The 262,916-nt window shown below is 36.0% G+C and overlaps 1 protein-coding gene across 3 annotated transcripts; it reads right to left on the bottom strand.

Moving 5' to 3' along the window:
- Window positions 1-42,797: 42,797 nt before the first annotated feature.
- On the bottom strand, window positions 42,798-261,136 carry LOC150110723 (uncharacterized). 3 transcript variants are annotated; one of them, XM_090395972.1, is made up of 10 exons: window positions 261,022-261,136; window positions 241,103-241,200; window positions 206,524-206,597; window positions 181,078-181,150; window positions 146,388-146,466; window positions 122,532-122,600; window positions 102,384-102,455; window positions 86,487-86,592; window positions 47,518-47,593; window positions 42,798-42,942 (listed from the first exon to the last, which is right to left on the bottom strand). In XM_090395972.1, the coding sequence occupies exons 2-10, from the start codon at window positions 241,197-241,199 to the stop codon at window positions 42,863-42,865; spliced, it is 726 nt and encodes a 241-aa protein (XP_090252098.1). In that variant the 5' UTR covers window position 241,200; window positions 261,022-261,136; the 3' UTR covers window positions 42,798-42,862. The 3 variants fall into 3 exon arrangements, with proteins under 3 accessions (XP_090252098.1, XP_090252107.1, XP_090252116.1); XM_090395981.1 differs by lacking the exon at window positions 261,022-261,136 and adding an exon at window positions 260,893-260,994; XM_090395990.1 differs by lacking the exon at window positions 102,384-102,455.
- Window positions 261,137-262,916: the final 1,780 nt, after the last annotated feature.

Raw genomic sequence — 262,916 nt, 5'->3', positions numbered from 1 at the left:
AAATAAATCATGTACAGATCATGTAAATCATATGATTTCCTACATTTTGAACTGTATTCTCTGAGAACATATGCTAATACCCTTCCATAACTCCGCCACCTATAAGTTGCTGAGTTCACTATGAAGACGTTTATTATTATTATTATTATTATTATTATTATTATTATTATTATTATTATTATTATTAATTTTATTATTAAGTAGCAACAACACAAATAGTGAAGGCTAAATCCCACTCTCTTCATAAAAGCTAACCCAAGCTTCGAAGTAGGTGGGATTAACTTGCCTCACTCATCTACAAGTAATCCTTATAAGCAAATGCAGAAAGAAATTTGTATGTATAATCACTCTTTCTCAAACTTTAAAAAATAAATAAAAATAAAAATAAAATAAAAAATTATACAAAAAATTCTGTATAATCTTCATTGTTAATATAAGAAGAACATGTGTTGTAAATACATAATATAAAGGCAAAAAAGTATTATTAAAAATTTTAATTGTAATCCAATGTAGGAATTGCAGCACTTAGTGCTGAACTCTGTAAAATTATAAGATTCAATGTCACACAAGATGTTTATTGTATGTATAAATATTTTAGCAATCAATAAAAAAAAATATATTTATTTATAAAAAAAATTATTATTATTATTATTATTATTATTACACACTACTCATATAAATACACAAAGAACCATTAATATACTTACAACATTCACAGATTTCAGCATAATCACGGATGGGCTCATGGGCAATTCTATAGTAACAAAATATCTGAACTCAATATTTACAGACAATTCACAGAATCATTGAAATGTCATACTTCGCATTACCCAAAGAAAACAAAAACCAACCCATGTCCAACATTCCAGGAAGTTATAAACAACAACTGCTTAGACTACAAAATGGATGGAACAAGCATATTAATTACACACACACACACACACACACACACACACACACACACACACACAAAACAGCGGATATCATTATCATCATCATCACTCATCAACATCAAATTCCTGATATACACTATCAAGGAATGTATATGACATGATAGTACTATATGAGAAAGTTACATCATTACTAACTTCCTATCTACAATTTTCCTCCAAATTAATCTGTTACCTGTCAAGACTTCAACACTATCAGATCTTATATTTCTATCTTCTAAGGCACCTTTAACTCTATCAATCCATCTATATCTTGGTCTTCCTCTGGGTCGTTTTCCTGCCAACCTGGCAAAGAACACTTGTTTTGCTAATCTTTCCTCTCCCATTCTGTTTAAGTGACCATACCACCTGAGATTAGCTCTGCATACACATTCCTGGATGCTAACAATCTTAAGTTGTTACTATTTATTTATTATCCTTGTTTTTCATATGATATTGTCAATGATGCCATCTGTTCAAGTCTCTTATCTTTCTTATAACTCTAATATCTGTGGTCTCTAATCTTTGATCCAGTGTTTCATTTCTAACCCAGCTCTCGTATGTATAAGCTAAAATTGATTTGAACACTGTCATATATAGCTAATTTAGTATTTTGACTAATTTCTCTCTTATTCCATATACATTTATTCATTGACTTCCTTCCATACCAGCTTTGTTGATTCTGTTGTCTATTTCCATATTTAATTTATCATCTTCACTAAAAATTGTGCCTAATTAGCTGAATCGTTTTACTTGATAGGTTCTCAATTCACAACGCAGTTGATATTTTCGATGTTGATGCCTATTATCATTGTGTTTGTCTTGTTATTTCCAAATACCAAATCTATCACAACAGTTATTCAATTTAGTCAGGGAATCTTGCGATTTGTAATGGATTTATTTAGAATTATAACATCATGTGCACAAAGTAAAGAGCTCAGAGTAACATCTCTAATTTTGACATCAAGTGTAATATCACTTTCCTGCATAATGTGAACCATGTAGATAAATGACAGAGGGGATAATGTACAGGGTGGCCATAAAATAACTTTCCCTCTTTGGAGGCATCTGTAGCTAAAACCAATAAACGGAATGAGACTAAATTTTATATTGAGACTTTTGAAGGCATGGGGAGATGATTTCAGCTAAAAAAAGATTTAGTACCAAAAGTCGCCAATAGGGGAAATTTTGGCACAGGCGGAGCCGAAAGAAGTCAAATATTTGCAGTAAACACAGGTAAAACGTATTATGCAAATTTTACTGTGCGCGTGACAGCAGCGCCACCAATTCCACTTAAAAAGGGATTGGGAACGTTCAGGCAGTTATTCAAATGACTGACGAATTGTGCTCAATATGCGTCCTACCTCCTCAGCATGCTTTACTTGTTAAGTTGTTTTACCTTAAACAGTGCAATGCCGTAGCGGCACTTCGGGAATTTAGAAGGCTTCATAACCTGCCTACAGATTCTATGTCAGCTGTAGCACTGAGAGCTATGATTAAGAAGTTTGAAGACACTGGATCACTAGGAGTTAGACCTGACAGAGGACGGAAAGTAGTGCAAGAAGAGACAGTAACAGACGTTGCTACTGCAGTGTTCAATGACACTAGGACCAGTACGGGTCCAAGCGCTCGTGCCATAGCTCGCAAACTTGATATGACTTATGGTACAGTCTGGAAAATCTTATAGAAAATGCTTCGCTTCTATCCGTATAAGTTCAGTCGTGTGTTAACTACTGCAGATTATGTCAAGCGCATGACCTTCGCTCTAACGTTTCTTGCCCGAATAGAGGTCGACAATGATTGGCCTTGAAGAATATTGTGGGGTGATGAGGCTCATTTTCATGTTAATGAGTCGGTCAAGACTCACAACTGCAGAATTTGGGCATCTGAACATCCCCAAGCGATCCAGCAAGGGAGAATACCACTGCATTCTCCCTTTTAAAGTGGAATTGATGACGCTGCTGTCACGTACGCAAAGTAAACTTTGAACAATACTGTTTGCCTGTGTTTACTGCAATTATTTGACTGCTTTTGCTCCGCTAGTGCCAAAATTTACCCTATCGGGGAATTTTAATACTATTTTTTTTTCGCGGAAATCATCTCCCCATCTTCAAAAGTCTCAATATAAAATTTTGTCTCATTCCGTTTATTACTTTTAGGTACAGATGCCTATAAAGAGGGAAAGTTATTTTATGGCCACCCTGTACATTCTTGTTTGACACCAGATTTAACATAAACCCATCTTCCTGTACTTCCTTGAATTCCAACTGCTGATTACAACTCAAATACAAACTAAGTATTGCTTGATATAATGCCCCATTGACACCATATAACTGTGGCACTTCGAACAGCTTCTCTCTTGGCACCTTATATGCCTTTTCCAGATCTATAAAACTTAAATACAGATCTTTGTTATATTCCATTGATTTATCAGTTATCTGTTGTAAAGTGGAAATCTGATCCTGACAGCCAGTATTTGTCCTGAATCCAGCTCGTTCTTAACCAAGCTTCACATCCACAATCCTTCGCAACCGTTTCTCAAGTAAACTTGAACATACATCCTTGCAGGAACTCTCAGTAGAGAAATACTCAATAATTCTCACGTTGTGTTATTTCCCTTTTTATATATGGGGTACTATGTGAGCTCTAATCCATCATCTAGAATTCTTCCTTCTGTCAAGGCCTTCTGAACTATGCAGTGCAGCCACTGTAAGACTTTTATATCTCCATACTTGAGCATTTTTGTCGACTATCATCTACTTCCGCTGAATTTCCACATTTCTGGCTTTTGAGGGACTTTTCTACTTCAAGTATGGACACGTATCCTGAATGCATGCCTGTTGATTGCTTTTTACCACTGTACTGTCACTGATTGTTCCATTCAGCAACTTTTCGAAGTAATTACTCCTTACATGAAGAATGTCTTTTTCTCCAGTTTTCATGTCACTTATATTATCACTAATTCCTTTCAAAGCACTCTTTCCTCCATTTCTGAACTATTTTCAATAGCCTCCAGAATATTTTGCCATCTTCCTGATATTTATTTTCTATATTCTTGCCAAAGTCCTCACGTGACTTTTGTTTAGCTAGTTTTACACAATGTTTAGCATTCTTGCATTTGTCTCTCTATTCTCTAAGAGCACATGCTGATTTAATCACCAGGAATTTTTGATCTGCTTTCTTCTTTTCTTTCACTGATTCATTAACATCCTGTGTCCACCATGGAGTTCTGCTTTTTCTATCCTTCCAGACAACCTCACCAGATGCCTCGCTGACTGAATCGAGCAATGTTTTTTCAGGATTTACCACTGAATTTACAAGGGTTGGTTCTTGTTCTCGATCTCTTTCATTTTTTCTTGACTAATGTTTGTGTATTTTAGTCTATAGTTCACGTTAATCTGAGAGCCGCTCATCTTTTATTTGGTTTAAAACTTTAATACATGTTCTTCTTTTCAATATGAAATTCAATTTTATCCAGCTCAAGACTAAATGGTGATCACTTCCAATTTCATATCCTCTGTACACTCTAGTTTCCTTCACCAGGGAGAAATCACCACTATCAACAAGAACACAGTCAACGAGACTTTTCGTATTCTTTGCCTCTTCACTCCATGTGAATTAGTGTACATTTTTATGTTGGAACATTGTGTTAGTAATAGCCAGTCCGTGTCCTGAGAAGACGTTCAACAGGTATTTGCCATTATTATTAGCTTGGCTCTTTTCTCCAAATTTTCCCAAAATATTTTTGTATGCCTGACAATCATTTCTTAACTCTACTATTTAGTTCTCCCACATGGACCAACGTTTCCTTTTTCATTGTGTTAGTTGCTTTCTCTAAAGCAACTAACGCCTCTAAAGTCTCAAAACATTTCTCCACTTCTACATTAGATCCTTCTATGGGATCATAAGCAAAAATAAGTCTCATTGTCCAGTTTTCTATTCTGATATGTCCCCACATCACTCTACTTGATATTGCAAGCAATATCAAGTACATTTAAGATGAGCCTCATATTTTGTGTTGAATGCTCCAGCTACACCTCTTTTTTCCTAACTGTCTTTTTCTGAATATAAAATTTTGTATTTATTGCTTAAAAAAATCTCACCACTTATTGTATTTTTTGTTTCAGTCTCTCTATTATGTTGATCTGATACTTATCCAATTCCTCAGCTAGCCCGATTTCTTTACCTTTTCCTATGCTACTGAAACATCAAACGATTCGAAGAGAAATACATTACCCTTTCCTTAATACACGATTTCTTTTTTATTTCTTTGCCCATTTTGTATTCCCTCTGTTTGTATATGTTCAGCTGCTGGACATTTTAGAATGTTTCTTGCTTCCCGAGAAGGAAGCAAGAAACATTCTAAAACTTGAAGATTTTAGCAGTCTGATATCCAGCGAGCAGTAATTTGCAATAAAATGTCGGAATTTATATTTCATTGTTAAAGTTACGTCTCTCATTTAACTAAATTGGAATATTTTTCAGGTAAATAAATCACTGATAGAAGGAGGACAATAATAGCACCGCTCTTCACTTGGCCACGATAAAGTGTTTCGTCAAAGTGATTCCCATTCATATTCGGAACAACTGCAATTCATACAATTCTTGATCGATGCTGGAGCAGATGTAAATGATTCGTCAGAAAAGAACCTGATGCGTTTAAATTCTAATTTCGAACCGGACGAAGTGATAGAAAAACTTATGTATGCTAACTAATACCTGAGAAAATGTGACACAGACCGCGTGTCACCGTTATTTCGACTGGTAACAAGAGTGCAGTTATTATGATGGTGGCAGCAGGAATTTTCTAACAGAGGCAAACATGCTTTAAGAACAAGTTGCTTCTTGATGCCGTTGAAAAACTGATTTAAAGAAGTGGCTGGTGGATCAGGTGTCATCTTCCCTTTTCGCTGCTTAATCTAAGTCGTGTTTCCATCAGAAACATCTTAGGAAGAAACCTGTAGGATGCTGTAGAGAAGCTGGAATGCCCAGTGACACTGAAAAACTATTTAGATGTAAAAGGTTCTGGACACCTCATGTCTGGAGTGTAATTTATGAAGGGCAATTTTGTAATTCAAAGAATTATATTGGAAAATATTTAAAACTTCTGTGAAGTATTGACAAATTGTGAATAACGTGGACAGTTGTACAGTTTCTCAGTGACAGTTGTTTGATTTACTCTGTTAATAAACCTTTGTAATTGAAAACTTAGTGACTTATTCGCTCAGTCACTCAACGCAATCGTGTTGGTTGGCTTCGTGTAATTCTATACTTGTACACACAAAATAATTTCAAATATACTTTAGTTTAATCATTTATGATACAAATGAAGCGCTATTTATTGTATTATACAATTCCGCTCTTGAATTTCTTACCCACAAAAGTAAATATATATATATATAAATAAGCTAAAATGTCACGTTTTTTATGTCACGTTTTCATGTCATGTTTTTTGTCACTTTATTTGAAACGTTTTGAAACTCAGGGGCTACCCTGAGTGTCAAGTCATCAGTATTCAAGGACAACCGGCATACCAGTCTGGAACGCGGGGGGGGGGGGGTTTGGATACCAGGGGGTGGACCCCCTTTTGAAGACTTGACACTCAAGGGGCTACCCTGAGTGTCGAGTCTTCAAAATTTGATTCATCAGAATTCAAGGAGAAACGACCTACCAGTCCGTAACAAAGGGGGGGGGGATGGGCGCCAGGGGGGCGTATCCCCCCTAGTATATATATATATATATATATATATATAAAGTAACTTGCATTCGCAAAGAATGGCAGTGTTAGCAAAACGACTTTGCTGCATAAACAGAACATCATTGAACGATGAAGAATTTTTTTCATTATTCACATCATTTCGTATACTCGTAAAAGAGAAGAGGATTCATTCACTTATTATTACTCTTCATTATTCGAATGACAATAAATAGAAAGAGACTTTTTATGTAACAGATTGCCACTGCTTACAGTCATATCAGTTACACAAAGGAATTTAAATGATACCTAAGTTTAGGGGTATTTTGTTATACTTTCAAAAATTGATTTATTTTTATATGCAAAAGCTTGCATTATTTATATTCAATCAAGATATTTAAAATAACTTTTAATACTTATTTATATTCTTTGCAAAAAGTAAGCTTATTCAGACCCCTTTAACTTTTTTAAATAATTTCTTTTAAATGAGCAGAAACAAATTTATGGTGGAAACATGGTGTGTTGACACCATACTCTTGGAGGGTAATGGATGGCAATGCTGTAAGTAATGAAGTTCTAACTGAGGCTCAGCTATTGCTGTTACCCTCCTGCCATGATCAGAGCTTTAATAGTTCAATAACACCTTATCCCTACACTGTCCTCTACAGATAACGGGGAAGATGAAAAGCATTCTTGCTTCCCCTTTAAGCCAGTCCTTATAAGGACTAAGGATAAGGATGGCGGAAAATGTTTATGACTATATGAACTCCGTGTTGTGGCTGGGATAAGAATAGCCCTTGATGTTGGATGTTTAATTGAATATTAACAGCACTGAGAAAGGATTAAAACTAATTTTAATGCTTCCAATATTTTGTCTCCATCACAGAGCTGTTATGCTTCAGGGATTACAAAAACTTTTTGTAACAACACACACACAAATATAATACACTAGTTAGTGAAACTAAGGTCCTGTCTAGGTGGTGCTCCCTCTATGGGCATTTGCAGGTGGCCTAGGATGTAAAGAGGGTTCTCTGATAATTAATGTTTCCCGAATTTTTGGAAGTTTGATTCAACCATATTTGATTAAATTAGGCTGATTCCTGAGTGTAGATGCAGATGCAAAGAACAGTCTTTCTCTTCTGAATTTACTGTGGTGGAGCATAGTGTCTTTTTCCAGGAGATCCCGTGGATTGTATCCAAAACATGGTCTGCAAGGCCAGATTGAACATAATCGTGATTGCAGATGTATGATTTGTATTCTTCTAACCGGATGGATGCTGATCTACCTGTCTCCAAAGTAAGCAAGTTTACTGACACAAGGAACTCTATATACTCCAGGCACTGAAAGAGGAAGGAGCTGGTCTTTGATGGAATGGATAAGAGTAGCAAGTTTACAGTAGGGCTTAAAAGCTGTATGGAGGGTGTACTTTTTTAATGATCTGGCTACTTTTTATGATGTACCACGGATGTAAGGTATGGTGATGGCATTTCTGAAGTCTTTGTGAAGAGATGGTCGGTGAATGGGGAAGGACTTGGTTATTTTTTTAATACTGTAGTCACTGTGGCCATTGGAAAGGAAGGTGTTGTGTATGTGTTTGAGTTATGATGAAAGGGCAGTTTCTATTGGTTCTTCTACTGGTTTTTCCATTCTTGTGATGTAATATTATTCAGGGGATTATTATCAGTTTTTTTTAAATTTTTTTAAATAATAATTTTTACTGTTTATTTCCTTTCCATAGTTTATAATAATAATCCATTCATTGTTGGCCATCTATCTCTGCAAAATCTTTTGTTTCTCTGTTTCTTTCTGTAACAACTTTGTTTTTTTTTCTTAATGCTTTATAGATTTTGAAATACTCTTTTTATATTTCTTTTTATAATTTACTAATAGAATGATCCCAGACGTATTCTGAAGAAAGTCGTTTAATATATGTTGGTTTTTTATATTCAGTTATATTCTTGATTTCATAATTCCATATTCGATGTACTTGTGTTCTTTTCCATTTCCTGACAGACTTTTTTTCTGCTGTTATGGGTCAGAATTTTCAATGTCAGATTTTGACACTAGTCTTCTGTCACCTCATTACATTCTGTTTCTTTAAAATATTTAATTATGTTATCTTGGTGTGAATTATTCTTTTTTTTTCTTTTTGAAGTAACAGATTTATTTTATGCAATGTCCATTACTTACGATTTGATTTTCTTTTCTTTACTCAGTTTTAGGGTATTGTTATATTTCCAATTACCAAATGAAGATCTGAATCAATATGGCAACGTCCGTAAACACAAGATTTTTTTAATTTTGCTAGTTTATTATTGATTGTAGATTAGTCCAATACTGATTTGTAATCTGTAGCTGATCAGGTAAATTTATGAGCACGTTTATGTCTAAAATCCTATTCATTATTCTCAAGTTACTGTAATATTATAAGATGCAAATTCTAATAATCTTTTTCCATTTTCTTTAAAACAATTTTCTTCTCAGTTCATTGAATGGATCCCTTTGGTGTCTTATTATTGTGTGGCCTATCCACCTCCATTGTCGTGTATGTTATTTCTGTTTTAATGTTGGATTCATTTGTTTTGTCACAAAATAACTTGTTAGAAATTCTATTCGGCTAGAATAGTCCCATCAATCTTCTTAGACATGGAAGTCTGCCGTTTGTTTAAATTCTTTTTGGATAGCCTCCATGTAATTTTTCGTTTTGAGATTTATTTCTTTACTTACCGTATGTTTCTCACTATATTAAAAAAGTCAGTGCTTTTTTTTTTGTATACTACATTTTATGTCCTCTTCTGTTCCTTTTTTTTTTTTTTCATTTCAATGCTCACCACTCATCCTAGATAGATAAAGGGTTATATCTCTTCTAGTCATCCTTCCATAATTTTGAGTGTTAGGTTTTGATCGGAGTTAATCCTTCTTGATTTGGTTTTTCTTTTGGTTTATTTTTAAATTCACACAGACTTAAATTAATGAAATTCCTTTGCATATGTTGGTGGTTTTGAGCTAAATTACTTACTTCATTACTTTATTATTACTTAGCCGATGGATAGTTATCTTAGGAAGGAACCTGGAGTATGCTGTAGAGAAACTGGAATGCCCAGTGACACTGAAAAACTATTTAGATATGAAAGATTTAGATGCAATACTTATCCATCAAACAAATACCAATTTCGAGAATACTTTTTTTCCGATATCGAGGTCTAAAAATCGCTTGTTTCATGTGTTTTGCATATTATTATAGTGAAGATTGTACAAATTCCGCTCAGATGACATTTCTTCTAGAGTTTTTACATTCTGTTGTCTTCCCTTTTTTGGTATATTTATCAAGGGTTAGTCTTCCTTTCATGGAACTTCACCATTTGGTCTACTATATCCTGAAAGTGTTCTTTTCTATCCCCTTTTTCCCTCGTTAATATAGTTCTTTGTTTGGCCCTTTTATCTTCAACTTTTTCACCTTTTTTGCTTTTATTTTCCATGTTATTTCGAATAGTTTCTCAATTTAATTTCTCAATTCGGAATCAATTTACTCAACCTGTATAACCTTGTTACACAACTCTTCAATGACTTTTTGTTTATCATTGCATACACGTTTATATGTATGACTAATTTTACACTTCTGTATATTATTTATCTCATTTTCCGATTCTTTATTTTGGTTTTTATGTTATTTTCTTTTATTTTTAATCCTTTCCTCACTTAGAAGCATTACTTTATCAGTGACCTATTGTTTCCAGACTATCTCTCCTCTGATTTAACTGTATATTTTCAGCTTTTTTTCATTCTATAATTGTTTCATATTTTGCGATTTATCGTCCATGTCTCCATTTACCTTTCAATTTGAATTATCATTTCATATTTGCATTTGATTGTACAAGCAAAGTTTTCTGTAATCTCCATATTTTTAGTCTATTTATAGTGTATTGATTTCTTTTGTTCCTTGATTTATATAATCATTTTACATTTTCGTTAAAGTTTGGTCGGCTTCAATTTGGAAGGTTAATCAAAAACTGCCAGCCGATCCTCGTTCGTTCAGTATCCAGATAGATACCCAACCGGGTGCACCAAGAGAAGGTGAGGATTGTACATTAGGTCAGAAGCCCTCGTCGGCTGTCCGCATTCCTTTAAAGACTATATGGAGGTCTCCTCTCAATTATACAGTTTTTATCCTTAAGCACCCCCCCCGTTAATTTATATATATATATATATATATTATAGTTCATCTTTACTCGGTAGAAAATATTATGAAAATTAGTTTGAATGAAAAAACACAGGTTTAATATTAAGATACAACTAGTTTCGTTGAACAATTTAACTTCTTTAGGTATCACAAGCAAAGAAGCAAACAAAATATGACAGAGACATGATAAAACTACATCAACAGATCAAGTATAAAGGACAATAGTATATTTAAAAACAGGAATACGAACTCAAGTTCCAATTAAATTTGACTACGTGCGTGATCTGCGACGAGTGCGCCAATACTGAAGAATGGCAATGTGTGTGTGTCAAAGGGATTGAAGCTAATGCTGTTGTTAATATGAGAAGAATCAAGAGAAATTTCTCTAGATTTGATGATTTTTCTTTCGAGTTCATCATGACGCTCATGGATATTAGAAGTTTTTGGACAGTCTACGAGGTGTTGGCGGCCTTCATCTGAGTTAATAGAGAAGCGACCATGGCTAGAAAGAGAGAGAGCTGGCTCTGGTCCTATAGTAGAAAACGTCTCTCTGGCATTATTTCATACGCAAAAGGATGGATTTAGATGTCTGGCGGTAATATGGTTTTCCACATTCACACAAAATCTTGTAGACTCGTGGAAACTGAGTAGGGAGATGTTTCACTTTAGGTTTACTTAGTTTTGGAAACGTAGTGAAGCAAGTTCTAATATTGAATTTCTTAAGAATTTTTGTTAGTTTTGGGGAGAGAGGGCTGATGTATGAGAATGAAATAAAAGCTCTTGGGGGAGAAGAATCATCAGTAGCAGTAGAGCGATTGAAACAGATAAAATTATCAATTTTTGTATGACAGAAACCATTGTTGACAAAAGTCCTTTTAAGTAAATGGAGTTCATTTTCAATTTCTATTTCATCTGTAAGTAAATATCTGGCTCTATGTGCCAGGGTTGAAATAATACCAAACGTTTGTGGAGGGTAGTGATGGGAGGAAAGGATGAAGGTATCTGTCCGTGTGAGTCGGTTTTCTAAAAATTGAGATTTTTATATTTTCAGCGTATCTCGTAAGTTTTAAGTCCAGCTAGGAAAGACAGTTGTTGGATTTCAATTCGAAGGTAAAATTGATATTTTCATGAAACTTGCTGAGGTGGCCTAGAAACAAATTGAGGTTGTTGATACCGTGTTCTCAGATAAGGAATATATCAATATATGGTCTATATAACGATACCAACTTTTTGGTTTAAGAGAGGCTGAATTAACTGATTTTTCTTCAAAATCTTTAAGAAATATATCGGCAAAAATCGGAGAGAGAGCGGACTGCACGTAGCCAAACCTGAGTTTTGTTTGTAGATCTTATTTTCGAATTTGAAATATCCTGAATTAACACACTGAGAGAGTAAGGAAAAGAATTTCTTGAATAGTTTGTTCTGGAGAAAAAGGAGGACTTCTTGAGTAGGTACATTCGTGAAAAGTGAAACTATATCAAAACTTTCCATTAAGTCTGAATTGTTAAGTTTGATATCCTTGATTTTTGATACAAAATCCTCCGAATTTCTCTAGAAAGACCTCTCTTGAAAACTGTTTATCTAATTCCCTAGACAGTTCATCTTGCTACAATTTAAAAGAAATTAGCGCAATAAAATCATCCAAAGTCCAGAACTCAAATAAGATTAACCTCATCAGAAAATTTGATTATCTTAAATGTATACAGGATCATCGCACTTCTCATCATGATTCTACCTTTTTTTAAAAAAAAGTTGTAATTAATAAGCCTTCCCATCCACTTTCATCGGCTGAAGAAAATATACTGGCTAAAGGTCTCAATTTTGTTATAGCTCCTACCTCCATACCTAAGGAATTATTCCTAGCCAACATTGAAAAAGCTGCATCATTATTACCAAACCAAGAAGCTAACCTCCTTCAGCTATTGAGATGTTCGAGGAAAACCATAAGGGATTCATGTCCATGGCTCCAGACAATGAAGACATCATCCACATAACGTTTCCAAACTTTAGGTGTTAAAATAAAGGAAGAGATAGCCTTGGTTTCAAAATCTTCTAAGTAAATATTCCAATCTTCTAAAGTTTGGAAACGTTATGTGGATGATGTCTTCATTGTCTGGAGCCATGGACATGAATCCCTTATGGTTTTCCTCGAACATCTCAATAGCTGACATCAAAGTATTAAGTTTACTGCTGAGCTTGAAACGGATAATTCCTTGCCTTTTCTTGATGTCAAACTGACTCGCTCTTCTGCTGGTAAACTAAAAATATCGATGTATAGAAAACCCACACATACCAACAGATATCTGCACAGTCAATCCTCCCATCATTTCCCTCCTCATAAGCTTGGAATAATTTCCACCTTGGGACATAGAGCTCGTTCTCTTCTTGATGATCCAAATGAACTGCTTACAGAAATAAACCATCTGAAAACTTCTTTCGAAGTTAATGGATTTTCCAAGAAAATCATTAACAAATTCCTTCTTAATCCTCCCAGACATCACTCAGAAGAAACAAATAGATTCAAAAGCAATATATCTATTCCTTACATAAGTACTGTTTCACATAAATTAGCAAAAGTTCTAAAAAAATACAATATCAGAACCTTGTTCACTCCACTTCCAAAGATCCGTTCCTTAATTAGCCACCCAAAACCTTGTCATCATCAACTCAAATACCCTGGCGTATATAAAATATTATGTGACTGCGATATTCCTTATTTCGGGCAGACAGACAAATCTGTCGAAATGCGTATGGAAGAACACATGAGAGACATTACTTACAAGAGACAGCGAGCAAGTGCATTATCAAGTCATATCCTCTTCTCGGCTAATCCTAATGATGATAACCAAAGTCACAAAGTCTGCTGGGAAAAATCTACAAACATCTTCCGTTGCAGTGACGAAATAGAGAGAAAAATTGTGGAATCGAGAGAAATCATCTTCAATCCTGTTCATCTAAATAACAACTTAAGCTACAACCTCCCGGATAGTCATTCAGCTGTAATCATGTACTGGCGTTCACGTGATGCAGCAAGCACGCACTCTCCCAACAATGCAACAAATGAAAGAACAGCTTCAAATACAACTACAACGTTTTAATGTTAATTATGTATAAAGACTGTCTATGTTGTTCATAGTCTTTTAACCCTCAATGTTTAGTGTTTTTTCTTTTATAATGTCACCTGAAGAAGGCTGTTACAGGCCGAAACTAGTAGTGTGTTTATATTAAACCTTTTTAATTAAATCTCGGTTCTAGTCATTCAATTTTTTTCCTAAAACTATGTATGTGAACCGAGTCAATGATCATTCTGTCATATATATATATATATATATACAAATATACATATATATCATATCCAAATACATATATATCATATCCGCTGTTGGTTTTGTCTACCTGTGCATTTTCATCTCCCAGAAGTGTAATATCTCTATTGCAAACTTTCTCTAATAATAATGTCTATAGCAGTTCATAAAAATCCTCTTTTTTGCCCCAGTCAGTGCTGTTTGTAGAAGCTCAAATGTTTATGAGAGTAACATTGTTATCCTTACTTTTGCAATTAGCTTTTGTTATTGTCCCTGATACTACTGTTAAAAACGTGTTTATTTCCAATGTTATCTTATTAAAATATGTTAGCTTGTCTTCTGTGCCTTTCTAAAAACTATAGTTATCTCGTTTAAACCTTTCTTCATAACCTTTACCGACTTATAGCCGCAAATAATAAAGCGCACGTGTGCAAAACTTACAGCACAAAGAACTCGCCTCTGGCTGGAGCTAATCTCTTTGTCTGACCTACTGGTGTTTATTCTCAACTGAATTTGGAAAAATGTATTTAGTTTCTAGCTGCACTACCAAATTGGTGAGTAGGAGTTGAATCTCCCTCCAAAAGAATAAACACAGTAAAACACACGGAACCTCTCTTAATTCTAATTAAATCTAGCAACTTAAGTTTTCGGTTATGCAGTCGTGACAATATCAATTTTTAAGGCTCAAACAGATTCGAATTAATGAGTAGTGCATTGGAAATAGAAATCAGGCAGGTTATTTACTGTCAATTTTACTGTCAATGAGGGTCAATTTTAAGTACTAAGTAAATTAGCTTCTATGCTTCAAATCACAACTAATGACTACGTTTACAATTTAGTTCCTCATCATATTCAATTCTAGTAAGACCACGTGTCTATATAATTTTCTCTCGTTAATCATGATTATACTCAGATCAATCTTACATTATATTCTGCAGGCTTAAGCAATAGCTATAGCATAAATTACATGATGTTTCACTTTAAATTTTAGCCAGACCTTCTCTCACATATAACAAAATATTTTAACTATTAGCATAAGGCCTAAAGTCCTCAAGTATCACTATAGAACAATTCCCTTAATTAAATCACCGTCATAATCTTTTTCTCTAGCTAAACAATGAAAGATCTTACTTGAACAGAGGTCTACTTTTCTGAATGATCCATGAAATTAGTTCTTTCTGTTACCATTCGACTTTAGCACTGAGCTCGGGAAACTCTTCTGGCTTTTGAGAGATCCTTCTTTATCATCAGTGGACATCAGGAACTTGGCGGCATGGAAACTCGACATCTAAGTTCTTCTAAAACAGCTTATCTTAGTCGCATATGTTCCAGAGAAAGAGAAAATTACCGAGTCCCTCGGTAATTTTCTCTCTCGAACACAGGTCTTCGATGGCGATTACAAATTATCTCTGACGATGTTAGCAAAACTCCGCTGCTGTAGCGTACATCATAACTTCAGGTCAGAACCCAACGTGACCTCAAAACTTCTCGCTGACCCGGGAACGGTGCCGGACGTACTCGAACTCCAATAAAAAGGCAAGAGAACACCTCGTTTCGAAGTAGCGAACTGCTATTCTTATCCCCCAGGTACTTTGGTGGTTTGCACCCATCACCCTCGTCGATCGGTGCAATTAGTCAGGAGAACCCCGCGTACTGTTGACCCTTGAGTTTGCAGTTGCCCGAGGACATTAGTTAATACCTTAATCCGTCTGGAATTACTGGTAACTAAGAGGTTTCTTAAGACACAATTAATCGTACACTTATTTTTCTGTTCTTTTACAAACCCTTTGAGGTGACAACATTCAGTAATATACAAAAAATATTCATTTCAAATTAAAAAATATGAAAATTTCTCTATCAACCCACAATTATTTTTAGTGAATTTTATTTAGCAGTGAAATCAATATATAGGGTATTTTTGTATAAAAATCCTTCTATACACGATTTTACACTAGGATCCAGTTCAGTAGCACCTTTTTCGCCTCCACTGTCATGTTCAAAGAGACACCCCTGGTATGCTCATCATTCTTAATAATTAATTTTATTTCCTTTAGTCTTCAATACTGTCTTCTTTCCCTTACTTTATTTCGCTCGTCCATTAATTTAAGTATTCATTTGTAATCCATGGCTTCCTTACTTGTAATTTTATAAATCCTAGCACTTTATCTGCTAATCTCCAACCACTGCGTTAAATTCACTCAATATAATTAAATTGCGTTTATCTTTAAATGGTTTATAAGTTCCTCCAATTGTTCATGTGCCTGGTCAATCTCATGATCTTCCGAATTCGTGTATACTTGAATTATAGGATTGCTGTTCGTATTTTCAGCAATATTCCCTCATTCAGGTGATGGATATTTGTGACTTTCTTTGCCAATCTTTCCTTAGTCTCAAACATATTTTATCCTTTCTCCCATCCACTATAGAAGATTCAGCAGTGTCTACTTCAATAATCCCCACTACCTTCCATCTGGTTTCACTAACTGCTAGTATTCTTATATCTTCCCCCCCCCTTCTAATTTTCGTACTCTCAGCACCGTTCTCAAATTCCAAAATATACTTATCTGATATTAATCTCATTTCATTAGGTCCATTCCATATGATGTCACTTAATCTTAGTATTTGAATTTTGTATCTATCCATCTCCTTTGCTATTTAGTATGTTTTACAGATTCATATATTGTATGTTCCAACATTCAATTTTGGTCGCAAATCGGGTGGAAGATATCCCTTCTAAGAACCTTCCACCCTGTTGCCTTCCCCATCAGGTGGAAGACAACTGTCCTTTACCAACCTGCATCAATTCATCTGGTGATTCTTTAACAGAACTAGTCCGATGTTATTCAATCTTTGAGGTTTCTGAAGCTTATGTATGAATAGATTAGCAAATATTATTCCATTGTGAACGGAAGTTCAAGGAACATCTCCAGCTGATTAAACTCCATCAGAAGAAGTTCATCCGTCCAAGACCGGTTCACTCCCCTTATTAGAACATATTTGAAAAATCATGTTTGAGAAATAAAATATAAATTCTATTTACTTACCTTTGGAATAGATGATTGCACAACTTACACGATATGCAGTTCATGCCTATGTTTTACTTTTATATTAAAAAAAATCTATTATGCTGTACAAAACATATTAAATTGTTTCCTCCCATTACATAAAACATGAAAGATGGATTTTTTCATGATAATGTAATCTCATCGTTCCTATTCATCCTTTCGTTTCTAATTTTTACAATAATTTGTCTGCAAATGCTGATCTTGCTGTTGTAAATTTTCACATAAATTACCATGCAGTTCGATCAGGCCCACCGTTGTAATGAAAGACTTAGCTATACAAATATGCCTTAAGCAAGAACAGGTTGTTTCCTGCATTTTATTTGGCAACTGTTAAATTGTTCCTGTTGGCATTTAGGTCAGGTTTGTTTTAAGAAAATTTTATTTGAAGTGCGCATAAGAGTGCTGGTTGTATCGTTGACTTTATTGCACTGTTGAAGTGGTTGTTCATCTCACACCTTAGGTACAACAAATCTTATTGTTTTGTTCTCTTGGAAAAGTGTATTGTGTTATCAGCGAGTAGTTTTTTGTTGCTTCATCTAAACTGCTCGTGTTGGTGTCCAAGTGAGGTTTGTGTTTATAAAAACGTTATTTGCTTTTGTAGAAATGTGTTTTGTGTATTTATTTCTTGCTGAACAAAATGAAAGAAAAATAAAAATAAGAGAGATAAGGAATGATTTTTTGTGCATCACGAGACAACTGTCATGAAAGAGAGAAAATTGCAAAAATTAGGTACCCGTGGCTAGTAACACTTCGACCTAATTTGTGTCCAATCCTCTCTTGGTCGATGTTTAGGAAAACTATCAGAAAATTTAGAAAACGAAAACTGGTGAAATTAAGAAAATGTAAAAGAGGACTTTTTCCGATATGGTTGAGTTGGACATGACCAAAGAACAATGCTCATATATAAGAAATGTTTCTCTCTCTCTCTCTCTCTCTCTCTCTCCAAACAGCTATTGCTTTAATTTATAGATCGATTCCACTTAAGATGAGAGAGAGGTGTCTTTTTCCTTCATCTACTGTTCACACTCTGTTGAATTTTGAGCAAGAACGTCTGTTTATTCAGCAATATCTTGAATAGAAGGTGTAAAATGCAAAGTGCATTTTACACCTTCTATTCAAGATATTGCTGAGTAATAAAAAAGCACTTTGCATTTTTATTACTCCTTACACTAAGAAAACAACTATTTAAAAGAATACATTTGGCAGAAATAATGCATCCATGGCTAACTACGCTTCGACAGGATTTATGATGAATACTCTGCTTCTTCTTATATAATTCTGTAAATTTACAGAAGAGTCTAGAAGGAATGGAAAGCCATATGAATGGTTAAAGAAGATGCTTAAAGAAAGCATTTTCGACACATGAAGTTGAAACGAGAGAGAGAGAGAGCAATGGGCTGCATGAGAATCTTTTGATCCAACTGAACAGATGTCGCCTTTCGTTTTCAATCGGCAAGCCGATTTGGTGGTAAGATTTCTTGAAGGACAGAAATTCATTGTAAATCCTCAAATTGTCTTTCTGTATATTCCAAAAATATGAAAGAGCAAACGAAAGAAATGTGAAGAGTGGTGTACATGCATGATAGAAAATAAAGTTTAAAAAAAGAAAGGAAAACGAGAAAATATTAGGTACCCGTGGATAGCTTCACTTCGATATGGTTTGTGCATAAATCTCTCACTTTTTTTTTTACTGAAACTTCATGACGCACCTACCAGAAAGATGGAACTAAATATGACTTGAATTATTTAAGAAATTATAAAAAATCGCTATTCGAGATTAGAAAGTAGAACACGTATTAGAAACATCAATAAAAACATGTATCTGAATAATTCTCGCTTTTAACTGAGTAGATACGCGATCAGCTGGAGAGAATGCACTCAGATCGCAAATGGTTCTTAATGCCTCGATATTCTGGATGCAAATTAAACTTGACAAGAAATTATATTCTCGTTTATAAAAAATTTAATTATTTTCTTTTCAAGTGCAGATGAATATTTTCAGTTTCATATTTTACTAATATGTTGATATACTAAGTAACTGAAATGATGTCAGATAAAATAAGATGTGCGATGAAATATACTGAACGAACAGAGGTGACACCGAATCGAAAGACAAAATAAGGACAATATGTCCTCGATATCTTGAAAACCCCAAAGAAAACCCAACCAGAAATAATTTGTGAATTTCTTTTTTGAAATGGGCAAATAGCAGTTTATAGTATTATTGGACTGAAATGTTAAAGTTGTAATGCCGGTCTGATTGTCCGAGTGATTAGTCTATCCGCTCTCCAGCCAAATTGCTGCAGGTTCGAATCCGCCGTGGATGTTTGTGATTGTGTGTGAAAATACTAGTGAGGGGCAGTAGATGGCGTTCGTGTAGATGATGCAGATCTCTGTAGTTGGTGGATTAGTGGAAGCAGAGAGTTGAAGAGTAGGTGTCCTCCCTCGATGAGTTTTTGGACTCCTTGGAGCGATCACATGATGATAATAATAATAATCAGTAGTGTCTCGTCTATAGGGCCATAAGAGCCAGGCCCCACCTATATTTGTATAAGTAGCCCAATAATTGTAGTTTTAAAAAATATGTTTCTTGTAAATATTATTTTCTGATCTATTTCCAACACATTTTATTGATTAAGAAAAAAAAAAATACTGTAGTATTTTGTGGCAATATTGTATAATGAGACTTAGTACGGTGTCTGAGGCCAGCCACGGTTGGCCCTATTTTATACGTGCAGAACACAGGGCATGTATGAGGTACGTGCAGTAGCCATCATGTTTGTTTACCAGGCGCAACGCTTATCTTCAGGCCCGTTTAGTCTGGGCCAATCACTGAGTTTGTACGTAAATCGCGCGCGATTCTTTCATAGTCTTCTTATTTATTCTCGTCGTTGATCTGTTTTATTGTTTTTAGTGTGTTTAATTATTATTGTCGTTTTTTGTTATAATTTATTTTAAACTTTAAATTTTTATTACGTCCATGAACAATACATTTTAACTATAAACAAAATCGATAATTTATTGGACAAACGTTACTCGTTTTTCCAATTAAAAAAAATTAATAGCTCAATGCATCAGTGGAGTCTGACTCAACATTATTGTAATAGAAATAATAATTATAAATCAATAATAGAACCACTATATAAATATAAAAAAAATTAAGTTGTGTTCGGCCCCTTGTCCAACCTGTTTCTATTGTCACCAATAATAATAATAATAATAATAATAATAATAATAATAATAATAATAATAATAATAATAATAATAATAATAATAATGAGTATTAAAGCAATACTGAACTTCATATCTATGTAAGTTCACGTAGAATGTAAAAGTGAACTTTACGTATGATAGGGTATTGAATATTCTTCGATTATGAACTGAAGGCCAAGAAACATCTCGCTCCTAAATTCTACTGATGAAATCCAGTGTCCAAAAAACCCCCTGAAAACAAAAATTGTTTTAAAAATTTAGAGGGAACAATATGAGAGTCGTTTTCTGCCCACAAGACGAGATCCTTTGGAAAAAGACTACGTTTGCCAGAATCTTATAAAATACCAAATTAAGTGATTAAAAAAAGAAAATAATGACAGAAACTGAGTATCTCATGGTGACGACGTTCGAGGAATACGAAACGATATCCGTCGTCCATTTGCGAAAGAAAAAAAAATGCAGTCTTGAATGAGGAGACATAATGTAGATTAGCACTATTAAATAGAATTGTGAATTTTTATAATTTGAAACTGTGTTGTAAAAATACTAAACACATTCGAACCATAATGCTTTGCATTATAGGATACATACTAAGGTGAGTAATATGAAACATTAGACTCTATATATATACAAGTAGCTCTATACAATTAGACTCTATATATATATATATATATATATATATATATATATATATATATATATATATATATATATATATATATACTTGATAGTTAAAATTCATAGTTTCCCTAATTGGGTAAACAATTATTTAAATGAAGCAGTGCTTCTATTTTAAGAGCAACCTATCGCTACATCTTACTGAGAGGCTTGATTTTACAACTGTACGTTATGGGGGTTTTAAATTAAACTATTTGAAATATCAATATTTTAGAAATATTCATTAGGCACTAAAGGACAATAATTCAACATATCCATGCTAATTTCTTCTATTCGTTAAAGAAGAATAAAATGAATCAGAAAACTACACCGTAAGGAGGAAAGTAGGTTTCGATAATTTACTTAAATTTAGTGTTATGAAATAACTGAAATAAAACTTTAATGGAGTCAATAAGTGATAAAGATTATAAAAGAAGTCATCATTTAATGGTAAAGTCGCTAAATTCATTCCTATACATAAAGCGCACCTATTTTTAAACAGACGCGAATTGGTTTAAACAGCAGAGGAGATGCTTTCAGATTTTTTGCTAGCAAAGAAGAATTACCAGAAATCAATAACAAGGACATTTCCTCGAAATTCATATTGTGATAATTGTGTTAAGTGGATTATATGTGAATAATATTGGAACCAGTGCTATTAAAGCAAGTTAGCGCTTATAAGTGGGGCCTAATGAGCTTCTACCCTTGTTAAGTCAAAGAGATAATTACTTAAGGAAAAAAAATTGGAAACGGATAAAATTGATGAGCACTTTCTTATTTATATTCTGTTGTAAGAATAAAATAATGCTTTATTTTATAAAGTAGGTGCAAACTCTTATTTAAAAGCTCTTTCTTTTCAACACTAATACAGGAAACAGGATATATTGCTAGCAGTTATAAATTGCAGAAAGTTAGGGAAAATAATTTTATATCAATATCGTGTTATACAGTATATACACGAGGGTGGTCTGAAAAGTTCTCGGCCTAACAATGAAGAAACGAATTAATATTTTCGAAATTATTTTTATTTTTCGACATAATCTCCCTTAAGATATTTATTCCAGCGATGCTCCAGCACCATTACCCCGTCCCTGTAGGGGTTCTCAGTAAGATCTGCAAAATACCCCTCCACAGCTGCAATCACCTCTTGATTCGAAGAAAAACGCTGACCAGCGAGATTAGCAACATCCACCTATCTGGGGAATAAGGTGGACGTTGACACAATTCATAGTGCAGATCCTTAATTTTCCCATTGCCAAAACACCTTTGTGGGCAGGTGCATTGTCCTGATGAAAGATTATTCTGCAAACTGAGTCTTTTCTCATGAATTTCTTCGTCTAGTCTGGTTAAAAGTTCGGAATAATATTCCCCAGTTATCGTTTTACCCTTTTCAAGATAATTAATAAGCAAAATACCTTAACATCCCAATACGCCCATACCATGATCTATCCTGCTAATGGAATCGACTTTGTCTTCTTTGGCACTGAATAACTGGCTTCTGTCCACTGACAAACTAAGTTCTATTCTTGTTAAAACGCTCCGAGCACTGTTCAGAGATTTTCATGCGAGTGCGTTTTTGATCTGCTGTGAGTAAGCGCGGCTCCCATCTTGCGCAAAGCTTTTTCATTTGCAAGTTTTCATGCAAAATATATCCTACACGTTCTTTTGAAATATGTATAGTCTCAGCAATTTCACACACACTTTGACTCGCTCGTCATCCAGTACCATATCGTTCACTTGATCAATGATTTCTGTTGTTACACTTTATGGACGTCCTTCACGTGGATCATCCTCAAGGTACGGTAAAACAAGGTCACGTTTAAACTCCGCAGCCCACAATTTCTTAATTGTCGACAACGAAAGAGAAGAGTGCCCATAAACTTTTATGCACCTCAAATTAATTTCTTTTGGCATTAAATCTTCTTTTAGAAAGAATTTTATAACCACGCGATACTCAATTTTATCCATTTCAAGGGATACAGACAGCACTTTTGCTTCAGACAGCTCTATAAAACAAACTACTTGATAGAAAACAAACTAGTTGACACAATGACTTGCAATTTAACATAGATGCTTATGACAGATGTACCAGCTTATAAAAAATATTTGCCGAGTGTGCTGCTATCTATGGTCGAGGCCGATATCATTTCAGACCACCTTCGTATTCGTAATACAGAAGCAATAACCGTAGTAATCCAATGTACAGTTGTAATAAATTTCCTATAATTACGAACTTGCTGTTGTGTTCGTCCATGTATGCGTCAGAGGAATCAAAGGTTATTTCTATGCTACCTTCAATAAAGTATGCATCCCGAGTTATTTCATTATCATTTAGAGAGGCAAAAGAAGCGCTTAAAAATATGAGAATTAATTTTACTGTACCTAAGATCAATTCAATGAAATGAATTTGCTATCACTTTTAATCACTCGAATGACAAACAAACTGTTGTTACAAAAGATCATTATTATTCAACAATAAAGCGTTTTATTATTTTTCACTAAAAGGCACACGTAATAACTACAGTAATGACTATTTAATTCGTACATATTTCATCTCAAGTATCTTGGGACATCATCAGTAAAGTAGTTCAAACAATGCTAGGAATAACATATAGTTAGGGCGCATGATTACAATGGAAAAGAAAAATTCAATTGTAATCAAACAATACTAGGAATAACTGTATGCTATTCCTAGTATTGTTTGACCCACTGTACTGATGATGTCACAAGATACTTGGGATGAAATATTTACGAATTAAATAGTCATTACTGTAGTTATTACGTGTGTTTTTAGTGATTAATTCACCACAGGTTTCGTTATATAAATAATGATTTATTATTTTTGTTTTTGTTGTTTTATTATTGTTACTGTGATCGTCACTAAAACCTGTTTTATTTTTATTTTATTTATTTATTTATTTATTTATTTATTTATTTTTATCGTTGCAATTAAAAGTGTGCTCAGGTAAGGTTGGCTAATGCCAGCTAATAATTTGATAATCTAATGATAATCAAATTATTCCATTATGGAGTAATCTGATTAATGAGTTAGACAATAAAAGAACCGATGATATATATACTCGTATATATATATATTAAACGAATAAGAATTAATTTTTTTTGTCAAACATGTTTGTTGTTATACATAACTATATTGCTGCCCTTGCATAGATCAGGAGGGCTATCAACCACCAGATGCATTTTGGAAATCGAAATTCTGGGAGAGAGAAAAAAATAAGATTAAAGGGGGCTGGATATTATCGATCATCGACATACAGCTGTCGCCAAATTACGGTATAATGTGTACCAATTATGGTAAAACGTGAATGGCCAATAATATGGAAAATCTTCTCAGAACAATCTGAATATTCTGAGCTGCATTGGAGATGTTTTAAGCAGTGAATCAAAGCTAAGCCGAGAAGGTTATGGCCTCGAAATGAAGGGGTGGAATAGAATTTTTAGATGAGAATGCAAACGTCAGTAACGTGCTCTGCAAACTGTGAATGCTCTTAATGCATAAGAAAATGCTCTTAATGCATGAGGTCCGACACTCACTCAAACTTCCTATCACCAGCACTGACCATATTGCACCAACATCACCTGCTGAGACTAAATAGGGCAGTAAGAGATGCACTCAAAGCTCATAGAGATCATGTAATGGATGAAAAGTTATCCTCCATTTCACCTAGTGATCACTCCATCTGGGGACTTGAAAAATATCAAAAACAAAGGCAGATCCCTTCCCCCAATATTAACTGATCAGGGCCTTGCTCACACAGATGTAGACAAAGCAGAAGTTATAGCATACAACTTAGAGGAACAATGCAGGCCTTCGTATGGAAACCTTGACTTTGACCACATATATAAGATTCACAGCAAGGTCAGACACTCGCTCAAACTTCCTATCACCAGCACTGACCATACTGCACCAACATCACCTGCTGAGATATATGATATTATTAAAAATTTAAAGAATAAAAAAGCTCCTGGACCAGATGGCATTACTAATCGGGTGATTAAACTTCTGCCCCGAAAAGCAGTAGTGCACCTAACCAGTATAATAAATGCAATTTTAAGATTTCACTATTTTCCTTCCACCTGGAAACTGGCTGACGTAATTCCCATACATAAGCCAGGCAAAGACGCACACCTACCCCAAAATTATCGTCCAGTCAGTCTCATCTCAAATCTGGGTAAGGTTGCAGAGAAGGTCATCCTCTCACGACTCCAAACCTCAGTAAATGACCTAAACATCCTTCCAAAAGAACAGTTTGGTTTTAGGCAACACCATAGTAATACCCAGCAAATCCACAGAATTGTTGAATACATCACTACCAGTTACAACTGGCGCCAGTGCACAGGCGCTGTTTTCCTAGACTTATCCAAAGCATTTGACAAAATCTGGCATTTTGGACTCCTGCACAAGCTTATCTCAGCCGGCGTCTCACTTAAAATGGTTCATTTAATCCATTCACATCTTCAAAATAGATCAACGCAAGTAAAAATCAACGGTTCTACATCCTCCCAGTGCCACATCTTTGCTGGAGTGCCGCAGGGATCTCTACTGGGTCCATTACTGTTCTCTATATACATGTCAGACATCCCGCACAATCCAATGACTTCCATTTTGGAAGTCATTGGATTGTGCGGGATACGGCAATACTAACCAGATCTCTCAGACCCCTTTTCATTACCAGAAAGCTTCAAGAAAACATTCTAAAGCTGGAGGGTTGGTTCTCTAAGTGGAGATTGGAAGTCAACCCCCAGAAAAGCTCAGCCGTTCTTTTCTCAAAAAAGGCCAATGTCTCCTGTAGGAGATTTGTTACTATTCAATACTAAAATTCCCTGGCAGACAGAAACAAATTACCTGGGTGTAATTCTCGACAAAAAAGCTATCTTTCAATTAGCACACCAAGTCTGCGTGCACAAAGGCATCTAAAGCCATAGCTCAGATCTATCTGCTAATTAATAGAAATAGCAAGCTCTGCAACAGAATCAAATTGCAACTATACCAGATGATAATTCGTCCTATAATCACCTATGCCTCTCCGGCCTGGAGCCACACCTCTAATGCTAACATCATCAAAATACAGCGAGTGCAGAACAAGTGTCTGAGAATGATTCTAAACTCCCGTGGTATGTTAGAAACAATCTACTCCACAGAGACACAAATATTCCCTATATTTTCTCTTTTCTACGATCCTTAGTCACCAAGTTTTTCCTAAAGACGTTCACACATCCCAACGATTTGGTTCAGCAAGCTGCAGCATACGATCCAACGGACATATTCAAATATAGAAGACCAAAAGCTATATTGGCTTCCTTTAGTGATGCATAATCTCCATGCCCATTCAGGGCGAGCATTCTGCTCATAAATTTTACCTACACTGTAACCACAACAGATAGTGGGGAATATGAAAAGCGTCTTGCTTCACCCCTAAAGACATAAATATCAATTGTCAATTGTCAACCTTGGTATTTAGGGTCTAGCTGCTCACTGAGGAGACCTCAAAAAAGATTGAAACCGTTCTGGGTAGTGACCCCACCCATAATGCATTGCAGTATACATCTTCTAGTGAGATGTGCTTTATATTATGGGAAAATACTAAGAATAGTGATCAGAGCTTTACTCATCTTTACAATGAGTTGCCTTGGTGTTGTACTATCTTTAGACTTGAACCTTGTTTCAGGCGCAAACTTAATTGTTTACATACTTGGGAGTAGGAGATAAAATAACCAAGTTTATAAAATAACTTGGTTATCCTAATATATATATACATGTGTGCTTGTGTATATATATATATATATATATATATATATATATATATATATATATATATATATATATATACACATATATATATATATATATATATATATATATATATGTATATATATATATATATACACACACAAGCACACACACTCGTACACAGAGAGAGAGAGAGAGAGAGAGAGAGAAGAGAGAGATTTCAAAATAGAAGTAATTAGATAAAGAAATAAAAAAAAATTCTTTATTCATTTATTGATTTATTTATTTGTTGTTATGGCGAAATGAATACAGAACAGCTACAAGTCAATGTCCTGTCTTGAAAACCAATGGCGCCTTGGGTAGTCGTTCACAACATGAGTAATCGTCTGAGCCACAGGAGAACAATCATAATAAGGGTGGTCTAACGGCCCCCATTATGTAGTAGGTAGCCACATCTGCCCTGGTTAGTTCTGATCCTGTTGATTGATGACCAAATCTTCTTAGGAAGAGCAAAACCAGGCTAGAGGGCACAGGGATCTTCTACCAGGAAGCTGTTTGTTGGGAGATTGTTGGACCAGTATTCTTTCCACATGTCAGGTGTTGATCAGTTTAGGTTAGGTTAAGTTAGTATCTAGCATCTAGGATTTTAGAATAATCGATTTCTTTAATAAGCTGAAGACATTCCTTTTGAGATCAAACAGCCGCTTTCAAGCTTTCTGTGCAGAGTGATGCCATGAATATTACATATGCATGTGGCAAAATACTAGTTTAGTCGTAATTCAAAAAGTGGTACAGAAATTGACTGATATGTATTACTGCAGATGCTGTTATTGTTCTCCTTATAAGGAAACTTTTAAGTGCATTTCGAAAAGAAAAGAATATCATCACATACAATAACACGCACTCCTATACCCTCTCCCACCTACGTTTTGTCTCTCGCCAAGGCTGTGGGATGTCACTCCTTTCCTTCAACCTTTCCATCTCTCTCTCTCTGTGTGTGTGTGTGTGTGTGTGTGTGTGTGTGTGTGTGTGTGTGTGTGTGTGTGTGTGTGTGTGTGTGTGTGTGTGTGTGTGTGTGTGTGTGTGTGTGTGTGTGTGTGTGTGTGTGTGTTTAGACAATTTAGACAATTTGCGTCCTCCGAAATTTCGTCAGAAGTAAATTATAAGAATATTCAGACGCTTTAATACTAATAAGTCTCCGGGCTCTGGCTTCATTCCCCTAGTTTTAATTAAAGCTTATGCTCCAGACCTCATACGCATCCTATATCATCTCTTCAAGCTCACAACACTAAACTATCTGGAAGAAAACTTTTATTTAGCCTGTTTCCCAAACCGGAAATAAAAGTAAACCAACAATCTATCGCCCTATTGCACTGACCTCTGTGCACTCAAAAATAATGACAATGGTCATGAACTGACAAGTGCTTCACTGTTTAGAGTTCTCCCAATTAATTGGCAATCAGCAATATGGATTCTGCCATTTTCATTCGATAGCAGATCTCTTTGCCGACCTGTCTCACCTTTGGTCACACGCCGGACATGGTTAGTATTTCCAAAGCATTCGATCTAGTGTGGAATGGTGGTCGTCTTTTTAACCTTATGATATTCTCTTTCCTCTGTGAATTTACTACTAACTTCCTCTTCAGTTGGTCACCGTGATGCATGGTGGAAGATTTCCTTTCATCAGATTTTTCAGTTAATGCTTCTACATTCGAGTGCTCAGCACTATTTCTCACACTCTTCCTCCTACACATTAATGATATTCTCTCGTTTTTATCAAATCCTATTCATAGCTTTAATGATTACAGTACCCTTCCCTCCTCTTTCTCAGGTTCAAAATCTTTTTGTTGTTGTTGTCTTGTCCATTGAAGAGTCTTAGAAGTTTCTGTGTGCTCCTTGTACTGCTTTGGCTATGTCGACGATTTTGTTTGTATAGAGCTGTTGTTCTGGATTAGGATCTATTTCTTGCAAGGCTGCTATAATTCCTGGACAGGTAAAGATGTGTCAGCCTCCAAGTGGAGCCTCCACTTGGAGGCGCCATTTAGAAAAGTATTGTTCGGTTAGCAGTAGGGTTTTCTTGCAGTTTCTTGGTGGCTAGGTGAGGCTTTAAAGATCTGGCTAATATCCTCTTTTGATTTAATGATGGGAACAGGACCAATATATTTTGGAAGTACCTTGGAGAGCCTTTCCCAAGGAATGAATGAGTGAGTGGGGGGGGATAATTTTTCAAGGTTTCCCAATTTTAATCGCATTGGGTTATGGGCTGATAATAGATCGTTGATCGTCATTAAATTGTATTGGAGTCTGATGTGCTGCAATGTGGCTATATCCAGCACATCAGCCTGACCATAAGTGTTGTGATGGGTGGGATCAGCGGGACCTATACAAGAAGGTTGTTGAAACCAGCATAGTTTAGTAGTATCTGTCCATTTTTGTTGGTGGAACGGCTATTCCAGGCTCAATGCTTGGCATTTAAATCACCTGTCACAATAATAGGCTCTCCAGTATCGAATAAGGCATTCAAATTCGAGCAGAGTAATGATTTTTGTGGAGGATGATATGCTGCAAATATTTTTAATTTGTCAACAGAACTCGTGAGAATCTCAATGTCAGTGACCTCGAGGTTGGTGGTAGGAGGAATGTTTATGGAGTGATGACAGATGAAATTTTTAATGAAAATTGTCTTCTCCTCTGTGGGATAGTCTATCAGCTCTGTACAGTTGGTATCCACAAATGTTGGGGTTGTCTGAAGGTCTTAGGCGCGTCTCATTTAGTAAAAGGACATCTGGCTGATGTCTTTGGACGAAATTTTGAAGTTCTAATATTTTATTCCGCAGGCCGTTCGCGTTCCACGCAATGATCTCTAGAGATTCTGGTTTTAGTTTATTACTGTTCATTAGTGAGTGCTGAGATGATGGTTTGGGTATCCTTTAGGAAGGTGATGGGTTGGATCTGCTAAATCCAACAGCATATTTGCGAAAGAAGAGGTAATGATAACTGCCAGATTTGTGTGTGGTGTTGTCTGTTCACATGATGACTGTTTAGAACGAGTTACATCTGCATATGTCCTAGATTGTTGATGCGGAGTTACTCTTTTGGGAACCTCTGACTTTTCTGAAGGGCGTCTGACCCTTTTATATTGAACTACAGGAAACTGTGAAGTAGTCTCTGACATTGGTGAGGAAGAAAATGTTTCTGCTTCTGATTTTCTATTTCTTGGATTGTACGTGCATCCTCTGTAGTTGGCAGTGTGAGGAGCGTCACAGTTGGCACATTTAGCCGGGGTGGATTTTGACTTAGAGCATGTATTTGTTGGGTGGCCGACCCCACATTTTAAGCATCTAAATTCAGCCCTACACATTTTCTGGGCATGACCAAACTTCTGACATCTGTGGCATTGCCCTGTTGATGCCCTTTTTCATAATGGTTCTATAGTGATTTTCAGTCCACAGATGGATGTCAGATCATATATGTGCTTATAGGTTTGACTAATCTCTACTAACACCAGAGGCATTGGAGGATATTCTGGTTATTCTGGTCTCTCCTGGTTATTCTGCTGACCTTTACGGGTGGTAAACTTGCTGGTGTAGATCTGTAGTGATTTCTTCTGTGGAAACATCTTCAGATACACTTCTAATCACTACCTTGAGATTTTTTTCTGATCCAAGTGAAAAAGTGTGGTATTGAATACCTCTGTATTCAATTCAGAGGTTAACCGTCGATAATCCATCACTGTTCTGGGTTGGATTTTAATGCCGTCTGTGACATTTTTTGCTTGGCTGTATGAGATCTGTAAGTTGTACATCGTAGTCCTTAGGGATATCCATTTATTCTTTTTACGCAGAATAATTGGGGGTATCTTTTCCCTTGAGGAGGTAGGAGAGTCTGGGACAGAGCCATCTTCTTCCATTACATCCACATTTGGTGGTTCGGAGGCCAGAGTTTTGCGCTTTTTGCGTGCGCGAACCTCCTGATAATCAGTGTGGTTAGTAAGGGGGGATATCCTCAGCAGTTGTTGCTATTTCGCTAGCGCTGTCTTGAAGAAGTTCTAAGAGTTCAGAGTCATCTGTATCACCTTCTTTTATTTCATGAACTATTACCTTTCCTGGCCATTTTGTGTGAAGCAGATTTCCTACGTGTTTAAAAATTGCTAGAAGCTGTTTAAAATTAAGTTCTTCGTACGGTGCATCCATGGTTAGACCCAAGTCTTGTTCTGTAGAGCAGGACATGACTTTCCCTTTCCACAATAGTAATATTAGACAGTTTCTAATGAAGTAAATGAAGCAATGAAACAATGGCGATACTGATGGCAGTAGGCCTAGCGTATCGCTCTTGTTTTGAAAATTGTTGACTTACCTAGTTAGCTGAGTCTTTGGACCTCTTTAAAATAAACTGATTGATTATAGTATTTACTACTATAATCAATCAGTTTATTTTAAAGAGGTCGAAAGACTCAGCTAACTAGGTAAGTCAAGTATAGTAGTAAAACTATTTACTACTATTAAATTTACTAGTCAAAATTCCTTGAATCACATTTTATATCAATTATCAAAAACCCGCACGTCAGACATCAAAAATTCATCCTAACAAGCATACACACTGTCAGAGCCTCGGTTTTCTCCACTCTCCGTGTGCAATATATACAGGCGCTGCAGAATAAATGGCACCTAAAAGATGTCAAAAAATATGAGATAAGAGTTTAAACGGATAACGACTGGTACATATAATTACGAATGTACGTCTTCCGTTCGGACCCCTCCAGAAATGAACAAATAAATTCTGAAATTGTATCCTGGACCCGATTATATCACTGTAATTTTTGATTAAAATATAACTAAAATAGTTCTTTATTTTTTGATCTATCATAATCAACTTATGATTAATTGTTGAGTTCCGTGTAAAAAAAAAAATTATAAGCAGAACTAATCCATAGGTAACATTATACTGTAAAGCGGTTTTCATTTGTTTTTCATTTCCTGTTCGTTTTATTCACACTTTATTAAAAAAAAAACTTTTTTTTGGAAAGGCGCTGAACATTAATCGCACACACAAGAAAAATACTAGGCGCCGCCGCTGTTAGTAATTAGGATTTTATGAATCGAAGTTGACTGGTGTTGACAGACTATCTAGACAGGACAAGTAAAAAAAGATTTACAATACTGAATTCTGTATTTCAATAACACGAATATTGACAGGAAGGTGCTTATATTATGGACTTACTTCAACACAAATGAAAACATGTGTACTCAGTGTACAATTTAATGATGCCGAAGTGGTTGCAGAGTGACAAACGAAAGAACTGGAAGGATAGTAAAATAATAATCCTGGAGCGTGTTTATTCAGGAAATGAGTCAGTAATTAATAAAAATAATTTAGGTGTTAAGTAAAAAAAAATGAATAACAGTTATATTTCTATTGCATAGGAAAAAGAAGAGAAAGAAAGGAAAGTAGAAAAGCAGAATTTGCAGATGCCAGATGATTCAACACCCCGGTGAGTGTAAGAAAACATTCATTTGAAATATGGCATTTAAATGTTTATAAATGTACATATTTATAAACATTATTATATATATTTACAAATATAAATTAATTTCGTATGAATAAGTATCAATGCCCGGATGAGATTTTTATGCTTATTTTCGTCCATTTGGACCCTATTCTATTCTATCTTGCAAATGATAAAAGTGTTACTCAGGAATTGAAACAGATTTTTGTAGATTTTAGATGAGTCTATTGTTTGGGAAATACTGCGAAAGAAGTTTTGTGGGGGTGGTAAGTTTGGTTTATTTAAGTTTACGTCGAAAGCAACTCAGGTTATGAGGCCATTGTATGATGTACGCTAATTGCGTGTGTTCTAATAGCAGATTTTCCTGTTCTGAGGGATGAAAAACCCGAGTTTCCAAGAGAAAACCCTCTACCTCCGTTTGAGGCTGGTTAACTCACCTTCAGTTCGAAAGCTCTGATAAAGGTCCTTCGAGTCCTCGTCAGCATTCGAATCCAGGTCAACTGAAATGAGAAACTCCCATAAACCGGTTTAATCAGCTTTGCTATCTTTTCTTCAAAGTATCTGTCTATGACTGCGAATTTTCTAGGTCGTATTTTGTCGGTTGTTTTCCAAATACATACTCGCTGCAAAAGTTTTGATTCCTCTGTAAGCAATTTCAATAAGTACCAAGTCCTCGTTGTTGCTATGTTGAAAAATTAAAATTGTATCCGCTTATTGGGGCTCTCTTTCTTCCCGATCCTTTAGACATTTATAATTAAGGGTAAAGCCACAAACTTTGTTACTAATATTATAAGCTTTTTGAATAAATACTAGTCGACTGGTCTCCTGTTTACGCGTTCTGTTAGTTACAGTAATTTGCTGCCTTGATCGATCGTTGAAGATTCATTCGAAAACATATGATGGAAGTGACTCTGCTTTTACTAACTCTTTCCACAGTGATTGTTTAGTATTTGGAGCTGTGTTTAGTAATTAAACGTTGGACAGTCTTTGTTTAGTGCGGACTGCTTACAGATGACCTCAGTTTTGGTTTTCGTATGCTCATTACGATTGTGGCAGTTTACTCAGTTTATCTCCAACTCATTTCGTAGGCATTCACTGAGTTTTTGAGAATAATCGACAACTGCTAATCCCTTTTAATCCCGCCAGTGATAGTGGCATTTATTGCAGTTAAAAATCTCAGAACTCCTACGTAGTCGGCGCAGCGGCAAATTCTTCACAGAATTTTAACACTGATTTTGACAATTTTATCCCCAACATTGGATCTACTTCAATAATTAGGCTTCCCTTGTTCGTTCTATTTTTATTTATGACATTTTTTGTAATCTTTGCATCTCCAACGAAAAGCTCTTCGTTCTGTAGGCGTATTGCACTTTCGTATCGATTTCTCCGAGGACGTCGATAATTAGTCTTGGAAGATATTTCTTAGTGGGATTTGCAACTAACATGTTTTTACATTCCTTAGAGATTTTTATGCAGTAAGTCAATGTTTGTTTTTGACTGGGATTCAATTTACTTTCCTCTATTATCAATACTTTTCACATTTGTGATTCCGATTTCGTATGATAATATCAACGGAAAAATCAAAAACTATGGCCTTTAAAGGACAAGATCCAGTAAGAACTAAAATAGTAATAGATAACAAGATCTTAGAACAGGTGAATTCATTTAACTACCTAGGATGCATGATCACATATGAAAATGAAAAAAGATATAAACGTAAAAATTGCAAAATATTTAAAAATAACAGGTGTAATTAACTCTATATTTAAACCAAACCAGGCTAAAAGTATACAATACATTAGCCCTAGCAGTCAATGTATGGAAGCGAAATCTGGACAATAAAACAAAAAGACAAACAAAGATTAACAACAGCAGAAATGAAGTTTATGAGAAAAACTGCAAAGTATACCCTATTTGATCACAAAAGAAACGAAGATATTATGAAAGAATTAAACCAAGAACCAGTAATAGAAAAAATTAAAAAATATAAACATAAATGGATGGAACACGTTCAAAGAATGAAAACAGAAAGATTACCAAAACAAGCCTTAAAGTACAAGCCATTAGGAAAAAGAAAACCAGGACGTCCTCTTAAACGATAACTTCTAAAGCCGGAACAGGCCATGCTAGCCCTAAATCCTTGATACGCATGATGATGATGATTTCGTCACGTGCCGCTTTACCATTTCGATTAAAAAGTGTTACCTTTTAATCGAAATGGTAATAGTATAATTTTCCACTTGAGCTGCTGTTTCTGTAAGGAACAAAGTTTAAAAACATATACTTAGTTTTACTACTTGTTCCTGGAAGTGACACTTCCATTAACATGAGCTTACAGACCTTGTGACCCTTTTCCCCTCCTAGCAGCAGTTGGAGGTGCTCGCTGTTACTACGGCAGCTACTGTAGAATAATTCTATGATAAGGGAGCCATTATCTATCTACCCTTAATGATAATGGCTCCCTTACCATAGAATTATCTATGGTAAGGGAATAATATAAATAGTCTCACTAGTTATACTCGCAAATGGGTAGAATTACGATCTTAGAATTATGATAAAGGAGAGTAAATTACACTCTCTTAGAAATGACATTGTATAAGTAATAGTCTGTACTAGAATCATCCAGTTTGAGAGTTTTCCAGAGTTTCTCTCAAGATGATGATGCAGAGGCAGACGTCCAAATTATTGGCAACACAGTTGAATTAATATTCAATAACTCACCAATGTCATTCTCAAATAATCTTAACAGAAGTTTCACGGATGACTGCATCATCAATAGCGCAGCTGCACTATACCTGGATGAGATATAGTGCAAATTAACCGGATCAATAGTATTACAAAAAATCTCTCTTATTGTAAATACATACGTAAAAATGAAAAGAAAAAAAATAATAATAATACTGTCATAAGTATTAATATTATGCTTACCATTCAAAGAATAAATTCACTCAGCACTTTCTACTGAATTCTTTGAAGGTGACAGAAATTGCACTGATCTAATTAAATGTATGAAAATACTCTGCATGATAATCTTTATCAAATATATTTTATTTGGCTCCCACCCACAAAAGGTTTATTTAGAAACCTTCGTACCACAGGCAGGCTAAGGATTTTTTTTTTTTTTTTTATGATTTCGTATACTGTTTTGTATTTTAGTCATGTTTTACGTAGTGTGGAAACTCTGCTCTAGGGACCAAACATCGAAGTTTTTCAAACCACTTCAGGCCTATAATATAAGCAGGACGGCTGTGTGATGCAGGACAGTGAAATTGACTCCCACCTATATGACAGTCGCAACCCACCATGCCCATAGCAGAATTCGAACTCACAGCCTGCTGACTGAAAAGCAGTATGCTAGCCACTCGGCCAACCTGCCTGGCAATTGCTTCCTCAACACAGAATATATCTCTATTTATATATTTGATTACTTTGTTGAGACATCCAAGCTGAATGCAGAGACATATCTCAACAACTAGGTTTTTCATCATCTTCCTTGTTGATGTGGAAAAATGCAAGAAATGGATCAATTAGGAAATATAAACATAATACACAAAAATCAATCTTTGTAATTTTCTCTCGTGGTGGATGATAGCTTGAATATCATATTGATAAACATAATAAGAAGTTGCGCATTTGTATTCTTCAAGCAGGCAGAGCCTTGCAGGTTTGTGATATATCCGATTCATCTAGGAGATGCGTCGGGTTTGCTCTTGGGAAGAGGCTCTGTGGGAATCACAGAAAAACCGAACCACTGGCACATTTGGTGTGCTCATTTAAATTAACAGAACCTTTAGATGAATCGGATATATCACAGAATTTGCAGTAAATAGGATGCAACTGTAGATGTAACACGTGCTTTTTCATCTGTTTGCAAGATATTTTATGAGACTTCTGCTTAATGAAAGAGGAAGGTCGGATATTATGAAGCGAGTGCAGTGAACCGTCATGATTCCAGTGCATTCCATGGTTATTACTGCAAATTCTCTCTATAAGTAGGAAATATAGAATCCCAGAAGCACACACAATAATCGGGACTATTCTCAATTGTGCTGCATGCCAGCACAATTGAGAATAGTCCTGCTGCATGCCAACTACTTAAAAACAATATAATTCGTAGTTGAACATACAGACCCATTCATAACTTCCTTTAGATATTATGCCCAGTGTCCAATCTTCACCTTCTCATGGTGCACCCTGTTAGGTATCTACCTGGATACTGAACGAACGAGGATGGGCTGGCAATTTGGGATTTAGCCGACCAAATTGTATTCTTATTGGCTTAAACCAATATACAATTTTTTTTTTTTTTTTTTTTTTGCATCTGTAAATTTTTATTTTCTATCCACGTGTTTGTATGTACAGTATGAACTTTGAGAAGAATCTGCTGGTTATTTAGTCCACAGAATTTCGAGGTGCATTGTTTTCACAGAGTTTTCTGCAAAATGATTTGTGCAACAAATATTCTCAAGTAAGATGAACTTTGGTGTTGCACATTAAAGAGCCTTATGTTATAATTTCAGCAATGATAGAAATAGAGGATATTGTATCTAATATAATTCAATAAAAACATTTCACCCAAAGGTACCTCACCACCACTGAATGCCCTCTGGAATAAATTTTATTTTTTCTGAGGCGGAGTTTTTAAAACCCGAGTTTCTAAAGAGCGGAAAAATCTATCTTCCTGTAAGCTAGTCAGAATTTGATGGAGAAAAGAAATTTAAAAAAAAATGTAGCCAGTGACTAAAATCATATTCGTAACGTCAGGTAGTGCAAAATGATGGTGGAATACACGATACCACAAGACTACACAGCTGATTTTATGCAGTCTTGTGGTATTTATTTTTTTATATGTATTAACACATTAAGCAAATTATGAAAATATAAATAGCACAAATGTATATCAGTGAACAAATTTTGGGCACTAAAAAGTCGTAAAGTAGGGAGTACAAATTTAATTGGTCAAGTATGAGTGAGGCAGCCATTGAATTTTTTTATTAGTGATGATGGGTAATTTCTGCATAAAAATAAATATCCTCTAACTTCTTTTATTCCCCAAATGCCTATGCCGAATAGTCTTCTTTTGAAGACTATTCGGCAGCAAGCATCTACCCTTAGCCAGTCACTGAATAGCTGGCCAAGATTACCAGTGATTTTAACTGGCATGTGGGGAGAATACTACAGACAACTACTGATACTTTGTGGTCTTAACACTATATTATCTGAAATAAGTTGAGTTCTACAGTCAATTTTTCCTATTCCCAAAGAAAGTAGATAAAATGTAAGTGTTATTTCTACACGGCCACACAGACCTATGTAATTTCTGAGTGAGGGAGTTAAATTCTTAACACAAATACTTTCAACCAAGTGGTCACTTTCTTTCTGAATACTAAGCTCATTTTTTTCCCTACATGTGATATCTTTTAGGATATATTACTCGAATCGTTCTATCTCAGTGAGAGTGTGCTGAAATGTATCCTCTAAAGGGCTTAAGAGTGTGAAAGCATGCATATCAAAAAATTGATTATATTCATTTATTCAGGTATCCTGATTTTTTTTTTCCAGCTGAGACATAACAGCGAGCCTTTTCTAGGTGAAAATTGGCCTGTTGGAGAGGGGGGGGGGGAATTATGCCGTAAGATCAGTTATTTTTGATGATGCTACGATATCTGAAAGTGAGAGATGGAGGCAGAGAAAGAAATGCACCCAGTGGTCATGGAAAGAGATCAGAAGACTTGACCACTTAGAACAGGAAGCAAGTTTTCTGCATTTATGTGCAGTCATTGTTGAGTGTAGATAGACTGAATGCAAAGCTAAAGTTTTGGTCTTGAACCTCTTCCGATATGCTAAATATTTTTCATTGATTGGTTTGGTACACTTCTTCACTATCAGACTTGGACAGTGGTTGGGGTTTGGAACAGAAAGCCTTCATTCCAGTTAAAATTATCTGTTATTCAATTATAACAGAAGGATGAAAGTCAGGGTGAAGGACATTCTGCAAGTCTATTACAATGGAAGAAATATGGTTGCTTCCATTGTAATAGACCACAGCTGAAAAAAAAATATATCAGTGAAAATTACCTTGAAGTAATATTTAATTTCATATTCCTCCTCACCATAACTCGTTCCCTTTAAATACATTTTCTCTGCTACGTAACAATTTTTTTTAACATCATCAAAATAAAACTCTTCAGGTTGTTTTTGAAATTATTTTCACAACTTTTCTTTGATTTTTTTTTCTAAGAGATGCCACCAGTTTAGGAAATAGTCTAATGCAGCCATGACTGGACTGTGGATAAGTTGAACATCTCCTTTCTGGGCCTTCACATGGTTTTGTGAATTTATTTTCATCATCTTCATTATACAGTCCTGCTAAACACCTGCCATCTCTAGACAATGAAGATGGTCCTAATGGTAGTTGTTGGTTGACTTATCAATTTTTTTGAATGGACTTGTTTATATGCAGTAGCGATGGATGCCAGAGAAAATAAGATAGGTACTATTTCTGGAGTACAAGTTTTTAGAGTACTATTAGGGATACCGTCAGGACCTTGTTCATGATCCTTTAGATTTCTTTCTAGTAGAAAAATAGTGGTGGTAACATCTTTTGGATGTTACTAAAGTACTGATCTCTAGATGTGAGAACAGTGGAAACATGGCGAATGATCACCCGGTGGCCTTGTCAAGTTTGTGTCCAGAAGGCTTGACAGCCAAATGGACACAAAGAAGATTTATATCATTTGGTCCTTTTAAAATCTGATTCCCCCCCACCAGTTGTGAGCTACAACATAAACTGGTTATGATACTGGAGTTTTGCTCTCAAGTCACTTGTGGTATGCTGAAATTTTCTCTTAGACAGCCTTGGCACAGCTGTTGGAGAACCTAGGCTGGGTTAGGTGGAATGAGGTGAAATATAGGCTTGCTTACATGCTGTTAAACAGATTGCCAGCAACTCAGTATGATAGAAAGCTAAGATGACATAGGATGTCTGTTAGTTCTAGAGGGGAGTACACTCTAGGAATATCATCTGGTCTGAAGACTATTCAGTATCCGGGTTATTTACGATCCTTCTTTCTGGTGAAAAACCATATAAAGCATACTGCACTGTTGCTGCTACAGGAGGACATGATATTATATTTGCCTATGTAAAAGATGAGAATGATGCTATGGTGCCATGTGGATGAGAGTATAAATAAGGGTATTGCACCCATGTTTTGCAAAATAAGGTATAATTACCATATGTACTAGAGCATCGGTTCCCAACCGGTGGTATGTTTCGTATACCCCTGAATGTCCCAGCACGTACCCCCACCCCAGGGGTACGTGCTGGGACATTCAGTTGTATACAAAAAATAATCAGTAATGGCGGAAAAACAAGTAACAAGGGGCACAATTCATAGAAATGGGTTTAAAAGGGTACACAAGTGGAAAAAGGTTGGGAGCCACTGTACTAGAGGAAGGTTTGTTTTCCAGGTCTGATTTTTTTATTTTATTTTATTTTTTGCTTTTTTTATGGTTGTATGCAGTTGCAAGCTTCAGGTTAGTTGGGGAATGAAGTTGGATTTTGTTTGAAGCCACTTGTGATACACTGATATTTTTCTTGGACTGACTGTACATTTTTGTTAGAAAACTATGGATTAGATAGTAGATAGAAATTTTCATTAAAGTGAAGGATGACATTAGGGATTTTTATGGTAGTTTTGCAGTTGCAAACTTCACAGTAGACTGAAAATGAAGTTGGACTTTGCTAACCAGAGAATGAAGCTGGGCTGAAGTTTTGTTAACCAGCTTGATATTGAGAGGCAGGTGTTATTTCCATGAGCTTGTGAGGAAATTTTCAGAAAGTTATGGTCTAAGAGGAGAAATGACATGTCTGTATATCTGGAAAGACAGTTAAGAAAATGCCAAGAGTGAAGAGGATCTAATATTCTGTTAGCTAAATTGACAACTTCCAATACAGCAAATTCCAGTCTCATCTATCTTAGACAGTGAATTTATTTAAAGAAAGTCAGTCAGAATTGTAGACACTGGACTGAACAAAATCAGTCTGCTCTGCTCCTCACAGATTGACTAATGCACTTACTGTTTGTCAGCCAGATGCTTCACACACACATATTGGTGGTCTGGACTCTTCTTTCTTGTGAGAAAGAATGTATTTGTCTTTCATTCCAAACACCTGTATTATTGTGCAAAGTGATTCATAAACTAATGTAATGAACATCTTTTTTTTGCTTTTACTAGAAAATTGTTGCAATTACAAGACAGCACAGCATGGCAACTTTAGAATATTTTGAGTTATTTGACTTGCAAAATTTATTCAAGAGACAAGTAGAATAGTAACCAGCTTCACCATCTGGCCATTTGGTTAGAATAGTGAGCCCACTTTGGATTTGAATCCTATCTAGGATGTGTGGGGGGGGGGGGGGGGGAACCTTTATTTATATGACTGCTACAAGGAATGGCAGTGACAGACTTTGCCTCAGCTGTAATTCAAATTCATCACCTGGTCTCTTGTCACCTATGCAGTGTCTGCTTTGCATCTATCAAGATTTTCTTTCATCACATTTCAATTGCATTATTTCTCTGTTTTCATACTTTTTTCTTAATATCTAATTCTGTGAAGTGTAGTGGGAAGAGAATAGTGAGCCCACTATAAAAATATAAAACTTTACTTTGTTAACACTGATTTAGCCTCATTCGTTCAAATGAAATTCATAAAAAATAAAGTAAAATACTCATCTCATCAGCTAACGCCTTTTTATTCCCATATACAGGAGTAGGCAAGGCCATTTAGCCCTATCTAATTTTTGGAGACTGAGTGGGCAGTTCAATCTCCACTGGTACCAATCAGAGATAGATGGCCCAAGGCTATCACTAATTAACCCGTACACAGTGAAGTAAAATACTACTTTTAATAATGCAGTTGAAAGAACAGGACTTAGGCTCCTCCATTTGAAATATTTGAACTTGCTTCTCATTGTGATGAGAGGAATATGTTAAGTTCAAGGCTAACTAAGCTTCCAAATGAACTAAGGCTAACTATCCATAACCAATGTGGTTGCACTGCCTCTGACTGAGGAGAGTGATCATGCAGTCTTGATTTGGGAAGTTACAAAATATATGAATTTTCTGTCAAGAAAGGATATTGCTAAATTACAAGTGATTATGACAAGCTTAGAATGAAGCAACATCAGATTGCATACCCAAGGTCATGAGGATTAATCAGGTAGGAATTAGATAGATGAGTAGTTTCATCAAGGAGGAGCTACAAAAAAATGTAAGGGATATATAAGGAGAAAGGTGACCAAAATGGTAAGAAAGACAAAATCAGATTCTGAGAAGAAACTAGCTGAGCAGGCCAAAGAAAATCAGAGTTCTTCGTTATGTGGCAATTAAGAGGAAGACTATGGAAGGATAATTTTAACAAGTTGTGATAGTAGTGAGGTGACAGAAGCAGACAGAATAATTGAGTTACTGAGTGAACATTTTGAAAGGGTATATATCATCCAAGTGAGGTTACTGCTGTGACATGGACTGATGAGAATACAGAGGTGGATGAATTGGAGGTTCTTAGGAAATTACAGGATTGGATGGGATATCGGCTCGCTTTTTTTACAAAAATATGCAAGGAACAGTAAATGTTGCCACTGTTTAAGTCTCAGCTCTGGCAATGTCCCAAGGGAGTGGAAAGAGGGCAAAATACTTCCCTTGCACAAAGGAGACTCTAAAGACCAGTAGCAAATTTTAGACCACTCAGTATCCCAGGAGTGGTGGTAAAAGTACTAGAATCAATAATCAAAGAGAGAATTCAGGAATGGATGAATAAAAATATGTTATTCTATCATGAGCAACATGGCTCTGTGAATGGTCGGGGGGGGGGGGAATCAAGGGATGTCCTCTCCAGAACAGTCCAGGACCTGGTTACATGCCTACAGGAAGATGGTCAAAAATTCCCATTGGTTGCTATTGTACACTAGTGGAAAGAATGGTCCATAGGATTGCTGCAGTTCATCACAGCAAAAGGAGACCATACATTTTATTAAGGTGAGCACCACGGCTGGCTGTTCCAAGCAGTATATTTCTCTGCAACTTACTTCGACATACCAGGGTAGAAATAGATTCAAAAATACAGCCATCTATGGTGGCATTCTATATGTGTTTCCAAAAGCAGGTGCTAGAACATTAAAGTTATAATGAAGAACTGAAACTTCTTCCAAATATGAAATTTTTTGGTAACTTTATATCTTATAATATTCTGGTCACTTATAACTAGGATAGGTAAACTGAATTGATGTGTGTCCCTTTGATCACTATGAATCATGGCATTTCGTAAGTTCATATCCTGATATATGGTAACCCAGGTGTATTTAATGTAGCTTAGTCCCCATAAAAATAATACATTATAAAAAAAAGTATTTTATGCAACATTTTAGCAGTGCATTAAACAAAAGACCTCTCCAGCATAATCTGCATAGCTAAGATTAGTCACCTAAGCAATTACATTTAAATTCATTTATTTAATCACAGTACTTAAGCATATTTACATACATCATAACATAAAATTAAAATCTTTTTGATAGCTTCAGAAATCTTTTAAACAAAGCATGTGGAGTTTCTATCGCAGGAATGCAGGGATGAAATCCTATATAACAAGAAAAATAAGCAAAACATTTAATGGTAACTTGGAAATTTTACTTCAAACCAATAATTTTTTTTTAAAACAATAGTATTTCATACCCAATTTTTTAAATTAAAATTGTGCAAAATAAGTTTTTTTTTTTTAATTTTAATTACAGAAAAAAATATACAAGAAATTTTACATATCTGTATACAGATGGCAAAACATCCTTAATAAACTAAAACATTCACTGCTGATGTAGTTTATTTTATTTTTATTTAAACTGAATTAAGAAATTGGTCTTCCAGAGACCTGGTAAGAAGTTTTGCTCTAAAAGAGCAGAAAAAAAATGGAAGTAACCAAAATGAATGTGTTAATAAAATTATCAAGATAACACTTGGGAAAAAAAGAGAATATCATATCATGAAAATGGCTAAACATTCTGGAAGCTAGTGAAAAGCTCAGATATGAGAAAAGAATATCAGAAAAGTAAATTGGAAAAGTTAACAGTAATATAAAAATCAAATATAATACTCAGGATGTTGAAATAATGAAATATTGGAAGGGCAAGAAAAACTAATTAAATTGTTAGAAGAACTTAAAGTAAGTAACAACTCCCATAGCATGTCAGATGAATTATATAGGAATGAGAATATGGCACATTTAGCTAGATATTGTTATAGAAGGAAAAGGTTAGAATATGAGGGTGGTCTGAACAGTTCTAACGATGAAAAAACGAATTTATAATTTCAAAATTAATTTTTCAACATAATCTCCATTAAGACTAATGCATTTATTCCAGCGATGCTCCAGTGCCATTATCCCATCCCTGTAGTGGTTCTCAGGAAGATCTGCAAAATAACCCTCTACAGCTGCAATCACCCTCTTGATTCGAAGAAAAATGCTAACCAGCGAGGAAGAGTTTTAGTTTTGGGAAGAAATAGAAGTCAAAGGGAGCCAAATCTGGAGAATAGGGTGGATGTTCCAACAATTCATAGTGCAGATCCCTTAATTTTCCCACTGCCAAAACACCTTAGTGGGTAGGTGCATTGTCCTGATGAAAGATGATTTTTTCCATCTGCAAACCAGGTCTTTTCTCACGAATTTTTCCATCTAGTCTGGTTAAAAAAGATGGAATAATATTCCCCGTTATTGTTTTACCCTTTTCAAGATAATTAATAAACAAAATGCCTTTAACATTTTGTTTATTAATTGAAATTACCGACATCACAAATTGAAATCACAAATTACCGACCGAAAAATGGGTTGTCAACTTATCTAACTGTCCACTAACAGAAGATGAATTAAATGTTCTAGCAAGAGGTCATAAGTTTGCCATTTCACCTAAATGCTTTCCATATTTAGATTTTATACATAACATTGAAAGACCCATCGCCCATCTTTCCGACAACAGATTTCGTTTCGAAATAGTCAAAATAATTTATGATGCCAAACCTTCCGACTTAAATATCCCACCATCAGAACTGAAAGCTCTTACCTCCTTAAAACATAATACAAACATAATCATCACCAGAGCTGACAAGAGAAATACCACTGTGGTTCTAGATACCAATTCATATGACCGAAAAATGAATTTACTACTCCAAGATCAAAATACTTATGCCAAACTTGATTATGATCCTACAAAAAAAGACAGCTGAAGAAACTGAATAAGTGACTTGATGAAACCACTTCCTTAGATGAAGAAACAATAAAAAAACTCAGGACATACCATGCTAGGCCTCATTTAATCTAACCTTCTCCATCCTCCCATAGGCCACTCAGCCTTGTCAATTAAAAATTCCACAGAGTTTCACGCAAAAATAAAAGGCATTCAACTGTTGGAAACTGACATGCTAATTAGCTTCGACATTGTCTCTCTCTACAATAATATTCCCCATAAGGAAATGGTAGACTTGTTAATGCAAAAATTTCCATCTGATATTGTTGAATTATTCAAATTTGTTATTACGTCCGGTTACTTCACTTGGAAAGAAAAAATTTACGAGCAAGAGGAAGGAACAGCAATAGGGTCTCCCTTATCACCAAACTTAGCAAACGTGTTTCTAGAATACCTTGAAGAAACAATTTCCACGTTTAAACCCAAACCAAAAATTTGGCTACAATATGCCAATGACGTCTGCTGTCTGGGGTCATTCCAAACAAGAACTACACCTGTTTCTAGATAAAATAAACCTTCTTCATCCTCGCATCAAATTTACGCTAGAAAAAGAATCTCCATAGGGCATCTCCTTTCTCGATTTACACATCCAAAGAAAAGAATATGGTTTTATCTCCACTTGTCTATCGCAAGCCAACATTTTCAGGTTGCTATATTCACAATTCTTCTGCTAATCATCCAACTCAAAAATTTGGCATCATTAAATCATTAGTAACTATACCACACAGATTCTGCTCCTCTGAAGAATCTCTAAAACAAGAATTGGAAATAATAAAAAATACAGCCATACTAAATGGATACAATCTTAAAACAACTCAAAAAATCATTAGTCACTTCCCCACACATCAACCTAGACAAGAACAAGCCCATAGGATTCCCATACTTTATGTGAAAGGCATCTCCAAACGTCATTCAAAAATTATGAAGAAATACAAACTTGCTACTATCTACAAACCCATCAACCAGATCTATAAGTTATCTTCTCTTAAAGACAAACTCTCACCTCTGATGCTACCTGATGTGTACAAAGTTCCATGCTCCTGTAAATTGTCTTACTATGGACAGATAGGTAGATCTGTTCATAAACGCATTTCGGAACATCAAGACCATATCCATCTTATCAAGCTGCAGAAATCTGGCCTCTCTCTTAACACGGGGTTGAAACCCAAACCATAGGATCCATTGAGAAAAGACCAAACTGCTACATAGATCTTTATATAAACATAAACGTTTATATAAAGAAAGTGCTGAAGCCCTACTTCACAGACCAAATCTAAACCGTAATGACGTTCTTGCTATTCCAAAAGTATGGGAAATTGTCATACAAAATTGTTTAAAATAATTTTTATATATGTTATCTTATTTTAATGTAATTTTTTTTTCCTCCAGATATATATTTTAATGTAATTCTATAACACGCTACTGCACGCATATTCACTGTAATCATGCACCCTAACTATGTTATTCCTAGCATTGTTTGAATTAACTGTACTGAGGATGTCCTAAAATACTTAGGATGAAATATTTACTTATTAAAGGTTATTAAGTGTGTTTGTTTAATGATGTTGTTGTTAAGCTTAATTTATTTTTGTAACCAAATAAATAATAATAATAACAGGACTCTAGCACTGATGTAGTAAGGTTTTTGTTTTCACCAGAGGTCAGGCCAGTAGTTTTAATGGTTGACCAAATCTATGTAACTATAGCATACCATGTAGATTCAGCTTGTTTCTTTATATATATGTATACTCCAGATGATGGCCTTAATGTGAAGGTACAAATGTAGAGTGATTATTTTGGTTCATATTAAACAAAGTTTTACTCTAACATGGTAGTTGTTTCCATAATGCCAGCTTGGTTGGCCGAGCAGTTAGCATATCTGCTCTCCAGCCAAAAGGCTGCAGGTTCGAATCCTGCCATGGGCATGGATGTTTGTGATTGTCTGTGGAAATACTAGTGGTGGTAGATGGCGTTGGTGCAGTTACGGTTAGTTGTAGTTCGTGGATTGAATGGTAGAGACAGAGAGATTTAGAGTAAGTGTCCTCCCTCGATGAGTCTTTGGACTCCCTGGAGGTGCCATGTAATAATAATTTTTATAATGAATTCTGATCACCGTGTAACCATGAAAGGGGATAAAAATTAAAAAGTAAAATATAAATTTTCATGAATAGAAAGTGTCCCAGTGGAAATAAAAGAGTATTCAAATGATTTTATTTGTTTATAATCTCAATTTGGAAAGTTGGAGGTAAATGGAGAAGAAAGGCCCAAGATTTTCTGTACAAAAAGAAATAAATTTTTTGCCCTCAGTTTTTTTTTTTTTTTTTTTTTTTTTTTTTTCAAAATGGCACCATAGCATGTAATAAATGATTTCCTGTCTGAAATGGAATTGCAAACAAAAAAAAATTACACAATGAAGGTACAAACCTTCATTATGTAATTTGTCATGGTATACATTTTTTATATTTCACTTACAACTTGATAGCTAGACTCTAAGACCTGCAGTCATGGAGAAATCCTGACTGAAATCACAGGTCCATCAAGGTAATATCTCAATTTGCAACATTTTTTTTTGGTAAACATGGATAAATTAAAGGACTAACTTTTCCTCCTTTTTTTGATCTATTATCATTTATTTATTTTTACTTAGCTATCAAGTTGTAAGTGAAATATAAAAAATGTATACCATGACAAATTACATAATGAAGGTTTGTACCTTCATTGTGTAATTTTTTTTGTTTGCAATTCCATTTCAGACAGGAAATCATTTATTACATGCTATGGTGCCATTTTGGAAAAAAAAAACTGAGGGCAAAAAATTTCTTTGGAAATTATCAATACCATAAACTTAAATAATCATCTGAATAAATACATCTGAAATCACTGCATCAATTTTATAATTAGTGAAAAATAACACATACCACCAGCAGCAACACGATGAATGCCGACATTGTTACATCTGTTAAGCACATTACCAGTTTCGACCAGAGTATCAACCTGAATAAAATTTAATCATTCATTACTTACAGCAGTAAAAGTTCTGTACATAATACTCACTAAATACAGTCAAATTTTATGAAATCATAAAAAAATTATCTCTGAATTTAAATTTGTGATATTAAGCTTAGCATGCAAAGAAGAAGAGATCTATAAGACTATTACACTTTTTTATAAAATCTTTATCAAGTAGCTTTATTTTTATCCTCCTATGTGTTTCGTCAATCTGTTTCTATTGGCATCCTCAGGGAATACAAATCAGTAAGCACAAAATGAAGGTTACAGACTAGGTTATAACCAATGGTTCTAAATCATACAAAAAATTGGTATTGTGTGTGAGAATGTGCGTGTCTCGTTAACGTGATTTATTCGTGATGACTCATGACGTAATTGTTATGAAAGTTCATTTCTTTGATATTTAATGATCTGATAAAAGTTTTCCAAATTTCTGGTAAAATTAGACCTTGATTCTTGTTTAGGTTTTCAGTTTTACGGACGACTGTAGCTGCTTCTTTAAAGGTTCTTGAATGGTAGTTATCTTCTATGTATGGCATAAGGCTCTTATCCCACTCAATGTGATGGTTAGTAGAGGCAAAGTGGCATGAAAGGCCTGAAATGTCTTGTCTGTTATTTCTGACATATCCTATGTGTTCTTTCTTTCTCGTTTCGAAGCTTCTAGATGTCTGACCTACGTAACTAATACCATATGAGCAAGGAATATTATATACTCCAGAGTATTTGTAGAATGGGTGAGGATCTTTCGGTGATCTTAAAAATTTCCGAATAGTATTGATTGGTTTGAATGCCACTCTGATCTTGTATGGTTTTAAATCATCATCATCAAATTCCTGCCATGTACCCTCAAGGGGTGTACAGGTATGGTTTTAAAAGGTTAGCTAATTTTTTGGAAAGGTTGTTGACAAAAGGAATTGTAATTGTACTGATGTATTGGATGTCATCACGTTGTTGATGATACGACAGACAAGGATGACCTACTAATGGAATTAACCACAATATCCAGAGAACTTTCTTTAAATGGTTACCCTAAAAGACTCTATAACAAGATTCTATTTACTGATATACCACATCGACAACGATTCTAATACTCAGACACTCGGATTAAAGATAGCAAAGGCTTATTTGACACATTAATTCAATTTACAATACAAAGTAACTCAATCCAAAACTTCAATGTTAATCAGAGAAAATTATAGGTATCCTTATTAAGTAAGGACACCAAGAAGAAACATCAATATGTTATTTTATAAACTAACAAAACTAGACTACAATATTCACATTACTCAACCTAACCTTCTTAATACTTTCAAAAACATTCACATTAGTTTAACCATATAGGAGTTGCCTCACTATGCGTTCTAATATTAAGGTGCTACAGTCCTGTCTTAATTATATGAAAGTCCTCAATTTTCCTTAATCTCATTTATAACATCTTAATTTTCTTATACACATTATATAGACAAAGAATTTTCAACGTTAACGTACACACTGGTTCTTCATACTTGTTCCTTCAACTTCTGACTGCCATTCTCTGATCAATCTCCCTTCCGATCCATTTAGTCGGTGTTATGGCATGGACTTCTCCAATCAAAGGCAAGTCCACATGATCCCAGCATAACTAGCCCACTCCAGATTTAACGATGGCGTAAGGCGATTCTGTTTCCATGCGGCTTGTTGCCTAGCTGATGAGCCCTTTCCATGAATTGCACATCGGTCGAACGGAGATGTGTTCCTTCCAGCTCGTAAGCAGTATAGTTTAATACTGCCCTCGGAATTCATAACAGAACTCTTCGCTGATCCTTCATCCAAGCATTCCTGAACAGAGATGCTCCTCCGTGCAACTGTCTACCCACCAGAATACACGAGACTCCCAGCCAGGAGAGAAGAGAAAAAAGCCTTGTGTGTGTGTGTGTGGGGGGGGGGGGTCCTAACCCTTTTATATCATCTCCCCTATCAGCAATCATCGTAACTCACGTAGCTGACCCAACGTGTATATTTTCTCCCACGCAGGTCTTGTTTCGTATCGTTTGCTTTTTCTGACCACTCGCTTCTGCACGTGCCATGGGCACACGACTGCCTGGGGGCAACTTTCTTTCCTTCAGCATGCCTGCGCACTTTGAACTTTTGTTCACAGCAGCTTAATACAAGTCATACTACAAAAACATGTATTATCAATTCCAACAAAATAATATTAATTTATAACGTATCACTGGCATTATACAATCAAGTAACTATTCCTTCCTTGAAATTTTCACAATCTTTTTTCTTTATAATAATGTAATCTAAATTTTACCAGTTGCATACAGCACATACCTAGACGCAAGCATAATCCCTACAAGATTGTTTCTGTTAAACGATGATAAAATTAGAATTCTTAGGAATCTCAATTTACCAAAGTTTAACATTATATACATCCTCTTGCCGTCATCACTGGGATCTGCAAATTACACACACACACACACAAATATATACATTATCTATTATAAATACGGCTATTTTGCCTGCTTCAGTTTAGGAGTGCCCCTGCTTGAATGTCATTGGCTATTTACTCATGGGCTCTTAGGGCATTGTGGATATAAATGTACCAAAAAGTATATGTAGCATAATGAAAAGAAATTTACATATACCTTTCACTGGGTGTTGTGGCTTTTCCTCTACCTGCGATGTCGAAAACCTATTGAGTGTGCGAGTGGGGAGAGCAGGCAAATTTGGGAGAATTAAGTTAGAAAACCCAGGTTTTTTTCTTTTTGTAATATATATAAACATATATATTATATTATAAAGGGTGGGGAAAGGTGAAAGGGTTGATTTTTTAAAATAAGGAGGGGGAAATCAACCCTTTCACCTTTCCCCACCCTTTATAATATAATATATATTTTTTTATATATATTACGAAAAGAAAAAAACCCGGGTTTTCTAACTTAATTCTCCCAAATTTGCCTGCCCCCCCCCCCTCCCCACTCGCACACTCAATAGGTTTTCGACATCGCAGGTAGAGGAAAAGCCACAACACCCAGAGAAAGGTATGTGTAAATTTCTTTTCCTTATGCTACATATACTTTTTGGTACATTTACATCCACAATGCCTTAAAACCCCATGAGTAAATAGCCAATGACATTCAAGCAGGGGCACTCCTAAACTGAAGCAGGCAAAATAGCAGTATTTATAATAGTTAATTAAGAGGAGTAACATGGAAGCTTCCCAGAAATAATATACATATATATTATCATTATTATCTGACATCACACTACTTGAGACTACCTCCCATTCAAGAAAATTAGCCTTGTATTTAGTGTTGAATAATAATAAAATATTCAACTTAGTGTTGAATATTTTAACCTTCTTTTCCATGATTGTCATTGTCTGAATAGGCAAGAAAGAGTAGCCTTAGTATTCAACACTAAACACGAGGCTAATCTTTATGAATGGCAGGCAGTCTCAAGTAGAGTGAGGGGCCAAATATGAGATTGGGGAACTGGACAATGAGACTTATTTGTGCCTATGGTCCCACAGAAGGTTCCACTAAGGTAGAAGTGGAGCAATTTTTTAAGGCTTTGGAGAAAGCAACTGACACAATGAAAAGCAAAAGTTGGTGCGTCTTGAGGATCTAAATAGCTGAGTAGGAAAGGATTGTCAGACATACAAAAATATATTCGGAATATTTGGAGAAAAGAGCAAAGCTAATAATAATGGCAAATACCTGTTGGATTTCACTCAAGACATGGATTGGTTATTACTAACACAATGTTCCAACATAAAAATGTGTGCAAATGGAGAGAAGAGGCAAGGAATAAGAAAAGTCTCATTGCCTATGTTATTTTTGATAGTGATCTTTTCTGCCTGGTGCAGGACACCAGTGTACAGAAGATTTGAAATTCGAAGTGATCACCATTTAGTCTTGAGCAGGATAAAATTGAATTTCATATTGAAAAGAAGAATAGCTAAAAAATTCCCTAGGAGTTTCTTTGGATCTTGGGGCTAATCTCCTCTTATATACCAGTTTCATCTTCCTTACCATACTAGTCACTCTTCTGGCCTGTGTCTCATACTTTTCATGCATCTTCTCTTCTCCTGTCTCCTTATATCTCTTCCACAGCCTCTTTTTCGCATGCAATTCCTGTTTAATATTGTTTGTCATCCACTTTACTCGAAATTGTGTCCTCTTGTTCACTCCTGGTATACAACTTACCATTGCTGCTAACAAATATTCTTTCATAATTTCCCACGCACTAATGATATCCCGGTCTTCCAATTCCTCCCTCAATGAAACTTCCCTAAGTTGACATCTTAGACTATTATAATCACCTGTATTATATAATTCCACATATGTAAGAAAGTTTTAAAGCGAATAAAAGTTGAGCAGCTCTCAGATGGGAATTGTAGACTAAAATAGACAAACATGATTGAAGAAAAAATGAAAGAGTTTGAGAACAGGAACCAAACCTTGGAGATTCAGTGTAAGCCCTGAAGAAAACACTCATTAATTCAGCCAGAGAGGCATGTGGTGTGATTGTCTGTAAGGATAGAAAAATCAAAACTCCATGGTGGACACAGGAAATTAAAGAGGCAGTGAAAGCATATCAAAAGTGGATTAGTATAAGTGGGGAATATAAACAATATCTGTTCTACCTTTAGTTTAAAATCTTATAATCTTGCGCTTAATACATAGCCTAACATGCGCAGTTGTTAAACAAACAAATTTGTAAGTCTATAAAGACTGAGAAATAAGACTGAGTAGAAATAAACAAGAGCCTCCATAGCTCAGTCTAAGCCCTTTGGTCAGAAAGACTAGGGTTCGATTTCCACCAGTGACGTGAGGCTCTTGTTTATTTCTACTGGCTATCTTGTCTCTTTGACGAAAGGTGAGTTAGCCAGTCTCATATGGAGGTTGGGGGGAGGGGGGGGGTTCCACCCAGAAACTCAGGTTTTTCGTCCCCTAGACCAGGCAAACCAGTCCCGTTAACACACACATGTACAGACATAGAACACACTGGGAGGCACAGAGCTAACCACCTTATCCTTGAGACAGCTGTGGTTGCAAGAATAAGAAACCTCAATGGAGTAAACTGTAGAAAAGGAGGATTAAGAAAGAAAGAAAAAATGGTGGCAGTCAACCATTTATAATTAGCGAAGTTTCAAGTACAGAAAATAAAGACAAAGCAGGGTAATATAAAAATGGAATGTTTTATAACAATGCCTTCCCTTAAATTCATTCACACTAGATGCCCTCACTACTCCTAAAGGCAAGTTATTCCACTCACTGCTCTTTGGGAGAAAAACCTAGCTCTTACCCCTTTTCTTGACTGTGAACAAACTTAACTTCCATGGATGCCCCAAGTTCTCTCCTCACCTTACATATAACAAAAAATTTCATCAGATGATATCCCATAACACCCATTCAAAAGTTCATAAACATCATATCATCCCTCTTTCTCCTGTTAACCAGAGTGTGCAATCCACATACTAACAATCTGTCCTCAATCTAAATCCCATAATCCTAATATAATCTTTGTAACTCTTCTTTGCACCCTTTCCACAGCTTCATTATCCCCTGGGAACCAGGGAGGCCAAATCTATGCACAGTAATGCAGGTGTGGTCTCATCAAAGTCTTATAAAGAGGCAAAATGAATTCCTTATTTTCTCAAGGTTCGCTTCAACATCACAATTATCCTCTGAGTTGTATTTGCCACTTTTTACTATGTGACCTTTGAACACCTCAAATTCCTGTCCCAATATGCCAAGATCCCTTGTCTCCTCAGTTTCTTGTAGCATAACAACCCTGCTAATATAATATGCAACTGGAACGCTCATGCCAAAGTACTTTGCACTTACACTTTACAAAAAACTTTACACATACTAACATTAAACTGACAGCCATTTTTGTTTGCCCAAATTCCCAGCCTATTCAAATCATTTTGTAAGTGCTAAATATCAGTAGCATCCCTGATTGCCTGCCTATTTTTGCATCATCAGCAATCAATTGCACATCTGATGGTAGACCTTGGCTGATGTCATTAATATATAAATTGAACAATAATGGCGTAAGGACCGAACCCTGAGGTACACCACTGGTCACCTTAAATCTGGCAGATTCACACCCACTGTATACCACTTTTTGATACCTGTCTGTCAACCGTCCCATGATCCAAGTCAAGAGTTTATATTCCAATCCCATATTCTCCAAGTTTATGCAACAACCTTTTGTGTGGTATCCTGTCAAATGCTTAGAAAAATTCAACATTACCATAGCATATCCCTTCCCTTTATCCAAACTCGTACATAACATTGTCTCAAAATATGAGCAAATTGCTAAAATGCGACGTTCCTTTAGTAAACTATGCTGCTCCTTGCAGAGTATATCTTGTTTGTCTACCCATTTTTGTATGTGAGTTCTTACCAACTTCTCTAAAATCTTCACTACCAACACCAGAGATACTAATAGGTCGTTAGTTAGATACGAGTTTTTGCACGATCTTGTACAATGGAACTATCATACATTCCTTCCATTCCTGAGCTGAGACTCAAGTTATACAAACACATGAAAAGTCGAGCCAATTCGGCTGAACATTCCTTTAGCAAACTGGCTGATATTCCATTTGTCCCTATAGCCAAATTCTTATCCAGGTTATGCAATAACTTTTTAACCTCATTTTTATGAACCTCTAACTCTTCATCATCTTAGCAAAGTGAGCACTCATTAACTGAACAATCTCATCTTCTGACACTAGAGTACCATCTGCATTCAGTAAAGTTATTCTTCCACATTCATTCTTTCTTTTGCTTGTGGCATAACAATTAAATTCTTTTGGACTGCCTTTAGCTTGCATGGCCAATTTCTTTTCATACTTGAATTTAGCTTTCAGCATAATACTCGCTAATTTTCTGGCCTGAGTTTTATATATTTCATAACTCTTATTCTTTCCACATCTTCTTGTGGATCTCTTGCTTATTAAGGTTGTTGTACAATTCATTTCGCTCCCAACCTATTTATTCTTCAAACACTAGGGATACATTCAGATACCACCTCATTTAAGCACTTTTTCAAAGATTCCCTTGCATTGCAGACATTTTTCCCATTCAGTAACTGTTACCATGGGACCAAAGATAGTATTCTCCTAAGTTGATCATAATTTCTAGCTTTGTAGTGCAACATGTAACCTGTTTTAATCAGAGCATCAATACAATTAGATACTTCCCAAAAACACAGCATGATCACTGTCACCAATTGGTGGTAAAATAGCTGAGATCCCTTCTGATGCTATGAGCAAATCCAACACTCATTGACCTCGAGTTCCTTCTTTCACATGCTGCTTGAGAAAGCTGCCTCGCAACAATTCAATAAATTCCTCTTTGTTATCGTGAGATTTCTCTTCTGCCCAATCAACATTTGGAAAGTTAAAGTCAACCATAATGATCATTCGTTTGGTACCCATAAGGCTAAATTGGCAATGCATTTCACACCCCACCATATATTTCATTCTGTTAACCTCCACTTCACACCAGATAGACTCAAACTCACTGCTACATGGGACATTGTTACCTTGTGTTTCTACCCTAACTGAACTTAAGTCACCTAATATCAGTAGTAGTACTCCTCCTCTCCTATCATTCCTAAAAATACTATATCCACACTCGATTTGTTGAGTAGCCCATTTTTAAGCTCATTTTCATGAACCTCTAACTCTTCATCATCTTAGCAAAGCGAGCACTCATTAACTGAACAATCTCATCTTCTAACACTAGAGTACCATCTGCATTCAGCAAAGTTATTCTTCCACATTCATTCTTTCTTTCGCATGTGGCATAACAATAAAATTCTTTTGGATTGCCTTTAGCTTGCATGGCCAATTTCTTTTCATACTCGAATTTAGCTTTCAGCATAATACCCATTATTACTTTTCTGGCATGGTATCATGTAATCATCAAAAAGGTCCTTTTTTTGGACCTTTTTGGAACAACTTATAGTTGGCAATTCGAGGTGATAGAGGTGAGACTATAGCAATATCATATATTTGATAGAAAAACATTCCTCTCCAAGTGAAGCATGAAAATTTTAGGTATTGAAAGAGACATATGATGTCCGAACAAAATAGATTTAAGTATAACTATTAATTCTTCAATAGAAACAGTGGTAAATAACGAAACGACATGTAAACTAGCTAATATATCTGGTGGGGAAATTCAATTGTTTGAAAGATTATCTATAAAATGCTTAATGATCAGTGGTGCTTAAGGGTAAAAGTTGTATAACTGGGAGAAGATCCCCACATAGCCTTTTAAGGAATGCAGAGATCTGACCAGTGCTTCTAACCAAATGTACAATTCTCACCTTCTAACGGTATACTCTTAGGTATCTACTCAGATACTGAACAAATGAGGATGAGCATGCAATTGGGGATTTAGCCAACTAAATTGTATTCTTATTGGATTAAACCAGAATGCAAAATGATGGCACAACATGACAGATTATGATGCACGCTGAGACATCACCCAGTCATAATCGCCAGCTTTGTAGTTTTGCATAAATCCTTTCTTGACTGAAATTTTCACATGGCGAGCAATCTCCCAGGACAAGACTGCATGGTCACTTTCCCTGATCGGAGGTGGAGTTGCTACCGCATTTATAGATAGATCGGTTAGATGCTATTACTAGATTCAACACTCAAACCCCTGGTCCCCTCCAACTGCTGTTTCAGATAATTATCCCTTAGTAACTGTATAAATTCCATTTCCATGTGCCCTTTCCTCCTTCCAATCTATATCACCATAGTTGAAGTCTCCATTGATAATTGTTTGGTTTGCACTCATTGTGCTAATGCATGTCTAGTTCACATCTTTTTCTGAACCCCCAGGTCTATAGCAGCAATCAACAATATATTTTGTCATAGTGACTGACCTCTATCTCACACTCTCAAATGAACCATTTCCATTAGATCTACAGTCTTCCTTAACTTCTATGTTTGTTGATTGAAGTTCTCCAGCTATCCTTAATAATACCCCTTCTTCTGTCTTCTCTGAAAATACAATATCCATTACATTCTATTCTTGTTACTATATGATTCTCTGGCAACCACGTCTCACTGATGTCAATAACTTTTGGCCAAGTTGAACTGACCAATGCTAAAAACTTCTCTCCTTTATTTCTGATGCTTCGAGCATTCATATACATGCATTTCACTGTCCCCTTGGACCCGCAGTTACCGTTACATAATCAATGCCTGCCCATTCAGATCTGAAACATGGGAAACTGCATCCAATTCTTCATAATCATTCCTACGCTCATCTATCCCAGGGATAGCTAGACACATGCTTGATTTTTCCACCCCCCATAATATCTCAAGTTTTCCTGGTTTTGCACTTTCAACCTCTCACTGAACAACACTTTCTATAAGCACCTAACCCCGAAACAATTTAAGCACAGTCCATCAGGAATAATAAAATCAATGCTAAATAAACTTCAAAACCTATTTAATCAGTTCCTCCAAAACAAATACTCAAAAAAAAAAGATACTACAGAAATTTTATTTTCTGACAAACCATCCCATAATAACCCAGAAATCCATTACAAAGGCATGGTATCCATACCATATGTTGGCAATGCCTCAAGAAAAATAGCCAAAATATTAAAGGTAGTCAACATCAGAACAGCCTTTTAAGCCAGTCAACACCATACAAAGCTTTCTAAGCTCCCCTAAAGAAAAAGTTTCATTTTATAAAAATCCAGGCATATACAAGAATGTGTGTTTTTAAGGAAAGATGTACACAGGTCAAACAGGAAGAAGTTTCAAAATCAGCAACAAAGAACATATAGGCGATGTTGAACATAAAAGGAAAGAAAAAGTTATTTGGAGACTGGAAAAAGTGTTGAATGAAGTGAAAGTGGATGTGCAAAATCAGGGAAACTAGAGATTTTAGGGGGTGGGGGGGGGGGGGCTGTTGAATGGATATGCAGACATCAGTGAGTCTGTTGAATGTAAGAATGCCTAAATACTACTGGCAACAGACCAAATGGAGTAGTTAGTATAAGTGTCAGGATAGTGGTGGGGGCCTAAGAGGCTTTTACACTTTATATACACCAATGCCAGGAGCATTCAGAACAAGCAGAAGAAAGTTTTGGCATTGGTTGGCTCATCCTGACCAAAGGTTATTGGCATTAGTGAGACATGGCTAACAGAAGATGATATAATTAGTGGGAAAAAATATGAAGGATATAATGTGTTCAGGGAGGATAAAGAGAAAAGAACGGGGGGGGGGGGGAGTGTTATTGATAATAGCCAATGAACTGCAACCAAAGAGTAGAAGTTCAACTGCAAGCCAGTGAAAATAGTGTATTTGAGGGTATCTGGTGTGTGAGTGAGGCCAGCAGAACAAAATATACAGTTGGATGCTGAAATAGACCAGGAGATGGAAAAGATGGAGATAGTATGCATCGGCAAATAGACTCAGTGAGTAGAAGAGAGGTAACTAGTATGGGTGATTTCAACTATGGGAACAGAGAGTGCAAGGAGGAGAAGACACATGGGAGGAAGGAGATGGAATTTATGCAATTACTAATGGATAATTATCTGAGACAGCATGTGATAGAATATATTGTATTAGCGGTTCGAGAGTGCTCAATCTGGTAATTGCATCTTAGCATTTCTCTATAACGAATATCACCATGTTTTCACCAATTGGTAAGAGTGATCATGTCTTGACCTGGGAGATGGCGAAATGTGTAGAATTTTCCATTAAGATGGGGTGTATATGCAATTACATGGCTGGTAAGTATGACAAGCATAGCCGCTTGCTTGGATCAGTGCCATGGCATGTAAAACTGCAAGGGCTGGATGTTGACAGTGCATTGGAAGTGGTAAAGGAATATTTGAGGGAAGTAATCACAGACTGCACACCTATAGTCAAGAGAGTAAATCAAGTGGGAGTTAAATGGATGAATATCATCATTAAGCCAGAGCTGCAAAAATATGAAACAACTGTTGAGGGAATTTAAGGAGAAAGGTAACCAGCAGGCACATGAACAGCACAAGGCACAAACCAGAAGGGTAACTAGTGTGGTAAGAAAGGCAAAAGCAGAGTATGAAAGGAAATTAGCAATGCAGGCTAAAGATAATTCCAAACAGTTCTTTTGATATGCTGCAGGTAAAAGAAAGAATATTTATGGTATGGTGTGAAGGGCAGGTCATACATCAATAACTTGCTCATGTTTTATAATACAGTGACAGCTGAGTTGGATAAAGGTAACACGTTTACAGTGATACTGAGGAACTTTGCAAAAGCCTTTGACAAGATACCACAGGAAATTCTAATTTCCTGTGGTATCAAACTGCAGCGCATAGGGATGGATATAAGGTTAGTGAGGTGGAGAGGAAGGTGGTTGATGGACAGATATCAGAGAGTAGTTTATTCAGGAGTAAAGTCCAAAATAAGGCCTGTGATTAATGGTGTGCCACAGAGTTCTGTTCTTGGAATACTACTGTTTAATTTGTTCATTAATGTTAATGATATAGGAAACGATCTGAGAGGAACATTTTAGTTATTTGCTGATGATGCAAAGTTGGGTAGAACTATAGTTAATACAGATTATGTCAAAATTTTGCAGGATGATTTGGATAGATTGGCTGACTGAGAAAAGGAGAATGGATGGCAGCTTAATGTGGCAAAATTCATAACCAAAATTCTAAGGCTATGAATTTTGGAGTAAAAAGATTACCAGTTGTATACCACATCGGTGGAACTGTACTCCAGGAAATTGATGAAGCCAGATACTTGGGAGTGTTAGTGGATATGGAGAAAAAGTTCATGGGGCACATAGCAAAAGTGGCTAAAGCAGCTCATCAAATCACTTGGCTGCTGAAGAATACTTTGATGAAAAGAGATAAACAGGTTATGGTTCCTCTTTATTGAGCCGTGATAAGATTCCATCTTGACTACTGCATGCAGATCTGGTATCCAGGGTTTCTTGGTGATGAGAAGGAGGTGGAGAGGATCCAGAGGTGAGTGACCAAGATGGTAGCAGGTCTATGGAATGAACCTTACAAGAACATGTTGAAGATTTGTGGGTTAGAAACTGGTTGATAGGCAGAAAAAGGGTGAATTTATTTGAGACATACAAATTACTGAAGGCTTTTCACAAGATTAATTCAGAGGAAATTTTTAGAACAGGTCTGGTGGTGGGGGAGAACTAGGAGCCATGGAAACTAAGGGTGTAGTTAGCAAGGGAAGAATGAGGTTCTTCCATTGTTAGAATGAGGTTTTTTCTTTGGAGAGAAGTGAATGAGTGGAAAAGGTTGCCAAACTCTGTTTGTGAATGAGTTCAAAGCAAAGTATGGTAGATATTGAACAAATATAGGATAGTTTTTTTATATATTGTTTAGGGCCTCCCTCAATGAGTCTAAGGACTCCTTGAAGTAGCCCATAATAATAATAATAATAAAAAGGGGACTTGTAGCACACATCCGCAAAGAACATCACACAGAAAATTGGTAATCATCCTCCATGCCCTACTTAGAAGAGAATTACTTCAACAGGTTGTTCAAGGTCCTTCGAGGTGATTCACTTAAAAGGCACCGAGTAAAAACCAAGGAATGATCTTTCATGACACTTGGGAGTTATTAATTACTATGTGAAACACTACACTGAAGAACTGTCCTATGCCAGCAATCATACACAAAGTTTATACAACAATGTTTAGCAACCTCCTTAAAAAGTTGTTACTCGTAAAGACAGTGAAGTGTGTTTAGGAAATACAACTAATATAAATAAAAAAACATCATCATCATCAAATTCCTGACATTTAACCTCAAGGGATGTATAGGATATGATAGTACTACATGAAAAATTTACATTATTACTAACTTCCTATCTACAATATTCCTCCAAATCAATCTGTTACCTGTCAAGGTCCCAACATTGTCAGATCCTATATTTCTATCTTCTAAGGCACTTTTTACAATATCGATCCACCTATATCTTGGTTTTCCTGTGGGTCATTTTCCTGGCAACCTGGCAGAGAACACTTGTTTTGCTAATCTTTCCTCTCCCATTCTGTTTAAGTGACCATACCACCTGAGATTAGCTCTGCTAACACATTCATGGATGCTAACAATGTCAAGTTCTTTCCTAATATCCTCATTTAATATGATATTGCCATCTGTTTATGTGCCTAATCTTTCTCAGGACTCTCATATCTGCAGTCTCTAGTCTTTGGTCAAGTGTTTTACTTCTAACCCAGCTCTCAGAACCATAAGTTAAAATTGGTTTGACCACTGTCTTGTAGACAGCTAATTTAGTGTTTTGACTAATTTCTCTGTTATTCCATATAAATTTATTCAGTTGACTTCCTACCATACCCTTTGTTGATTCTGTTGTTTATTTCCATATTTAATTTACCATCTTCACTGAAAATCGTGTCTAAGTAGCTGAAATGTTTTACTTGTCCTATAGGTTCTCCATTTACAATGCAGTTAATATTTTCAATGATTCTGCCTATTTTCATTGTCTTTGTCTTTTTATTGCTGACCTTCATACCATATCTATTACAACAGTTATTCCCTTTAGTCAGGGAATCTTGCAGACTTGTAGTGGATTCATTCAGAAATATAACATCATCCACATAAAGCAAAGAGCTGACATTAACTTTTCCAATTTTGATATCAGGTTTAATACCACTTTCCTTCATAATGTGATCCATATAGATAATAACAGAGGGGATAATGTGCATAATTGTCTGACACCAGATTTAACATTAAACAATCTTCCTGTACTTCCTTCAATTGTAACTGTTGACTTACAAGTGACACCATACAACTGTAGTTTGAATAGCTTTTCTCTGGCACCTTGTCATATGCTTTTTCCAGATCTACAAAACTTAAATACAGATCTTTGTTATATTCCCATGACTTCTTAACTATTTGCCATAAAGTGAAAATCTGATCCTGACACCCTCTATTTGGCCTTAATCCAGCTTGTTCTTCACCAAGCTTCTCTTCCACAATCCTTCTCAACCTTTTCTCAAGTATACTAGCATATATCTTACCAGGAACACTCAATAGAGAAATACCTCTGTAATTCTCATATTCAGTTTTATTTCCCTTTTTATATATGGGTACTATGAGAGCCCATAGTACCCATATATAAAATATATATAATAAAAACCCACATATATTGTGAGGATTAGCTGTATTCTCCTACCAGAATTTTGGCTGATAGCCACCAGTCATGCTTGTAGCATGTTGAGCACAGTTAAGCCTGGGTGTTAGAATGGTAGATTTCCGTGGTGGGCTGGCAACCTACAATACAGCCAAAAACCTTCATGGAACTGATACAGATGGCAGTGCCAATATTTCAGTAAAGTCCGGAGGGCCGTACACAGGAAGTCTTAGTATCATGCCTCCACGTGGACCCCTCCCTGGGAAACATGGTGTCGTAATGAGCCATGGCAAAGTTAATACTGTAAAGTAAAGAGCTGACAGAAAGCTATAAAATGCATTTCCCAAGACGTTATGTGGCCAGCATGGGAGATTAGGCCACAACCCCTCCACTACAATGCGAATAAGAGGAAGAATAAAGAAAGGCAGTAAAGTCCATGGCCAGAATGGGCAAACACTGGATGCGACTAAATTTCCCCAACTATATGACTACTCTGATAGAAACAATTGATGGAGACCAGACCATGATGCAGTGGGGAAGCTTTCCCAAATAATAAGCAATGCTGGAATAGCCCAAAGAATTCATAAATATAAGAGTAATCAATACAATCCGCTTTTCTTCTATATAGGAACATTTAATTGTTGAACACTTAAAGAAGAGGAAGACATTACCAGCTTACAGCAATAACTAAAACATATTGTTGGATTTTGATTAAGGAGAAATTTAAATTATTAATATTCCATACAAAATCCAACTTAATCCACCATACCAAAGACTATACTTGTAAAACTTATTTGATATTAATCCTATGATTGTAAATTATTATTCATGTAATTGCCTTGAGTTTATTTATTTAATTTTATTAATTAATCTAAAATATGTATCAGCAATGACAGGACCTTGTATTGAAATATTATTCTGTTTATTATGATTATTCCTAATTTAATATTATGAGGAATTGTATATATAAGTTTAATATGTCTTATGCGAATTATAATATTTAGAATTTTTATTTATCACTACCAGTATGTAAAGGTATAATGTTATGCAATATTTCTGTTTTTATTTTATTTTGTTTGTTACTATGGAGATGGGCTAGAAATAGCTAGCGCGTGCATAGATCGCGTGAGCTATGGTATTCAAAGGGAGATAGAATTGATATGAGCTAGACTGTGAGAACAAGTTTTGGCGGGAAAGAAAGTGAAAGTATATAAGCGAAAAGCGAGAGTATACAAGGAGATCAGTAGACCAGAAGCATTCACGATAGTGTGGTGAAGAAAGAGGGTGCAGCACTCAGGACAGTGCGGAGAGGCGGGAAGCAGGGAGCACTCATGGCAATGCTGCCATGAGTAAAGTAAGAGGCTGTAGTAATAGGAATTAGGTATACTGTAATCAGATTAAAAAGAGATGAGGAGATGGCTTATTAGCAACACTGAGTAAAGTAAGAGGCTGTAGTAATAGGAATTAGGTACTGTAATCAGATTAAAAAGAGATGAGGAGATGGCTTATTAGCAACACTGAGTAAAGTAAGAGGCTGTAGTAATGGGAATTAAGTGTTGTAATTAGATTAAAAAGAGATGAGGAGATAGCTATTTAGCAGCATGGAGTAAAGTAAGAGGCTGTAATAATAGGAATTAAGTGCTGTAATTAGATTACGAAGGATTGGGATGTAAATTGGCAACACAGAATATTGATAAGGAATTCTAAAGTTATGACGAATTCCAGAGCTTTTAAGGAAGATTAGTGAAAAGCTGATTTTATTGCAAAGTAGTAAATGAGGAACAAGTGAATTTTCTAGTGAAAGTGTGTCTACATTTGTGATGTGCAGAGATTAATGATTAAGTTAGTTTAAAGAAGATTACTTTTGAAATATGTAACTCTAGTGATATTTAACTAAAGTTTTAAGTGTGCCTCAGTGAATACCATGAGCAAAGGATTTATCCGGTAAGAACTGTACTTTTATGTTACTTCAGTGCAGAGATATATGTATAATTCCTCCTGCTATTCCCCACATTAACTTTAATGTTTTTTGCTGAAACCAGCCGGAGTATGAAGTATGAAAGTGTATACTCATAAAGCAGTTGTTGCCACCATTAATGTATTGAGACTTTACTGACTGTGTGATAATAGTAAAATTTGTTATTAAGTTAAGGGGGTGCTTAAGGGTCAAAGCTGAATAACTGAGAGGAGATCTCCACATAGCCTTTAAAGGAATGCGGAGAACCGACCATGGCTTCTGACCTAATGTCCAGTCCTCACCTTCTCGTGGTGCACCCTGCTGGGTATCTACTTTGATACTGAACGGACGAGGATGGGCTGGCAATTTTGAATTTAGCCGACCAAATTGTATTCTTATTGGTTAAACCAAAATAAAAAATGATGGTACAACATGACAAAATTTCATGCCGGCTGGGGCTTCGCCCGGTTAAACAAGGCCCCCGTTGTTTTCGCCAGGGAACCAGGGCGAACAGCGAAAAGTCAGATACTGGAACAAATCTGAAAACAAACCCCAACTCAACATCACCAGAGTTAAAGATCGGTACTATCAACGTAAGAAGCCTGAATGGCAAAGAAATGGAGCTAGCTGAGGAATTAGATAAGTACCAGATCGACATAATAGGAGTGACTGAAACAAAAAAGACCAAAACTGGTGAGATCTTTCTGAGCAATAAATACAAAATGTTATATTCAGGCAATGACAATCAAGGAAAAGAAGGAGTAGCCATAGCATTCAACACAAAATACGAGACTAATCTTCTTGAATGGCAATCAGTCTCAAGTAGAGTAATGTGGGCAAATATGAGAATGGGGAACTGGACAATGAGACTTATTTGTGCCTATGGTGCCACAGAAGGCTCTACTAAGGTAGAAGTGGAGGAATTTTTTGATGCTTTAGAAAAAGCAACTGACACAATGAAAAAGGAAAAGTTGGTGCTTGTTGGGGAACTAAATAGCACAGCAGGAAATGATTGCGAGACATACAGAAATATTTTGGTAAAATTTGGAGAAAAGAGCAAAGCTAATACTAATGGCAAATACCTGTTTGATTTCTGCAAAGGACATGGACTGGTTATTACGAACACCATGTTCCAACATAAAAATGTGCACAAATTCACATGGAGAGAAGAGGCTAGAAATAAGAAAAGTCTCATTGACTATGTTATTGTTGATAGTGATGTTTTCTCCATGGTGCAGGACACCAGAGTGAACAGAGGATTTGAAATTGGAAGTGATCACTATTTAGTCTTGAGCAGGATAAAATTGAATTTCATATTGAAAAGAATAACATGTAAGAAAGTTTTAAAGCAAATAAAAGTTGAGCAGCTCTCACATGTGAACCGTAGACTAAAATACACTTGTAGACTAAAAAGATTATTGAAGAAAAAATGAAAGAGTTTGAGAACAGGAATCAAACCTTGGAGATACAGTGGCAAACTCTGAAGAAAACATTGATTGATTCTGCCAGAGAGGCATGTGGTGAGGTTGAGTGTAAGGATAAAAAAATCAGAACTCCCTGGTGGACACAGGAAGTTAAAGAGGCAGTGAAGGAAAAGAAGAAAGCATATCAAAAGTTCCTGGCAAATAAGTCAGCTTTTACTCTTACAGAATACAGAGACAAATGTAAGAAAGCTAAACAGTGTGTAAAACTAGCTAAACAAAAGTCATGGGAGGACTTTGGCAAGAATATAGAAAATAAATATCAAGAAGGTGGCAAAATATTCTGCAGGTTGTTGAAGAAGCTTAGGAATGAAGGAAAGAGTGCTGTAAAAGGAATTAGAGATGATAAAGGTGACATGAAAACAGGAGAAAAAGATATCCTTGAAGTATGGAGAAATTACTTTGAAAAACTGCTAAATGAAACAAGCAGTGATGACAGCACAGTGGTAAAAAACACTGACCAGGCATGCAGTCAGGAATACATATCCATACTTGAAGTAGAAAAAGCCATCAAAGGCTTGAAATGCAGAAAGGCAGCAGGAGTAGATGATATTCGACCAGAAATGCTGAAGTATGGTGGTATAAAAGTCTTACAGTGGATGCACTGCATGGTTCAGAAAGTCCTGGACAGAGGGACGAATTCCCGATGATTGGAGTAGACCTCTCATACTACCCATATATAAAAAGGGAAATAAAACTGAATGTAAGAATTACAGAGGTATTTCCCTACTGAGTGTTCCTGGCAAGATCTATGCAAGTATACTTGAGAAAAGGTTGAGAAGAATTGTGGAAGAAAAGCTGGGTGTAGAACAAGCTGCATTTAGGCCAAATAGAGGCGGTCAGGATCAGATCTTCAATTTACGACAAATAGTCGAGAAAGCATGGGAATATAACAAAGATCTGTATTTAAGTTTTGTCGATTTAGAAAAGGCATATGACAAAGTGCCAAGAGAGAAGCTATTCAATACGCTGCAGTTATATGGCGTGAATGGGGCATTATATCAAGCAATACTTAGTCTTTATTCGAGTTGTAAGTCAGCAGTTAGAATTGAAGGAAGTACAGGAAAATGGTTTAATGTTAAATCTGGTGTGAGACAAGGATGTACATTATCCCCTCTGTTATTCATTATCCATATGGATCATATTATGAAGGAAAGTGGTATTAAACCTGATATCAAAATTGGAGATGTTAACCTCAGGTCTTTGCTTTATGCAGATGATGTTATACTTCTAAATAAATCCGCTACAAGTCTGCAAGATTCTGACTAAATTGAATAGCTGTTGTAATAGATATGGTATGAAGGTCAGCAATAAAAAGACAAAGACAATGAAAATAGGCAGAATCATTGAAAATGTCAACTGTGTTGTGAATGAGAACCTGTGGAACAAGTAAAACATTTAAGCTACTTAGGCACGATTATTACTGAAGATGGTAAATTAAATATAGAGATAGACAACAGAATCAGCAAAGCTGGTCTGGTGGGAAGTCAATTAAATAAATTCATATGGAATAAGAGAGAAATTAGCTGTATACAAGGCAGTGTTCAAACCAGTTTTAACTTATTAATCTGAGAGCTGGGTCAGAAATAAAACTCTTGACAAAAGACTAGAGACCACAGATATTGAGAGTCCTGAGAAAGATTAGAGGTGTGAACAGATGGCATCAATGGCAATATCATATTAAAAACGAGGATATTAGGAAAGAACTTGACACTGTCAGCATCCAGGAATGCGTTAGCAGAGCTAATTTCATTTGGTATGGTCACTTAAATAGAATGGGAGAGAAAAGATGAAAAGATTAGCAAAACAAGTGTTCTCTGCCAGGTTGGCAGGAAAGCGACACAGAGGAAGACCAAGATATAGGTGGATTGATACGGTACAAAGTGCCTTAGATGATAGAAATATAAGATCCGATAATGTTGGAGTCTTGACAAGTAACAGACTGATTTGGAGGAAAATTGTAGATAGGAAGTTAGTAATGATGTAATTTTTTCATGTAGTACTATCATATCCTGTACACCCCTTGAAGGTACATGGCAGGAATTTGATGATGATGATGGTTATTAAGTTTTAAGTGTGTCTCAGTGAATACCATGAGCAAAGGATTTATCCGGTAAGAACTGTACTTTTATGTTACTTCAGTGCAGAGATATATGTGTAATTCCTCCTGTTATTCCCCACATTAACTTTAATGTTTTTTTGCCGAAACCAGCCGGAGTATCAAGTATGAAAGTGTATACTCATGAAACAGTTGTTGCCACCATTAATGTATTGAGACTTTACTTACTGTGTGATAATATTAAAATTTGTTATCAAGAGATTTTGTGAAATTGAACTCTATTAAAAGTTATTTTAATATTGTGAAAGCTATAAGTCTGATAGCAGAATGCCCATAGACTGAATCTGTAAGATGTTGTGACCAGTTAAGCTAAGACATTTATATTATCTTGTTCTCGAAATTGAGTTTGTATGTATAATATATAACCCAGAATTAAATGTTTTGTTTTGATGATTTTAAAATTGTGTTTGCCTGAATCTTCTTTACTGCACCGTTCATGAAATTATCGGACCTAGCAGGCGCTTCAAACATGAGAGATTAACTCGGTCTACGTAAGAAATAATATTGATATAAAATTAGTTGATGCTTGGTTTCATTACATTTCATTAGACTAATCTAGAAATAGAGTGGCGCAGTCTAAAAATATAAATTTCTCTATATTTAAATTAATAATCAACCAGCAACTTATTACTTGTTTAAGAACAGAGTTAAAACAAGATGGCAGTTCAAAAACAAGGAAGTACGATCCAACAATATTAAATGGTACATCTTAGGTTTAAGCGAAGTTCACAGGCAAGATGAACATTTAATAAACTAAAAATGGAGACTACTTATACTATTATGGAAAAATTAAAAGACAATGCGGAGTTGGATTTCTAATTAAGAAAAGAATTGCACACCTTATAGAAGAATCTAATTATACAGATGAAAGAATAATAGAAATCACACTTAAAATCAGGATCATCCAAATATATGCTCCCACCTCATTCCACACTGATGAAGCGATAGAAGAATTTTATGACTCATTGCAGCACACTCTAGACAAAAAAAAAAAAAAAAACAGCAATCAAAACTTTACTATAGTAATGGATGATTTAACACCAAAGTAGGTCATCCCATTTACCAAAAAAGACACAATAGGTCTATATGTACATGGTACAAGCAGCAACTCAAGAATGGTTCTTACAGAATTCTCTATTAGTAACAAGCTTTATATCAGGGGTGTCCAACCTTTTAGCTTCCCTGGGCCACATTGGAAGAAGACGAATTGTTTTGGGCCACACATAAAATACACTAACACTGACGATAGCTGATGAGCAAAAAAACGTAGAATATATAGTTAACATATTTAAGTAATTTAATCTTCATTAATTCATGAATTTTTTATTATAAAAGTAAAAGACAATACAGCAACATGAAATTGGTGAGATGTTTGACATTGTTTTTAAGACACTAATGCTTCGATATTTGGTTCGATGGAAGTAGTTGCAATTCTCAGTGAGTTCTCATAGTGCTCATCAGATATTTTGGTTCTAGTTTTATTCTTTATGTGCTTCATCCTTGAAAATACCTGCTCACAAATGTAGGTGCTTCCAAATAGCGATGACATGAATAATGCATGATTGTGAAACGAGGGTTATTTTCTCTGGGAATATATATCTTATAGAAATCCAGTAAAGAGACATGATTAAATTTTTCTTTAAGTTGAATGTCAGATTGTAGCTCTATGCATTCCATTTGAAAATTGGCAGGTAATATGTTTATGTCGACTGAAAATGGATTCGCAAATATACCAAAAGATTGATGATTTTTCAGGAAATCTTGAAACCTGTTCTCAAATTCCTGTATCAAATCGAAAAGCAAGGCTGCATAATTTTCATTGTTCACAGGACCGTGTTTAGCCAACGTGTCGAAATGCATAAAATTGTTTGCCTTAATTTGAGATTTCCATAGTTTCAGTTTCATTTTGAACGGTGCTATAGCTTGAAACATTGTATTGATCAATTGGTTTTCACCTTGAGGACGCATGTTTAACTTATTTAAATGAGCTGTCAAGTCTACTAAAAATGCCAAATCTGTGAGCCAGTTTTTGTCGTCAAGTTCTGGCACAAATTTTGTTTTTGATTCCATAAACAACTTGATTTCATTTCGCAAATCATAAAATCTTTTCAACATTTTACCTCGACTTAACCATCTTACTTCCGAAAAGTAAATGATGTCCCCATAGTCAAAGTGGTACTTCTCAAAGTGGTACAGTGGTACTTCTCAAAATCCAGAAGTACCACTGTGTAGCCATTTCCTTTGTCCAACTCAGATGTCATTCTATTATAAAAAGTTAATAAATTGCAAAGCAGGATCGACCTTTAACAAAACCATGTTAGCCCCTATAGAATATCATATCCTGATCCATCAATTCTTGAATTTTGTCTTTAACCAACTTTTCCAATACTTTTATCACCAATCCTGAGATAGGGATTGGTCTGTAATTAGCTACCGCAGGTTTACAGCCGCCTTTATGCAGAGGAATTACTTTGCCTTCCTTCCACTCCCTAGGGACCATACCAGAGTTCAAACTTAAGTTAAATAAACAAGTAAGAGGTGTTGACAATTCCTTTGCACATTCATGCAACACCCGAGCTGATATTCCATCTAAACCTATAGCAGTGTTTGCATTTAAATTTTGCAATATATTAAGTACTTCTGATTTCTTAACTTCAATTCTCACATTAGTTATTGCTACAAGTACAGAGATAGCCTTCACTTGGGTGATAGATTTTTCAAAAGTGATCACTCAGTAACTCTACTATTACATTTCAATTTGTCACTTCAATACCATCAGCACCCACTAAAGTTATCCTTCCGAAGTCATTCTTCCTTTTACTTGCCACATAGCTGAAGAACTCTTTGGGATTATCCTTGATCTTATTGACTAAGGTCTTCTCACAATCTGATTTTAGCTTTTCTTACTATGCTGGTAACCCTCCTAGTCTGAGCCTTGTACTGCTCATAGGTGTACTGAGCACCTTTCTCCTTGTAAATTCTCCATAACATTTTCTTTTTCTGCAGATCAAGCTTGATACTGCTACTACTCATCCATCAAATGCCTACCTTGTTTGTCTTCCTGACCATGGGGACACAATCTGATATTGCCGTCCTCAGATACCCGCTGATTTTATCCCTTGCACTGCTAACATATTTCCCCTGCAATATGTTCTGCCATGGGACGGCTGCAAGCTCACTCCGAAGCTTGTTATAATTGCCTAATAGTTCCGTATATACCCTTTCTTAAGAGAGTTCCACAAATTTTACAACCTCCCAAGTCAACACTACATGATCGCTCTCACCAATTGGAGGTATCGAGGACACCTTACTTATGCATATATCCTCTGAACCAATGACCAGGCCCAACATTCTCACTCTACGTGTCCCTTCAGTTATGTGCTGTTTCAAGTAATTATGTCATAGAAGATGTATGAATTCCGTTTCCTTTTTGCCATGTGATATTTCATCCTTCCAATTTATATAACCATAATTAAAATCCCCCATGATAATCACTAACCCTGCATGCATTGCACTAATTTGCTGATGCATGAATTCAATATCACCCTCTGTACCCCCCTTGCCTATAGCAGCAACTAACTGCATATTTGGTTGCGTTGGTCACTATTTCACACCAGACCACCTCAAATGAACTATCATTCACATGTCTATCATCTTGATATACTACTTTCTTTGGCTGCAACTCATCAGCTATCATCAACAGTACTCCTCCCCCAGTTGTATCTTCTCTATCCTCCCTGAAAATACTGTACCCATCACATTCAATTCCAGTGACCACATCTTCTGTTGACAGCCAAGTTTCACTAATGCCTACAACTTTTGGTGAGATTGCACTGACTAATGCCAAAAATTCTTCCCTCTTATTTCAAATGCTTCTTGCATTAGTATACAAAAATTGCCGATCCCCTTTAGTTCTTATACCAGCTTTAGAACTGATGTACATGTCACATATTTCAGTAGTCCCGTGCTGTTTTTATCCACTCTATTCTGCAATTTATTCCACGAATAGGAATCAACAAATATACAATTACTGCCTAAGTTTCTCCCTCTTACACCCAACCTTTTCAATTTTAGTTTCCCTGCCCAATTACTTCAACTTGTTCAAAAAACAGTAACTTCTTCAATCGCTTATGACCTTCCATGTTCAGATGCAATGCAACCCATCTCTTGCATATACACTCCAGACATCAACAAATTCCAGACCTCTTTTTTTGCACATGCTTGCAATGATATCATTCATTATCGTCGCTCATCTACTTAACTCATAATTGTCAAAATGAGGCAGCACACACACTATCTTCCTATTCAGGGCCAGCGGAAGCAGGCATTCAGAGCATGCAGGCACCTCTACGAAGGAGGCACCACTAGAGGTACGACTCATAAGTTCATTTTTAAGAAATAAAATTTTTATCATAAAAACAAAAAATTCTTAGAATGATCAATATTAAAATAAATAAGGCCGGATACACCGAATAAAAATTTTAAAAAATTGCATACAAATTGTATATTTACAATTTTGCAGCAAGAGCAGGCTAAATGCTTGCCTGCAGAATGTTGTGTCTACTGCAGTCTATCTAAAATGAAACGGTGAACAGTTTTTATGTGCAGAAACGAATTTTTGTACAAAACATTTGTTGCTAGGTAACCAGTCATATGATATGACTGGTTACCTAGCAACAAGAGCCTACTGACAGTAGAGCAGTGGGGACTATTATTTCGTCTCTGTGTCATGTTGTGTAATAATTTCTTGTGGGTATAAAATAGAAATGGAATCAAAAATGTAAAAAAAGTTATCCGGTGCACAAAATCATAAGTGTCATGCTGCGAAAGAAGCAAATATTAAGAAACAAACTGGAGCTCTTAATAAATTTGTTAAAATATTAAAATATTCTGATTCAGATTGTAACCAACTCATCATCATCATCATCATCATCAAATTCCTGCCATGTACCCTCAAGGGGTGTACAGGATATGACAGTACTACATGAAAAAATTACATCATTACTAACTTCCTATCTACAATTTTCCTCCAAATCAGTCTGTTACTTGTCAAGACTCCAACATTATCAGATCTTATATTTCTATCGTCTAAGGCACTTTGTACCGTATCAATCCACCTATATCCTGGTCTTCCTCTGGGTCGTTTTCCTGCCAACCTGGCAGAGAACACTTGTTTTGCTAATCTTTCCTCTCCCATTCTATTTAAGTGACCATACCATCTGAGATTAGCTCTGCTAACGCATTCCTGGATGCTGACAATGTCAAGTTCTTTCCTAATATCCTCATTTTTAATATGATATTGCCATTGATGCCATCTGTTCACGCCTCTAATCTTTCTCAGGACTCTCATATCTGCGGTCTCTAGTCTTTGGTCAAGTGTTTTACTTCTGACCCAGCTCTCATATCCATAAGTTAAAATTGGTTTGAACACAGTCTTGTATACAGCTAATTTAGTGTTCCGACTAATTTCTTTCTTATTCCATATGAATTTATTCAGTTGACTTCCCACGATACCAGCTTTGCTGATTCTGTTGTCTATTTCTATATTTAGTTTACCATCTTCAGTAAAAATTGTGCATAAGTAGCTGAAATGTTTTACTTGTTCCACAGGTTCTCCATTCACAATTGTTGACATTTTCTATGATTCTGCCTATTTTCATTGTCTTTGTCTTTTTATTGCTGACCTTCATACCATATCTATTACAACAGCTATTCAATTTAGTCAGAGAATCTTGCAGACTTGTAGCGGATTTATTTAGAAGTATAACATCATCCGCATAAAGCAAAGAGCTGACATTAACATCTCCAATTTTGATATCAGGTTTAATACCACATTCCTTCATAATGTGATCCATATAGATAATGAATAACAGAGGGGATAATGTACATCCTTGTCTCACACCAGATTTAACATTAAACCATATTCCTGTACTTCCTTCAATTCTAACTGCTGACTCACAACTCAAATAAAGACTAAGTATTGCTTGATATAATGCCCCATTGACACCATATAACTGCAGCGTATTGAATAGCTTCTCTCTTGGCACCTTGTCATATGCCTTTTCCAAATCGACAAAACTTAAATACAGATCTTTGTTATATTCCCATGCTTTCTCGACTATTTGTCGTAAAGTGAAGATCTGATCCTGACAGCTTCTATTTGGCCTGAATCCAGCTTGTTCTTCACCAAGCTTTTCTTCCACAATTCTTCTCAACCGTTTCTCAAGTATACTTGCATAGATCTTGCCAGGAACACTCAGTAGGGAAATACCTCTGTAATTCTCACATTCAGTTTTATTTCCCTTTTTATATATGGGTACTATGAGAGCTCTACTCCAATCATCGGGAATTTGTCCCTCTGTCCAGGCTTTCTGAACTATGCAGTGCAGCCACTGTAAGACTCTTATACCACCATACTTCAGCATTTCTGGTCGAATATCAGCTACTCCTGCTGCCTTTCCACATTTCAAGCCTTTGGTGGCTTTTTCGACTTCAAGTATGGATATGTAGTCCTGATTGCATGCCTGGTCAGTGTTTTTTATCACTGTGCTCTCATCACTGCTTGTTTCATTTAGCAGTTTTTCAAAGTAATTACTCCATACTTCAAGGATATCTTTTTCTCCTGTTTTCATTTCACCTTTATCATCTCTAATTCCTTTTACAGCACTCTTTCCTCCATTCCTAAGCTTCTTCAACAACCTCCAGAATATTTTGCCACCTTCTTGATATTTATTTTCTATGTTCTTGCCAAAGTCCTCCCATGACTTTTGTTTAGCTAGTTTTACACACTGTTTAGCTTTCTTACATTTGTCTCTGTATTCTGTAAGAGTAAAAGCTGACTTATTTGCCAGGAACTTTTGATATGCTTTCTTCTTTTCCTTCACTGCCTCTTTAACTTCCTGTGTCCACCAGGGAGTTCTGATTTTTTTATCCTTGCACACAACCTCACCACATGCCTCTCTGGCAGAATCAATCAATGTTTCCTTCAGTTTGCCACTGAATCTCCAAGGTTTGATTCCTGTTCTCAAACTCTTTCATTTTCTTTTCAATAATATTTCTGTATTTTAGTCTACAGTTCACATCTGAGAGCTGCTCAACTTTTATTCGCTTTAAAACTTTCTTACATGTTATTCTTTTCAATATGAAATTCAATTTTATCTTGCTCAAGACTAAATAGTGATCACTTCCAATTTCAAATCCTCTGTACACTCTGGTGTCCTGCACCAAGGAGAAAACATCACTATCAACAATAACATAGTCAATGAGACTTTTCTTATTCCTAGCCTCTTCTCTCCATGTGAATTTGTGCACATTTTTATGTTGGAACATGGTGTTAGTAATAACCAGTCCATGTCCTGAGCAGAAATCCAACAGATATTTGCCATTATTATTAACTTTGCTCTTTTCTCCAAATTTTCCCAAAACATTTTTGTATGTCTGACAATCACTTCCTACTCTGCTATTTAGATCCCCAACAAGGACCAACTTTTCCTTTTTCATTGTGTCAGTTGCTTTTTCTAAAGCCTCAAAAAATTCCTCCACTTCTACCTTAGTAGAACCTTCTGTGGGACCATAGGCACAAATAAGTCTCATTGTCCAGTTCCCCATTCTCATATTTGCCCACATTACTCTACTTGAGACTGACTGCCATTCAAGAAGATTAGCGTCGTATTTTGTGTTGAATACTATGGCTACTCCTTCTTTTCCTTGATTGTCATTGCCTGAATATAACATTTTGTATTTATTGCTCAGAAAGATCTCACCAGTTTTGGTCTTTTTTGTTTCAGTCACCCCTATTATGTCGATCTGGTACTTATCTAATTCCTCAGCTAGCTCCATTTCTTTGCCATTCAGGCTTCTTACGTTGATAGTACCGATCTTTAACTCTGGTAATGTTGAGTTGGGGTTTGTTTTCAGATTTGTTCCAGTATCTGACTTTTCGCTGTTCGCCCTGGTTCCCTGGCGAAAACAACGGGGGGGGGGGGCTTGTTTAACCGGGCGACGCCCCAGCCGGCATGAAATTTTGTCATGTTGTACCATCATTTTTTATTTTGGTTTAACCAATAAGAATACAATTTGGTCGGCTAAATATCAAATTGCCAGCCCATCCTCGTTCGTTCAGTATCAAAGTAGATACCCAACAGGGTGCACCACGAGAAGGTGAGGATTGGACATTAGGTCAGAAGCCCTGGTCGGTTCTCCGCATTCCTTTAAAGGCTATGTGGAGGTCTCCTCTCAGTTATACAGCTTTGACCCTTAAGCACCCCTGTAACCAACTCAATACATCAGAAATCAGAGTTGTGCACACAGTGCACATCATCCAGTTTGCATGAAAGTACTATTGAACAAGACAACAAGAAGCATGATTTAAGTGAAAAACAGGCGAAGATTTAGTTGTAGTTGACCACAACACTAACACATTGTTAGTCTCCGTAAATTTAGAAGATCCAAGTGAATGGGGAAATAATGATGAAAAATTACGAGTTGTTTTAATTGAAATGGGGCCTGTTCAAAAGTAAAATATAATATATCCCAGAGATACATATGGTCGTAAATTTGGTGACATGTATTATAATAGAAAAATGGAAAACGGGGAGCTCGTGCCAAGAACATGGCTCATTTATTCTGGAACTTTAAATTCTGTTTTTTGCTTTTGATGCACACTTTTCGCACCTACTGAATCAAGTAGTCTTGTAGAAGGTTATAGCAATTGGAGAAATGTAAGTACAACTTTGCATAGACATGAGACTAGTTTAACTCACATGAAAAATTTCCTAAAATGGAAGGAACTCGATAAAAATTTAAAAAAGAAAACTACTATTGATTACCAGATTCAAAGATGAAATATTTACGATTAAATAATTTTCACTGTGGTTAATACGTGTGTTTCTTTTAATTATGATTGCGCCACAAGTTTCGTTATTTTTTTAAAAAAATCTGATAAATTATATGAAAGGAATAATGACAATTTTTTTAAATTAGTTGAACCGTTTGCGAAGTTTCATCCCATTATGGAAAATCATGTTGAAAGGGTCCTACAACGAAACAATAGAGTACACTATTTGAGTAAAGACAGTCAAAATGAAATATTGGAAACTTTAAGTAATGCAATCAGGGATACAATTTTATTATCAATCCGAAAATCTAAATATTATTAAATAATTTTAGGCTGCACACCTGATGTCAGTAAAACAGAACAAATGATGATTATTATTCGCTTTGTTTCCTGTGACAATGGAATTGTCAAGATCAGGGAAAACTTTTTAGGTTTTGCAGATATATCAGATTCCACAGGACGTGGTTTATGTGCAACAATAATGGAACAACTGGAAAAATGGAACATTCCCATTGAAGACATGCGACGTCAAGGGTATGATAATGGGACGAATATGAAAGGGAAAAAGTATGGGCTCCAAAATTAGCTTTTGAACAAAAATCCTAGAGCTTTTTACGTAACATGTGCTGCTCATACTCTAAATTTAATCATTAACGATGCAGCCAAAGTAAATGCAGATACAATTAGTTTCTTTGTAATTATTCAAGAAATATACAATTTCTTTTCATTCTCTCACAAATGTTGGGCAATCCTTTCAAAGTTTATAAAAAATATGACATTGAAACAGCCAACAGAAATGCGATGGGAAAGTAAAATTAATGCAATCCGCCCTCTACGATATCATTAGGAGAAATTTACAATGCACTTTTTGAAATTTTAATAAAGAAACTCAGCATGAAGCACAAACATTATGTGCTAAAATAAAGGACTACAAATTTATTTGCACGCTTATAACTTGGCATGATTTACTTAACAGAATAAACCCTGTGAGTAAAATGCTTCAAGGCAAAAATATTCTTACAAGAGTATCGATCAGATACAAATTTTAAAGAAGTTCTAAAAACGGCAAAAGAACTGACTGAGTGAAGAGGTGGATGGAGAACAAGAATTTAAAACTAGTACAAAAGTTCGATGATGAAAGTAGACACAATAATTTGACTACGAACATCATGACGAAACGCCACAATCGCCAGAAGATAAATTTAGTGTGAATGTGTTTTATACACTTCTAGACGTTGCAATGTGTTCATTAATAGAATGTTTTGAACAACTAAAAACATATTATGATAATTTTAATTTCTTGTATAGATTACTAAAAATTAATAACAAAGATTTATAAAAAAATTGTGACAATTTAGAGATTCTCTTGAAGGACGGCGACAGTAAAGACATAAATGCAATAGAACAATATGACAAGTTATGTGCATTCTGGGATATTTTTCGGAAGGATAATTTAAATATTCAAAACCCTTTCGATATTCTTAATTTTATTGTCGATAATTTATCTTTCCCTAATTTTTCAATTGCTTTAAGAATACTATTAACCATACCTTTACAGTAGCGAGCAGTGAACGTTCCTTTTCCAAGTAGAAATTGATTAAAACCTACTTAAGATCAAGTATGCCACAAAAAAAAGGCTTGTTAGTTTGGCATTGGCATTAATAGCTATTGAAAATGATATACAGGTGCTTAAGGGTCAAATCTCTATAACCGAGAGGAGACCTCCACATAGCCTTTAAAGGAATGCTGAGAACTGACCAGGGCTTCTGACCCAATGTCCAATCCTCACCTTCTCGTGGTGCACCCTGTTGGGTATCTACCTGGATACTGAACGAACGAGGATGGGCTGGCAATTTGGGATTTAGCCGACCAAATTGTATTCTTATTGGCTTAAACCAATATAGAAAATGATAGTACAACATGACAAAATTTCATGCCAGCCTGGGGCATCGCACGGTTAAACAAGGCCCCAGTTGTTTTCGCCAGGAAACCAGGGCGAACAGCGAAAAGTCAGCTACTGGAACAAATCTGAAAGCACACCCCAACTCAACATCACAAGAGTTAAAGATCGGTAGTATCAACGTAAGAAGCCTGAATGGCAAAGAAATGGAGCTAGCTGAGGAATTAGATAAGTACCAGATCGACATAATAGGAGTGACTGAAACAAAAAAGACAAAAACTGGTGAGATCTTTCTGAACATTAAACAAAATGTTATATTCAGGAAATGACAATCAAGGAAAAGAAGGAGAAGCCATAGTATTCAACACAAAATACGAAGCTAATCATCTTGAATTGCACGCAGTCTCGAGTAGAGTGATGTGGGCAAATATCAGAATGGGAAATTCGGCAATGAGACTTATTTGTGCTATGATCCCACAAAAGGTTCTACTAAGGTAGAAGTGGAGAAATTTCTTGATGCTTTAGAAAAAGCAACTGACACAATGAAAGAGGAAACGTTGGTCCTTGTTGGGGATCTAAATAGCAGAGTAGGAAATGATTGTCAGATATACAAAAATATTTTGGGAAAATTTGGAGAAAAGAGCAAAGCCAATAATAATGGCAAATACTTGTTGGATTTCTGCTCAGGTCATGGACTGGTTATTACTAACACCATGTTCCAACATAAAAATGTGCACAAATTCACATGGAGAGAAGAGTCAAGGAATAAGAAGAGTCTCATTGACTATGTTATTGTTGACAGTGATGTTTTCTCCCTGGTGCAGCACATCAGAGTGTACAGAGGATTTGACATTGGAAGCAATGACTATTTAGTCTTGAGCGGGATAGAATTGAATTTCGTATTGAAAAGAATAACATGTAAGAAATTTTTAAAGCGAATAAAAGTTGAGCAGCTCTCAGATGCGAACTGTAGACTAAAATTCGCAAAGATTATTGAAGAAAAAATGAAAGAGTTTGAGAACAGAAACCCAATCTTGGAGATTCAGTTGTAATCCTTGAAGAAAACCCTGACTGATTCAGCCAGAGAGGAATGTGGTGAGGTTGTCTGCAAGGATAGAAAAATTAGAACTCTATGGTGGACACAGGAAGTTAAAGAGGCAGTGAAGGAAAAGAAGAAAGCATATCAAAAGTTCCTGGCAAATAAGTTTGCTTGTGCTGATAGAGAATACAGAGACAAATGTAAGAAAGCTAAACACTGTGTAAAACTAGCTAAACAAAAGTCATGGGAGGACTTTGGCAAGAACATAGAAAATAAATATCAAGAAGGTGGTAAGATATTCTGGAGGTTGTTGAAGAAGCTTAGAAATGGAGGAAAGAGTGCCGTAAAAGCAGTTAGAGATGATAAGGGTTACATAAAAACAGGAGAAAAAGATATCCTTGAAGTATGGAGTAATTACTTCGAAAAATTGCTAAATGAAACAAACAGTGATAACACAGTGGTAAAAAAACTCTCAACAGGCTTACAGTCAGGAATACATATCCATACTTGAAGTGGAAAAAGCCATCAAAGGCTTGAAATGTGGAAAGGCAGCAGGAGTAGATGATATTCGACCAGAAATGCTGAAATATGGTGGTATAAAAGTCTTAGAGAGGCTGCACTGCATAGTTCAGAGAGCCTGGACAGAGGGACAAATTCCCTATGACTGGAGTAGAGCTCTCATAGCACCCATATATAAAAAGGGAAATAAAACTGAATGCGAGAATTACAGAGATATTTCCCTACTGAGTGTTCCTGGCAAGATCTATGCAAGCATACTTGAGAAACGGTTGAGAAGAATTGTGGAAGAAAAGCTTGGTGAAGAACAAGCTGGATTCAGGCCAAATAGAGGCTGTCGGGATCAGATCTTCACCTTCAGACAAATAGTTGAGAAAGCATGGGAATATAACAAAGATCTGTATTTAAGTTTTGTCGATCTGGAAAAGGTATATGACAAGGTGCCAAGAGAGAAGCTATTCAATACACTACAGTTATATGGTGTCAATGGGGCATTATACCAAGCAATACTTAGTCTGTATTTGAGTTGTAAATCGGCAGTTAGAATTGAAGGAAGTACAGGAAGATGGTTTAATGTTAAATCTGGTGTGAGACAAGGATGTACATTATGCCCTCTGCTATTCATTATCTATATGGATCACATTATGAAGGAAAGTGGTATTAAACATGATATCAGAATTGGAGATGTTAATGTCAGCTCTTTATTTATGTGGCGATGTTATACTTCTAAATAAATCCGCTACAAGTTTGCAAGAGTCCCTGACTAAATTGAATAACTGTTGTAATAGATATGGTATGAAGGTGAGCATTAAAAAGAGAAAGACAATGAAAATAGGCAGAATCATTGAAAATGTCAACTGTGTTGTGAACAGGGAACCTGTGGAACAAGTAAAACATTTCAGCTACTTAGGCAGGATTTTTAGTGAAGATGGTAAATTAAATATGGAAATAGACAACAGAATCAGCAAAGCTGGTCTGGTGGGAAGTCAATTAAATAAATTCATATGGAATAAGAGAGAAATTAGTCGGAACACTAAATTAGCTGTATACAAGACAGTGTTCAAACCAGTTTTAACTTATGGATCTGTGGGCTGGGTCAGAAGTAAAACACTTGACCAAAGAGTAGAAACTGCAATACGAGAGTCCTGAGAAAGATTAGAGGCGTGAACAGATGGCATCAATGGCAATATCATATTAAAAACGAGGATATTAGGAAAGAACTTGACTTTGTCAGCATACAGGAATGCATTAGCAGAGCTAATCTCAGGTGGTATGGTCACTTAAATAGAATGGGAGAGAAAAGATTAGCAAAACAAGTGTTCTCTGCCAGGTTGGCAGGAAAGCGACCCAGAGGAAGACCAAGATATAGATGGATTGATATGGTACAAAGTGCCTTAGATGATAGAAATACAAGATCTGATAATGTTCGCAAGTAACAGACTGATTTGGAGGAAAATTGTAGATAGGAAGTTAGTAATGATGTAAATTTTTCATGTAGTACTATCATATCCTGTACACACCTTGAGGGTAGATGTCAGGAATTTGATGACGATGATGAAAATGATATATGTGCGGAATTAGACGTTAAGACCATTATTTCTAATTCTGTGAATATGAAATCAAGAACCGTAAAATTTTCATTTAAAAAATTTCTCAAGTATATTTATGTAATTTAATTTACTTTCTGTTATTCTGTAAAGATTGTATTTTTTGAATACTTATATTAAATGTTCTAATTATTTCTGAATTTTTTCTTATTTTCTCATCTATCTTGAGTTTCTTTTATTTTCCTAAAAGATAGTTCCACTTATAAAAATGATTAAGAAATTTTTACAAATTACTAAGAATTTAGTAACTTGTAAAATGCAAGAATTTTTTAAACTTTAGTTCAAATAAATTTTAACTTTAATTAAAATTCATTTTAATTTTGTTAGCGATTCAGGTCAGTGAGAAGGCTATAATCCCTGTATCATTATATTCGACGATTAAAGTGAAGTGGCTTTATCAAAATTTGCTTTAACTTTTGAGAATTATTTGAATATTCGAGTTTTTAATGATTATCCTGCATAGTCAACACCCCTGGTTCGTTACATTTAGCAAACCAACGTGTGGCTGTTCTGTCAAAATTTATTTAAGAAATTTCAAATAATTTAAATTTTTATTGTCATAAAAGAACCACACACACACACATCATTACAGGGTTGCTTAGATAGAAATTGCATGCGGGCAACAAAGACCTTAGCACCGGCACTGCTCCCATTGACACTTTTCTTCTTCACAATATCTAGCAATGGTCTTAAATCTATTGCTACCTGATTTATACTACCACTCAGGTCATTTCCTTTTTGCCACGTGATATTTCCTCCTTCCAATTTATATCACCATAATTAAACTCCCCCATGATAATCACTATCCCTGCACTCATTGCACTAATTTGCTGATGCATGAATAACTATCATCTTTTCTGCATCATGCCCTTTCTTTATTGCTAAAGCCACTCTCTATTGTTCCACCAGCCAAGCACTCCTCGAGCATATCGCACTCCATAACCTTAATCATAGAATCACCACATATTTTACCACTCATAACTTCATTCAAGTCCAAACAACATCACTCACAGCCTCATTTTCTACGCTATTCAGCATGACTCTCGCAGTTTCATTACTCAACGCTCTTTTACTTACTCCCTCACTCTCATGACATCTTGTTTCTTCTAGACCTCTTGTGCTTTCATTCTGTTGACACCCAATCACTCCCATACTATTTATTACTTCATCAATCACCAAAGCCTCTCCCATACTTAATCCTGTTCTAGTTACTTCAGCGAAAGTATCTCCATAGTCCTAATTTCTCTATTCAAACACATTTAACTCAGTTTTAATTTCCAGAACCTCTTTACTGAGCACTTCCAATTCCTATTGCACAAGATGAAGGTCACTTTTCATTTTCAGGAACTCCTGCCGAAGTTCTTCCACAACGGTCACGACGTCTGCTTCCATTCCAAATCACTCCAGCCTATCCTGACACTTCTCATTGATGTTTTTATTCTTCTCATTTAGCCAAACAGTCCACAGATCCTTCACATTCTTCAGCGCATACATGTAACAGTTTCCGCAACACAGCCATTGCGAAAAATTCAAAGCAGAGCCAGATTTTCATATAGAAGCCCACCTAGGAGCAGTTGACGTACATCTTTTGTTGGATGCCATCTTTAGACATTGAAGTAGTGAAACAAACAGCAGCAAAAACACAGTATATACCACAGAGTTTCAAATAACACCGCTGAAGGACACTTGTATCCAACCGAAGCACAACTTGAGACAAAAAACCACACTATATATACTTTACTTTAAAATCACGTTTTCCAGCACAACTCAACACGACCTCCACGTTCACTAGCGACACCCCAAATAAGTGAACTGATACAGTTACAATGTTTTGGAAAACTGAAATATAAGATCTGACAATACTGAGTCATTAATGATAAGACTAATTTGGAGGATATACTGCCAATTGGATGTTAGTAATGATGTGAATTTTTCATGTAGTACTATCATAGTATCTTGTAAATCCAACAAGTGTATATATTAGGAATTTCATAATAATGATTCTTTTTATACAGTTGACTTGTCCTGTAGCAGATGTTATAACTTCCAGCACAGTTTCCAGACTCACAGGACAAGACTATTCTAAAAGAAATTCACTACTGCAAGCCTTTGTTGCATTCCTTCCTTCCTTCCTTATGAATTTGCTATGGTTACAGTTAATTGTATTATACTCTTCATTTTCACTGAAAGATTTATTAGACTAATGAAAATTAAAATTTTCATACCAATCCATGCCTTGGAATAATGGTTTTCGAATAAGTTCATGGAATGTGAGAAGCTTGTACAGAGTTGAAGCATTTCAAGAAATTATACATGAATTAATTATATATCTAAAATGGAGTAGAAAGCAATATAGAGACATAATGGGCAGGAGAAAATAATATGAAGATAATATGAGTAAACCTTTTACTACTTTTTGGTGGAAACAACTCTGAAAAACATGAATTTGGAACAGATTTCATCATAAAGAAAAAATTGTGGTCATCTTTGATTTAAACTGGATTTAAACTTTTAATGAAAGATTAAGCAAATTAACAGTACAAACAAATTGATTCACGATAACCTTTATTAATGACACATCTATAGGAGGCACAGAAAAGGAAATAAAAGATGAATTCTATGAAAAACTGGAACTAATCCTTAAAAAAAATTCCACATCAGGATATAATCATTTTATTAAGAAATTTCAATGCAAAAATTGGACTGTACCACATATTCAAATTTAATAAAAAGCAATGCTATGTTTATGAGGAAGAAAATACATAAACAACATGGAAATCTAATGGACATACATCTAATTACGTTTCAAAAGAGCTGAGTGTGATAGCAACCATTTTCTAATTGGTGCTCTTCTTAAGGTTAAAATAAACAGTAGATATTTTTCAGCACATGCAAATCAACTGGGATACAATATTAACAAACTGGATAGAACAGAGAAGAGAAGAAAAAAAAAAAGGGAGAAGAGTGCAAATTAAAAGAGAAACTGAAAAAGATGAAGCTGGAAAATAATTACAGCATCTGGAATAGTATCAAGGATAGTATAAATAACAGCAGAACACTCAATTGGAATTCAAAGTAAAATACAGCATAAAAAATGGTTTAATGAAGAATGTGAACTAGCAGTAAAGAAAAAATAAAAAAGTTAAAAGCATTTGGCTTAATAGCCCAACTGATATTAAAGCCGCTCAGAGATACAAGATAGCAAGGAAGACAAAATAATCAGACAACAGAAAATAAACTTTTTTTTTTTTTGTGAACAGATTGAAAAAATCCAGAAATAGTTTACACCAAATAATCCTAAATTTTTTTCCCATAAAATCAAAATATATATAAAAAAAAAAACAGATTCACATATGAAAACAACAATAATCAGCAATAGCAATGAAGAAATACTAGCTACTAGAGATGAAATAGCAAACAGGTGGAGATCGTACTTTAACAAACTCCGAAATTGTGATAAATTTTGATGAAAAGTTAGGATTACAAATCAATCAGGATAAAACTAAATATTTAAAAGTATGCAAAAATTGCAATCAAAGGAAAATTAACCAGTTTCCCATTGATAACCTGAAATTTAAAATTACTGCTTCCTTAAAATACCTTGGAACATTATAAGAGAATATATAAACTGGGTTTAATAGGCCAAAGATATTGATACAGAAATGTCAGCCTACTAGTTTTGCCACGTAACTGGTAGCTTCATCTGGGCAAGATAACTCCACACAAAAACAGTTTAAAGAACAAAAACAAGCTTAAATTACAACTAATACATAACCAAAGGATGAAAAATATCAAATTCATATTTGATACCATTACACAAATGCATGGAGCATGTATGTTAGCAGTTGGCTAGTCATTTTAAGCAGGTGTGTCCTATAAACTGACTGTGAAGTTGAACTCTGATATGCTGAGCAATCTTATGAGTGATTTACAGACGTCATCCCTTAGTTTCTGTTTAGGTTACCTCTTGAGCAGATCACTACTGCAGCTTCTTTTATTGAGTGGTAGGTTTAATCGTCTTCTATGTATGGCATAGTACTTTTATCCCATTCAATATTCAAGTTCACCTTAGAACTCAAAAATGAAGGAAAATTATCTTTTTTAGACATGTTAATCAAAAAACAAATGGATAATAGCATTGGTCTAAATGTATACTGCAATCTGACTCACACAAGCCATTACCTGCATTTCGCCTCTTCGCACCATATTTTACAAAAGTTAAGCACATATGCTAACAAACAGAGCAGTCTGTATCATAAGAGATGGCAGAGTTTTAACAGACAAATTAGATATTAGATCTATTAAATTCAGTTTATATCATCTTATAATATATAGTGGTCGAAAAAACATTCATCACCTTGGAACATTGATTACTTGAAATAATAAAATAAGTCCAGAAATAAAAGCTAGAATAAATGCCTCCAATAAATCTCATCATTCACCATCTTTCAAAATTCTATCAAGCAGAGTTAAAACAGAAATATACAAGACAAACATTAGACTTATTGTTTTATATAGAGCAGAAACTTGAAGCATAACAAAATAAGATGCAAAATCTTGGAAGATCTTTGAAAATAAAACCCTCAGAAAAAGTCTAAGGAAGACTTGCAAGATACAACAGAACAGGTGAATGGAGAAGACATAATCAAGAACTATATGAACTCTACAGATCGCCACTTCAAGCTGATGAAATAAGAGCTTACAGATTGAGATGGCTTCAACATGTGAAAATTATGGATGAGGAGAGAGAATGGCTAAACAAGCATTCCAGATGAAGCTTGATGGAAAGTGAACTAGAGGTAGATTGGCTATGCTGGGAATCCAGGACTAAAATGAAAGAGCTCAAGACAGAAAGGAATGAAAGAATTTGGTATATGCAGCAAAGAACCTCAGAGGTTTAGCAAGCTAAAGAAGAAGAATGAAAATTAAAATTCCTAAGGTGAATCGTTAACAAAACATTTAGTTAAAGTGAAGTTAAGTATCATTTACACCTTTAGATAGTGTAATGCAGTGTGCTTGAAAGTTGTAATTTTCAGACATTCTGATTTTATATAATTTTCTACTGAGGTAAACCAAAGTTTAAAAAAATTATTAGCATGTTCAAGTGAGTTATGTTATTTTAAAAGCTGGCTGCTATTATTACACCTTAAAAAATTGTGTTAATTATTGTTGAAAATGACAGTATCTATACAATCCATGCTGATCATATAAAATATTATGACTAATTAAGAAACTTCACGCTTTTTCCATAAATTTTGTCAAGAACCTACCTGCAACTGCACATTAGTCTTTATTTTCAAAATATCTTGCAGCATTTTACAGTAATCCACTCTGGTTTCTTCATCTTTTACAGGAAATTCATCAATTTCATTATCACTATATTTAGAATTAGAAAAAGCCATTATGCTCAGATAAAGGGGAAAAAAATATTAAGAAACTGAATGAGCATAGTAATCTTAGAGTACAAGAATAAATATGCTTCATAAGATATTAGTTTGATATAATAAAACTGCTGCTTCAAAATAAGAATACAATAAGCATTTTTTTTTCAATCTCAAAAGACATATTTTTAATAGAAATAAAACTGCCTAAATAACCAAAACTGAAATGACCAAAATATTTGTCCCCAGCAGTATGTAGAGGATTTTTGTAAGACAGTGGAGGATTTGGGGGGGGGTTACACATTTTCCTCAAGATAAGCAGTAACTTTTTTTTTGTACTGGTATCCACAAATATGCTATGATTTAGTAACAAAAATTCAATATTACAAATTTTGGTAGAGAGTTAAACATCCTTTTATTTTGAAGGATATTAAATTATACCACAACCTGCACATATAATTGAATGTTTGAGTATTTCTTTGTGTTATGGGGGCGGGGGGTGTCTGAAGATAGTGACTGAATGAGAGAGAGAGAGACCTCTGGGAATCTAGGGAGCAAAATATCTGGGAAAGGTAAGTAAAGGTTGTTCTCAATTTCTACTGTAAAAATTTTTTACTCTAGAGTTTAAGCTGTTTAGTTGTATTAATAATGTATCTAATGTGTTTTGGCTGTGTGACATATTTTAAAGGGAAGGAGCTCAGAGCATCTTCTTTAAACCCTTTATAAGAAGCAATTCTGAATTTAGTAAGAGAAGATAAAAGCAGATTTCCCCATCTTATCTTTGATTTGGAAGTAGATATTTTTTATACCACTTGACTGCATTACTAGTTTCAACAGTGTAAAGGTGTAGGGTACGAAATTATTAATCTATAGTACATTTGTACCGTGGGTGGGCTGAAGATTTTTTCCCTGCCATTTTTATCAATTTACATATACATACACACACATATAAATGATTACTCAGAGTGCACGTATAGTCTTACAGTATCCCTGTAAAACTGTCTTCAAAATCTTTTGCTATGCAAGAAATGTTCAGTTAGTTTCAAAATACATTGGCATCCTATAATTGTAAGCATCTCATCTGGATGTGTTAAGCATGTAGAAAAATACTGAAAGGTTACAAAAATAAATAAACGTTCTTAAATTTCATGTTCCTATTCCATATCCACCTTACCACACTTTTGCAAAATATTAATAGCTCAACACCAAGCAATGAAATTCATCTCCTACCTAAAGACAATCACAAACATCCATGCCCACAGTAGGATTCAAACACTCAACCAGTTGGTTGGAGAGCAGGTACACTACACTGACCACTTGGCCAACCGAGCCAGAATTGACCACTTCTTGTAGTTCATCTGCCAAGTTGCCTAAAAGAAAAAAAAATTCTAGGACACTGCTATATATAGTTTAGATAAAACAGTATCTCTCTGTATCCTCCCTCCATTTTTAAATCAGGAGTTTCTCCTTATTTCATAAATGCAGTTGCTATATACATGACTAAATATAAAGTTATTTCAACTGATTTTTGTGTTTTTAATAATTTGTCTTATTAGATAAGATATGATCAACAGTGGTGCATGTTTTTTTTTCCCCCTCTCTCTCCCTCTCCTGAATCATGCTTGGATTCAGAAAATCTACTAAAAGGTTGGAATTGTTTTAGTTTTCATTTCTCTGTTAATGCTTGGAAATAGATTAATAGATTAAGTTTTTAACATATGACAGAGCTACTGCTTGTACTAACTTATCTAATTTATATACAGGGTGTTCGGGATAAATTTGACATATTTAGAATTAATTATATTTTTCCGTAAGTTACATGTATTAACACACACTTCTCTTCATTTAAAAGTTTGGACCCTTCTTCATTCATATACAAGATGTCAGAAAGGATGGATAGCTGGAACCCACCTGAATCATGGAAGAGAATAACTTGTATCATGATGATTCGTGCCGCCATCAAAATAAGGATATTACGACTGCTGCCCAATGCTCCCTGAATACAGTAAAAACAATCAGGCATGAACTAGAGACTTGCAATGGTGACTACGAGGATGTAGCAAGAAGAAAGATCCCTAGCAGACGATCTGATTGCGTTCATACAGCAGAATTGCTCGCAAATCTGCAGGAACAGGTGTTGAAGAACCCTGGCATTGGAATTCGGGCTTTGTTCGTGGAGTTGCTAACTGTAGTCAAGCCCTGGATAACAAGGGTAGCCAATGGTAGGCCGTATGTATGGCAGCAGGATTCGGCCCCTAGCAACACCTCTGGGAAAAGTCAAAAATGGTTGTCTGAAAATTTCTACGACTTCACCAGTCCAAATGTTTGGCCTCCAAACTCCCCAGACCTTAACCCCATGGATTATTTTGTATGGGGCGCAGTTGAAAAAGACACCAATCGCGCTTCCAGTAATACAAAAGCCCAGTTAATGGATAAAATTAAAACAGTTTTTGCGGCCCTTCCCAGGGAGACTGTAGCATCAGCTTGTTCGAGGTTCCGAAGCAGAATTGAAGCTGTGATCGATGCTAATGGTGGTTATTTTGAGTAAATCTTGTTGATAGTATTGTAATTAACTCTGCCTGTAATGTTTTTTTGTCAATTCATTAAATTTAATAGATACAAAGAAGATTTTCTTTTTCCTTACGAAACTGTCAAATTTATCCCGAACACCCTGTATATATATACAGCTCACTTTGCACTATAGTAAATAACAGGAATAGTGAGGTAGTGATTTTCCTGTTTAGAATAGAACTGTACTTACACGTGAGTTAGTTATAACGATGCAGGTACTGTACGCCCACAGATGCAAGACCCTTTGATACTGTGGGCGTACAGTATTCAGAAGAAAGAAAATCCATTCCAATATTAGGGTAATCAATGCGTTTTGTGGTAGGAGTTTATTATTATAATACGTCGGAAAATTAGCTTTTCTTTTATGAAAATTCTAGTTCTTAAAGTGGCAACTACTACTTGTACAACAGTTGGAAAATTTATGTATAAAGCAAGTGATTTTGCAAGCTGGTGATCAATTTGTACATCCTTTATTTCTTTCTCCCCTTTAGCATGAACTGACTATTCTTGGCACATTGCCAACCCCAGTTCTATGAACTGTTGGCATACAACAATTATAAGAATCAACCAAATAGAGAATTACTTTTATTATCAAAATATGTGTAGCAGTGGTGTACTTTTTTTTTTTTTTTTTTGGATTGCTGGCAATCCATATAGAAATGTGTGATAATGACAGCTACACACCCATTTATCAGCGAAATAAAAAACAAAAGATAGTGTGAAGTTTGTACTTTATTTTCACATGTTAGTTCTGAACAATAAAATTAAGAAAAAAATTTCTATTATGTAAAAAATTGATTCACATTTTCGAAAATGAGAAATGAGAAAGTTCATAAGACATGACTGAAAAGCAATAGACAAATTTTAAAAATGATATATAATAAGTTGCAAAACTGTTTTGAGTGCTAAAAAAATAATAATAATAAAAAATAAAATAAAAAAACTGGTTATCAGACAAGACCTGGAAACTCATACAAAAAAAGTCATGAAGTTAAAATGTTTGAAAACCCTAAAACCTCAGAAATAAATTCATTTGTGCAGTTAGAGAGAAAGTTAGTTAAGAGATCTACAAGGGAAGATAAGAGGAATTATGTGGACAGTTTGGCAGAAGAAGAAGCACAAAACGCTGCAACATTAGGACATATTGGAAGGCTGTATGAGGAAAATATACTCTGAAGGAAACAAACAAACAAGTAAATGCTATAAGGGATAAAGAGGGTTTGCTACTAACTGAAGAGGATATGACTGTTAGCAGATGGAAAGAATACTGATGAAATTTTAAATGTAGCAAGCAACATAAATGACATGATTAGAAGTTCAATAATAGAAGAACCTCCTGTGAGCATAGATTTAAATATTACATTAGAACCAATATCTAAAAATGAAATAATGAACATAAGAGAGAAGATAAAAAGTAGAAAGGATTGGGACAATGATAATAGAGTAATAGAAATGCTTAACACAACTAAGAAATTGTTGTTGATAAACTGCAATGATCTTTAACAATGTGCTAGAGCAGGGGTTCCCACCCCTATGCCTGCGGGCACCATGGCACCCGCCGACCAATTTGTGTGTGCCCACCACTGTTCAACCATGTGCCGTATAGTTTGAAATAATCACGCAACAATTCATGGCATGATGCTATATGACGCATGCGTTAATGACACATGATGAGTATTAAATGCATACAATGTAAAGTAGACGCGGATTCGAAGTGGTTCATTCCAGTTTAAGAACTGGAATATCATCCTATTCTCCTAATTATGAAGCACTGGCCAATGAAATGCAATGCCAAAGATCACACTAACTTACATATATATATTTAAATTTTTATATAATGTAAACTTTCAAGTAATAAAACATTTGATTATAATGTAAACTTTGTATGTATTCATTTAACAAAAGAATTCAAAAAATTTGCTTGAAAAAATAGATGGTGGCCGTCGCCCTACCAGTTAGAATGTGCTCTAGGAAACAAAAAGGTTGGGAACCCCTGTGCTAGAGACTGAAAATATACCTAAACAGTGGAAAGAATCAATGATAATTATAATCCTAAAGAAAGGAGATCTCACTAGATATGAAATTTGAGAGAAATTATTCTACTGTCAGTACCTGCAGAATTTTTCTGTAAAATATTTATAAACAGGATCAAAATGAAGCAGAGAAAATATTAAAGCATGAACAAACTGGGTTTAAAACAGGTGGGAGAACTGTGCATCACATTTTTACTTAAAAGAACATCATGTGCCTGCTGGTCACCCTTCTCCTTTAATTCCCTCTACATTTTTTTATTTTATTTTGAAGCACCAGCTGGATGATGGTATTCATCCATATAACTCCCACTTGATTTATTCTCCTACATCTAGGTATGCAGTCTACTATTACTTCCCTCAAACACATCTTTATCACTTTCCATTTCCATGCACTATCAACACTCATATCACCTCTCCTTCTTCTATCATCCTTTGCAGTTTCACATGTCATGGGGACTGATCCAAGAATACCCTAAACCATCGTCTAATTCCACATATACCCCCTCTTAACTGAAATGCATGGTGTGTGTTTGGATTATGGGATACTAAGGCAAATGATATGAAATCGTTAACCTCTACATAGAAGTAGCCCAGTCGTGAAGATTATTATTATTATTATTATTCAGGCCTCCAAGGAGTCAAAAGACTCATCGCGGGAGGGCCTTCCTAGGAAACACAAAGTCTATCACCGCTCCTTAAACTCATTGACCGTTCTTACTCTCTCATCACTCTATCAGGCAATGCATTCAATGGTTCAACCACCCTCCATGCAAAGAAACCACTCCTCACACTCTTGCTCACAGTTCCCTTTCGTAACTTCCAGGGATGGTCACTTGTCATCACTCCTTCCTGTTGTTCAATCAAGCGAAAGAACTCCCCAGTGTCAACCCTGTAACCACCTCTCAACAGTTTAAAAGTCTCAATCATATCACCTCTCCTTCTTCTATCCACCAAACTGCAGGCCACATTACCTCAGCTTATCCTCATAATTAACACTGTACAGTCCTGAATCCATCTTTGTTATCTGCCTTTGTACCCTTTCCATAGTTAATTTATCCCCTTCATATCCTGAGGACCAAATCTAAGAACAACAGTCTAAGTGTGGTCTGATCAGGGTCTTCTACAACGGAATGACAACTCTTATCTCTGCAGGTCAGCGACCTTCTCATTATTGCAGCAATCCTCTGTGTTACCTTCACAGAAATTTAGGGGACATATTTCACCTTTGCAATATGTTCCCTAAATTTCAGGTTTCTATCAATCATCAACCCCAAATCTCTTATCTCCCCTACTTCCTCCAGTATAGCTCCTCCAATAGAGTATGCAGCATCCCATCTATGGTTCCAAACATCAAGACCTTACATTTTGCTGCATTAAATGGACACCCCCATTCGTTTGCCCATCTGTCTAGCTTATTCAAATCCCCTTGCAGGGCTACCACAACTGCACTATTAATAATAACCCTTCCCAGCTTCACATCATCTGCAAACAACTGAATATTCCCCTGCAATCTACTGACAATGTCACTGATATAAAGGTTAAACAATATAGGTCCCAGTACGTCCCCCAGCTCTCTGTGGGACCCCACTTCTAACCATCTGCTTCCTTGAAACTACCACACCATACACAACTCTGATATGGTTGATATCAGATATCGGACAGCCAATCCTGAATCCGGTTGACCAACCTGACATCCAAATCCATATGATGCAACTTAAATATCAGCTTATGTGGCACCCTGTCAAATGGCTTCACTAAATCCAAGAAAATGGCAGTATATGCCTTTCCCTCATCTACTGCTCTTGTAACTTTATTATAAAAGGCTAGCATATTACTATAACAACAGTGCCCCTTCACAAATCCATGTTGACTCTTACAGATAACATTACCTTCATCTGCCAATTCTGTATACAGTCCCTCACTAATTTCTCCAAGATCTTAACAACTACTGATGACACAAACTGGCCTATAATTAGACACTACCAGTCTTCTACCGCCATTATGCAATGGCACTATCTTACCTTCCTTCCATTCCCTGTGCACCTTTCCCATAGCCAGGTCAAAGGAGCTGTCAGTTCTTTAGCACATTCTCTCAAAACTCATGGTGAAATACCATCCAGTCCCACAACTTTACTCGCATCCAGAGTACTCAGTATTTGGAACACACTATCCTCCTGTGCTTCTAAACCTCGAGCCTGCCCTGTCCCTCTAGTATTAAAATTTACTCCTCCAAGATAAAATACTCCAATAAAGTGTTCGTTGAACAATTCCACTATGTCCTCTGCATCAGTTTTCCCATATTCCCATTTTTATGTCATTCTTCCACAATCATTTCTCCTCCAACTGGTCACATAGCTAAAAAATTCCCTAGGATTTTCTTTGGATCTTAGGGCCAATCTCTTCTCATATTCCAGTTTTGCCTTCCTTACCATACTAGTCACTCTCCTGGCCTGTGTCTTATATTCTTCATGCATCTGCTATTCACCTGTTTAATTCCTGTTTAATATTGTTTGTCATCCACTTTACTCCAAATTGTGCCCTCTTCTACACTTGTGGAATACAGTTTACTATTGCTGCTAACAAATATTCCTTCACAATTTTCCAAGCACTAATGATATCCCAGCCTTCCAATTCCTCACTCCATGAAACTTCCCCAAGTTGGCATCTAAGACTATTATGATCACCTGCCTTATAATTCCACATACGTTCCTGTCTCTTTGATACTCCTGCATGTCTATTCATCTAACAAGTCAAAACCACATTGTCACTCTCTCCAACTGGTGGGAGAGATGTCATCTCAGTTATTATGAACTCTTCTGGTGCTATGACCAAAACTCTTGTTCCATCTATTACATGTTGCCTAAGACATTTGTCCCTCGAGAATTCTAGAAATTCCATTCCCTTATTACTACATGCATCTTCCTCTCTCTCCAATTTATACTGCTGTAGTTAAAATCTCCCATAACAATCATTCTTCTTGCACTTGCCAAGCTCAACTGTCTAAACATCTCCTGGTCCCCACCCTCTGTGCTCCTTGGTTTGTAGCAACAGACCACTAAATATCCAGTCTTGCCTATCTCTACCTCACTCCATATGCTTTCAAAATCATTAGTGTCGCTGCCTTCCAAACCTGCCGAAAAATGCTGTACCCTGCTACTTCTATTCCTGTTATTATACCCTCCTCTGTCAACCACGTCTCAGTGATCCCAATAATCTTTGGCCAGGCTGATGCTATCAGTGCCACCAATTCTTCTCTTTTATTCCTGATACTCCTGGCATTAGTATAAAGCATAAAAATGCCACTATTTCTATACCAAGCATTATCTCCTCTGGCTTCCACTGGGCTCAGCGTTACCTGATGTCGCCCCCCTGCTCCTAAGCACCCATTCCCACAAGAGGCCACCCCTGCTACCATCCACCCTGGGCATTCTAGTTTCCCTGCATTGACACACTGACTTGTTCAGAACAGCAATCTCTCCAGATTCCTATGTCCTTCCTCATTCAAATGCAAGCAGTCTCTCGCATACAATTCCTTTCTGTCATCAAACACCCTACAAGCATCCACATATTCCAATCCTCTCTTCTGACACATTCTTCTAGCTATTATGTTATTGAATAGTACTGCTCTTCTGCTCAGCTCGTCACTATCATACCTAGGCAACACGCACACTATCTTTCCTCTCTGCGTCTTCTTTTATACAACCTCAAGCAAGAATCTATCTCTCGCTGCCCAATTTACATTACCTCTCAAGTCATTTGTTCCCACCATCACAATCATCTCATCCACCCTGTCACCCTTCTTAACTGCCATAGCCACACTTTCTATCGTTCCTCCAGGCAAACACTCCTCACACATCCTATCTTGAACCCCCACAGATCGTTGAGTCCCCGTACATTACACCTCTTACCACTCTGTTCCTCGATTGCTCACATGCATCCCTCACTTTCTCTCCTCTATCCCTGGTTCCAGTGCTCCCTCGCATTCTTCTCATCCCCCTCTCTCTCTCTCTCTCTCCTACTGTTTCCATTCTCTCCTCTTCTATCATTCCCTCTCTTCCACTGTTCCTATTCTCTCCTCTTCTATCATTCCCATAACTCTCTCTCTCACTCCTACTCTGATCTGCCTTGCATTCATCTCATCTCATCTTTCACACTTCTCATCTCATTCCTAGACATTCCACCTGCTCTTTTAGCTCATCTATCTATCTCTGCAAGTCAGCCACTTTTATTTGCCATTCATCCTCCCAACTGAGACCATCTCCGAAAACTTCAATCCTTCAACCTTTCCATATTCCCCACTCTCAATATTTTATTCATATTTCTCTCGCCATTCTCGCCCTCTATCATATCACTCATCTCTCTACGTGGAGAATCTCCCGCCTCTGACTCAACGAGGTCGGTTATAGTCATCTCTAACTCACAAAGTTCCTCCCATTGCCTGCATTTTGCACATATACGTATTTCCCCTTCTCTCACCTGCTACATATACAACCGCCAGGATGCATACATTCCACAAGTCTCGCATACTACAAAATCCTGTATGATATCATGCAAAATGGAGTCCTTAAATGGGGAAGGACTTGGTGATATGACATTTGCAATTTTAACTGCCGCTGCCGCCATTATTCAAAATAGTGTCAAGGAACTATTACAACTAAATGCTAAGTAAGTATAAGGGAGTATAACTATATAAGTATAAACATGAACTAAGATAGTTCATGTACAAACTTTGTTTGCTTACACTTGGACAAAGGATTAAATCAAGAATATAATTTCTTGGCATCTTTAATTTATAGTTTAACCAAGTGAAAAACTTTCAATCAAGTAGAGTCAAATTTAGGAAATAACCAACCTTCAATTATCAAGCCAGCACAAACTGCTGACCCACCAAGGTTGGTTAACTGAAGATCACTATATTTTCATGGATAATGTTCTGCTGAACTGGTCAACACTGATCCTCCATTTTTCTATAAAACCATGGAACATGAGAGGTTGCAAGTCAATATCTGTTTACTGTCCAGCTTTAACCTACAGAACCAACTTATTATCTTCCTCTATCATTCCACTTACCACTGTTCATTGTAACAGCCTCACCTCCCTCACTATATCTTCTCAAAAGATTACAACTTTCAGGTGTTCAAGAAACACATTGAGAGCCTTCTGTCTTCCTATCTTCTTGCCTACACACACAGCATTAATGAAGTGTAAGTTCTACAGCCTTTGGCTGATTCATGGAAAAGTCTTCACGAGAAAATTGAAATATTGTAGTGATGCACATATAGGAAAAACTAATACAATAAATATTTTAAAAAATATTGTTTTCTTCTGTAAAAAAAAAAATAATAATAAATAAATAAATAAATAAATAAAAATCAGCTAATGCCTTTTTATTCCCATATGGGAGTAGGCGAGGCTGTTTGCCCTATCTAACTTTTGGTGGGCAGTTCAATCTCCACTGGCAGCCAAAATCAGAGATAGCTGGCCCAAGACTATCACTAATTAAGCAGCATGCAGTGAAGAGAGACGGCTCAACAAGTGCAGCCATCTCGTGGTCCCTAACTCTAACACAATATATTTAATGTCTGAAATAATGTTGGTTCTATGGTCGATTTTCTTGAGTTTACGGGACGAAAAACCCGAGTTTCCAGGAGAAAAAACTGTTTGCCCGTGCCAGAGATCGACTAACTCGGGAACCGGTCGAAAAAAAAAAATTTCCTCTAGTCGACGACTAGATTCAAAACAAAGTCTTCCTTCGTGTGGTCAAGCACCGTGGCGTGCAAACGCCACATCCACTGAGCTACACAGGCTACTCTGTATTATTTCTTTAATTAGATGTTATCACTTTTTTAATAATATTTTTATTTTGTATAAAGTGAAATTAATATCTTGTATTTTACTGATAAGTGAATTCATTAATTTCTTAAAATATTAATCTTCTTTCTTCTTTCTTAAGACTACAGCCTCTGTATAGATTGTACTATTTTACAAAAGTGTGATGGTGATTAGGGAGTAAGAGCACCAAATTTAAGAATGTGTATTTTGTTTTGTAACCTTTCGCTATTTTTCTACACACTTAAAAGACACTTATGCAGATTTTTTTATCTCATGTTTTATTTTTAAGATTTGGATTTTCCTGAATTTATAAAATAATTCATTTGATAATAATAATAATTATCTTGAATCAAGTTTTTCAAGAATAAATAAAATGTATTGTTGACTAAATGATTATATAGCTGATTTATCCTATGAAAAGATTTATGTACTTTCACTGTCACTTTCTTTAATATGATTATTCAGAAAGTGCATGTATCTATCTCTATAAAACAATAACTGTCTTCAAAATCTCTTTAATACGCAAGAAAGGTTCAGTTAGTTCCAAAATACATGGGTGTCCTATAATTGTAAGCATCTCATCTCAACTAATTCTTCTGAATTAGTTCAGTGGAAAAAAAAAAAAAAAAAAAAAAAAAAATCCCATCTGGATAAGCATAAAGAAAAATAGTGAAAAGTTACAAAAATAAACGTTCTTAAATTTCATGTTCATATTCACCTTACCACACTTTTGTAAAATATTAATATCCCCACTACAGAATCTAAGTAAGAATAAAAAAAGATTAATATTTTAAGAAATAAATAGAAAGTGGAGAATTCACTGATCAGTAAAATGCAACATATTAATTTCACTTGATACAGAATAAAAATATTATAAAAAAGTTAAATAAAATTTAAATCTAAAATTAAATAATTTTATATGTTATTTAATTATAACAGGTTTGCCATAGTGAATTAAGAGAGAGAAAAAGACTGCCTCCTTTCCATTCCAATTAAATGAATGAAGTACTGACATTCAGTTGGATAACTATGGCTTTTGAACTCGTCTCCTACCAAGCTCTAGCAGGTCTTGGGATCCTCGCACTCCCTGGAACACATTAATTAGTCACTAATTTGCTTTACCACAAGCACTGCAATTTAAGTGTTGGTAGCTGGCAATTATGTAGTACAGACAGCCCCTGAATTTAACATTATTATATTAATTCAGGATGACAGTCACATGAAAATTGTTTATTTCTAAAATTTTCAGCTGTTTCATAGCTATTTTCAATACATTATGAGAGAAAAAAAAATTAAACTGAAAGTCTGTGATATTATATGTGCTATTGACTGCAGAAGAATAACTTCATCTGCATTAACAGATATCAAGATAATAAATTAAACAAGATGTAAATAAAATAGTTAATTATTTTAATTTATGCAAATGATAAGTATTAGTTAGGATAACTACAAAAAATTGAGAGTTAAGGTTAGGATTGTGAATTTCACAGCTTTCTTTGTACAGTCTTTCCAGAAGAAAACAGCTTTTATACTTTGGTACTGTTCCACTGAATTCTGTGTTTTATATACATACATTCTTGTTTTTAGAGAAACTTGTGCCATAGTTCTATACAATATATACATGAAAGCACATGGTAAAAGTATTATTTATTAAATTTACTGTCATATATTTCAGTTTGAAATTAACAGACCATTGTCAGTGGCTTAAAAAACAGTTGTTACAAGGTAGAATGCAAACAATTGATTTATTCAAAATAGAACGAGCTGTATGATGTTAAATTGCCAATAGCATTATGCTTTAACTGAAGAAAAGGTTAATCATAACAGTGTAAAATAAATTGTTTTGTTGTTATGATCCATCGACTCCTGGGGACTCCATGAACATACGCTCTCCATTCCAATCTGTCCCTGACCACGTCTTTCAGAACCTCCAAGCACACTCCAGTTGCTTCTTTAAAATAAATTACACACATGTATATAACATCATATTCAACAGATCATCAGATAGATGTAGTATCAAGTTGGTTTCTTAAGTCTTTATGTCTTAAGTTCCTTATGTCTTCATAAAATATCATTCTTGGTCTTAATAGTAATTGGAACAAAAAAAAATTTAATGATGTGTAATCAAACTTCCCCATATTTTTGATAAGGATGAGCAGTCATTCCAATTCAAGTTAGGGTGATGAAGCATGGCTTCAGCACACTCCTTAAATTTGTGCTGAAAAATTTGCATTCAAATTTGTACTGAAATCTATGTAGAAAGCATGTTTCAGACCAAAGAATGTTGTGGTCTGTCTCTGTGTTGAGCTAATCCAGATTTATCGGATTTTTTGTGGAAGATATATTCATCTTCCTGTATTCTTTTTTCTATTGAGCATCCAGTTTGTCCAAAGTAGGAAAGATGGCAGTCACATGGAACTTGGTATACACCTGGAAGAGACATGGGAAAGCATTCATCTTTAGAAGAGGGAAAACATGCTGAGAGTTTATTAATAAAAATAAAAGTTGCTACTAAATCTATTTCTTCAGAATTCTTGAAATCAGTTCTGAAATGCCAGAGATATATGGGACTGAAACTCAACATATTGATTCCTTGTTTGGGTTAGGTTTGTGTAATACCAAAGTATTACACAAAAGCTATTTTGTGTAATACTTACTTGCTAATCTGATTTACTGGACTCCTTAAAAGAAATAATTCTTGATGTTCTTCAAAACAAATCTGTGCAGAACGACCAATCTGTTCATAATAACATATGCTGCAAGAGTAGGGATGTTCTGTAAACACCAGAATAAGAAAGAGGAGAATATTTGTCTTTTGGAGAGATAAGGTATTTATTTAGGTTATGAACTGGACTAAAAGAAACTTGTAGGTCAATCTAGCAAAGAAGTCTTGCTTCCCCCCCCCCCCTCCCAAAGTCCCTTAACATATTATTATTATCATTATTACACGACATCCACAGGGAGTCCCAAGACTCATCGAGGGAGGGCACCTACTCTACATCTCTCCATCTCCATCGTTATCTACACCAGCGCCATATATCACTTACTACCACTACTAGTATTCACAGACAATCTCATATGGGAGACAAATTTTATATATCAATAAATCAACAGTTTTTGTATTATACCATTAAAGTTAGCTGTGATAGACAGTTCCTTGTTTAGAAGAGAATTTGTTGAACATATTTTATGAGCTCTGTCATCTACAAAAATGACTGCCTTAAACTTTCTCAATTTTGGAAAATTATCTTAATACTTACCATTCATGTGTTTCATAAATTGTAATTAATTGTTTAAATTTAAAAATATTTCTTGATATCTATTAATGCAGATGGAGTTATTCTCCTGCAGTCATGCATATAATATCGTGTGTCATCAATTTAATTGTTTTCTTTTGTTTATCGTTTTCTTGTTGTAATATATTGAAAATGGCTATGAAACATACCAAAAATTCTACAAAAAAACAATTTTTACTTAATTAACTTCCATCATCAATTAGGACTCTACTGCTTACAATTCTACAGTACACGTAGATTAACATGCTTTAACACAGGCATGGGCAACCTTTCCTAGTTCGGGGACCAAATTATTAAATAAAATAAATTAATATTAAATGAATTAAAACAAGTTGCTACTTTATATTTCATTTATTTATAATATAATGCTTTGGTATAAAGCTCTACATAAATTTTATAATATAATGAACGACATAACAATTTAATGTGGAGATTGGCCTTGTACTTCAACTACGAGACTATCAATATTAACGCTAATATTACTTAAGGATAACTGCATAGAATTTTCGAGGTTATCGTCCGTTATTCTTGTCCAAATTTTTGATTTACTTTATTTCATCCTCAAAAAAAACTCTTCACACATATATGTGCTGCCGAAAAGACAAATGATTTTTCTTGAAAAAAGCACGTAAACTTATATATTTTTCTTCCACCAAATAAAATTTACAAAAATCCGTCAGAGCAATGTTGTTAAATAGTGATTTTAGCACTAAATTCGACTGAAGCTCAATAAGTTCCTCTGTAAGTTTTCTGGCACATTATTGGTGTGTGTGTGTGTGTGTGTGTGTGTGTAGTATGTGGCCTCCCTCGATTAGTCTCCGACTCCCTGGAGGTCTCTCTTAATAATAATAACATATTTTCATTATTTCATTTCATTCATACTTTATCTCCTTGTTTTTATTTTTGAGACATGTAAGCCAATTCTTTCCCTTATTAGTTTCCTTTCTTATTACTTTCAATGATTTATTCTTTTCTATCATTTCTTTTACTTTATTGATGTTATGGCATCTAATATCCTGTATTTCGGTTATCATCAGTTTTTTAAATTCAATAAATTCTATTTCTTCCCTAGTACCTCTGTGTCTTTTCCTTCTCAATTCTTCTCTTTTCTTAATTAAGTCTATTATTCTTAAGCATTTTGACTTAATCTATTAGTTCCTACTTTACTTTTTTGCCATGGTTTTATCATGTTCACATTAGATTTCTCTGTTGATGATATGTTTTCCACTCTTTGTGTAGGATTTAGGTGTTCTTCGTTTGAAACAAGTTTTTCTGTCAAAATCTTTTCAAATTTTTTGTGCTGTGTTCTAATTATTTCATTATCTATTTTAACACCAGTTCTTTTTGTTTCTGTCCTATTTCTTCAATTATTTAATTTGATTTTAGCCCTGACCATTCTATGGTCACTATCGAAATCTATCTTATTTATTACTGATATATTCTCTAGTAATTCTTTTCTGTTACTCAAAATAAGGTCTATTTCATTTTTTGTAGTTACCATCAGGTAACTGCCATGTCCATTTTCATGCCTTTGTCTTTTTATAAAATGTATTCATTATAAATAGACCCCGACTTTCTGCACATCTAACTAGTCTTTCTCTTCTTTCATTTCTATCTCCAATACCAAACTCTCCTATACTTGTTTCGTTATTGTCCTTCGTTCCAATTTTACAGTTAAAATCTCCCATTACTATAGTCCATTTATTCTGATTTAATTTTAAACGATCTAATTCTTCATAGAATTTCTCTATCTTCTCTTCCGAATGTCTAAAGGTGGGTGGGTGTGTAAATTTGTATTATTTTTAGGCTATAACTTCGCAAACTAGATATTAGTATATCCATTTTTTATAAACAATCATCTGCATCCCTACTGGTTTTCAGTAGCTAAAAGATGATCTACTGGACCCAAGTTAACATTTTACATTGACAGGAAGTCATAACAATGCCAAGTACTTCTTTATATTATATAGTTAAAAGTGAAAAAAAAAAAATAAAGTATTTTTTTCATTTAAATATAAAACATACTAAGCAAAAACACTTCAATTTGAACTTACCCAACAGCAAGCTCCAGATATCTTCTCTGTAATTCTAATATTGAATCCCATTCTGATGATTCCCGTTTCAGTCTAAAAAGTAAATTGATAGGTATTTCTGAAATACTTTCAGAACTGATAAAAGTGAAAAAGAAACCTCAATAAAGGTCGAAATTGGACTGGGTAGTGACCCTTCCCATAATGCATAAGCATTATACATACCCATAAGGATATGTGCTTTGCATTATGCGATACTAAGGCAAGTTATGTGAAGTTATACCACCTTTACAACGAGTTGCTCCAGTCCTGAAATTACTTCAGGTTCAAACTTTGTTTGCTTACACTTGGATAAACGATTAAGCCAAATATATAATCTCATCTTGGTATATGATCACTGTCTTTTGGTTTAAGCTAATATAAAGCAGTGTGGTCAGCTAAGTCCAAAATGGCTAGCTGATCCTCCTTCGGTCATTATTTGGAATACCTACTAATGGGGTGCACCACGAGAAGGAGGTGAGGGCTGAACATTAGGTCATAAGCTCCAAAAAATCATAACTTAAAAGGTTATGTAGTCATTTCCTCCTGGTTAAGAAGCTCTCAACCCCCCCCTCCCCACCCAAAAAAAAAATATTCATATCACTTATCAATGTTAAATTTAATCTTATACTTAATCTTTTATGATTCTAAGTATTTCTTAAGCTACTAGTGCTAGTGTATTTTCTACTATAATGTTTGCTTGGAACAACTCTCAAATCCCCCCCCCCCCCCCCCACATACACATACTCAAAAAAGTGAAGCTGTAAGAAGCATAGGCAGGACAAGAAATATAAGTAGCAAAGGGAGAGATATATAATTAAATACTATCTACTGCACTTTCATAAAACTTAAATTACAGCAAAAAATTCAAATGATAAAAATGTTTTATACTTCATCATCAAATTCCTGCCATGTACCCTCAAGGGGTGTACAGGATATGATAGTACTACATGAAAGATTTACATCATTACTAACTTCTTATCTACAATTTTCCTAGAAATCAGTCATTACTTGCCAAGACTCCAACATTATCAGATCTTATATTTCTATCGTCTAAGGCACTTGGTACCGTATCAATCCACCTATATCTAGGTCTTCCTCTGGGTCGTTTTCCTACCAATCTGATAGAGAACACTTGTTTTGCTAATCTTTCCTCGCCCATTCTATTTAAGTGACCATAACACCTAAGATTAGCTCTGCTAATGCATTCCTGGATGCTAACAATGTCAAGTTCTTAACTAATATCCTCGTTTTTAATATGATATTGCCATTGATGCCATCTGTTCACGCGTCTACTCTTTCTCAGGACTCTCATATCTGCGGTCTCTAGTCTTTGGTCAAGTGTTTTACTTCTGACCCAGCTCTCAGATCCATAAGTTAAGATTGGTTTGAACACTGTCTTGTATACAACTAATTTAGTGTTCTGACTAATTTCTCTCTTATTCCATATGAATTTATCAATTGACTTATCACCATACCAGCTTTGCTGATTCTGTTCTCTATTTTTATATTTAATTTACCATCTTCACTGAAAATCGTGTCTAAGTAGCTGAAATGTTTTACTTGTCCTATAGGTTCTCCATTTACAATGCAGTTAATATTTTCAATGATTCTGCCTATTTTCATTGTCTTTGTCTTTTTATTGCTGACTTTCATACCATATCTATTACAACAGTTATTCAATTTAGTCAGAGAATCTTGCAGACTTGTAGCAGATTTATTTAGAGGTATAACATTTTCCACATAAAGCAAAGAGCTGACATTAACATCTCCAATTTTTATATCATGTTCAATACCACTTTCCTTCATAATGTGATCCATATAGATGATGAATAACAGAGAGGATAATATACACCCTTGTCTCACACCAGATTTAACATTAAACCATCTTCCTGTACTTCCTTCAATTTCAACTGCTGACTTACAACTCAAATAAAGACAAAGTATTGCTTGATATAATGCCCCATTGACAACGTATAACTGTAGCATATTGGATAGCTTCTCTTTTGGCACCTTGTCATATGCCTTTTCCATATCGACAAAACTTAAATACAGATCTTTGTTATATTCCCATGCTTTCTCCACTATTTGTCGTAAAGTGAAGATCTGATCCTGACAGACTCTATTTGGCCTGAATCCAGTATTTCTTCCACAATTCTTCTCAACCGTTTCTCAAGTATACTTGCATAGATCTTGCCAGGAACACTCAGTAGGGAAATACCTCTGTAATTCTCACATTCAGTTTTATTTCCCTTTTTATATATGGGTAGTATGAGAGCTCTACTCCAATCATCGGGAATTCGTCCCTCTGTCCAGGCTTTCTGAACTATGCAGTGCAGCCACTGCAAGACATTTATACCACCATACTTCAGTATTTCTGGTCGAATTTCATCTACTCCTGCTGCCTTTCCACATTTCAAGCCTCTGATGGCTTTTTCTACTACAAGTATGGATATGTATTCCTGACTGCGTGCCTGGACTGTGTTTTTTACCACTGTGCAGTCATCACTGCTTGTTTCATTTAGCAGTTTTTCAAAGTAATCACTCCATACTTTCAAGGATATCTTTTTCTCCCGTGTTCATGTCACCTTTATCATCTCTAACTTCTTTTACAGTACTCTTTCCTCCATTTCTAAGCTTCAACAACCTCCAAAATATTTTGCCAACTTCTTGATATTTATTTTCTATGTTCTTGACAAAGTCCTCCCATGACTTTTGTTTAGCTAGTTTTACAGTGTTTAGCTTTCTTACAGGGGTGCTTAAGGGTCAAAGCTGTATAACTGAGAGGAGACCTCCACATAGCCTTTAAAGGAATGCGGAGAACCGACCAGGGCTTCTGACCTAATGTCCAATCCTCACCTTCTCGTGGTGCACCCTGTTGGGTATCTACTTTGATACTGAACGAACGAGGATGGGCTGGCAATTTGGGATTTAGCCGACCAAATTGTATTCTTATTGGTTAAACCAAAATAAAAAATGATGGTACAACATGACAAAATTTCATGCCGGCTGGGGCGTCGCCCGGTTAAACAAGGCCCCCGTTGTTTTCGCCAGGGAACCAGGGCGAACAGCGAAAAGTCAGCTACTGGAACAAATCTGAAAACAAACCCCAACTCAACATCACCAGAGTTAAAGATCGGTACTATCAACGTAAGAAGCCTGAATGGCAAAGAAATGGAGCTAGCTGAGGAATTAGATACGTACCAGATCGACATAATAGGGGTGACTGAAACAAAAATGATCAAAACTGGTGAGATCTTTCTGAGCAATAAATACAAAATGTTATATTCAGGCAATGACAATCAAGGAAAAGAAGGAGTAGCCATAGTATTCAACACAAAATACGAGGCTAATCTTCTTGAATGGCAGTCAGTCTCAAGTAGAGTAATGTGGGCAAATATGAGAATGGGGAACTGGACAATGAGACTTATTTGTGCCTATGGTCCCACAGAAGGTTCTACTAAGGTAGAAGTGGAGGAATTTTTTGAGGCTTTAGAAAAAGCAACTGACACAATGAAAAAGGAAAAGTTGGTCCTTGTTGGGGATCTAAATAGTAGAGTAGGAAATGATTGTGAGACATACAAAAATATTTTGGGAAAATTTGGAGAAAAGAGCAAAGCTAATAATAATGGCAAATATCTGTTGGATTTCTGCTCAGGACATGGACTGGTTATTACTAACACCATGTTCCAACATAAAAATGTGCACAAATTCACATGGAGAGAAGAGGCTAGGAATAAGAAAAGTCTCATTGACTATGTTATTGTTGATAGTGATGTTTTCTCCCTGGTGCAGAACACCAGAGTGTACAGAGGATTTGAAATTGGAAGTGATCACTATTTAGTCTTGAGCAGAATAAAATTGAATTTCATATTGAAAAGAATAACTTGTACGAAAGTTTTAAAGCGAATAAAAGTTGAGCAGCTCTCAGATGTGAACTGTAGACTAAAATACAGAAATATTATTGAAAAGAAAATGAAAGAGTTTGAGAACAGGCACCAAACCTTGGAGATTCAGTGGCAAACTCTGAAGGAAACATTGATTGATTCTGCCAGAGAGGCATGTGGTGAAGTTGTGTGCAAGGATAAAAAAAAAAAAAAAAAAAAAAAAAATCAGAACTCCCTGGTGGACACAGGAAGTTAAAGAGGCAGTGAAGGAAAAGAAGAAAGCATATCAAAAGTTCCTGGCAAATAAGTCAGCTTTTACTCTTACAGAATACAGAGACAAATGTAAGAAAGCTAAACAGTGTGTAAAACTAGCTAAACAAAAGTCATGGGAGGACTTTGGCAAGAATATAGAAAATAAATATCAAGAAGGTGGCAAAATATTCTGGAGGTTGTTGAAGAAGCTTAGGAATGGAGGAAAGAGTGCTGTAAAAGGAATTAGAGATGATAAAGGTGAAATGAAAACAGGAGAAAAAGATATCCTTGAAGTATGGAGTAATTACTTTGAAAAACTGCTAAATGAAACAAGCAGTGATGACAGCACAGTGATAAAAAACACTGACCAGGCATGCAGTCAGGAATACATATCCATACTTGAAGTAGAAAAAGCCATCAAAGGCTTGAAATGTGGAAAGGCAGCAGGAGTAGATGATATTCGACCAGAAATGCTGAAGTATGGTGGTATAAGAGTCTTACAGTGGCTGCACTGCATAGTTCAGAAAGCCTGGACAGAGGGACGAATTCCCGATGATTGGAGTAGAGCTCTCATAGTACCCATATATAAAAAGGGAAATAAAACTGAATGTTAGAATTACAGAGGTATTTCCCTACTGAGTGTTCCTGGCAAGATCTATGCAAGTATACTTGAGAAACGGTTGAGAAGAATTGTGGAAGAAAAGCTTGGTGAAGAACAAGCTGGATTCAGGCCAAATAGAGGCTGTCAGGATCAGATCTTCACTTTACGACAAATAGTCGAGAAAGCATGGGAATATAACAAAGATCTGTATTTAAGTTTTGTCGATTTGGAAAAGGCATATGACAAGGTGCCAAGAGAGAAGCTATTCAATACGCTGCAGTTATATGGTGTCAATGGGGCATTATATCAAGCAATACTTAGTCTTTATTTGAGTTGTGAGTCAGCAGTTAGAATTGAAGGAAGTACAGGAAGATGGTTTAATGTTAAATCTGGTGTGAGACAAGGATGTACATTATCCCCTCTGTTATTCATTATCTATATGGATCACATTATGAAGGAATGTGGTATTAAACCTGATTTCAAAATTGGAGATGTTAATGTCAGCTCTTTGCTTTATGCGGATGATGTTATACTTCTAAATAAATCGGCTACAAGTCTGCAAGATTCTCTGACTAAATTGAATAGCTGTTGTAATAGATATGGTATGAAGGTCAGCAATAAAAAGACAAAGACAATGAAAATAGGCAGAATCATTGAAAATGTCAACTGTGTTGCGAATGGAGAACCTGTGGAACAAGTAAAACAGTTCAGCTACTTAGGCACAATTTTTGCTGAAGATGGTAAACTAAATATAGAAATAGACAACAGAATCAGCAAAGCTGGTATGGTGGGAAGTCAATTGAATAAATTCATATGGAATAAGAAAGAAATTTGTCGGAACACTAAATTAGCTGTATACAAGACTGTGTTCAAACCAATTTTAACTTATGGATCTGAGAGCTGGGTCAGAAGTAAAACACTTGACCAAAGACTAGAGACCACAGATATGAGAGTCCTGAGAAAGATTAGAGGCGTGAACAGATGGCATCAATGGCAATATCATATTAAAAATGAGGATATTAGGAAAGAACTTGACATTGTCAGCATCCAGGAATGCGTTAGCAGAGCTAATCTCAGATGGTATGGTCACTTAAATAGAATGGGAGAGGAAAGATTAGCAAAACAAGTGTTCTCTGCCAGGTTGGCAGGAAAACGACCCAGAGGAAGACCAAGATATAGATGGATTGATACGGTACAAAGTGCCTTAGACGATAGAAATATAAGATCTGATAATGTTGGAGTCTTGACAAGTAACAGACTGATTTGGAGGAAAATTGTAGATAGGAAGTTAGTAATGATGTAATTTTTCATGTAGTACTGTCATATCCTGTACACCCCTTGAGGGTACATGGCAGGAATTTGATGATGATGATGATGATGAGCTTTCTTACATTTGTCTATGTATTCTCTAAGAGCACAAGCTGACTTATTTGCCAGGAACTTTTGATATGCTTTCTTCTTTTCCTTCACTGCCTCTTTAACTTCCTGAGTCCGCCATAGAGTTCTGATTTTTCTATCCTTGCAGACAACCTCACCACATGCCTCTCTGGCTGAATCAATCAAGGTTTTCTTCAAGGCTTGCCACTGAATCTCTAAAGTTTGGTTCCTGTTCTCAAACTCTTTCTTTTGATTCAATAATCTTTGTGTATTTTAGTCTATAGTTCACATCTGAGAGCTGCTCAACTTTAATTCGCTTTAAAACTTTCTTACATGTTATTCTTTTCAATATGAAATTCAATTTTATCCTGCTCAAGACTAAATAGTGATCACTTCCAATTACAAATCCTCTGTACTTTTGTTTAGCTAGTTTTACTGTGGTGTCCTGCACCAGGGAGAAAACATCACTATCAACAATGACATAGAGACTTTTCTTATTCCTTGACTCTTCTCTCCATGTGAATTTGTGAACATTTTTATGTTGGAACATGGTGTTAGTAATAACCAGTCCATGTCCTGAGCAGAAATCCAACAGATATTTGCCATTATTATTAGCTTTGCTCTTTTCTCCAAATATTCCCAAAATATTTTTCTATGTCTCACAATCATTTCCTTCTCTGCTATTTAGATCCCCAACAAGGACCAACTTTTCCTTTTTCATTGCATCAGTAGCTTTTTCTAGAGACTCAAAAAAAATTCCTCCACTTCTACCTTAGTAGAACCTTCTGTGAAACCATAGGCACAAAAAAGTCTCATTGTCCAGTTCCCCATTTGCACACATATTTGCACACATCACTCTACTTGACACTGCCTGCCATTCAAGATGAGCCTCGTGTTTTATGTTGAATACTATGGCTACTCCTTCTTTTACTTGACTGTCATTGCCTGAATATAACAATTTGTATTTATTGCTCAGAAAGATTTCACCAGTTTTGGTCTTTTTTGTTTCAGTCACCCCTATTATGTCAATCTGGTACTTATCTAATTCCTCAGCTAGCTCCATTTCTTTGCCATTCAGGCTTCTCATGTTGATAGGACCGATCTTTAATTCTGGTGATGTTTTGTTGGGGTTTGTTTTCAGATTTGTTCCAGTAGCTGACTTTTCGCTGTTCGCCCTGGTTTCCTGGCGAAAACAACTGGGGCTTTGTTTAACCGTGCGATGCCCCAGCTGGCATGATATTTTGTCATGTTTTACTATCATTTTCTATATTGGTTTAAGCCAATAAGAATACAATTTGGTCGGCTAAATCCCAAACTGCCAACGCAACCTCGTTCGTTCAGTATCCAAGTAGATACCCAACAGGGTGCACCCCGAGAAGGTGAGGATTGGACATTAGGTCAGAAGCCCTGGTTGGTTCTCCGCATTCCTTTAGAGGCTATGTGGAGATCTCCTCTCAGTTATACAGCTTTGACACTACTTCTGGATTTGTACAGTTCTGATTGTTATAATATGATTTCCTTCAGTTGCTGTTGAACGTTACAAACACTTCACCAGGTTGTCTTCTTGTAGTGGGATTTTTCTATGGCTGGTTTAGGTTGTTATACAGTTTGTAGATGAGTCCTCCAAATTATGGGTGCGCGGGCATAATGAGGTATTAATCTTTTTGTTGTTTCTCCGGGCCATGTGTGGACGGATTTGATTAATTCAGTTGTTTTCTTTTTGTTACGTTTTTGTGGGGTTGTAGTTTACCATTTGGTAGGGGTTGTAGTCCAGTATCAAATGGTTCATTTTTTCAATGTATGTTGTACGTCTAAAAGGACAGCGACATTACCTTTATCTGCTTTCGTGATGATAATGTCTTGGATATTATTTAAAGATTTAAGGGCTAGATTTTCGGTTTTGTTTAGGTTGGTGCTTAGTTTTTTGTTTAAATTTAGTATATACGATATTTCCATTCATATTTTATCAGCCATTGGTGGGGAGGGATCTCTCTCTCTCTCGATATGATAAATGATATCAAGTGTGTTCTCTGACCTCGGAGCGATGGCATAGGTCAAACCTTTCTTCAGTAGTGAGAGTTCACCTTGGGTGAGATTGTGGTTTGATTGGTTGATAACCAAGCTGTGGTCTGCTGGTGGTTGGTTGCTCCTAACAAGGAGCAGCCGATCGCCCACAAACGAAGTTGGGAGCAACCAACCATCAGCGGACCACAGCGTGGTTATCAACCAATCAAACCACAATCTCACTCAAGGTGAACTCTCACTACTAAAGAAAGGTTTGAACTACGCCATCGCTCCGAGTCCGAAGTAAACAAACTTGATATCGTTTATCATATCGAGAGAGGTTTAAGATCCCTCCCCACCAATCTGGCTGATAAAATACGAATGGAAACATTGTGTATACTAAATTCAAACAAAAAACTAAGCACCAACTTAAACAAAACTGAAAATCTAGCCCTTAAATCCTTAAAAAAATGACCAAGACATTATCATCACGAAAGCGGATAAAGGTAATGCCACTGTCCTTTCAGGCACACATTGAAAAAATGAACCATTTGATATCAGACCACAACACCTACCAAATGTTAAACTACAACCCCACAAAAACGTAACAAAAAGAAAACAACCGAATTAATCAAATCTGTCCACACATGGCCTAAAGAAACAACAAAAAAATTAATACCTCATTATGCCCGCATGCCCAGAATTTATGGCCTGCCAAAAATACACAAAGCAGGCACACCACTACGTCCAATTGAAGGAATCGACAGCCCAAATTATCACTTAGCCAAAAAATTACCGGCCACACTCAAGGAATTGGTAGGTCAGTCCCCTTCCTACATAAAAAATACACAACATTTCCTTAATAACATTAAAAACTACACTCAACGACCAAGATTTATTAGTCAGCTTTGACATAACTTTGCTGTTCACCAATGTCCCAATCAATGACACTATCTTGCTCTATAGAACATATTTCCACAGGCCATCACAGCCCTCTTTGCCCATTATACTCTGCTCCAGATATTTCGTGTGGCAAAACAATTTTTACCTTCAAAAAGAAGGTACAGCCATGGGCTCACCGCTTTCCACCCCAATAGCTAACTTTTATATGAAAGACTATGAGCAACGTGCTCAAGAGACAGCATGTCTAAAACCCAAAATTTGGTTTTAGACACATCGACGGTATTTTCGCCATTTGGCCCCATGGCTGCGAAGCTCTAAATGCATTCCTTAGCCACCTAAACAAACAACACAAACATATCCAATTCACCACTGAAATGGAAAAAAACAACTCTCTTCCGTTCCTAGACACACTTGTAACACATCTTCCCTGTGGCTGTCTCTCCTTCTCAGTTTACCGGAAACCTACGCACACAGGCCAATACATACACAAAAATTCTTACCACTACCCAGCACAAAAACTAGGTATCATATGCACCCTTAAACAGAGAGCTCTAACTATTTGTTCTAATGAACAAGCTCTAAACCAGGAATACAGGATCATCAACCAAACATTTATAGAAAATAGATACAGTAAAAAGACTATTCACAAGATCCTCCACAAAGTTACTATTAAGAACAAAAAAGATTTCAGGAATGCTATTGCCATTCCTTATGTTAGAGGCATTTCTGAAAAAAAAATAGACAGAACACTACACAAATAAAACAATAAAACCACCTTTAAACTCCCAAATAAGTTAAGACACCTACTCAGTTCTTCTAAAGATCCTCTTCCACACCTAGCCCACCCAGGGGTACACAAAATACAATATATATGTAACATACCATACATAGGGGGAAACAGGGCGAACTATTCAGACAAGACGAACACAAACGACACATTAAATACCTCCATTTTGGAAAAACCGGCCTTTCTGACCACGCACTCCAAACATACCACAGAATTGATTGGAAAAATACCAAGTCGCTACACCGCACCAAAACCTGGTTTAAGAGAAAATTTAAAGAGTCATGTGCAATGCTCAAACATAACCCTAATCTCAACAAAAATGATGGCCTAACCATTCCAAAAATGTGGAAGACCCATCCACAACCTGTATAACAACCTAAACTAGCCGTAAAAAAATCCCACTACAAGAAGACAACCTGGTGAAGTGTTTGAAACATTCAACAGCAACTGAAGGAAATCGTATTATAACAATCAGAAATGTACAAATCCATCATCATCATCAAATTCCTGTCATGTACCCTCAAGGGGTGTACAGGATATGATAGTACTACATGAAAAATTTACATCATTACTAACTTCCTATCTACAATTTTCCTCAAAATCAGTCTATTACTTGTCAAGACTCCAACATTATCAGATTATATTTCTATCATCTAAGGCACTTTGTACCGTATCAATCCACCTATATCTTGGCCTTCCTCTGGGTCGTTTTCCTGCCAACCTGGCAGAGAACACTTGTTTTGCTAATCTTTCCTCTCCCATTCTATTTAAGTGACCATACCACCTGAGATTAGCTCTGCTAACGCATTCCTGGATGCTGACAATGTCAAGTTCTTTCCTAATATCCTCATTTTTAATATGATATTGCCATTGATGCCATCTGTTCACACCTCTAATCTTTCTCAGGACTCTCATATCTGCGGTCTCTAGTCTTTGGTCAAGTGTTTTATTTCTGACCCAACTCTCAGATCCATAAGTTAAAACTCGTTTGAACACTGTCTTGTATACAGCTAATTTAGTGTTCTGACTAATTTCTCTCTTATTCCATATGAATTTATTCAATTGACTTCCCACCATACCAGCTTTGCTGATTCTGTTGTCTATTTCTATATTTAATTTACCATCTTCAGTAAAAATTGTGCCTAAGTAGCTGAAATGTTTTACTTGTTCCACAGGTTCTTCATTCACAACACAGTTGACATTTTCAATGATTCTGCCTATTTTCATTGTCTTTGTCTTTTTATTGCGGACCTTCATACCATATCTATTACAACAGCTATTCAATTTAGTCAGAGAATCTTGCAGACTTGTAGGGGATTTATTTAGAAGTATAACATCATCCGCATAAAGCAAAGAGCTGACATTAACATTTCCAATTTTGATATCCGGTTTAATACCACTTTCCTTCATAACGTGATCCATATAGATAATGAATAGCAGAGGGGATAATGTACATCCTTGTCTCACACCAGATTTAACATTAAACCATCTTCCTATACTTCCTTCAATTCTAACTGCTGACTTACAACTCGAATAAAGACTAAGTATTGCTTGATATAATGCCCCATTGACACCATACAACTGCAGCGTATTGAATAGCTTCTCTCTTGGCACCATATCATATGCCTTTTCCAAATTGACAAAACTTAAATACAGATCTTTGTTATATTCCCATGATTTCTCCACTATTTGTCGTAAAGCGAAGACCTGATCCTGACAGCCTCTATTTGGCCTGAATCCAGCTTGTTCTTCACCCAGCTTTTCTTCCACAATTCTTCTCAACCGTTTCTCAAGTATACTTGCATAGATCTTGCCAGGAACACTCAGTAGGGAAATACCTCTGTAATTCTCACATTCAGTTTTATTTCCCTTTTTATATATGGGTACTATTAGAGCTCTACTCCAATCATCGGGAATTCGTCCCTCTGTCCAGGCTTTCTGAACTATGCAGTGCAGCCACTGTAAGACTTTTATACCACCATACTTCAGCATTTCTGGTCGAATATCATCTACTCCTGCTGCCTTTCCACATTTCAAGCCTTTGATGGCTTTCTCTACTTCAAGTATGGATATGTATTCCTGAGTGCATGCCTGGTCAGTGTTTTTTACCACTATGCTGTCATCACTGCTTGTTTCATTTAGCAGTTTTTCAAAGTAATTACTCCATACTTCAAGGATATTTTTTTCTCCTGTTTTCATGTCACCTTTATCATCTCTAACTCCTTTTACAGCACTCTTTCCTCCATTCCTAAGCTTCTTCAACAACCTCCAGAATATTTTGCCACCTTCTTGATATTTATTTTCTATATTCTTGCCAAAGTCCTCCCATGACTTTTGTTTAGCTAGTTTTACACACTGTTTAGCTTTCTTACATTTGTCTCTGTATTCTGTAAGAGTAAAAGCTGACTCATTTGCCAGGAACTTTTGATATGCTTTCTTCTTTTCTTTTACTGAATCTTTAACTTCCTGTGTCCACCAGGGAGTTCTGATTTTTTTATCCTTGCACACAACCTCACCACATGCCTCTCTGGCAGAATCAATCAATGTTTTCTTCAGAGTTTGCCACTGTATCTCCAAGGTTTGATTCCTGTTCTCAAACTCTTTCATTTTCTTTTCAATAATCTTTCTGTATTTTAGTCTACAGTTCACATCTGAGAGCTGCTCAACTTTTATTCGCTTTAAAACTTTCTTACATGTTATTCTTTTCAGTACGAAATTCAATTTTATGCTGCTCAAGACTAAATAGTGATCGCTTCCAATTTCAAATCCTCTGTACACTCTGGTGTCCTGCACCAATAACAATAACATAGTCAATGAGACTTTTCTTATTCCTAACCTCTTCTCAACATGTGAATTTGTGCACATTTTTATGTTGGAACATGGTGTTAGTAATAACCAGTCCATGTCCTGAGCAGAAATCCAACAGACATTTGCCATTATTATTAGCTTTGCTCTTTTCTCCAAATTTTCCCAAAAAATTTTTGTATGTCTCACAATCATTTCCTACTCTGCTATTTAGATCCCCAACAAGGACCAACTTTTTCTTTTTCATTGTGTCAGTTGCTTTTTCTAAAGCCTCAAAAAATTCCTCCACTTCTACCTTAGTAGAACCTTCTGTGGGACCATAGGCACAAATAAGTCTCATTGTCCAGTTCTCCATTCTCATATCTGCCCACATTACTCTACTTGAGACTGACTGCCATTCAAGAAGATTAGCCTCGTATTTTGTGTTGAATACTATGGCTACTCCTTCTTTTCCTTGATTGTCATTGCCTGAATATAACATTTTGATATTTATTGCTCAGAAAGATCTCACCAGTTTTGGTCTTTTTTGTTTCAGTCACCCCTATTATGTCGATCTGGTACTTATCTAATTCCTCAGCTAGCTCCATTTCTTTGCCATTCAGGCTTCTCATGTTGATAGGACCGATCTTTAACTCTGGTGATGTTTTGTGGGGGTTTGTTTTCAGATTTGTTCCAGTAGCTGACTTTTCACTGTTCGCCCTGGTTCCCTGGCGAAAACAACGGGGGCCTTGTTTAACCGGGCAACGCCCCAGCCGGCATGATATTTGTCATGTTGCACCATCATTTTTATTTTGGTTTAACCAATACAAATACAATTTGGTCGGCTAAATCCCAAATTGCCAGCACATCCTCGTTCGTTCAGTATTAAAGTAGATACCCAACAGGGTGCATCACGAGAGGGTGAGGATTGGATATTAGGTCAGAAGCCCTGGTCGGTTCTCCGCATTCCTTTAAAGGCTATGTGGAGGTCTCCTCTCAGTTATACAGCTTAGACCCTTAAGTATCCCCCCCCCCTGTACAAATCCAGAAGAATATTAATACATGTGGACTTTAGCAGTTTATTGTAGTTGTATTTTTTTATTTTTTTTATTTCTTATTAATTTTTTTTTCATTTTATTTTATTTATTTATTTTTTTGTATCACTAGAGGTCAGGCTAGAGAAAAGGATTAATTAACTACGTAGATTTAGTTTACCGGTATACAGGGCATGAGCATGTAGCTTGGTTCCTTATACACTTGTATCCCTCCGATGATGACCTCGATACAGAGATCGAAACGTCAAGTTTTATTTTATTATTAATTAATAAAATAATCTGTTCAACACGTGTTTTTTTGTGTCCCTAAATTTATAAATATAAATGCTGATCACCGTGTAACCTTAAAAGAAAGAAACTATACTTCTGTGATTTCACAGACAACTGTGATTGTCTGTGAAAATATTAGTTGGTGTTGGGCAGTAGATGGTATTGGTTCGTTGTAGTTGGTGGATTGAGTGTTAGAGACAGAGGGTTGTGGAGTAAGCCCTCCCTCGATGAGTCTTTGGACTCCCTGAAGGTGTCAATAATAATAATAATAATTATTATTATTAAAATTAAGGGGATATTAAGTCCCACATTGTTTTAAAACTGAATAAGAAACTCAAAGATAGGAATCAGAGAGTTTCATGCCGAATATAGTAAACTATAAAGTATCGGCGAATTACTAACGTGAGCTAATGCAAGTAGTCCTAGTACGTAGTACAATCTCGGGCAACTCGTTGCAAAGGTGGCAGAAGTTCAGATCGCTATTCTTAGGTATTTTCCTTAATGTAAAAACACATTTCCCAGGAAATGTATGCTGTTATTACATTATGGTGGGAGGTCACTACCCAGACCGGTTTCAGCCTTTTTTGAGGCTTCATCAGTGAGTAGCTAGACCAAAGATACCAAAGGGTATAGCGAAAAGAACTTATATCCTTTGCTATACAAGTTGTCAACCAGATGCAACCATTAAGTTATTTAAATATAAAGAGCCAATAGGCTTCATTTCTGTGATATAAACATTATTAAAATTAAGGGGATATTAAATCCCACATTGTTTTAAAACCGAATAAAAAACTCAATGATTGGAATCGAGTTTTGGTTTTAAAACTATGTGGGATTTAATATCCCCTTAATTTTAATAATGTTTATATCGCCGAAATGAAGCCTATTGGCTCTTTATATTTAAATAATAATAATAAATACAAACTAAATCTTAATAAACATGGTTGTGTGAAGCTTCCCAACAACATTTGGTAACCAGTAATGCTTAAACTTCCCAGCCAGTGTCCCTTCCAGGGCTTCAGGTTCTGGAAGGGACTGTTCCTCAAACAAATCATTTGTTTGAGGTACAGTTTTGCAAGCAGTATGTTTGATGGCAAGGACCTCTTTTGTTAAGATTTTTAACAATTTCGAAATAAGTAATTATTGTTTCAGTTAACTCAATTTCTAACACAAGTGCAACTACTAATGCAACTTTTTTGCATTTCTTCAATTAATTTTTTTTTTAAAAAAGGTATTTTTTTTTTGGCTAGATGGGTGAAGCAAGAATATTCCCCGTTATCTGTAGAAGAAAATGTATGGATGGGGTAATATAGAGCTATAAGCCTTGATCATGGCAGGAGGGTAACAGCAGTAGCCAAGCCTCGGTTAAAACTTCATTGGCTACAGCACTGCTGTGGTGAATCCATGACGACTAAAATGGGTACCCCCCCCCCCCCCCCGGGTACCCATTTTAGTCGCTCATACAACATGCATGGGCTACAGTGGGGTTATTCTTATCCCGCTCACTACACGAGGATCAAAAGGTATGTAATAAGTAATGCAGAAGTCATATCTGCCATATACAAGTAGAAAAAGATGTATCACCTTATCATTAAATTACTCTGGATCAGTGAAAGATGTTGAAAGTTTTTCATGTATTCATACTATAAATTCAAGATATTTAATCCTTAATTCAAGTGTAAGCAAAGTCTGCATGTGAAGTATCTTCACAACTGGGCTACTACTAATGCATCGGTTCCCAACCAGTGGTACGCATACCCCAGGGATATGTGCTGGGCCATTCAGGGGGTACACGAAAAATAATCAGTAATGGCGGAAAAACAAGTAAAGTAAACAAAATGCAAAACATCAGTTACGGAACAATATATGTTAAGTTTGAATCACCGCTAATGGAGACACTTCAAAACTAGCTCACATTAGCGAATGATGATCGGATTCATAGGGTGTGGCTATGAACCCCTCCCCTAAATCACTCTTCTACCAATCATTAGCTATTTTAAAAACAAGAGGTACAATTTATAGAAATGTACCTTTTGTTGAAAGTTTTTCATTTATTCATACTATAAATTAAAGATGCAAAGAAATTATATTCTTGGTTTAATCCTTAATTCAAGTGTAAGTAAAGTCGGCACATACAATTTTGAATTGCATGATGCTATGCATCATACAATTCAAAAAGGGGGTGTGGTTTACATTATGAGATACTAAGGCAATTGATGTGGAGTCATTAGCCTCTATATACAAGTAGCCCAGCCATGAAGATACTACATGTACAAACTTTGTTTGCTTATGTTGAATCCTACTTCTTCTAAATCTATACTTTGCATCCGATATAAGGTTATTACGATGTTCTTAACAAGTTGATTTCTAATTCAAACATAAAGAAAATTTATATTTAAAGACTGCGCCACTTTATGCCTGAATTAGTTCAAGAATTGAAGATAAACCAACTCTTAACCACCTTTCCCTTATATATTGTTATTTTATATACTGGCCGAGTATATTTAACTTACTTAATTTTCCCGCTTTGGTTCTAATATTTTATGAATGGTGTAGTAAAAGAGATTCAGGCAAAATTCAACTTTTGATTAACAAAAACAAACATTTAATTTTAAAATCATAAATTTTACACTTAACTTCAAATCAGTAATTAAGATATCACAAACACTTCAGCTTCTCCTATAAGTACAATCATACAAACCCTGACAAGATAAATCTGTTATCTCTATATTACAGTCTTCTCACAGTTCCTTAAGTTCCAAATACAATAAAAATTGCAGTAACACCTCTTCACAAACAAACACTTTTAATTTTACACTTCAGCAAATTCACCGCAATAGTTACTGTTAGTATCAGGGAATTCTAAGATGAAACTCACACACTTCTCTGTACAGAAATATTAAGGTTGGAATAATCTTACCGATAATCTTTTCTTCTTCATCTACTTATACGTAAACACTTTTTATAACTGTAAACACTTAAACAGTATACAGCACTCATTAAATAAATCTTCTAAGTAATAACTAAATTAATCATCAGTCACTACACATAAACAAGATCGTTTGTTTATATACACATAAACAAATGATCTTGCATGAAATATTACTGATCACTCATGAATTAAGGCAACACACAATAATTCTAAACTTGAGGTTTCACGTGTACAGTTGTTCATTCTTCCAGCATTCGATTAATTCTTTAGGCACTATAATTCTAAACACAGCTATCCTTAAACTTCAACTTCACAGCCTCTACTATTATCTAATAACTCCGTGCTTTACTTCAAGATTCTGTGTGTCCTTGAAAGGTCGGCCCTGAAATTAAATCTCAACTCAAGTATCGCTAGTCTATTTAGTAATCACTCAGCTGTCTTCCATAGCTACAATTGTTTTTCTACAACTTATTAGCTAACCGCCTCTCAACTAGTAGACTTTAATTAGCTCTTTGAGTGATTTTGCCAACTCGCTATTATTGTATTCTGATTCCCGAATGCTGAATGCTCCGATTCCAACCAAATGCCTATTTAGAAATCTCTCCCTTCTGTTCTATGTACCTCTCTATTTAAATTTTCAGCGTTCCTCGCTTATATATCCATTTTTCCTGCCTAAATTATTCTCGTGATTTCTTTAACTAAAACTCTTTTCAATCAGGTTTTGACATTCTCCTCACGCTCACTTACTTACATACGTCTCCATGACAACAAAACAAAACATAATAAAATTGAGCTATTGCATAATGTTAAATTTTCACAAGTAGGAATAAATGCGCAGTTAAATTATTGAATACAAATTCTTATAACATTATCATAGCAATAAATAAAATAAACTTAATAATATTTAAATACAGAGTCTAATACTATTATTATATATCTTTGATTAATTAATTAATTATTATTAGAACTTCAAGTAAAATACATGAATAATAAATCTTAAGCAAGGGACTAACAAACAATGTATAAACAAGTCTTGTTTAGTATATGGTAGATTATGTTAAATGTGAATGAAGAACAAAAATATACAAAACAATTTCATTTACAGTTTAACACTTACACTTGGATAAAGGATTAAACCAAAAATACAATTTCCTGGCATCTTTAATACTATTATTACTACAGTAACCTCAATGGAGTCAATAGACTCACCATGGGAGGCCCACTCAACCAGCAACATGTCTATCATAATGAACTTTGAAATTATTTACACTCCCTGCATTTACAATTCACTCTGGCAATGCATTCCACTCACCAACAACTCTTTACATAAAAAATCTACTCTTCACACTCTTCTTCACTCATCTTTATACAACTTCCAAGGATGGCCTCTTGTTCTTCCCCTCTTAACATCCACTCTTTTTATAATTCCTTCTGTATTAATTTGGTAGAATACCTTATTTACTATGGTATCTGCAACACTACAAGAAATGAGCACACAGAATCCCTTAACTAACTCTAAGGTCTCTATCATATCTCCTCTTTTCTTCCTATCCACCAAACTCTATAATTCACATTCCCTCAACCACTATGCAGAACCAACACTCCATAGCCCCATTATCACTTTGGTCATTCGTCTTTGGATCCTCTGTAGTGTTTCTACATCACAATGAAAGTCAGATGGCCAAATGTGTAGTCTGACCAAAACCTTATGTAGAAGAAACACCACTTCCTTATTTCTACATGTTAATATACTTTTCACTAACATGAAAAGAAAAGAAATTCTCAGTTCATTTCACCTTACCTTTGATAATGCTTAGCTTATCGAAGGTAATGTGAAAGATCAGATTTCTCTTCCTACACTAACTTACACTTTTAGCATTCCCTGGCACAACATGTCACATCCATAGCTTCCTCCTTCGTGATTTATGCTTATGAATAGATCGTGCAGGTATTCAAAACCAAATGTGTTGATTACTACAGCCTCCTCAGCTTCCAAAAAACTTAAGTAGTCATTGGTGCCTGACATTACTTTCACCTGTACAACTGCTGCTATATAAATTCTGCACCATTCAGAATAATCTTCCAACATTTGAGATGGTGCACAAAAATGCTTGTTGAATATTTTAGATTTTTGTGGAAGCACACTTCTAATGAAGTGTCAGCACAATGAAACTATTGAAGAATTTGTCAATTGTTATATTATTTGTCAATTAGGTTTTATTATATTAGTTATCTCATCATGTGGTCATTATACTTGAATTTTGAAAAATGCTTGATGCTATCCAGAAGAGAGCAATCTAGTCAAAATCCCCATCTCTCAGTGATTCACTCTACTCATTTTCTCACAGATGTTCTTTCTTATGCAAAGGTATTTTGAAAGGCAATAGTCTGCACAGTTGACTATCACCATTCTTCCATCTTTCTTCCAAGTTTTTTCAAAATTCAATGCTCATTTTTGTGTGGTGAATTAGCATTCTTTAAATACATCCAATTTTAATTTGTTCCTAAAACAAATGGACACAAAAATCCTTCACAAACTAATATACTATTAGTATAAACAATATATCTGCACCATTTCAGAAATGAACTTTTCTGTTGGTTGTGGTTTTGGAAAGTTATCTTCCTGCATTTTTACACATGGCCCACCATATGGATTGTGTCCACATGATGATATGTCCAAATTACAGTGCACATGTCACATCTTGCCTGAAAAACCCTTTAGACTATGCAAAAGGAGAAAAATTATAAATAAATTAAATATGATTCTATGTAGAACTATTTTTAACATTTGAGAAGAAATTTAAGAGAATAAAATGTCAATGCATTGCTCCATTTGTTTTTTTTTTTTTCATTTTTCTTTTAAATTACAACTAGATTGTATCTTTCATTATGCAAAAACCAGTAATAATCTTCATTTAAAATAAACTTAATTACACCTACTCACATACCTCACTTCACAACAGAGAAGCATCGCTGAACTATCAAACATTCACAAGAGCTGTTTAATCAAACAGCTTAGCACCAGTCCTCCATTAGTTTTATAATGAACATTGTGTAACATAAATGAAGCAAATTCTGTCTTAATTATTGTTGAATCCAAAGAACTATATATGCAGATCATTTAGCTCACTTATTTGCTGCTTTGCATAAGCTCAAATAAGAATCAAAATGATCATCAAATCTCTGTCAGATTTCAGAGCACAGAAACATTACCTAACTACCGAACATCCACAAGTCATAATTTAATCAATTAGAAATTCATTAGGGAAAAAAAAAATTACCTTTCTGCATAGGCTTTACATCCAGCTATCTCCAAATCTTCTATACTAGTGCTGGTAGTACTTTCACAACTAAATTGTAGAATTAATTATAAAACAATATTAAAAAACATGTAATAAGACAAGTGGGAGGTCAATAATATTAGAATAAATATTTTGCTGAAAATATTTCAAGTAGCAGGGATGCACAAGTGTTTTATATGAAAACATTTGGTAATCTTCAAGTTGTGGAAAAAAGCTTTCGTGTTAGCAATTATTCACAACTTGAACATATATTACACAATGCCACAAAAACAAAATATATAAAATATATAACTCATTTCAAACCACCATCTGAAGATGGTTTGAAATGAGTTATGAATCTAGGAGTTGCGGAAGCTGAACAGTAAGGTTGGATTTAAAAACAATTACAGCCAATAGTTTTTCATCAAATAATGTCTCCGTAATTTTTGCAAAATTAATGCAGCCATACTTGAAATTTGAGTGCTTCATTTTTGCTGCTACTCCAAACAGTACTGTAATTGTCTCCTATTTAATCCTGTGTAATGATGTCCTTTGGATAAAAAGATCTGGGTTTAAATCCTGTCTAGAATGGAAAGCACTTTTCAACTGAGGATGTGGTAGCTGGTCTCAGAGAAGAATGGTAGGGTTTTCCTTCCTGGAAACTCAGATTTTGCATGCTACAAAAACATACAAACCAGCCAAGAAAATATGCAACTGACAGACACAATGCAGCTTCCATTAACCACTGTCAGAGCATTAATTAGATTTCTAAGAAACCTAATTAATTTTTAGCTTCTAAAAAACCTACTTTTATATGTAGGGAATTTAAATGCCCAGCATCCTAAAATACACTCCATTAAAAAAAAAAAAAATCAAATAACTGTCTGCCCTTTTTGGAAACATCAGTTATACATCTTTCAAATGGGTCTTTAACTTTTCTGTTTATAGAAAGGTTAGATGTACACATACTTAGACAATATCTTCCAGTGTATATGAGTGTGTAAATAACTACATAAACAGTAACACCGTTATATTAGGTGCATCATGAATCATAACACACCTAAAACACTAACACAGAGACCAGTTCTAATGACCCAGTATCTACCACAGAAGTGAATTATCTTCATCCCACTTTTTCAGCCAATGAAATGGCTCCACATACAGCCATTATTGGCAAAAAAATAAAATAAAATGAAATAAAATAAAAGTGAAGGGGCATAAAAAAAAAAATGATTCCTGTTCCTTGCATAAGACAAGAACAAAACAAAATCACTGATATCCCTTATATCTGGAGTATATCTGAAAAGTACTAAATAAATATATTCTCCACACCAGACATCAAACTGGCAACCCTACACATAAAGACAAACTTCTGTAACATATCCAGGAGTACATATATTGTCCTGCACTTGCAGCTTGACCTGCTATCCAAGGATAGGAAGAACTGTAAACTGCCTTGAAGAACATTTGAAATACATTTAATACTCTCATTACAGCAAATCAGAATTGGCAAACCACACTTTGGATATTAAATAGAACAATGCTATTATACCAGGTCTAGTAGAAAAGTAATGAGTTTTTTTTTTATTGTAACAATTGGCAGCACTGTCAAACCAACAATGATGTGGTATGTTAGAGCGATTTCCGCTCTTTCAATCAGTACTGATTTGTCAGAAGGTTACACACCTGCCGAATTATTGTTTTTAGTAAGTATGTCTGGCATGTTCAGCACAAAACTGAAGAAGAAAAATCTTCAATGTTGTGCAATTAAATTTTGTGTTAAACTAAACAGTGCAACTGAAACATTTGATAAAATTAAGTAGGCATATAGTAATGATTCTGTATCACATGCTTAAATGGGACAAGATGTTTTTGAAGGAGAGAGAAAGCATGAGCAAGTCCAAAACAAAAACTACGATTGTCATCTTTTTTGATAGCCATGGCATGATCCACCAAGAATTTGTATCTCCTGGAGTGACTGTCAATGAAATTTACCACAAAGAAATCCTTAAATGGTTGCAAAAATGCATCTGAAAATGGATGTTCAGAAATTGTGTTTGAATGGATCTTGCATCACAATAACGTGCCTTCTCATTCTACACTGTTAATATGCAAGTATTTAGTCAATTTTGCATTTTCCACTGTTGGAACAGTCACTGTACTTACCAGACTTGTCTCTGTGTGACTTTTTTCCTTTCCTCAAGCTCAAGAACAAGATGAGCCCCATTTTGATACTATAGAAAACATCCAAAGAGCCATAAATGAGCTAACAGAAGAGATCTTCCAATCAGTTGTACTGCATGGAAGGAACAGTGGAACTGGTGCATTTTGTGCAGGGAAGAGTTAGAGTGACTATGACGTATCAGACAATTAACTGAATACACGATTTTATATAAATTTTGTCTCATTTTTCTGCAAGACCTCATATAGCTGTTTTACATATTATAACACACTGATAGTATCTCCTATATTAAATAGTACAGGAGATACTATTTTTAGAGTCAGCAACAAAAAGCACTCTCCTCCCCAAACCTTAATAAGTGTGGCTGCATTAATTGGTAAAAATTTGGATTTATTATATATAGTATTATATTTATTATATATAGACAAATTTAAACCTATCAGCTGTAATTATTAGTATTATTTGAAATCCAGCCCCAGAGGGTGCACAACAGAACTTTAGTTATTTGTCTATTATAATTTTTAAATGCTTCCACATAAACTAAATTGCTTTGTGTATAGTGACAAATTCTTGTATTTTGAAGATGCTATATTTGAAAGAGGAAATATTAGCAGTTTAATAAATATTCTTATTTTGTTATTATGGTGTTGTGAGAATGCCATTAAAATTAATAAGAACATTTAGCAATCTATAATCAATGTGTGCACAGTGAACCTCATTCTTAGAAAAAAGAATACTCATTAGATAAGTACAAACCCATCTGTCATGAAAACCACTACTGTCTGGACCTTGAGCGTGTAACATCATTAGACAGAGTCATCAATTTGCTAAATGTGGATAAAACTATCAGTCCATTACAAATTAAGTTCATATATTAATTTATATGCATTAAGAATTTTATTAAAATAGCAATTAACTCCTGACAGTCCAATTTAATTCCACTACTTTTCCTCTGTATAAAACTTAATTTCAAGAGTGAACTATTTTCAGTGGGATCATCTATTACTAACTTCTCAAGCTGGTGATCATGGAAAACAGTCTGTTCATCATAGAGCCTTCCTTTCTCATAGTTTTCCTAAAATGCTAACAACTAAGACTACCTCAATTCAGCATACAGTTCCTCTTATTAGTCCTCAAGCTTTTGTGATACATTATTAACACGTTCGCTGTCACGCTCCTCGGGCATAGTTTGTTCTCACACGCCAAGCGCTTTTGCATCTTCAAGGTCACTACGAGTAATCTCGTAGCTGACTTATCAGACAGAATTTTGTTTCACACGCCAACTACGAGTAATCTCGTATCACCCCCACCCATATATTACATGCACTGACGAATGTGTTTATTGTGTCTAGTCTCTAAAAACCTTGAGTTTCACCATGACCAGTACAAAAAAAACTTACTGATAAAGAATTAGAAGTTTACGCTAATATGAGCGATGATGAATTTAATGAATTCATCATCACAAATGGAAGGATAAGAGAGAAGTTCTTTCCATTTCAAATATGCACAAATTTTAAATGGTTGAAGCAAAAAATCAATTAAAACCAAATATCGTTAGGGACTATTAATTTGGGTATGTCAGGCATCAATCTTTCTGATCAAATGCTTTCTTACTATTCCCCCTTACGAAAGACAATTAGATGGCCAAAGAAATTGGCAATGCGCATTCTTGATATATACATTCAAAATGCACATAAATTTTATAATATAATTACTGGAAACACAATCCGTTAAAATTTAGAGATCAATTTATCTCAGTTTTTGTTGGAATGGATAAGCTTACAGCATCACAGATTATCAGCAGGATTCAGGATCATCATTATTTGGAAATTTTACCACCTACAGAAAAAAAAAATTCGCCGACAAAGCCATGGAGAGTATGTACACGAAACAAACGACGATGCGAAACTTGTTATTATTGTCCTGTTTGCCAGGAAAAACCACCATTGTGCGTGGAAAATTGATTTAAAGTGTATCATTCGTAATTTGAATAAATTGGTTTTTATTTTATTGATTTCATTTTATTATTTTTATCGATTTTTATCCATTTTAAATTGATTTACAAATTACGTGTTATACTATGGATTAGCTCGCGTTGTATTAGATTAACTTGGCATAGCAGGTTGGTAATCGACATACGAGTATATTTGTAGTTGGCTTCTGAGGCACATACATAATATACTATAATTTAGTTGAAATTATTTCCCTTCTATCAAGCCCCCAGACGTGCTCTCCACTTTATTCAGAATCCAAGGGTCCAAATTAAGGTAATTATACTAAGGGTTAACTCGTGTTTGGCATAGGAGGTCGGTAAATCGACATACGAGTATACTCGTAGTTGGCTTGTGAAGCTCATATACGAACTACGAGTATACTTGTAGTTGGCAGCGAACGTGTTAATAATTAAGTAACATCATAGGTGGAAGATGGAATTCATCATTCAGCAAGACTACAGCCCTGATTATTGGATGCCTCAAGTGGCTTGGATAAAATTCTATGTTTGATATCTAGAGTAAGGTTTCCAAGATTAAGGTAAAAAATAAATTTAAAATATATACAAAATACTTAAAAAATAAATAAAAACCACAGCCTACCTACAGTACCAGTGCATTACAGGTTCACAACCTTTCATGGGTGGGAGTTATATAGAAAAAATATATAAAATAATTGCTTGCAGCATTTATTGTTTTCATTCTCCATGCCACTATGGGTGAGATCTTCAATGCTATATTTAAAACTATATCCAGCACTTTTAATTGTTCTAAGTCCACAAGAAAAGTATGGGCTCCTATTACAAATTGACATTCACTACATAATCAGCTTGAATTTCTGTGCACTACATGCTCAAGTTTTGTTTTGATTTGATTTGCAGTTAACTCTTGGTATAGCAAACATCTTTATAGGCAACCATTCACTACAGCAAACACTATTATAAAGTAACTCACAGTAACAAACCAATACAGAGTCCTTCCCAAAAACTCATAGCATCCAATTGAGTGAGGTGGGCAAATATCAGAATGAGGAACTAGACAATGAGACTTATTTGTGCCCATGGTGCAAAAGAAGGTTCTACTAAGGAAGAAGTGGAGAAATATTTTGAAGCATTAGAGAAGGAAGCTGGCACAATGGAAGAGTTGGTCCCTGTTGGATATTTAAACAGCAGAGTAGGAAATGATTACCAGACAGAGAAATATTTTGGAAAAATTTGGAGAAAACAGAACTAATAATAATAATGTTAAGTACCTGTTGGATTTCTGTTCAGACTATGGACTAGTAATTACTAACAGCATCTTCTCTCCATGTGAATTTATGCATAAAAATATGCAAATTCATATGAAGAGAAGATGCAAGCAATAAGAAAAGTCTCACTGACTATGTTATTGCTGATAGCATGTTTTCCCACTGGTTGAGGATACAAGAGTATACAGAGAATTTGATATGGAAGTGATAACCATTTAGTGTTGAGAAGGATAAAATTGAATTGAGAGTTTATTTTTCACTTGGTTAGACTATAATAAGTTTAGTTTAATCCTTTATCCAAGTGTGAGCAAACAAACTTTGCACCTGAAAGTATCTTCAGGACTGAGGTAAGGTAGTACAATACCAGGCAACTCATTGCAAAGGTGGAGTAAGCTCTCATCACTCCTATCTCAGTAGCTCTCATAATGCAAAGCACATCTCCTTGCGGATATATGTAATGCTATTCATTAAAGCAAGGGCCACTACCCATACCGGTTTCGACCTTTATTGAGGTCTTGTCAGTGGGAGCCAGGCCCAGTAGTGGAGACACCAAGGCAGCAGCAATGAGAGGTCATCCCAACCTATAGGAGTTGCCGAAGGGTGTACAACCTTATTATTAAATTACTCCAGATTCCACTGGCGAGACCTCAATAAAGATTAAAACCAGTACAGGTAGTGGCCCTTGCCTTAATGCATAGCATTACACATATCCACAAGATGTGCTTTGCATTATGGGAGATACTGAGATAGGGGTGATGAGATCTTTCTCCACCTTTGCAACGAGTTGCCTGGTATTGTACTACCTTACCCCAGTCCTAAAGATATTTTCAGGCACAAACTTTGTTTGCTCACACTTGGATAAACGATTAAACTAAACTTATGATAAAATTGAATTTCATATCGAAAAGAAGAGTATGTAAGAAAGTTTTAAAATGAATCGAAGTTGAGCAGCTTTCAGGTGAACTGTAGACCAAAATACACAAATATTATTCAAGAAAAAAAGAGTTGGAAAACAGGAATCAAACCTTGGAAATTCAATGGCAAACTATGAAGAAAACATTGACTGTTTCAGCCAGAGGGGCATGTGGTGAGGCTGTCTGCAAGGATAGAAATATCAAAACACCACAATAAAATCAGGAAGTTAAAGAGACAGTCAAGGAAAAGAAGATTAAAAGTATCTAGCAAAATAAATCACCTTGTGCCCAGAATACGGAAACAAACATAAGAAAGCAATGCACTGTGTAAAACTAGCTAAACAAAAGTCATGGGAAGACTTTGGCAGGCAACAAGAATGTAGAAAATAAATATAGGAAGGTGGCAAAATATTCTGGAGGCTACTGAATAAAGCTTAGAAATGAAGGAAAGAGTACTGCAAAAGGAATCAGACATGATAAAGGTGACATGAAAAGTGAAGATAGAAATATCCTTGATGTATGGAGTAATTACTTTGAAATATTGTTGAATAAAACAAGCAGTGATAGCACAGTGGTAGAAAACACTCAGCAGGCATGCAGTCAGAAATACATATCAATACTTAAGTAGAATAATTCTTGTAGATAAGCTTTGGTTAGACATAGCTTCTAAATTTTTTAGGAAATGACAACATAAACTAGATTATTAATTATAAAAGGCTTTAATTAATAACTACAATAGAGGGGACAGCCATGGGTTCTCCAATCTCTCCACTCTTGGCCAACTAATTTATGGAGACCTTTCAAGAAAAACCCTTAAACTCTGTCCCTCATAAATCCACTGTCTGGCTACGCTACAATGATGATGTGTTCTCCATATGGCTGCATGACATGGATACACTCCACAATTTCTCAAAACATTTAAACACCCCAGGATCCAGTTTACCATGTCAAAGGAAAACAATAGCAGTCTCTGTTTCCTAGACACTAATTACAATCTAGCTTAATGGATCCCTGGCTTTCTCCGTTTACAGAAAACCTACACATACAGATAGATACATTCACCAGTCCTCTCTCCCAACAATATGGGATTATAAAAACTATATAACAGGGCAAAATTAATCAGTTCAGATAACAATGCTCTGACTACTGTACTTGACCATATCCTTAAAACCTTCTTAGCTAATGGCTACAACACCCAAAATATCCAAAAAATATTAAAACCAGGTAACCACCACCCTCCTTCTTCAAAGCAGAAATTACTCTAAATCTGTCACCATTCTATATCTGGGGTACATTCAAAAAATTAATAAAAATCCTAAAGAAATATGACCACACAACCAGTTACAAAACACATAGGAAATTGGCATCTCTTATCTGCTCCACCAAAGACCAGCAACTTCCCCTAGACTGACCTGGAGTATACCAGGTTCCTTGCAGTTGTAAACTGTTCTACTGCAACCAAACAGGCAGGACAGCCATATCAGGATATCTGAACACAAGGACTACATCCAGTTCCACCAATACAGCCACTCAGGACTTACTGACCATGTTTTGGACATCCACCACAGGATACGCTGGAAGAAGGCCACTTTATAACACCACAGCAAGCACAAGTACGAAAGACTATTCCTTGAATCTGCCTCAGCTCTGATAAACTTTCCAAACCTCAACAAATTTGGGTGCATCAGACTGCCCCAAATTTGAGAAGCAAACATTCTAAGATTGTCAGCCCAATGGCCAAGGAAACCTAATTTAACTTCTTCTGTTGCCTTTCTTCAGCATCATTTGCTTAGTGTGAGTGCCTGCATGCACATATTGTTTTGTGATCCCTGAAGATGGCAATATAACATTGCTGAAATATAGGTAGCTAATAAAGTTTTTATAATTAATAATCTAGTTTAGGTTGTCAATTCTTAAAAGATTAAAAGTTTAAAGGCTCAAAAACCTGAAATATGAAAAGACAGCTGGAGTAGATGATATTCGACCAGAAATGCTTAAGTATTTATAAAATGCTAATATATGGATGTATAAAAGTTTTACACTACCTGCACTGCATTATTCAGAAAGTCAGATGGTCAAATTTCCAGACGATTGGAGTACAGCTCTCACAGTACCCATCAGTAAAAAGGAAGAGAAAACTTAATGTGAGAAATATACATGTGTTTCTCTACTGAATGTTCCTGGTAAGATTTATGCAAATATACTTGAGAAATGATTAAGAAGGATTGCAGAAAAGCAGCTTGGCAAAGAACAAGCAAGATTCAGGCCAAATAGAGACTGTCAGGATCAGATTTTCACTTTAAGACAAACAGATGAGAAATCATGGGAAAATAACAAGGATCTGTATTTAAGTTTTGTGGATCTGAACAAGGCGCCAACAGAAAAGCTGTTCAAAGAGCTACAGTTATATGATATAAATGGGACATTATAATCAAGCACTACTTTGCCTATATAATTGAGCTGTATGTCAGCATTAGAACTGAAGGATATACAGAAAGATGGTTTGATGTTAAATCAGGTCTGAGACAATGATGCACATTATCCCCTCTGTCATTCCTCATATATATATATATATATATATATATATATATATATATATATATATATGAAGAATTGAATGACTACAACCGAGATTTAAGTAAAAAGGTTTTAATATAAAAACACTACTAGTTTCAGCCTGTAACAGCCTTCTTCAGGTGACATTATAAAAGAAGAAAAAACACTAAACATTGAGGGTTAAAAGACTATGAACAACATAGACAGTCTCTATACATAATTAGCATGAAAACGTTGTAGTTGCATTTGAAGCTGTTCTTTCGTTTGTTGCATTGTTGGGAGAGTGCGTGCTTGCTGCATCACGTGAACGCCAGTACATGATTACAGCTGAATGGCTATCTGGGAGGTTGTAGCTCAAGTTGTTATTTAGATGAACAGGATTGAAGATGATTTCTCTAGATTCCACAATTTTTCTCTCTAGTTCGTCACTGCAATGGAAGATGTTAGTAGATTTTTCCCAGCAGAGTTTGTGACTTTGGTTATCATCATTAGGATTAGCCGAGAAAAGGATATGACTTGATAATGCACTCGCTCGCTGTCTCTTGTAAGTAATGTCCCTCATATGTTCTTCCATACACATTTCGACAGAAATACACAAAGATTATTGAAGAAAAAATGAAAGAGTTTGAGAACAGGAATCAAACCTTGGAGATTCAGTGGCAAACTCTGAAGAAAACATTGATTGATTCTGCCAGAGAGGCATGTGGTGAGGTTGTGTGTAAGGATAAAAAAAATCAGAACTCCCTGGTGGACACAGGAAGTTAAAGAGGCAGTGAAGGAAAAGAAGAGAGCATATCAAAAATTCCTGTCAAATAAGTCAGCTTGTGCTCTTAGAGAATATAGAGACAAATGCAAGAATGCTAAACACTGTGTAAAACTAGCTAAACAAAAGTCATGGGAGGACTTTGGCAAGAATATAGAAAATAAATATCAAGAAGGTGGCAAAATATTCTGGAGGTTGTTGAAGAAGCTTAGGAATGGAGGAAAGAGTGTACTTTCAAAAACTGCTAAATGAAACAAGCAGTGATGACAGCACAATGGTAAAAAACACTGACCAGGCATGCAGTCAGGAATACATATCCATACTTGAAGTGGAAAAAGCCATCAAAGGCTTGAAATGTGGAAAGGCAGCAGGAGTAGATGATATTCGACCAGAAATGCTGAAGTATGGTGGTATAAAAGTCTTACAGTGGCTGCACTGCATAGTTCAGAAAGCCTGGACAGAGGGACGAATTCCCAATGATTGGAGTAGAGCTCTCATAGTACCAATATATAAAAAGGGAAATAAAACTGAATGTGAGAATTACAGAGGTATTTCCCTACTGAGTGTTCCTGGCAAGATCTATGCAAGTAGACTTGAGAAATGGTTGAGAAGAATTGCGGAAGAAAAGCTGGGTGAAGAACAAGTTGGATTTAGGCCAAATAGAGGCTGTCAAGATCAGATCTTCACTTTACGACAAATAGTCAAGAAAGTATGGGAATATAACAAAGATCTGTATTTAAGTTTTGTCGATTTAGAAAAGGCATATGACAAGGTGCCAAGAGAGAAGCTATTCAATACGCTGCAGTTATATGGTGTGAATGGGGCATTATATCAAGCAATACTTAGTCTTTATTTGAGTTGTAAGTCAGCAGTTAGAATTGAAGGAAGTACAGGAAGATGGTTTAATGTTAAATCTGGTGTGAGACAAGGATGTACATTATCCCCTCTGTTATTCATTATCTATATGGATCATATTATGAAGGAAAGTGGTATTAAACCTGATATCAAAATTGGAGATGTTAATGTCATCTCTTTGCTTTATGCGGATGATGTTATACTTCTAAATAAATCCACTACAAGTCTGCAAGATTCTCTGACTAAATTGAATAGCTGTTGAAATAGATATGGTATGAAGGTCAGCAATAAAAAGACAATGAAAATAGGCAGAATCATTGAAAATGTCAACTGTGATGTGAATGGAGAACCTGTGGAACAAGTAAAACATTTCAGCTACTTAGGACGATTTTTACTGAAGATGGTAAATTAAATATAGAAATAGTCAACAGAATCAGCAAAGCTGGTCTGGTGGGAAGTCAATTAAATAAATTCATATGGAATAAGAGAGAAATTAGTCGGAACACTAAATTAGCTGTATACAAGGCAGTGTTCAAACCAGTTTTAACTTATTGATCTGAGAGCTGGGTCAGAAGTAAAACACTTGACAAAAGACTAGAGACCGCAGATATGAGAGTCCTGAGAAAGATTAGAGGTGTGAACAGATGGCATCAATGGCAATATCATATTAAAAACAAGGATATTAGGAAAGAACTTGACACTGTCAGCATCCAGGAATGCGTTAGCAGAGCTAATCTCAGGTGGTATGGTCACTTAAATAGAATGGGAGAGAAAAGATTAGCAAAACAAGTGCTCTCTGACAGGTTGGCAGGAAAGTGACCCAGAGGAAGACCAAGATATAGGTGGATTGATATGGTACAAAGTGCCTTAGATGATAGAAATATAAGATCTGATAATGTTGGAGTCTTGACAAGTAACAGACTGATTTCTAGGAAAATTGTAAATAGGAAGTTAGTAATGATGTAATTTTTTCATATAGTACTATCATATCCTGTACACCCCTTGAGGATACATGGCAGGAATTTGATGATGATGATGTATTATAAACCTACACAAATTAACAAATAGTCAAACATTAATTCACACCACAATCTGAACAGGATGTGGCATAATAAAAATATTAACATTGAGCTAGAGCAATTTACTCAAATACCGTTCATAAAAATTAAAATTACATTTTTAATAATTTTATTGATAATGACCACAATCCTAAAAAATAAACCCAGTACCTAGTAGCAGACAAACTAATAGAAAGCTATCAGCTCACTCCAGAGCAGAAGCACTTCCCCTTATTAAAAGACAATGAGAACACAAGCAATTTACAGACAAAATATATTGTTGTCAGTGGTGAGCAGTAGATGGTATTGATGGTAATAGCGATGTGTGTAATTGACGAATTAAGCAGTAAGGGAGACAGTGTAATGAGGTAAAGTGCCCTCCAGCGATGAGTCCTTGGGCTACTTAAATGTGTCATGTAATAATACGCCTATCTGAAAAAATTAAAAACTCAATAAATACCAATTACAAACTGTATTTTTCTTATGTGACCTCCACTTACAAAAGGTTGTAATAAGCCTATGGTACATTAGTATCATTAGTGAGATAAGGATTGCGTCTATTTCTATTAATTTTATATTTTTATTTATTTTTTACATAGTCTGAAAACCTTGCTCTAGATTCCAAACACAGAACTTTTTCCGAGCCACTTCAGGCCTAAAAGCTGGATAAATAGGATAGTGGTGTCACAATAGAAGAAGTTCATCTTCCACAACAAGGCACTAACAAACATTCACATCCACAGCAGAATTCAAACCCACAGCCTACTGGTTGGAGAGCAGACGCACTAACCACTTAGCCAATGATGCTGGCAAACCACTATAAACCTATAGTCTAGCAACCACTCTACCTCGTACACCACTCTTCTGCCACTGTTTGTTTCATTTAACAGTCTTTCCACATAATGCTCTTTAGATATCTAGTTATTTCAAGTTACTTTTACCATCTCTGATTCCTTTTGCTGTACAATCTCTCTCTCCTCCATCTCCTCCAGAACACTGTCACCTTTCTGATATTTAGCTTCTATATTCTTACCTGCCTTCCTATAACTTTTGTTTAGTTAGTTTTACAAATAACCTAGTTCTCTTACATTGCACTCAGAGAGTACAAAGCATTTGCTAACTTACTTGCTAGAGACTTTCAACATGATTTCTAGTTTTCCAGGCCTGTCTCTAACTTCTTGCATCCTCTGCAGAGTTCTTATTTTTCTATCCCTGCAGACAACTTCCCTAGCTGAATCACAACTAATGTTTTCTTCACAGTTTGCTGCTGATACTGATACAATCTAAATACATCCCTGAAATTGATATAATTCTCATCATTGATTTCCAAGATTAAACTAAATTATGTTGTTACAATTTTTTTTCCCAGTGGTGTCATTTCTAGTGATAACTAATCAGGATGTGCTATAAACACAAAAAAGACCCTATCTAATTTGGTCTTCTTGGCAATTAAACATTATACATTACTTCCTGTTAATCTCATCCCAGCCAAACTCCCTATTAATCTCAAACAACCAACAAAATTCCTCTTAATAAAATATCTTAAGCTGCACAGTAGCTCATAGTTTGCTTTGTACTGTGTATCATCTGACAACAATTCTCAAGAAATGGCCAGCACTACAAGTTTTTGCTCCTTTTGGTCTTTTCAAAATTTATAGTTCATTTGATTCATTTTCCTTGTTTACTGATCTTATTTATGCATCATTATCAACACCATTCTCTAACCACAAGTTTGGATCCAAATATTTTGCCATCCTCACCTTCCAAAAATATAAACCTACCATATATTTTCGCGTATAATACGATCCATGTATAATGCGAACTAGAAATTTTGTTTGAAAACTAGCCCTAAAATGCCATGTCCACGCATAATGCGATCTGTTAATCTAATCTTGTTCCCTAACATTATAAATAAAACAATACGAATTAACGAAAGAAATATTTATTTTAAAACAAAATGTCAAAATCCTTTAAATTCTTCTTCATCTTTTGAGTCAATCAAACATTTCATTCATAAATTCATTTGTAGGCATTGCGTCATCAGTGTAGCAGTTGTCGTCATCATGCTCTCCATTTTGTTGTTCGTCGTCTTCGCTTTCGTATATGATGTCATCATCCACCACCCACTGAATTACTTATTCCACATTTAAGAAATGGGCGTTGAATCATTTCAACTGCTTTCTTTAACCAAGCTGGTGACTAGGGTGAGCTCAGGCTTCCCAAAATTCCCACCCTTTGTCATCTTCACCAAACCAGATGACATCCATTCTCTCCATTTTTCACATAAGTGATCTTTAAACAGCTTATTCAAGCTGATATCAAGCGGCTGCAAAACGGAAGTTAGACCACCCAGTATGCCTGCTAAGTCTGTACGTAGCTCACGTGCTTTTCTGTTGGCTCATTTTCAGGCTAGGTTTGTTTAATGAATAATATTTAAAAGGAACTGTGGTTAAACCGATATAACTGTGCTAATATCCTGCCAAGGGGGCAGGATATTAGCACTACTTACATTACTGACTTTATGAGCAGATATGATGCACGTTCTGGTCGCCAAATGCGGGTGGGTCAAGTAGATTTGGTTGCATAGGCATTAGGTAGTATATATCGTGTGTGCAAGTCTAATAAGATGTTATATTTTTTAAGATATGCATATAATGCGAACCCCCAACTTTAGACCATAAATTTTAACCATTTTAACAAATTACTCTTCGGTAATTTCAAAGTACAAGATCGAAGTACAGTGCAACAAATACTCGCACTAAGACTAATAGCAGAGAAAGCTCGAAGAAAGAACAAAAAGATATATTGTTGTTTCGTGGACTTCCAAAATGCATTTGATAATATTGACCAAAAAATAACATGGGCTGTCTTGAAATCCTATGGTGTGGACAATAAATTGATTTGCCTGCTGAAAAATATAAACAGCCAAGCACAAGCAAAAGTCAGAATAGCAGGTGAGACTGGAGATTGGTTTGCTACTAGTCAAGGGAACCCAATATCACCAATCATCTTCATCACACATCTGGGAAGAACACTAGATAAGATTAAAGAAGAAGGTGGAGGCATTTCAATAAATGGCATGAGAATAAACTACCTCTGCTTTGCAAATGACATCGTCCTGATTGAAGAAGACGCAGCAAGGCTGGAACAGACATTGCAAACACTATAAACAGAAGGAAAAAGATAAAGACTAAATGTCAACTTTGAAAAAACTAAAATATTGATATTTGAACAATAGGAGTTACTGAAAAGAGTTACAATAGACAGATTTCAACTGGAAAATGTGGAACACTTCACATATCTTGGATGCCACATGACCTGGACCCCAAAAAAGAGATAAAAATTAGAATAGCCAGAGCAACAACTATTTTAAAAGCCATGGACAAAATATGGAAGAGCCGAGCTATAAAGATGCAAATTAAACTAAGCATTGAAGAAACCTGTATCTTCAACAGCATGCTCTATGAATGTGAGGCCTGGGCACTCCTGAGAGAATCTGAAAGGAGGATATTGGCATTTGAGAGGAAGTGTTATAGAAAGATCTTGAGAATAAGCTGGATACAGAAAGTGAAAAATGAGGAAATCTACAGACGAATACAATCAAAAGAAAACCTGATCCAGAAAATAATCAAAAGGAAACTACGTCTATTTGGCCATATAGGTAGAATGAATGATGAGAGAAAATTAAAAATGTTGCTGTTTGGAATGATTGAAGGAAAGAACAAACAGAGAATGGGGCGATGACATCGTCAAATGGTGTGGGAACTCTATACACAAATTGAGTCATCTTGCACAAAACAGAATGCAATGGAAGAATCATATCAAGATGGCAGCAGACACCTACAGCCATTGGACCCATGATTGTTGATGATGATTAATTAAAATTTTATATCAGTCTTTAAATTTAGCCTCTGGTTGGAGCAAGGGGTAGCTCCATTACCTACTATGCTCTGTTATTTTAATATTATATAACATCATATATTTAGCAGTATTTCACTCTGTTTTAGTCCTTTTCTCAGTAACACTAATTATGTCAAAGCTGTACTTCTCTAGTTCTTCTGTTGGTTCAACTTGTTTACCATTTGTATTTCTTGTTCTTGTGTAGAGGCATAAGTGCTGTGAGGACATTATGTTGGAGGTTTAATGGATTTTTTACAACACTCAAAAAGAATTAAAATAGAATTTAATACTTCCTATATTTCGTCCTAGTCACCAGGACATCTACGGGGATTACAAAGACAATTAATGTAACATGCACACAAAAACTTACAATACTAAGCCCAACCACGTGGGTGACAATAAAGTCCTATCTAGGTGGAGCGCCCTCTAAGGGCAGTAATAGGTGGCCTGGAATGTAAGGTGGGACCACTGGTGATGACTGTTTCCCAAATCTTCGGAAGCTTAATGCAACCGTATTTGTTAAGATTTGGTTGGTTTCTGAGAGCTGCTGCTGCTTCTAAGAAAAGTCTCTCTTTCTTGAATTTGCTCTGGTGTAGAATGGTGGTTTTCTTCCATGATACTCTGTGGGTGGTGTCCAAAACATGGTCAGCCAAGCCTGAATGGCCATAGTTGTGTTTAACGATGTACGACTTGTGTTCCTCCAGGCGGATGGATGCTGATCTGCCTGTCTGTCCAAAGTACGCAAGCTTACAGGAACAGGGTACTTTGTAAACTCCAGGCAGAGAGAGAGGAGGGAGCTGATCTTTCGTAGAACGGACAAGGGTAGCCAGTTTGCGGTAGGGCTTATATGCTGTGTGTAGGTTATACTTTGTTAGTATCTTGGCGCTATTTTTTCCGAAGTGCCACGGATGTAGGGTATGGTGATGGCATTTTTAAATTCTTGTTGACGAGAGGGACAGGGAATGGGGGAGGAATTGATTATTTTTTTGATGCTGTGTTCGCTGTAGCCATTGGAGAGGAAAGTTCTGTGTATGTGGTTAAGCTCAGTAGTGAGGGCGGTTCCACTGGAACAAAGATTGTGGGCTCTCTTGGTAAGGGTTTTAATAATGCCATATTGTTGTGAGGGGGTGGTGGTGGGAGAGTTTGTGAATGTATCTGCCTGTGTGTGTGGGTTTTCTGTATACAGTGAAGGCAAGTGTATCATTAGGCAGGCGCATGACTAAGGTGTCTAGGAAGGGAAAACAATTGTTCTTTTCCTTTTCCATAGTAAACTGGATTCTTGGATGTAGGCTATTGAGATGACCGATGAAGGAGTCTAACGTGTCTGGGCCATGACGCCAAATAGAGAACACATCATCTACATATCTTAGCCAGATAGAAGGTTTGAGTGGGGCTGAGTCTATGGCTCGTTTTTCGAAATCTTCCATATAGAAATTGGCAAAGGGGGGTGAGAGGGGGGTGAGCCCATGGCAGTTCCCTCTATCTGCTTGTAGATTTTGTTATTCCAAGCGAAATACCCAGAGTTGATGGCGAAGGAAAAGAGATCTAAGATGTCAGAGGGAAAAACGTTTTCTAAGAGAGATAAAGTGTCAGTTAAGGGAATATTGGTAAACAAGGAGGAGATATCAAAGCTTATTAATATGTCTGTATTATTCAAGGTTAAATTTTCTGTGAGGGCTTTAAAGTGGGTCGAGTTTTTTATATGGGAAGCTGAATTTCCGGTGATGGGGAACAGAGAGTTGGCCAGCTGTTTAGACAGTCTGTAACAAGGTGCATGGGTGGCATCTACTATAGGCCTGAGTGGGGAATTAGGTGTGTGGATTTTTGGTAAACCATAAATTAGGGGGGGGTTGGGAGCGGAAAGGTTTAAGTTTTTTCGTGACGTCGGGGGGTCAGAGGTTACTTTTTTAAGTGAGATTTTTAATTTCTTAACTTGCGTTTTTGTGGGGTCGTGTTCTAGCGGGATGTAGGTAGCGCGATCGCGGAGGATAATGTTCATTTTACGATTGTATTTGCTGGTATTAAGGACAACTGTGGCATTACCTTTATCTGCTCTGGTGAAGACGATACTTTTTTCTTTGCGTAGTTTCTGGAGAGCCATGTGTTGGGAATAAGATAAGTTACTTTTTGGAGGCGAAGAGTGAATGAGGATGTTGGCTACGTCGAGTCTGATGTTGTTGGCTACCTCCGACGGTAAGCGACCGATCCCCCGTTCGACGTTAACCATTACATCGAGCACCGGCACTTCTTTTGGGGCGACGGCAAAATTACGGCCAAGGCAAAGGGCGCTGACGGCATCATCGTTGAGCCTTTTGGACGAGAGGTTTATTACTGTCTGGAGCGGTTGAATTTGTGGTTGTGGTTTGTCTTTAACCAGGTTGTTGTATTTCTTGACGTGTTTGTTTTTTATTTTCTGAAATTCTCTCTGTGCGGAAGTTTCCGAAATGTCAGAGAGAATCGACCAAAGTTCAGGGTTAAGAACGGTGGAGAGCTCCGCATGTAAGGAGCCAATGGCGGCGTTCGTCACTGCGAGGGCGGCACGAGTAGAGGCGATTTGCTCGCGTAGTATTGCTAAGCTAGCACGTTTGTATATCCGGAGTGCTTTTTTGGAATGGAAATTCATCTTCATTTTGGACAGACTACAGAGTACTTTGGACAGACAGGCAGATCAGCATCCATCCGCCTGGAGGAACACAAGTCGTACATTGTTAAACACAACTATGGCCATTCAGGCTTGGCTGACCATGTTTTGGACACCACCCACAGAGTATCATGGAAGAAAACCACCATTCTCCAACATAGCAAATTCAAGAAAGAGAGACTTTTCTTAATGTCCCACCTTGCATTCCAGGCCACCTACTACTGCCCTTAGAGGGCGCTCCACCTAGATAGGACTTTATTGTCACCCACGTGGTTGGGCTTAGTATTGTAAGTTTTTGTGTGCATGTTACATTAATTGTCTTTGTAATCCCCGTAGATGTCCTAGTAACTAGGACGAAATATAGGAAGTATTAAATTCTATTTTAATTCTTTTTGAGTGTTGTAAAAAATCCATTAAACCTCCAACATAATGTCCTCACAGCACTTAAGCCTCTACACAAGAATTCTAATCATCCATGGAGAAGAGTTAGCACGCAAATCCAAGCAATACGGTAAGTCAAAACTATCACTATCTAGACAACTAAATAGGGTGGCCTTTTTAAAAAGATGTCGGGATACAAGAGTGATACCGAAATGTGTTAAAATGAAGATCAATTTCCATTCCAAAAAAGCACTCCGGATATACAATCGTGCCAGCTTAGCATTACTACGCAAGCAAATCGCCTCTACTCGTGCCGCCCTCGCAGTGACAAACGCCGCCATTGGCTCCTTACATGTGGAGCTCTCCACCGTTCTTAACCCTGAACTTTGGTCGATTCTCTCTGACATTTCGGAAACTTCCGCACAGAGAGAATTTCAGAAAATAAAAAACAAACACATCAAGAAATACAACAACCTAGTTAAAGACAAACCACAACCACAAATTCAACTGCTCCAGACAGTAATAAACCTCTCGTCCAAAAGGCTCAACGATGATGCCGTGAGCGCCCTTTGCCTCGGCCGTAATTTTGCCGTCGCCCGGAAAGAAGTGCCGGTGCTCGATGTAATGGTTAACGTCGAACGGGGGATCGGTCGCTTACCGTCAGAGGTAGCCAACAACAAGACTCGACGTAGCCATCATCCTCGTTCACTCTTCGCCTCAAAAAAGTAACTTATCTTATTCCCAACGCATGGCTCTCCAGAAACTACGCAAAGAAAAAAGTATCGTCGTCACCAGAGTGGATAAAAGTAATGCCACAGTTGTCCTTAATACCAGCGAATACAATCGTAAAATGAACATTATCCTCCACGATCGCGCTACCTACATCCCGCTAGAACACGACCCCACAAAAACGCAAGTTAAGAAATTAAAAATCTCACTTAAAAACGTAACCTCCTGGCCCCCCGGCGTCACGAAAAAACTTAAACCTTTCCGCTCCCAACCCCCCCCTAATTTATGGTTTACCAAAAATCCACAAACCTAATTCCCCACTCAGGCCTATAGTAGATGCCGCCAATGCACCTTGTTACAGACTGTATAAGCGGCTGGCCAACTCTCTGTACCCCCTCACCAGAAATTCAGCTTCCTATATAAAAAACTCGACCCACTTTAAAGTCCTCACAGAAAATTTAACCTTGAATAATACAGACATATTAATAAGCTTTGATATCTCCTCCTTGTTTACCAATATTCCCTTAACTGACACTTTATCTCTCTTAGAAAACGTTTTTCCCTCTGACATCTTAGATCTCTTTTCCTACGCCATCGACTCTGGGTATTTCGCTTGGAATAACAAAATCTACAAGCAGATAGAGGGAACCGCCATGGGCTCCCCCCCCCTCACCCCACCTTACCAATTTCTATATGGAAGATTTCGAAAAACGAGCCATAGACTCAGCCCCACTCAAACCTTCTATCTGGCTAAGATATGTAGATGATGTGTTCTCTATTTGGCGTCATGGCCCAGACACGTTAGACTCCTTCCTCGGTCATCTCAATAGCCTACATCCAAGAATCCAGTTTACTATGAAAAAGGAAAAGAACAATTGTTTACCCTTCCTAGACATCTTAGTCACGCGCCTTCACTGTATATACAGAAAACCCACACACACAGGCAGATACATTCACAAACTATCCCACCACCACCCCTCACAACAATATGGCATCATTAAAACCCTTACCAAGAGAGCCCACAATCTTTGTTCCAGTGGAACTGCCCTCACTACTGAGCTTAACCACATACACAGAACTTTCCTCTCCAATGGCTACAGCGAACACAGCATCAAAAAAATAATCAATTCCTCCCCCATTCCCCGTCCCTCTCGTCAACAAGAATTTAAAAATGCCATCACCATACCCTACATCCGTGGCACTTCAGAAAAAATAGCGCCAAGATACTAAAAAAGTATAACCTACACACAGCATATAAGCCCTACCGCAAACTGGCTACCCTTATCCGTTCTACGAAAGATCAGCTCCCTCCTCTCTCTCTGCCTGGAGTTTACAAAGTACCCTGTTCCTGTAAGCTTGCATACTTTGGACAGACAGGCAGATCAGCATCCATCCGCCTGGAGGAACACAAGTCGTACACCGTTAAACACAACTATGGCCATTCAGGCTTGGCTGACCATGTTTTGGACACCACCTACATAGTATCATGGAAGAAAACCACCATGCTCCACCACAGCAAATTCAAGAAAGAGAGACTTTTCTTAGAAGCAGCAGCAGCTCTCAGAAACCAACCAAATCTTAACAAATACGGTTGCATTAAGCTTCCGAAGATTTGGGAAACAGTCATCACCTGAGGTCACACCTTACATTCCAGGCCACCTACTACTGCCCTTAGAGGGCGCTCCACCTAGATAGGACTTTATTGTCACCCACGTGGTTGGGCTTAGTATTGTAAGTTTTTGTGTGCATGTTACATTAATTGTCTTTGTAATCCCCGTAGATGTCCTAGTGACTAGGACGAAATATAGGAAGTATTAAATTCTATTTTAATTCTTTTTGAGTGTTGTAAAAAATCCATTAAACCTCCAACATAATGTATTTCTTGTGTTAACATTCCCTACCTTCAATTCTGCTGACATTGAATTTGTTCCAATAGCTCCCTTGTTTCCTAAGGAAAAGAGCCAAACTCTTGTTTAACCAGCCAATGAAATTTCACCATGTTTTACGCCATCATGTTTTGGTAATTAGTTTACGGAATTAACAACACATATAAAGTATATTAATTAAAGGTAACTTTAATGAATAACTTCTATATTTCGGCAACGTCACATTGCCATCTTCAGGAACATAAAGATATGGTATGTGCACTCAGGCACTAACACAAAGCAAATGAGGAAGAAAGCAAGAAACTAATATTGTTCCAAAAGTCCTAATGGTGCCCTCTTGCAGGCTAATTTTGTAGTGTTGGCAGTTGGGCTGAAGTTCTCATAATATAAGTCTCCCAAATTTGGGGTAGTTTCATGCACCCAAATTTGTTGAGGTTAGGAACGTTTTTTAGAGCTGCTGAAGATTCTTTGAATAATCTTTCGTATTTAAACTTGCTGCGATGAATTATTTTTGTTTTCTTCCAACGAATTTTATGGTGGGTATCTAAGGCATGGTCTGCCAGCCCAGAGCGGCTGTACTGGTGGAACCGGATGTAGTCTTGGTGTTCTGAAATCCTGATATTTGTTGTTCTGCCTGTTTGGCCAAAGTAGGACAATTTGCAGCTGCAAGGGACCTGATATACACCAGGTAGGTCTAGGGGAAGTGGTTGGTCTTTGGTAGAGCGGATAAGGGATGCCAACTTTTTATATGGTCTGTAACAGGAAGTAAGGTCATATTTTTTGAGGATATTGGTTATTTTCTCAGAGGTGCCCTGAATGTAGGGGATGGTGATAGACTTGGTGTAATCTTTATTGTGGAGGGGGGAGGGGGGGTTGTGGTTTACTGGTTTTAGTATTTTTTGGATTTTTTTGGGGTTATAGCCATTGGCTAAGAAAGTGCTGAGGATGTGGTTTAGTTCAGTAGTCAGGGCCTTGTCATCTGAGCAGATTAGTTTTGCCCTGTTATATAGTGTTTTTATAACCCCATATTGTTGTGAGGGGGAGGGGGATTGCTTGTGAATGTATCTGCCAGTATGGGTGAGTTTTCTGTAAACAGAGAAAACCAAAGATCCATCAAGCTGGCGGGTGACTAAAGTGTCTAGGAAGGGGAGGGTGTTGTTTTCCTCTTTTTCTAAGGTGAACTGGACTCTGGGGTGTTGGTTGTTTAAGTGTGTTAGGAAGGAGCGGAGTGTGTCTGAGCCATGTGGCCAAATAGCAAACACATCATCCACATAACGAAGCCAAATAGTGGGTTTTTGTGGGGCAGAGTTTAAGGCTTCAAATGTCTCCATAAAGAAATTGGCCAAGGGTGGGGAAAGTGGTGAACCCATGGCTGTCCCCTCTATCTGTTTGTAGAACTTTCCTTGCCAAACGAAATAGCCTGAGTTCATTGTGAACTGAAATAGGGCTGAGATATCGGGAGGAAACTTGGCTTGGATGAGTTCAAGGGTTTCTTTGAGTGGGACATTAGTGAATAGGGAGGAGACGTCAAAACTGACCATTAAGTCAGTGTGTTGGAGTGTGAGGTTTTCTATACTGGCTTTAAAGTGGGCTGAGTTTTTTATGTGTGATGGTGTGTTGCCAGTGTAGTGTGCGAGCGTTTTGGCTAAATGTTTGGCTAATTTATATGTGGGGGAATCAATGCTATCCACTATGGGACGCAATGGCACATTTTGTTTATGTATTTTTGGGAGTCCATATAATCGGGGGGGTTTAGAGTTATAAGGTTTAAGTTTGTTGGTGACTTCCACAGGCCAAGAAGTGACTTTCTTAAGGAGTCTGTGGAGAGTTCTAATCTGAAAGCTGGTCGGATTATATTCAATGGGGAGGTAAGTAGTACGGTCTAGTACTAAAGCATTTAGCTTACCTTTGTAGTCTTTTTGATTGAGCACCACAGTGGCACTTCCCTTATCAGCTTTGGTGATTACTTTTTTTTGTTGTTTTTCAATTCTTGTAGGGCTGCATATTCGTTTTTGGATAAGTTGGTTTTTGGAGGTTTGGCTTTAGTGAGAACACCGACTACACCCAGTCTTACGTTGTTGGCGATAGAAGTTATTCATTAAAGTTACCTTTAATTAATATACTTTATATGCGTTGTTAATTCTGTAAACTAATTACCAGTTATGTCTAACCAACGTATAAGCCTTGCTACTAGAGCCATCATGTTTGTTTCTGGTTTAAGCCAATATAGAATACAATTTAGTCAGCCAATTCAGCCCATCCTTGTTCATTCAGTATCCAGTGAATATCTAATAACGAGGCACACCATGTGAAGGTGATGACTGGATATTAAGTCAGAAGTCCAGTCAGTTCTCTGCATTTCTGAAAGGCTATGTAGAAGTCTCCTCCCAGCTATCTAGCTTTGACCCTTTACGTGTCAAATTAATATGACATATATATTGGCAATACATATCTTCCTCACCCCACAACTTTTACCTCAATTTGAAACCAAAAATGTTATCAAGTGGATAAAGTTTAAGACAAAAGCTTCGTTCTTTTTTCTCTGGGAAAAAAATTCTGGATGGGGAGACATTTGGAAGTCAGTCATTTCTCTTCTTTGAAATCTAACTTGAATAATTCAGTATTTGTATTTTTTGTTGTTGTTGTTTTTAATGCAAATTTCTTTTAATTCTGGCACTTTTGTCCTATGGTAATGTTGATATTTAAATAACTCTGATTTGATGAGAGAGAGAGAGAGAAGATAGAACATACCTGTCCTTATGAATAGCTGCAAAAGTACAAATATTTTTTTTCTTTAATTCAGTCTTCACATCTTCAAATGCATCTGTTCCTAACAAAACAAAGGCATGATTGAAATTTATGAAACTCTTAGACAGAACAGATAAATTAAATTTGACTAAACACACAGTAACCACAATGATAAGATTTTTCACTAAGTAAATATTTCGTCCTAAGTATCATAGGACATCTTCAGTACAGTTAATTCAAACAATACTAGGCATTAACAGTTAGGGTACATGTTTACAATGGAATCCCTCTATGCGTGCAATAGTGTGTTATAGAAATAAATTAAAATATATCTGGAGAAAAAAAAACATGATTACATTAAAATTAGAACATATAAAATTATGTTATGCAATTTAGGATGACAATTTCCCAGGCGTTAGGGATAGTAAGAACATCATTATGGTTCAAATTAAGTCTGTGAAGTAGGGCTTCAGCACTTTCTTTATATAAATGTTCATGTTTATATGAATATCTATGCAGAAGTTTGTAATTTCATGTTGTGCAAGGCCGGATTTCTGCAGTTTGATGAGACGGATATGGTCTTGACATTCAGAAATGCGTTTGTTGAACAACATTGTCCATAGGAGGACAATTTACAGGAGCAAGGGACCTCGTAGACCCCAGCTAGCATAAGAGGTGAAAGCTTGTTTTTAGGAGAAGGTAACCAATTGTGGATTTGGTTGAATGGTTTGTAGGTAGCAGCCAGTTTATATTTCTTCAAGATTTTTGAAAGACGTCTTGGGAATCCTACAGGCTTGTTGTTATCTAGATTGATGTGCAGGGAAGTGACTGATGATTTTTTGCATTGTGTCCATTTTGTATGGCAGTATTTTTGATTATTTCCAATTCTTGGTTTAAAGAACCTTTGGAGAAGCAGAATCTGTGTGCTCCAGTTACTAATGATTTAATGATGCCAAATTTTTGAGATTGTGAATGTAGCGACCTGAAAATGTCGGCTTGCGATAGACAGAGGTGGAGATGGAACCATCTTCTTTCCTTTGGATTTGTACATCCAGGAAGGAGATATCCTGTGGAGATTTTTTTTCAAGTGTGAATTTGATGTGTGGATGAAGGATGTTGATTTTATCTAGGAAAAAGTGTAGTTCTTGTTCAGAATGACCCCAGACAGCAAAGATGTCATCAACGTATTATAGCCAGATTTCTGGTTAGGATTAAACGGGAAAATTTTTTCTTCCAGGTGTTCTAGAAAGAGGTTGGCTAGGTTTGGTGATGAGGGAGATCCTATTGCTGTTCCTTCCTCTTGCTTGTAAATTTTCTCTTTCCAGGTGAAGTATCCAGATGTAATAACAAATTTTAATAATTCAACAATGTCAGATGGAAATTTCTGAGTTAGCAAGTCTATTGTTTCCTTATGGGACGTGTTAACTTGGTTTCATTTTCAGCACACCAAAATTCATTACTACTGTGATGATTCTCCAATATCACCAACTCTGGGAGTTGGTGATATTGGATTATATTTGCTATTTAATATTTACATGTAAATATTCTCCTTGTTTGTGATATCACATTATCATTATGACATGAGCCTGCGCGGTTAGCCTAGTGGCTTTGCGCTTCGCAACCATATGCATGGGGAAGGAGTGTCCTAGGTTCGATTCCCGTCGGAGACGTGAGGAGCTGAAGGATCTTGCTCAGCTAGCCAAGTTAGCCGGTCTTGGGCACGGGCAGTAGGGTTTTTTCCGCCAGTTTATCTGGTGTTTTTCATCCCGCTAGCAGGCAAACCGGTCCTGTGAACACACAGGGATACAGCCAAGAATACCTTGAGGCATAGGAGTGACCATTCTATCCTCGTATTTTTCGGTTACGAAATCCAAGCATACTTGGAAGGTTGTGGGCCTTAAAGGCCTGTTAAAACCATTGGGATAGATTATGACATGTGAATGAAATTACACTAAATTTTTTGAATCTTTCAAACTTGTAGTCTCTGTGTGTGGTCATTTTCTGCAATTTAATTACTTAAACAGCAAACTTGTCTTCCTTGGTCACTTCCCCATTCACAACTCACATTGGCTTTTCTTCTCTATCTCTCCTGATCAAGCTAAAAGAGATGTAATGTACCAAAGTATTTGATGTCATTTATGATCCAACTAGAATACCATATAATCCTTACCATTCTCCCAATATCCTGGATGTTTTTTTTAAATGAGTTCTCCTTCCAAATATTCCCTGAAGCAGAGATTAGCTGCTAATCTCTGCAGTTAATCTTTTGCTGTAAGCAATGACTTAAAACAGATCATCTCCTTACCAGCGTTCTTGACAATCCTCTTCAATCACCTAACTCTGTATCTCTTAAGTAGTTCTCCTTCCATGTACTCTGTTCAGGACTGCTGCTCTTGGTAATTCTGATCACAGTCTAATCCAAGTTTCATCTGGTGGAACATCCTTCCTTCAGCCATACACGAGGTTGTGAATGACTGAAGGATGTTCCACCAGAGATGAAACTTGGATCTGATCACAATATGATCCAAGTGGGAGGACTTAGGTGACTTTTACTCCTCCTTTCCATGATTAGACTACTGTTTTCATTCTTCTTATCCAGATACCCGTTTTGATCTTGTTCTGAAATAATCCATGCTTGAATGGAAGCTATTATTCCTCACTGTTCAAATTTGCCAACTTATATCTAAACCATAATTCTCCAAAAAGTGTGCCAGGGTGACTCAAGACCAAAACATCAACTTCCTTCAGCCTACACAACTGCCAAAACACTTAAAATCATCATCAAAAAGGCAAAATCTAAATTAACACGTTCGCTGCCAACTACGAGTATACTCGTAGTGGGTAAACCTGCTTCACAAGCCAGCTACGAGTATACTCGTATGACGCTTACCTCCGGGAACGAGATTATTGTAGTGACCTTGAAGAAGTGAAAATGCTTGGCTTGTGGGGCTAGCATCATAACTGTGTATTCTCATAGACCGTATATGCTCTGTACAAGCCAACTACGAGTATACTTGTAGGACGTTTACCTCCGGTAACGAGATTATCGTACTGACCTTGAAGAAGTAAAACTCCTCGGCATAGGGGAACAGTTCTTGCCAGAGTAGCGTGGCAGCGAACGTGTTAAACAACGATAAATGTAGAAAACTTATTGCTTGTACCACTGGTAGTCATGCCAAAGCTGTATATTTTTTATGCTGCACCCACCCATGAAAGGTTATTTGCAAACCTATAGTATATTTAATACTGTGAATGGGTTAACGATTTTTTCCCCATTTTTATCAATTTTAAAATAAATAAATAAATCAGCTAACACCTTTTTATTCCCTTATAGGGAGTAGGCAAGGCCTTTATACCCTATCTAGCTTTCGGAGACTGAATGGGCAGTTCAATCTCTACTGGTAGCCAATCAGAGATAGCTGGCCCATGTCTATCACTAATTATAGGCAGCTACTGATGAAGAGACCAGCAAACAAGTGCTGCCATCTCTTGGTGCCTAACCCTAAGAGGATATGCTAATGTGTGAAATAATATAGATACTATGGTCGATTTTCTTGATTTTACAGGATGAAAAACCCGAGTTTCTGGGAGTAAAAACCCGCTTGCCTGTGCCCGAGATCGACTAACTTGGGAACCGGTCAAAGATAGGCTTAGAAAACGTTCTTCCATTCGACGACTTAGACTTGAACCTAAGTCTAACTTTAAGCGACCGAGCACAGAGGATGCAAGCACACTTCCATTGAGCTACACAGGCCATATCAATTTTATATATTTTGTATTTTTTTAATTTATTTTTTTACATAGTTTGGAAACTACGTTTAGAGACAAAACAGAACTTTTTCCCAAAACATTTCAGGTCTCCAATAAGCAGGACAGTGGTCTCACACTGGACGATGAAATTCTTCTCCCATGTTGGGTGCAACTTTGGTCCATCTGCACTACCTCCTCTATCTCACCCTAATGGTATCATTGGATTCTGGTATCTTTCTGGCAGAAGGTTATTATTCATCCAAACTTGCATAACTTGGATACCATAAAGGCAGCTGGTCCTGATGACTCCTACCCATTGTGATCAAGAGATATGCTCCCAAACCAACACCATTCTTCATCATCTATTCACTCAACTGTACTCAGCTGGCATCCACCCTACAGCATGGAAGAAAGCCTATATACAACCAGTTCCCAAAATAGGTGATAAATGTCTGCTATTAAACTATTGACCTATTACTCTCTCATCAGTTTTGTCTGAAGTAATGGAGAAAGTTGTCAACAGTTGGATGTTTTAGAAGATTCTTTAACATTTGGAGACCAGCCATCTAATTAGTGACTGCTAGTATGGATTTTGCCAATCTAGATCCACAGAAGCACCATGCACCTCTGGACCCATTCCATGGAAAGGTTTGGAGAAACCTGTGCCATTGCTCTTATCTTCAAGGCTTTTGATAGAGATCGAGGGCTTCTCAATAAGTTATCCTCATTTGGCCTGCCTTTGTCCTAACGTAAATGGAATGCCATTTTCTCTCAGATCGATCCTTACGTAATGGTAGATGGTATTCTCTCTTCAGACTTTCCTATTAATGCTGCTATCCCCATTTCACTCACTCTCTACCAGATTTATAGAAATGACCTGCTCTCATTGACTGCAAACCCAATCATTAGTTTTGCTGATGATAGTACACTCTACTCATCCTACTCATATGACAAGCCTTGCAATGCTCGGGCATCACAAACCTCAAGATCATTTGTAATGAGTATCCTGAACACTGATCTCCATAGTAGCCTTAATTGAATGAAAACAACCTAGTCTACTTTAATGCTTCCAAAATGCTTCCATGGAAAGGTTTGGAGAAACCTGTGCCATTCTCTCCTTCATGCGGACAGCCATGATAACATAGACAAGGTAAGCTAAGTTTTTTTTTTTGTTGTCTGCAGCTGACAAAATGACATATCCACTGTCCTGGATAGATAAACTAGACATAGTTAATCTATTACTACTATGGGAATGATTCGCTCAAGTCAACATTATTAGCTATAGTTTATCATTAGTAACAGACAGTAAAGATTAAGTGAGGAAAGTAAGGATTAATAATTTGTTGGCTTAATATTAAACCCTCTCGAGTGATTACATTATATATAAAAAACAGATAATTACTTAAAAAAAAAATGCTTACAATTAGTTAACAAACCTAACTGATAAGAAAATATATCAGTGCTTATCTAATATCAATGATAATTATGTGCAGCAGTCTTTTTTTTAAAAAAAATTATTAATCTCTTAATGACCTCTAGAGACTTCAGACATATTTCTTATAGATCTATAGAATTTTTTACAATAATTTAAATATGTGCACATTATTAAAATAGCAATTATACGTGGCTGTTTGTCACATAACTGGAAAAAAAAAAAAAAAAAAATTAATTATTGTGACCATTTGCTTCAAATTTTAAATGCCTATGCTATTTGCATTATATAAGCATTTAACATGTTTGCTGCCAACTACGAGTATACTCGTAGTTCGTATGAGCTTCACAAGCCAACTATGAGTATAATCGTATGTCGATTTACCGACCTCCTATGTCAAACACGAGTTAACCCTGAATATATTTACCTTAATTTGGACCCTTGGATTCCGAATAAAGCAGAGAGCACATCTGGGGGCTTGGTAGAAGGGAAATAATTTAAACTAAAGTATTGTATATTATATGTGAAGCCAACTACGAATATACTCGTATGTCAATTACCTACCAACCTCCTATGCCAACCGCGAGATTATCCGTAGTATAACACGTAATTATACATCAATTTAAAACTAATAAAATAAGTAAAAATAAAAACCAATCAATAAAAAAAAAACAATTTATTCAAATTAAGAATGGTACATTTTAAAACAATTTTCCATGCACCATGGTGGTTTTTCCTGGCAAACAGGACAATAATAACAAGTTTCGCGTGTTCGTTTGTTTCGTGTACACAAACAGCATGGCTTTGTCGGGCGATTCTTTTTTTCTTTTGGTGGTAAAATTTCCAAATAATGAAAATCCTGATTCCTCCTGATATTCTCTGCTGTTGTAAGCTCATCCATTCCAACAAAAACTGAGATAAACTGATCTCTAAATTTTAACATAGTCATTGCATTTCTAGTAATCATGTTATAAAATTTTTGTGCATTTTGAATGTATATCTCAAAAATGCATATTGCCAATTTCTTTGGCCATCTAAATGTCTTTTGTAAGGTGGAATAGTAAGAAAGCATTTCATCAAAAAGTTCGGTGCCTGACATTCCCAAATTATAATCCCTAACGATGTTTGGTTTTAATTGAAATTTACCATTCCGATTTTGTGTTTCAACCATATCAAATTTGTGCATATTTGAAATGGAAAGAACTTCCCTCTTATCCTTCCATTTGCTGACTACAACAGGACATCTTCTTTGCCAGACAAATTCCCCTTTCTTTAGTTTCTTCTCAATAACATCTGGCGGATTGTTTTTCCTATTATTTATCAGCGTTCCACACACGTACAATTTTCTGTCGGTAAGTGATTCCATCAGAGCTACAGAATTATAAAAATTGTCCATATGCAATACATAACTCCTGTCTAAATATTCTTTCATCAAGTGGAATACAATATTATATGCGTGACCCATTTTCACTAAAGAAGATTCTGATTTTCCTGTATAAATTTTTATTTTTATCACCAAGCCATTCAATTCGCATAGTTCATAGAATTTCATGGCATATTTATGCGTTTTTGTTTTTTATGTATTGCCGAAACGCCAGTCTATCGCGCCACAACACCATTGACTCATCAATACGAGATTACTCATAGTTGGAGTATGAAACAAAATTCTGTCTGATAAGCCGGCTACGAGATTACTCGTAGTGATGTTGAAGACACAAAAAGGGCTTGGCGTGTAGGAACAAACTATGCCTGAGGAGCGTGGCAGCGAACGTGCTAACTTTACATCAAGTTGAAATTTGCCTCACTTTCCACCAGTATGGAAAGTGATCCATCAAGATGCAATACAATATACATAACCTGTGACATGCAAGTAATTTTTTTTTATGAAGGTAGTTCACATTTTCTCCTAATATAAGCACGTTTCCTTACACTAGGAGAAAATATAAATAATTAATCAAACTATGTAAAACTGAAAACAGGAAAAATTTGAAGCCACTATAGAAGTTGTGCAGGAACTATAATGTGCAGGAATTCCCACTGTGAGGATGTGCTGCAAAGTTGTGATAATCACCATGAAGGAATTGAGGTAGATCCAACTTGCACATTATTTTACATATTCTCCAAGAAGTAGAGAATATGTAAAATACCTGCTGCATCATTTGCAATCCTCTGAGAAAAAAAAAGTCTTTCTCTTATTCCACAAACTAGACCTCGATTACAGATATGACTTCATCCTCCATGGTAAATTTTGTTCCTTTCGAGTGTTTCTTTAAATTTGGGAACAGGAAATGCTCATGAAACTGTTGGGTTTCATGAGCAGTGTGAGCAGATGCACTGTCTGGCAAAAGCAAAATGCCTCAGCTCAATTTCCAACAGCATTTTTCCTTCAGCACCTCTTTCAGAGTTGTATAAACTGCTGCTGTTAACTTTTTTTTTTTTTTTTTTTTTGTTTTTAAGGTACTTCGTAAGGATTACACTATCTATATCCCAAAAGACACTTTTAGGTTCGAAACTTCTTTGGCCATGGAGAACCTTTGTGTCCTCACTCCATTGACTGTTATTTGATCACTGGATCATACTAATGAAGCCATGTTTCAACAGTTACAATATAAGCCAAAGCAGTTGCATCTGATTTCTCAAAATGACCCAAAATTCCCAAATCCTTATTACTAAGTGAAAAAACTTTTGACATTGATTTCTGATCCAGAGTAATTTAATAATAAGGTTACTCCTTTTCATTTCTGCATTACATCAACCTACATTACAATGAGAGAACATGTGTTAATAGTTGACCAAATTAGTGACTTTAGCATACATAGTATGCTAAAGTCACTAATTTGGTCAACTATTAATATTCTCTCTTTTTGTTGGCATTCAAATGTTTGGAGACTCAAACATTTGAATGCCACTTCGCTGAGAGCTTCTGCATGTCCAGATTTTGGTGAATAATGACCCCAACTCGTTCCCTCGATACTATGTAGTCTCACGCAAAGTTTGGTGAATCTCAGTGGCACACATTTCTTGCAGCACGAAGAACTATATGATGGCCTTCACCTCTGTGTCTTTGAATTTCTTCAAAACTTCTGACATGTCTTCTTATATATCCTAAAAGAAAACAACAAATAATTACAATTTAATGAAACATGGGAGTTAAAAGGTTTTAAGATATGTTCTTTCTCGTAATTATATCAGTTGCTTTAATATAATTTTTGTTCTAGGTGTTAATCAGAACTTTTCAACTCTCCCCCTCATAAAAGCCTTGATCTTTTCCCCACTACTCTTTAAATTTAATTTATGCGAATCTCATCCATGAAAAGGTTTGTAAACTTATACATTAGTGAAAAAGAGAGCCAAAAGGCTTCACTTCGGCAATACAAAATTATTCAAATTAAGTGGATATTGAATCCAACATTATTTCATAGCCAAATATATAGTCTTTATAGCCTTTTATAGTCTCTATATTCGGCATGAAACTCTTGTAGTTTCTATATTCGGCTAATCTGAATTGAATCCAACAATTCAGATGTTGGATATTGAATCCAACATCTGAAATAATGTTGGATTCAATATCCACTTAATTATACATTAGTACTGTTGGAGGGCAAAGGCATACACAATCTGGAAAAGCCTACTGTAGAGAGAAACCAAATGTGCAATTTAGAGGCATGAAATGAAATTTCATACCTCCAATAAGCAGGATTAGTCCCACACTGGGCAATGACATTCATCTACTATACATTCTATATAAACAATAAATAAATAAGTAAATATATATATATAACATAAAACTATGATATGTGCATGCAGGCACTAACAATGAGCAAATGAGACTGAAGAAGGCAACTGGCATTGGTCCTAGAGTCCTAAAGGTGCCCGTTTGCAGGTTAAATTGGGTTATCTTGGCTGTTGGGCTGATGTTCTTAGGATGCAAGCTTCCCATTTTAATTCTAATTTTAACGATCTATTGTTAGTATTCTAGCTTGTATTTTTTAAACTGTTCTTGTAATACCACTGAAGATGGTCTGCTATTTCCAGACCGAAATATTTGGTTAAATAAATATCTTTCTTGTGGTTACGTGATTATATCATTCAATCTTATGTCACAAGTATCCTTGAAACAAAAAAGCTTCCCATATTTGGGGTAGTCTCATGCACTCAAATTTGTTGAGGTTTGGGGAGTTTTTTTTTTTTTTTTTTAGAGCTGAGACAGATTCCAGGAATAATCTTTCATATTTATATTTGCTGTGATGTAGTAAAGTGGCTTTCTTCCAACATATTGTGGTGGGTATCTAGTCATGGTCTGCAAGTCCTGAGTGGCTGTATTGGTGAAATCGAATGTAGTTTTTTGTATTCAAGATATCCTGAATATCAGATGTCCTGTCTGTTTGGCCACAGCAGTACAGTTACAACTCCAAGGGACCTGGTATACTCTAGGTAGGTCTATAGGAAAAGTGACTGATCTTTGTGACCCGGATATAAGGAATGGTAATAGATTTAGTATAATCTCTATTATGAAGAGGGGGAGGAAGTAGGTTGTGGTTAACTGGTTTTAATATTTTTTGGTGATTCTAGCCATTGGCTAAGGTGTTAAAGATATGGTTAAGTTCAGTAGTGAGAGCATTCTTATCTGAACAGAATTAATTTAGCCCTGTTATATATGGTTTTTATAATGTTATATTGTTGTGAGGGGTGGTGGTGGTGTGATTGTTTGTGAATGTATCTACCTGTATGGGTTGGTTTTCTGTAAACAGAGAAAGCCAGGGATCCATCAGGCTGGCATGTTTCAATGTGTGGTATCTTTGCAAAAGAGCTTTTTGTAGGTAAAAGATTATGACCTCACATCAATTGCCTTAGTATTCCATCATGCAAAGCACACATTCTTACACTTGGATAAAGGATTAAACCAAGAATATAACTTATTGGCATCTTTAATTTATAATATAACTAAGTGAAAAAAGTTATGCCATCTTTTCTGATCAAGAGTAATTTAACAATAAGATTACCCCTTTTCATTTCTGCATTAAGTCAATCTACATAACATGCAAAAGTCACTAATTTGGTCAACTATTAACACTACTGGCCCAACCTCTGGTGGGAGAAAAAAAAAAAGACAGTATACCACATTAAAGCTCGAGTGTCCTGATATTTCTTTGGTTAGAAATTACTAAGAGATAAATGAAGCTAGAGATTACTCAGATAAATTAGTACTGATGGTGACCAACAAAAATTGATATTATTGCAAGCATTGCAATTGCAAAAAAATTTAAATTGAAATTCTGGTTTGAAAGACTTATAAAGTTCATTATCATCAAATTCCTGATATATACCCTCAAAGGGTGTACAGGATATGATAGTACTAGATGAAAAATTTACATCATTACTAACTTCCTGTCTACAATTTTCCTCCAAATCAGTCTGTTACCTGTCAATATTATAAGGTCTTATATTTCTGTCTTCTAAGGCACTTTTTACTGTATCAATCCACCTATATCTTGATCTTTCTCTGGGTCTTTTTCCTGCCAACCTGGCAGAGAACACTTGTTTTGCTAATCTTTCCTTTCCCATTTTATTTAAGTGACCATACCACCATAGACTAGCTCTGCTAATGCATTCCCGGATGCTGACAATGTCGAATTCTTTCAAATATTCTCATTTTAAATATGATATTGCCATTGATGTCATATATTCATGCCAATAATCTATCTCAGGACTCTCATATCTGCAGTCTCTAGTCTTTGGTCAAGTATTTTACTTCTGATCCAGCTCTCAGATGCATAAGTTAAAACTGGTTTGAACACTGTCTTGTATACAGCTAATTTAGTGTTTTCGCTAATTTCTCTTTTATTCCATATAAATTTATTCAGTTGACTTCCTACCACACCAGCTTTGTTGATTCTGTTATTTCCATATTTAATTTAACATCTTCACTAAAAATTGTGCCTAAGTAGCTGAAATGTTTTACTTGTTCCACAGGTTCTTCATTCACAATGCAGTTGATATTTTCAAAGTTTCTGCCTATTTTCATTGTCTTTGTCATTTTAATGCTGACCTTCATACCATATCTATTACAACAGTTATTCAATTTAGTCAAGGAATCTTGAAGAGTTGTAGCGAATTTATTTAGAAGTATACCATCATCCACGAAAAGCAGAGAGCTGAGATTAACATCTCCAATTTTGCCATCAGGATTAATACCAGTTCCTTCATAATGTGATCCATATAGATAATGAATAACAGAAGGGATAATGTACACCCTTGTCTTACACCAGATTTAACATTAAACCATCATACTGTACTTCCTTCAATTCTAACTGCTGACTTACAACTCAAACAAAAACTAAGTATTGCTTGATATAATGCCCCATTAACACCATATAACTGTAGCATTTCGAATAGCTTCTCTCTTTTGCACCTTGTCATATGCCTTTTCCAGATCTATAAAACTTAAATACAGATCTTTGTTATATTGAATCCAGCTTGTTCTTCACCAAGCTTCTCTTCCAGAATCCTTCTCAACCGATTCTCAAGTATACTTGCATATATCTTACCAGGAACACTCAGTAATGAAATACCGCTAATTCTCACATTCAGTTTTATTTCCCTTTTTATATATCCTGGGGCAGAGCTGACTACTACCGGGTGCGTCCCCAGGTGGCAGATCGGGGAACAGCCTTCAGATATGGAGGTTAGCTGCGATATAATCTGAGCAATCTGGCAAATAAGCAGCTGTGGACCAACAGCGACTGAGCTATCAGAGCATGGGGAAGTAGAAGTGGCAACTCTGTCTCACTTAAAACCTCACAAAGCCCAATGACAACTCGGTGACATGACGAGTAGTGCCGCCATTAAATAAGTACCTGCTGGGGTCACCGCCCCTGACATTGGGAAGCAGCATTGTCAGTACTGACACAAGGTTGAAGCCAAATGATGACGGAAAAGCTTGTGATCAGAGATTTGCAGATGGCAATATGATTATATTGTGTACGTGTGTAATACTGCGGAGCAGAAAGCAAATGGAGAAACTACTGCTCTACCTTATCTCCAGAACAACCACGATGGCGAGCAAACCCTTACAATTGGCCCCAAGTTCCCGGCGTCCCTTAAATGGGACAGGCGTGCGAAGAATCTCCAGGCTCAAAATGGTGTCCACTTTTAAAATTGCAACTTGGAATGTCAGAACTCTGTATGAAGCTGGCAAATTAAGAAATGCCACAAGAGAAATGAAGAGGCTGGGCATCCGGATTTTGGGAATTTGCGAGACAAGATGGCCAGGATCTGGAAAGTGTCAACAAGATAATATGACAATGTATTACTCTGGGAATGATGAGAACAAACATCGACATGGTGTAGCTGTAATAGTAGATGAAGAAATCAATAAATCAGTAATAAATTGGATTCCATTTCCTGAAAGGATAATGCTGTTACAACTTAAGGGAAACCCCGTTAACATAAATACCATCCAAGCTTATGCACCCACAGCTGACAAAAGTGAAGAAGATGTTGAAGAGTTTTATGAACACCTAAAAGAGATTAAAACCTAACAAAGAAACATGATATAAACATAGTGATGGGTGACTTCAATGCAAAAGTGAGAAGAGGGGGTGATGGAGAAATTGTTGGCGAACATGGCTTAGGCACCAGAAATGACAGAGGAGATCGCCTAGTCCAATTCTGGCAGGAAGAAGATCTAACAATAGCAAATACCTGGTTTAAACTTCCACCCAGGAGACTGTACACTTGGAAATCGCCTCAAGATAACCAACATAATATTGTCAGAAATCAAATTGATTATATACTGATAAATAAAAGATTCCACAGTAGTATAAAGAGTGCAAAGACTTATCCTGGAGCAGATATCTCATCAGACCACAATCCCATAGTTGCAGAAGTACGTCTTAGATTAAAATCAGCTAAAAAATCACAAAAGAAGAAAAAGAAAATTGATGTAGAAAAACTGAAAGACCCGAACATAAATAAAAGTGCCAAGACACAGCTTAACCTGCGATTACAACAGATTAACATAGAAGAAAATAAAAGTGTGGAATCTCTTTGGAATAGCTCAAAGAATGCCATCGTAACAACAAGTATTGAAGAAGTAGGTTATGTGAATAATATAAAACAACAGGAATGGATGACAGATAAGATTCTTTCTCTTATTGATACAAGAAGAATGTATAAAAACAAAGACCTAGCCAGGTATACAGAAACACATAACATCATCAAGAAAAAAAATAAAAGAAGCCAAGGAAAATTGGATGAAAAATTTATGTACTGAAATTGAACTGCTTCAGAAACAACATGATAATTTCAATCTGTATAAGAAAATCAACGAAATTTCCGGAAAACTGAGGAAAAAGCAAATAGTGTCTCTAAGAGACGAAAATGGAAAAATAATTCTAGAAGAAGAGAATAAAGCACAGATTTGGATAAAATATGTTACAGAACTTTTCAATGATACTAGACAGAAGCCTATAAATATAAAAGATAACATTCAAGGACCAGCAATCATGAAATGCGAAATAGAGAATGCTATACAAACAAGTAAAACAGGAAAAGCCAGTGGACCAGATGGTGTGCAAACAGAATTTTTAAAATTAATCGAACCAGATAACATCAAACTTCTTGAAAAACTATTTAATAAAATATATGAAAGTGATGAATTTCCATCAGATTGGCTCAAATCTACATTTATCACTATCCCAAAGAAACCCAAAGCGAATTCCTGTGGTGACTTCAGACTTATTAGTCTAATGAGCCAAACATTAAAAATATTTTTGAAAGTAATTCAGAATCGCATTTATAGAAAAAGTGAAGAAACTCTAAGTGAAACACAATTCGGCTTTCGGAATGGTTTTGGTACTAGAGAGGCCCTTTTCTGTACCCAAATATTGATACAAAAATGCATAGAAAAACAGAAATCTGTCTTTATGTGTTTCATAGATTTTGAAAAAGCACTCGACAAAGTCAGACACACCAACTTAATAGAAATCCTTCAACAAATAAGGCTAGACGAACAAGACATAAGACTAATAACAAATCTGTATTATTAATTAATAATTCTGTATTGGAATCAGTCAGCTACCGTTCAATTAGACAACATTACCACCAGTGATATTAACATCAAAAGAGGAGTGAGACAAGGATGTGTGCTCTCACCACTCCTGTTCAACATATATGCAGAGGTAATCTTTAAAAAAGCATTGGAAGAATGTCCAGAGGGAATCACAATAAATGGAAAGATTGTTAACAACCTACGATATGCAGATGACACCGTGCTAATTGCAGATAATATTATGGATCTCCAAAAACTCATTGACAGAATATACATAGAAAGCCAAAGAATGGGAATAAATATAAACATCACCAAGACAAAATACATGATCATCAGCAAACATCCAGCCTCATCAATGAAACTGACACTCAATGGGAAAAATATTGATCAAGTGTCAAGATATAAATATCTTGGTTGCTGGCTTAATGAACGGTGGGATCCAGAAATAGATATAAAGACAAGGATTGAAGTTGTACGGCAGTCCTTCATGAAAATGAGAACACTATTCTGCAATAAAGACCTAAACATGGAAGTCAGATGCCGAATGCTGAAATGCTACGTGTGGTCTATTCTGCTCTATGGAGTTGAAACATGGACATTGAAGGCGACAACCATCAAGAAAATCGAAGCCTTTGAGATGTGGCTATACAGAAGAATGCTAAAGATATCATGGACAGAAAAAATTACCAATGAAGATGTCTTAAAATCTATTGGCAAAGCTAAACATCTTGTACAAATAATCAAGAAACGAAAAACATCATATCTTGGACACATCATGAGAAACAGCAAATACCAACTTCTACAAACTATTTTGGTAGGAAGAATTGATGGCAAAGGAACTAGAGGAAGAAAAAGAATATCATGGTTTGACAACATCAAGACGTGGACAGGAAAGAGCAGTGCACAACTGCTCAGATTAGCACAAGAGCGCAGTTTGTTCGCCAAGATGGTCGCTGACCTTCGATAGAAGATAGCACAATAAGAAGAAGATATATTGGTACTATGAGAGCTCTACACCAATTTTCTGGAATTCCTCCCTCTGTCTAGGCCTTCTGAACTATGCAGCTCAGTGCAGCCACTGTAAGACTTTTATACCTCCATACTTGAGCATTTCTGGTAGAATATCATCTACTCCTGCTACCTTTCCACATTTCAGGCTTTTTTCTACTTCAAGTATGGATGTGTATTCCTGACTGCATGCCTCGTAAGTGTTTTTTTTTACCACTGTGCTATCATCACTGCTTGTTTCATTTAGCAATTTTTCGAAGTAATTGCTCCATACCGTACTCTTTCCTCCATTTCTGAGCTTCTTCAACAACTTCCAGAATATCTTGCCACCTTCTTGATATTTATATTCTATGTTCTTACCAAAATCCTCCCATAACTTTTGTTTAGCCAGTTTTACACAGCATTTAGCTTTCTTACATTTGTCTCTGTATTCTCTAAGGGTACAAGCTGACTTGTTTGCCAGGAACTTTTAATATCCTTTCTTCTTTTCCTTCACTGCCTCTAACTTCCTGAGTCCACCACGGAGTTCTGATTTTTCTATCCTTGCAGACAACCTCACCACATGCCTCTCTGGCTGAATCAATCAGGGTTTTCTTCAAGGCTTGCTACTGAATCTCCAAGGTTTGGTTCCTGTTCTCAAACTCTTTCATTTTTTCTTCAATAATATTTGTGTATTTTAGTCTACAGTTAATATCAAAGAGCTGCTCAACTTTTATTCACTTTAAAACTATCTTAAAAGTTCTTGTTTTCAATATGAAATTCAATTTTATCCTGCTCAAGACTAAATAGTGATCACTTCCAATTTCAAATTTTCTGTACACTCTGGTGTCCTGCACCAGGGAGAAAACATCACTATCAACAATAACATAGTCAATGACTTTTCTTATTCCTTGCCTCTTCTCTCCATGTGAATTTGTGCACATTTTTTATGTTGGAACATTGTGTTCATAATAATCAGTCCATGTCCTGAGCAGAAATCCAACAGGTATTTATTAGCTTTGCTCTTTTCTCCAAATTTTCCCAAAACATTTTTGTATGCCTGACAATCACTTCCAACTTTGCTATTTGGATCCCCAACAAGGACTAACTTTTCCTTTTTCATTGCGTCAGTTGCTTTTTCTAAAGCCTTAAAAAATTGCTCCACTTTTACTTTAGTAGAACCTTCTGTGGGACCATAGGCACAAATAAGTCTCATTGTCCAGTTTCCCATTCTGATATTTGCCCACATCGCTACTTGATACTGACTGCCATTCAAGAAGATTAGCCTCATATTTAGTGTTGAATACTATGGCTACTCCTTTTCTGAATTCCAAAAACATTTTGTATTTATTGCTCAGAAAGATCTCACAAGTTTCTGCCTTTTTTTGTTTCAGTCACCCCTATTATGTCGATCTGGTACTTAACCAATTCCTCAGCTAGCTCAGTTTCTTTGCCATTCAGGCTTCTTATGTTGATAGTACCGATCTTGACTCTGGCGATGTTGAGTTGGGGTTCGTTCCAGTAGCTGACTTTTCACTGTTTGCGCTGGTTCCCTGGCGAAAACAATGTGTGCCTTGTTTAACCAGGTGATGTCCCAGCCAGCATGAAATTCATGAATATATGAAAATATAGTTATTTAGTTTGAAACAAAAAAGGTAGAAACTGGTGAGATCTTTCTAAGCAATAAGAGTACTGACTTTCTGAGACTTAAGGAATGTGGTCGATTCTCCACATTCCTTAAGTCTCAGAAAGTCAATACTCTTATTGCTTAGAAAGATCTCACCAGTTTCTGCCTTTTTTGTTTCAAACTAAATAACTATATTTTCATAACTATATTTTTCAGGAGATTACAATGTATACTAAATATTAATGATAATAACTAATTAATACTTCCTATATTTTGGTAACATTCCATTTCCATCATCAGAGATCACAAAGCAATGATATATGCATGCTGGCACTAACTCCAGGTAAATGAGGTTGAAGAAAGGCAACCAAAGTCAGGCCTAGAATCCTAAATGGAGTGGTCTTGGCTATTGGGCTAAAGAACTGAGGATGAGTGTTTCCCAAATTTGGGACAGCTTCATGTAACCAAATTTGTTGAGATTTGGAAAGTTTCTCATATTTGTATTTGCTTTAGCATACGTTGTAATTTCCTGAAAAATAAGTTATGAAATTAAAATATGTGGCAATTTTTTTTTCCCCCCATCAGCAGTCAGGCCAGTAGTGTTAATGATTGAACAAATTAGTGTAACTTCAACATGCTATGTAGATTTTAATGCAGTGTCTTTCTTTGTATATATACAAAGTCTGTTTCTGTTTAATATTGTGATGGAGGTGGTGATGGAGGAGGTGAGAGAAGATGCGCCTTGAACAATGTTGTATGCAGATGACATCTTGCTGTGTGCAGATTCAAGAGAAGAAGTGGGAACTAAACTGGAAAGATGAAGAAAAGTACTGGAAGAGAGAGAGGTATGAGACTGAGCAGAAGTAAGACAGAGCATATGTATTGCATAGTGAGCGGCGGCCAGGAGACAGATCTGGAGCTGGAAGGAAATGTCATCAGGAAGGTGAGGGACTTTAGATACTTAGGTTCAACAGTGGAAGAAGATGGAGGAGCTGAGAAGGAAATAGGATGCAGGATACAAGCGGGTTGGAGGAACTGGAGGGAGATGGCTGGAGTGTTATGCGATAAGAGGATGCCGATCAATCTGAAAGGCAAAATCTATAGGACAGTAGTGAGGCCAGCTATGGCATATGCTATAGAAACTGTGGCCATGAGGAAAAATAACATCAGCAGGATGGAAGTAGCAGAGATGAAAATGCTTAGATGGATGTGTGGTGTGACCAGAAAGGATCGTCTAAGAAATGACTATGTGATGGGAAGTGAAAGTTACGAACTTAGGAGCGAAGATACAGGAGGCAATGTTGAGATGGTTTGGTCATGTGATGAGGAGGGAGGACAAATATGTGGAAAGAAGGATCATGCAGATGGGTGTGCAAGGTAAGAGGAAGTGTGGACGGCCAAAGAAGAGATGGATGGAGCTGGTAGAAGAGGACTTGAGGATGAGGAACTTGTATGTGGCGATAGCCCAAGAGAGGAGGATGGGGGAGGAGACTCATCATCAACAGTGACCCCACTTAAGTGGAAGAAGCTGCAGAAGAAGAAGTCTTTCTTTGTGTGTGTGTGTGTGTGTGTGTGTGTGTGTGTGTATATACATATATTTGAAAAAAATATAAATTTAATGACTACAAAACCGAGATAACTTATAAAGATTTTAATGATAAATACTACTAGTTTTGGCTTATAACAGCCTTCCTCAGGTATTTATAAAGGAAAAGAATACTAAAAAACATTGAACTATCTAAACAAACTGAAAATTACAGGTATAAATTGCCTCACATAATCGATATATAAAAACGTTGTATTTTTTCAAGTTGTTCCAACTGGCGTGCCATTGTTTATTGCAATTGTGCGTGCAGGTTCACGTGAACACCAATATTGAACAACTGCAGCATGGCTATTTGGGATGTTATAACTTAAATTGTTGTTTAAGTGAATAGGGTTCAGCAGGATTTCCCTTGATTCTACAATTTTTCTCTCAAACTCATCATCACAGCGAAAGATATTTTCTGATCTATTCCAGCAAATGGAGTGGCTTTGTTGATCATCATTAGGATTATTTGAAAAAAGAACATGACTGGATAACGCAGTTGCATGAGATCTTTTGTAAGAGATGTCTCTCTTATGCTCTTCTATACGTTGTTCAATAGATTTGTTAGTTTGTCCAAAGTATGGGATATTGCAATCGCACCACAATTTATATACACCTGGATACTTTAGGTTGTGATGAGCAGGTTTTGGATGGCTGATTAGAGAACGAATTTTAGGAAGTGTGGTGAAGAAGGTCCTAATATTATATTTTTGAAGGACTTTAGCTAATTTTTTAGAAACTGTGCTAATGTATAGAATGGAGATGCTACCTTTAAAATTAATAGTCTCTGTTGTGGAGGATCCAGAAGAAATTTCTTAATTGTTTTTTCAGAGTATCCATTTTGTTTAAAGATAAGAGTGAGGTGATTCAATTGTTTTTGTAGTTCATCTTGTTCATTTAAGAGAGAACGTGCTCTGTGTCCTAAGGTAGATATAGTTCCAAGTTTTTGTGGTGGAAAATGATGAGAAAGATCATGCAGATATCTATTGGTATGCATAGGTTTTCTGTACATAGAGATTTTTAATCTTTCAGAGCATCGTGTAAGCATAACATCCAAGAAAGGTAAGGAGTTATTATTTTCTAGATCAGCAGTAAATTTTATATTAGGATGTTGGATGTTTAGATGACGAAGAAAATCTGTGAGAGATGTGTGCCCATGATTCCAAATAATGAATATATCATCAACATATCTTTTCCAAACTTTTGTTCTAAATGAGAAGGAAGATATGGCTTTGTTTTCAAAATCTTCAAGGAAGATGTTAGCTAGAACTGGTGACAAAGGATTGCCCATTGCCAGGCCTTGTTTCTGTTGGTAAATGGAGTCCTGATATCTGAAGTAACCAGAATGAATGCAATGTTTTAATAAAGTGAACATTTTTTTGGATAATTTGTCCTTTAGTAATGTAAGTAACTCGTCCGTAGGAACGTTAGTATATAAATTATATACATATATATATATATGTGTGTGTGTGTGTTATAGACTAAATGATTAATAAGAGCATTATTCATAATGCCCAGTCATTATGAATAATGACAAACAAAATTGAGCACTATAATAATTTTCACATTGTTTATCATAATTTATCATACTGACGGGTCGGGTAAAGATGATAATGATACCTTTATTCACAACAAGTGAATAAAGTTCCTACTGCTGTTGTGGAGCATGCCATGAATAACAGCACTGGATCATGCAGTGCACTTACTGTATCAAAGGTCAGTTAAAGTTTTACAAAATCAGTTTATTTGACAATGATAGAAAAAGCGACTCAAAAACCAAAGTGACATGTCCCATAACATATAAACATCATATACATGTATTGTTAAATATGTGTTTATTTTAAATGTTATCATAGTAAAATATGTTATCAAATCTTCAAATATATCTTGTCTTCTGTGCCTTTCTAACAGCTATAGTTATCTCGTTTAAACCTTTCTTCTTAACCTTTACTATATTTCTGACTTATGGCCAAAAATAACAAAAAGCTCTGTGCAAAACTTACAGAACAAAGAAATTGTCTCAGGCTGGAGCCAATCTCTTCGTCTGACCCACTGGTGTTTATTCACAACTAAATTTGGAAAATTTATTTAGTTTCTAGCTACACCACCAAATTCGTGAGTGGGAGGTGAATCTCCCTCCAAAGAATAACACAGTAAACCAGATGGAACTTTTCTCTCAATTCTAAGTAAATCTATCAACTTAAATTTTCTGTTATGCAGTCGTGACAATATCTATTTTTTAAGGCTCACAGATTCAAATTAATGAGTAGTGCATTGGAAATAGAAATCAGGCAAGTTATTTAAACAAGAAAGCAATTTATTTAACATCAATGAAATGTACAATGGGTCAATTTTAAGTATTAAGTAAATTAACTTCTATGCTTCAAATCACAACTAATGACTACGTTTACAATTTAGTTCCTTATCGTAATCAATTCTAGTAAACCCACGTGTCTATAATTTTCTGTCGTTAAACTTGGTAATACTCAGATCAAATTTTTCATAACATTCTGCAGGTTTAGGCAATAGCTATAACATTAAATACACAATGTTTCACCTTAAATTTTAGCCAGACCTCTCACATATAAAATACTTCAGATATCAGCATAACGCCCAAAATTCTCAAGTATCACTATAAAACAAGTTCCTTAAATAAATCACTGTCACAATCTTCTCATCTCTAGATAAATAAAGGAAAAATCTTACTTTGAACAGATGTCTGGTCTTTTCTGAATGTCCCTGAAATCACTTCTTTTATTACCGTCCGACTTTAGTACTACACTTGGATATCATATCCAGGATTTCGTAAGATCTCCTCTTAATATTGGCGAATATTTGGATCTTGCCGGCATGAAAACTCGACATCTAATTTCTTCAAAAACAGTTTATCTTAGTCACATCGCTTTCTCGGCATTTTCTATCTGGAACGCGGATCTCTGATGGCGATTACAAATTATCTCCGACGATATTAGCAAACCTCCACTGCCGTAGCGTACATCGTAACTTCACATCAGAACCCCACATGACCTCGAAATGCCTCGCTGACTTGAGAACGGGAACGCACACCGGATCGACTCGAACTCGTACTCCAAGAGAAAAAAAAAAAAAAAAAGACCCCATTTTGACATAGCGAACTCCTATTTATACGGTCCCGATGACCTTCGTTTTTGCTTACATCGTCATCCCCTCGGGCACTTTGGTGGTTTGCACCCATCACCCCTCATCGATCGGTGCAATTAGCCGGGAGAAACCCCGCCAAATATTGACCCTCGAGGTTTGCAGTTTGCAGGTCATTATTTAATACCTTAATCTGTCTGGAATTACTGGTGACTAAGAGGTTTCTTAAGATAATTAATCTTAAAATTATTTCTCTGTTCTTTTACAAAATCCTTTGAGGTGAAAATATTCGGTAATATACAAAAATTATTTCCAAATTAAAAAATATGAAAGTATCTCTATTAACCCACAAGTAACTTTTTAGTAAATTACGTTTACCAGTAAAATCGGTATACAAGAGGTTTTTCAACAAAGTTCCTTGTATACACAATTTAACAGTATTCATATAATATAATTGACATATAATATGAATATACCAATTTGATTAAAACTTACATTCACACAGAAGAAATATTTCAGATATTGTACGATGCCCATATCACTATTGGCCATGGCAGCAGAAACTGCATGAAAAAAGAATCATCATCATCATCAAATTCCTGCCATGCACCCTCAAGGGTTGTACAGGATATGATAGTACTACATGAAAAATTTATATCATTACTAACTTCCTATCTACAATTTTCCTCCAAATCAGTCTGTTACTTGCCAAGACTCCAACATTATCAGATCTTATATTTCTATTATCTAAGGCACTTTGTACAGTATTAATCCACCTATATCTTGGTCTTCCTCTGGGTTGTTTACCTGCCAACCTTGCAGAGAACACTTGTTTTGCTAATCTTTCCTGGCCCATTCTATTTAAGTGACCATACCACCTGAGATTACCTCTGCTAATGCATTCCTGGATGCTGACAATGTCAAGTTCTTTCCTAATATCTTCGTTTTTAACATGATACTGCCGTTGATGCCATCTGTTCATGCCTCTAATCTTTCTCAGGACTCTCATATCTGCGGTCTCTATTCTTTGGTCAAGTGTTTTACTTCTGACCCAGCTCTCAGATCTATAAGTTAAGATTGGTTTGAACACTGTCTTGTATACAGCTAATTTAGTGTTCTGACTAATTTCTCTCTTATTCCATATGAATTTATTCAATTGACTTCCTACCATACCAGCTTTCTTGATTCTGTTGTCTATTTCTATATTTAATTTACCATCTTCACTAAAAATCGTGCCTAAGTAGCTGAAATGTTTTACTTGTTCCACAGGTTCTCCATTCAAAACGCAGTTGACATTTTCAACGATTCTGCCTATTTTCATTGTTTTTGTCTTTTTATTGCTGATCTCCATACCATATCTATTACAACAGTTATTCAATTTAGTCAAGGAATCTTGCAGACTTGTAGCGGATTTATTTAGAAGTATAACATCATCTGCATAAAGCAAAGAGCTGACATTAACATCTCCAATTTTGATATCATGTTTAATACCACTTTCCTTCATAATGTGATCCATATAGATAATGAATAACAGAGGGGATAACGTACATCCTTGTCTCACACCAGATTTAATATTAAACCATCTTCCTGTACTTTGTTCAATTCTAACTGCTAACTTACAACTCAAATAAAGACTAAGTATTGCTTGACATAATGTCCCATTGTATCAAGCAATACTTAGCATATTGCTTGATACAATGTAACCATATAACCGTAGCGAATTGAATAGCTTCTCTCTTGGCACCTTATTATATGTCTTTTCCAGATCAACAAAACTCAAATAGAGATCTTTGTTATATTTCCATGATTTCTCCACTATCTGTCGTAAAGTGAAGATCTGATTTTGACAGCCTCTATTTGGCCGGAATCCAGATTGTTCTTCACCAAGCTTTTCTTCCACAATTCTTCTGAACCATTTCTCAAGTATACTTGTATATATCTTACCAGAAAAATTCAGTACAGAAATACCTCTGTAATTCTCACATTCAGTTTTATTGCTCTTTTTATATATGAGTACTATGAGAGCACTACTCCAATCATTGGGAATTGGTCCCTCTGTACAGACATTCTGAACTATGCAGAGCAGTCACTGTATGACTTTTATACCACCATACTTTAGCATTTCTGGTCGAATATCATCTACTCCTGCTGCCTTTCCACATTTCAAGCCTTTGATGGCTTTCTCTACTTGAAGTATGGATATGTATTCCTGACTGCATGCCTGGTCAGTGTTTTTTTTTTTTATCAATGTGCTGTCATCACTGCTTGTTTCATTTAGCAAATTTACAAAGTAATTACTCCATACTTGACGGATATCTTTTTCTTCCGTTTTCATTTCAATTTTATCATCTCTAACTACTTTTACAGCACTCTTTTCTCCATTTCTAAGCTTCTTCAACAACCTCCAGAATATTTTGCCATCTTCTTGATATTTATTTTCTATGTTCTTGCCAAAGTCCTCCCATGACTTTTGTTTAACTAGTTTTACACACTGTTTAGCTTTCTTACATTTGTCTCTGTATTCTCTAAGAGCACAAGCTGACTGCCAGGAACTTTTGATATGCTTTCTTCTTTTCCTTCACTGCCTCTTTAACTTCCTGTGTCCACCATGGAGTTCTAATTTTTCTATCCTTGCAGACAACTTCACCACATGCCTCTCTAGCTGAATCAATCAGGGTTTTCTTTAAGACTTGCCACTGAATCTCCAAGGTTTGGTTCCTGTTCTCAAACTCTTTCATTTTTTCTTCAATAATCTTTGTGTATTTTAGTCTACAGTTCACATCTGCTCAACTTTTATTCGCTTTAAAACTTCCTTACATGTCATTCTTTTCAATATGAAATTCAATTTTATCCTGCTCAAGACTAAATAGTGATCACTTCCAATTTCAAATCCTCTGTACACTCTGGTTGTCCTGCACCATGGAGAAAACATCACTATCAACAATAACATAGTCAATGAGACTTTTCTTATTTCTAGCCTCTTCTCTCCATGTGAATTTGTGCACATTTTTATGTTGGAACACGGTGTTAGTAATAACCAGTCCATGTCCTGAACAGAAATCCAACAGGTATTTGCCATTAGTATTAGCTTTGCTCTTTTCTCCAAATTTTCCCAAAACATTTTTGTATGCCTGACAATCACTTCCTACTTTGCTATTTAGATCCCCAACAAGGACCAACTTTTTCTTTTTCACTGCGTCAGTAGCTTTTTCTAGACTCAAAACATTCCTCCACTTCTACCTTAGTAGAACCTTCTGTGAAACCATAAGTCTCATTGTCCAGTTCCCCATTCTGATATTTGCACACATCACTCTACTTGACACTGCCTGTCATTCAAGAAGATGAGCCTCGTATTTTATGTTGAATATTATGGCTACTCCTTCTTTTACTTGATTGCCATTGCCTGAATGTAACATTTTGTATTTATTTGCTCAGAAAGATCTCACCAGTTTTTATCTTTTTTGTTTCAGTCACCCCTATTATGTCGATCTGGTACTTATCTAATTCCTCAGCTAGCTCCATTTCTTTGCCATTCAGGCTTCTTATGTTGATAGTACCGATCTTTAACTCTGGTGATGTCGAGTTGAGGGTGTTTTTTCAGATTTTTTTAGATTTGTTCCAGTAGCTGACTTTTCGCTGTTCACCCTGGTTCCCTGTTGAAAACAACGGGGGCCTGGTTTAACCGGGTGACAGTCCAGCCAGCATGAAATTTTTTCATGTTGTACTATCAGTTTGTAATTTGGTTTAAGCCAATAAGAATTACAATTTGGTTGGCTAAATCCCAAATTGCCAGCCCATCCTCGTTCATTCAGTATCCAGGTAGATATCCAACAGGGTGCACCATGAGAAGGTGAGGACTGGACATTAGGTCAGAAGCCCTGGTCGATTCTCTGCATTTCTTTAAAGGCTATGTGGAGGTCTCCTCCCAGTTATACAGCTTTGAACCTTAAGCACCACTGAAAAAAGAATAAAGAAATATGAAAATATCACAAGGGAAATGAACGAAATTTAGATTAGGTTAAGGTGTTTTTTTTTTTTTTTAAATCAAATTGCCCAAAACTTTATTCATAATGTCTGGTAAAATTCTTAATGAAAAAAGTGTAGCTTTTTTTTTTTTTAATAATCAAATTGCCCAAAGAGAATGTAGTTTTATTCATAATGTCTGGTCAATTTAATAAATATTTATCAAACTGCATGGTTAAATTCTTAATGAAAAAAGTGTAGCTTTTTTTTAATCAAATTGCCCAAAGAGAATGTAGCTTTATTCTGGTCAATAAATTAATCAACATTTATCAGGCTACACAGCCATTTTAGTCATTATTTATAATGACCGGGCATTATGAATAGTCACTTGTCTAATAACATACGAGGGTGGGCTGAAAGTTCTCGGCCTCAACCATAGATGGCGACACTATCAGCACGATTTTTTTTTTTTCTAAATTAGTAAATCTGCCGTATGCATCCATGTGAAATTCAGCTGTCTGAAACAAAAGTGTTGTTGGTATCCCTTGAAATAGATAAAACTGAGTATCTTGCAGTTACAAAATTCTTTATAAAGGAAGGTTTAATGCCAAACACAAACATTTGTATGTTTGTGTTTGGCATTAAACCTTCCTATCTTTTTTTTGTATATTTTTATAAATACCAAAAAAACATACAAAAATATATTGGAAAAATTTCAAAAAAACAGCAAAGCTAATAATAATAATGGCAAAAGCCTGTTGGATTATTGCTCATGACATTAACTAATTATTATTAACACAATGTTCCAAAATATTAATGTGCACAAATTCACATGGAGAGAAGAGGCAAGGAATAAGAAAAGTCTTATTGACTATATTATTGTTGATAGTGATGTTTTCTGCTGGTGCAGGACACCAGTGTACAGAATATTTGAAATTGGAAGTGATCACCATTTAGTCTTGAGCAGGTTAAAATTGAATTTCATATTGAAAAGGAGAACATGTAAGAAAGTTTTAAAGCAAATAAAAGTTCAGCACTTCTCAGATGTGAACTGTACACTAAAATACACAAACATTATTGAAGAAAAAATGAAAGAGTTTCAGAACAGGAACCAAACCTTTGAGATTTGGTTCCTGTGGCAAGCCCTGAAGAAAACACTGATTAATTCAGCCAGAGAGGAATGTGGCGAGGTGGTCTTTAAGGAAAGAAAAATCAGAACTCCTTGGTGGACACAGGAAGTTAAAGAGGCAGTGAAAGTATACCAAAGTTCTTGGCAAATAAGTCAGCTTGTGCTCTTAGACAATACAGAGACAAATGTAAGAAAGCTAAAGACTATGTAAAACTAGCTAAACAAAAGTCATGGGAGGATTTTGGAAAGAACATACAATATAAATATCAAGAAGGTCGCAAGATATTCTGGAGGTTGTTGAAGAAGCTCAGAAATGGAGGAAGGAGTACTGTAAAAGGAATTAGAGATGATAAAGGTTATTATTAACACAATGTTCCAACATAAAAATATGCACAAATTCACATGGAGAGAAGAGGCAAGGAATAAGAAAAGTCTTATAGAAATAAAACAGGAGAAAAAGATATCCTTGAAGTATGGTGATTACTTCAAAAATTTGCAAAATGAAACAAGCAGTGATGACAGCACAGTGGTAAAAAACACTGACCAGACATGCAGCCAGGGATACATATCCATACTTGAAGTAGAAAAAGCCATCAGAAGCCCGAAATGTGGAAAGGCAGCAGGAGTAGATGATATTTGACCAGAAATGCTCAAGTATGGAAGTATAAAAGTCTTACAATGGCTGCACTGCATAATTCAGAAGGCCGGGCCAGAGGGAGGAATTCCAGATAATTGGAGTAGAGCTCTCACAGTACCCATATATAACAAGAGAAATAAAACTGAATGTGATAATTAGAGGTATTTCATAAATGAGTGTTCCTGGTAAGATATATGCAAATATACGTGAGAAACAGTTGAGGGCAAATATACGTGAGAAAAATTGTGGAAGAGAAGCTTGGTGAAGAACAAGTTGGATTCAGGCCAAGGCTGTCAGGAATTGATTTTCACTTTACGACAGATAGTTGAAAAATCATGGGAATATAACAAAGATCTGTATTTAAGTAGATCTGGAAAAGGCATACGACAAGGTGCCAAGAGAGAAGCTATTCGAAACACTACAGTTATATGGTGTTAATTAATGGGGCATTATATCAAGCAATACTTAGTCTTTATTTGAGTTGTAAGTCAGCAGTTGAAATTGAAGGAAGTACAGGAAGATGGTTTAATGTTAAATCTGGTGTGAGACAAGGATGTATATTATCCCCTCTGTTATTCATTATCTATATGGATCACATTATGAAGGAACTGGTATTAAACCTGATGTCAAAATTGGAGATGTTAACCTCAGGTCTTTCCTTTATACGGATGATGTTATACTTCGAAGTAAATCTGCTACAAGTCTGCAAGATTCCCTGACTAAAGTGAATAACTGTTGTAATAGATATGGTATGAAGGTCAGTATTAAAAAGACAAAGACAATGAAAATAGGCAGAAACACTGAAAATATCAACTACATTGTGAATAGAGAACCTATATACACTAGTGGCCAAAATTGTGGAAACCTTTTGGAATAAGTGTATTTTTGAGGGTTGATGGCTCATAACATTTTTTTTTGTGTGTAATAGCATAAAATTATACATCAAATGAAAGATAATTTAATCAAGAATGTAATGTAATAAAGCTTGTTCAATTATCTTTATTGTATGAAAAGTTATAGCCAAATAACCAGAGAAAAGAAGCACAACTTGCTTCACAACTAGAAGAAATTTGATATGAAGTAGCTTTCCTTCATTTGAATGTAGCCAATGAGCATGAGTGTTTAGAGAGTCAATCAGGTGTCATTTTGTTTTGGCAATGAGCCAATAAGGTCACAGTAGGATTCAGCACTATTGATGTCATGTATTGGCGCTGAGAGGAGGACATTTGTCAGTGTGTTATGTGATTGCTATCAAGTTGGTTGGTTTTTTTTTGTTTTCTTTCATTTAATGAGTTTGTAGAACGTAACAAAATTAAAGAAATGGCGCAAAGAGTCGACTCGTCACCCAGAAAGTGATGTAAAATAGTACTATTAAGTGAACAAGGCTATAGTAATGAAGAAATTAGAAGAAAAATTGGTGGGTGGAAACTCTGCCAGGTTCGCTGGAAAAAGACCTGGAGAAAGACCAATATATAGGTGGATTTATACAGTAAAAAGTTCCTTAGAAGATAGAAATATAAGATCTAATATTTGACAGGTAACAGACTGATTTGGAGGAAAATTGTAGATAGGAAGTTAGTAATGATGTAGTTTTTCATGTAGTATTATCATATCCTGTATGCACCTTGAGGGTATATATATCAGGAATTTAATGATGATGGTTTAACACCAAAGAAATTCATTTGAAGTTCATAAAAGTTTATGGGCACTCTTCTTCATTTCTGACAAATAAGAAATGGGCTGCCGAGTTTAAATGTGGAAGTACCAGCCTTGATGATAATCCACGTGAAGGACGTCCAAAAAGTTTAACACCACCAGAAATCATTGATGAAGTGCACAATATGGTATTGGATGACCGACGAGTCAAAGTGTGTGAAATTGCTGAGCTATAGGCATTTGAAAAGAACATGTAGAATATATTTTGCATGAAGAATTGCAAATGAAAAAGCTTTGTGCAAGATGGGTGCAGCGCTTGCTCGAAGCGTATCAAAAACGCACTCACATGAAAATCTCTGAACAGTGCTTTAAGCGTTGTAACAAGAATAAAACTGATTTTGTGCATCGATTAATTATTATGGATGAGACTTGGATTCACCATTACACACCAGAATCCAAACAGAAGTCAAAACAGCAGACAGAAGTCAGTTGATCAGTGCCAAAGAAGACAAAGTCGGTTCCATCAGCCGGAAAGGTCATGACTTTGGTGTTTTAGAATGCTAAAGGCATTTTGTTTATTACCGTATTTTTCAGACCATAAGACGCACCTTTTTACATAGAAAAATCAACTGAAAATTGCAGTGCGTCTAATTGGTCCGAAGGTAACATTAAAATACGAATCTTTACACTGTACCGAAGCGGTTAGCGAAGTTCAATTACTGGAGCAATATGTTAATAAAATCAGTAAGTACGCCACTGAAGGTAGATACCTAAGTTAGCTCGCAGCATGTGGGTGAATCACCAATTTAAAGCATCAATAGTCATTAGTGTGTAAACATATGCGCTTTTGTACGGTTCATTTGAATTATTTTTTATAACGATATAAAATTAATAACGGAAAAAACTCACATACAAAGATTATTTAATAGTATAATTTTCGCCTGTGTGTCACAGGCATCTTCAGTACATTAAGCTCAAATTAAACAATAACTGACAATTCCAAAAAAGCGCCACCTAAGTAGCTGGTGTAAGATAACTAAAAAGGTCAATAACTTTCCTAAAAAAATAAATAAATAAAATAAAATAAAATAAAAAAATCAATACAATAAAAAGTTAGGAAAGATTAGCTGATTTGTAAAGTACTATCCCCTATAAAGGGGATAGATGTAAGCCGTCGGATCTGTTTAAGTTAGGAGAATGAAGTAGAGTTTCACATGTTTAATTTGAGCTTAATGTACTGAAGATGCCTGTGACACACAGGTGAAAATTATACTATTAAATAATCTTTGTACGTGAGTTTTTTTTTTTTCCGTTATTAATTTTGTATCGATATGTCTACTCACGGTATACCTCTTTTAAAACTTATTTTTTATAAGTCGTTAAAATTTTTATCTTACAATTAGAAAAAATGAGTGTAAAACAAAAAGACTCATATAACGTGAGTTATAAATTAAATGTAATAAATTATGCAAAACAATATGGAAACAGAGCAGCAGAAAGACATTTTGGTCCACCACCAACAGAAAAAATGGTTCGTGAGTGGAGAAAACAAGAGGAACAATTTAAACTGCTATGTAAACACAAGAAAACATTCCATTCGCAGCTAGAAAAATGGCTAGAATTAGAAGTACAAATGAAAAATTGGGTAACAAATCATCGAAACATGGAAATATCTGTTTCTACAAAAATGATAATTTTTGAAGCGAAATGATGGGCAACTGCTAATGGAATTTTAGATTTTACCAGATCACCATCTTGGTGCTTTAGATTTATGAAAGGACACGGGTTATGCATGAGTACAAAAACCACTCTAGCCCAAAAAATGCCGACTGACTATGAAGTTAAAATTATAGAATTCCATAGATTTGTCATATCAGCGAGAAGGAAATTTAACTTTCAGCTTAATCAAATTGTGAACATGGATGAAGTGCCTCTAACTTTTGATGTTCCTTTAAATCGGACAGTAGATTCAAAAGGCACCAAATCAATAGTGATCAAAACAACAGGTCACGAAAAAACTCACTACACTGTAGTTTTAGCTTATTGTGCAGAGGGAACAAAACTACCCCCATGTTAATCTTTAAGAGAAAAACGTTACCGAGAGAGATGAAATTTGGCTTGGCATTATTATCTACGTTCAAGATGAAGGCTGGATCGATGAAACAGGAATGAAATTAATACAAAAGATATGGGCAAAACGTCCCGGTGTGTTGTTTAAAAAGCCTGCGATGTTAGTGTGGGATCAATTCAGAGCACATAAAACAGAATCAACAAAGAAACTTCTAAAGAAATGAATACAGAATTAGCTGTCATTCCTGGAGGCCTTACAAGTCAATTACAACCCTTGGATGGATCTATTAATAACCCATTCAAAAATTTTAGGCAGGAAGAGTGGAACAAATGGATGGCAAAGCCAAATCACGATGTTACAGCAATAGGATGAATGAAACGGCCGACAATTTCAGAAGTATGTACCTGGGTGAAAAATTCATGGGAAGCTGTGAAAGAAGAGATGATTATAAAGTCATTTAAGAAATGCAGGATAAGTAATGCGATGGATGATACTGAAGATGATGCAGTTTTTGAAGGGATTGACAACAACAGTTCAGACGAAACTAATACGAATGGTGACATTAACAAGACGAGTGATAGTACTGAGAGTGAAGATGAACTGAATATTGCTAATACAAATGATTGTAACAATAAATCAAAATTAAGTAAGAATTTGTAAATATCTTTATATAATAAAATATTTTTTTCTAAAAATCTTCTCATAAATTTGGGGAGTGTCTTATCATCCGAAAAATACAGTAATTATCTTGAAAAGGGTAAAACTATAACCAAGGAATATTATTCCGGTCTTTTAACCAGACTAGACAAAAAAATTCGTGAGAAAAGACCCAGTTTGCAGAAGAAAAAAAAAAAAATCATCTATCATCAGTACAATACACCTGCTCACAAATGTTTTGGCAATGGGAAAATTAAGGGATCTGCACTATGAATTGTTGGAACATCCATCCTATTCCCCAGATTTGGCTCCCTCTGACTTCTGTCTCTTCCCAAAACTAAAACTTTTCCTTGCTGGTCAGAGTTTTTCTTTGAATCAAGAGGTGATTGCAACTGTAGACAGGTATTTTACAGATCTTACTGAGAACCACTACAAGGACACAATAATGGCGTTGGAATAAATGTTAGTCTTAAGGGAGATTATGTTGAAAAATAGAAATAATTCTTAAATTAGAAATTCGTTTTTTCATTGTTAGGCTGAGAACTTTTCAGCCCACCCTCGTATGTGCGTGTCTGTGTGTATTATATATATATATTTTGCATAGTCCAAAAATCCTGGTTTAAAGACAAAAAATTAACATTTTTCAGGATACTTCAGGTTTCCAATAAGCAGGATGGTGGTCTCACACCTGGTGATGAAATTAATCTCCCACCTAAAATCATCTACGAGTATCTTATTTCCGATGACACAAGAAATATATACAATTCACTGATTCTTCTTTTTGCTGCTAAGTGAAATGTTGCTTTCCTTCAACAATTAATATGAAGCGTGGTTAGGCTTAAGAGCTTTACTAGTCTTTTACCAACAGTAAAAACTGCAAGCATTATTGCTGCATTCCACTTGTACTGCAATATTGTTTAGAATGCAAACTAAAATCTTATCAACATAACACTATCCATATATACCTTTTATTCAATCTACTTTATAGGGCTTATAGTCAATTGCTATAAAAGTGCTGCAAAAGGTATTTAAGTTCATTAGCAAGTGTGGCATCATTTGGAAATCAATCACCCAATACAGCTACACATAAGCCAACAGTTTGGCTATGCTAGTTAGATGTGTTTGCTATCTGGCCTCACCTCATGGCCTAGACATATCAGATCATATTCAGAATATATAAAAAAGATAGCGAAATTTCCTGGCAACTTGAATCTCCATGCTACTTTCAAACCACACATCCAACTATCAGCTTTCATCCTCTTGTACATCTTGGAGTATTAAATTTCCCTGTGTCTGCAATATCTATGATTAACTGTAACCAAGTCAGGAATACCATGCTCTCAACGTTCCTTCATACAGGATTACATATAAGAAAACAGTCGTGCTTACCTAGTCACCATAGCTCTGAAAGACTTTTAGAATGATTTTCCTAACCTCATCCTAGTAGAAATGCATTAATTTACCAAAGAAGTGCGTGACTGTCATTCTTCTAACATCACATTTAGCCCGATTTTTCTGAATTAATTTTGTGTCTTTCGTAGCAGAAATGTAAACATTGTTACTCTATGGGCAAGATCTCAAGAATAGTAAAAACTTCAAATATCTGGGAAGTATATCTTCTAGTGATGGAAGTTTAGACTAGGAGATAATGAGGAGGATTTCACTAGGTCAAACTTTTTTTAGCAATGTAAGCAGTCTATTTTGGGAGAGCAAGAGCCTGCTTAAGTGCAAGATTTTGATTAACAAAAATTATTTTTTTCCCATTTTGACTTATGCAGCAGAGACATGGAGACTGACAAAAAAGTAACAAAAAGAGACATGAAGAATACAAGCAATGGAAATGAAAGTTTTAAGGACAATGTTGGCAAAACAAGGAAAGACAAAAAATGTGAACATTAGGAATAAGTCAGGGCTTAAAAATGTTGAAGAAATGTTCACAAACTCTTGCTTGAAGTGGTCTGGACATCTAATTTGCATGAACTTAGAAAGAATATCAAGAAAAATGTATGAAATGAAATTTGAGGGGAAGAGCCCAAGAGGAATACCACAGAAAAGGTGGAGAGACCAGATAAGAGAAGATCTAAAAAAGAGAAACCCGAACCATCACGGTGTTTTGAAGGAAGAATTTGGGAGGACAGAAAGAAATGGAGAGATTTGATCTGCCTGACCTGATAGTTTCTGTCAGAACAGTTGCAGCTAAAGAAAGTAGAACTTCGTTAATATCTGGCTCCTAGAAGATGCCTCATGAGGACATTAATTCCTTTACAGTTACAATTTGAATTTACCATAATCGTAATCTGTGCTCTGGAGTACTGGAAATCCAGTGAAATATTGGTGTACTCAATAAATTAATTACTGATATTCCTCTGTGTTGTTCATAATAGTATTTCATGGTGTAAACAAAACACCTACTTAATCTGTAATTTGATATTGCTCTAACAAGCCTATTGCTACCAGTGTTTTCTTGTCTAAAGACACTTGGCCTGGTTGGCCAAGTGGTTAGCGCATCTGCTTTCTAGCCAAAAGGCTGCGGGTTCGAATCCCACCATGGGCATGGATGTTTGTGATTGTGAAAATATAATAGTTGGCAGCAGATAGCATTGATATAGATGAGGTAATTGTGGTTCGTTGTAGTTGGTGGATTGAGTGGTAGAGATGGAGAGCTGTAGCTTCCCTCAATGAGTCTTTGGACTCCTTGGATATGTCACATAATAATATCAAACTGTGGTTCAAGTAATACTGACTGTTATACTTGATAAAACTATATTCATAGCATGTAAAATAATTAAAATAATGTTTAATAGATAAAATCTCATTGCATTATATGGAACTCAATATCTGCTTTCTTTTTAGTCTGCTGTCATAATAGTCAGCAAGTATACAAATATTTCCTAGTATCCCTAAACACATTACCCAATTTGAAAACTATTGGGATATTCAATGCAATGAAATGAAACAGGAAAAAAAACCCTTAAAACCGCAGTTATTTTTAATTGTTATTAGTTAACAATTATATTGAATGCTTACCTTTAATGATAAAATCATGGTCAGATGCACCATCTTCAGTAAAGAATTCCTTTCCTATAACATTCAGAGTATGCTGAAAACACAAATATACACAAAAATGTTTCTTTTCTAGATTCTTTTAATGTTATATTTCATATGAAGTATAAATTCATCAATAAAATTGAAAAACTTAAAGGAAACAGATATAAAGAATTTTTTCCCCAAATTCACAGACTAACATGAATCATCAAATACAAATGTGTATGGGAAAAAATATTTTATTTGGTAGTATAAATAATCAAGAATAACAGGAAGAGGAGGCATTTTGCTTTTGTGAGTGTGTACTCAATTTAAAAGCAGTGTGCAATTTTTTTTTTACACAAAAGATTTTTTTAATAACTTGATGTGGAAGTTATTTCCCGTGATTTGCGTTTTTTTCTCGGGTGGCAATACTGATTTTTGAATCGATTTCCTCTCATTCAAATCGATTTCTGCAGAAATCTGTGCATTTCTGTTCCCAGGTGGCGTTGCTTTTGGCTGTAGTTTCGTTTCTGCCATCACGGTGACTTGCATGTTTGCAGCAGTGATGAGCGATACAGTGATTTTTCAATCACAGTACGAATTGATATTGCAGAATTTCTGCTAAGTAATTTAGCGTGTGATAGTTGCTTTCAAGTTGTGGTGGTAGGTGATCCATGAAATAAAAAATGTATTTCGGTAAAAGAAAAGATGGCAATTCTGCAATGTGTAGTTTGGCATGCCGGAACACGTGTGCATTTAGCAAAAGATCTTCAACTCTCCGTGTCCACTTTGAACACGATAGTAAAAAAATATCAAGCAATGAACTCAATACAAAGCAATCTAGTGCTATGTCAAAAAAAACGAAAATATATCCGGACATCGACATACGATGAATTGGATAAACTTGGGGAGGAGTGGTTTGTTTCTACAAGAGCATTGGGTATTCCAGTCGATGGTACTATGCTCAGATTGAAATCCCTTGAATTTGCTGATAGGTTGGAAATTAATGGTTTTACTGCGTCAAATGGATGGATTGATCATTTCACGACTCGTCCCAATATTGTGTATAATCAAGTGTGTGGAGAAAGTAACAGTGTTGCAGGAGAAACTGTAAACCAGTGGAAACATGAACTAAAGATTATTATTCAGGACTACGAACCGAAAAATATTTTCAATGTTGATGAAACTGGCTCTTTTATAACATTCTGCTAAGTAAAACATTGTGTTTTAAAGGAGAGAAGTGTCATGGTGGAAAACTCAGCAAGCAGAAGGTAACTGTTCTGCTCATGGTCAATGCTGATGGATCAGAAAAATTACCTCCACTGGTAATTGGTAAATTTAAAAAGCCAAGGTGTTTTAAGAACGTGAAAAATCTGCCTACTAAGCATGATGCCAACAGCACAGCATGGATGACCAGCAGCATCTTCACATCCACCATGCATGCTTTCAATGCTAAAATGTTGGAAAATCATGGCAAAATACTACTACTGCTAGACAAATGTCCTGCACACCCTAAAGATCTGCAGCACAGAAACATTAGATTAGTTTTCTTTCCCCCTAATTGTACAAGTGAACTTCAGCCATTAGATCTGGGCATCATCCATTCATTTAAATGGAAATATAGAAAAATGCTTGTTGAAAAGGCTGTATTTATGCATGATAATGGTATGGACCTAAAACAAATGATCATTTCACTCCTTGAGGCCATGAATTATGTGGCCAAAGCACGATTGCATGTTACTCCTGAAACGATATCCAACTCTTTCCTTTGGAAACAGTTGGATAAGGTTTAAGGATTTACATTTGTAGAAGAGAAAGAACAACTACAGGAGGAAGAAGAAGATATATCAGAGCCCAAAAACTGGTATGTGATGGATGACTTTTCCTCTTTTCAAGACTATGTCGATGTTGGTGTGATCACATCAATGGTACGAAGTGTAGAAGACATCCTTTGCAACCACCTTGGTGAAGAAGTGGTTGAAGAAGAAGCCTGTGATCAAGAACCTACCATCCCCACTAGTAAAGAAGCAATGGAAGCTATCTGTTTTCAGGCGGTATATTGAAAGTGTATCAGGAGACGATGGGGCATTTAATGCCTTATACACTGTGGAGAGGGAGATGGAACTTATAAGAGTGCAGAAAAAGCAAAAACAATCAACAATTAAAGATTTTTTTTTAAATACATAAATGTAAGTAATTGTAAATTCATTTATTTTCAGTTATTAAATTTTGTAATCTAGTATGTAAAGTCATATACTAGCAGTAAGTCATCTTTTAGCCTTTTTTTTAATGTTTTTTTGCATTTCCTGCTATATACAGTTTTTTCTATCAGTCCCCTGGAAAGTGTAAAAAAGTGTAAAAGAGGATATACAGATCAAAAGCAAACATGAAATATCATGTTTGCTTTTGAACTGTATATCCTCTTATATCAAAAACTCTGAAGATTTCATTTCGAAGACAAAAAATTTAAAACTCGAGGATTCTGACACAATGGTTAGTTTTGACAGTCTCTCTTTTTACAAATGTGCCAACAGAAGAAGTACTCAATCTACTCAATTTGAAGACGTGTATAATGTAATTTCAGTGCCTGATACATTGCAGATAATTAGAGAACTCTTAAATGTTTCAACGACGACTTCTAAGGCTGGAACAGGTCATGGTAGGCCTAAATCCATGATATACATAATGATGATGATTAGAGAAAAAAAAAATGATTATCCTACATTATACAAAAAGTAGTGAAGTAGAAAAGGATACAAACTGAGATCATTTTGACAGAAAATTATAATCAAAATGATCTCAGTTTGCATCCTACAGTCAGTCTCTCCTCCCCATCATCAACTGCTCTCAATCCCTCCATGAAGTTACATTCACAAGATTGAAAGATATTTATGAACTGCTCATTAAGTATCTCCTCCAAACATTCTGCATCAGCTTCTTTGGACCATTTTATCCAATCAATGTCATCTTCCCATAATTATTCTTTCTTTTGCTGGCTACATAACGAAAGAACTCCTTAGGATTCTTTTTGGCTTCATTAGCCAACTGCTGTTTACACCTCTCTTTAGCTACCCTCACCAACCAAGTCACCTTCCTTGATTGGTCTTTGTAGACCTCATGGAATTGGCTATTTCCACTTCTCTTATGCTGCCTCCACAATGCCCTTTTTCTCTATATCGCATGCTTAATCTCTTTATTCATCCATCTCACACCCACCTTATTTAACCTTCTCACCCTTGGAATACATTTAGACATTGCATCTACTAAAGAGTTTTTGAAAATAACCCAAGCTGCATTAATCTCTTTTCCAGCTAACTCCTCATTCTACACTACACCTGCAAGCTGTTTCCTGAGTTCTTCATAATCCCCCCCACCTTGTAGTTCCAAATAAACCCTTTTCTCACAGAGGTCCTTGCACTGCTGGCAACCACCTCATGGTCACTCTCACTAATTGGTGGATAATTTGACACCTCATTTACAATTACATCCTCTGATGAGATGACCAAATCCAAGACCCTCGATCCTCGTGAGCCCTCTGTTACATACTATCTGAGGTAGTTATCCCTCAAAAACTCAAGAAACTCATTTTCTTTACTTCCAGTTGCTATCTCATCATTCCAATCTATATTGCGATAATTAAAATCACCCATAATGATCACCCTTTTCTTATTTATTTGGCTAATTTGATTGTACATTTCATTATCACCACCATCCATGTCACCTGGTCTATAACAACATCCGACCAAGTATTTGATTCCATTCACCTCAATCTCACACCATACTGCCTCAAAACCACTGGCACTATTTCCCTCTTGCATCTCCACTTTATATGGACATAACTCTGTCTCTATCATCAATAGCACTCACCCTGCCTTTTTACCCCCTCTGTCCTCACGAAACACATCATGCCCTTCCATCTCTATTCCTGCCAGGATGCCATCCTCTTCCAACCATGTCTCACTTATTCCGACAATCTTTGGGTGAACAAACGCAATTAGTGCAACCATTTCATCTGCCTTGTTTCTTATACTTCTAGCATTTGTATACAAACACAACAGCTCATTTCTGGATCTACCGCTGGTTCCACTGATACTACTACTCCCTCGATGTGATCTCTCCATGCTCGACTGGGGCCATTTCCCTTTCTGCTTCTTCATTTTAACACCCTTTTCAATTCCAACTGTTTCCTCTTGATCACTGGTCATCCCATTCCTTTCTACACATGCTCACCTCCTTCGGGAGCATCCACCTTTTTCATGCTGTGTACCCTTGTCCATCCATTCTCTCATTTTCTATACTTACCACTCACTTCACCATTCATAACCACCTCTTTAATCTCTCCTGCTCTACCACATCACTTCCCACTCGATCTGATTCATTCTCCATATTCACTTCTCTACCTTCCAGCAGCAGTCTCTCCAAGCGACTCACACCATAACCACTGAAATGCAGTCCATCTCTCCCATACAGCTCACTTTGTCCCTCAAACTCATTCCACACATTAACAAATTATACTCCCGTCTCCTCACACATTTCAGCCAGCATATCATTCAAAATCCTTGCTCTCTGCCTCATTTCACCACTGTCATACATAGGCAACATCCTAACTACTCTTCCTGTCACACTATTCTCTTTTATCCTTCTAAGCAGCCTCCTGATATCCATTCTGACACACTCTTTGTCCTCTCTCAAATCATTCGTACCTATTAACGCTTTTGCTCGCTCCTGTTTCATATCCAATGCCTCAATCACTCTACTCATTTTAGCGCCTGGGAAACATACCTTGTGCATTCTATCCTCCGCCATATCTTTAATAATGGAGTCGCCATAGAACGCCACACGCTCATCTTTCATTAACTCTTTCATTCCATCATTATTTATTTTAATAGTTTTTGCCTGAATTTTCATAATTTCATTCCGCATCCATTTCATTTCTTGCCTCATCCAATCCAATTCAACTTCCGAATCTCGCGACACATTCTCTCTATCATTCAATCTTTCTAACTCTCAACCCCCTCTTCTCACGTTACCTCTCATTCATCCTTCTTTGTTTCCGTACTTTCGGTCCAACATGTGTCCAACTTTTGCTATCATTCTTCCCATTTTCACACTCGTTCATCTTTCTTTGTTTCTGTTCTTTCAGTCCAACATGCATCGAACTTTCACTATCATTCATTCTTTTTTCGCTATCATCCATTCTTTCGATTTCTGTGTCACGCCATTTCTAGTTTCATTCCTTCTCTCAATTTCGTTTCCTTCTACCACTCTCACCTCACTTTCGTCCCTTTTAACATCCGTCACGGTTTTCAAATCACTCTTTTTCTTTTTTAGTGATTTTTTAACATTTTTTCACCTCTCTTTCTCACCATCCTTCTCTTTCAAATGTGCATCGATTTTCTCCACGACAATTCTGCTACTAACACTTTCTGTCATCAATTTCATATTTGAATTCATCAACTCCTCGTTCAGGTCACACTTCGCACACACCCTCCTTCCATCCTCACCAAATATCCACAAATCATTTATGTAATCGAAAGAATACATATAACAGACCTCACACTTAACAAAACGACTGAAATCCAAATTAAAGTCATGGAATGACAATGCTGCCACCATTTTTTGCAGGTTACTAAGTATAATAATAACGATATTGTAAATAATTTTGCAAAAAAAATCCCCCACACTAATAAAACTGGTAGCGCACAACGTTTACAGCCTCTCTTACTTAAAATCATTTCCTACTCTGCTATTTAGATCCCCAACAAGAACCAACTTTTCCTTTTTCATTGTGTCAGTAGCTTTCTCTAGAGACTCAAAAAATTCCCCCAACTTCTACCTTAGTAGAACCTTCTGTGAGACCATAGGCACAAATAAGTCTCATTGTCCAGTTCCCCATTCTGATATTTGCCCACATCACTCTACTTGAGACTGCGTGCCATTCAAGAAGATTAGCCTCGTATTTAGTGTTGAATACTATGGCTACTCTTTTTCCTTGATTGTCATTGCCTGATTATAACATTTTGCATTTATTGCTCAGAAAGATCTCACCAGTTTTTGTCTTTTTTGTTTCAGTCACCCCTATTATGTCGATCTGGTACTTATCGAATTCCTTAGCTAGCTCCATTTCTTTGCCATTCAGGCTTCTTATGTTGATAGTACCGATCTTTAACTCTGGTGATGTCGAGTTGAGGTGTTTTTTCAGATTTTTTTATATTTGTTCCAGTAGCTGACTTTTTGCTGTTCACCCTGGTTCCCTGGTGAAAACAATGGGGGGGGGGGGCTTATTTAACCGGGTGACAGCCCAGCCAGCATGAAATTTTGTCATGTTGTACCATCATTTTGTAATTTGGTTTAAGCCAATAAGAATTACAATTTGGTCGGCTAAATCCCAAACTGTCAGCTCATCCTCGTTCGTTCAGTATCCAGGTAGATACCTGACAGGGTGCACCACGAGAAGGTGAGAATTGGACATTAGGTCAGAAGCCCTGGTCGGTTCTCCGCATTCCTTTAAAGGCTATGTGGAGGTCTCCTCCCAGATATACAGCTTTGACCCTTAAGCACCCATTTGGCAAAATATAGGAAGTAATAATTAAATATTTTTAGTTATTATATAGTCTATGGTGTTAATTTCCTTAACAATAACACGATGCTAGAGAATCAATGTATAAGCCTAAACACCAGAATATATATGTCCGAAGTGTATTTTGCGTTATGGGATACTGAGGCAATTAATGTGAAGTCAACAGCCTCTATATACAAGTAGCCTAGTCATGAAGATATAATAATGCAAACTTTGCATTTACTTGGATAATGGATTACACAAGAATATATTTTCTTGATAAGTATGAGGGTGGTCTGAAATTGTTCTTGGCCTAACAATGAAAAAACAAATTCATAATTTCAAAATTATTTTTCAACATAATCTCCATTAAGACTAATACATTTATTCCAGTGATGCTCCAGCACCAATTCATATATTACTGTATAGTAGGTGAGCTGAGATACAAACCGAGTTACCCTCATCTCATTGAAATATCAGTTGTGTACCAAGTAGTTTATTAACTAATTTTACCAAGTTAATAATCTGTTTTATTAAAAACAGATTCATATCCAAGGTTCTTAATAATAATACTTGTTTATTATTATTATATACAGGGTGTCCGAAAAAAAACCTGGGGTTTTCAATGAAATTTATTTTATGACATTTTGAAGCAGAAATGTATGTAGCAATGTAACAAGTTTGACTACCTGTTAGTGGAACTCAATGTGTGCACTATTTCTCTCGACGTTCGAATCCGCCATCTTGCTAAAAGTCGCTTTCATCAAATAAGGAAAACTAATTGCAAATTAATCACTGATCTAAGGGTAGAGAAATTTCTATTATACTGCGCCACTCTATCCTTAGATAAGTCTATATGAATTAGTAGGGTTAATTCAAAATTAGTTAGCAGTCTTTTCACTCATTCAGGCTGATGGTATTTATTTTCTTTCCTTCTGGGATTCCCGCTAGATCCGAATTTTTGTGAACGGTGCAGTGAAAAGAAATTCAGGCAAACACAATATTTAAATTAACAAACAAAACATTTAATATATGATTATATAACAATTACATAAATTCCACTTCTAAATATGACAAACCAGTCAAGTTAGCATATCAAGTCAAGTCATTCATATTAATCCAATCTTCCAAACTTTCACATACAAATTCACAGTTTCAGAATCACAAAGTTCCTATACCCAACTTATTACAATAGAAATTCTTAATTAATCGGTTTCCTTGTATCTCTCAACTACACTCTACGATTAACTCATAACAGGCACTAACCACGGCAGATATCATTTCAATGTCTATATTTTCAACTCTCAGCCTCGATGGTATGCTACAGTTAATGTTAGAAACAGCGCAACGGAACTAATACTCAAATCTTCATACACTGAAATAAACTAATATGACTGTCCTTACCAGAAATAATCTTCAGTACTTCCAATATTTTGTGAGCACACTTTCAAATTGTATTTATCACACTTGCGAGATACCAAATAACTAAAACATTACTAATCGCGCTTCAAAAACTCCAGATAACAACTATAAGGTACATTAATTATTCTTATTTTTCATTCATCAACTAGTTTAACTCCGTACAATTCCTTTTTTCGTAGTACAGAAATAAGTCGTAATTGTAGACTGACTGGATTTTTTCAGTATTCTTCTTTGAATGTCCAGTTCTCTAATTATCCGATTACGGCAATAATTTCTTTTTATTACTACGGCTTGTTTTGCTTTCAGCCAACTATAAGATTCACTTATATAAGAAAATATCTACTCAACTCCTATCCTTAGGAATCTTTTAATTACTTCTACTTCTTTAGTTTACTTCCTTGCTACCTTATAGTTCCAAAGTTCCGTTCCGACTCCCCTTTACTACTACGTCTCTATTTTCTCTTCTCCTCTACAAACGCTCCCTTCACACGTGCTCGTGTATTTCCACGCGTCTCTATGACAACCGATAGACGTAAACATTCTCGCGAATGTTACATTAGGTTATATAACTACATTCAGTTATTACATAACGTTAACTTTCATGAAAAGAATAAATAGAATATTTGCATTCCAATAAATGCGTAGTTAAATTACAAATATAAGTTCTTATAACATTGACATAACAATAAATAAAATAACTTAATAATATTTAATACAGAACCTCTTTATCATTAACACTTTCTTTTGATTAAATAATTAAAAACTTGATATAATTAAGGCAGTTATATGATATCAATTATAATTTATGTTATTTACATTAAATAATATTTACAAATATAGTTCTTGTGACGGAAAGTCATGTTGGATTCTGAATCAAACAACATTTATTCTATTTTCTACATAATTAGAATCCAACACCAAGTAGTTTATTAACTAATTTTACCAAGTTAATAATCTTGGTAAACAGATTCATATCCAAGGTTCTTAATAATAATACTTGTTTATTATTATTATATACAGGGTGTCCGAAAAAAAACCTGGGGTTTTCAATGAAATTTATTTTATGACATTTTGAAGCAGAAATGTATGTAGCAATGTAACAAGTTTGACTACCTGTTAGTGGAACTCAATGTGTGCACTATTTACAGCCCTACAGATATCAAAACGAAATTCCACCTCACACCACACTCGAGTAAGCATATCCATAGAAATTGCTTCTATAGTTGCTGTTATTTCAAGTGTTAATAACATGGATATGCTAGAGAACTTTGTGTTTTCCCAGATTGAGAATGTGGAGGGCCTCATTTTTCAACAAGATGCAGTCCTGCCATATGATGCAGCAATTGTGTGGTCTGTACTCAACAACTGATTCCCAGGAAAATAGATAGGCAGAGGAAGTTTCATCGCTTGACCACTGCACAGTCCTGATTTGACTACAGTGGATTTCTTCCTTTGCGGCTACGTAAAAGGCATTGTATATCAAAGAAAAAATTCAGTCTCTTGCCCACTGCGCCATAGAATAACGGCAACAACAGAAGCAATTCCTATGGATATGCTTATCTGAGTGTCGTCTAAGGTAGAATTCCATTTTGATGTCTGTAGGACTGTAAATGGTGCAGACATTGAGTTCCACTAACAGGTAATCAAACTTTTAACACTGTACTTTGATAATATATGCTACACCTATGGATATGCTTATCTGAGTGTCGTCTAAGGTAGAATTCCATTTTTATGTCTGTAGGACTGTAAATGGTGCACACATTGAGTTCCACTAACAAGTAATCAAACTTTTAACACTGTACTTTGATAATATGCTACATACCTTTCTGCTTCAAAATATAAAATAAATATCATTGAAAACCCTGGAGTTCTTTGTCAGACAACCTGTATTTTTATATATTACAGGTGTCTAAGTTTATGAATGTTCCATGCAAAAAAGGTTACAAGCTGAACTACAAAGCAGTAAATTATGATCAACTGAGGAATATGCTAGGTTCTGTGCCATGGATCAGTTGTTGGATGGGAAGGATATCAACACTGTGTGGGAAATATTTAAAAAAACTTAAATGATGCCATTTCAGAATGTGTCCCTAGAGTTCAAAGAATAAATAGAGGTGTGAAATTGATGTTTAATCAAATTAAGCAAGAGATTCATAAGTAAAAGATGATGTGGAAGGAATAGCGTGTACATAAGGATGATGTCAGTTATCATAATTATAAGCAGCAAGCTAGAAGTGTCACAAGTGTTGTACGGAAAGAAAAGTCTGAGTATGAAAAGATAGTTCTGCAAATTAAAGATAACCCAAAAGAATTCTGTCATTATGCTGCTAGTAAAAGAAATAATGAATTTGAAAGAATTACTAGTGAATGCAGAAGGTATGAGAGTGACTGATGCAGAAGTGATTGTTCAACTAATGAGTGCCCATTTTGCTAAAAGATATCAACCTTGCATATGGAACATTGAGTTCACTGCAATGTTCCATATGCAAGGAACATTGCAGTTTGAATATATGAAAAATATGAAATCAGCAATAGGGACTGATGGGATATCAGCATGGGAGGTAAAGGAGTGTTCAGCTGAACTGGCTATTCCTTTGACCAGGCTATATAATTTGAGTCTCAGAACAGGGAAGGTTTCATAGGAATGGAAAGAATGTATGGTAATCCCATTGCACAAGGGTGGTGCAAAGACTCATGCATCCAACTATCGACCAATCAGTATCTCGGGAATGGTGGAGAAGATTTTGGTCCTTGGTCCACTGTTATTCAATCTCTACATAATGATAGTGGGAGGGATTTGACATGCGACATACAGTTATTTACTGATAATGCAAAGATAGGTAGGGTAATCAGGAGTGCTGCTGATATGCAGTACTTGCAGAATGGTTTGAATAGACTGGAAATGTGGGCACGTGAAAATGGCTGTCGCTTCAATGTCAATAAATGTAAGGTGGTGTGATTAGATATCTAATGTCATATTATATTGGTGGGATTATGCTAGAAGAAACTGATCCGGTTAGGGTTCTTGGAGATTTAGTAGACAAGAAGTTGAGGTTCAAGGGTCATAGAGCAAAAATTGTAAATACAACTCAGGCAAACAGACTGAAACGAACCTTGACATGTAAAGATATCATTTTGCCTCTTACTAGGCCTTGATAAGACCTTACTTGGAGTAATGCGTGCAGATCTAGTTTCCATGGTCATTTTGATACAGCAGAGAGAGAGAGAGAGAGTGAGTAAAGGAGAGTATCAAAAATAATATCAGGATGATATCATTTTTGATACTCTTGCAATACTGGTTATGAAGATAGATTGAGAATTTGTAGGTTGCAGACACTAGTAAAATAAAATAAAATGAAGTATATTTTGTTTTATATAGTTTGGGGAAAGAAGAGTGTATCCTTGGGAAGCTGAGAACGAATGCTGTCAAGAAGGGAGTGAGAGCTACATTTTTCTCTCGTAGAGTGGTGTGCGATTGGAATGTGTTACTGTTAGATATTGCGTATGCAAGTAGCATGAATGACTTCAAGAATAGGTATGATAGCTTCTGTGAATAGCATGACAGCCTTCAATGACTTCCTGACTCCTTGGAGATCTCTCTTAATAACAATATTAATTACTATTATAAGTTTATTAAAAAAAGGCAAATGTGATTGAGTGAGGGACAAAATAATTTAAACTAATATCTTTATTTACAAATAAATAACACTAATGTAATTAATGTCTGTTTCTTTCAAAAATTTTTGTCTCTTGCAAGTGATATATATACTTCAACTTTAAAAATAAAGTTAAATTATCTAAAAGGGGGGGGGGGCACTGACTTCACATCAGAAAAATACAAACATCAAGATATTATTAAAGCAAAAAACTTCCAATTTCTCTCTACAGTATCACAGAATTTTTAATTAGAAAAAATAATTTTCACAATAAATTCTTTTACATTTAATAAGCACTGTTTATTCCTCCCTTAGCACTAGTTCACTGAAATTGAATCAAGTAACTCATACCTGCTTTTTTTTTTTCTTTTTTTTTTTTTTTGCATTACATTAGATACATACAGATCATGTACAATACTCAAATCTTGCCTAATTCCTGTATATCTTGAATATGACAATGTTTCTTCTTTAATATCTCCTTTAAATATATATTAGTTCCTCTAATACTTGTTTCCTGTGAAATACAGCACAAAGATAATTTTAAATTTCTTTTTTCTTCTAAAAACTTTACTCCTCGAGTATAAAAAATTTAGTTTCTTCTGTGTTTTAAAACATTTAACCAGAACAAGTTTGCTGCTGCTCAACATATTTTAAAAGGAAATGTCCATTACTTTAGTAAACTACATAAGCCCTTCATAACAGTTTTATCCACATTCTTAACTCAGTTTTAACTTAGCAGTTGAAAATATATTCATCTGTTAATTTGGGAAAATTGTTCACGACCCCTTTTTGTGATCTTATCCTGCTTTCTGATTTAAAAAACATCCTATCCTCATATGTATCTCTCCCAAAACCTCCAACTTGCAGAATGTACAAACTCTAATCAATAGCTATTCTCTTACACTCACTATATCAAATTTTCTATTTGGATATGTATAATCTTTGTACAAGAACAAAGATTGTACAAAGATTTTCTTTATTCCCTCAGAAACCAAAAGACCAACTCTAAGCAAAGTAGTCAAGATGCAGTCAAGAGACAAAATAACATCTTATATGTCAATGTTCATTTCAGCATTTCAATTATCCTCTGAGTAGTACAGTAAAACCCCTTTTTTACACTTTTCAGGGGACTGATGAAAAAAGTGTATATAGCAGGAAATGTAAAAAAAAAAAAAAAACATTAAAAAAAAACGCTAAAAGATGACTTACTGCTAGTATGTGGGTCTACATACTCTACTACAAAATTTCATAACTAAAAATAAATGAATTTATAATTACTTTACATTTATCTATTTTTAAAAAAATCTTTAATTGTTCATTGTTTTTGCTTTTCGTTTGTTTCTTTTTGACATAGTACCAGATTGCTTTGCATTGAGTTCAATGCTTGACCTGTTTTTTACTATCGTGTTCAAAGTGGACACGGAGAGTCCAAGATCTTTTGCTAATTGCGCACGTGTTCTGACATGCCAATCTACACGTCGCAGAATTGCCATCTTTACTTCTACCGAAAAACATTTTCTGTCTTTTTTCTCCATGTTACTGACATGGATAATCCACCAAAGCAACTTTCACACACTAAATTACATAGCAGAAATTCTACAATATCAATTCGTACTGCTATTGAAAAAGCACGGTATCGCTCATCACTACTGCAAGCGTGCAAGTCACCGTGATGGCGGAAGCGAAACTACAGCTGAAAGCAACGCTATCTGGGAACAGAAACGTGCAGATTTCCACAGAAATCGATTCGAAAATCAGTACTGCAACCCGAGAAAAAACGCAAATCATGGGAAATAACGTTCCACATCAAGTTGTTAATGTTAGGAAAACAATATATCGTAAGAATAGGCCTTAAGACAGGACCAACGGAAAATGATGTAAATGGTAGGAAAACGTAAATTGCGGGAATGTAAAAAAGGGGTTTTACTGTATTTGCAATTTTTGCCATGTGACCTTTGAATGTCAAACTTCCTGTACACCATAACGTCAAGATCTCTAGCCTCATGAGTTTCTAAAGGCATAATTCCACCAATGTAATATGACATCAGAAATTTCAATCAACAATAGTCAACAGACTGATCGCTAGGGCGTCCACTGGTCACCTTAAATCTATAATGTAAGTTCCTTTTGTCTGATTATTATTATAATTCCTGTTAAAATATTGTACTTAAAATTAGAAAAATTTATTAAGTGATATTAACATTGTAAGTAAGCTATAAGAATAGTGTGTTCAGAAAAGTTCACAACAACTTGAAAGCAAATTGATCGCCTAAGGCAAGGACCTTCAGAGAGTAAACCAGAGTGACATCACCATGCCAACAGGTAATTAGGGACTTAATTACGGACTGAATTTTTATGCAGCTTATGCAATAGCTCTAGATCTTTCTCATGCACCTCTATCTCTTCATCTAATGTAGTGTTAGTATCATGTTGAAACATCTTAGTGAAGTGAGCACTCATTACCTGAACAATCACATCTATTTAGGTGGCGCTAGTGAGCCAAGCGCAGTGGACGTGTATAAGAAGAGCTCCTGATTGAGATAAGTTATTCTAGGAATAATTAAGTATATATGCATAATTGTTTGAGTAAGAGTGGCTGTAAATGTTGTGCGCTACCGGTATTATTAGTGTGGGGTATTTTTCTTGCCTAAACTTAATTATGAAATTGTTATTATTAGACCTAGTAACCTGCAGGGAGAAAAAAAAAAAATGGCGGTGGCATTGTCATTCCATAATTTTAATTTAGATTTCAGCCGTTTCATTAAGTCTGAGTTCTGTTTGATATATTCCTTCGATTACATAAATGATTTGTGGATGTTTAGCGTGGATGGAAGAAGGGTGTGTGTGTGTGTGTGTGTGTGTGTGTGTGTGTGTGTGTGTGTGTGAAGTGTGACCTGAATGAGGAACTGATGAATGCAAATATAAAATTGATGACATAAAGTGTTAGTAATGATCGAGTCGCAAGTACACATTTGAAAGAGAAGGATGGTGAGAAAGAGAGCCGAAAAAATGTTAAAAAATCAGGAAAAAAGAAAAACAGCGATTTGAAAACCATGACGGATGTTAAAAGGGACAAAAGTGAAACGAGAGTGGCGGAAAGAAACGAAATTGAGAGAACGAATGAAACTAGAAATGGTGTGACACAGAAATCGTAAGTGAAAAAAATCGAAAGAATAAATGATAGCGAAAAAAGAATGAATGATGGAGAAAGTTGGATGCATGTTGGACTGAAAGTACTGAAACAAAGAAAGATAAATGAGAGTAAAAGTGAGAAGAATGATAGCGAAAGTTGGACGTATGTTGGACTGAAAGTACGGAAACAAAGAAGGATGAATGAGAGGGAAAGTGAGAAGAGGTGGATCGAGAGTTAGAAAGTTAGAAAGATTTAATGATAGAGAGAATGTGTCGCGACATTCGGAAAGTGAACTGGATTGGATGAGGCAAGAAATGAAATGGATGCGGAATAAAATTAAGAGAATTTAGGTCAAAACTATTAAAATGAATCATGATAGCATGAAAGAGTTAACGAAAGATGAGCGAGTGGCATTGTAAGACGACTCCATTATTAAAAGTGTGCTAGAGGATAAAATGCACAAGGTATGTTTTCCAGGAGGTAAAATGAGTAGAGTGATTGAGGCACTGGATATGAGGCAGGAGCGAGCAAAAGAGTTAATAGTATTAATTAGTACAAATGATTTGAGAGAGAACCAAGAACATGTCAGAATGAATGTCAGGAGGCTGCTTGGAAAGATAAAAGAGAATAGTGTGACAGGAAGGGTAGTCAGTGTGCTGCCTAGGTATGACTGTAGTGAAATGAGGTGGAGAGCAAGGATTATGAATGATATTCTGGCTGAAATGTGTGAGGAGATGGGAGAACAGTTTGTTAATGTGTGGAATGAGTTTGAGGGGCAAAGTGAGCTGTATGGGAGCGATGGACTGCATCTGAGTGCTTATGGTGTGAGTCACTTGGAGAGACTGCTGTTGGAAGGTAGAGAAGTGAATAGAGAGAATGAATCAGATCAAGAGGGGAGTGATGTGAAAGAGCAGGAGAGTAAGACAGGAGAGATTGAAGAAGTGGATATGAATGGAGAAATGAGTGGTATGAGTATAGAAAATGAGAGAATGGGTGTGCAAGAGAAGCAGGGAAACAGGGAGGCTCAGGGTGGACCGGGGGGGTACACAGCAGCATGAGAAAGGTGGTGCTCCAAGAGGAGGTGAAAGCATGTGTAGGCAGGAAAGAAATGGGATGACCAGGGATCAAGAGGAAACAGATGGAATTGAAAAGGGTCCTAAAATGAAGAAACAGAAAGGGAAATGGCCCCAGTCCAGCATGGAGAGATCATATCGGGTGAGTGGTATCAGTGGAACCAGCTGTACATCCAGAAATGAGCTGTTGTGTTTGTATACCAATGCAAGAAGTATAAGAAACAAGGCGGATGAAATGGTTGAACTAATTGAGTCTGTTCACCCAAAGATTGTCGGAAAAAGTGAGACATGGTTAGATGAGGACAACATCCTTACAGGAATAGAGATGGAAGGGTATGATATGTTTCGTGAGGATAGAAGGGGTAAAAAGGGACGGGGAGTGCTATTGATGATAGAGAAAGAGTTATGTCCATACAAGGTAGAGATGCAAGAGGGGAAATAGGGCCAGTGGTTTTGAGGCAGTATGGTGTGAGATAGAGGTGAATAGAATCAAATACTTGGTGGAATATTGTTATAGACCTGGTAATGTGGATGGTGGTGATAGTGAAATGTATAGTAAAATTAGCCAAGCAAATAAGAAAAGGGTGATCATCGTGGGTGATTTTAATTATGGCAATATAGACTGGAATGAAGAAATGGCAACTGGAAGTAAAGAAAGTGAGTTTCTTGAGTTTTTGAGGGATAACTACCTCAGACAGTATGTAACAGAGGGCACACGAGGATTAAGGGTCATGGATTTGGTCATCTCATCAGAGGATGTAATTATAAATGAGGTGTCAAATCATCCACCAATTGGTGAAAGTGACCATGAGGTGATTACCTGGGTGGTTGCCAGCAGTGTGAGGACCTCTGTGAGAAAAGGGTTTATGTAATGTAGAACTACAAGAGGGGGCGGGGGGGATGATTATGAAGAGCTCAGGAGACAGCTTGCGGGTGTCGCATGAAATGAGGAGTTAGCTGGAAAATAGATCAATGCAGCTTGGGGGATTTTCAATAACTATCTACTAGATGCAATGTCTAAATGTATTCCAAGGGTGAGAAGGTTAAATAAGGTAGGTGTGAGATGGATGAATAAAGAGATTAAGCATGCGATACAGAGAAAAAGGGCATTGTGGAGGCAGCATAAGAGATGTGGAAGCAACCAATTTCATGAAGTCTACAAAGACCAGGCAAGGAGGGTGACTTGGTTGGTGAGAGTAGCTAAAGAGAGGTATGAACAGCAGTTAGCTAATGAAGCCAAAAAGAATCCTAGGGGAGTTCTTTCGATATGTAGCCAGCAAAAGAAAGAATGATTATGGAAGGATGACATTTATTGGAAGAAATGGTATAAAGAAAGCTGTTGCAGAATGTGTGGTGGAGATACTTAATGAGCAGTTCATAAATATCTTTCAATCTTGTGAATGTGACTTCATGGAGAGATTGAGAGCAGTTGATGATGGGGAGGAGAGACTGACTGTAGGTGAGCAAGATGTGTTTGGTGAGTTGAGTAAACTAGATGTTAATAAGGCTGTGGGACTTGATAATATATCACCGCGTATTCTGAAGGAATGTGCCAGAGAGTTGACACCTGCCTTGACATATTTTTTTAATACAAGTCTTGCACTTGGTCAAGTTCCTAAAGAGTGGAAGGAGGGCAAGATTGTGCCACTTCATAAAGGAGGTGATCAAACTCAAGCATCAAACTATCAGTCTATCTCTGTGTCAGGTGTTGTGGTTAAGTTGTTGGAGAAGCTTGTGAGAACTAGGATCCAGAGTTGGGTTGACAACAATGGTATAATCTTTGATGGACAGCATGGATTTGCTAAAGGGAGGTCATGTTTTAGTAATCTACTTACTTACTTATTACAATAAAGTGACTGCATCCTTGGACAGAGGAGAAGGATACACAGTAATATACTTGGATTTTGCAAAGGCTTTTGATAGAGTACCTCATGATAAGTTGACAGTCAAACTAGAGCAGATGGGGTTGGATATTAGATTAGTGCATTGGATTGGAGACTGGCTATCTGATAGGTATCAACAAGTTGTGTATGGCAGGGTGCAATATCCAGGAAAAGGAAAGTCACTAGTGGAGTGCCTCAGGAGTCTGTTTTAGGGCCATTACTATTTAACTTGTATATTATGATATAGGTGAAGATTTGGATGGAGATATTCAATTGTTTGCTGATGATGCAAAGTTGGGACGAACCATGAAGTGTAGTGAAGATGTTGTGGCCTTGCAAGAAGACTTGAATAAATTGAGTGATTGGGCAAGCAAATAGGGATGTGAGTTCAATGTTGCAAAATGTAAGGTTTTAAAATTTGGAAAACAAAGATGGGATGCAGAATTTATGCTTGGTGAGAATATATTATTGGAGGTAGAGGAAATAAGAGATCTGCGGCTGATAGTGGATAAGGATCTAAAATTTAGGGGACACATCGCCAAAATTGTGAAAACAACACAAAGGCTTCTGGGAATGATGCAGAGGACACTCACGTGTAGAAGTAGCGAGATTCTTGTTCCGTTGTATAAAGCCTTGATTAGGCTACACATGGACTATTTTGCACAGATTTGGTCACCGGGTTTTCAAAAGGATGAAGAGATGTTGGAAATGGTCCAAAGGCGACTGACTAAGGTAGTTTCTGACCTCTGGAATGTTGAGTATGAGGAAAGATTGAGAAGATGCAATTTGTATGGTCTGGTGGAGAGAAGGAAGAGGGGAGATATGATAGAGACCTACAAGTTGGTAAGGGGTTGTTATAAGATCAATGGTGAAGTTCTACAGAGAATAGTGGGGGATCAGGGGAGAACCAGAGGTCATCCCTGGAAACTGTATAAAGAGGGTGTGAGTAGGGGAGTGAGAGGCAGGTTTTTTTCGTGCAGAGTTGTGAATGATTGGAATGCCTTGCCTGAGATTGTGGTGTCTGCAAGGAGTTTGAGTGTGTTTAAGACACGGTATGATGAGATGTGTGTGTGTGATAAAAGGACCTCCCAGATGAGTCTTTGACTCCATGAGGCCTTGGGTAATAATAATAATATTTCTGCACAAGGATATCACCTGCATTCAATAAAGTTATTCTTCCACATTCATTCTTTATTTTACTTGCAATATAAAGAAAAAATTCTTTTGGGTTGCCTTTAGCCTACACAGCCAATATCTCTTCATACTCCATATAATATCTGTAATAACTTTTCTGGCCTGCGCTTTATATGTTTTATAATTCCTTTTATCCTTATTCTCATAATATTCCTCCACATTATCTTCTTATGGATCATTTGTTTAATATGGCTGTACATCTATTTTGTTCTTTCTAATAACTTTGCTTTGGAGCAATATGACCTTTGCTGTCCTTGTGAAGAATCAATCAATCAATCAATCCATTTCATTCCCACCTGATTTGTTCATTTAACTCTAGAGACATTCAGATAGTGCATCATTTAAACATCTTTTCAAAGCTTCCAATTCAGTAACTGCAAAATTAGCCATCCTAATTGGAACATCCATATACTTAGCTACTACCCAAATCAGTAATAAATGATCACTGTCGCCATTTGGTGGCAAAATAGTGGCATCCTTAATTGAGATACCTCCTGACACCATGATCAAATCTAACACCTTTTGACCTCAAGTTATCTTTTATTTTCTGTTTTGCAGTTGCATTCTGTTACATCGCCACTTTTCCTAATATTTTCTTTATTATACTTTCCTTCTTACACTAAGAATAAAACTTTTCTAAGTCTCAACTAACCTTAAGATATAAATCAATTCTTATCTATCGTACTCTGTGTAGAAAGGCAATCTATATTTTTTTGGCCGTTTCCTAGATTAGTCACATGTATCCTTTACTGTTCAAGGTTTTTCCTTAGTTAGGAACGAATCCTTGAAGATTACGATCTGAGACTGTCTCCTGATTAGATATTGACAAATTTATTTGATACACTGCACCAGCCAATATCTTAGGATAGAAGGGATTCTTATCCATGGAGACCTTCTCATTATATTGTACAGAGGTGAAAATCTAGCATTTATTCTCATTAACAATCTACTCTACTTCGGCTATGTTTAATTTAGATTGCCGTCGTTGCTTCTAAAATACCTTATTATACTTTCACCCCACCCCCCCTGCTTAGGTTCAGATTTATGAGTGGTAATTTGAATTCATATCTCAGGCCAGTTCCAGGTATAAAATGCAAAGCATGTTTATTGAGGTCTTAATTCACATACGATCAGATATATCATATACACTCAGTTAATTCATTATCATTCTACGTTAAATTGGATAAACTAAACACACTTGAATATGACCAATAACTCATTCTATGAGATTAATCATTAATATATACAATATGCAAGTCTAAAATTTATCCGTTCCATCTCCTTCTAGGTTATGTTAATCTCTCACATTAAACATTGTTACAATTCATTTATAACCCTTCAGACAAATTAACCAGTTGAGATAGGCCACGGCCAATTATGGTAATCACCTAAAAGTTATCTATCAAAATGTCACACTCAACAATTACATAAGTTTTCCTTTCTTTACTCTAACTGGGGAACATATAACAAAATTCTGTACATTACCATCTCTTGGCAAGATTACCAGGTCCGTCTATTCTGTTCACAGCTTTGTCTAATACAGCTCGATCCTTCCTTTGGCTTTTGTCCACGTGGTCACTTATGGCGGTTGCACGAGCTGGCTTTTCCAAACGGCTAGCAATGTGCTGCCTGCTCGGTCTCGCTCCGTTGCCGCTTGTTTTCATCAGCACTGCCGGATCTTTGGTCACGGTCAGCTATTCCGCTCTGAAGAGATAGCTAGCCAGGACTCTGGAACTACGGGTACTGACACATAACATCCAAGGGTGATCTGGAATCCATCAGGAAGCGAGAGAGAGAGAGAGACCCAACGTCCAAGAAATCATGAACCAGGAACGCAGCGAAAAAGCCTCGAGAAAGGGGAGCTTTTATTGTGCACCCTTGGCACCCTCTCTCTGCTACGTTCATCCAGATGGCACTCATCTCCTTTTGCCCGTGAGATCATCCAGTACACCACGTTGCCTTGTGTAGCGTCTTCACAGGAAAACGAACTAGAGCCACTTTCCGTGTAAATGCCTTTGCCCCAAGCTACACGTTCAAATGGGTTCGCATGCGACCTTTTTACTTTTGTTTACATCTTATCAAGCCACTCACATTACATAGAATATTCTCTTTTAACTACATTTTACATACTAAATTCTTTAGATGATTTTGGATAGACAAGATTATTTTTATAACTTTACATCAAAGTATTTACAGCCCTACTTATAGTTAATATATACATTTTCTTTCTTGCCCAAGTACAAGTTTTCTCCTTGTAGACTTTTAGACTTGTTAGATCTTGAATGAATAGTTTCTTTTAAAAGTTCTCCATTTATGATCCAACAATTCATTATCCTTCAGATGCTGTTCCAGAAAGTTATCTCACAACAGCTAAATAAATTCTCCTTCAATCTTATTAGTTTTTCTTTACTATCCAATCTATGTTCATATAACTTAAGTCACCCGATAATGATTACTTTTATTACCCATTAAGACAATCTGGTGATGCATTTCATTATTTCTAGCAACTTAACTACCTAGTATGAAGCAAAATCCTGCCATATATTTCATCCTGTTAGCACCTCCACTTCACACCAGATTTTTTTTATTAGTATTCTTCATTTCATAAGTTTCTGGCCTAAATATACTCAAATCATCTGGTCTCATTAATAACTCCCCTCCCTCTCTCCTATCTGTTCTGTTTCTTCTTTTAAGGTTCTTAATGAGTCCTTAAGTGCTCATAACCATCCAAGGTATCTTTGGATTTCATAATCATGATCCCAGGATAGAGGGGTTAGCCCTATCCTATTAGTATAGTATACTTTGTATGTAAATTGTGTGTGGTCTGGGTGGTTTGCCTGTATGCAGGATGAAAAACCCTTCCACCTCCACATGAGATCAGCTAACTCACCAAGCGCTAGCCGGAGTTGCTTTCGTACTGTCACGGTGTGATCGCTCTGGTGATGAGGCCACTGCAATGGAAGCATCAAGGTAGTAGCCGTTGAGACTATGCAGCAGCTGCTTCCTATGCCGCACCATTCAGGTGTGATGTGCAGGCACCAAATCATCCGCAGACGACCTAGGTACTGGTCTGGGTGTCATGCTTAGAAGAGCAGCCACCATACTGCGATCTATTGAGACTCATCCTCTGATGAGTAGGAAACCAGTCTTTATTTCCCAACTTCAGTGGCATTGGATTTCTGGGTGGATTGTGGATCTTGCTAAGTTGATATGTCTAATAATGAAGAACTCTGTATTGAAAGTAGAATCATATGCGATGATTGATTTGATTCTAATATTGAAGTAAATTAGAAGAAAGATTTGAAGTTCACTAATAGGAGTAGGGGGAATTTAGCTCTTAGATGTAAACTAGTATAAGTTAGTCTGTAAGCTAGTCAGTAAGTAAGATGTGAATGAATTAGTCATGTGCTTGGTCAATAAATAAGAGAAAACATGAATTAAATTCAGAGTAGGTGAAAATGAATAAAGGAGAAAAAGTGGCGACGAGGCCACTAGAATGGAAGCATTAAGGCAGCCATTGAGACTATGCGGCAGCTTTGTCGCATAGTCTCAATGGCTGCCTTAATTAAATTGAATGGTGCGGCTTCCTATGCCGCACCATTCAATGTGACGTGCGGGCATCAAATCATCCGCAGATGACCTAGGTACTGGTCTGGGTGTCGTGCTTAGAAGAGTAGCCACCATATTGCGATCTATCGACGTTATATGCTCATAGCCACTGGTAATCCTGCTCAGTATGAGAGAAACCGCAGGTTCAGACACTTGGTACATGTGCTTGGTCGAGTGGCCTGTGGTGCGAAGCTACCATCCATGGGATTATGACTGAACGCCTCTAAGTCAGAATCCTGTCTAGCCACTGCAATGATATTGTTCGTGCCTCGTGCATTAAAAGGCAGCGCTAGCCGGAGTTGCTTTCGAACAGCGCTGATAATGATTCTTTGTATCCTAGATGGGAGTCAAACTAAGGGCATTGTTGAAACTAAGTGAACTATGAAGGCTCTCCTATCTCTTCTATGCTTCATAAAAATACCACATCCTTGACTCTGAGATCAAAGTTCCAACAATCTTAGACCAAAACATTCACCAAGGCAACAAACTTCACCTCTTTATTCCTGATGCTTCTGGCATTGTGTACAACATTGCTGTTTGATATACTTACATCTGCAGCCTGCTTGGCCCAGTTGGGTAAGTTTCTCTTCCCATCTTCATACACTCAAAAAGTCCATATCCAAAGCATATAGATCTACCTCTATGAGATTCATAACCATGCTTATTGAAATTCATATCATTATCATGTTTGCATTTAGCTGAGCTTACACACATGTTCACACCATGCCTCCCATGTTGATCTAGTGTCCCTAATTCTCCGAATTAGGTCTCACTCCAATAAATAATTTCTCCAGTCTTCTGATGCCAGATCCAGTCAAGTGCAGGCCACCCCTCTTATACAAATCTTTGCTACCATCAAACTTGCACCTCATATCCAAAAACTGACATCCATTTCTTTCTACATAGCTTGTCTCTGCACAATGAATCATTTGCTCAGTATTATCATATCTCAGAAAGATACTAACAAATCTCGCTCTCTCACTCTTTTTGTTTCTTCCAGGAATCTGTTCATATTCGCTCAGTGTATTTATGACTACTTAAATCATTTTTTCTTACAAGCTACTGTCTCTTATTTTCTATTTTGCAGTTGCATTCATTATCCTTAATTTTCCCTCCAAGAGCAACAGTCTTTGTTTCTTCAAACCTTTCCACAGTACATGTCCAGTGGTGGATGATGTTCGCTAAGAGATTAGCCAAGGAGCTAGAGTGGAAAAATCTATACTGGCGGTTTAACTGGTAGCCTATATACAGGTTGCAAAATTGACTGTTAATAACTTTCTCCATTATTTTGGAAAGTAGTGAGGTAATGACAACAGGATGGATAAGTTTCTCTTCCCATCTTCATATGCTGAAAAAGCCCATATCCAAAGCATATAATCTACCTCTTTATGAGATTGAGATATGAGATGCTGCATGGAGAAAGAGGGGGGGGGGGGGGTGGACAGAAACCAGAACATCTGCTTTGGAGGCTAAACATGGCAGTTCAAACTGCAATAAGCAGGTTGGTGGTGTTTCACTGGGTGATGAAGCTTGTCTACTTCTTAACAAGTGTAGATCACATTTCCTCCAACATGAAGATATTCTTTTGCAGTGGGAATGTTCCCTGGATGTTCCAGAGCCCCTTTTGAGAAAACAGGCCACACCATGAGAAGGCAGAGTTGACAGAGAGAGAGACAGAGAGAGAGAGAGAGAGAGACTGTATATTGTGATCAATTGCTCATTAGTATGAAATACATACTTTTTTTTTTCTTATAAGTTAATGAGAATCAGATGATTTTGAGAGTAAAACAAGAACAATCAATCCAAAAGGGGTGAGAACCAGAAAATGTAGAAAGCAACTATGAAATTAACATAAACATTTCTTCAATTTCACATTCATAAAATACTGAATTCAGTGAAGTATTAAATTTAAAAGGGTTTGTTGGAGAAATAACATCCACATCAAATCACTTATTTAAGTAATGGTTAGTTGTGGTTAACAAGAAATAATTAATCCAGAGTTGAATTTCAATATACCCAATTCAACACTAAAGATACCAAGCTATTTCAATTGTAAACCTGGTTTTAATCCATTTCCCAAGTAAGCAAACAGACAAGTAAGTCAAGTTTGCACCTGCAAGTAGTGCAAGTCTTAGGCAACTCGTGGTAAAGGTGGAATAAGCTCTGATCACTATTCTTAGTATTTACCCTTAATGCAAAGCATATCTCCTTGAGTAGATGTATGATGCTACACATTATAGGCAAGGGGCCACCCCAAACCGGTTTTGACCTTTTTGAGAAATGACAACCTTGACTTCTCTGTTTGCTTACTTGGGAAATGGATTAAAACCAGGTTTACAATTAAAATGGCTTGGTATCTTTAACGTATATTATACCCAAGGTAAAAAACTTTCTACATCTATCTCTCATCCTGAGATTTTTACTTAATAATAAGGTCAAAGCACCTTATGGTAACTTGTTTTGGTAAAATAAAATATTTATAAGCTCTGTATTACTTAAACGTTGGTATTTCTAAGCCTGGCTCCCACTGATGAGACCTCAATAAAGATCGAAACCGGTCTGGGTAGTAGCCCCTTGCCTTTAATGCGTAGCATCATACATCTCCTCAAGGAGATGTGCTTTGAATTAAGGGTAAATACTAAGAATAGTGATCAGAGCTGATTCCACCTTTACCACGAGTTGCCTAAGACTTGCACTACTTACAGGTGCAAACTTGACTTACTTGTCTGTTTGCTTATTTAGGAAATGGATTAAAACCAGGTTTACAATTAAAATAGCTTGGTATCTTTAACGTATATTATACCCAAGGTAAAAAACTTTCTATACCCAATTCAAATTCTGAATATATTACTTCATAAATAAATATGGTGTGAATGAATGGATTTAAATTATCCAAATCTTAAACTACAAATCATACCTGGAAACACTTTCCTAGTAATTCCAATAGCCGATCATCAGGTGAGAGATTCAAAGGAATACTTGTATGCAACTCTGAAGTAATATTTATGAAGAAAATAATTTATATATAACTTTATATCTCTTTAAGATAAAGATACTTATGTTTAAAGAAATGCACTATATCAAAATTGTGATTATTTGGAAATTTGAAAAAAGAGAATTTAACTTGTGTCTTTAAACTAGTGTTGGTGTGTATTTGTTTTGAATGCTTAATACTAAAGAAATGACAGATGCCATGAGTTTATTAATAAATTGGTTTAATTAATACTGTATGCAGTAATCCCTCAATTAATGCGCCCCAGATTAGTGAGTAATTTTTTTTCGATACCCAAATTCAATTAGTGGGCCTCTAAAATTCGATTTGTACACCTATATACATCTAAAAAATAAATGTTACAGATTTTAAAAATTTTCTATCTATACATTTTTATGGCTAACTATTTTAAAAAAATCACTCACCAGAATGAAATAATTTAGTTACTGATTTAGAACATTTTACAAAGTTATTTTTAATGGCATACTACACTACTTCATGTACACTATGTTCCAAATTTTTACCGCCAAAATTTATGTCATCTGCTATACGCTCACAGTTTCGAAACCCTTCAACGCTTCTGTGCATGTCACAAAAAGGAGAATCCATTCCGATAATAGGGTAATCAATCCGTCTTCTAGAATGGGTTGTTTATTATTACACGTTGGAAATTTAACTTCTCTTTTATGATCATTGTAATTTTTAGAGTCGTAACTATTTTGCTTGGGAAATTTTATCTATAAAGCACATGATTTTGCGTGTTGGCAACCAATTCATATGTCCTTCATTTCTTTCTCCCCTCCAATGATAACGTCCAAGAGTTATTAAATCTCATTCTGAAGAATTTAGTGATTTCGACCTGCTAAATTTGGATGCACAGCTGAAAGATCCCGAAGAATATGAAGAAAATTTAACCATTGATAGTCAGTCAAAAGAGATTTCACAGAAACAATTTGAAAATATTTTTCATACAATCAAAATTTTTAAGGCACTGCTTAGAGGCTGACCCTGATGAAGAGACAAACAGTAAAATTTGCAGAAGAGGCAATAGGGCCATACTGTCAGTTGTATGATAAAAAGAAACAAAATGCCCATGAAACTAAGTAAGCTCAATTCTTTGTTAAGAAGTAGAATAATAAAATTTATATTCTGAATATGTTTTGTCTTTCAGCTTCGTGGTTTTCCTTTAACTAGGCCTTAATTCTTTTATAAAAAAATAAAGGTTCAAAAAAGAAAATTGAGGAACAAATTATACATTTCCCATAGGTTATTATATTCGATTAGTGCATTTTTGATTAATGCGCCTGTTTTAAAGAATGCATTAGGTGCGCTAATCGAGGGATTGCTGTATGTCATTGTCGTCAGAATAGCACCATCAGGAAAGGAAGATACTAATCTAGGTTATTTAGTAGATAGTAACAGGCTGTAAATTCATATCCTACTGTAGCATAGATGTCTTGTGAAAGTTGTAAATAATTTTCATCATTTGGTGTCAGATAAGCATAATATCTTGCTTACCTAAAATAGCATGATAATTTGGGGAGCCTACTTTAGAGTAAGCTCCCCAAATTATCTAATCCTCTGCTCACCAACAGTGCTAGTATACTACATGTTTCCGATCTTTTGTTGGTGGATCATAAAGAAAAATGGCACATAATACACTTTGACACAATCTTCAGGCACTAAATGAAGTAAGCTAAGCATACTTCCTTTGTATGAAGCATATACAAAGCCCAAATTTATATCTGCATCATCTTGGACTGGCATTATTTTTTCTCCCATCTTATTTTGCACAGGGAACCTAGATGATCTAACTCAGACTAATATTTCATATTTGTGCAGCTACAGTGATGTTCTGTTATAAATGTAGCCTACAACTGCCCCTCTGTAACAGAGGAGAATGCTAAGTTGATAACTGAATCAAGTTGTTTACTATTTATTCAGTATATACAAAAGATTTGAAAAAGAATTAAAGTTAAGCAGTTCTAAGAGGAGAACAGTAGGCTCAAAATATACAAAAATGGTATTAAAAAAGAGTTTGAAAATGAAAATCAAACCTTGGAGACTCAGAGACAAACTCAGAAGAACACATTGACACTAATTCAACAGGAAGACATGTGGTGTAATTGTTTACAAAGACAGAAAAATTACAACTTTATGATAGATTCAAGAAGTTAGAGGTAGTCCTGAAAAGAAGAAAACATTCAAAGTTACTAGTGAGGAAATCAGCATGTGCCCTTGGAGAATTCAGAGAGAAATGTAAGAAAGATGTGTATAAAAAGTAGCTAAACAAAATTCATGGAAAGACAATAAGAATATACAAGATAAGAAAGTGGCAAAATGTTCTGTAGGATGAAAAAGCTTAGAAAAAGAGTAAGAGTAGTGTAAGAGGAATCAGAGACAAAAAGGTGGAATAAAAATTGAAGATAACCTGCAAACCAAGAGTAATTAATCTGAGAGATTGTTAAATGAAACAAGCAGTGAAAGAAAATATTCAAGAGGCACATAATTAAGAGTATATATCGATAGGTACAAAATGCCATCAGAAATGGGGAAAGAAAGTGGAAGTAGATGATATTTGACCAGAAATAAATGCATGAATATGGAGGTATAAAGGTTACAGTGCTACACTACTCAGAAAGCCTAGACAACCGGAAAATACACGCTGAATTTGAGAATTAAGCAATTTCCTCACTGATGTTTCAGGTAAGATTTATGCAATACTAGAGAAGATCTCTCTCAACTATTTGTGAGATCTCGCAAATAGTTGAGAGATAATAGGAACGTAACAGAGATCTGCAATGAAATTTTGTAGATGAGGTGCAAAGAGAAAAGTTCTTCAAAATGCTACAATTATGTGTAGTAAATGGGATATTATACTGAGTAATATACACTGCTTGGAAAGAAGTTAACAGACCCCCACCCCATGGATAAGGTGCATTGTGCCATAACAAGTCATGTGTTTGTAGCTGGCATAAATTAGAGCAACGTTTCTCAACCTTTCTAAGCCCAATGACCAGTAAAATGCCTAAAATAATTCTATGGACAATAAGTTATGTAATTTTTTTTAAAAAAAAGCACCTATGTGGGGATTACCAGCAGTTATGAAAAACTGTGCTATTTATAACATAATAAATCTAAAAGCATGTTTTGAATACATATGGAAACATAATTAATTAAATTGGAAGTAAATGATTAAAAGTGTATCATCATTGAACAAAGTTATAATTTTTATTAAATAAATAAATATGATAAAATTATGTTACTACTTACTTTTAATGAGACTCGGCCCTTGCAGAGTTGTGTATAGCTGGCTCAATATTGGTCAACTTCAGTCAAAGATCGGCACACACACTAAGACGATTTTTGTATTTTGTTTTTATTTGAAGGAGCAATGAAAATCCTTTCTCACAAAGATAGGTTGTAGAAAACTGCATGACTGTTTTCAATACTTCTTCAGATAATTCGAGATATTCACTTCTCACTGAAGGAGAGATCCAGAATCGAGCCAAGCCAAGATCATGGAATTGCATTTTAAGCCCACTCTTACTTGAAAGCTCAGTTAACTTTCTTTTTTGAACAGTTAACTGAGCTAGTGACTGCAAGCCTTAAATGGATCGCGAACCCACAGAAATTTCTTATAAAAGTTGTCCAGAAAATATGTTTCAAAATTCTGTTTCAGAGTTCACAAACCCTTTCCAGAAACTCAGAATCAACAAAATTATCATTTTTCACTAAAATGGATTCATGTTGGAAAAGGTGCAAATTGTCTGTCTTTTACATAACTAATCCATTATTGATGTCGTAGGCATCAATAATGGTTAAAGAATTCCCCTGAAGGGAGAAGTGCAAGAGGAATCAGAGTCAAAAAGGTGGAATAAAACTGAAATGTGGTTATGATTTAGTTCATTTATTTTTGAAAACATGTCTGATAGGATAGTGTTGATAACCATGCTTCGTCAACAAGGAGTGACGCAAAATCAGAATTACGTTCATTTAAAAACAATAAAACTTCATGCCTTAATTGAAATAACCTTTCAATTTTACCACTTACCACTTTGCCCCTAGAAAGCTAGCGAATTTCAGCATGAAGCAAAAGTTGTATATATTCACTGCCCATTTCATCGCAGAGTACTGAAAATAACCTGTTATTTAGCGGTCGAGCCTTAATAAAATTAACTAGCTTTACAGCTAGTTAATTGCATAGCACAGTTTTAAATTCTGGTGGCATTCCTTTGGAGGCTAACACTTCCATGTGTATAAAACAATGTATCCAGTTCATATCTGGAGTTACTTCTTTGACCTTAGAAACAACCTAGCTAAGTCTGACTGTAAGGGAGCGAGCTCCAACCGAACAGAAGCCCATGCATTTTTCCCACTGGATCCCTTTCTGTATTATGTAATTATTGAATTCGGGATGACAAAGTTCTACAAAACAGAATATCGTGCGCATATCTTAGGTAGCATATTAACTGCGCATCATTTGTAACATCAGTAGTCTCATCTATTTGTAAAGCATAATAATGGCTCTTCTTAACTCTTTCGATTAACTGAGATTATACGTCTCACCTGCCATATCATTAATTCTGAGACCAACAGTGTCATTTGAAAGAGGAATGAAATCAACATCTTTTAGTAATTTGTTGCCAAACATAGTTTTTACCACATCTTTTATAGCCTGGAAGTAGTAAATTTTCCCCAACAGAATGAGGTTTCCCTGTTTTAGCTATGCGCAAACTTAGGAGCTAGGATGCTTCCAGTGCCTTGCTATTAATCGAACCCATGGCTGAAACTATATCTTTCCCATGACTTAATGTCCCTAAGTGTCACTGAAAAAATTCAATTGGCTTATTTTTCATATCACAATACTTAATTTCTAAATGTCAGAGTTTCTCAAGTTTCATGCACTCATTCGACAACGCTTCATAACACAAAACATATTGAGGTTTCTGTTCACTTTCATCTCCACACCAATTAAACCCAAATTCCAAATATGAACTGTTATATTTCCTACGTTATTTTTTCTTTGAACTGCTTGTTTCTTCTACTTTAATAGTATCAAATTTACTTGCCATTACAACATGTGTATCACAATTAGGGTTAGCATCACCTGTTTCATTTGCTCTTCTTTTCAAAGTCCTAGTTCTAGGCCACTTTTCCATTATTAAAAAACGCTTCCGAAAAATATATAAATACTGGAGTTAACTCACGACACACTTCTCAAGATATACTGAGCTTTGGTTAAAGGAATAAAACTTTCAGTAATAAAAATCAATAAACAAGCAATTGGGTGAAAAATGTGGATGACACGTTTACTTCAAATTTGACAAAACAGCAAGGGAAGGCGGAAGAAATAAAACCATATTGTTGTTCATTGTAGCGGCAGAATGTTCATTCCATGAACATTCTGCTGCCATTTGTTGTTGTTATTTATAAAAATCCATTTTATTTCAATAATTTTTACTTACATAATTTTAATTTGTTTTGTTTGGATAATTAAAAAATATATATTTATTTAATTAATTTAAGTCTGCCTGCAGACCACAACAGACCACAGGTTGAGAAACACTAAATTAGAGGAATATGATACTCCCAAGTCCGTGCAGCAGTATTCAAATGAAATGGCTACAAGAAGAGAACTGACAAACTTTGAAAGAAGCGTTGTGAGAGGATACCATGTTGCAGTCCTATCTGGCAAATTATTCACAAATTAAGCCATCCTTGGTCAACAAGCAGTGCCATATTGAAATGGAAGCACAAGGAGTGAACTGTATGCACTACCTGCAGTGGATGATCCACCACACTCACCAAACGTGGCTGAAGGGTGCTCCATCAGCCGACATGTTAAATGCGGAGTTCCAGGCATCGACTGGAACATGCATCTGCACAAAAACATTTAGAACCGAGTCTCACAACATGGGGTTTCCACGGTAGGACTACAATATACAAGCTCCACATTACCCAAACCAACATGCAGAGTCATCTTCAGTGGTGCAAAGAGTGCACAGTGGGACATAGAAGTTTGGAAAGCTCTGTTATGGTGCGACAAATCACACTGTATCGAGCAGATGGACAGGTGTAGGAGTGGTGAATCACTGATGAATGTTACTTACCACAGTGCATAATCACAACTAGGAATTTCAGAGGTTGGAGTGTGATGATGGTATGGTCCTGTTTTTCCTGGTTTCACTTCAAACCATACCATCATCACACTCCCACCTCTGAAATTCCTAGTTGTGATTACGCACTGTGGTAAGAACCATTCATCGGTGATTCACCACTCCAGTGGTGCAACGAACACTGAACAACTCTGAGAAACAGTGTGTAGGGCAATTCATCGCACCATAACAGAGCTTTCCAAGCTTCTATGTCCCAGTGTGCACTCTTTATCACATCTCAATGCAATGCTTACTATTTTGTGACATTTCTATATAACCAATCATTGTTTCTTTCAGCAAGACAATGCACCGTGTCATAAGGCTGCAGCTGCTGTTGGAACTGCTTGGTTTGTGGACATGAGCATTGTTACACTTGACTGCCCTTAACAGAGCCCTGATCTCAACTCCAATTGATCATTTATAGGATGAAATGAAGCATCAGATGAGGTCAAGGGATGTCTGCATCATAACAGTCCAGGACCTCATTACATGCCAACAGGAAGAAATGGAATTTATTCCCTGTAGGATTACTGCCGTCATCGCAGCAAAAGGAGGCCTTACATCTTATTAAGGTAGGCCCCATGCTTGTTCCTCACACTATGGTGTCCATTGACTTCTTTCAGAGCAGTATGTATAGTTTTACTCTAGAGAGACACTTGTGACATTATAATTAGGAATTATAGACACGTTAACACAAGAACATTTTAATATTTGCCAAATATTTCAATCTGAAACTAACATACTATCTTCAGTGGCTACATAGGAACAGTTTTTAACAAGGTGGAATACCAACAATTGATCATTCAAAAGTAGAACGAGTCACGTGATGTTACATTGCTAAGCATTAAAGAGAGGAAAAATTTCAGTGATGACTAAATTATATGTATTAATTCAAAATCTTAATTTATAAATAACATTAGACTAATGTAGGAATTAAAAGTCTCAATTTAAAAATAAAAAAATTTAATGTGTTATCTGGATTAAACTTTCCCATATTTTTGATAAGGATATACAGTCATTTCGATTCAAGTTAGCATTGAAAAAAGGCCTCAGCACTCTGTTTGAATAGGTGTTCGAATTTATAGCAACATCTGTGTAGAAACACAGATGTTGCTATAAAGTCCTGGATCAGAGGATGCTGTCGCTTGTTTCTATCCCATGCTGAGCCAATCCAGACTTATCGGATTTGTTGCAGAATGTATGATTGATGTTCTTCAATTCTTTTTTCTATAGAGCATCCTAGTTTTTCCAAAGTAGGACAGATTGCAGTTACAAGGAATTTGATATACACCAGGCAGAGACATAGTTGAGCATTTATCTTTAAAAGAGGAGAAATTGGTGGATATTTTGTTAATAGGAATATAAGTGGCTGTTAAATCATATTTCTTCAGAATTCTTGAAATTGGTTCTGAGATCCTGGAAATATATGGAATTGGAACTCGACATATTGATTCTTTGTTGTTCTGGATTGGACTGTAGGAATTGAACAGATGTGTACTTTTTTCAGACAAGCCATTTAATTTCATGTGATGTTTGATAGTTGAAAGTTCTTTCTGTAATTCATGAGGAGTTGAACAATTAGTTCCAGCTCATCGAATTAAACATTTTATGATTCCTGTTTTTTGAAAAGGATGATGAGCAGATTGTTTGAGAATATAACGTCCAGTGAAAGTGGGTTTTCTGTAAACTGTTGTTAGAATACCTGAAGGTGAATGGTTTGAGGAGGATGTCTAGAAAAGATAACTTATTGTCTTTTACAATCTCCATGGTAAACTTAATACGAGGGTGTAAGGAATTGATTCTGGTTAAATAGGAAGGTAAGGAATCTCTGTTATGAGGCCACACTGAAAAGATGTCATTCATTTTAGAAATTATGGACCTTACAACCACGTTATAAATAACTATTTTAATATCCAGAAGTTTCGATCTTCATATTAAGATCATCATCTGGAGCATATACAAATATACAGGACAAGCTGAGTTACATTACATATAGTAAGCTAGAGAAACAATGAATTGATCACAAGTTATTCTACTGGCATGACCTCTAGTGAAAAAATAATGATAATAAAAATATTAAAAAAAAAATAAAATAAAAATAAAAAATAAAAATTTATAAACTACATGAAGCAAAATTCTATTTAACAAAACATAAATAAATATTATTTCTTACAGATAGTTTTCTTTCAGTAATAATGATGTCCTATTTTTAGCATTACAATTGTTATTTTTGATTTAGGATCGTGGATTTTCTACAGCCCCATTTATAGTTGCTCTTAGAGAGGAAGATTCCGTGGGTCGAATATATGCCTTCCATATGTTTGGGTTTTTAGACCATTATTGTTCAGCTTGGGGTGGTTGGTAATAATCTCACAGGTTTCCTTAAATTTGCGTCATACCATGTTTTGGTGTGATGCAGACAACTAGTGCTTTTCCAGTCAATTCTATATAAGGTGTTCAGGGCATGATCAGAAAGGCCAGCATCACCATAATTATTATATTTAATGTGTCATTTATGTTCTTTTCGTCTGATAGGAATTGTGCATCCTGTTTCTCCTATATATGGTATGTTACAGGTGCAATAAATACGGTATACTCCAGGGTGGATCTTTGGATGAGTTGAGGAAGCTTAATTTTGCAGGAGGTTGAAAGGTGGCTTTGAGGTTGTCTTTTTGTAGAATTCTGTTTATTTTATCTGATGTCCCTTTAATGTAAGGAATGGTTATAGTTTTATTGTAGTCTGGTTTGTCTTTGTTTTTTATTGGATTCTTGTAGAGAATTTTGTTAATAGTGTGTTGGCTGTACCCATTTTTTTGAAAAGTATTGCTGATAACTTTAAATTAGTCTTTCAGTGCCTGTTCACTGGAGCAGATCTTCAGAGCCCTGTTTTTTAGAGTATTAATGACACCTAGTTTTTGTGTTGGGTGGTGGTAGGAGTTTATGTGTATATATTGGCAAGTATGTGTCGGTTTCTGGTAAACAGTGAAGGAAAGATTGCCAGAAGGAAGACGTGTGACAAGTGTATCTAGAAATGGAAGTATGTTCTGTTTTTCAATCTCAATTGTGAACTGTATGCGTTTGTGTTGTTTGTTTAGGTGGCTAAGGAATGTGTCTAGCAGGCATGGGACCAGATCGCGAAAATATCATCAATGTATCTAAATCAGACTTTGGGTTTTAAAGGAGAGGAACCTAAAGCAAGTTGCTCAAAATGTTCCATGTAAAAGTTAGCAATAAGGGGGGGAGGGGGGGGGGGGAATAATGGCGAGCCCATGGCTGTGCCATCTTTTTGTAGGTAGAAAGCGTTTTGCCATACAAAATAACCAGAACGCAATACATGTGCAAAGAGCGCCGTGATATCTGGAGGGAATTTGTTCTGTAAAAGAAGGATTATGTCATTGATTGGGACATTCGTAAAGAGGGCAGAGACATCAAAATTGACTAATAAATCATCTTTTTTCTAATGTAATGTCTTTGATGACGTTTATGAAGTATTGTGTGTTTTTGATATAGGAGGGGGCATGACCTACCAACTCTTTGAATGTTGCTGCTAATTTCTTGGCTAAGTAATAATTCGGGCTATTTATCCCTTCGGCTATAGGCCGGAGTGGTGTATTTACTTTGTGTATTTTCGGTAGCCCGTAAATACTTCAGAAATGAGCATAGTGCGGAAGTAATTTTTTGACTGTATCTTCGGCCATGTGGTAATTGACTTAAGTAGTTTCTCAGTTTTCTTTTTTATTCTATTGATTGTTGTAGTTAACGAGTTGGTATGTGTTAATCTCTGCGACTAGCAGATTCATTTTTTCTACATAAGTGGTTTGGTTTAAAATAATGGCAACACTTCCTTTATCGGCTGTAGTTATTACGATGTTCGGATTTGACTTTAATGATTTTACCTCTGTTAATTCATGTTTTGTTAAGTTGCTTGTTATTGTTTTGTTATGATTTAAAATGTTGGCAGTTTCTAAACGTAAACTAAACGTTTTGTCAGCTATGTTATTTGGGATGAATCTTAAGCCTTTTTCTATGTTACAAATAAATTCAAGTTTGTTTATCGACCTGGGTGCTATGGCAAAATTTAGACCTTTATTAAGTACAGAAAGTTCGTCTTTGTTTAAAGCGTGGTTGGATAGGTTAAATACGTTATTGTTACCTATAGGCGATCGGCGGCTCATGTTGTTTCTTGCTTCTGGTTGGTTGTTATTGTTCACTGAGGAGAAATTTGAATATGGCCGTTGGTTTTGTCGATCTTTTAGTCTTTGAAATTTGGAAATTAGGTTTTCTTTTGAAAGATATGGTTCGCTGTGTTGTCCATAATCTTTTCCAGGATCATCCAGATAACATGTTTAAGTAGCTTGAAAGTTCCAATTTTTCATTTTGTAGCTGGTTTTGCATAACAGCTAAGTTCTTTCTGGTAGCTTGGATCGATTCTCTGAGTAGCGCTTTCTCCATGCAGTGGTATATTCATTGAACCTTTGTTGAGGTGAATTTTCTCTTTAGTCTGATGCAATTCGGAATGATATTGCTGTCCCTACACCATGTTAAAAAAAGCCAGTCGATTGATCAAACTAGAAACATGATTCTTCAGCTTACCACATTGATTGCATTGCTTGTGGGTCGAATCTCCATGAATTATCATAATCCTTTCTTTTAGTGTTACATGGTGATCAGCATTCATTTTAGAAATTATGGACTTTACAACCGCATTATAAATAACTTTAATATCCCAACGTTTCGATCTTCATATTAAGATCATCATCTGGAGCATATACAATATACAGGACAAACTGAGCTACATTACATACAGTAAGCTGAAGAAACAATGAATTGATCAAGTTATTCTACTGGCATGACCTCTAGTGAAAAAATAAACAAATTTAAATTTAAAAAAAATAAAAAAAAAAATAAAAAAATTCATAAACTAAATCAAGCTAAATTCTATTTATGATAACATGAATAAACATACTCTCACCATTACTATTCAACCTTTACAGCGAAACTATAATGAAAAGATCTCTAGAAAAGTGGAATGGAGGCATTAAATTAGATGGCCGAACAATCACTAACCTACGATATGCAGATGACACAGTGATAATAGCAACAAGTGAACAGGAATTAAAATCCATCCTGAATCAATTAGAATGGGAAAGCCTAAGCCACAGTTTAAGAATAAATCAGGATAAAATGAAAATAATGATTTTAAACAACACAGAAGGAATATTGATTTTGTTAAGTTGCTTGTTATTGTTTCGTTATGATTTAAAATGTTGGCAGTTTCAATTCCTTCTAGTATTCTAGAAGGAATTGAAATTGTCGACCATTTAAACTACCTTGGAGTGATAACAAAAAAAAAAGATGGATGTAAAAAAGAGATAAGAAGAAGAATAGCACTAGCTAAAAAAGCAATGACTGATTTAACCAAGATCTGGAAAGACAGGCACATCTTCAAAAAGACAAAAATGAAGCTTGTAGAAACCTTTCAATCTTTCTCTATGCTTCTGAGTCTTGGACTATGACAAAAGATGACAGAAGAAGAATTGGGGCGTTCGAGCTCTGATGCTGGAGAAGATTGTTAAGAGCATCCTGGACAGAAAACAGAACAAACAAAAGTATTCTAGAAGAACTGAATATCCACACAGGACTGATAAACATAATTCAAAAGAGAATACTGCAATATTTTGGACACATATGTAGAAGGGAAGGCAACTGCCTAGAAAAAGTAATCATCCAAGGTAAACCGTGTGGGAAAAGAAAAAGAGGAAAACCCCCAACAGGTGGATTGACCAAATATTGTTATGTCTCCTTTTTCCATATATATTTGTTATTTATTTTACCTCAAAGGAATCTCTTGCGTGTGACACGTGATATCTCTGGTTCACAAAGGAATAGCCTGAGGGTAGAGCCAAAACCTATGCGGATGATTCTTCCTAACCAACCTCTCGTTAAGCCCTAAGAATATTTATTTTTTACTGCGCCACTTAGGACCCTTACATTAATTGAATTGTTAATCAAGAGGTTGGTAGGTAGAGAGCTTCACCAAAGTATCACAAAAATTGCAATCGTGACCGAAAATTTACACTGAATGAGTTCCCCGCTTAGATCCGTATCATTTCACATGCGGTGCATTAAATTCCATACAGACACAGGATTTAGTTAAAGAATAGCAAAATTTATTTAACATAAGACATACAATTTACACAAAGAAAGTTTTTTATCCAATAAAGGTTAAGAGTTAAGTCAAGTCTAACAATACTAAGTCACTCAAATGAAAATTCACGCTAAGTTTCAATTAACCTTATATATCTCTCCTATTACAACTATTTAACACTATAAACCTTAATTAAACAATCTCTAATTATATATCCTCATTCTAGACACAATCTTATTAATCCTCTTATAAACAGGTTTTAATCTAATACACATTTCATCAGATTACTAATAATATTCCACACACTTGGCTCTCTTTGTCCTAATGTCCTCATAATAATTGTCTCTGGGTTCTTTGTTACAGTAATTCTATGTGAGATTAAGTTCTTAATTCATACACGTGCTATGGGATAATCGTACATTCTTGGTCATAAAGGATCATACAGGCATTCATTTAACCTTAATTATTCCATACAATATATCCTTTATGCACTACTAGTTTTTGAATTAACAATTTTAAAAGCATTCACTCCTAGGATCAAATTTCATTCTAATATTCCTGGACAAGTTTAACATTTTCAACCATACAGTGCCTATTCATTTAATACTTTCTTTAGATCAAAGTAATCACTTTCCTACAGTCCTTATTTTTAACTATTCTTAGAGTTCTTCGCTAATTGATTCTTTTACAATTCTTAGATTCTGCTTTCACACACAAATCAGAGAACCAAATTTTACTTATCTATATGCTGTTTTCTTTCCCTCCGATCGACGATATGCCAACACGATCTTCTTTATGGAACTCTAATTTCTTAGCACTCCAGGTACAAACCTTCTCAGGCACTTCATGCTGTATAGCCTGCTACTATGTGGTGGAAGCTTGGAATCAGAATCTTCGCTAACAACCGTTCCTTCCGCATGTTAGCGATGGAATCGGCACCTAGATATGCGGCCGACCACGAGGCAAAAACCAGGGACATCCACGAGGATCTCAGAAGCACAACTCAGGAACACCAAGACTAAGACCAGAAGACCAAAAGACTTCGAGGGGGGGGGGATTCCAACCCTTTTATACCCCTCTCCTATCGGCCGCTACCGTAAACTTGGCCGTTCACCCGAGGCGCGAACATCATTCGTTACATACTTGTGACGTCACAGTGTCCGATTCTCTCGCTACTCTCCCTTGTGTTCCATTAGCACGCGAGGTATGGGGTAACGGTTTGCTTCACCCCCCCTTCTTCTCTTAGAGCATATGTAAGCATAGAATTTTCTTGATTAATATTCCTTATGTTGTTTTATAAATACAAAACAATTTGACCAATATTTAAGCATTACTATCACTTATAACGTTAGCATACTTTCTTAAATATTCTTTCCTTTTCTTAAAGTAAACAAATTTTTTCATTTTACGTAGATATTTTACAATTTCTTCCTTTCTTTTTCTTGTTAATACACTTGATATTAAAGTACACATTACTATTACCTAGATAACAAGTATTTTCAGTAAGCATTGTGTATAGTTTATACTCTGTTATACAATGATGAGTAGAATCATGACATTCTAAACTTATCAGGGTATAACAATATCAAGAATCGCTGAACTTAAACTAGAACAAGCAATAAGAGGGGTACAGGAGAGAAAGAAATGGCGAAGCATCATCAGGAAGGGCATGAGTCCTCAGACATGAAGAGATCCGAGAGAGAGAGAGAGAGAGAGAATAAACATTATTTCTTACATATAGTTTACTTTCAGTAACAATGATATCCTATTTTTAGCATTAGAATTGTTATTTTTGATTTAGGATCCTGGATTTTCTACAGTCCTGTTTATAGTTGCTCTTAGAGAGGAAGATTCTGTGAGTCGAATATATACCTTTCATATGTTTGGGATTTTTATTGGGATCAATTCATTGTTTCTCTAGCTTACTTGATGTAATGTAACTCAGCTTGTCCTGTATATTTGTATATGCTCCAGATGATGATCTTAATATGAAGATCGAAACATTGGGATATTAAAATAGTTACTTATAACGCAGTTGTAAAGTCCATAATTTCTAAAATGAATGCAGATCACCGTGTAACACAAAAAGAAAAGAAAAGATGTCATCTATATATCTCACCCAAAGGATGGTTGAGAGTATAGATGAAAACAGGATGTCTTCTAGATGTTCCAAATAAAAGGTGGCTAGAGCAGGTGAAAGTGGACTTCCCATGGCCGTTCCTTCTACGTAGTTGTAGAATTTGTTTTCACACAGAGTGCATCACAAAATCAAATAATTTTATAATATCTTGTGGGAAGATGTCAGCAAGTAATTGTAAAGTCTCTTTGAGAGGTACATTAGTATATAGAGTATTAGTATATTGTTGGTATTATTAGTATATTATTAGTATAAGGAGGACCAGAAAGTAATCAATTTTTTGAACTACATTTTTAATATAAATTTTATTAAAGAACAAATTAACATTATTCAATTCTATAATCGGCATCGTTAATTATAACCTTCTCCCAACGATCTACTAAGTTTAGAATTCCTTTTTTGAAAAAAATTTTTTCTTTGGAGGCAAAAAATGATATCAAACTCCTTTGGACATCATCTTGCAAACGGAAGGTTTTATTTCTTATGCTGTGTTCTAAGGACCTGAATAAGTGATAGTCACTAGGGGCAATATCCGGCTAATATGGAGGATGTGGTAGAAGTTCCCATCCTAACTGCCTAATTTTTTCTAGAGTCATTCTTGCAGAATGTGGTTTTGCATTATCTTGCTGCAAAATTACCCCTTTTCGATTGACAAGTGCAGGACGTTTGATTAACAATGCTTGATGTAGTCACTCTAATTGTTCACAGTAGATGGCTGCTGTGATAGTCTTACCTTGTTCCATGAGTTCGTAATGAATAATTCCATGAATATACCACCAAACGCACAACAGAACCTTTTGTGGATGAAGTCCATCTTTAGGTGTTGGAATTGGAGTTTGATTTGGAGAAAGCCACTGTTTTTTGCATTTATTATTCTTATACAGCACCCATTTTTCGTCACCAGTTACGACTCGTTCCAAAAAAAGGGTCATTTTGTTGTTTGGTCAACAATGAATCGCAAATCGCCTGTCTCTGTGGTTTATTGTTTTCTGACAGTTCATGCAGTACCCATACGCCCTGTTTAAGAACCTTGCCACTCTTATGTAAGTGCTCTTGGACAGTTGACCATGATGAATTAAGTTTCTCTGGTAATTCTTGTATGGTTTGTTTTGGATCTGATTCAACAAGAGTCTTAAGAGCATCGTCATCTAGAGTAAGAGGTCTTCCAGATCGAGGACGATCAGAGAGATCAAAATTTTTTTCTGCAAATCTCCTAAACTATCGCTGACATTTGTTAACCTTCAATACGTCTCCATAAGTTGAGCAAATGATTTTGGTAGCCTCGATAGCATTCTTTCCTTGGTGAAGCAAAAACAGCATACGATGACATAAATGGTGCTCTTCAACTTTAAAGTCGGCCATATTAAAAAAATAATCATCTAAAATTAAAAAAAAACAGATTTTTTAAAAAGAAAAATAATGCCAATATTTAAATAAAAATCAAATTTAATAATTTATGCGTTATTTAAGAAAAAACAATTGGCTAAAAATGACCTATTCAAAATAATTGATTACTTTCCGGTCCCCCTTATATCATCATCATCATCATCAAATTCCTGCCATGTACCCTCAAGGGGTGTACAGGATATGACAGTACTACATGAAAAAATTACATCATTACTAACTTCCTATCTACAATTTTCCTCCAAATCAGTCTATTACTTGTCAAGACTCCAACATTATCAGATCTTATATTTCTATCGTCTAAGGCACTTTGTACCGTATCAATCCACCTATATCTTGGTCTTCCTCTGGGTCGTTTTCCTGCCAACCTGGCAGAGAACACTTGTTTTGCTAATCTTTCCTCTCCCATTCTATTTAAGTGACCATACCACCTGAGATTAGCTCTGCTAACGCATTCCTGGATGCTGACAATGTCAAGTTCTTTCCTAATATCCTCATTTTTAATATGATATTGCCATTGATGCCATCTGTTCACGCCTCTAATCTTTCTCAGGACTCTCATATCTGCGGTCTCTAGTCTTTGGTCAAGTGTTTTACTTCTGACCCAGCTCTCAGATCCATAAGTTGAAATTGGTTTGAACACAGTCTTGTATACAGCTAATTTAGTGTTCCGACTAATTTCTTTCTTATTCCATATGAATTTATTCAATTGACTTCCCACGATACCAGCTTTGCTGATTCTGTTGTCTATTTCTATATTTAGTTTACCATCTTCAGTAAAAATTGTGCCTAAGTAGCTGAAATGTTTTACTTGTTCCACAGGTTCTCCATTCACAACACAGTTGACATTTTCAATGATTCTGCCTATTTTCATTGTCTTTGTCTTTTTATTGCTGACCTTCATACCATATCTATTACAACAGCTATTCAATTTAGTCAGAGAATCTTGCAGACTTGTAGCGGATTTATTTAGAAGTATAACATCATCCGCATAAAGCAAAGAGCTGACATTAACATCTCCAATTTTGATATCAGGTTTAATACCACATTCCTTCATAATGTGATCCATATAGATAATGAATAACAGAGGGGATAATGTACATCCTTGTCTCACACCAGATTTAACATTAAACCATCTTCCTGTACTTCCTTCAATTCTAACTGCTGACTCACAACTCAAATAAAGACTAAGTATTGCTTGATATAATGCCCCATTGACACCATATAACTGTAGCGTATTGAATAGCTTCTCTCTTGGCACCTTGTCATATGCCTTTTCCAGATCGACAAAACTTAAATACAGATCTTTGTTATATTCCCATGCTTTCTCGACTATTTGTCGTAAAGTGAAGATCTGATCCTGACAGCCTCTATTTGGCCTGAATCCAGCTTGTTCTTCACCAAGCTTTTCTTCCACAATTCTTCTCAACCGTTTCTCAAGTATACTTGCATAGATCTTGCCAGGAACACTCAGTAGGGAAATACCTCTGTAATTCTCACATTCAGTTTTATTTCCCTTTTTATATATGGGTACTATGAGAGCTCTACTCCAATCATCGGGAATTCGTCCCTCTGTCCAGGCTTTCTGAACTATGCAGTGCAGCAACTGTAAGACTCTTATACCACCATACTTCAGCATTTCTGGTCGAATATCATCTACTCCTGCTGCCTTTCCACATTTCAAGCCTTTGATGGCTTTTTCTACTTCAAGTATGGATATGTATTCCTGACTGCATGCCTGGTCAGTGTTTTTTATCACTGTGCTGTCATCACTGCTTGTTTCATTTAGCAGTTTTTCAAAGTAATTACTCCATACTTCAAGGATATCTTTTTCTCCTGTTTTCATTTCACCTTTATCATCTCTAATTCCTTTTACAGCACTCTTTCCTCCATTCCTAAGCTTCTTCAACAACCTCCAGAATATTTTGCCACCTTCTTGATATTTATTTTCTATATTCTTGCCAAAGTCCTCCCATGACTTTTGTTTAGCTAGTTTTACACACTGTTTAGCTTTCTTACATTTGTCTCTGTATTCTGTAAGAGTAAAAGCTGACTTATTTGCCAGGAACTTTTGATATGCTTTCTTCTTTTCCTTCACTGCCTCTTTAACTTCCTGTGTCCACCAGGGAGTTCTGATTTTTTTATCTTTGCACACAACCTCACCACATGCCTCTCTGTCAGAATCAATCAATGTTTCCTTCAGAGTTTGCCACTGAATCTCCAAGGTTTGATTCCTGTTCTCAAACTCTTTCATTTTCTTTTCAATAATATTTCTGTATTTTAGTCTACAGTTTACATCTGAGAGCTGCTCAACTTTTATTCGCTTTAAAACTTTCTTACATGTTATTCTTTTCAATATGAAATTCAATTTTATCCTGCTCAAGACTAAATAGTGATCACTTCCAATTTCAAATCCTCTGTACACTCTGGTGTCCTGCACCAGGGAGAAAACATCACTATCAACAATAACATAGTCAATGAGACTTTTCTTATTCCTAGCCTCTTCTCTCCATGTGAATTTGTGCACATTTTTATGTTGGAACACGGTGTTAGTAATAACCAGTCCATGTCCTGAACAGAAATCCAACAGGTATTTGCCATTAGTATTAGCTTTGCTCTTTTCTCCAAATTTTCCCAAAACATTTTTGTATGCCTGACAATCACTTCCTACTTTGCTATTTAGATCCCCAACAAGGACCAACTTTTTCTTTTTCACTGCGTCAGTAGCTTTTTCTAGACTCAAAACATTCCTCCACTTCTACCTTAGTAGAACCTTCTGTGAAACCATAAGTCTCATTGTCCAGTTCCCCATTCTGATATTTGCATATCAGAATGGGGAACTGGGGAACAAAGGGGGAACAAAGACATACAAAATATTTTTGTATGTCTCACAATCATTTCCTACTCTACTATTTAGATCCCCAACAAGGACCAACTTTTCCTTTTTCATTGTGTCAGTTGCTTTTTCTAAAGCCTCAAAAAATTCCTCCACTTCTACCTTAGTAGAACCTTCTGTGGGACCATAGGCACAAATAAGTCTCATTGTCCAGTTCCCCATTCTCATATTTGCCCACATTACTCTACTTGAGACTGACTGCCATTCAAGAAGATTAGCCTCGTATTTTGTGTTGAATACTATGGCTACTCCTTCTTTTCCTTGATTGTTATTGCCTGAATATAACATTTTGTATTTATTGCTCAGAAAGATCTCACCAGTTTTTAGTCTTTTTTGTTTCAGTCACCCCTATTATGTCGATCTGGTACTTATCTAATTCCTCAGCTAGCTCCATTTCTTTGCCATTCAGGCTTCTTACGTTGATAGTACCGATCTTTAACTCTGGTGATGTTGAGTTGGGGTTTGTTTTCAGATTTGTTCCAGTAGCTGACTTTTCGCTGTTCGCCCTGGTTCCCTGGCGAAAACAACGGGGGCCTTGTTTAACCGGGCGACGCCCCAGCCGGCATGAAATTTTGTCATGTTGTACCATCATTTTTTATTTTGGTTTAACCAATAAGAATACAATTTGGTCGGCTAAATCCCAAATTGCCAGCCCATCCTCGTTCGTTCAGTATCAAAGTAGATACCCAACAGGGTGCACCACGAGAAGGTGAGGATTGGACATTAGGTCAGAAGCCCTGGTCGGTTCTCCGCATTCCTTTAAAGGCTATGTGGAGGTCTCCTCTCAGTTATACAGCTATATTGCTGGTATTCCACCTTGTTAAATACCGTTCCTATGTAGCCACTGAAGATAGTATGTTAGTTTCAGACTGAAATATTTGGCAAATATTAAAATATTCTCGTGTTAATGTGTCTATAATTCGTAGTGTGTGTGTGTGTGTGTGTATATATATATATATATATATATACAGTCATACCCCGAAGTTACGCAGTAGGTGGGACCAACAAAAAAAAAAAAAAAAACATACAATATGGACCAAAGGTTTACAAAAACACCTATATTTTTTAAGAAATATAATCATAACTGTAGTTTTTCATACATAACAAAAAGAAAGTTAGTTCAATGTTGATGGTTTCATAAAATCGAATAGATTCGTCTGACGGCATAATGTCTTTTTCTTGTCATGCAAAATTTCTTCATAGCAAGCTAATGATTTTTTTATTCTTTGTTTTGTGGCTACAATTCATTTCTCGTTAGAATGTATGTCCTCCAAAATCTGTAAACCTTTCTTTTATGATTGTTCTTACTGTGGATTCCTGTAGATCGAACTTCTTTGCTAGCTCACAAATTTTTATTCCACCTTCAAAATCCTCAATAATATTGAGATCTGCTTCCAAAGTCAATGTTTTTCTTTTCTTGCTAGATGTAGAAGAATCGGACTTGCTTCTTTTGAACATTATTATTTTTTTATGTGATAAAATTTTTATCAAAAACATAACATTAAACAATCGCAAGGTTTGTAGACTATAAAAATCGTGTATGAATGGAGACCGTGCAAAACACCTCAGTGCTTGTTCACAGCATGTGCGACACTGGCGAATACGGCCGGCACCTGAAAGATACGACTAGTGGTGAGGCATGAAGCGGGACGGGAATATGTACATATAAGAAACCGCGTAACTGCGGATTCGCGGAAGTCGAGGTATGACCATATATATAGAGCCAACATTTAGCTAAGGGAATATTTTACTTAGTAATCCTGTTCATATTTCTCTTTTCTTCCTTTTTCCCTCTTTTACCTTGCAGTGTCAAGGATTTTCTATTCATTTAACTGCAACTGTACACAAGGATAAGGGGGTTAGCCCTATGCCTCCCAGTGTATCCTATTTCTGTAGAAATGGTGAGTTCTTAAGACTAGTTTGCCTGCTTGCAGGATGAAAAACCCCAGAAAAACTCTGCAATCTACATCCAAGACCGGCTAACTTGGCTATGTCTGAGGAAGATTCTAAGCTCATCGTGTCAGTGACAGCAATCGAACCCAGGACACTCCTTTCCCAGGCATATGGTTGCGAAGCACATAACCACTCGGCTAACCACAGAGAGGTTCATATTTATAAGTAGTAAAAAATTTGGCTACTGGTCAGGAAGAAGAAGCATATATTCTTATATCTCTTCTTCATTCTTCTAAATCATATATTATTTGACTGCAACATGATGAAAGAGATTTAGATAATCAGTGACAGATTGCACTAAGAAATGACTGATTTCCTGAGAGCTGTTAAAGAGTATTTCATAGAAAAGCAATTTTGCCAAGTAAGCAAGCAATCTATATATTAGGAATGATATTGTGAATGATTAGGGAAACCTTACAGGAAAGGAAAAAAAAAAAACATGGACCATACGAAGACACGAACCATACGAAGACATTCTTATTAAATCAACTTTTCAGTTTCTAAAAGAATTCTGGTAGTATTGTACTGCATTCCACTTTTTGGGCATCATTAATTTTCACTAATGAACCTCCCTGTAAAAGCAGTTTTGTTTAGTTTTGTGAAGCAGTCCATTCAAGTGTTCTACTGGTTCAAGAAACGTCGTATTATGTTTACATGTAAAAATAACACGAAATGAAATATACCAGCTAACATATTTCATTCTCCAATGGGATTGATGATGCCTTTTAGCCATAACTAACATTTTGGAAACTGGAATCGCATTAAAATAAGTCCCATTTTTATAAAAGGCAAGTCCATGTATATTTTTATTGTTAGTTTTATGACCCTAATGCTTTTGGTGTTCCCCAAATTTTTCTTATAATCAAAAGTGTTCCGTGACTTCGAAAAGGTTAAGAACCACTGGTCTAGATCATCTTCATAATTCTTAATAATATTCAACATCATCTCAATATCAATCTTATTACTTTTATATCATGCTTGCAAAGAATTCAAGTATTGCAGTATGCAAGGGATATTATTGAGACCATGCAAGGATACTAGGTGTATTACTAATGCTCTATGTGGATGGCTTGCTTGAAAGCATTTAACCACACACACGCTACATGTCTCTCCTCTTTAAGTAACTCCTCTGCAATACTCAGCCATGCAAGCCATCATAAATCACTCTGAAAACACAAGAGAAACCCCCACAGAAAATAAACAAAGAACTTAATTGTAATGAAAAAATAAAATAAAACTATCCAAAAAATATACAAATTCAAAAACTCAAAAAAAAATTACATTTCATAAATACCTATACAGATCTTAATCTAACTGACAAGCTTAGGTGTTGGATATTATAACTTATTTTAATGGTATTATAACACAAAATAAAGTAAATTATAAAAAGATCTTTATAATTTAGGTGATTAGTCAATGGGAGGTTTTTATTGATGCCTTTTATTTCAATTCATTTCAAGCCATTTCAATGATGCCTTTTAGCCATAACTAACATTTTGGAAACTGGAATCGCATTAAAATAAGTCCCATTTTTATAAAAGGCAAGTCCATGTATATTTTTATTGTTAGTTTTATGACCCTAATGCTTTTGGTGTTCCCCAAATTTTTCTTATAATCAAAAGTGTTCCGTGACTTCGAAAAGGTTAAGAACCACTGGTCTAGATCATCTTCATAATTCTTAATAATATTCAACATCATCTCAATATCAATCTTATTACTTTTATATCATGCTTGCAAAGAATTCAAGTATTGCAGTATGCAAGGGATATTATTGAGACCATGCAAGGATACTAGGTGTATTACTAATGCTCTATGTGGATGGCTTGCTTGAAAGCATTTAACCACACACACGCTACATGTCTCTCCTCTTTAAGTAACTCCTCTGCAATACTCAGCCATGCAAGCCATCATAAATCACTCTGAAAACACAAGAGAAACCCCCACAGAAAATAAACAAAGAACTTAATTGTAATGAAAAAATAAAATAAAACTATCCAAAAAATATACAAATTCAAAAACTCAAAAAAAAATTACATTTCATAAATACCTATACAGATCTTAATCTAACTGACAAGCTTAGGTGTTGGATATTATAACTTATTTTAATGGTATTATAACACAAAATAAAGTAAATTATAAAAAGATCTTTATAATTTAGGTGATTAGTCAATGGGAGGTGATTTATGTACAAGTGAAAGAAGGTATGCAGTACAACAGAACACTGATACATTTCTGCATTAGTGGAGAAGCTTGAAGACAGAAATCAACAACAACAACCCAATTACAGAAGGTTCAAGGTAGATCAAAGGATGGAAATTTACTGAGCTGGTTGCAATGCCAGACATGACCAAATTGCTCTGGAAATGTCAAGAGCAACAACACATATTTCTCCAAACCTTCCTGCAGTACATATCCAGTGATGGATGAAGTAGGTTTAGAGCTCCACTGTGGATCTACAGTGGCAGAATCCATACTGAGGGTGGTTAATGAATAACTGGTGGGCCTGCAGGCAGCAAGGAAGTTGATTGCTAATGACCTTTTTCATTATTCTGTAGAGAACTGAGGTGATGTCCAACAGGATGATAGCTTAAAAGCAGACTTATCTCCCTTTTTGGGAAATAGGCCAATATGTGATTGCTTCCATGTATTAAGATAAATGCCAGCTAAGTATAAATATTGTGGAGACAATATAGGGGGACTTCTTAGATGGGATAGGAGGCAAGTTTTGTGCTGTTGAGACTTTCAAAGTCAGATTGAGATTTGACTTTTTCATTTCTTGCATGTTTCATTCTAGGCTGAGTTTGAAACTGGGAATTCTTATTAGCTACTTGTAGTGCTGAATTTTTTAAATGCAACTCTCATCCACAAAAGGTTATATACCAATAAGTACATTAATAATACAGGAGTATAGATTTTTTTTTTTATAGGGGAACTAAAGTTTTTATTTTTTATATGAATCTTTTCAAGCCACTAAAAGCTTCCAATAATCGGAGCAGTGGTGTCGCACAACAGGCAATGAAATTCATCTTTCACCTGAAGATTCACAAATATCGATGTCCATAATATGATTAAAAAACATAACCTCCTGGTTGGAGAGTAGAGACACTGTTCACTCAGCCAAACAGGCCTTGGTACACAGTTGTGAAACCATGGCTTGGATAGTGGATAGGAATTTTGGGTGGATTTGAGAATGGAGGTCTTTGTGCAAATGGGAAAAATTTCTGTAACTCAGAGCAGGTATTGGGATCAGGCAAGCGAGAGCAGTGATCTCACCACAGAAAGGAAGAGAAGTTCTGGAAGCCTGGGAGGACATGATGGAAGTGATTTGGGTCTTCAATATTTTCTACAACCAGTGATTCCAAAACAAGTTTTCTCAGTGGAAGAGAAAACTTGTATCAAAAGGAAAATTTATCAAGAAAAGATCAGGGATATTGGGAAGGGGTGGCAAAACTTTTTAAGGGTGTGTGTTAAACTGGCTAAATCTTATAAAAACTATTCTTGAGTGTCCCTTGGAAATTTGCACTATATGCTGTGCAAAATAATGATATATCATTCTTCTTGTACTTATTTTACTTGACAAAAGTATAAAAATAATGAAATAAAAGACATTCTTTTAAAAAATGCTTTAATAAAAGGTATTAAAATATCCTTCATAAAAAAATATAACTTTTTGCTTACAGAACAAATTATTATAAATAATCAACCTCTTATATATTATAAAGCTGGAACATCAAAACTAAAGGAAAGAAAAGTAACTATATTTAACTGAGTTTCGGTGAGACTGTGTTGCTGTATCAAGTTTGATGACAGATACTTTACATCAGACTTACACTTGGACAATATTAAAGACATTTAATCACATAAGTCTGTTTATACGTTTTTCCACTCCTACTTCAAAGAAATCACTGCATGAATACAGCTATTTTATTGAATGGTATGACATCATTACATGACTGAAACAGAGATTGGGCATGCAAAGGTCACGATTCAAGGTAGACTGCTGGAGTGATGTTGTTCTAAAGTTTGAATTGTTTTTTTTTTTTTGTTTTTTTTTGTTCGCTTGTTTTTTTATGCTCTAAATTGCAGATTCTCAAAAAATTTGTATGCATACCACTTTGGCATGTGTGCCATGCCCTTGCCACGCTTATGCATTAGGAATATAATATCAAATATTTCTGCATCTGTTCTAAGTTGATTAGTGAAACTAGAAAAGGGAAACCAAGTTGGAGTTGTGAATATTCAGTGAAGAATTACTGTTTAGGTAATTCGAATGGCAGAAAGTCAAACTTGGAGAGATCAGAGAGGAGTTTCAGAATTTGGAGAGTAGTAAATACAACAAATGAACATTAATGAATGGAAGAAGTAAACAGGCCAGAGGAGGTGACAAGCAAAGGATTATAAATTTGACATTCTCTGGCCAATGCTGGATCTCACTAAGGCTGAAGTACCACCCTGCTGAAAGGAGTTGTGCAAAATGTAATTTAGAAAGGCACAGTGAAGTGTGGTTGTTGTAATTGCAGTTTGGATTTCTGTTGAAAATAGGTTTTATTAATTAATGCTGTGCAAAAATTAATGATGTAAGCGAGATTATTAGAGCAGAGAAGCATAAGGTGAAAGAAATGATTGTAGTGGCCAGAACGAATGAATTAAAAGGTGAAAAATTTGCTATGAGAGAGGACTTGAAAGAATTACTAGAGGGTAGCAAAAGAAAAGAGTGAGAGTTAAGATATTGAGTCTGTTGCCGCAGAGTAGAGTTGAGAAGGAGGGCCATAATTGCAAATGACTATGCATAGGTTATGCAGGAGGAGTGGTGTAGAGTTTGTGGATGTGTGGAGCGAGTTTGACAAGCGAAAGGACTTATACAAGGATGGTTTGAATCTGAATGGATTTGGTGTTCGGAGACTGGAAAAAATTGTTGCCGAATGAAGTGGATGTGCAGAATCAGGAGAAAACTACAGCTTTTATTGGGGGGGGGGGGAAGCAGTTGAGTGGATATGTAGACATCAGTGAGGCAGTTGAATGTAAGAATGTCTAAAATATGCCTGAGTTAGTATAAAGGATAACAAACTAGAATGGGACAGTTAGTATAAGACGTCAAGATAGGGGTGGGACTAGGGGACTTTTCCCACTTTATGTACACTAATGACAGGAGTATTAGGAACAATGAGGAAGAATTTTGGGCCTTGATTGGCACTTCCTGGCCACAGGTTATTGGCATTAGTAAGACATGGCTAACAGAAGATGATATAGTAAGTGGGATAGAATGTAAAAGATATAGTGTTCAAGAAAGACAGTGAAAAGAATGGTGAAGAAGTGTTATTGATGATAGCTGATGAACTGCAGCCAAAGAGAAGAGACGTTCAACTGCAGGATAGTGAAAATAGCACAATTGAATGTATTTGGTGCAAGATTGAGGCCAGCAGAACAAAATATACAGTTGGGTGCTGCTATAGACCAGGTGATGGAATAGATAATGGAGATAGTATGCATAGGCAAATACTCAATGGGAGGACAGGTAATTATTATGTGGGGGAATTTCAACTATGGTAACATTGATTGGAAGGCAGAGAGGATACATGGGAGGAAGAAAATGGATTTTATGCAGTTACTAAGAGATAACTACCTGAGACAGCATGTAATGGAATATACTAGGGATTCAAGAGTGCTTGATCTCTTAATTGCATCTGAGAATTTGATGTAACGGATATGACCACGTTGCCACCAATTGGTGAAAGAGTGATCATAAGGTCTTAACCTGGGAGGTAGCTAAATGTGTGGAATTACCGGGCTGGTAAGTATAACAAGCTTAGGAGACTGCTTGGATCATTGCCATGGCATGTAAAACTGCAAGGGCTGGATGTTGATAGTGTGTGCGCAGGGTTCTGTTCTTGGATCACTGCTATTTAATTTGTTCATTAATGATATAGGAAAGGATCTTAGAGGAACTGTTCATTTATTTGCCAATGATGCAAAGTTGGGTAGACAATAATGAATACATGATGTCAAAATTTTGAGATGATTTGGAGAGATTGGCAGAACGGTGCTAAGAAGAATGGATGTCAGTTTAATGTGGCAAAGTGTAAGGTTATGCATTTTGAGGTGAAAACATTAGCAGCAGTATACTACATTGGTGGAACTGTACTCCAGGAAATTGACGAACCCAGAGATTTGGGAGTGTTGGTGGATAGAGAGTTGAAGTATAGGGAGCACATAACAAAAGTGGTTAAATCAGCTCATCAGATCACTTGGTTACTGAAGAATATTTTGGTGAGCAGAGATAAGCAGGTTATTGTCCCTCTTTATCGAGCCTTGATAAGAACCCATCTTAACTACTGAGCCCAGATCTGAACACCAGGGTTTCTTCTTGATATGGAGGAGGTAAAGAAGATCCAGAGACGAGTGACCAAGATGAGAACTGGTCTATGGAATGAACCTTACGAGAACAGGTTCAAGATCTGTAGGTTACAGAAATTGGTTGATAGGAGGAAAAAGGGTGATTGAGACATTCAAATTACTGAGGGATTTTTACAAGATTAATTCAGAGGAAATTTTTCAGAAGAGGTCTGGTGGTCTGATGGAACTAGGGATCATCAATGGAAACTGAGCAAGAGTGTTAGTCAGAGTCTGTTTTGGGTGCCATGACTGTGAATGAGTTCAAAGCAAAGTATGATAGATACTGTGCAAATGCTGAATAGTTCTTGACATTATGTTTAGGGCACCTCCCTCGATGAGTTAAAAGACTCTTTGGAGTTGCCCATAATAATATTGTGATATTAAGTTCTTTCGTTGAAGATCAAGTTCTATAAGTTGATTGACTCCTGGAACAAGGTGCATGATAAATAGAGTGAAATTATTGAAGTTTCTTGGAATAATAACGAATGGTCTGCTTTCTCTTACAATCTATATATAGATTGAGAACGAATTGACTGATTTTGATGATGAGGCAGTGATCATTATTTTTTTTTTTACCTTCCTCCACAGCCCACCCATGCATGTTCATTTAAATGTACTGACTGAACCATAGAAAATAGGTGCATAATATGTGTGACAATATGCAAAACATTATAGCGTGTGTCAAGGCATGATGTGCTATTGAAGCAAATGAAGCAGCCGAGACACACTGGTAAGTGAGAGATGCTCCATGAGCTTAAAAGTGCACTTTCTCAACTCTCATTTAGACTATTTTCCTGAGAATCTGGGAACTGTGCTGATCAGTGCCATGGAGATAGTATGCATATGCAAATACTCAATGGGAGGACAGGTAATTATTATGGGGGGATTTCAACTATGGTAACATTCATTGGAAAGCAGAGAGGACACATGGGAGGAAGGAAATGGATTTTATGCAGTTACTAAGACATAACTACCTGAGACAGCATGTAATGGAATATACTAGGGATTCAAAAGTGTTTGATCTCTTAACTGAATCTGAAAATTTGAGCCTGAGCAGGGCAAGCCCTGCTCAGGCGAGAAACCTAACTCAATGGATGCTCCTGAGTCAGAAGCATCCATTCATGGTGTATGCGCAGTGAATACTCATCTTACTACACTGCAGTTAAACAATATCTGGTGAAGTTTTTTAATTTGAGAAGTTCTTTTGTTATTAGCATTCTTCTTATTATTACACAGGCCTGCAAAATTTAAGTCATGAAAAGTTGTCTGGAAACTATTAACTGTTTCTGATTTATTTTTGATTGCTGATTTAAAATCTCTCTTCCATTTTTCTCTATCACATAAGGTTTTTCACAAAATGGATCTCAATATTACAGTAAAAGAGCTTTAAAACACATTATATTAAGTAAAATAACAGTATTTAAAATTTTTCCAAGTCCGCACGTTTAGTATAGTGGCTGTGTGCTTCGCAACCACATGCCTGGGGAAGGAGTGTCATAGGTTTGATTCCCATCAGTGACGTGAGGAGCTGAAGGATCTTTCTCAGCCATAGCCAAGTTAGCCAGTCTTGGGCTTGGACAGTAGGGTATTTTCCCCAGTTTATCCTGGGGTTTTTCATCCCACAATGCAGGCAAACCAACCTTGAGAACTCAATACTACAGGATATAGAATACACTGGGGCATAGGGCTGACAACCTTATCCTGTGAACGGTTTGAGGTCCAATGATTAACAAAACCGTCGACACCACAAGGTAAAAGAGGGTAAAAAAAAAAGGAAGATGAGAAAATTTTCCGTAAACATTTTTGGAATGAAAGTATTGGAAAAATTTTTTTAATTAAAGATTAATCTTTAGTGCATACTTTATATTTCGTTGTGATGTCTTTTTCTTTTTCCTTCAAAGCTTCTTTTTGAACTTTTTCTGTGAAATTCTTTTCCTTGGTCATCTCTGTGCAACATCCAGCAATAGTCCACCATCATTTTGACATTCTACCATCCCTGATACCATCTTTCCATCTCCTTGATGTCTTGGGGGGAATCGCTCTCCTTGCTCTTCGCTGACAGTTCCCAGATTCTCAGGAAAGTAGTCTAAATGAGAATTGAGAAAGTGCACTTTTAAGCTCATGGATCATCCAAAATCCTTGAATTTCTGTAGCATGTCTTCCACAATCATTTTATAGTTGGGATCCTTGTGATGTCCTAAAAATTTGGTCACCACCTCTTTCAAAGCTTTCCAAGCTTCTTTTTCAACAGTTGCCATTATTTCTTCAAACAATTTATCCGTCATAAGTTTCCTGATGTCCGAACTGATAAAAATATCTTCTTTCAATTTTACTGTAGATATTCCCAAAAATTTTGCACAGATGTACTTAAAACACTCTCCTTCTTTCAAAAAAGCCTTGACAAACTGCTTCATCAATCCCAGCTTTATGTGAAGCAGGGATAAAAGGATTTTTTCCCAAGTACCCTAAGTTTTGTGTAACACATTTTTACTTCCAGTTCTAATGCGACTCTTTCTGTCCATTCCTTCTTGATCGAATGTTGCTCTCAATCTCGACTGTCCCACTAGCATAAAAAGCACAGGTATTTGGTGGATCCTCTTTGTTGTCTCAAAATCATAGACATGACTAAGATCACCACAAATTCTTGAGCAGGATAAAATTGAATTTCATACTGAAAAGAATGACATGTAAGAAAGTTTTAAAGCGAATAAAAGTTGAGCAGCTCTCAGATGTGAACTGTAGACTAAAATACACAAAGATTATTGAAGAAAAAATGAAAGAGTTTGAGAACAGGAATCAAACCTTGGAGATTCAGTGGCAAACTCTGAAGAAAACATTGATTGATTTAGCCAGAGAGGCATGTGGTGAGGTTGTCTGCAAGGATAAAAAAAAATCAGAACTCCCTGGTGGACACATGAAGTTAAAAAGGCAGTGAAAGAAAAGAAGAAAGCATATCAAAAGTTTCTGTCAAATAAGTCAGCTTGTGCTCTTAGAGAATATAGAGACAAATGCAAGAATGCTAAACACTGTGTAAAACTAGCTAAACAAAAGTCATGAGAGCACTTTGGCAAGAATATAGAAAATAAATATCAAGAAGGGGGCAAAATATTCTGTAGGTTGTTGAAGAAGCTTAGGAATGGAGGAAAGAGTGCTGTAAAAGGAGTTAGAGTGATAAAGGTGACATGAAAACTGGAGAAAAAGATATCCTTGAAGTATGGAGTAATTACTTTGAAAAACTGCTAAATGAAACAAGCAGTGATGATAGCACAGTGGTAAAAAACAAAGGCATGCAGTCAGGAATACATATCCATACTTGAAGTAGAAAAAGCCATCAACGGCTTGAAATGTGGAAAGGCAGCAGGAGTAGATGATATTCGACCAGAAATGCTACAGTATGGTGGTACAAGAGTCCTACAGTGGCTGCGCTGCATAGTTCAGAAAGCCTGGAAAGAGGGACGAATTTCCGATGATTGGAGTAGAGCTCTCATAGTACCAATATATAAAAAGGGAAATAAAATTGAATGTGAGAATTACAGAGGTATTTCCCTACTGAGTGTTCCTGGCAAGATCTATGCAAGTATACTTGAGAAACGGTTGAGAAGCATTGTGGAAGAAAAGCTTGGTGAAGAACAAGCTGGATTCAGGCCAAATAGAGGCTGTCAGGATCAGATCTTCACTTTACGATAAATAGTCGAGAAAGCATGGGAATATAACAAAGATCTATATTTCAGTTTTGTCCATTTGGAAAAGGCATATGACAAGGTGCCAAGAAAGAAGCTATTCAATATGCTGCAGTTACATGGTGTCAATGGGTCATTATATCAAGCAATACGTAAGTCTTTATTTGAGTTGTAGGTCAGCAGTTAGAATTGAAGGAAGTACAGGAAGATGGTTTAATGTTAAATCTGGTGTGAGACAAGGATGTACATTATGCCCTCTGTTATTCATTATCAATATGGATCAATTATGAAGGAAAGTGGTATTAAACATGATATCAAAATTATAGATGTTAATGTCAGCTCTTTGCTTTATGCGAACGATGTTATACTTCTAAATAAATCCGCTACAAGTCTGCAAGATTCTCTGACTAAATTGAATAACTGTTGTAATAGATATGGTATGAAGGTCAGCAATAAAAAGAAAAAGACAATGAAAATAGGCAGAATCATTGAAAATGTCAACTGTGTTGTGAATGGAGAACCTGTGGAACAAGTAAAACATTTCAGCTACTTAGGCACGATTTCTACTGAAGATGGTAAATTAAATATAGAAATAGACAATAGAATCAGCAAAGCTGGTATGGTGGGAAGTCAACTGAATAAATTCATATGGAATAAGAGAGAAATTAGTCGGAACACTAAATTAGCTGTATACAAGACAGTGTTCAAACCAGTTTTAACTTATGGATCTGAGAGCTGGGTCAGAAGTAAAACACTTGACCAAAGACTAGAGACAGCAGATATGGGAGTCCTGAGAAAGATTAGAGGCGTGAACAGATGGCATCAATGGCAATATCATATTAAAAACGAGGATATTAGGAACGAACTTGACATTGTCAGCATCAAGGAATGCGTTAGCAGAGCTAATCTCAGGTGGTATGGTCACTTAAACAGAATGGGCAAGGAAAGATTAGCAAAACAAGTGTTCTCTGCCAGGTTGGCAGGAAAACGACCCAGAGGAAGACCAAGATATAGGTGAATTGATGCAGTACAAAGTGCCTTAGACGATAGAAATATAAGATCTGATAATGTTGGAGTCTTGACAAGTAACAGAGTGATTTAGAGGAAAATTGTAGATAGGAAGTTAGTAATGATGTAATTTTTGTCATGTAGTACTATCATATCCTGTACACCCCTTGAGGGTACATGGCAGGAATTTGATGATGATGATCATCATCATTGCACTTAAGTTTGCTGAGAATGAAGGATAAATTTTCATATCATTCTTTCAAATGCACGGAAGGTGGCACTGGTACTGAAGCATACTTATCGTAATTATGGAGAAGCAATAGCTCTGAGGCTTCTTTTGAGAAATCGATAAACAACCTCAAATCGATGACTTCATATTTTACGTTGAATTTGCTTATCAGTCCGGGAATATCGCTACAGTAAACTAAATCACTTCCTCTGAAAAATGACGAATTAAATCTCTCTCTCTATATCTAAACCACGACAAAGAAGTGCCAGGGGCTAACAAATTCTTTTCGTTTAGTCTTGAGCCCAGCAGTTCTGCAGATTCCTTAGGATGACCCAAATCTCTGACCAAGTCGTTTAAATCGGTCTGTGAAAAAAGTCCAGGTGGTCCACTATCTTTGTATTTGTCATCATTGAAATCTTCAACTTCTTCGTTTGAATCTCTGCTGAGTGGTTTTTCTAAAATTTGTGGAGATGTTGGCAAGGGTATTTCAGGACCATTTTCCACTGGGCATATTGCAGATGGTAAATTAGAATAGGAAATGTCTTTATTTTTCACATTAAAACCTCGAACATTCAAAGAACAGAAGTAACAATCATCAGTATGGTTGTGGTGTTCCTGCCATACCATGGGAATTCCGAAACAGAAAGATTTTTGTCCTCCCTTCGACCACCTAAGTTCTTCTACACAAATGGAACATACTATATGCAGCACCCACGGCTTATCTAAGTCACCAAGTTTCATCCCAAAATATGCACAGTACACTTTTTCATGAAATCTGTAATGTTTCTTCGTTGTTTTTTTTTTACCACTAACTCCCCACACATGTAGCAGAAAATGTTAGGTGAATTTTTGCAACCTCTTGAAGCCATTACAAACATCATTTGAAACACAGTTAAATGAATTTTAACAAATGACATCAACACTATTACACGATACTACGAAAAAACATTAAAAACCTGCAAACACATTAAATTAAATTTTCACACTAACTTAGAAAATATGCCAACTTTCAGAAATATGATAACCTTAGTAGTCAACGACTAAAGTTCAACTAAAGAATCACACAGGAAAATGTGTCTGTGACAACAGGAAAGTCATCCATTATCTCGGTGAATCAGATTCAAAGTAGCCACTTGCACTTTCATCTGCATTCCTCCACCCCTCTCATATCTTAAGAATGAGTAGTTTCGTGGACATTTCTTTATTTGCCATAAAAAGGCACTTCAAAAAGCACTTATACAACTAATTAGCTGTAAATAAAGGAGAATGAAAATAAATACCAATGTGTTGAATTTAAATCCAAATACTACTAATAAAAACGATAAAATTAGAAATCGGGTAAAATTGGTGGGTGATTTTTACTATTTTTTCAGATCTCAGCACCTAAAAATCTATAAGAATCAATTATTATTTCTCAGACAACTGATCCATCACAGGCCTGTGTTATTATTACTATCATTATATTATTATCGAATTTCGTCAGTGTTTATCAGTAGGTTTTATTATTTATAATATTTTTTTAATATTAATATAAATTTTAATTACTATTTATAATAAATTATAATTTATAATTTATTATAAATTATAATTTAGTAGGTTTTATAATTTTAGTAGGTAATTTTTTTCCTCATTGTTTTGGACACAGGCAGTTATATGTAGCATGTTCTTGAGTTAGCAGTCTTGAGAATTTAATTATTTTTGTCGAGGATGATAAAACTTCAAATGTTGTTTACAAAGAAGTGTTATAATGCTCACAATTCTACACCATGACAAAAGCATCAGAACCAAATACTCAAGTAAATACATTAAAGTGAACCACTGGCAGCCTAAGTTCACCTCGGTGAAGCGCTCAGCTAATCTACATAGAAAACAAAGTCCATTTTCGGCGTTTGCTTATAATCAAGAATGAATTGACCGATTTTGATGATTTCTTCACCAATAGATAGAGGATGTTTGAAAGATGTTTTATGTGCATTTTCATCAATGTACACCTCCAGATTACTTTTTTTTTACTTCCCTCGACAGTCCATACTGCATTTTAATAATATCTGGCCACAAAATAATGGCCAGATATTGTTAAATTCTATTGTAAGATATTGTAATAGGCCAAATATTGTTACATTTTAAAAATATTATTAAATTCTATTGTTAGATGCTACAATGAAGAGCAAGTTCAATAAGTCAATCGACTCCTGCCACAAGAGACTAAATAGACAGAGTGAAATTATTGAGGAATGAAGACAATTTCTCGGATACTCCTCAATCCTTCAGACAATCTATTTGCATACAAATGGTTACAATTTCCAATAAGAGTTTGCTCACAATTCTACACTGTAACAAAAGCACCAGCACCAAATACTCAAGTAAATACCCTGAAATGACTCGCTGGCAGTATAAGTTTGCCTCGGTGAAGTGTAAGGGCTCAGCTAATATAAAGGGAAGTAAAAGTACATGATTACAAGTGCACTGTATGCTATTTAGAAACATTCGAACAATACCTGAAATCAGATTGAAATTTAAACCTTCATTTGTCTTCCTTCCACATTTAAAACTTGATTTTCTTCTTTTTGTTGCAGACTTTGAGTGACGTGGCATTCTATGAAGCAAAAAATTAAGAACTAATATTAGTTTTCCAAAAAAAGAAAAACTTAACCTTCATAAAGGATTAAACATTAAAAATTATCATAGTATCATGCATTTGTTTTTTCATTATATAAATTAATCTACTTTTAAAAATATTAATAAACACTGATATTTCTTACATTTTATTTTAATCTGTTAATTTATGTTCAATCTCAGTATGTAAAAAATTTGAAAATGATCATAATTTGGATATTTTAAAACTTCAACCATAACAAAGAATGAAAAGTCAACTGCTGAAATAAACTCAACATCTGGAGAACTGAAGATGACCACTATAACATAAAAAACATCAACAGCATAGAAGTGAAACTGGCAGAAGAATTAGAAAAGTACTATATGGACCTAATTAGCATTACCACAATGAAAACAAAGCAGAAGAAATACCTTCAGACAATAGTGATTTGGTTTATAGTTTCTTTCCCACAAAAACTATGAAAGGTCATACTGTGCCATACTAAGGTTACAACTATCCATAAGCAGTTAAAGAAAATTGTAAACAATATGCCTGTACAAAAATTAGGTTCCACAAAGTAGCATCTACATAGAAACAGAATTGCTGCAGAAGGCACCGCAACACACAAGGTTAAAGGTTACAGTAGTACAAAAGTTGTCAAGAATACAAGTTAAATAAACAAAATGTATGTACAAGACACCAAGCCAAGGAATGCAGTATTTACATATAGTTAAAATCATAATAGATGTTTTTACAGTCATACACAAATAGACAAACGGAATTATTATACAACATGCATGCATAAAAATAAAATTTGGCAATGTGGTATCTACATATAAACAACAGTACAAGAAGGTTACACAAATATACAAGGTGTCCTACAGCAATACATAATTAGTATTGCTGTAGTAAATATTATGTATATAATATAATATAAATAATAATAAAAAAATAGTAAATAATATGTATGTGCAAAAGTTAAGCTGGGCAATGCAGTATCTAAATATATAAACAAAATTACTGCAGCATTTAAGGCAGTAATTAGACAACAATACAAGTTAATAAACAAAATGCATATACAACACCCAGCCAAGGAATGCAGTATCTACATATAAGATTAGAAACAAATGTTATTACAGTAATACATAGTTAAAGAGGAATTATTATACAATATGATCATCATCAAATTCCTGCCATCAACCCTCAAGGGGTGTACAGGATATGATAGTACTACATGAAAAAAATTACATCATTACTAACTTCCTATCTACAATTTTCCTCCAAATCAGTCTGTTACTTGTCAAGACTCCAACATGATCAGATATTATATTTCTATCGTCTAAGACACTTTGTACCGAATTAATCCACCTATATCTTGGTCTTCCTCTGAGTTGTTTTGCGCTGCCAACCTGGTAGAGAACACTTGTTTTGCTAATCTTTCTACGCCCATTCTGTTTAAGTGACCATACCACCTGAGATTAGCTCTGCTAACGCATTCCTGGATGCTGACAATGTCAAGTTCTCTCCTAATATCCTCGTTTTTAATATGATATTGCCATTGATGCCATCTGTTCACGCCTCTAATCTTTCTCAGGACTCTCATACCTGCAGTCTCTAGTCTTTGGTCAAGTGTTTTTACTTCTGACCCAGCTCTCGGATCCATAAGTTAAAACTGGTTTGAACACTGTCTTGTATATATACAGCTAATTTAGTGTTCCGACTAATTTCTCTCTTATTCCATATGAATTTATTCAATTGACTTCCCACCATACCAGCTTTGCTAATTCTGTTGTCTATTTCTATATTTAGTAGTAAGACTTATACGTTGGTTAGACATCACTGGTAATTAATTTACGGAATTGACAACGCATATAAAGTAAATTAATTAAAGATAACTTTAATGAATCACTTCTATATTTCGGCAATGTCACATTGCCATCTTTGGGAACATAAAGATATGGTATGTGCACTAAGGAACTAACAAAGCAAATGAGGAAGAAAATAAGAACTAATTTTGTTCCTAAAGTTCTAATGGTGCCCTCTTGCGGGCTAATTTGGTAGTCTTGGCAGTTGGGCTGAAGTTCTCAAAATGAAAGTCTCCCAAATTTGGGGCAGTTTCATGCACCCAAATTTGTTGAGGTTAGGAACGTTTTTTAGAGCTGCTGAAGATTCTTTGAATAGTCTTTCGTATTTAAACTTGCTGCGATGGATTATTTTTGTCTTCTTCAAACGAATTTTATGGTGGGTATCTAAGGCATGGTCTGCCAGCCCAGAGCGGCTGTACTGGTGAAACCGGATGTAGTCTTGGTGTTCTGAAATCCTGATATTTGTTGTTCTGCCTGTTTGGCCAAAGTAGGACAATTTGCAGCTGCAAGGGACCTGGTATACACCAGGTAGGTCTAGGGGAAGTGGTTGGTCTTTGGTAGAGCGGATAAGGGATGCCAACTTTTTATATGGTCTGTAACAAGAAGTAAGGTCATATTTTTTGAGGATATTAGTTATTTTTTCAGAGGTGCCCTGGATGTAGGGGATAGTGATAGACTTGGTGTAGTCTTTATTGTGGAGGGGGGGAGGGGGGTTGTGGTTTATAGGTTTAGTATTTTTTGGATTTTTTTGGGATTGTAGCCATTGGCTAAGAAAGTGTTGAGGATGTGGTTTAGTTCCATAGTCAGGGCCTTGTCATCTGAGCAGATTAATTTTGCCCTGTTATATAGTGTTTTTATCACCCCATATTGTTGTGAGGGGGGGTGGGGTGGGATTGCTGGTGAATGTATCTGCCAGTGTGGGTAGGTTTTCTGTAAACAGAGAAAACCAAAGTTCCATCAAGCTGGCGGGTGATTAAAGTGTCTAGGAAGGGGAGGGTGTTGTTTTCCTCTTTTTCTAAGGTGAACTGGACTCTGGGATGTTGGTTGTTTAAGTGTGTTAGGAAGGAGTGGAGTGTATCTGAGCCATGTGGCCAAATAGCAAACACATCATCCACATAATGAAGCCAAATAGTGGGTTTTTGTGGGGCGGAGTTTAAGGCTTTCTCTTCAAATGTCTCCATAAAGAAATTGGCCAAGGGTGGGGAAAGTGGTCAACCCATGGCTTCACCACTTCACCACAGCCATGGGTTGACCACTTTCCCCACCCTTGGCCAATTTCTTTATGGAGACATTTGAATAGAAAGCCTTAAACTCCGCCCCACAAAAACCCACTATTTGGCTTCGTTATGTGGATGATGTGTTTGCTATTTGGCCACATGGCTCAGATACACTCCACCCCTTCCTAACACACTTAAACAACCAACATCCCAGAGTCCAGTTCACCTTAGAAAAAGAGGAAAACAACACTCTCCCCTTCCTAGACACTTTAATCACCCGCCAGCTTGATGGAACTTTGGTTTTCTCTGTTTACAGAAAACCCACCCACACTGGCAGATACATTCACCAGCAATCCCACCCCACCCCCCCTCACAACAATATGGGGTGATAAAAACACTATATAACAGGGCAAAATTAATCTGCTCAGATGACAAGGCCCTGACTATGGAACTAAACCACATCCTCAACACTTTCTTAGCCAATGGCTACAACCCCAAAAAAATCCAAAAAATACTAAAACCTATAAACCACAACCCCCCTCCCCCCCTCCACAATAAAGACTACACCAAGTCTATCACTATCCCCTACATCCAGGGCACCTCTGAAAAAATAACTAATATCCTCAAAAAATATGACCTTACTTCTTGTTACAGACCATATAAAAAGTTGGCATCCCTTATCCGCTCTACCAAAGACCAACCACTTCCCCTAGACCTACCTGGTGTATACCAGGTCCCTTGCAGCTGCAAATTGTCCTACTTTGGCCAAACAGGCAGAACAACAAAGATCAGGATTTCAGAACACCAAGACTACATCCGGTTTCACCAGTACAGCCGCTCTGGGCTGGCAGACCATGCCTTAGATACCCACCATAAAATTCGTTGGAAGAAGACAAAAATAATCCATCGCAGCAAGTTTAAATACGAAAGACTATTCAAAGAATCTTCAGCAGCTCTAAAAAACGTTCCTAACCTCAACAAATTTGGGTGCATGAAACTGCCCCAAATTTGGGAGACTTTCATTTTGAGAACTTCAGCCCAACTGCCAAGACTACTAAATTAGCCCGCAAGAGGGCACCATTAGGACTTTAGGAACAAAATTAGTTCTTATTTTCTTCCTCATTTGCTTTGTTAGTTCCTTAGTGCACATACCATATCTTTATGTTCCCGAAGATGGCAATGTGACATTGCCGAAATATAGAAGTGATTCATTAAAGTTATCTTTAATTAATTTACTTTATATGCGTTGTCAATTCCGTAAATTAATTACCAGTGATTTCTATATTTAATTTACCATCTTCAGTAACAATCGTGCCTAAGTAGCTGAAATGTTTTACTTTCCACAGGTTCTCCATTCACAACACAGTTGACATTTTCAATGATTCTGCCTATTTTCATTGTCTTTGTCTTTTTATTGCTGACCTTCATACCATATCTATTACAACAGCTATTCAATTTAGTCAGAGAATCTTGCAGACTTGTAGCGGATTTATTTAGAAGTATAACATCATCCACATAAAGCAAAGAGCTGACATTAACATCTCCAATTTTGATATCATGTTTAATACCACTTTCCTTCATAATGTGATCCATATAGATAATGAATAACAGAGGGGATAATGTACATCCTTGTCTCACACCAGATTTAACATTAAACCATCTTCCTGTACTTCCTTCAATTCTAACTGCTGACTTACAACTCAAATAAAGACTTAAGTATTGCTTGATATAATGCCCCATTGACACCATATAACTGCAGCGTATTGAATAGCTTCTCTCTTGGCACCTTGTCATATGCCTTTTCCAAAGCGACAAAACTTAAATACAGATCTTTGTTATATTCCCATGCTTTCTCGGCTATTTCTCGTAAAGTGAAGATCTGATCCTGACAGCCTCTATTTGGCTTGAATCCAGCTTGTTCTTCACCAAGCTTTTCTTCCACAATTCTTCTCAACTGTTTCTCAAGTATACTTGCATAGATCTTGCCAGGAACACTCAGTAAGGAAATACCTCTGTAATTCTCAGATTCAGTTTTATTTCTCTTTTTATATATGGGTACTATGAGAGCTCTACTCCAATCATCGGGAATTCGTCCCTCTGTCCAGGCTTTCTGACCTATGCAGCGCAGCCACTGTAAGACTCTTAAAATACCATACTTCAGCATTTCTGGTCGAATATCATCTACTCCTGCTGCCTTTCCACATTTCAAGCCTTTGATGGCTTTGAAATTATACAATATGTATGCATAAAAATTAAGGTTAGCAGTGTGGAATTTACATATTAACAAAATTACAAGGCTACAGAAATACAATTGGTCAGAAATTAAATTAATGAATTATATAATACTTATATTATTTATATAATATTATATTATTATATAATATATACTTATATATATATTAAATTAATGAAATAATAATAAAATGGAGTAAAAATTTACATCAAGGAATTAAACTTTCACCTACAGTTAACTTAAACACTCTCCTCTTTGCAGACGACCAAATAATAATTACAAATTCTAAAGATAACTTACAGAAAGCTATTTTACATCTAAATGAGACATCCAAAGATTATGGTATGATAACATCAACGGAAAAATCAAAAACTATGGCCTTTAAAGGACAAGATCCAGCAAGAACTAAAATAGTAATAGATAACAAGATCTTAGAACAGGTGAATTCATTTAACTACCTAGGATGTATGATCACTTATGAAAATGAAAAAGATATAAACATAAAAATTGCAAAATATTTTAAAATAACAGGAGTAATTAACCCTATATTTAAACCAAACCTAGTTCAAAAAAAAACCAGGCTAAAAGTATATAATACATTAGCCCTATCGGTCTTAATGTATGGAAGCGAAATCTGGACAATAAAACAAAAAGACAAACAAAGATTAACAACAGCAGAAATGAAGTTTATGAGAAAAACTGCAAAGTATACCCTATTTGATCACAAAAGAAACGAAGATATCATGAAAGAATTAGACCAAGAACCAGTAATAGAAAAAATTAAAAAATATAAACATAAATGGATGGAACACGTTCAAAGAATGAAAACAGAAAGACTACCAAAACAAGCCTTAAAGTACAAGCCATTAGGAAAAAGAAAACCAGGACGTCCTCTTAAACGATTCAACGATGACTTCTAAAGCCGGAACAGGCCATACTATTCATACATATACTAGGCCTAAATCCTTGATATGTATGATGATGATGATGAATAATATATACATTAGTACTCAACTCCTGCACATATACATAACAAAACATTACATATTTTGTAATATATACATACAAAAGTTAAGTGAAGCAATACAGTATTTACATATAAACAAAATTACAGTCAAATGTATTTGTATAAATTAATTCTTTGTAAAAAATTAAAAACATCGGGCAATGCCCGAGCCTGTCAGCATCTGCCTGAGTGTATATGGCCTGGCCAGGAAGGCAGAAATTTCATTCCTCTCTCATGCAATTCCTCACTCTACCAGTATATGATAAATAGTGAGATGGGTATTGCACTTTTCACACATGAGAGGGTCATAAGCTCTCAGTAAACTAGAATGTGTAAAATGACTGTTACCTATGAGGAGCCTAGTGAGAACAACTTCCTCTCTTTGCTTTATTCATTGACTGGAATGCCAATGCTTAATTTCAGGTTTAATGTCATATAAATTGTTAATGCTTTCTACCATGATGACTGCCATTGATCAATTAGCATTGATCATATAAACTGTCTGTAGTCTGTATATGGTACTGTCAAATAGTACGTGAAGAACGTTTGAGCTGATTTAGCAGCTGCATCTGCAGCCTCATTTCACTTAATTCCAATGTGGCCAGGAATCCAGCACACTGCACATCAAAATTAAGGATTTTAATTTTGTGAACCAAGTGTAACACCTCAAAGTACTGGATGTAGATTATACATAGGAGAGGAGATGGCCTGTAAAGAACTCAATGAGTCTGTATAAATTATACACTTTTGGTAGCAGTTTTCTTTTATATGAACAAGTGCAAGCTGAATGGCATGTAACTCTACTGTATAATTACTGCAATCAGGTGGGATCTGGTTGGAGATAATGTCAGGAAACACAGTAGCACAGCCAACAAAGGTATTAGTTCTTGAACCATCAGTATAAATAGGCAAGAAATCAGTGTGCTGCTCTGTGTGCATTAAACAATTGGAGGTAGACAGATGGAGTATCAGATTTCTGTAGCTGACAAAGTGAGAGGTTGCGGGATGGTGTGCAAACCTGCCATGTAGGGACGCTGTTAAGTTTAGTGTAGGCAATGTTGTCAACATTTATACCAAGAGCGTGCAGAGTCTCTTTAACACGCATGTCAAAAGAATGTATGGCAGTTTGAAGTGTGTGGTATTGAGCTTCCCAGTGCAGAGAAAAGAGACTAGTCCATGTAGGATGATCTGAGAGAGAGACTATCTTTAGGGCATAATCAAGAGACAACTGTTTCCGTCGAAGTGATAGAGCTGGTTCATTTGCTTCAACATAAAGACTGAGTTGGTGATGTGCAAAAGGCACCAGTAGCTATCCGTATACCCTGATGATGGATGGAGTAACCTGTGATGGATCCAACCATTACAGGTTACTCTCTGTTGCAGAACCATAGACTTGATACCCGTAATCCAGCTTTGAACGTATAAGTGCATGATAAAGATGGAGCAATGAAGCTTGATCAGCAATCTACTAAGTAGAGGATAGTGCGAAGAAGGTTCAATGTTTTCTTGCATTTTTCTCTTAGTTGACGAATGTGTGCTAGAAATGCAAGTTTACTATCAAAGATCAGTCCTAAGAACTTGGCTTCTGTAGCTACTGAAATAATAGTGCATCCAATTCTTAATTCAGGATCTAGGTGAAGAATGCGTTTTCGACAGAAGTATACACCGACACTTTTTTCGGTTGAAAACCTAAACCTTACTAAGAGCCCACAGAGAAACATGATCAATTGCTTGCTGAAGTTGTCTTTAATTACTCTCATGTTACAGTAGTGGCAGTAAATTGTGAAGTCATCAACATATAGGGCATTGTCTACAGTGGGAGGAGGCTGTTCTGTGATTGAGTTAATTTTAACAGCGAAAACTGTCAGACTTAAGGCAGAGCCTTGGGGAACATCCTGTTCCTGATGATATGATCGATATAGCGTATTTCCCACTCTGACTTGGAAAATTCGCCTGGAAAGAAAGTTTTTAATAAATACAGGAAGGTGTCCTTTAAGACCCAGGTTAAAGAGCTGTTTTAATATGCCATATCTCCATGTCTGTGTCATAAGCTTTTTCCATGTCAAAAAAAAAAAAAATGAAACAAGGTGTTCTTGCTTCAGAAATGCATCATTTATACAAGTTTCTAAACAAACCAAATGGTCTAAAATTGAGCGATGTCTACGGAACACATATTGTGTATTGGAGAGAAGATTGTTGCTTTCTAAATACCAGAGCAGTCTGGCATTAACCATTTTCTCTAGTATCTTACAAAGACAGCTGGTCTGAGCAATGGGTCGATAATTATTTACTTGTGTTGGATCTTTTCCTGGTTTTAAGATAGCAATGACAATTGACTTATGCCAAGAATTTAGAAATTCTTACTCTGCAAGTATTCTGTTGTATAATAAGAGAAGGAGATCCATAGAGGATGATGGTAGATGTTTTATCATTTTGTAATGGATGTCATCAGGCCCTACTGCACTAGGAATCTCTAGTAGGAGAGCTCTATTTAGCTCCTCCTTAACAAATGGCTGATTGTATGGCTCAAGAACATTGGTTTAGAATTTGTTTCTCTCTGAATCTGAATCTGTTCTTTCTGAATTAAAAATTCAGGAGGATATCAAGCTGTTGCTGAGATTCTGGCAAAATTTTCTCCCAGAGTGTCTGCAATAGGATAAGCAATAACACTTCCATTATGGTCTAAGGTAGACAAACAATGTGTTCTATATCTGCCTTTCATTTTCTGGATTTTATCCCATAAAATTTTTGGACTGGTCATTTGATTAATTGATGTAGTAAATTGAATCCATGATTGTTTTTGACTCTGACACCTCACATAGCGTGCTTTGGCTCGAGCACGCTTGAAAGCTATAAGGTTTGATGTGGTGGGATATCTATGAAATATATCCCATGCTCTGTGTTGATTTTTTTTGGCTGTCTAACATTCTGGGTTCCACCAAGGCTTTGGAAGAATGGAAACCGAGATGAAATGTTTGGGGTGGAGGCTGTTGCTGCCTGGACAATGCACTCTGTTATATATTTTACAGCTTCATTGATAGGCGTTTGATGGCATCAGCATTAAATTTTGCAAGATGAGAGAAAGTGTTCCAGTCAGCCTGGTCCATTTTCCATACAGGTATCAGTGTGTGTGTGTGTGTGTGTGTGAACATGGTTCCTGTGAAGACATTGTGCAGAGAACAGGAAAGTGATCACTTCCATATATGTTCTCTTCAACATTCCATGTGAGCAGTGGAAGAATGGAAGGAGAGCAGATTGTAAGATCAATTGCAGAATACGAACGGGTAGGCATATGGAAGAAAGTATTGAGTTTATTAGTGTTAGCACTCTCCATAGAGTATTGTGACCATTAAATCATCCATCAAAAGTATGGGTTCAGGCAGTTGTGAGATAAGGTTATCACGATCAATTTCATTTAACTCACTTGGTGATAAATAAATTGAACATACTGTAATAAGAAATCCCACAGAGAAGTGAATCGCTACTGCTTCCAGAGAAGTATTAAGCTGGACCTGATGGAAAAGAACATGACTGCCCACTAGGATAGCTACTCAATGAGCAGGACCACCTCCAGTTTTATCTTTGCGTACAATAGTGCAATTCCTAAAGGTAAGATCCTCATTGGTCTTAAGTACATTTCCTGTAGACAGAAAGATTTGTGTTTCTGCAACAAAATCTTGATATCATCGATATTCTGGCAAAATCCACGACAGTTCCATTGTACAAATTTTCCTATTGTTTTGGTTTTATAGACTTGTCTGGTTTTCGGGAGGTTGAAGACTTACCTTTGTCATATTTATATTTATCAATTGTTTTGGGGAAGTATGGACAGTCAGTGTCCATCTCTTCCTCTGGTAGAGTATTAAATACGTCTGATGTGTTAGAGTCAGTTGGTAAGTTTAGGTTACTTTCACTGGGTACTGAAGCATCCATTTTTTCTGTGAGAGTATCTGGTGGTTTATCTTTAAGTGATATCTCTGCCATAATTTTTTTCACAAGTGGGTTTTCATCGAGTGGGATCATTTATGGAGTTTTCTCTGAAGTAGGCCATAGGCCATGTGATTGATGCACTCAACAGAGAAGTACTTGTGATCATAAGGTGCATTTCTTTTTCATCTTTCCATTTCTGACGTGCACAAGAGTAAGCTGGATGATCTCCCTGACAGTTGACACATTTAGCTTTATTGCACAGCAAGATTTGTTATCATGCTCTTTACTACCACACTGAGCAATGTGGTTCTACTGCGTATTGTAGTAGAACCACAACACGCAGTTTGGGCATGTCCATATCTCTGACATTTAAAGCATCTCAGTGGGTTAGGGATGTACATTCTAACAGGACAGCTGAGATGCCCTGTTTTTACAGATGTTAAAGGCTTAGGTGTATCAAAAGTAAGGATGATGTTCTTGGTTGGAATTAGGCGACCATCCCTACATATCAGGATGCGCCTCACACTTGTCACTCCTTGATCTTTAAGTTCTGAACATTTTTACTCATCAGGAACATCAAAGAGATCCCGTTCTGATATCACTCCTCTACAGGAATTAAGTGTAGAGGCATGACAGGGGGGACTGTAATTTTTATTCCACCCATTGTTGATGCTCTCAGTAGTTTCTCAGAATGCTGCTGACATTCTGAGAAATTCACAATGTTTCCACAAGGACATTACTTCTGTTTCCATATGCTGTATCTACGGCATCAGTACTTGGTTGGGACTTTGTTAAGGTCGCTGAAACATTTCAGGATGAAGGATCCATGCTCAAGAAGTTTTTGGTTTGGTGCCAGAGCTCCCCACCCACTATTGAGCCACACATGGACGCCCACTGCCTGGCAAGCAATAACAGCACTTAGGAGTAGAATGCCAGGGCTATCCCGGATGATATACCAGCACTACAACAAGCCTAGGATCATGATCCCAGACCATGGGGTGAGAGACTTACAACACCGTTGACCCTTGCAGGCAAGCCCACTAACCGACTGATCCTAGCTGGGCCATCCAGGACAGGTAGGCTTGCCAAAGCAGGGCCCAAAGTAGTGCAAGACTACCAAGATCCCCCCTTTCCGGATGTCCACGGGTCACACCGCATGGCAAACACAGCAGCAAGGCATTGGATCCCAGTGATGGTGGTCTGGAAAAAAGGATGGTGAAAAAGACTAAGGAGAAGTAGAACAAAGAATACAGGAAGAAAAGCAAAGAAAAAGAGGAAGAATGAAAAGGGCCAGTGCCATCACTAGGAGGTCCCCCCCCTCCACCACAAACAGGTGTCCCATAGTGATCAGGGAGACAATAGTGATCAGGAAAAGGAAAGAGTAGCTATAATATTAAATGCTAAATTCTCGAATAGCAGACAATTTCAAGTAGAGATGTGAGCAAATTTCAAAATGAGGAATTGAACAATCAGACTTATTTGTGCATATGTTTTCAGAGAATACCCCTTCTCTAATGAGAAGCTTGAAAAATTTCTCCACTTTTGCAGAATTTTTCAAGTCATTCGAGAAGACAGCTAATGCAAAGAAAAAAAGCTGGTTCTTCTTGTCAGAGATCTAAATAGAAGCAGAAAATGAATGCTAGAAATGAAACAGTTTGAGAAATGGAGGAAAGAGCAAAGATCATAACTTAACTATAATAATGTCAAGTGTCTGCATTTTTGCTCAGGATAAGGACTAGTCATTATGTTCAAATAGATATGTGCACAAATGGAGAGAAGACAAAATGAGAAAAGAATTACTGAGCACATTATTCTTGATAACAATATCTTCACACTTGTTCAGGACAGGACAAGAGTATATAAGGATCTGAAATAGGAAGTGATCACCATTTAGTTTTAAGATAAAAATATATTAAAAAGAAAAATCTGAAAAGTTTGAAAACAAGAATCAAACTTTGGAGACTAGGTAAACTAATTTGTTTACCTAGGTAAACTAATTCAGCCAGAGAAGCATGCAGTGAAGTTTTTTGCAAGGATAGAAATAACTAAACTTCACAGTGGGTGGACTCAAAAACTTATATTGGTCAAAAAATTATATAAAAATAGGATTGCAGACCATAACCTAAATGCTACCAGCATTCCTAAACAGCAACAATTCCTAAATAGCTTAAATACCAACAAGTGTCTGCAAGAATTAACATCCATCCTGTATCTTCTTTATCACACTTATCCAACATCTACCGTGTAGAATGGAAGCAAGTAAATATTCTGCCCATCCCCCCCCCCAACATATACAAAATGAAAGATCATAGTCGGCCATCAAACTGATATCCCATTGCAATTATCCTTAAGTTCTCTAAAAAATAATGAGAAAGTGATTAACAATCCCTTTTTTCACCATCTGGAAGGTGACCAATTAATCAGTAACTATCACTACGGATTTCACCACTCTTGATCTACAGCAGATTTCTTACCCTACCAACCTTTCCAACCCTACTCACCTTTGGACACAGGCTTAGAGAAAGCCTGCATCTCATTGGATTTGACAACCTATTTACCAAACTACCATCTTATAGACTGCCTTCTGCTGTTTTCAACTAGATCACCTCCTTTCTGGTCATTTGCTACATGCTCTAAATGATGGATGGTCTCCTTTCTTTAACTAAAATACTCTATTAGTTAATTTAGGATTACACTATTAATGCTGGGGTGCTCAGAGCTCTGCATTTTCACCTTCATTCCTCTTATACCTTAATGACTACCTCTAAGTGAAGATATTGAAGATGAGAGAAAGTACATTTCATTTCTCTTCTATTCATGTGACAATCCTTGTAGTGAATAATCATTTGAGGTTGGTGGGGTGAGGGAAGACAACTGACTTCAATGCAACAGAGTTCTGTCTTATTTCTTGTACAAAAAATAATAAATAAAATATTCTCAGCCTGGGCACTACTACCAAGGAATTGGAAATAGGACAAAAATATTCTTATACATAAGAATATTTTATTAGTAACAAATATAAGTAACATATATAACATGTTAACATATATAACAAATATAAGCAATATAAGTAACAAATGGAAGACAAAGAATATCCCTTGAATGGTCAAATTCAGGAATGGATGGACAAATATATTCTATGAAAGACACTTTTCATAAATCATAGACCAGTCAGTAACCATGCAGTTGGTTAAGGTCCACATGCTGAAATGGGTGGGCAGGAAGATGACACTCTTTGAAAGATGACATGGTTTTGTGAATGTCAGGTCTTGCATTAGGAATTGACCCAGTTTTTAGTATAAACTAACAAGTGGTTTTCCAGAGCCTCCATAGCTGAGTCAGTATAGACGAAGCCCTTTGGTCAGAAAGACCTGGGTTCGATTCCCGTCATTGATGTGAGGAACCTTTATCTAGTCTCTTTCAACTAAAGGTGAGTCAGCCGGTCTCATATGGAGGTGTGGGGGGGGGTTCACCCAGGAAACTCGGGTTTTTTGATCCCAAGATCAGGCAAACCATCCCCGTGAACACACATGGATTACAGCCATGAATACGTCCCAGCCATATGCCGGTACTGAGCCCAGATAAAATTGGGGGGGTTTGGGTGAGCAATGGTGAACTACCATGTAAAAATCTCACCAGGAATACTTGGTGGGCAATACCTACAAAGTCACCTATGGTCGGAAACGACTGAAAGGGAAAATCAGATCGTGGTTTTCCCATAAATAATGCCTTAAACACCAATTTTCTTGATATTCTTCAGTCTAGGAGGCTGGGGGGGGGGGGTGGTAGATAACTGACTTTAATGTGACAAATAGAGTCCTGTCTTATTCCTTATTATTATTATTCAGGCCTCCATGGAGTTAAAAGACTCATTGTGGGAGGGGTCCCCTCCTAGAAAACACAATGTCTATCATACAACTCCTTAAACTCATCGACTGTTCTACCTCTCACCACTATCAGGCAATGCACAATGCATCCCATGGTTCAACCACCCTCCATGCAAAGAAACCATTTCTCACCCTCTTGCTCACAGTTTCCTTTCATAACTTCCAGGGATGGCTTCTTGTCATCACTCCTTCCCGCTGTTCAACCAAGCGAAAGAACTCCCCAGTGTCCACCCTGTAACCACCTCTCAACAGTTTAAAAGTCTCAATCATATCACCTCTCCTTCTAATCCCAAACTCTGCAGTCCACATTCCCTCAGCCAATCCTCATAACTAACATTGTACAGTCCTGAAACCATCTTTGTTATCTGCCTTTGTACCCTTTCCACAGTTAATATATCCCCTTCAAATCCTGGGGACCAAATCTCAGAACAATAGTCTAAGTGTGGTCTGATCAGAGTCTTATACTATGGAATGATAACTCTTATCTCTGCAGGTCAGTGTCCCTCTCATTACAGCAGCAATCCTCACCACCTTTGCAATATGTCCCCCTAAATTTCAGGTTTCTATCAATCATCAACCACAGATCTCTTGTCTCCCCTACTTCCTCCAGTATAGCTCTTCCAATACAGTATGCAATGTCCCATCGATGTGTCCCAAACCTCAAGACCATACATTTTGCTGCATTAAACCGACACCCCCATTCATTTGCCCATCTGTCTAGCTTATTCAAATCCTCTTGCAAGGCTACCACATCTGCACTATTGCTAATAACCCTTCCCAGCTTCTCATCATCCGCAAACAAAGACAAGTCTAGCTGTACATGATATTCTTTCCATGTTAACGTCGTTAGAAGAGTCCGATTTTCGAAATTCTTGTAAAAAATAATAATATGTGTTATTTCATATAACACATATTCTTTCCATGTTAACGTCGTTAGAAGAGTCCAATTTTCGAATATGTGTTATTTCATATAACACACATTCTTTCCATGTTAACGTCGTTAGAAGAGTCCGATTTTCGAATTTCTTGTAAAAAATAATAACCCCCATTCATTTGCCCATCTGTCTAGCTTATTCTAATGTAAGCTAGACAGATGGGCTAGACAAATATAAGCTAGACAGATATTAAAAAATAATAATAAATAAAATTTCTCAGCCTGGGAAACTACTACCAAGGAATTGGAAATAGGACAAAAATATTCTTATACATAAGAATATTTTATAAGTAACATATATAAGATATTAACATATAACAAATATAAGCAATATAAGTAACAAAGAATATCCCTTGAGTAGTCAAATGAAAGGTTACATGATGCAGATGGACTTGTAAAGACACCTAACAAGTTATTACATCGAAGGATAGTGAATGAACTGAGACAAATGAAGTTGAATTAGGCTGATGACACATATTCTTTTATCTGTGTCATCAGCCTAATTATATATCAGAAAGTAATATGGAGAAGTCAAGGAGAATTCAGTTGTAATATTATTAAAATTGTGATGAAAAATATAATAAATAATAACATGTTTAAAAAGAATTATTGGCTGATGACATTAAAATGGGAAGGGCAACAGCAAATGAGACTGACAGAGTACCTGTAGATGGGTTTGAATACACTGATATTGTGACTTCTAGATATTTTCATGAATGCCATTCCACCAAACTGGCTACCATCATTCCTCCACTTTTCTTTATGCAAAAACATCAATAGCTGCTGATCAATATTCATACAGTTCAGGCTTAAATTTTCAAAAACTCATCCTTCAATATGTTTCCATTTTTTAAAACAGCCTTCCTCAAATTGTTTTCCATAAGAACTATTTCCTTCAGCCATTCAAACATCCAATCAACAGGTTCGTTCATACTTTCTCCTCAAATACTTGTCCATATAATACATTGTGGTAACTTTGTAAAACAGCTCTTCATGAGAGGCTGCAATGTTTTGCACTCTCTCATGAGTGAAATTCATATAAAAAAAGGGGGAGTAGAAAAATGATAATTTATTTATTCATTTCCCTGTTTTATATATGATGCTAGTTTTATACTGAAAAGTGTGAGGTTATGTATTTTGAATTGCAGACACAACAATAAGACATTGCCTACTCCCTATAAGGGAATAAAAGGCATTAGCTGATTATTATTATTATTATGCATATCACACTGAATATTGCTACACTACACATAACTGATAAAGCTAGGAATCTGGGAGTGACAGATGATAACAAAATGAGGTTCAAGGGACTGCCAAAGTAGTAAAGCCTAAGGATTACTGCAACAATGAGAAAGATGCAGATGAGTAGGCACATGGAGGGTATTATCCCTCATTATAGAGCTGTGATGTGGCCACTGTACTGAGATTTCATAGCCATGGCTTGGGTTTTGTGGGAGAGATGAGAAAGGGGCAAGGAGAATTTCAGAGATGGACAAACAAGATGATATTAGCATACTCAACTATATGGCCAGACTAAGGGTTTGTGGTTTAAAAAGAAGTGAAAAAGGTTAAAAATATATATACACAAACACACACAAGGATGGAGGGTCTAGAAAATTCTGATAAACACTTAGAACAAAAAAATTATTTCAAAGCAACTGATATAACCACAAGAATGAACATATCTTAAAACCCTGTAACCCCCCATGTTTCATCAAATTATAATGTCCATGCGGTTAGTCTATGCTAACCACGCATAGCCTGGCTATGCACTTCGCAACCATATGCCTGGGGAAGGAGTGTCCTAGGTTCAACTCCCATTGATGAGGTGAGGAGCTCAAGGATCTTCGTCAGCCATAGCCAAGTTAGCCAGTCTTGGGAGTGGATAGCAGGATTCCCCCCCCCCTCCAGTTTATCTGGGGGTTTTCAAGCAGGCAAACCAAACCCGTGAACAAACAAAAATACATACTTAATCCCTCATTAGGAGAGATCAACCAGTTCTAGGAGCAGTCGAGGAATGGGAGGAACCCCGCGAATAAATAAATAAAAAAAGTCAAATTGTAATAATTTGTTCTTTTAAGATATATATGAAGACAAAATTAATTAATTTTTGTTCTACGTGTTATCAGAACTTTCCAGAACCCCCCTCATATAAATATATATATATAATAAAAGCGTATAACTACCACTAAAAGGACTTTATAGGACATTTGCAGGACTTTTTTTTTCAATACAGTTAGAGAAGAGTTGCCACTTTTTTCATTTTACTCATCATCATCATACGTATCAAGGATTTAGGCCATGCTAGGCCTAAATCCTTTTCTGTTCCGGCCTTAGAAGTCATTGTTGAATCATTTAAGAGGACGTCCTGGTTTTCTTTTTCCTAATGGCTTGTACTTTAAGGCTTGTTTTAGTAATCTTTCTGTTTCCATTCTTCGAACGTGTTCCATCCATTTATCTTTATATTTTTTAATTTTTTCTATTACTGGTTCTTGGTTTAATTCTTTCATAATTTCTTTGTTTCTTTTGTGATCAAATAGGGTATACTTTGCAGTTTTTTTCTCATAAACTTCATTTCTGCTGTTGTTAATCTTTATTTGTCTTTTTTGTTTTATTGTCCAGATTTTGCTTCCATACATTAAGACTGGTAGGGCTAATGTATTGTATACTTTTAGTCTGGTTTGTTTTTGGACTAGGTTTGGTTTAAATATAGAGTTAATTACACCTGTTATTTTTAAATATTTTGCAAATTTTATGTTTATATCTTTTTCATTTTCATAAGTGATCATACATCCTAGGTAGTTAAATGAATTCACCTGTTCTACGATCTTGTTATCTATTACTATTTTAGTTCTTGCTGGATCTTGTCCTTTAAAGGCCATAGTTTTTGATTTTTCCATTGATCTACGATCTTGTTATCTATTACTATTTTAGTTCTTGCTGGATCTTGTCCTTTAAAGGCCATAGTTTTTGATTTTTCCATTGATATTATCATACCATAATCTTTGGATATCTCATTTAGATTTAAAATAGCTTTCTGTAAGTTATCTTCAGAATTTGTAATTATTATTTGGTCGTCTGCAAAGAGGAGAGTGTTTAAGTTAACTGTAGGTGAAAGTTTAATTCCTTGATGTAAATTTTTACTCCATTTTATTATTATTATTTCATTTAAGTAGATATTAAAAGGGTTGCTGAGAGGGGACATCCCTGTCGGACCCCTTGGTTTATCTCTCTTGTATATGATAGTTCGTGATTTAATCTTATTTGTATTTGATTATTTTCATATATACTTGTGATAGCTTTTAGGATATTATTTGGTATTTGTCTTTCTTTTAATATGTTAAATAATATGTTTCTTTTAACTTTGTCAAATGCTTTTTCACAGTTCAAAAAACCTTTTTCATTTTTCATTTTACTCAAACATAAAAAAGTAGAATTTAGAGGGGAGGGATGTTTTTTAAAAGTTTTTTACAAAAACATTATGTTACAGAGACACCATAACCACAGATGCATTAATAGTTAAGTGTATGGCAAAACTGTATTTAAAGTGGAGTGTGCAATGACACAATAAAATGTAAGTAGTTCAATTAATCACAAACATTTTTTAATTTAAAAAGAAAGAAACAAAATAAAATAAATTTAATCTAGCCACACCATCTTATCCAGGAAAATTACTGAAACTGTGTTCAGGATATAACATCTAAAACCCAGACAGGTAGCAATACTTGATAGGAAAGGAAAGAACAAGGGGTTCTTTCCTTTCCTATCAAGAGATGAAAAATGAGCAAGAAAAATGTGCTTGCTCATTTTTCTTGCTCAGAAAAATGAGCAAGCACAAGTGGTGGCAATTTGAATATTATATTTTGGGGTGGCAAATGGTGAATGAGCCAACTGAGTGGTTTTTTGAACCAATGACCTTAGTAAAAAAACAAAGGATATGAAAGGCATTGTGGTAGTGGGAGCTTCATGGGTTTGATGAAATAAGAATATGTACATACTATAAATTACGATTGAGATATGTGTGTATATATTGATTTTCGTTGTCCTAGCTGTTACAAGTTAAAGAAGTTACTATCAAACTCCGGAATTTAACAATACATATGCAGAAGATTCAAGCATCGTTTCTTTAAACTGAAGTAGTGCTAGTCCTGCCTCTTTAAATCTATTGAGTAATTTATATTTATTAATAGAAGTTTCATGAAGGGTCGACCGAAATGTTTACTAACTTCAAAATTAGCAAAAAATGTAGTTCTCGTGCTTTCATACACTAGCTAAAACTGAAATGCTATATGCATCTTTAAACACGTAATAATTGCAGTTTTACACTGGTATAGAGCACATCAAAAGCAAGAGCTCGATTTATAGTTTTAAAAAAGTACTTTTTCATTTCCGTATTACCGTTTATGATATTAATATTAGTGTATTAAAATTAATTACGTAAACGATGAATTGCGTTTAGTAGCGACTACATGTACGCTCACAAATAAAGTCCATAGACTCCTTGCATGAATCACGTAATTATAAGTAACTGGTCACATAATTATAAGGAACGTAATTATAAATAGCCGTAATTATAATAATAGTTTATGAGTAGCATGGGAATTTTCTCAGAAACTATACCTAATAAGTAACTGGTTTTCAAGAAACAATCTTGACAACAGCAAAAATTTGACAAAATTACATCTTTGGCATCTTTCATTGAATTATTAACTTATATAATATTATTTAAAACATTATTATACTTTATACCTCAAAAATACACAAATTTCTCCTAATTTCGCTTTCCGCCACAGCTCACTCTATGATTTCTGTTCTTTTTAGAAATCAAACTACGCGCAACAACAACAACGTCACTGGCTTGCTGGGTGAAGCATAAAATACTTTTTGCTTTCCCCTTTGTCTGTGTCGAGAAGCTTGATGCGGGGGGGGGGGGGGGAGATTGTGAGCCTTATGCTCGCACTTTGTGAACTATGGAGTTAGCTCTGTTCTGCTGAGAGCTGGATTGCCTTGGGTCTTTTATGTTTGTGATAGTCATGTTCACTATAACTGGAAGCTTGTCTGATTAGTGGGTTGGGATGAGAGTGTGCCTTGCTGAAGAACTTTTCCGCATGGTCATGAAGGAGAGAATGGATGTCTGGGGTTCCGGTTTCTCTGTGGATCTGCGTATTTCTGACGAACCATGGGACGTCCAAGATCATCCGCAGGCTTTTGTTTTGTATCCTCTGTAGTTTCAGGATGTTAGATTTGGATGTGTGACTCCATACTGGGGATGCATATGTGATTACTGGTGTTATTACCATCTGATATAGTAGCAGCTTGTTGCGTATATCCAATTTGCTGCTGCGGATGATCAGGGGATAGAGTTGGGCTATGGTTCTGGATGTCTTTGTGCCTATGAGCTTGATGTGGCTGTTGAAATTTAGCTTTTTGTCTAGCTGAACTCCAATGGTATCTTTTTCCGAGGAGTTGAATATCATCTTGGATGAAGGCATTGCGTCTGGTGAATAGTATAGCTGAGCTTTTGATGGGGTTTAGTTTACTTGTATCCTCCAGTCCAAGAACCATTTCTCTAGCTTTGTAATGGTGTCCTGGAGACGACTGATCGCCAGGTGTGGGTGGAAAGATCTTGTCATTATAGCTGTGTCATCAGCATATAGGGCTGTGATGGTAGTACTCAGGTTCTGTGGAATGTCAGCCACATAGATTGTGAAAAGTAAAGGAGCTAACAGGGATCCCTGTGGTACTCCTGCCAAGATTTCGCGCCTAGTTGAGATGGTGCCATTTATTTTTATCTGCATGGATCTGTCAGTGAGGTATGATTTTATTAGATGGGTAAGGTTTGTTGGAATGTTGGCCTGAATGAGTTTGTAGAGTAATCCTTAATGCCATACCTTGTCAAAGGCCTTGGCAATATCCAGAAAGACTGCAGCTGTGTAGTCGGTGTATTTGTTGCACTGTGCTGCGTACACGGTGGAAGCCAAATTGTTCGTTTGGAATTATTCCTAATTGATCTGATTTTTCTTCTAGTCTTGAGAGGATGATTTTTTCAGCAATCTTTCCTAGGTTGGAAAGCAGGCTTATTGGATGGTAGCTTTGTGGGAGTTGTGGATTGTTTCCTGGCTTTTTTATTGGTATGATGTCGGCTGTTTTCCATGCAGTGGGTAAGTGTTGTATCCTCAGTATTGCATTGGTTATGTTAACCAGGTACACAATAGCCTTTCGAGGAAGTAGTTTGATGATTCTGTTTGTAAATCCATCTGGACCTGGAGCTTTTTTGTTGTTTAGATGTTTTATGATGTTGGTTATTTCCTTTGGAGTAGTGGGGGTGATGCTGTCTGGTTTGTCTGAGGTCTTTCTTAAGGTACGCTTGACCTGCTGGTGGACTTTATATATGTGGGTGAGGTTTATGTTGTCATATGATGGGCTGCATTGTTTTTCTAGGTTTTCTGCTATTGCTTCTGCTTTTTCTTTATCAGTGTGCGCCATTCCATGTGCAGTTTGCATGGGGGGAGTTAAGGGTTGTGTTTGGTGCGCAGGATCTTCAGAAATTTCCATATTGTGTGATCTTCTGGGTTGAGTGATGACAGTTTATTGTCCCAATTCTGATTCCTGTGGTTTTGAAGTGCTTTTCTACCTTGGTTGTT

This window comes from Typopeltis vanoorti, chromosome 1, assembly GCF_054136105.1.
Source record: "Typopeltis vanoorti isolate ZY-2024b chromosome 1, IOZ_Tvanoo_1.0, whole genome shotgun sequence".
NCBI lineage: Eukaryota > Metazoa > Arthropoda > Arachnida > Uropygi > Thelyphonidae > Typopeltis > Typopeltis vanoorti.
The sequence above is the reverse complement of the archived record's forward strand: the minus strand, read 5'-3'. Positions and strand labels throughout refer to the sequence as shown.

Excerpts from the sequence above, each read along its gene's own strand:
- LOC150110723 (XM_090395972.1), bottom strand. The coding sequence starts at position 241,199 with ATGCCACGTCACTCAAAGTCTGCAACAAAAAGAAGAAAATCAAGTTTT. Across the intron at positions 206,598-241,102 it reads AAATTTCAATCTGATTTCAG|AGTTGCATACAAGTATTCCT; the intron begins GTATTGTTCGAA and ends ATATTACTTCAG. Across the intron at positions 122,601-146,387 it reads GCAGCTATTCATAAGGACAG|TTGTGAAAGTACTACCAGCA; the intron begins GTATGTTCTATC and ends TCTACAATTTAG.